The sequence below is a fragment of the Sus scrofa genome, chromosome 5, assembly GCF_054392235.1.
Source record: "Sus scrofa isolate SSC_HxYL_T2T_F1_AM1 chromosome 5, Sscrofa_HxYL_maternal_Yorkshire_Landrace_v2.0, whole genome shotgun sequence".
In the NCBI taxonomy this organism is placed as follows: domain Eukaryota; kingdom Metazoa; phylum Chordata; class Mammalia; order Artiodactyla; family Suidae; genus Sus; species Sus scrofa.
In genome coordinates, this window is record NC_139387.1 from 5146638 (window position 1) to 5389421 (window position 242784).

General features: G+C 50.0%; 1 protein-coding gene and 1 long non-coding RNA gene across 2 annotated transcripts; both read left to right on the forward strand.

Moving 5' to 3' along the window:
• The first annotated feature begins 18142 nt into the window (after window positions 1-18142).
• On the forward strand, window positions 18143-239465 carry EFCAB6 (EF-hand calcium binding domain 6). The gene is given in 31 exon segments (XM_084955059.1): window positions 18143-18188; window positions 18191-18283; window positions 24294-24505; window positions 34825-34913; window positions 45503-45569; window positions 64687-64823; window positions 69521-69633; window positions 77232-77356; window positions 84978-85126; window positions 105847-105957; window positions 108431-108536; window positions 116849-117016; window positions 120198-120257; window positions 120348-120508; window positions 126409-126582; window positions 128107-128275; window positions 150783-150897; window positions 153260-153393; window positions 160525-160760; window positions 171581-171677; window positions 180095-180213; window positions 187724-187918; window positions 192816-192971; window positions 201039-201234; window positions 204324-204515; window positions 222121-222348; window positions 229275-229505; window positions 230761-230914; window positions 232835-233019; window positions 236174-236323; window positions 239061-239465. Coding segments are annotated over 31 exon segments (4491 nt in total). The 3' UTR covers window positions 239184-239465.
• On the forward strand, window positions 79790-83093 carry LOC110260617 (uncharacterized). The gene is made up of 3 exons (XR_014802928.1): window positions 79790-82206; window positions 82711-82810; window positions 82957-83093. It is a non-coding gene; the product is annotated as an uncharacterized LOC110260617 (long non-coding RNA).
• Window positions 239466-242784: the final 3319 nt, after the last annotated feature.

Here is a 242784-nt window from a genome sequence, read left to right on the forward strand (position 1 = left end):
GGATCTGGCATTGCCATGAGCTGTGTGGTAGGTTGCAGACATGGCCTGGATCTTGAGTGTTGGTGGCTGTGGCATAGGCTGGCACCTGCAGCTCCCATTTGACTTGTAGCCTGGGAACTTCCTTGTGCTGCAGGTGCAGCCCTAACAAGACAAAACAAAACAAAAGCAAGAAAGCATTTCTTTCTTTTTTTTTTTCCTTTTTCTTTTTTTGCTTTTTAGGGCCGCACCTGGGGGATATGGAGGTTCCCAAAGGTCGAATCGGAGCTACAGCTACCAGCCTACACGACAGCCACAGCCACGGGGGATCTGATCTGCATCTATGACTTATATCGCAGCTCACGGCAATGCCGGATCCTTCACCCACTGAGTGAGGCCAGGGATTGAACCCGAAACCTCATGGTTCCTAGTCGGATTCGTTTCCGCTGTACTACAACAGGAACTCCAAGAAAGCATTTCTTTTCTTTTCTTTTTTCTTTCCTGCTTTGTCCTGATTTCAAGAAAGCATTTCTAACACCTACATCTAAAGGACAGTTTTCACGGGTTTCCTCACCAAGCTCTCGAAGGCCAGGCTTACTACGGAGTGACCAGGGCATGGGCTCAGTATCCTCACTGTTAAGGGAGGGAGTGTGGACAATTGCATTTGCATGAAATTTTTGAAATGAAAACATTTCGAATAGAAATAATTTTTAGGGGCGTTCCCATTGTGGCTCAGCGGTAACAAATTGGCTAGTATCCATGAGGATGTGGGTTTGATCCCCGGCCCATCTGTTTGCTTGTGTACCTAACAGCTATTTATCATGCACCTGCTATATGCCAAGCTCTCTGTGGGCGTTTAGGACACTGCAAGTTAGGTCACTCTCCCGACATGTCTGGTGCCTCCACCCTGTCGTTTTCTCCTGTTGGAGTGTTTCTGGATTGACTTTGGTTTGCCTTCCTTTGTTCTATAAAACCCGGAGATGAAACTCATCAACTCCTCACCCCGTAACTGTCTCTGTCCCTTCTACCCTGGGCTCTGTTCCTGTCTGGTTTATCTTTCTGTGCCGTCCCAGGACTGAAAGTTCACAACAGCTATCCAGGGGTAAGTGCTGCCTTCTACGTGCCAGGCTCTTTTAGTACAGAGGGTCCTGCCATAGCCTTTTATTTATTTATTTGGGGGGGGGTAAAGAAAAAATTAGCTTTATTGCTTTGCCAGGCAAAGGGGGCCACAGTGGGCTGATGCCTTAAAGACTGTGCCCCTGCCACAGCCTTTAGTGTGTGGCACTTAACTGTTGTGGGTCCCTTGTCCCTCGAGAAGCTGTTGGAAGCTGTGTATATCCTCTGTCTAGAAAAATCATCTCCCGTGCCCTTGTGCGTTTACTCTCAGAGAGTCTGAAGATCTACAAGTGCAGCCCGTGGACTTTGTCCCTAGATTCCCAGCTAAGAACATCTGCTTTGAAAATCGGTTTTATTTCCATTTTGCACATGAGGAAAACGGGTCAGGAGGAGGTTAAGTAACGTGCGAGTTTGCATGGTGGATAGTGAGAGCAATTTGACTTCATGTCTTCTGACTCCAGATGCTTCGTTTTCCCACTGTCCAAAAGCAGAGGTGCTCAGTAAATGAGTAGGCGAGAGCATGGAGAGTTAAAACGGGAGCTGGAGCGTGTCTGGGTCCCAAAATGTGACAAAACATCCATTTGCTATCAGAGTAAGACAAGGAGAAGATTTTTCTCAAGTATTTGCATTTAACTGCCAAAATCGTTTGTGTTGCTTGCAACTTTTTCAATTTTATCAAAAGCAATTATTCCCCCCCCCCCCCCCGCGGCCCCACCATGATTCCAGTTCCAACAGTTTTTGCTTCTGATGCCATTTCTGTTTGGCTGTGCACATTTCTTACTCTTGTGTTGAATTATGTTTTCTCCGGATGCCAAGGCAGATGGATGGCACTTTTGTTATGATTCTGATATAAATAGCATCTGTTAAAAACTGGACATCAGTCCTTATCTGGCAAATAAGCAAGTATATCAGTGAAATCGGCTTCTAATTGTGTCTGTGCTTAACGAGTGCATTTGACGGTCTGCGACTCGGTGCTCGTTTGGGGGGCCTTGGTTCTACAATCCTTGCTCTTTTCTGCCTCACTTTGCACGTTTCAATGTCCTCGTGTGCATATAGGTCTTAGACGTCGCTTATTTAGGAAACCTACCCTGATAGGCTGCACAGCCAGGGGTGACCCAAAGAACTCACCGCAGTGCTTTGCTCACCCTCAGAAAGTCGTTTAGCTTTCAGAAGCTGGGGTGAACTGAGCCCACGCTCCTCGCCCTCGCAGTGCTGGGTGCTGATAGCTGCAGTCCCTTGAGAACAGAGATTAACAGGGTGCTCACAGCAGGCCAGGCCACGTGGGAGGTACTGGCTGCAGGAGGATGAGTGTCGCTGACCCCTCCGCCAGAGGGGCTCCCTGACCAGCAGCGCCCACAGATAAGCAGCCAAGGGAAAAGTCTGGAAGCAGGACATCAAAGTGGAAGTCGATGTGGGGCTAGAGGGATGGACTGGGAGGTATTAATACTTTATTCCTGAAGTCCCTCCAGGCCCCTGGCAAGGTCGTGGAAATGGGGGACCTTTTGCCTTTTTGTCCTTTTCTTTATGAAGTTTGAACAACTGGCAAAGCAAAACTGTACGACCACGTTCTCTGTAAATGGGGTCTTATAGTTTTAAAAATTAGTTTTAATTCTTTTAATTTAATTTTTTATTTTTTTAAAACAAGCGTAGCGGCTTTTTCCAATGTTGTGTTAGTTTCCCCGTGCGCCTCACAGTGATTCGGTTATGCAGATATGTATCTTCTCTTTTTCACATTCTTGTCCATTGTAGGTGATGACAAGGTGTTGAATAAGGTTCCGTGAGGTGTGCAGAAGGTCCTTGTTGTCTTCCGGTTTACATACAGTGGCATCTATCTGCTAATCCCAAACGCTTAATTTATCTCCCACTTCACCTTTCCCCTTTGGTAACCGTTAAGTTTGTTTTCTATGTATATGAATTGATTTGTTTTGTAAATAAGTTCATTTATATCATTTTATTAGATGTCACATGTAAGGATATTGTATGATGCTATCTCTGTCTGACCGACTTCACTCGGTGTGATCGTCTCTGGGTCTCTCCACGATGCTGCAAGTGGCGTTATTTCACTCTTTTATGGCTAACATGGCATTGTGTGTACACACCACAGCGTCTCTATCCACTCACCTGTTGATGGACCCTGAGGTTGCTTCTGTGTCTTGGCTACTGTAAATCGTGCTGCTGTGAACAGGGAGGTGCCTGTATCTTTTCTTTTGGTTTTTGGCTGTGTCCACGGCATGTGGAAGTTCTCAGGCCAGGGATCGAACCCATGCCACAGCAGCGACCAGAGCTGCGGCAGTGATGGCATCAGACCCTTCACCCACTGTGCCACCAGGGGACTCCCATCACGTATCTTCCCACTTCGAGGTTTTGTCTTTTTCTGGGTGTATAAACCATGATTAGTTTTAAGGAGCATGGGAAGGCTTCATGAAGAAGGGGGCTCTACCCTCCGTCTTGAAAGATGAAGTGAGGTGCGGTGAAAAAGGAGGAAGGAAATTCTAGCAGAAGCGTGCATCCTGTTCAGAGGGGAGAAACTCCATTAGGATTCTGGGTGAAAATGCAGCAGGCATGCAGCTTTGGTGTGTCCTGGGGCCAGCTATTCGGGATGCAAATAATCTTATATCCTACAACAAGGAGTCGGACTTCAGTCTGTAGACCCTGAAGAAGTGGTGCATGTTTTGGGATTTTTTTTTTTAATTAAAAAAAAATGTAGATTTGAGTTCCCATTGTGGCTCAGCGGGTTAAGGACTTAAGAGTGTCTCTGTGAGGATGCAGGTTTGATCCCTAGCCTCGCTCAGCAGGTTAAAGATCCGCCATGGCTGCAAGCTGCGGCATAGGTCACAGATGCAGCTTGTGGCTGCAGCATAGGCTGGCAGCTGCAGCCCTGCTTCAACTCCTAGCCTGGGAACTTCCATATCTGTAGGTGTGGCCCTAAAAAGACAAAAAAAAAAAAAAAAAGGAATTCACAAAAAAGTTGCAGAATTAGTCCGGAGAGTTCCCAATGGTAACATCTTATGGAATAACCATAGTGCCCTTAGCAGAACCAGGGTGCCGCTATTGCTGCAGACCTGGTAACAAATGGGGGCTTTATTCAGGGTTCACCGGTTTGGACATGCACTCATTTTTTTTCCCTTGGCACATAGTTCTATGAGGTTTTACCATGTATTGTTTTGCCTTGCGCGTTTTTAAGCCGGGGGGTAACATCACCGTATCTGGGCTTTAGAAAGATAAATCCTGGCAACAGAGGAGGTGGATTAGAGGGGAGGTGGAGAGCTGGCAGCGGTTTAAAGGGCTGTTTCCGGAATCCAGATGAGGGGGGACGAACTCGGGTAGTGACGTGAGGAACGGAGGGACGGGGCTGCGTGTCAGACGTGTTCCCTTAGTGAAGCGGACAGAGCTCGCCGACTGCTTAGGAAGAGGCCCGAGGCCAAGAGTGATGGAGAAAGCAGCAGCCTGTGACACCATGAAGGACTTTGGTCCTCGTTTTTCTTTCTTTTTTTTTTTTTTTTGGTCTTTTTGTCTTTTTAGGGCCGCACCCACGGCATATGGAGGTTCCTAGGCTAGGGGTCGAATCGGAGCTGTAGCCACCGGCCTACGTCACAGCCACAGCAACACGGGATCGGAGCCACATCTGTGACCTACACCACAGCTCATGGCAACGCCAGATCCTTAACCCACTGAGCGAGGCCAGGGATTGAATCTGCAACCTCATGGCGCCTACTAGGATTTGTTTCTGCTGCGCCACAGTGGGAACTCCTAGTCCTTGTTTTTCTAAGAGCAGTAGGAAACAATTGGAGTTTTTATGTATATTTATTTTTATTTTTTGCTTTTTTTTTTTGGCAATTGGAATTTTTAAAGCAGGGAAGTAACATGAGAAGATCAGCACTTTAAAATGATTGTTCTGGGAGTTCCCGTCGTGGCGCAGTGGTTAACGGATCCGACTAGGAACCATGAGAGACAGGGCCAGGAGAGATGCCCCTCTTTCCCGAACACCTCTGTCCGCTGAGGGCTCAGAGGGACCTCAGAGGCCTCGAGAGGGAGGTGCTTGGAAAGTTGGCAGGGACGCTGCCGTCACTGATCATTTCCATCTAGTCTTGTTTTGTCCACGCAGCAAGCGTGTGCTAAACACCGACTCTTGTCCCCGAGCTGTCTGGGAGCTGATCAGGTCCCCAAGCATCGGCTTACACCTTTTAGAGTTGAATGTCCTCCGTTTGGGGCTCCTCAGGACGGCAGGTGTTAGAACCTGCAGACCAGGGACGCGGGCCCGCAGGCCCTCTCGGCAGCGGGTGCCCGTCTCCTCCTGTAGGTGGCAGAGCGGCACAACTTTCCGTTCCCCGGCTGGGCTGGGAACCATCCCTGCTGCCCCGTCTCTGCCAGCATCCAGGACTTGCTTGGGCCTGGCTGCACTATAAATAGCACGTGTTAAACACTCCTTGTCTGCTCTCAGGAGCCGGGAGAGCGTAATGGTTTCAGCTCTTACATTTTCAGAGGCTGCCGGGGAAACCACTTCTGAACTGGGAAGAGCTGTGGGACGGCCGAGGGGTGGTCAGTCTCTCGGACAACTTGTTTTTCTGTTGCCGTATCTGTCGTCACGTTAGGGGTGGCGGTGAGTCTGCAGGTATTCCTTAGGGAAGAGGGGATTTCTGAGGCACTTTCTGAAATTAGATTGTTGTGTCCCTGGTAGAGAAGGCACGTGACCAACGAAACAAAACAAGCCCTTCCTTGAGGAGGCAGCAAGGCGGTCACGCTGCTGTAAGTGGTCCCAGCCGTGACACTCAATTCAGGTAAACTCAATAAGCCTGCTTTTTGGGGCTGCCGTCGTCCTGTGTGGTCCCATCGGCTCGTGGATGGTCTAACGGGGAAGACAGACACTGAACCGTCGTGAAGGTCACGGGTGTGAATGGAGAAAAGCTCTGACCCTGGTCCCTAGTTCCCAGTCCAGGGGATGACGGTTAGACATCCTGGGTGACGCCGAGACTTTTACGGTGGCCGGTGGGAAGGAGAGTGATGGTTTCATGGAAGGATGTGTGTGTGTGTCGGGAGGAGAGCGCTGTTTTTTTTTTTTAGTCTTTTTGCCCTTTCTTGGGCCGCTCCTGCGGCATATGGAGGTTCCCAGGCTAGGGGTTGAATCGGAGCTGTAGCCACCGGCCTACACCAGAGCCGCAGCAACACGGGATCCCAGCCGCGTCTGCAACCTACACCACAGCTCACGGCAACGCTGGATCCTTAACCCACTGAGCAAGGCCAGGGATCGAACCTGCAACCTCATGGTTCCTAGTCGGATTCATTAACCACTGCGCCATGACGGCAACTCCTCCAAGGAGAGTGTTGTTTGAATGGCATGGCTGTGAAAAGCCTTCCTTCAGTAATTTGAAAATACTTTTGGAGCTCCAATGATGTGCCAGTCATCTGGGGCAGGCGGTACCGTGAGGTAGAAATGCTGTTTTGTATCATGGAGCCTAAAATCAAGTGTAGAGTTTCCCAAATGAAAGTATAATTACTGCACGGAGTGCAGCGCAGGGCAAGGACAGGCTGGGACGAGAGGCTCTACCAGGAGGGTGTGGGCGAGGTGAGCAGGGTGGCCTTTCTCAGGAAGTCGTGGCCACACCGGGATCTGGGGGGGAGGGGAGTCAGCTGGGTGAGGAGTGGGGGAAGGGTCTGGGCAGAGGCACCCACAGGGCCGTGGGAAGCAAGGTGGGGAGCCTGACAGAGGCAGGACTGGTCACCTTCTGCCTGGTGACAGCAGGCAGGCCCTGGCAGACATGTTCTATCTAACGTGCTGTGATAACGTTTGTCAAAGAAAGTTTAAAATAAAAAAGAGCCATGTCATCGCATCCCAACATAGCAATTTTGGTCGACGGAGTGAGGCCCTGTAGACCTGTCCACGTGCGAGAACCTGTTTTGTTTCGTTTTGGGGTTTTTTGGCCCCTCCTGCGGGCGTGCAGAAGTTCCCCGGGCCAGGGATCAAACCCACACCACACCACACCTGAGCTGCAGCCGTGACAAGGCCGCTGAGCCACGAGGGAACGCCGAAGATAGGTTTTTACCTATCTGTATCTGTAGAGCGTGCCTGCTGAACCTTTCCTCTTACCATTGTCCTGAACGTGTTTTTATGTTTCCACCTCTTCTATACGATGATTTATAATAGTGATAGTCACCCCAGTTCAACTTTGAGGGGTGGGCGTGAGATTTGGAGTTTGGTTTCTGAGCTGATGTGGGTGTGTCTTGTAAGCCTGTGTGAGCTCACTTGAGACTTTCACCGCCGCCGGAGAAGGTATTTGTTAAGAGGAGGTTGGGGAGGAACCTGCGTGGGGCTTCGAGGAGACCCTGCTGTCGGGGAGACCCTGGCGGAGGAGAGCTCAGGCGCAGCCCCACGGGGCCGCCGGCTGGGGAGGAGGTCACTTCGCAACCAGGGATTTTTCTGCTAAATTGAATTCAGATGACTGGCTAAATTGTTTCTTACGATACCCTATCATTTGGAATATCTTTGTAAATCAACTTGCATTCTTACGATTCCTATGTTTCGAACAGTAGCCAGCCGGCTCTAAGCTCGTAAGGGAACGTGCCACCGAGGCGGCGGAAGGCGGCCCGGCTTCGCACGTGGATGTAGCGAACCCTGGAATCCTGACGTTTGATGAGTGTTGACATGGACGACTTGCTTTTAATTTTCCACATGGTCTTTTGAGTAGGTTGCAGCATTGTTAGACTGCTTTGCAAACGCCAGGTATCCGCTCTTGAGGACTGAGAGATTTCCTCATGACTCTCTTCATCTGCGCAGACTTCATTATTCTTGTGCACGTGTTTATCTGAGCACACACAGAGCACTCATACACCTGCGCGCGCGAACACACGCACACACACCCAGCCTAATTGGGCAGAAAGCCTAGGATTAAATTCAAGCGACTCTGGGTCTTGGCCTCATGAGTAAATTTGCCTTCTCCCTCTGGTGTTGCATTTCTCTGCCTCTAATAATATGGATAACGGTACCTAATTCACAAGGTTGATGAAGATGGCTGGCAAAGTAGGTTCTCGGTGAGGTGACTTTAGTGGAATCATTTCAGTGTAACATGTGCTGGTCTTTTAAAGGCATTTTGATATCAAGCAGAGAACTTTACACACGCGCTTCCTTAAATCTATATACCTCTGTTATAAATCAACTTCAGGAGTTCTGTCACGACTCAGCGGTTAACGAACCCCACTAGCACCCATGAGGACACGGGTTCGATCCCTGGCCTCGCTCAGTGGGTTAAGGATCCGGCGTTGCCATGAGCTGTGGTGTAGGTCGAAGATGCAGCTTGGATCTGGCCTTGCTGTGGCTGTGGCATAGGCCGGCAGCCACAGCTCCGATTGGACCCCTAGCCTGGGAACCTCCATGTGCCACGGGTGCAGCCCTAAAAAAGAAAAAAAGATGAAAATAAATAAATAAAATACAAATCAGCTTCTGGTTCTTCTAAAACAGGGGTCCCAGCTCGTTGCCACACAGATGGCTGGACCCCACCCAGAGTGCGAGGTTGGTGGTTGTGGGCGGAGCCTGAGAATTTGCGTTGCTGAGAGGATCCCAGGTGATGCTCATGTGCTGGTTCAGGGGCCACATTTGAAGAACCCCTGCTTTCAAGCTGCACGTCTGCCCCAATAGCTTTTTAGAAGTATTTATGTATTCACATTTTATTATTTATTTAGTCCATGCCTGCAGCCAAGGGTCAAACCCGAGCCACAGCAATGACGACACCACATCCTTAACCACTAGACCACCAGGGAACTCCCTACAATGAATTTTTTTTTCTTTTTAGGGCGGCGTATGGAAGTTCCCAGGCTAGGGGTTGAATCAGAGCTGCAGCTGCCGGCCTACGCCACCGCCATGGCAGTAGCAGATCCAAGCCACAGCGAGGCAATGCCAGATCCTTAACCCACTGAGCGAGGCCAGCGATCGGACCCACTTAAGGATACTGTGTTGGGTTCTTAACCCACTGCGCTGCAACAGGAACTCCCTCATTTTTAAAAAATGGATAAATGCATGTAAAAAAGTATTGATATTAATAACAGTAGAAAACCCCACATCCAAAAATGGAATCGCTCTCTCCCCGCACGAGCTGAGCTGCTGAGCTCACATGGCTTGGGCGTGTTCTTTACCAAATCCTGAGTTAGATGGTGGCTTCTGCGGGCCTGGGGGGCCTGCGCCTTTCTTCCTGTTCCTCACCAGTGTGTGGCCTGCAGTGTTTGCTAAAGAGTGCGGGCGTTGAGAGCAGAGCTGGTTGGAAAATGCTGACACGGGACTGTTTAGGTCGAGCGCCCAAATAGGCTCCATCCTCAGAGTGAGCCAGGTTTGGCTCCTTGGAGTATTGGCATTGTCGTTGCCGTCGCACCGGCTTTTACGGTGCTGCAATCGGTAGGACTCAGAGCCGGGGAAGACCCCGCAGGTCACCCAGCCCGTATCCCGCTGGAGGAGGAGGAGTCCCCGCCGTGCGCTCAGTGGCATTAGGAGGAATTACTTTTCGTATGATTATTATTTCTTTCATGCCGTCTCCAAATAAGTGTTTCTGGAATTGAATCGTTTTGTATTCAAGTAATAAAATGCACACCAGGCAGTACATTTCTGGGTGATTATCTCACTCCTCAGGTGGTGTAATAAGGCAGGAGGCCAAGGCCCTGGCATGCCTTCTTGTTATTAGGAAGGGAATTTATGGATACAATAAAGGAGGCGGTTATCTGCAGCAGCAAAAACCGGAAAGGGGAGCGCCGTCTCGGCAGGTGGGCCCCCGCCTCCGTGCTGGGGGGCAGGTCAGGCAGGAGACCGGTCCCTCAACGTGCAGCCGGCAGCGGAGGCCAGACTCGCTGCTGCCCTCAGGACGCTTGTGGTCAGTTTGGCAGCCGGAAAGCCTTGGCCGGTCACAGCAGTGTGAACCTGATGCTTGGGAAGCGCTCTGCTCTGGACCCAGCTCCCGGTGGAGCCTCGTGTGCCTGGGCCAATCCCTTGCCTGCTGTAGCACCCATTTCCGAAGAGCAGTAAGTGACTGCGTGTGAGAAGGGCTAAATGCTGGCTTTTTTTTCATAAATCTTAAGCGCATTTCCTGGTTCAAAGTCCCTATTAAATGCTAATGGGATTAGGATAATTTTTTCCCCCTTCTTAACATTCTTTCTGAGCCTGAGTCTCTTGTCTCTTAGCTTCTTCAGTCTTGTCCAGTTATTTCACTTAACACCATCGCCCCCGTGGTCCTGGCTGTCCCTTCCTGGGCAATAAGCACCCTTCATCCCTTCCCTGGCACGCAGGCATCTTGCTGTACCAGCTTGCTCTTCACAACTCACCCAGATTAGGCCCAGCTCACCCGCCTCCCCGTGTAGCTGAGCAGCGCTGGAGAAACACCGCACGGCCAGTCAGTACTGGCCCTTAGGTCCTGTCCCCGGGCCTCGATGGGCTCTGGAAGCCCCCCGGCAATCGTGCTGCTTCTCGCGCTCACCTCCTGTTCTGGAGGACCCTCTCACCCTGTACCCTCTGCCCCCACCCCCAAGACGCCACTCCCCGGAAAGAGACCCCAGCCAAGGGGAACAGCCACGAGCTCTCCCCCTGGTCTGGTGTCTGTTCCCACACCCTGCAGCCTCCTTTGTCAGGAGGTGAGAACCGTCCACGCATCTAGAAGAGGCTTCGCGTGAGCTGAGGTCCTGTCTCCGCAGGCACACCCGTGGGACAGCCATCTGCCCTTCTCCCCTGCGGCAGCCTCTCGGTGGGGTGGGGCCGGGTGGGGGGGCTGGGTGGGGATCAGGAGGTGCTCGGGGCCCATCCCTCCTCCCGTCACTTTACAGCGGAGGCCCCGGAAACGGTTGTCCCCTATCCCCGTCACGGACTCCTCTCTGAATTTATCTGGAACACACGTAGACAGGCTTCGTCCCGACCGACCCTCCGGTTCCACCCCGACAGCTGCTCTTAGGGTCCTGGGTGCTTCCCGCCTGGCTTAGTCCAGTTCTGGGCCCTCCTCTCCTGTGGTTATCCCTGCAGCCGAAGACTCACACACAGCATCGCCCCCTCGCCCTCGAAACACTTTGCTCTCTCGTACATGGGGTACGAAATGGGGTCCAATTTCATTCTTTTGCCTGTGGATATTCAGTTGTCCCAGCACCATTTGTTGAAAATACTTCTTTCTGCATTGAATGCTCTTTCAGCCTTTGTCAAAAATCAATCAATTAATCCTACATGTAAGGGTTTATTTTCAGATTCTCCATTCTATTCCGTCAATCTATACACCTGTCTTTATGCAAGCATCATATTATCTTGACTCCTGTTGCTTTTGTTTATTTGTTTGTTTGTTTATTTATTTAGTCTTTTGGCGGCTGCACTTCCAGCATATGGAAGTTCCCAGGCTAGGGGTCAAATTGGAGCTGTAGCTGCCAGCCTACACCACAGCCACAGCAACCTGGGATCCAAGCTGTGTCTTCGACACTCACAGCAATGCCAGATCCAAACCGGCTAAGCAGGGCTAGGGATCAAACCTGTGTCTTTGTGGCTACCAGTTGGGTTTGTTACCACTGAGCCACAACAGGAACTCCCAACTACTGTTGCTTTAAAAAAAATTTGTTGGAGTATGGTTGTATTACATAGTTACAAGGTTATATTAGTTTCAGGTGTACAGCAAAGTGAATCAGTTATATGTATGCATATATCCATTCTTTTTTTCCCATATAGGTTATTGCAGAATATTGAGTAGACTTCCCTGTGCTATACAGTAGGTCCTTGTTCCTTACCTATTTCATCCACAGTAGTGTGTATATGTTAATCCCATCCTTTGAATTCATCCCTCTCCACCCTGCTTTCTCCTTTGGCGACCTTAAGTGTAATTTCAAAATTTCTGCATTTGTTTCTGTTTTGTCAATAAGTTCTTTTGTATCAATTTTATTAGATTCCACCTATAAGTGGTATCATATGATATTTGTCTTCTTCTGACTGACTTGCTTCACTTCGTATGATAATCTCTAGGTCCATCCATGTGGCTGCAAATGGCATTATTTCATTCTTTTTAACGACCAAGTAATATTCCATTGTATATCTGTATCACATTTTCTTTATCCATTTCTCTGTTAATGAATATTTAGATTGTTTCCATGTCTTGGCTATTGGAATAATTCTGCAGTGAACATTGGGGTGGATGTATCTTTTTGGGTTATGGTCTCAGGATCAATGCCCAGGGATTAGGTTGCTGGATCATGTAGTAGTTTTAAAGTTAGTTTTTTAGGGAAACTCTATGCTGTTCTCCATAGCGGTTGTACCATTTACATTCCTACCACAGTGTAGGAGGGTTCCCTTTTCTGCACACCCTTTATTGTTTGTAGACTTTTTGATGATGGCCATTCTGACTGGCATGAGGTAATACCTCATGGTTTGGATTTGCATTTCTCCAGTAATGAGTGATACTGAGCATCTCTTTGTGTGCTTTTTGGCCATATGCCTTCTTTGGAGAACTGTCTATTTAGATCTTATGACCATTTTTTGATTGGGTTGGGGTTTTTTTTTTTTTGGTTTTATTTTTAAATTATTTTTATTTTTTCCATTATAGTTGGTTTACAGTGTTCTGTCAGTTTTCTGCTGTACAGCAAAGTGACCCAGTCACACATACATATATACATTTGGGTTGGGTTTTTTTAATATATAAAGCTGCATGAGATGTTTGTATATTTTGTAGATTAATCCCTTGTCGATCACTTTGTTTGCAAAGATTTTCTCCCATTCTGTGGGTTGTCTTTTTTTTTTTTTTTTAATTGTTTCCTTTGCTGTGCAAAAGCTTTTAAGTTTATTAGGTTCCATTTATTTGTTTTATTTTCATTACTCTAGGAGGTGGGTCCAAAAATTGCTGTGATTTATGTCAGAGTGTTCTCCTGTGTTTTCTTCTGAGAGTTTTAAAATATCTGGCCTTATGTCTAGGTCTTTAATCCATTTTGAGTTTATTTCTGTGTGTGTGGTGTGTGGTGTTAGAGAGTGTTCTGATTTCATTCTTTTACATGTAGCTGTCCAGTTTTCCCAGCACCAGTTATCGAGGAGACTGTCTTGATTGTATATTCTTGCCTCCTTTGTTAGAGATTTGTTGACCATAGGCCCAGGTTTACCTCTGGGCCTGCTATCCTTTGACTACTCTTGTTTAGTATTAAGTTTTAAATCAGGAAGTGTAAATCCTATAGCTTTGTACTTATTTTTTAAAGGTTGTTTTTGCTGTGCTCAATCTCTTGAGTTTCTTTCTTTCTTTTGGTTTCTTTTGTTTTTTGTCTTTTTTTTTTTTTTTTGTCTTTATGGGGTCACACCTATGGCATATGGAGGTTCCCAGGCTAGGGGTCCAATCGGAGCTATAGCTGCCGGCCTACACCACAGCCACAGCAACACCAGATCTGAGCTGCGTCTGCAACCTACATCACAGCTCATGGCAACACCGGATCCTTAACCCACTGAGCGAGGCCAGGGATCGAACCCACAACCTCATGGTTCCTAGTCGGATTTGCTTCTAGTCAGATTTGTTTCCGCTGCACCACAATAGGAACTGCCAATCTCTTGAATTTCTATATGAATTTTAGGATAAACTTGTCAATTTCAGCAAAAGGCAGCTGAGATTTTGATGAGCATTAAAGTTGAATCTCTAGATCAGTTTGGGGAATATTGTAATCTTATCCATGAACATGGGATGTCTTTCCACTTATTCAGATCTTCTTTAATTTCTTTCAGTGATGTGGTGTAGTTTCTGTGTACAAATTGTGCACTTCTTTTTAAGTTTACTGTTAGGTATTTTATTCTTTTTGATACTATTGTAAATGGAATTGTATTCTTAATTTTATTTTCAGAGCATCCATTGCCGTTGTGTACAACTACAGTTGATTTTTGTATGTATATGTAATTTAAAAATGATTTTTGTATATTGATCTTGTATCCTACACCTTACTGGTTTATTATTTCTAAGAGGTGTGTGTGTGTGTGTGTGTGTGACTGTATTCCCAAGGATTTTCTATGTTCAAAGTCATGTTAGTGGCAAATAGAGATGGTTTTACTTAATAGTCTCCCATCTGGATACCTTTTATTTCTTTTCTTACCTAATTGCCCTGGCTGGAACCTTCAGTAAGTACAATGTTATAATGCGAATAGACATCCTTGCCTTGTTGCTGCTCTTAGGGGAAAATTTATACTACTTTTATTCTTTTATCATTAAGTATAATATAACAACTGGTTTTCATTGATGCTTTTTGTCTGGTCAAGGAAGTTCGCTTCTAGTTCTAGTCTATTGAGTGTTTATATCATGCAAGAATCTAGGATCTTGTGACATCCCATGTTTATGAATTTTCTGCATCAATCGAGATGATCATGTGTTTTTTTTTATTAATTTTGTCAATGTGGTATATATGACACTGATTTTTATATGTTCAGCCATTCTTGTATTCCTGGAATAAATCCCACTTGTTCATGCTTTCTTATTCTTTTCATGTGTTGCTGGATTCAGTGTGTTTGTACTTTGCTGAGGATTTTTCCTATGTTCATACGGAACCTTAGCCTTTAGCTTTCTCTTCTGTTGTCTTCGGTTTTGGTACCAAGGTAATACTGGTCTCAGAATGTGTTGGGAAGAGTTCTCTCCTATTCTGTTTTTTGGAAGTTTTCGAAGAATTGGTTTTAATTCTTATTCTTTAAATATTTGGTAGAATTCACTAGTGAACCCATCTGGTCTTGGTTTTTTTTACAAGGGAAGTTTTTTGACTGCTAGTTCAATCTCTTATTATAGGTCTATTCAGATTTTCTGTTTCTCTCTCTCTCTCTTTTTTTTTTTTTTTAGTTTACTTAGCATGAATCTCTCAGATAACACTTACTCTTCTAGAGCAGCCACAATGGAAGAAACCCTTTGCCATCTTTATCTCTCTAACACACGTCTAATGTGGACAAATTCTTTCTAAGTCTCTTCTTACCCAGGGCTGCTCAGATTCTTCCAGCATGGCCTCTGCAGGTAGCGTTGTATCAAATGCTTTTCCTTCCTTCCTTCCTTCCTTCCTTCCTTTCTTTCTTTCTAATGATTTTTATTTTTTCCGGTATAGCTGGTTTACAGTGTTCTGTCAATTTTCTACTGTACAGCAAAGTGACCCAGTCACACATAGATATATATTCCTTTTCTCACATTTTCCTCCATCATGCTCTGTCACAAGTGACTAGACCTAGTTCCCAGTGCTGTACAGCAGGATCTCATTGCTTATCCACTCCAAAGGCAATAGTTTGCATCTATTAACCCCAAATTCCCAGTCCATCCCACTCCCTCCCCTCCCCTTAGCAACGACAAACCTGCTCTCCAAGTCCATGAGTTTGTTTTCTGTGGAAAGGTTCCTTTGTGCCATATATTACATTCCAGATAGAAGTGATATCATATGATATTTGTCTTTCTCTCTCTGACATACTTCACTTGGTAGAGAGTCTCTAGTTCCATCCATGTTGCTGCAAATGGCATTATTTTGTGTTTTTTTATGGCTGAGTAGTATTCCATTGTGTATATATACCACATCTTCTTACTCCGCGGACATTTAGGTTGTTTCCATGTCTTGGCTATTGTGAATAGTGCTGCAGTGAACATATGGGTGCATGTATCTTTTTTAGTGAAAGTTTTGTTCTTATATGCCCAAGAGTGGGATTGCTGGGTCGTATGGTAGTTCTATATTTAGTATTCTGAGGTGCCTCCATACTTATTCCATAGTGGTGGTAATGATTTACATTCCTGCCAACAGTGCAGGGGGGTTCCCTTTTCTCCACACCCTCTCCAGCATTTGTTATTTGTGGACTTATTCATGATGCCGTTCTGACTGGTGTGCTGTTTCCTTTTTAGTCAGTTTCAGTAGCTTGCATCTTTCTAAACAATATTCCATTTCATGTGTATTATATAATTTGTTGGTATGCAATTAATGGTTAATAGTATTCCTTCACCTTTCTGTTATTGTTGTTGTTTGGTCTTTGTAAAGTCAGTAGTGATGTACTCTTTTTTTTTTTTTTTTTTGGCTGTGCCCATGGCTGGCAGAAGTTCCTAGCCAGGCATTGATCCCTTGCCACAGCAGCGACCCACACTGTCTCAGTGACAACTCTGGATCCTTTACCCACTTTGTCATAAGAGAACTGTCTCTTTCATTCTTGATTTTAGTAATTTGAGTGTTTCTCATTTTTCTTCATCAGTCTAGCTAAAAATTTATCTATTTTCTGATCTTATAAAGAGCCAACTTTTTTTTTTTTTTGATCTTATAAAGAGCCAACTTTTTTTTTTGTCTTTTCTAGGGCCACAATTGCCGCATATGGAGGTTCCCAGGCTAAGGGTCTAATCGGAGCTGTAGCTGCCGGCCTACACCAGAGCCACCAAAACTCGGGATCTGAGCTGCATCTGCGACCTACACCACAGCTCATGGCAATGCCAGATCCTTAACCCGCTCAGCGAGGCCAGGGATTGAACCCGAAACCTCATGGTCCCTAGTTGGATTTGTTAACCACTGAGCCATGATGGGAACTCCATAAAGAGCCAAATTTAATTTTGTTGGCTTTCTCTATTGTTTTCTATTCTTGATTCTATTTACTTCTGCTCTAATCTTTATTATTTCCTTCATTCTCCTCACATTGGGTTTAGTTTACTCTTATTTTTAAAGTTTCTTAAAGAAGGTTAAATTAATAATTTGACATTTTATTTTTTAATATAGGCTTTTACAGCTACAATTTTTACTCTAAGTACTGCTTTAGCTGCATCCCATATGTTCTGGTATGTTGTGCCTTCGTTTTCACCCACCTAAAAATATTTGCTAATTGCTCTTACGACTTTTTTTATTTGACTCATTGGTTAAGAGTGTGTTGTTTAATTTCCACATATTTGTGAATTACCTATTTTTTGTTACTTATTTTTAATTTCACTCCAGTGTGGTTGGAGAACATACTTTGATCTTTTCTTTTCATTTCTTTGTCTTTTTAGGGCCGTACCTGTGGCATATGGAAGTTCCCAGGCTAGGGTTTGAATTGGAGCTGTAGCTGCCAGCCTACACCACAGCCACAGCAACTCAGGATCTGAGCCACGTCTGCAACCTACACCACAGCTCATGGCAATGCCAGATCCTTAACCCACTGAGCAAAGCCAGAAATTGAACCCACATCCTCACAGATACTAGTTGGGTTCATTACCACTGAACCACAACGGGACTTCCATGCAGCTGAAATTTTAAACAGTTGCCCCTGAATTTTTTTCAGCAAACATCTTTTAACAGTAGCTTGTTCTGACTGGGCAAGCTCTGAACCAGTTCAAATAAAGACAGCTGTGTGAGTGGGGTCTTTCAGAGAGCCACAGGTAAGGCACACAATGCAAATGTTCTGATAAGGGGGCTTTGAAGGAGCTCCAACCCTGTTCTTCCCCTTCCGGTGACTCGCATGCTGCCGAGTTTCCCTGTGATTGCAGGGTATTGGTTTCCAGGCTCCTGCAGATTTGGGGGTGAGGGGAGATGGGAACTGGGGAAGTCAAAATGCAATGAAATGACGTTCTCCGAGATTCTGGCATCTTTGGTGAATAAGTGCTCCCCAGATTGCTACAAACCTTTGGTTAATTCACGGAGTTCGGAAACGGCTGATTCTAAGAGTCTTTGCCAGTGTTTTCATTACTTTTTTGGAGAGGATTTTCAGAGGTCCTTACTCTCGCATTTTTGGTGCTCTCGTCCCCAGCTCTGCCCTGCGTGTCGGATGTGCAGTGAGGCACTTCAGGGGCGCTCAGAGATCCTAAACTCCCCACCCTCTTTGCCTTCCTAAGGAATGAGTCAGTGGTGGTTGAGGTGCAGGTGGATTCTTCTCTGCAGATGCCTCTCTTTGTTTTCCCATTTTTGAAGATTATTGGATCTGTTATAAAAACAAGGTGTCTGCAGTCGGGATTTTGTGTTTATTTTAAGATTAGTCTTTGAAACCTTGGCAAGAAGGTCATGACTAGCAGCATTTTTACAGCTTCCAGCTGCCCTTTCAGAAAAGGAAGAGAGAGGAGGTTGGCCTCATTTGTAATATGTGCTGGAAGCTCATGTAACTTATTTTCTTTTATATCACAGGGATTGAATGTGCAGGATGGCGGCCGTACCGCATCAGCGCACTTTGGGTCCTCACCCGCAGAAATCACACGTTTGAGACCCCACTCTTCGCCGTGTAGAGTGTATTCAAGGAATGGTTTCCAAATATGTCCACACCTTCTTCAAGTGAGTAACCCTGAGCCGATAAAACTAACGTAGATACCATTCTGCATGCTTAGTATGTGCTAAACTCTGTACCAAAGCTGCACGTCGCTTAATCCTCATGACAAAGCTGGGAACGGAGTTCTTTTATCGTCCCTGTTTTCTTTGTGGGGAACCTGAGACACAGGTTGATCAAGCTAGGTGGCAGTGTTGGGATTTGAACCCTGATGTGTGATTCCAGGATCCATGGCATGAACCAGTCTGTTATCTCACACACTGCCTCGCTCAATTTTTTCTTAATTTTGTTTGACTTGGGAAAGTATTGAGATTTTTGCTTGGGTTGCAAAGATGTCCTCGTAATTGTGATCTTTTAATTTTTAGTGTGTTCTTAATTAATAGACTTTGCTGTTGAGCCGTTTCCAGTTTACAGAAAAACTGAGCCCCACAACAGCGAGGCCCCGTCCAGCTCCTCCCTGCGTCCCCACTTGCCCTCATCACTAACGTTTGCCTTCTTGTGCCATCGTCCTTTCTGTTGATGAGCCACGTTCTCTGGGCTGTGCCTTCTCCGGGCTTTGATACACGTATCATGACATGTGTCCAGCGTTACCGCGTCCTGCAAACAGCTCACGGCCCCAGGCCCCTGTGCTCTGCCTGTGCACCCCTCCTTCTCCCTAATTGCAGGCAACCGCTGGTTTCCTTACTGTCTCCCTCGTTTTGCCTTTTTCGGAGGGTCGTTTCATTGGAATCATAGCATCCGTAGCCTTTTCAGATTGGCTTCTTTCAGTTACCAATATGCATTCAAGGCTCCTTCGTGTCTTTTCGCGATGTGATAGTTCATTTCTTTTTATCTCTGGATAACATCCTCTTGAGTGGATGTGCAGCAGGTTATTCACACCTGAAGGACATTTTCGTTGCTCTCCTGCTTGGCAGTGATGAATAAAGCTGCAGGAAACAGCATCGGGTTTTGTGCAGACGTAAAGGTTTACCGTATTTGGCTCACTCGGCTTTAAAGTAATAAAATTTGACATTATAATTTCCCCCAAGTATCTGGCTTTTCGTTTGTTCTCGCCTCCCTCACAGATGTTTTCTGAGCCCTCGTGTGTGGCGAGCACTGTCCTAGGTCCTGAGGATGGGGAGACGGGTCCAGCGGCGGGTCTGCCTGGAGGAGCCCGGGGTCTGGAGGGGAGAGGAGGAATTCCCGCAGAGCGAGGCCCAAGCTCCGTGAGCACCCAGCCTGCGGGGCCGGAGGGCCTCAGGGGACCTAATGCACAGAGAGACGGGGTTTTGCCTTGAAAGTGGAGGAAAGGCTCGCTAGTCAGAGGTCACACAAGCCACCTGCGCTCTCCTACCATCCGCGAGACTCTAATGACGAGGCCACAGGTGTCTCCCAGGGAGCCGGGGAACACCGACTCTTTCAGATGGCCGTGTCTGCCCCGTCTCAGGAAGGAGGGGCGAACGGATGTTGGGGGGATAACTGGCAATTTCCAACACCAACATTTATCATCAATAATGAATCCGCTCCAGCGCCGTCGTGCCACACCCACAGTACACTCTGGACGTATCTTAGTTAACCAGCTTCCTGGATGGGGCGGCGTGGGATTCCTGGGTTAAAGGGCCTTCACACTCGCAAGATAAAACTAACTGCGCCACGACGGGAACTCCTTGGTGTTGTTTTGTTTGTTTTTTTTGTTTTTAATACACTGGGCTATTTTTTCTTTTCTAAATAAAATTTATATATATAAATAAAAGGAGTTCCCATAGTGGCGCAGTGGTTAACGTATCCGACTAGGAACCATGAGGTTGCGGGTTCGGTCCCTGACCTTGCTCAGTGGGTTAACGATCCGGCGTTGCCGTGAGCTGTGGTGTAGGTCGCAGACGAGGCTCAGATCCTGCGTTGCTGTGGCTCTGGCGTAGGCCGGCGGCTGCAGCTCCGATTCAACCCCTAGCCTGGGAACCTCCATATGCCGCAGGAGCGGCCCAAGAAATAGCAAAAAGACAAAAAAAAAAAAAAAGTGTTTTTTGCTGTGTGTTTCTGTTTCCGTTGGAATAATTTCTATTGACCCGACGTTGCATCCTTTCTTCTACTGGGTACAGAGTCTACTGTTAAGCAAATGAGTTCATCACTTTGGTAGCTTTTTTTTTTTTTTCATCATTTCTAGCTTTTTCATGTACCGTGAGAAACCAGTTTCCACCTCTTTGCTGAAATGCCCCACACGTTCAGCGTGTTGTCAGTTTTCCCTTCATCTCTTTAACGCGTTTGTCTTTCTTAAAGACCTGAGCGTTTTTACATCTGTTCTCCCCGTGGGTCTTGTGATGATTGTTTTTGCTCTTATTAATCAGGTCACCGTTTCTCAGTTCCATTGTCTGGCAATTTAGAAAGAGTTAACGCTAGACAGTTGTGTAAAGAAAGAGTAGACACAGAAGTAAATCATAATTACCGGTAGGAAAAAGGGACGCCCCTTTTCCGCTCGGGCTGCGGATAAGGTGGGCTGGCTGTGTAATCTCTCAGTTGAGCCGAGTCTGGATTTGGCTGCAGTTCGCTTAGATTCAGGTGACCCCTTGGTACACACACTTCTTTTCAGTGGAGATCTGAGCGCTGCTGAGACTCCATCCAGCTCTGCTCCACGGTCCGGCTGCCAGCTTGGCATCCCAGGGGAGCTCTGCTTGACAGCCTTCCTGCCACTTTGTGGGTGTTTCTGGGGGAGCTGTCTTTGTCCTGCAGCTCCTCCCCTTGCTTCGGGAGGTCTCCCTGTGCCCTGCCACCCTGCCTCCAGTTGAGTGGGCCACGGAGGTGCCCCTGGTGAGGGCTTTGTGTGCTTCAGAGGGATTTGCCTCCGGTCTGTCCTCAGCCTTGGCGAGCAGCTGCCTGACACTTAGGAAGACCCTGCATGCTCGGGTGTGTCTTGCAGCTCACCTGCCTCGCTCCCAGCCCTGGGGTGCCACCTACGCCACGGACGAGGACCCACGAGGACAGGTGCAGGCCGGCTGTGTGACTGAGGCTCTCAGGCTGCAAATCCACGGGACTGGTCCATGCGGCTACTAAGCAGTTGGTGACAGGTTTCTCTGTACTTGTGGCTAGAATAAGCTTGCTTCTCTCCCCAAGGCTCTGAATGGATGCAGAGTGATGGGTCTTTTCTCTCCAAGGAGTGACTGGTTTGGTTTCTCTCCAAGGAGAACCCAAAATTTAGTTTCTTTGCATCCTGTTTTCCGACCATCTTCAAAAACCCTCTCTCTTTTAGCTTATCCACTTGGTCTCATTGTTAGGGTCAGAGTGACAGCCTGCTGTGACTTTCTGTGCCGTAAACAGATGTAGGACGTTTTGTCGGATTCCCCTGCAGAGAGATTATAGCAGGTTATGCGCGTTTGGCTCCTGCTTCCATTTTAAACCTCAGAAGTTGCATTAGCCTTGTGAAAGAAAAAGTTTTCCTTCAGGTAAATTCGGATCATTTCAAAGCAATATTTTCTGACACTTTAGAATTAGAATTATCGACTGCCAAGATGGGGCTTCTTGGAAAGCAACTGAAAATACCCATGAAAAGTCTGAAAGAAGATTTCGAGATGGAGACAGAGATGAACAAGGGGTCCCTCTGTGGTGTCAGGAGCAGGGGTTCCGGGCTGCACGGGCCCCGGGGCAAGCGCTCTTCGCCAGCTGCTCAGGGGTCCCGAGGCTGCGCCTTGTCGGTCAGCGGCTGCTGAGGGTCAAAGCCACAGTTAGAACCAGCGAGGGCAGCAGGGAGGGACCCCGCACGTCAGGCATCCTCGGGGTTCTTGTGGGAGATTGAAGTCCCTCCTGCTCCCCCAGGCTCTGTGCCCAGTTCCTCTCTGCCTGCCTGCCCTCCCCCAGGTCCCCAAACACCGCCTGTAACAGACAGCAGGTCCCCTGGGGCCTCCGTCCCAAGCCCCAGGTCGAATCTGCAGTCACCGCCCCGCCCTGTCCACTTGGACTTCATCTGGCATCTCCAGCTTGAGCAGGTCGAACCTCTCTCGGTGCCCAGCGTTCTCCATCCTGGTAAAGGGCACCGTCCTGTAGCTAGTTCCTCAAGGGCAGGGAATTATCCTTGATTTCATTTTCTCTTTGTGCCCCCCCCCCGCCCTGCCACCTTGCCAGCCCATCTGTCAGCAAGACCTTGTCAGCTTCGTTTCTAGGTTGTATCTGGAATCTCCGCAGCGCCCCCTACCACCACGTCCAGGGTGACACCTGGTTCAAGCCACAATCACCTCTTTTATTTATTTATTGTTTATTTTTTTAAGCTTTGTTGGCGTCTCGTTGATTCACAAGGTTGTGATCATTTCTGTTGTACAACCAAGTGATTGTGTTACACACGTCCCCACATCACCTCCTCTTGGAGGCTTGGATTTGCCTCCTCTCGGGGTCTCCTCGCCTCATTCTGGTCCCTCTATAATCTACACTCTTCCTGGAAGCCAGAGGGATGTGTAATACAATAACCTACTGCTTAAACTCTCCTGAGCTTCCTGTTGGCCTCGGAGAGAAAACCGGCCCTCGTGCGGGCACCTGGGGCATCGCCCACGCCCACCCTGATCTCGGCCATCACTGCCCGCCGTCTCACTCACTGCTCACCGCCGTCCACCCCGGCCTCCAGCCCTCCTGCTCGCATCAGGCTCCCCCTGCCTGGGGCTCTACCGGAGGCCATGCTCCCTGTCGAGGACATGCTTCCCCCAGCTGTCAGCGGGCCGGTCCCCTTTCTCATTCTGGCTTCAGCTCATCAAATCCTAGAGGCTCTCCCTGTCCCACGGCTCCACCAAAACAGCTCCCCAGCTGCCCTCCAGCTCTTTCTGTCCTGCTGCCTGTGCGGCTCCTGGCACGACCTATAGCGTATCTGTTTATCTTACCGACTTTTCTGTTTCTTGTCTTGTTTCTCCCTCCAGAGTCTAAGCTTTCCAAGAGGAGACCTTCCCATCTTACTCACTGCAGTCATCTTCAGTGTCTAGAGCAGCAGCTGAAATACGATAGGTGCTCAGAAATTCTTTTTTTTCTTTTCTTTTCTTTTTTTTTAAGGGCCACACCTGTGGTATATGGAGATTCCCAAGCTAGGGGTTGAATTGGAGCTACAGCTGCCAGCCTGCCCCACAGCTACAGCAATGTGGGATCCAAGCTGTATCTGCAACCTACACCACAGCTCATGGCAACACTGGGTCCTTAACCCACTGGGCGAGGCCAGGGATCAAACCTGCACCCTCCTGGATGCTAGTCAGATTCATTTCCACTGAGCCACGTAGGGATCTCCAGAAATTTTTTTTTTTTTTTTTTTTGTCTTTTGTCTTTTTGTTGTTGTTGTTGTAGCTATTTCTTGGGCCGCTCCCGCGGCATATGGAGGTTCCCAGGCTAGGGGTTGAATCGGAGCTGTAGCCACCGGCCTACGCCAGAGCCACAGCAACTCGGGATCCGAGCCGCGTCTGCAACCTACACCACAGCTCACGGCAACGCCGGATCGTTAACCCACTGAGCAAGGGCAGGGACCGAACCCGCAACCTCATGGTTCCTAGTCGGATTCGTTAACCACTGCGCCACGACGGGAACTCCCAGAAATTTTTTTTGAGTGTAGGAATTGCACGCCCTTAAAAGTCAGTGTCCGAAAGCCCCTCTTCCCCCCGAGCTGCCTGGCGGGCTTCCCTGCGGCTCCCATGCATCTCCTCTAGGCCACAACTGCAGCTCCCATTCAACACGTAGCCCAGGAACTTCTATATGCTGCCGGTGCAGACATAAGGAGAAAAATAGATACCATCGGCTATACCTTCCAACACTCCCTTTCTCACCACTCACCCAGCCACCCACGCCAGATACGTGAGCTCCTGTTTTTTTTCCCCTTTCTAATGTTATTATATTATATTGATTGAAATGTAACTTTCAGAGGTAAAAAAAAGACTTCAGATTTGTCATTGCAGGTTATCTACTTGCACACCTAGACGTAGCAGAAGAAATGCCGTTTTTGATTTTGGTGTGATGGTAGTACACAGTGAAATGGTTTTAGTATCTCAGCTTTAAGTGCGTTTAATAAACAGCTGTCTCTCTTTTATAGCCACAGCTATGGCCAATCCGATACTGTCATCCTTAGATGTTAAACGGATTTTATTTCAAAGAATTACCAACAAAGGAGATGACTTGAAGAAAGCCTTCCACCTGCTCGACACCGGTAACGACAGGACGGTGTCGAAGAATGAACTGAGAAGGGTCATCGCAGACTTCCTGCTGCCTCTCACGAGAGAACAGTTTCAGGACATTCTGGCTCAGGTACGGTGCAGGGAAGACCTAGAATCACCCACTGCAGAGGAGATGCTGGAGATGTCAGGAGCATGTAACCTGGCCTAGCTTTCCCTCTCACTGTCCCGAATAAAGTTGAATTCGTCACAGTTAAATTTGGGCAGATTTGGGACAATCGTCATGTGCTTATGTAGCCCTATTGCAATCATTTTCTTTTTTATTTTTTACTGAGGTTTGTTTGTTTGTTTTTGTTTTTTTGCTGCACCCAAAGCTTGTGGAAGTTTCCAGGCCCCGGGACCGAGCCCACGAGAACCCCCACTGCCATTGCAGCTGGTGCCATTGCTGCAGCAGTGAGTGCTGGATCCTTAACTTGCTGTGCCACAGGGGACTTCTTGTAGCTGACTTTTTCGAGGCTTCCATATAAAGAGTATCTGGTCAACTTCTGTTTTGAAACTTAGTGTTTGCCATTGTTCTTCCCTTGAGTAGTTATTGAGCATCAACTGTATGCTCAACTCAGTGTGGAGCCATTTGAGGGTTTTCAGCTATTATGTCTTTAAATATTTTTTTCTATCTCATCTTCCCTCTCAGGCATTTTGGTATTGTCCTACAGACCCCTCGGCTCGGTTCATTTTTAAAAAATAGTTAAAATATTTCCTCTGCATTTTTCAGATTGGATAATATCCTTTGGTCTATCCTCAAGTTCACTGACTCCATCTTAGCATCTCCATTCTGCTAGTAAGCCCATTTGGTGAACATTTTAAATTTTAGACATTGTATTTTTCAGTTCTAGAATTTCATTTTGTTATTTTTTTAGTAATTTCTATTTATCTGTTTAGATTTCTTTGTTTTTCTTTCAATTATGGACATGTTTCTTTTAACTCACTGAGCACAGTTAAAATAGCTGCTTAAAAGTTCTTGTCTGATGGAGTTCCCATCGTGGTTCAGTGGTAACGAATCTGACTAGTATCCATGAGGATGCAGGATCCCTGGCCTCGCTCAGTGGGTTAAGGATCTGGTGTTGCTGTGAGCTGTGGTGTAGGTCGCAGCTGTGGCTTGGATCCTGTGTTGCTGTGGCTGTGGTGTAGGCCGGCAGCTGCAGTTCCGATTGGACCCCTAGCCTGGGAACTTCCATATGCCACGAGTGTGGCCCAAAAAAGCAAAAAAAAAAAGCCCTTGTCTGGTAATTCTAACGTCTGGGTCGTTTCAGGGTTGGCCTGCTTTGATTATTTTTTTCCCTTGAGAAGGATCACATTTCTCTGGTTCTTTCTTTTTTTTTTTTTGTTCCTGCTGCATGTGGAAGTTCCTGAGCCAGGGATCAAACCTGCACCACAGCTATAACCAGAGTCACAGCAGTGACAATGCTGGATCCTTAACCCACTGAGCCATGAGGGAACTCCTGGTTCTTCATTTCTGAGTGTATTTGGATAATATCCAAGACCAGTTCTATTCAGAAGAAATGTCATGTGAGCCGCATATGTAATTTTAAATTTTCTAATAGCTTCATTACAAAAATAAAAAGAAATAGGTGAAGCTAATTTTTTTTTTTTTTGTCTTTTGTTGTTGTTGTTGCTATCTCTTGGGCCGCTCCCGTGGCATATGGAGGTTCCCAGGCTAGGGGTTGAATCGGAGCTGTAGCCACCAGCCTACGCCAGAGCCACAGCAACGCGGGATCCGAGCCGCATCTGCAACCTACACCACAGCTCACGGCAACGCCGGATCCTTAACCCACTGAGCAAGGGCAGGGAGTGAACCCGCAACCTCATGGTTCCTAGTCGGATTCGTTAACCACTGCGCCACGACGGGAACTCCTGAAGCTAATTTTAATAATATTTTACTTTAACCAAATATATCCAAAATCTTTTCTCATTTCAACATGTAATTGTTGGAATGGTGGGGAAGAAGGAGGCAGAGGCTGGGGCCGTGAGATTGCAAGCGGAGTTTATTGACCAACAGAGTGGTCGGGAGCTCTGAGCAAGCAAGACTCCGTTCCCCCCATCTGTGGGGGGGGGGGGCACGCCCACCCACCCTCCTCCTCCCCCTCGAAGGGGAGTGCTTGGTTTTTAAAGATAGGGGTCGTTTTTGCTGAGTCCTGTAGTCCGTGGTTGGTATTTGGGAATACTGTGTCATCTTTAGCCTTGTCTTTGGGGCTCTCTTTGTTTGACGGACCTCAGTCTGTTCCATAAGAAGGAGTCTGCAAGTCTGGATTTGGCTGGGTTATGCTGATTTTTTTGTCTTTTTATGCCTTGTTTTATTTCCTCCCTAAGAGCAATCAGGATTTTAAAACTGGTGGTAAGATATTTTACATTTTTTCCTGTGTCCTAAGTCTGCGAAGCCTGGCATTGCTTCATATTTACAGCGGGCCTTGATTCCAACACTAAATTTCCACTGGGATATACTTTATCTGTATTTAGGTTTCATAAAATTTGCAGTTGAAGTACTGGATTCACATACCTCGTCATTTTAAACTGAAAAGTTTTCCCAAAATGGAGTTAATTTTAGAATTGAAGTTAATTTACATTAAACGTAGCCAACGATTCAGTTCATCCACTGCGCTCGCTCGCCGAGTTCCAAGGGCTCAGGAGTCACGAGAGGTGGCTGACTAGACAGCGCAGGGCTAAACCTTGTGTGCGCTGCGCTGCGGAGACCCTGGATTCTGTTGCTTTCCTCCAAGGCTTTTGGTGCTCTTGCTCTGGTAAGCTGTTCCGCTGCAAATTCTGCCTTGCCTGCAGTGGGCCGTTGTCACATCTCGGTTCGGCCCTTTTGCCTTCAGCTGGGACTCTGGTCTGCACAGGCGTGGTTCAGGCGTCAGCTGGAAGCATGGACGGAGCATGTCCCCAGGGAACGGGTCTCCTCCTCCGTCTCTCTCCTGCATCAGATTCCCTCCGCATTTTTAATGGCTGTGGTTGCTTTGGGCTCAGTCTGATGGTTCTCCCGGCCAGAAAAACACTGGGTTTTTTTGGGGGGGTGGTTAGGCACTTTGTTCTGGGCACTGACTGCGCCCTGCTCTTAGGTACAAAGCCATCAAGAACAGGAAACTCCCTCCATACGTGTCCCTTCTGCTAAGTTCTGACTTCCTTCAAAATCTGCCTGCTTTCTTTCACTACCCAGAGCCTTTATTGTGTTATTTTTTACTTTAAATTTATTTTTATTTTTTGTCTTTTGTCTTTTTAGGGCCGCACCTGCAGCATATGGAGGTTCCGGGGCTAGGGGTCCAATCGGAGCTACAGCTGCTGGCCTACACCACAGCCACAGCCACGTGGGATCCGAGCTGCACCTGTGAGCTACACAGCTCAAGGCAATGCCGGATCCTTAGTCCACTGCTTAAGGCCAGGGATCGAACCTACAACCTCCTGGTGACCAGTTGGGTTCGTTAACCACTGAGCCACTACAGGAGCTCCTATTCTTTTATTAATTTTTTGTTTTTCTTTTTTAGGGCTTCACCCATGGCATATGGAAGTTCTCAGGCTAGGGGTTGAATCAGAGCTACAGCTGCTGGCCTACACCACAGCCACAGCAACTTGGGATCTGAGCTGCATCTGCGACCTACACTATAGCTCACGGCAACGTTGGATCCTTAACCCACTGAGCAAGGCCAGGCATCGAACCCCAGTCCTCATGGATACTGGTTGGGGTTGTTACAGCTGAGCCACACCGGGAAATCCCATCCAGAGCCTTTCGATAGTTATTTTTTGTATTTTGACAGAGGTTATGGGTGTTGTCTGTGGGAGGTTAGTCTGTTAAGAGCTTTCTGTGCCACAACTTCTTCTGCTTTATCATTTAAAAAAAAGCAATCGCAAAGTTACAGACAAGTTGGAAGTACAGTGCAGAGAACATTTGTTCTTCCCCGAAGCCATTTAGGAGTAAGCTGCTCCGTTTCTTCAAATATTTCAGTGTATGTTTCCTTAAAACAGGGACTGTTCCGTACACCCGCCCTCCAGCCGTCACGATAAGGACGTTAACTTCACCTCACGCCTGCGTCTCAGCCCCAGGCCCCAGGTCAGATCTGTGCGGTGCATTTGGCAAGTCTCCTTTCGTCGAGGGCAGTTCTTCAGCCTTTCCTTGGTCTTCAGGACCGGCGCACTGTGAAGTGAAGCTCGCAGGCCTGTTATCTTGTAGAGTGTCCCCAGCTTGGGCTCCTTGGCTGTCCTCTGATGGCCAGATTCCGGCTTGCATCTTTGGCAGGAATGTCTCAGGAACCATCACCTTTTCTTCGGTTGCAGGGGATTTCAGTCTGTCCTGCCACTGCTGCTGTTTGTTTTGGTCACTCGATTAAAGTGGGATCTGTCGGATCCGTCTCTCTTTTTCACGGTTGAGGACTCTTGATCCACGTTGTAAGCATCTTGTGCGGGAAGAGGTGAACCGATGCAGATGTGCCACTCCTCACCAAACTTGCATTTATTGCTTATATATCTGCAGACTGAAGAGTTCCTGTTTTACTAACAAGCAGGTTCTGATCCATTACTTTCATTATTTATTTTGATGCCCCATTTGCCCCTAATTTAGCCAGTAGGGGCCCTTCATGCTGGTTTCTCTGTCATTTGGACATGTCCCTGTCATTCCTTGCTTTCTGATCCAAGACATTATAAACTCACCTGTACTCTCCCTGCCTCGGCCTTACTTTCCTTGTCTTGGTCTTGGACGCATCCATTTCTCCAGAGAGCTCTGGTTACTTCTCTTTTTTTGGACACCCCGCAGCACATGGAGTTCCCAGGCCAGGGATCCGATCCCAGCCATAGTTGCGACCTAAGCCACAGCTGCAGCAAGCAGTGCTGGATCCTTAACCCACTGTGCCAGGCTGGGATCAAACCTGCATCCCAGCGCTCCCAAGACACCGCCAATCCTGTTGCGCCACAGTGGGAACCTCTCTGGTTACTTCTAAAGGAAAAAGGTATCCAGCGTCTGGGATCTGGGCACTAGGGCTGCTCATTGTCACCGGATGTCACTGCTCCAGGCCCTGGAAATGGGCAGAGGTCTAGGGGATGCACTGCCTGTGTGTGTGCGTGCCTGTGTGTGTGTGTGTGTGTATGTGTGTGTGTGTGTACGCACATGCATTTACAGCTACATTTATTTCCACATCAGTCTCTCTTTCTATTGCAAACCATGAGTTCACACCAGTAACCCCAATTCTAACCCAGTAGCCGGGGTTCTTTCTCATTTTCTTGCCTTGCTTATCTGCAGCTACCTTTTCAGACGGTGAGAAGCTTGGCTTCTGCTGCTCTCAGTATATTTGCTTATTTGATCCCTTCCCCAGGTGTGACCCACCTCCCATCTCCAGCACTCCCCGTCCCCATCCCGCCTGGGCCAAGCCTGCTCGGACCACCCCAGCTCCCCCATGTTGCAGACACCATTTTTTCTCAGCCCCATCTCATGACTTTAGGACTGAATTGTTAGGAAGCAGGGGAGAAGGGAAGGGGGAGAAAGAGGAAGCGCTTTTCTTTTCTTCTTTAAAGAAGTAGTTCCCTTTATTCCAAAATGTCCCAAATAGTACACGTTGATTCTTTCACGTCATCCTTGATTGTAGCTGCTTTATAAGGAAAAGCTTTATTAAAACATAACTTACATATCATAAAATCCACCATTAAAAATGGACACGTTTGTGATTTTTAACATATATTCACAGAGTTGCTGCCACCATCCCCATTATCTCATTCCAGAATGTTTCATCACCCCTAAAAGAAACTTTGTATTCATTAGCGCTCACTCCCCACTCCCCCTCCCCCTAGTCCCCTCCGAAGACAACCATTCATCTATTTTATGTCACAATAGATTGCCTATTCTGAACATTTCATAACATGGAATAATGCAGTATATGAGCTTTTGTGTCTGGCTTCTTTCACTAAGCATAATGTGTTCATGGTCATCCATGTTGCAGCATGAATCAGTGCTCCATTCCTTTTTAGGGCTGAATAATATTCCACTGCCTGGACACTTCACATTTTCTTTATCATCACTTGATGGGCCTTTGGGTTGTTTCTACTTTTTGGCTTTTGAAAACAGTACTGCTCTGAAATTTCATGTACAAGTGTTTACGAGGACACATGTTTTCACTTCTCTTGGGTACGACCCCAGAAGCGGAATTGCCGTGTCACGTGGTGATGTTCTCTTGCTTTTAAAGAACATTTGTCCTCACAAACATTGCATCAGTTTCCTCATAAGCTCGATCTGATACTTTATACCAAATGGAAAGCTAAAAACATTATTTCCTGCTAATGTCTCCCTATATTTATGATCTAATGTTAATTTAAAATTTTGACAACCTTCCCAAGCTAATCAGCTATGCAGGAAGAGGAAAAGTACAGAAAATGTGAAATGTGTATCCGTTTTTAAAAGCTACATCTGTTTTTGAAAGAAGTCACTGAGAACTGTGGAACTTCAGAGGCTTTAAAAACCAGGTTCTGGTGTTCTGTCTTAAATAGTAAGCATGTTTTTCTAGAACCTTGAGTGCCCATGACCCCTGAATAAACCAAGGAGCGTGGACCACGGTGCATTTTCAGGAGGCCAAGTTCATTGGGCATGGAGGGCAGGGGCTCCCTTCCTAATCCCCGGAGCTCGCTGTCCATGTGACTTCTCTACACCGTTTCATGACTAACCCATGTGGTGATGGACACTTCCTCTTTCAAGGGTTAATGTAAAGCCCACCTGGAACCATATAAAACTGGTGAACTATTTCATGAGCATCTCACCCTTAAAACTAGAAAAGGATTTTCCAGTTATCATGAATTTGATTTTTATTTTATTTTACTTCAAGAACCATTATCAAGAATGTTAGACTCTCAGGGGGTCTTGATGTTGATAGGCAAGAATGGTGAAAAGGTGTGGCTTCTCACTTGCCCTGTACCTCAGTTGTCATTCACAGTAATATGACTTTTTTTAAAAAACGTGGCCTCAGTCTCTGCATATTAATATAAACATGTGAAAAGAAGTTGAACTGGTAAATAGATTCCAGAGAAGGACAACAAAATTCTGCTCTGGTCCTGGTGGCTGTGCCAGGTTGGGGAAAGAGATGTCTTTGAAGATACTTATGGACATACTGGATGTTCATTTACACCCCCACCCCCCCCAGCCGCAGTCTAAGCATTTGCTTTTAGGAGTTCTCCTCGTGGCGCAGCAGAAACGAATCCGACTAGGAACCATGAGGTTGTGGGTTCGATCCCTGGCCTCGCTCAGTGGGTTAAGGGTCTGGCGTTGCCGTGAGCTGTGGTGTCGGTCACAGACCTGGCTCGGATCTGGTGTTGCTGTGGCTCTGGCGTAGGCCGGCAGCTGTGATTCAGCCCCTAGCCTGGGAGCCTCCATATGTCGCTGGTACGGCCCAAAAAAAAAAAAAAAAAAAAAAAAAATTTGCTTTTAGCAATTCATCAGTGGACAGTTTTAATTCTGAACCATTCTTGCCGGAATCACACATCCTGGAGAGGCAGATCCTTAGCAGAGCCCCCACTTTTAGACTAGATTCTCGGGTGTCCAGAGGGCTTGGTTTGGGAGACCAGTCCTTGCAGAAGAGTATCTGCCACATTAGAAGTTGCATTAGACCATAAGCTGCAATTCAAAAGGTGCAAAAGCTTCAGCTGGTTGGTGGACTTTCTTCTTTACAGGCAGAGTGGTTAGTGTCGTGAGACGAACCTGGGCTCTGGAGTCACAGATCACTGTGACTTGGTGACTCACCGGAGGCAGTGCCAGGCAGGGAGGTCACGCCTCTGCTCTGTGAAATGCAGACAGTGTCAGCATCTTCAGAAGGCGGTTTGGGGCAAGATGAGTTAAAACCAAGAGCAGGGACTGTGCCTGTTTACACAGCGTGACTTCCTTCCCCTTTAACTCTCATCACTGCCAAGAGCATGCGGGGATGCAGCCTGGGAAGCTGCATGTTTCGTCTGCTCTTGCCCTTCTTCTGAGCGCACAGGGACGCTTTGAAGTGTCTCCCAAATTATCGCTACCAAGAAAGGCCCTATCAGAAACGCGAGGCCTGGGTATCCTTTCTGGGAAAAGGCTTCACAACATGCCACCCCCGAAGCCACTCTCCCTCTGGTCCCATTTCCTGGTTACACAGGTTTTACATAGTAAAGAGACATCCGTCCTTTGGGGAAGGCTGCGATAATCGCGCTAGGCTTTGAGGCTGGAATTTTTTTTTTTTTTGTCTTTTGTCTTTTGTCTTTTGTTGTTGTTGTTGCTATCTCTTGGGCCGCTTCCACGGCATATGGAGGTTCCCAGGCTAGGGGTTGAATCGGAGCTGTAGCCACTGGCCTACGCCAGAGCCACAGCAATGCGGGATCCGAGCCGCGTCTGCAACCTACACCACAGCTCACGGCAACGCCGGATCGTTAACCCACTGAGCAAGGGCAGGGACCGAACCCGCGACCTCATGGTTCCTAGTCGGATTCGTTAACCACTGCGCCACGATGGGAACTCCTGAGGCTGGAATTTTAAGGCTTGGTGTTTATCCGACTTGCTTGTGTATTGTAGGCTGTATGGGAAATTGGATTTTGTGCATTTGCATGGAATTTAATGACATATATTTATATTGATTATGTATTTATTTTAATTTTGGTTTCATAATGCTTTTGGGGGGAAATAATTATTTTCACTTTTTAAGCCATGACTTTTGGTTCCAGAATTTCAAACCTCCAGGAAATTTGTAAGGATAAGAATACTGCAAATAGGAGTTCCTGTTGTGGCTCAGTGGTTGACGAATCCAACTAGGAAGCATGAAGTTGTGGGTTCGATCCCTGCCCTTGCTCAGTGGGTTAAGGATCTGGCATTGCTGTCAGCTGTGGTGTAGGTTGCAGACGCAGCTCAGATCCCACGTTGCTGTGGTTGTGGCATAGGCTGGCTGCTACAGCTCCGATTAGACCCCTAGCCTGAGAACCTCCATATGCCGTGGGTGCGGCCCTAGAAAAGCCAAAAAGCCAAAAAGCCAAAAAAAAAAAAAAAAGAATTGTGCAAATAATACCCACCTGCCCTGTGCCCAGATTTGCCCGTTGTGAACACTTCACATCACTTGTTTCTCCCGTGACCTTTCATTATTTCTGTGTGTGTGTAGACAATACTCACAAAATACACAATGTGTGGAGTTCCCGTTGTGGCGCAGCAGAAACAATCTGACGGGCATCCATGAGGACGCAGGTTCGATCCCTGGCCTCGCTCAGTGGGTTAAGGATCTGGCATTGCTGTGAGCTGTGGTTCGACCCCTAGCCTGGGAACCTCCACATGCTGCAGGTGCGGCCCAAAAAGACAAAAATAAATTAAAACAAACAAACAACCCCCCCCCCCACCCCGAGATACACATGTAGTTTTTTTCTGAACCATTTAGGAGGATGTGGCCTACGTTCCGGTTCTTTACTTCTAGATACTTCAGGGTGTATTTCCTTAAGAATAAGGGCCATTCTCTTACGTGATCGCAGCACAGTTATCAACTTTAGTAAATTACACTTTGAGGTAATATTTAATTCATAGTCCATATTGATCCATTTAACCCACTGATGCCCTTTAGAATTTTAATTTAAAAGTGACTTTTTTTTCTCCCTTAAAAGTATATTGGGGTCCTCCTGTAGCGCAACAGGTTCAGGATCCAGCGTTGTCACTGCTGTGGCGTGGGTTTGATCCCCGGCCTGGGAACTTGCACATGCTGCGGGTGTGGCCAGAAAAAGAAAAAAAAAGCATATGAATGTACAGGAAGTTCCCATGATGCTGAGAGGGTAAATTGTGCTGTGGCCTCAGGCCCTTGGGAAATATATATATTTATACATATACACACATAGAAATGTACATATATGAAATACATATTAGGGAGTTCCCATCGTGGCTCAGTGGAAACAAATCTGACTAGGAACCATGAGGGTTGCAGGTTCAATCCCTGGCCTCTCTCAGTGGGTTAAGGATCCGGCGTTGCTGTGCGCTGTGGTGTAGGTCTCAGACACGGCTCAGATCCTGTGTTGCTGTGGTTGTGCTGTAGGCCAGGAGCTGCAGCTCTGATTCGACCCCTAGCCTGGGAACCTCCATATCCCGCACATGTGGCCCTAAAAAACAAATAACAAAAAAAAAAAAAATAAAAAAATATAAAAAAATACATATTAGGATATATTTCTACTAACTTTATTTTTTAGATAGACCTAGATCTTAGATAACAGTATAGACAACTCGTTGACTTCCGAGGGAGCGCAGGCTGGCATGCTGGCGTTCCTGCTTTTGCGCTTGGATTGCCGAGGGCGGGTGTCGACTCAGACACCTGGATTAAACAGCGGTCAGAGTGAACCGATGCCCGTCCCGCTGGGAGTGCCCTGTCCTCACCACGGACTGTGGGGCTGCCCACCGCCTGGATCCGAGTCCCCTAACGGGCTGTCCTTCTTGTTTGGCTGTAGATCCCTCTCACCCGCGCCGGTGCCGTTCCGTACCTTGAGTTCCTGTCCAGGTTCGGCGGAACTGACCTCAATGTAAATGCTGTAAAGAGGTAAGTTTTTTTTCTGACAATGTGAAACTTGAAATGATAAGAGATGGGACACAAGGTCGTTAGAGGTAGTCACGCCCACAGATATTTACGGGAGATGTGTTGGTAGAGCTGGTCCATATAGAATTTAATGGGGTTACTCCTCAGTCACAGTGTATTTATTTATTTTTTAACTTTTTTTTTTGGCCACCCTCACGGCGTGTGGAAGTTTCCTAGGCAGGGCTGGAAGCTGCACCACAGCAGAGACCAGAGCCCCAGCAGTGAGGACCGTCCTTGACACCCACTGAGCAGCCAGGGAACTCCCCCCACCCCTGATTTATTTCCAGCAGGTTCTGACATCTATCTGGGATGTAGTTCAGATGAAAAGAATTATTATTGTATTAAAAGTGGACATTAAAACCAGCTTAAGGTATTTTCATATGCGGTATGTTTTCCGATTTGGAAATAATGAACTTTAACTTTGAAGTAAAAATATTAGGAACCACATTTAAATTTTGCTTGTTTCTAAACATTTCGAATGTCTTTCATTGGAAAGCGATCGTGTTTTGGTAGCTAGCAATGCGGCAGTTCACAAAGATCATGGGGTGTCGCCTTTGCGTTTCGTCGCGGTAGCGTGAGCATGGGGCTCATTTGCTTTATCTGAAAACCAGAGCGTTAAAGTCGGAACCTTACTTTCCTCTATCGGCTGTGAAGGTCTTTGATTGCAGTGTATGATTTAGGAAATGTTGTTTCACTAAAAAAACGTAGTTACTCAGATTATCGGCCTCTGAATGAATAAGCCTCACTTTCTCGGGAGTTGTGTGAACAATTATAGAAATTAGATTTAGTCCTGAAATATCGGCAAATGGTGATATCCTCCCTTTCATGATTGGATCTGTCCTCGATGCAGCCGATGCCTTAAGACGTCCGGGGTCCGGGCGCGGAGGGGCGGGGGGCGGAGTTATTCCTCAATGAGGGCGGAGTTTCGGTTTGGCGGGGTGAGCAGTCCCGGAGCTGAGCTCTGCTGCGCGACGGTGCCAATATGTTAACACTACTGAACTGTCTACTTACAAACGGTTAAGATGGTAACTTTTATGTCACGAAGTTCCTACTACAACTTTAAAAGAATCAGTGAGGCTGTTCCAACAAGATGACAAACTGTCATCCGCCCCACGGCCTGGGACTTCTCTGCGCTCTGATGGGTTGATGCTGCGCAAGTGGTAGCCTGGGCTGTTTAGAGGCTCCCTCGAGAGAAGGAGCAGTTGTTTTCCAGGCTGCGTATCCAAGCTCTTGACCCAAAACCATCCCCATTTGTGGGATAAGTTTGTTGGGTGGACAGTTACCTAATGTGAAGATTCTTTGCTATGAAAAGATAAACAGTTGGAAACACTGAGAGCAGGAGACTTTTTGTTGAACTGTGAAACCTCGGTCTAATAATTTGAGATCAACAGTATCATAAGTTACTGCCTTAAACATAAAAGACTAAGTGTTTAAACTAAATTTGACACATTTCTGACCTACGCATGAAGCTCAACTCTCTTTGTTGCTGGAGACCATGCATCAGAGTGGATAAAGACGTCTCGTTCGGTGCTGCGGTAGGCTATATCCACGAACAACACCCCACTGAAAACACCTAAAATGATGGATAAAAGGTATTTCAATACATGACTGAGCAGGCGAGAAAGTAAGTAATTCTCAGAGGCTAAACATACAGTAAAAATTAGAATCCGGAGAAGTGAGTTTTCTGTAAAGCCAGATTTTGCCCTGAGTGTATTGGCCAAATCTTGGTGTATTCGTGTTTCAGTTTTGTTGGCTATGTGGAGTGAAGGGGACGAGAAGCAAAGCCTACAGGGTGTGCCCAAGGTGGAGAAACCTAACAGAAGCCCAGGGCGCATACAGGCGGGACCCCTCTACCCTCCTGTAAGGATAATTTAGAAATACGAACATGCATCACAGAAGGACACAAGGAAACCTACCTGTTTCAACACTGGCATGGGGTGAATAGGGGAAACATTAAAATCACAAGCTGATTTTCGTGAAAATATGTGCCAAAAATAATGCTACTTGTGTGGCCTGAAAAGTCTCAAGCTAGGATTTTACTGAAAACTGGTCCTGGGAGTTCCCCTTGTGGCTCAGTGGAAACAAATCTGGCTAGTATCCTTGAGGACGCAGGTTTGATCCCTGGCCTTGCTCAGTGGGTTAAGGATCCAGCATTGCCATGAGGTGTGGTGCAGGTTACAGACACAGCTTGGATCCCATGTTGCTGTGGCTGTGGTGCAAGCCAGCCACTACAGCTCTGATTTGACCCCTAGCTTGGGAACCTCCATATGCTGCAGGTACGGTCCTAAAAAGACAACAAACCAACCAACCAACAAAATCCCAACCAACCAACCAAACAAAAACTGGTCCTGGACTGGGTGTGCCCTTCTCTAGAGGAATACGTCTACAACGCAGCCCTCAAAGAATGTCCCCAGATAATGTTCACACACAAAAACCTTGAAAACATGTAAAGAGGCAAAGAATGAGGACTACAAACAAATAGACATCATATCCAGTAGAATCACATCTTCAAATACATGGGAGATTGGCACTAACAGATACAGACTCTAAAACTAGTGTTTTAATATCTTTAAAGAAATGTAAGGAGTTCCCGTTGTGGCACAGTGGTTAACGAATCTGACTAGGAACCATGAGGTTGTGGGTTCGATCCCTGCCCTTGCTCAGTGGGTTAATGATCTAGCATTGCTGTGAGCTGTGGTGTAGGTCGCAGACGCGGCTTGGATCCCACGTTGCTATGGCTCTGGCGTAGGCTGGCAGCTACAGCTCCGATTTGACCCCTAGCCTGCAACCTCCATATACCACGGGAGCGGCCCAAGAAATGGCAAAAAGACAAAAAAAAAAAAAAAAAGAAAGAAATGTAAGAATGGATTCAACACATGAATACGAAGTAAGAGGCCAGAAAAATAAAGATTTGAAGAAGTACAAAATGGAACTTCTGGTACGGAAAGAGATCATTATTGTAGAATAAAACTCTTTGCATGGGTGAAAAGAGTGCATTCAACACAGCTGGAAGGAGCATTAGCAGAGTGGAAAATAGATCTGAAGACATTATCCAGAGAGCGGCCCAGGAAGGGAGAGACAGAGCATGGCAGGAGGGCGGGGAGAGGAGCCGTAAGCATACTTCCCATTGCATTTCCAGACATGTAAGTCAAAGAGTAGGGCAGAGGCTATGTTTTTAAAACTCATGGCAAAGACTCTCAAGCCAGATACATAAAAAGGAATGGCTGTCTGGGTACATCACAGAGCAACGTCCACACCACAAAGAAAATGCTGAAAGCAGTGACAAGAAAAACAGAATCGTCTTCAGAGGAGTGACAATTAGACTGACCCTGATGTCTCAACAGTGATGATGAAAGATATGACATTGTGGGAACACCTCTTCGTTGTGCTGAACTAAAGTACTTGCCATCCTAGAATTCTATACTATACTTGTAAGAATGAGAACGAAGAGCTTTTTGTTTTTCTTTCTGGCCATGCCCGTGGCATGTGGAATTTCCCAGGCTGGGGATTGAACCTGGGCCACAGCAGTGACCTGGGCCACTACAGTGACAACCCCAGATCCTTAACCCACTGAGCCCCCAGAGAACACCCTGAATGAGAGCTTTTTCCGGGGGGGGGCCCCTGGGAGTCTGTCCTTGAATCTTGCCCTAGAATCTGCTCATCCACTGGAAAGGGAGTATTTGGACAAGAAGGACACGTCCGCACCTGTGCCTGTGGTAGGCAGGGTTACCTTTCACCTTGATCTCGCACGCTTCCTTCACACTGAGTTGTGCAAACAGGCAGCCTCTGCATTGACTTATCCAGTTGAGAGACTTGGGCTTCATCTGAGAGCTTTGGTATCAGCCAACACTTGATGCCATTGACAGCAGAGACTGAATACAACACAGAAAAGGTTCTGCCCTGGCCGTCTCAGCCTCGCCAGAACTATCTAACCTGAGGAAGTTGCCGAATGTCCTCTGGTCTTTGATTAAGTTGGGAGTAACGTGAAGATTAAAGAAGACCTGGAATATGGCAACACCAGATCCTTTAACCCACTGTGCCGAGTCAGGAATTAAACCTGAGTGCTGGCACCGCAGAGACGCCACTGATCCCAAAGCGCCTCGGTGCGAACACCGAGATTTGCTTCTGATGGACATTTCTGTTTATGGGCTGGATGCATCCCCTGCTTTGATGACCCATGTGGCACTCAGCACAGTGCCACGTCCCTGAGGAATGAGCACAACCTCCCATGTAGGAAGCAATGAACGCAGATATTGGGAGAAGGCTTTGAAAGCTTTCTGAGCATCGTACGAGAAGAGTCGCCACGGAGTTCTGAGGGTCATTAAAGAAGCTGAGAATCAGTTGAAGCTAAATTCATGCCCAAGATCACGCACTGCATCCTTCCTTTGCTGGGCCAGGTGCCACAGAGCCAAGTGGATAAAGCAAACCACAGGGGCAGAGGGTGCATCAGCAGAGCCGATGGGAGGCTGGGAGAGCCGACAGGTAGCCTGGGGAGGCAGAGAAGAAGGAAGACGGCAGGCTTTTGGCCAAGAGAAGCTGCATTTGGAGGGGCACATGGTTTGCTACAAAGAAGCAAGCAGGTAAAGGAACTCCGGAAGAAGAACCCATCCAAGCCAAAGAGACCTCTGCACAGCGTCTTGATTTTTGCATGCCTCTCTAGGTCACTTCAGTATGGACAGCTTATTTGAATTCTGCAGGTTAAAGATAAGTCAGTGAGAAACATTTTAAAACATAAAGACTGAGGGTGAAATAAAGATATTTCAGACGAAGGCTGAGGTGGGTCATCTTCTGCACATCTCGACTAAAGGAAATTCTAAAAGATATGCTATAGGCAGAAGGAAGGAGTTCCCTGGCGGCTCAGTGGGTTAAGGGTCTGGTGTTGTCTCTGCTGTGGCTCAGGTTACTGTGGTGGCTTGGGTTCCATCCCTGGCCTGGCTGGGGACTTCTGTATGCCACAGGTGCAGCCAAAGAAACAAACAAACAAAGGCAGAAGGAAAGTGATCCTCCGGGGGTCTGCGGGGCCCCCTGGGATCTGGCCTTCCTCTGTGACAGGCACTCTGCCACTCTCCCCTTTGATGGCTGTGTCCCAAACCCGGGGACTTTGCTGTTGCTCCCGCCTTAGGCCCTTTGACAGGTGGTCCCCAATGTCTGCAGTGCTTCTCCCCGAAAGGTTTCAGGTCACTCTGCTCACACTCATGAAGCTAACACACAAATGTGATTTTCGCAGTCTAGAATGTGAGCTCCCCGAGGGCAGGCAGCTTAGCCAGTTTTATTTACTGATGCGTCCCAAGCCCCCGGGACCACGTTTGGCACATGGTAGGTGCTTCCTGTATATTTATTGAATAAGTGGATGGAAAACAGCCGAGACAACCAACAAACCAAAGAGCCTATAGTCAGCAACCGGAACGACTCTCACGGACACAAGACTGAGTGAAGGAGGAAGAAACACACAAAAACTTCTGTTCATATGTGAAGTTCAAAAACAGAAAAGCTGCAGTGTATTGTGTAGGGATACGTGTCTCAGTGGTAAAATGATAACAAGATAAAAGCAAGTGATATTCTCAGTGTTAGGATGGTGGTGCTGCCAGGAGGAGAGGAAGCATCACGGTTGGAGAAGGGCACATGGGGCCTCTGGGTGTTTGGCTTTAGTCCTTGGTTTGAGTGATTTTGAAACAGGTGTTTGCCTTCATCATGATGAAGCTGTGCATATGCGCCGTATGTACTTTTCTGCATAAAGGTTATATTTCATAGTAGCAATTTAAAACGCAGCGAATTTAATAAACAAATTAAGCACAGCTAAAGAAATAAGTGACCTGGAAGACTGGTCAGAAAACATTATCCAGAACAGGGACACAGAAGATGTAATTAATTGGAGCTCTGTAAAGAGGGTAATGAGAGATGGGCTGGGGAAATAGCCAAAGAAATAGTGGTTGAGGATTTTCTAGAAATGATCAAAGGTACAATCCTGCGGATTCAAGAAACCAAATCTTTTTTTTTTTTTTGGCCGCGTCTATGGCATGAGGAAGTTCCCAGGCCAAGGACTGAACCCATGCCACAGCTGTAACCAGAGCCTCAGCAAGTGACAATGCAGGATCCTTAACCCACCGAGCCACCAGGTACCTCCAAGAAGCCAAATCTTAAAAAACAGATGGGGACAGGAATTCCCGTTGTGGCGCAGTGGAAATTAATCCGACTAGGAACCATGAGGTTGTGGGTTTGATCCCTGGCCTCGCTCAGCGGGTTGAGGATCCTGCGTTGCTGTGAGCTGTGGTGTAGGTCACAGATGCAGCTCAGATCTGGGCTCAGATCTGGCGTTGCTGTGGCTGTGGCGTAGGCCGGCAGCTATAGCTCCTATTAGACCCCTAGCCTGGGAATCTCCGTATGCCGTGGGTGGCGCCCTGCAAAGCCAAAAACAAACAACCAAAAAGATGGTGACAGAACCTCAAAGACCAAGAGAACTTAAAAGCGGCCGAAGGGCCACATTTACACAAAGATGACTTCTGAATAGAAATAGCGGAAGCCAGGTGAGAGTGGATGAATAACTACAGTGTGTTGGAAGAAACTCCCTGGAGTTCCCGTCACGGCTCAGCTGGTAATGAACCCGACTAGTACCCATGAGGATGCAGGTTTGATCCCTGGCTTCACTCAGTGGGTTAAGGATCTGGTATAGCCCTGAGCTGTGGTGTAGGCTGGCAGCGGCAGCTCGGATTCGATCCCTAGCCTGGGGACTTCCATCTGTTGCAGGAGCGGGCCTAAAAAGACAAAAAAAAAAAAAAAAAAGAAAAAGAAAATCACTGCCATCCTAGAATTATGTGTCTAAAGAAAATGCCTTCCAATATTTTAAATATCGAAATAAAGACATTCTCAAACAAAAATGGACTTGGCTCCCAACAGACCCAGTAAAAGAAATTCTAAGGATATACTTTAGGTGGGAAAATGATCCCAGGTGGAAGGTTTGAGGGTGCCGAGGGAAGGCGGCTGATAGGTGGTTAATCTGACTACAGGAAACGCTAATGGCTGTAGGAAATAATGATGGCTTCTGGAATTTAAAAATAGGTTAGAATTAGTACACATGACAGTAGTAATATATAAATTGAGAGGAGGCACTAGAATTAAATGTTCTAGAGTTGTTACACTCCAGTAGGAAGATAAAAGTTCTGATTAACTTGAGACTTGGCAAAGTATGCTGGCTGTAATTTCCAGAGCAATTACTACAAGATTAAAAATGGAGCGTATAACTCCCAAACTTACAGAGGCACAAAAATGGAATGATAAAAATGGGATCCACCCAAAAGAAGGCAAGAAGCAGCACACCAGGCAGAACAAATAGCAATACGAAATGTATCAGTAGTTATAGTACATATTCCACCTGAAAGACAAAAGATAACCAACAGTAAAATCCACAAAGAGAAACCTAAACGTAAGCTTGTAGAAAGGTTAAACGTGAAAGGCTTTAAAAAGCCCTCATCTAAAGAAAGCCAGCATCGCTAAATCAGTACCAGGCAATAGACAGGGCTCTCCTGAAGCAGAAACCGAGATGGAGTCTGGGGTGCAGACCTCCCTCTGAAGGGAAGAGGGCTGTAGCCAGAGCGGGCAGAGGAGCGGCTGTGCGGCCGAGGGGGCCTTCACCAGCTTTGGGGGGCGGGCGCTGAGCCTGGGAGGGGCCAGCCTCCTGGGCTCCATTTCTTCAGCTGGTGGTGGGCACACAGGTACTGTCTAATTTTCACTCCTCAAATCTTAAACATACATTGCACGTGGTGTTTTGTATTCGACATATAATCCAAACAACATTAAACACATCACGCTTAACGGAGCCTCATAAGGCTGCTTCCTGGTTTCCTCTTTAACTTGGACCTGGCGCCCAACCCCCGGAGCCTGTTGCCTCCTCTCATGTGAAACAGTGTTCATTTCTCTTTAAAGTGCCCCCAAGGCTTCCCCTCACCACCCTGTGAAGGCTGGCTTCCTTTCCGCGGCCCCCAGCCCCGGGAGCTCTCTGAACTTGCCCCCTGTTCCTGGGCCCCACGCGCCAGGCTCTCGGTCCCCTGGCTCCGAAGTAGCAGCCCGGGAGGCGCCAGGCTCCTGCCCCTCTGGGCTTCTTTGCTTTGCGAAGCCAGCTTTTCCTCCGAGTGGGCAGCTCCTGACCCCTTATTCTCCATTCTGATGCCCTGTGGTCCCCCTGCCGGACGAGTCGGCCCCTCCGCCGCCTCAGTCTCTCCCCCTGTCTGCCTTCACTGCCTTCTCAGCCCTTGTTATTACTTCAACTTGCATGATTGTTGGTTCCTGTCTGTCACTGTCACTAACATTAAGCTTTTTCAAGACTGGGAACACGTCCTGCTCGACACCACACCCCGGACCTGGGTGTAGGAGGCGCTGGGTAAATACTGTGATGGGGCCTCTGTTCTTCTCTGCAACCCCCCCCCCCCGCCCCCGCCGCCCCTCCCGGCCCTACCGTTTGTTCCAAAGAGGGGCTCTGAATCCTCTTATAGAGAGACTGGTGATGCGGGGTCAGAAATTGTTAATAAAAGCAGCTGGAGCCAAAGAGATTGTGCTGATGCATGTCCATCCCAAGTCCGTTCCAGCGTGGCCGGGAGGGGCCCGCAGGGGTCAGAACCAAGTGCGGCTGAGGAGGGTTGCGTGCGGGCCCTGCGGCCAGGCGCCTGGGTCTGCACCTGTCACCTCCAGGTCCACATGGTGACCTTTGACCCCCCCAGTGTCATCTGTGTTTTCTTTTGTTTTTTTTTAAGATTTTTATTTTTTCTATTGGAGGTGACACAATGTTCCGTCCATTTCTGCTGCACAGCAAAGTGACCCAGTCGCACACATTCTTTTTCTCACATCATCCTCCCTCGTGTTCCATCACAGGTGACTGGGCTACACAGCAGGGTCTCATTGCTTATCCACTCCAGATGCAGTAGTTTGCCTCTACTAACCCCACACTCCCAGTCCATCCCACTCCCTCCCCCTCGGCAACAACAAGTCTCTTGTCCGGGTCCATAAGTTTATTTCTGTGGTGTGGAAAGGTTCACTTGTGCTGTATATTAGATTCCAGATACAAGTGATATCATACGGAATTTGTCTTTCTCTTTCTGAGTAACTTATCTTCATATGAGAGTCTCTAGTTCCATCCATGTTGCTGCAGGTGCATTATTTTGTTCTTTTTTTTTTTTTGTCTTTTTGCTATTTCTTGGGCCGCTCCCGCGGCATATGGAGGTTCCCAGGCTAGGGGTCGAATCGGAGCTTCGGCCACCAGCCTACACCAGAGCCATAGCAACGCAGGATCCGAGCCGTGTCTGCAACCTACAGCACAGCTCACGGCAACGCCGGATCGTTAACCCACTGAGCAAGGGCAGGGACCGAACCCGCAACCTCATGGTTCCTAGTCGGATTCGTTAAGCACTGCGCCACGACGGGAACTCCAATTTTGTTCTTTTTATGGCTGCGTAGAAGTCTTTTTTTTGGCTGTGTCCCCGCAGCCTGTGGAAGTTCCCAGGCCAGGGACCAGACACGTGCCACAACAGTGACAACGCTGGATCCCTGGCCCGCAGTTCTCCTCTCTAAAGCGGGGTGATGACACCCTAACCCATGGAGCAGTCATGAGGGCATAAGATGAGGCTTGGCCTCAGTAAGTGCCCGTCCAGTGAAGGCGAAAGTGCTCAATTCCCACGCCGTCCTAGGAGGAGTCAGTGTTCTATTTCATTTTACAAATGAGGGCACCGAGGGGTGGAGCAGCTGAGGAACTGGCCCAAGTTCATGCTCTTGGCAGAGGGTAGCCCCTAAGAAATACCTTGCATTTAAAAACATGTAGTTTGGGAGTTCCCGTCGTGGTGCAGTGGTTAATGAATCCGACTAGGAACCATGAGGTTGCAGGTTCCATCCCTGGCCTTGCTCAGTGGGTTAAGGATCTGGCGTTGCCGTGAGCTGTGGTGTAGGTTGCAGACGCGGCTCGGATCCCTCGTTGCTGTGGCTCTGGCGTAGGCCAGCAGCTATAGCTCCGATTCGACCCCTAGCCTGGGAATCTCCATATGCCACGGGATCGGCCCAAGAAATGGCAAAAAGACAAAAAAAAAAAAAAAAAAAAAAAAGACAAAAAATAAAAAAAAATTTTTAAAAAACATGTAGTTTGGAGTTCCCATCATGGCTCAGTGGTTAACGAATCCAACTAGGAACCATGAGGTTGTGGGTTCGATCCCTGGCCTTGCTTAGTGGGTTAAGGATCTGGCGTTGCCGTGAGCTGTGGTGTAGGTCGCAGACGCGGCTCGGATCCCGCGTTGCTGTGGCTCTGGTGTAGGCCGGTGGCTACAGCTCTGATTCGACCCCCAGCCTGGGAACCTCCATATGCTGTGGGAGCAGCCCAAGAAAATGGCAAAAAGACAAAAAAATAAAAAAACAAACAAATAAATAAATAAAGACATGTAGTTTAAAATGAAAGAAAATAAGATACTAAAATAAATGTGTAACTTAGAAATCCTTCTAACTTTGACCTCGGTGTGTCTTATGGAACCGTTTGTTTGGTTAAAATGTTTTAACAGAAGTTTTTCGTTCTTATTTTGAAGGGGAGGTGAGAATGCGATGAACCACTGTCGGACGTTAAGAGACCTCGAAGCCCAAGTGGCAGAAAAGGTAACGGGATCTTTCGGCGCCTTCTCCCCGCCCGCGGTCGAAAGCCCTCGTTAGCAGCGGGGGCCGTTGCCAAGTGCGGTGCCTCTTGTCCGCCGCGCTCCCGTGTCAAAGTCGCCCGACTCAGTGGCGCTCATGGGAGAGCCTGTACTCAGACGACTCCGCCTGCTCGGTTGGCATCTCTCTGGATGAATGACACCGGCAGAAGTCCTGGGGTAGTAATTGCTTTTGTATTAACTTTAGATGCTTATGAGTTAGGGCTGCCCTTCGCTCTTTTTGTCCATGATGGAAGCAGGATTCTCTTTAGGAAGAGAAAACCCCTGCTTTTCAGCAGTGAAGGCCACATCGACAGCAGCACGGTTTTCACCGGGAAAACTCCGAGCGATAGATATCGAAGTATTCCTTCCCTCCAGCCAGCTTCCATCATGCTGTACCCCAAGAGAGTGGACAGAGTGCCCCGTGGTGTGCCTTCGTGCATTTAGAAGGGAGCCTACACCTTCGTTCCCGTTGGCGGATGACCGTTGGGTGTCGCGGCGCACAGCTAGGGAGGGAGCTGTTGGCGGCATTCGGGGATGGGACTCGGACCCCTTTTTAAAATGCATTTGCGCCTGTCAGTTACACGAGCAGTTTGAGAATCACGGTTTAATTTACTTGATTCAATATGTTGGTTTGAAATGTGACACATTTCTTTTTCTTTTCGAACCCTTCTGAGATTTTCATACATTTCAAAATCAAAAATAGCCAGAAATCCACAAAATGTGTGTCTCAATTTCCCTGGCTGGTGCCCTTAACACCAAAAAAGTCATCCTAGTGTGATAACTTTTTAGCATCGTGTGCACCCAAAACCTAGTTTCACCCTCGTTTCCATTAGTAGGAGCCCTGGCGTAAGTGTTTGCTGCTTCTCTTGTGATCCATTTGTCGCTCCGTAAGAAACATGTAATATGATTGCTGTTATTTATGGTCTATAGCTTTAATTTGTCTCTTCATAAACTGTGAATCATGAAACTCTCCTGGGAAAGTCAACTGTTGTGATGGCTATCCTATCAAGATAAATGCTATTACGGGTCAATAATGCACCATTACAGTTGGCGGGGAGGTGGGGACACAGGCCCGGCTTGTAAAATAACCGAAAGGGAGGCTTCGGTGAGGACAGCTGGACGGGCGCTCCGCCAGTGGCCATCTCCCGTCTCAGTCCTTCGTATCCCAGCCCCCTTCGCATTCCAGGCCCCTTCCCATCGAAGCCCTCCCGCTAAGCGTGGGCCAAACCAGTGCAGCTTTTGTGCAAGTTCTGGTGAGAACAGAGCGGGGACAGTGAGGTCGATGCCAAGGAGCAGGTGATGGAGAGAACACCTCATCAGGGCCGCTCCAGCGCTTTCTCTGCCGTGCATTCTGGCCAGCCCAAGCTGCGGCCCAAATTCCACGCGGGCCCCGGGCAGGCGGGTGGCATGGGACGGGCTTTGGCGTTTGCCGGCCAGGTGGCCTTGGACAAGTCCTTGTCACCGGGCTTCCTCCTCTGGCTATGGGGATAGAAATACCCACCCTGCAGTGTTGTTGCGGGGCTTGAAAACACCCAGTAGAAAGGACCTGCAGCACCACGGTGATACCAGGCCTGGTTGTTGTGGTTATTAGCCATAGTCTCCTTTGAAGTGTAAGCAAGAACGCAAGTGAACGTTATCCCCGCGCCCCCCAAATAGAACAAACCAAACGCACCCCTCAGGTGCAGCTCTGCACCTCTGCAAATGGGCTACACGCGAACATCGGAGACTGGGAGGAAAAATCCTTTAAAGACGGCTCTCTCCCGACAGACACTGTCACTGCTCAGTGATCTACATAGTTTGGGAATGAAAGCTGCTAATTATTTTGTTTTAAATATAAGTCCACATGGCTTACTGGAGCCAGGAATGCATGCAAATGTCTCTCTGAGTTTTGGGAGCCAGACTTTGCTAAATGTGTGTGTGGTCTAGCTTTCCTTAGCAGTTGGCACCCCAAACCGACTGAACCCCGGTGCTGGTGGCGTCTGATCGTTTTCTCCCTCAGTGAGCTCGGTCTGACGGCTGGTTCCTCCGCCTCTCCCTAATTCGCGTGCTCCTGGACCCTCCAATGCGTGTGCACGGTCACGCTCCGGCTCCTTGTTTGGTAGAACCCTCGGGCTCCCCGAGTCTCATTTTCCTCATCAGTTAAGGCTCAGGTGGCCTGGAAGGTCCCCAGGTCCTACCTCAGGATCCTCTGTGGCTTCATGTGACGGAGGCTGGGGTCTGAGTCCGTGGGGCCCATATCTGGGGGAAGAGGGAGCTCTGTAGTCCAGGTGGTCCTCAGGGGTCGTCTTCAGGCTCCGCGGGCCCAGGTTCCTGGTTTAATCTGCGCTCAGGGTCCCCTCTGCCGGTGCCGAGTCTCGACCACGCCTCACCTCCCAGCTTCTCCCCGGCTCACGAATGTGACTCTGCTTCCCTTTGGCTCCACCTCTGTGCCTTCTCCGGGGCGTCTCCTCGACTGCTTTGAGGTCTCTGGTCCTCGCCCTCCTCTTAGTCTCCCGGGGGCAGAGGGAGGGTGGGGTCAGGTGCACCCGGCTGGAAGGCCGGCCTCCGCTGCTTCCCGGGGGGGGGGGGGGGCCTTGGAGTAGAGACGGCTACACGCGCCTACCAGGTGGTGACGAGGGTGAAAGCTGAGAACATAAGTGAAGCCCTTGCCTACAGTTGGTGCTCAATAAATATCAGTCTCTTCCTCCACCTATGAGGCCGCTTCTCCCTGGCAGGCACTCCTGAAACCCTGCCTGTCCTAGCTCTATCCGCCACCAGGTGGTGGCCCCAGCTCCGAGGTGTCTGGTTGTCCTACCCTGGGGGGAACAGAACTCCAGACCCAGGTAGCTGGGACAAAAAGGAGCTGCTTGGGTGCAGGCAGCGCGTGGGGTGGGCGTGGCCCCGGTCCCGGGCAGTGGCCACCATTCCAGACACTGCCATGTCAGGTGGTTTTCCAGCTGGCTGTTTCTTATCAACAGGGGGAAACTTCTCTCCAGGACTCAGGTGTGCATGGCCGGTGGGCAGGGACACTGCAGTTCCTGCCTTGGCACCTGGGCCCCAGGCTCCTGGCTCTTAACCGCTAGGCCAGGAGGGCCTCTTTAGGAAAGGTGTTGATTCTTTGCATCCCGCCAGTGTGAATTTTTGCTATGCCTGGAGGTAGCCCCGGTCCCTTACAGAGTCGTTGCTTTAGTCACCATCGCCGAACGAGTGAACAGAGGTTGTGTCCTGACCACAGGACGTCATTTTGCCCCTGTGGCATTTACTGCAAACGGATATTTGGGAGTTTTCTTTCCTTTTCTGTCTCTGGCGTCCTGCCCTCTCACACGTCTTCCCAGCTCCTCAGCTGCTTTTGCTCCGCACCTGCCCTGCGGCTCCCTGCTCCCAGCCCCTACCTGGAGCGGAGGCCGCGCCGAAGCCTGAGGCTTCACGTGAGGACTCTGCCAGGAGCAAAGGACTAAAGCAAAGCTTCAGTGTGTTGCCAGGTTAACCGAGTTTTGGTCTTTTTACTCTGTTTTATCTTTTCTCAACTCCCCACACAAGGATTAAATGGAAGTGAAAGAAGAGGCTGACAATGGAAAGATCTCGTCCTGCCTCTGGAGGTGGGCTGGGTGCTCACTCTTAGCCACGTCGGGGAATTGCCCAGACGCCAGAAGCCCTTCTGACTTATGAAGGAGCAGAGTGTGTGTTTCGTGTCTCCTCCTGCCACAGGCCAAAACATAGTTTTTAACTGAAGACTAGAATTCAAGAATGTGTGATGCAGCTAAAGACATTTGCAAAAGAACAAACCCGGCCAAAGCCCAGGCGGCTTGCCCTCACACCACGTCAGCTCCCAACCTGAAATGCTCTTTTAAGCCTGGACGAGGGATGTCAGAACATCTGGTCTACCCAGTCAGCCGTGACTGGTGTGTCCGCTGGACACCGGCTGAAGGGACACAGGTTTTGAGGAGATTGCCCTGGTGCTTTGGAGTTGTATAGATGCAGCCTTTGTCATTTCAGAAGCGATTAGTAAACCATTAAGCTGCTTGCTTGGTCTGTAATATCTTCCTGAGGACGATACTTAAGTGCTGGTTAGATTCATTTTCTTAAATAGGCGAATTTTCTTAAAAAAGAAGTTAAAAAAATTATTGCTTGAGGAATAAAGAAACGGTTGTTAGAATCACTAGAATCACACCCTCTTCGTAAACATACCTTAACAGTATAACACCACATTAGCACAAACGAATGCCTCGGAACACAGTCTGTTTGCCTAATAAAAAGACTGTGTCAACCTGGAAATGAGGCCATTTACCGGAACATACAAGCTTTTGGTTAATTCGTAACATTCTCCTAATCCCACTTTTATCAGCTCCCCTCCGGTGCACTTGTATTAATTGCCTATTATAGCAGGTATTTGAACACATCTCCTCTTTCATCTGAAGAAAATATTAGCATATCGCAGGGCTGTTGGGACAGATTGTATCTGAGGCACTTTTTCCTCCCCGCAGAAAAGCCCATCAATCATAACTGAATCTAGTGATTAATAATGTCACAGCTCTTGTTCCTGTGTCTCTGTGCAACTAAATGAAGAGCAGTGCTTACATTTTGATCGAGAGAATTTCGCATCACAAAATAATCAGCTGCCATTTTATATAAAAAAAAATTATATTGAAAATGCTTCTACCCAGGACCTATTTTTGGCTGCTCTATTATTAATTTACTAAAGCCTTCATCAGGAAACTAAAGCAAAGATCCTGTTATATCAGAATTTGTATTATTTCAGACTACGTTTATCTTTGGAAAAAACATCTTCCCGCCTGTGGCAAGTCAACAGCATGCATGAGAGTACAGGGGTAAATGTTTAAAACAGCATGTTCGTGGGGACAGGTCTGTGGTGTAGGGGACAGACTAGATCCATAGGACTCAGGGGGCCGAGTGCACATCTGTGTCCCCACCCTCCCTGTCTGAGTGACCCTGAGCAAGCTGCTGTCTCTGGACACCGTGCTCTCGGCTGCGAGATGGGGAGGCAGTATTACAAGGCTTTTCCAATATCGTTGATGTTCTCCATGGGAATAAGGATGAAAGGAAGGTACCACAGCGCAGGGCCCACAGAAGTCACGCAGAGCAAGAGGAGCTTGCATTTGGAGACATAAGAGGAGAGCGTCGTCTCGCGCAGCGTTAAGCGACGGGACGCGGTGGCTCAAGGGTTTAAGCTGCAAAGAGGACTGCGAGCGGCGGCGCCCGCCCTCCACCCACCGCTCCAGACTCGGCGCCGGCCGCACACCGAACCCGAGCTGCCGACTGTCCCCCTGCGCCCACCCCGAGGAGCCGCCCCCACTCCCTCCAGTTGAGCACAGGGTCCCCCACCCGCTGAGTCCCTCAGGCAGAGGCCCGCGGGGTCGGCCCCATCCTGCCCGGCCCCGCGCGCGCAGCCAGTCCATCCGCACGTTCCCTGCCCCCACCCTCGCCCTCTGCACCCTGTTTCACGTGACACCCCGGGCTGGCTGTTCAAAACACCAGTCAGAGCTCCTAGACCCCCGCGGTTAAGAGGGCCCGTGGTTCTGGTTGCCCACGGAGTGGCCGATGGCGCTCAGCGAGAGCGGTCCCCCTGCCCCCCGACGTTCTCTGCACCACTCTGTCTAACACGGCCCGTTGTCCTAGCACTTAGAGCATATTCTGAGGTTCAGTTTCCTTGTTGATCACCAGGAGACACGTTCCCCTTCTTGCTCACTGGGCTAATTTTGGTGCCTTGAACAGATCCTGGCACCTGATATAAGCTCCATCAATATTTACAGGGTGAGGTGGTGCAGTGGTAATGAACCTGACTAGCATCCATGAGGATGTGGGTTCGATCCCTGGCCTCACTCAGTGGATTAAGGATCCGGCATTGCTGTGAGCTGTGGCGTGGGTCGCAGACATGGCTCGGATCCTGTGTTGCTGTGGCTCTGGTGCAGGCCGGTGGCTACAGCTCCGATCAGACCCCTAGCCTGGGAACTTCCCTACGCCACGGGTCCGGCCCTAAAAATATTAAAAAAAGAAGGAAAAGAAAAAAAGAGAAACAAGATTTACAGGGTGAATAAATCAAGGTCTGCAGGAAAAGCTCACAGCAACTGGGGCAGCCAGGAGCAGCTTCACGAGAAAGATGAGTTGGAGCTTGAGTTGGACTATGGACGGGGTTTCAGTGCGTGCTGAGGTCGGGGTACACCGTGAGATGGGGGGTGGCTTTCAAGATCGCAGTCTGGTGTGAGAGAGGACGGGGAGGTGGGGGCAGCGGTGACGTGGCCGGGGCAGGGAGGAGACGGCTCTGTGGCTCTTCTCTGGGAAGTTAGGGTTCTCCAGGCAGGATGGGGCAGATCCATCTTGAAATGTAGGCTGGAGAGAAAGATGCTTAGGTGTTAACCCTAAAGCCTGGGGCCCGGGGTGGTGGCGGCAGTCTGTTGCAGGTTTCTGAGAGGGGGTGACAACACCAGAGAGAGAGGTCCTGTCAGCGCCGTTGTGGATGCCCTGGGTGGGAGAGCCGCTGGAGTTGGGCACCATCATCCTCAGCCTCTGTCTGCTGAGCACCTCTGCTGGTTGGGAGGCGCGTGGAGTTCAGGGGAGGGGGTGGGCCTGCCTCTCCAGGTGTGCAGCTCTGTCTTATGAGTGGTCTGGGGTCCGGGTGATGGGACCTCAGTGTCCTTGGCCTGTGGTGTCAGAGGTGGGGCTGGGCTAGAAAGAAGGTGAGACAGGAAATAGTTCTTCTGGGTTTGGCACCCTTTTTTAATTTTTTTTTTTATTTTTTAATTTTTTTTTGTCTTTTTGCCATTTCTTGGGCCGCTCCCGCGGCATATGGAGGTTCCCAGGCTAGGGGTCGAATCGGAGCTGTAGCCACCAGCCTACGCCAGAGCCACAGCAACGCAGGATCCGAGCCATGTCTGCGACCTACACCACAGCTCACAGCAACGCCGGATCGTTAACCCACTGAGCAAGAGCAGGGATCGAACCTGCAACCTCATGGTTCCTAGTCAGATTCGTTAACCACTGCGCCACGATGGGAACTCCAGTTTGGCACCCTTTTAAAGTATTTAGACTTGGAGCTTGTTTTTCAGAGCTGTGTCAAACATTCAGTGAGTACCTAGGATTTCTTTTCTCTCTCTGTCTTTTTTTTTTTTTTTTTTTTTTTTGTCTTTTTAGGGCCTGTATCTGCGGCGTATGGAAGTTCCCAGGCTAGGGGTTGAATCAGAGCTGTAGCCGCTGGCCTCCACCACAGCCACAACAACACAGGATCTGAGTGGCGTCTGTGACCTCCACCACAGCTCACAGCAATGTGGGATCCTTAACCTACTGAGTGAGGCCAGGGATCGAACCTACATCCTCATGGCTACTAGTCAGATTTGTTTCCACAGAGCCACAAGGGGAACTCCTAGAATTTCTTATTAGATGACTTTAAGCTATTCGTTGCAGGTGAGCATTTTATTTTATTTTATTTTTATTTTATTTTTTTTGTCTTTTTGTCTTTTCTAGGGCCGCACCTGCAGCATATGGAGGTTCCCAGGCTAGGGGTCCAATCGGAGCTGTAGCCGCCGGCCTATGCCAGAGCCACAGCAACACCAGATCCGAGCCCTGTCTGCAACCGACACCACAGCTCATGGCAACGCCGGATCGTTAACCCACTGAGCAAGGCCAGGGATCAAATCTGCAACCTCGTGGTTCCTAGTCGGATTCGTTAACCACCGCGCCACGATGGGAACTCCAGGTGCACATTTAAAAAATGAAAATCAAATGTACCTATGGTGTGTATAACGGGAAGTTACCCTTTTCGCCTTGGCTACAAGGAAACCCAAGACCAGATTTTTGGATTTTTGCTCTGTGACAGCAAGTGTGACTTTCTGGTTGCTTTAGCTTTTTTTTTTTTTCTTGTTTTTTTTTCCCCCCTCCGGCTTCCTTCTCTGTTTTCGTGGGTCTCATTTAGATGTCTTCTTATGTGAGCTTGTTCAGTCTCTGGTACAGGCAGGTTTGCATCCGTTCAGGAAGTCAATGCCTGGTCCTCTGCCTGGGGTGGGGGCGGCACTGAGCCCAGAGAGGAAGACAGCCCAGGTGGGGGCAGGGGTGGCGGGGAGCTCGGAGGCGCAGCCTCTGTGAAAGGTGAGCAGTGCCGGGCCCCACTCCTCCCACGTTGTCCCCAAATTGAACGTTTGTGTTTATGAGGTTCTGAATGGAGTCTAATTTTTTCCTATCTGGTTTGGCTCATCTCTACCAGCTGGTAAATAGGAAATGTTCGCGGTGGGGAGCCAATACTCTGCAGAGTGTAAACAGATGGAATCGATATAAAGTGACAAGTTAGACTGTGCTGCTGAGAACGCGGAGCCAAACCCAAGAACATCGCAGTCAAGCTACTTATTCCGTTCCAGTTCATTTAGTCCTGAATAGCGCTTCATAGCTGCACAGCTGTGTTGTTCTCTCCCCCCCCCCCTTCTTTCTTCTGGGTTGATAATGACAATTTCAAAGAAAAACTTTAATTAAAGATTTTATACGGAATAGCCAAAAGTAGAATAATAAGGAAAATGAGCATTGATGTGTTTATTGTAAGAGAAGCCCTTTTTCTTGGCTTCAGTTTAAAACATGTCCTCCTTAAATTTAAAATGAGTTGAGTGGTGGTGACAGAAAGGTGCCAGACGGACAGCAGTGGTGGCCGAGCCCTGCCTGTTCCCGCAGAGCCAAGACACCGGGGCAGCCAGAGCCCCCCGCCCCCGGCGTCTCGGTCTGCAGGCAGGCGGGTGGGGTGCCGTCCCCGACCCCCTCCTGCTGGAAACCAGGCGAGGGCCGTGGCTCTGAGGGAGGAGCCCGACAGGAAACAGCTACACAAGAGCAGTTCGAATAGCATCTTGGGTTTACGGTAGCTTGCAGGTGACCCTCTGGCCTGAGGACGCCTCTCCTTCCTCTGGGAAGGGCCTGGTCAGGGCCAGGCCTGGAGAAGAGCATTCTGCAGCCGGCACAGGAATTCTGGGCTTAAGGGAGGAAGCGGGAGGCCTTTTCTCACCTCCTTTAAAGTCTGGGTGGTCGTATTTATTTGATTTCGCAGCTTTCCTTCCTGGAGCTCCAAGTGCTATAAAAAGAATTTTAAACAAAGAACTGCAGCGTAAGAAAAACATCCACCGTGAGCAGTTTATTGAACCATCTGAACTCAGTGGGGTACAAATATGAAGCAGTTTGATTCTCTGCTTCTCAAGCAGGCGCCTCTGCCTCCCCCGGCCCCGACGGCTGTCCTGGGCGGGCCCCGCCCCAGGGATCTCCGGCACCTTCAGGTGTCAGCAAGCCCGGTGGAGACTCGCTCGTCCAGCTTCCTCCCCAGCCCAGATCAGCAGGTGCCGCTGCCCAGAGCCAGCCTCCCTCTCCTGTCACTGCCGTCCTCCGAGGGGCACACGGGGAGTTTTTAGGACAGGGCTCGGGGGCCTCGGAGCCGTGTGGTTTCCCGGTGAGGAGAACCAGCTCCGGCGTCACCCCCTCTGGGCCTCCTCGGCTCCACTCCGGGTGGGGCGGGCCAGCTCCTGCTCTCAGGCTGCTTGCGCCCCTCGCTGACAAGCAGCGCCCTGGGAGCAGGACTGCAAGCCTTCTGCCTTTCCTTTCCTTCCTTGAAAAGATGTTTAACACCGTTTTAAAGCTTACTTTCCATTCGGTTATTATGAAGTATTGGCAGTATTCCGCCTGTTGTACAATAATCCTTGAGCCTGTCTCACAGCCAGCAGGTTGTGCCCCCCGCTCCCCCACCTCTCTGGTGCCCTTCCCTCCACCCCTGGTGACCACTGCTTTGCTCTCTGTATCTGTGAGTCTGCCTCTTTTTTTTTCTTTATATTCACTAGTTTGTTGTGTTTTTTAGATTCCACATAAAAGTGATATCATACAGTATTTGTCTTTTTCGGTCTGATGTATGCCACTTAGCATAATGCCCTCCAAGTCCATTCATATTGCTGCACATGGCAAAATTTCATTCTTTTTTATGGCTGAATAGTATTCCAGTGTCTGTGGGTGTATACATCACATCTTCTTTATCCATTCATCTGTTGATGGACAGATTGCTTCTACATCTTGGCAATTATAAGCAATGGTGCTATGAACATTGGGGTGCATATATCTTTTTGAATTAGAGTTGTTGCTTTTTGGGAATATATTCCCGGAAGTGGGGCTGCTGGGCCATATGGTAGTTCTGGTTTTATTGTTTTAGAAACCCCCGTACTGTTTTCCATGGTATGGGAAACTACCAATTTCCATTCCCACCAACAGCGTACAAGGGCTCCCTTTTCTCCACATCCTTGTCAACATTTGTTATTTGTGTCCTTTTTTTTTCTTTGCTTTTTAGGGCCATACCTGCAGCATATGGAAATTCTCAGGCTAGGGGTCGAATCAGAGCCACAGCTGCCCACCTGCACCACAGCCACGGCAACACGGCATCCAAGCCGTGTCTTCGACCTACACCACAGCTCAAGGCAACGCTGGATCCCCGACCCACTGAGCAGGGCCAGGGATTGAACCCATATCCTCATGGATACTAATTGGATTCATTTCTGCTGAGCCATGAAGGGAACTCCCTATTTGTGTTCTTTTGGGGGATAGCCATTCTGACAAGTGTGAGGTGACATCTCATTGTAGCTTCGATTTGCATTTCCCTGATGTTTAGTGATGTTGAGCATCTTTTCATGTGCTTATTGGCCATCTGCATTTCCTCTTTGGAAAAATGCCTATTCAGTTCTTCTGTCCATTTGTTAATCGAGTTGTTTGCTTGGTTTTTTTTTGGGGGGTTGAGTTATGTGAGCTATTTATGTATGTTCAATAATAATCCCTCTGGGTCATATTGTTTGCAAATATTTTCTCCCATTCAGTAGGTTGTCTTTTCATTTTGTTGGTGGCTTCCTCGGCTGTGCAAAAGCTTTTGAGTTTGATTAGGTCCTGTTTGTTTATTTTTGCTTTTAGTTTCTTCACTTTAGGAGACAGAGCCAAAAAACATTGTTGCGACTTATGTCAAAGTGTGTTCTGCCTATGTTTTCCAGAAGGAGTTTCATAGTATCCAGTCTTACATTTAGGTCTTTAATTCATTTTGAGTTTATTTTTGTATACAGTATTAGAGAATGTTCTAATTTCATTCTTTACATGGAGCTGTCCAGTTTTCCCAGCACAGCTTATCGAAGAGACTGTCTTTTCTCCATTGTATATTTTGCCTCTTTTGTCATAGATTGACCGTAAGTGCTTTGTGGGTTTATTTGGGGGCTCTCTATCCTATTCCATTGATTTATGGGTATGTTTTTGTATCAGTGCCATACTATTTTGATTATTGCAACTTTGTAGTATAGTCTGAAGTCACGGAGCACAACTCCTCCAGCTCTGTTTTTCTTTGTCAAGATGGCTATTCAGGGTCTTTTGTGTTTCCGTACGAATTTTAAAATGATTTGTTCTAGTTCTGTGAAAAATGCCGTTGGTATGTTGATAGGGACTACATTGAATCTGTAGATGCCTTGGGTAGTATAGTCATTTTAACAATATTGATTCTTCCAATCCAAGAACATGGTATATCTTTCCGTCTGTTTGTATTATCTCCTATTTCTTTTATCAGCATCTTACAGTTTTCGGAATACAGGTCATTTGCCTCCCGAGGTAGGTTTATTTCTAGGTATTTTACTTTTATTTTATTTGGCTGCACCTGCATTATATGGGAGTTCCCAGGCCAGGGATTAAATCCAAGCCACAGCTGTGACCCATGCCACAGCTGTGGCAATGCTGGATCCTTAGCCCACTGCGCCAGGCCAGGGATTGAATCTGCACCTTTACAGTGACCTGAGCCACTGCAGTTGAATGCTTAATCCACTGTGCCAGGGAGGGAACTCTGGCATTTTATTCTCTTTGATGCAATGATAAATGGGATTATTTCCTGAAGTTCTCTCTCTAATACTTTGTTATTAGCTTTCTACCTTTCTTTCTTTTCTTTTCTTTTTTCTTTTTTTCTTTTTCTTTTTTGGCCACCCAGTGGCATGTGGAGTTCCTGGGCCAGGGGTCAGATCTGAGCCGTAGTTGTGACCTAAGCCACAGCTGTGGCAGTGCTGGATCCTTGACCCACTGTGCTGGGCCGAGGATTGAACCTGTGTCCCAGGGCACCCAAGATGCTGCCTTATCCTCTTGTGCCACAGTGAGAACTCATAGCCTTCTACCTTTCTTGGTCTCCACTTACCCCATGGACAATTCACAATGCCAACACACAGTGCTATCCCTGCCAACAGTAGGCATGCAGACTGCTCTAATCTGCCCCTCCCGCTCTGCTATCTCTGTTCAGTTCTCAGTTCCTTTCCCCTGGAAGGTGAAGAGTAGATCACTGTGAGTCCACAGAATGACATGCCTATATGCCCTTCTGCAGGCACCTATTCTGTCTGCCCAAGGATTTCCTTGGCTTACCAAGGCCTTTTCCTTATGAATGTTGCAGTCACCCATCCCTCCCTCCAACTGCTCATCCATCAATTTATCTGCCATTCATCTGTCCTTCTATCTGTCCGTCCATCCATCCATCCATCATCCATCCATCCGTCATCCATCCATCCATTCATCATCCATCCACCCATCATCCATCCATCCATCCGTCATCCATCCATCCATTCATCATCCATCCATCCGTCATCCATCCATCCATCCATCATCCACCCATCCACCCATCATCCATCCATCCATCCATCATCCATCCATCCGTCATCCATCCATCCGTCATCCATCCATCCATCCGTCATCCATCCATCCATCCATTATCCATCCATTATCCATCTACACATCCATCCATTCACCCATCTATCCATCATCCATACCTTCATCCACGTAACAGATATTCATCAATCCAGGCCCTGTTCTTGGCCCTGGACTCTTGTCCACTCAGGACCTTCTGCCCTCTTAAGGCTTCCATGAACTTAGGCTGGGAGTGGGGAAGTGTGGGAGATAGAGGAGTTGACTAGGATGGGGGAGCAGTGCCGGTCGAGCCTCTTGCTGCTCCCCAGCTTGCATGTGGTCATCTGGTTATTTATGTCTCTGTCCTGAGCCTTTGGTTCTGATCAGCAATTCCTATCATACCACCGTCTAGTGAATATGTCCCTGGGAGGCACCTGCGCATGTGAGCTAAGTTCGTCTTTACCCACTGACACGGTGCCCTCACCCACCCCATCTCACAGATGAGGAAGCTGAAGTTGGGAGGGCACTGTCCCAAGGCTACCGGAGCGTAGTCGCCAGGGCACTTCCTGTGGTCCTGGGTGGCAGCTGCCGCGTCTGGAGGGGGTTCCTCTCCCCACTCCCTCCTTGGCTTTACTCCTCAGGGCCACATTTTCTGCTTCTCGGGGTGGCACTTGTGAGTCCGCCCTCCGTGAATTCATCTCCATCTTTACGGCAGTGTTTTAATTTGATTTTGCTCCTATCACTTTGTTTTTCCGTCATCACCTCCTCCTTTTTTACTTTCCGCCACTGTGAAAGGAGGCGTTTTCCCCCTCTTTTCTTGAAATGTTAGGTGAACGAGGCCTGGTTTGATTGGCCATGCTTCAGAACTTTAAAGCTCTCTGTCCTGCTTTTTCCTAGCCCTGCATCCAGGTGGAAGAATCTAGCTTTTTCAGTGTATCTTCATGGTGGGTCCCTTCCCTAGGTCGCTTCTTAAGCAGGGCCCAGGGCTTGGCCATCTCCCAGCTGGGGCTCTGAGGCCAGGGAGAGGGTCAGATGCTGCCCTTCTCTTGGGGTCTGGGATGCTGCAATGGGGGCCTCGGGGGTCTTGTGGGGGCTGGCGCAGGGCTCAGAGCCAGCCGGGGGCCCCTGCTGCCCAGACGGGGTGGGACTGAACTGGCACAGGAAAGGGGAGCGTGGGGGGGGAAGAGACTTTGGGGCAGCGTCTTCAGAGCCTCAGGCCATTTCCTGGCTCCTGAGTCTTTGACGCAAAGCCTTTTACCTTTAGCAAAGTGTAGCTGTTGTTTTGGTTTTCCTCTTAAATCCTTAATGGTTCTCGCTTCTGTGCACCCGAAGCTGACCTGACACCCACCACCCCCTCAGGTGTAATGCGGGGTGCGGGGGACCGGGTGGAACAGGGGTTGCGAGCCTCTTCTGGGAAGATGGTAACTATTTGTGTCTCGGTGGCCAGAGTGTTCAGTCTGACTCCTCAACTCTGCCTGCGTAGGGAAGCGGCCCAGGCAGCTTCGTTTACAGAAGGGAAGGGTGTGGCTGGGCGCCAATAAAATTTACTTTTGGATCCTGAAATCTGAAACTCACGTAACTTTCACGTGTCACAAAATATCCTTCCTTGATTATTTTCAACCACTTAAAAATGTAAAAAGCATTCTTAGCTTGCAGGCATACAAAACCAGGCAGCAGGCAAGAGTTTGCAGCACCTGGAACACAGGAAGCTCGGCCCCCACAGGCACTGGAGCCCGGCCAGCAGAGCACCTTTCCCAGGCTGGGCTCGGGGCTCAGGACTTGGGGCTGGGGGCTCAGGGCTCTGGGCACTGGCAGGGCGGGAGCACGCTTTCCTTTCTGAGAAGTGGGATTTGGAAGGAGGCGCTTCTCTCTTTGGGAGCTGGCAGCATTTTCCCTCTCTGTGGGTCTGCCCTCTCTAGCCCTACCTCCAGAGAAGCAGCAGAGGACAGAAGGAGATGGAGCATCTGGAGAGCAGGGCCGGGCAGGGAGTGGGGACCTCCCCTGCTGGGGCGCATGGGGTGCCCTTTCAGACTCCACGCTGTCCAGACGGAGGTCAGGGAACCAGGGCGGGGAGGGAGGCAGGAAGGCCAGGGGAGAAGGTGCCGGTCTGCCCCAGAGCGCACGGGGCAGGGCCAGGAGGGCGTGTGGGCAGCGACACGGCTGTGGACTCACTGTGCAAATATTCATGAGCATCCACTCTGTCCAGGGACTGCTTGAAGCCCGAGGAAACCAGATATGCCCCCCCCACCCCCTGCGGCATTTGCATTTCAGTGAGAGAAGGAAGGTTAGGTTGTCCAGGGCTCCTGGCGGCCGACTGGAGGGGGCAGGTGCCCTGGGGGCTGGTGAGGGACAGGCGTTCAGCGTGACTGGAGCCCTGAGGCCTGGGGGCTGCGAGCCGGAGCTGCGCTGCGGGAGCAGGAGGCTCGGCGTCGGGGCCCCCAGGCAGACTTGTCCCAGTTGGACTCAAGGGCAGGTGTCCAGCAGGCCTAGAAAGGAGCTGGCTGGGCCCCACTGTCGGGTTCCTCGCCTTACTGCTTCCTCTCCCCCAGCTCCCTTTGCCGGGAGGGAGGCAGGCGGCGGAGGCGGGGCAGGGTCCTTTGATGCCTTTGTGCTGTTTCTTTCTCGTCACGTGGGGACAAGTCTTCTCACCGCGGCCCTAACTCCGGTGCCTCTGATGAGCCTCACCATCTGCGGCGCAGTCTAGATCTTGCCAAACTTCAGTCTGACAAATGATAAGAAACTTGGAGACATACCTCTGGTGGGTGTGAGTTCTGTGCCAGGTTTGCTGTTCCCGGCTTTCCGCGCCCGAGATCCATATGGGTTTTGCTTTGGGTTTTAAAAAAGCGCATCGCCTCATGTCCTCGCGTCTTACCAGAAGAGGTGAATCAGGATTTGGCAGCAGAGCAAGGGGCTGAGATTCGCGGTGTTTTGGGCCACGGGCACAAGCGCTCCCTGTGGCTGGGGCCCCGCTCTGTTGGACACAGCGATGGGGCTGAGGGTGGGCAGGGCGCGGGTGTCACCCGCCTGTGCCGTCCGCTGGGCCCCGCTTGGTACTCCCGGTTCTGAGTATTGAGATCACATCCGCCGCTGGAAGCGGGCGTGTGTACACAGTTCAGCACAGGGCTCTGCGCGTAGCAAACAGCCCGTGAATACGTGTTCCATCACCGTGTTGTTGTGAGATCTCTATTACACGGAACGCGATCGATCGGTAGTACCCTCAGGATTGGCCCCAGGAGGTGTGTGAAGACTCTAACCAGGCTTCCTCAGAGTGCGGCTTGATTCCAAGCGGGTGGAAAGAGGTGGAGTCCTTCCTTCATTCACTTGAGCACATGCTTACGGAGCACGGACTCTGCCAGAGGCTGTTCTAGACCAGGGGGTGAAGCCGTGAACAGAACCCTGCTCCCAGGGAGCGGACATCCTGGAGGGAGAGATGGACGAGAAAGACGAGCATTGAGTCAGCTGGGGAGACGTCCTTTGAAGAAGGTGATGGCGTTGGGGGTGGGGTCCTGCCTTCTGCAGGGGTCAGGGAAGGCCGAGACCCGCCGGAAGGAGGGAGGGGCCGGTGGGGAAGGACATCCAGGCAGAAGGAACAGCAAATGCAAAAGCCTTGAGGCAGGAGGTGGCTGGCTGGCATCCAGGAGGAGCGGAGTCCAGTGTGGCCTGAAAGCAAAGATCCAGGGGACGGGTAGGGGCTGAGGCAGGTGAGCCACCCAGAGCCAGTGGGGCCCTCGCCTGTGACCTGGAGGGGCTGGGAGCAGAGGGGTCTCCCTCAGCCTCATGATTAAACAGGACGCCCCGGCAGCTGTGTAGAGTCGGCGTGGACGCAGGGGACCAACTGCAAGGCCATTGCTCCAGCCTGGCCCGTGGGGAGAGACAGAGCTGGATTCTGGAAACGTTTGGAAGGGAGGGCTGTTGGGCTCTTGGGCTCTTGGGCTAGGCTGGACGTGGACGGGAGACGGGAAGGTGGCAGGACGGCCCTGCTGTAGGGGGACCGGGAGGCTGAGGGAGGGGCAGGCTGGGTCTGCGGAAGCCGGGATGTCTGTTAGGCTCTCACAGTGGTGGTCCCCGAGCAGGTGGACATGCTGAGGGCTCAGAGGAGAGGCCGGGGCTGGAGACAGACACCAAGAGTCATCAGCTGGTCATTAAGGGCCCAGGACTGGGCCGCTCGGGAGGGAGTGTGGTTAGAAAAGCCAGGAGACCCCAGGCCCGAGTCTGCAGGTGCCCAGAGTTCAGAGGCTGGCAGGTGAGGAGCGACCGGCGGGGACCAGAAGGAGCCTAAGCCAGAACGTGGAGGAGAGCCTGGGGCGGGGCGTGCGTCCAGGAAGGGGTGGCCAGCTGGGCGGAGGGCTGATGCGAGCACAGCGAGATGGGCCCCGGGAGCTGCCCTGCGTGGCAAGGTCACCCTGACAGGGTCACAGTTGCTGTGACGTGACGGGGACCAAACCGACCGGGTGTGGGGGAGGCGCATCGGAGACAGAAAACACGGATTGATTTCTGCAGAAGGGAGGCGGCGGGAAGGGTGGGCTCATCTTGGGGGTGAGCGCAGAGTCCGGACCTCAGGGCGGGTTGCCAGGGCCCACGGGTGAGAGTGTTGGGGTCACGCGTGTCCTGCAGCCAGTGTCCCGGAACGGCCGGGAGGCCAGTCCCTGAGTATGGAGGCAGACGGGCTGGGGATGTCAGGGAGCTTCGGGCCATTGCCTTCCAGTTGCTTCTGTGTCCCCTGCAAGGAGGAAGGTTATTAGCGGGAGGAAGGGGGAGGGGCGGGCAGCAGGCCGTCTGGTGGGGCCCAGGGAAGTGCTTGAGGCCCATCTTTTCCAGCCACCTCAGGTGCTCAGAATAGGTGGTGGGCTGGATTTGACCAGAGTTAGTCTCACCAAGAAGGGAGATGCAAGGGGAGGAGGGCAGGTGGGCACCCGGCAGGGGCGGCTGTAAAGGAGGACCCGGGCGGGGCGGGAACAGCACCCAGAGCGGCAGGCGGGGTCCTGGAGGGGAGAAGGCTGTGGGGAGATCGGGGGAAGAAGCTGAGGAGGGGAGCGAGGGGTGTTTGGTCTGGGAGAGTGGCTGGTATTGGTGACAAGGTGTGAGTTTGCACAGGGAGAGGGGAGGGCCAGGAGCCGAGAGACTACAAATCAGCTGTCGTCTGTGCGGACGCCCCAAGAGGTGCTGGAGCGCGGGGCGGCGCGCAGGGGCGAACGTCCCCAGGTGTGAGGGGCAGGGGGGCCCCAGACCAGCCAGCCAGGAGGAGCTGGGCAGGGGCCAACCTCTCACAAGCTCAGGGGTGCCTCTGGGGTGATGCCTGAGATGACCACTCCTGGCCCAGGCGGCAGGGGCTCCTTCTTTCAGACAGAGATGGTGAAGGGAACGGCAGAGAGAGGGCGAGGAAATTGGGAGCAAACCTGTTCATCCTGGAGTCCTCCCTAAACTCCTCACTAATCCCCTTGGGCCTGGGCTGGACGTGGCTTTGACGTAGTACAGGACGTCAAGTCAGACCTCCCAGGATCCATCACTCTTCATCCACAGCCCCGCCGTCTCGCCCAGCTCCCTCCCTCCTAGCTCAGCTGCCCCCTCCTGCAGGGAGCCTCCCAGGTTTGTCTCCGGTGTTCGGTGTTCGGCTCTTGTCCCCATGGTTCCTACCTTGGTGAATGTTTACTCACATATCTTATCTTCTCTGTGGGCAGTGCAGTGCAGGGATGAACTTGAGCTTGAGCCCCGGCATCATGAGCATCTGGCCTGGTGATGACGGATGAGTTGTCACCCCCGCCCCTCAGTTTCCTCTCCAAATGGGGAAACGGCCGTTCCTTCCCGTGGGTCGGGGGATCGAGTCACGTGGCTCGGAGCTTGGCACACATGAGCCCCAGTGGGTATTTCTCTCCTTTACGTGCAAGAAGCTTAGGGCAGGGACACAGCTTCGCGTCTCCACGGGGCCTAACTGAATGCCTTTCATATCCGTGCACCCAATAAACAGGCTTTGGTGAATGTGGGAAACATTGCTGTAAAACTTTCCTGTCGTAGCCTTTAAAAATTCAGAGATTGAAATATACACTCCTATTTTTCAGCTCCTAGTAAAAATAGTTTGCATATGGCTGTGAAAAATAAAAATTGTACAAGTCCAGCTATATGCCAGAGCTAAAGTATCAATTAACCAAAAAAGATCTTTCATATGGCTCTAAAAGGGAATGAATTGTGTATGAGACTTAACTGCCTCACATCAGAAAAACTTACTAAACCATTTACAGAGAAAATTGCTTTGGAAACATTCAATAAATGTAAAGCGTCCTTTTCCCCATAGATGTGTCATTTTGCAATACCTATGGCTGTGAGTCTTTGAAAACAGTTTATTTTACAAGAAGTATTTAAACACGGTCCCCCCACCCCCTTTTTTTTTTAAAACTACCATCTTGATTGTGAACCCTGGATCTTTTGACTTTTCCTAAACCGCTTTTCGTACACAGATTTTCAAAAACATTCACACCGTCGCCAAAGCCTTCAAGCTCCTCGACGTCAACAAGACGGGTCTGGTCCAAGCCCGCGAGCTGAGGAGGGTTCTGGAGACGTTCGGTGCGAGGATGCGGGACCATGAGTACAAGCAGTAAGTGCGCGCCCCCGGCTGCGGGGAGAGAGGGCTCAGGGCAGCCCGGCGCCCGGCTCGCGGCGCGGCCTGCCGGTGCGCTGGACCCAGGCCTCGTCCTCGCTCCCGCCTTCTCCGGCTCGACTCTTTTTGAAAGAGGAGCTCACTAGGCCTTGCTCCCCGTTGGTGGGGCTCCCGCGAGTCCTCCCAAGTGCGGGCTGATGGCTGTCATTCCGCAAGGACCTCGGGCGCGAGTCACCTGGCCGGCCGCTTTGAGCACATCCGGTTCTCGGAGTCCTCCATCCATCGCCAGCCGGGCCTCTCTGCCTGCCTGGCCCCTCGCCCACCCTCGCCCACCCCCGAGGGCTTGGCTTCACAGTCGACTGTTACTCAGAGCCCCGGTTTAGGGCAGGAATGAAACATTTCGGGATTTCTCCGTCGGCGGACGTGCTCCCTGTTGGCTCTCCGTCCTGATGGGATAAGAGAACCTGTACGTGCCTCCGGGGACCCTTGTCGCTGAGGTTGGGGCGGGCACGGCTGCAGGGGGACCGGGAACAACCGAACGTTAAGTGGCTTCATGGCGTTCGAAAGCCGCCGCCACCTGCTCCTGACTCGAGGGCAGAGATGGAAGCCTGCACAGACATTGTTTTGAGCCTTCAATCAACTCCCGATCATTTAGAAGAAGCCAAATGTTCAGCTTCTGTGGCTACTTGAGTTTTGAATAGAAGCCACTAGAAGAGGGCCCATGTTTGAGTTAATTTAGACGGTCCTCAGCCAGGGGTAGACGTCCTCTTCCTGCCTTTCCCCGCTTTTCTGAGCATCCTCCAGGCCATGAACAAAACACCCAGCCTGATTATTTTCACCCTGAGCCGAAGCGTCTCCCATGACACTGCAGTTATAAATCGCGACGAAAACGCGTCGTGGTGGTTGTTTACATAGCGGGATGGAGGCCGCGTCGCTTCTGCAGGCGGTGGACTCTGCTCCTCTAGCAAGGAAGCCTAGCGGGCATGTGCCAGCGTCAGGGGCACTGCAGGGTCGGAAAAGCAAGGGGACTTTTTAAAAAATGGATATCTCCGAGGCGTTGGGATATTTTCTTCTTTTTTTCCTCTTTTATAACCCACCTCAGAATATAAAAGACATAATAGATGTTTTAATTTTTACATCTTTCCAACTGGGAAAATGTCCAGAATAAGATCCAAACAAAACAAATTAAATAATTTTGTGCACGCAATTATAGAACAGAAGCAACACTCTTCTAAAACAGGCAATCAAAAAACAAAACAGTGTTTTATTTGACAATAAACCTTGTGTTTGGCGCTGCAGTCTCCAACCTAGTAAATCTATAAAAAATGTTACTGTCTGTTTCCCCATCTCGCAAGTATTGAATAATAAAGAACTCCACAAATTTTTATTTGAGCTTTTTTTTTTTTGAAGCCTCAAAAACAATAGTGTTTGCATGATAAGGCTCGAGGAATTTAACATAATGGAATTGCTTTCCTGCAGGACAGAAACGCGGAAGATCAAAAGTAGACCGTGTCTTCAATTGCTTTAATGCTTTTCTTATTGAAGCTCAAGAATATACCCTTTCCTCGAGAAGCTGCTTCAGTATTAGCTGTGCCTTTTTAGTGTTTGAGCAGGAAACACAATGCCGTTTTGAATCCTCTCTTTTATCTAACAGCTTTCTGTTTAATAGCAGCCTTCCGAGCGCGGCGAGGTAGGAATGGCCTGGACTTGGCCGTCAGGCATGTGCGCGGTCAGGCCTGTGTCTGCCCTCCCCAGCTCGGGGCCTTGGGAAGACCCTGGGTCTCTCTGAAACCCAGCTCTCTCTCTCGGAGAAATGGGCAGATAGCAGGTGCTTGTTTCACGGAGATGCTGCCGTATCATAGATTCCACACCTGCCCTTTACTCCTCTTTCCTTCCTTCCTTCCTTCCTTCCTTCCTTCCTTCCTTCCTTCCTTCCTTCCTGTCTTCTTTCTCTCTTTCTTTCTGGCTGCCCCACGGCGTATGGAGTTCCCGGGCCAGGGGTCAGATGTGAGCCGCCGTTTTGACCTACGCCACAGCTGTAGCAATGCCAGGCCCTTAACCCGATGTGCCGGGCCGAGAATCAAGCCTGTGTGCGTCCTGGCACTACAGAGATGCTGCTGATCCTGTTGTGCCACAGCGGGAACTCCACGAATGCCCTTCGGTCTTTGCGAAACAGCTCTCTCGAGGCTGCAGAAGACGACCCAGGCCGTGGGCTTAAGCAGCAAGGGAGAGGCGATGGCCAGCTTCTAGCTTAACCAGACTGTCCCCAGACCCACGGGGGGCCTTCTTCCTTTCCCGTCTCACAACACCCTACCTTCCACTGTCCTGCAGGGCAGTGTATTTGCTTTTTTGTTTGTTCTTTTTTTCTGTGGGGGGAGGCTGTTCCCATGGCATGAGGAAGTTCCCGGGCCAGGGATTAACCCTGCACCACAGCAGTGACCGGAGCCACAGCACATTTAAGGGTGTCTGTTTTTGGAGTTCCTGTGGTGGTGCAGTGGAAATGAATCCAACTAGGAACCATGAGGTTGCAGTTTGATCCCTGGCCTCGCTCAGTGGGTTGGGCATCTGGCGTTGCCGTGAGCTGTGGTGTAGGCCAGCAGCTGTAGCTGGGAACTTCTGTGTGCCTTGGGTGCGGCCCTAAAAAGCAAAAAAAACAAACCCAAAACAAAAAAACCTGTCCATTTTTTATAAATGTAATAATGCAAAAATTATCTGGAAGATCATTTATCAAATGGCAGATTTGAATAATAGAAATTTAGTTTTAGGAAGAAAAAAGATTTCAAACATTCTGTTTATCTGGATCCTTAACCCGCTGAGCCACCAGGGAACTCCCAGGACAGAGTATTTGAATCCAGGTGAAATGATTAATGAATAGTCTTGATAAATAAACAAACAAATAAGCAACAAACTCTGTAAGGTCAGCCTGCTGCCTGGGCAGATGCGTGAAGCCCAAGGCCGGTCCCAGGTGGTGATGCTGGATGGGTTTATGGGGCAATTGGCATCATTCCCTTTGCCCCTGAGGTCAGCCTTCGCACGGGACCAGCAGGCACTGGGTGTCTGTACACATGTGAGTTCTCCTGTCCAAGTTCAAGTTCCTGGGACAAGGACCTGGGTTGCTGCATCTTAGGGATGCTTCTGTCTCCCCTGCCTTGATTCTTGTTTAAAAAGAAAAAAGAACAAGCCTTTTGAGATACTGAGTCCTTGGGAAGAACTGAGGCTTCCTTTCTGAATTTTATCTGTAGGAAGGATTCCCACGGAGTCCTGTCTGTTCTTGGTGGATGTGCAGCGGGCATCAGGGATGAGGGTGTGCCAGGCATTAGGAAAGGTCAGCATTCCCTCAGGAGCGGGTACCAGCTTGAAGGACCGGGGCCGCATTGCAGAGAACAGAGGCATCGGTGACGAGAGTTTGGTCACTCTCCTGACATTTTCCTGGCGTCACAGAGGAGCCGAGACTTTCTGCAGGATATGGCAACTCAAAGAGGAACACGTTAGATGCCGCCTTTGGGTCCTTGTGCTTACAGCTTCTTTTTGCCAGGCAGAGACTGTGGATGAAAGATGGAGCTATTTAGGGAGTAGCAGTGTTCACACCTGGCAGCTATCATGTCTCAAGATAATTTTTCTTATTAGAACAATAGGCAAGATTCATCAAAGTGGAAAAAAAAAGAAGGTAGGCATTGAGATGAATGCATGACACGGCTCTTTGTTAAATTTGGAAAACAGAAAAATAACAAATACTTTAAGTGATAATTACTAAATTTTTAGAAAGCAGCGTGAAATTAGATAATTATAGAAACCAACACATATGGAGATAATATAACCAAACATTTAAAAACTGTCAATTTTTTATAAATGTAATAATGCAGAAATGATCTAGAAGACCATTTATCAAATGGCAGATTTGAATAATAGAAATTTCACTTTCGAAAGAAAAAAGAACCCAAACATCCTATTTATCTTAACTTCAAAAAAAAAAGAGTATTTCAGTATCTTTCAGGGAGAGACATTGGTTAAGTGTTGTAATTTTTCTCTTGTATGTAGAGAGCATAGATTTCTCCGAGAACACCCCCTGGCCCCCCGCCCCCCACCATTAACTGCTTTAAAATGTGGTGCCATCCTGGGCACGGCTTCTGTCTGTGAAATGGTGTACTTGGTCAAGAAGTGGGGCTATACCCCCCCCCAAATCTAGAGTTCTCTGATTATAGAAATTTCATGCTGACTCATGGCTCAGATGCATTCCCCCCAGTTATTAAAGGAAGCAGGACCAGCTTTTGCTGTCTGAACACAGCGGTGACCCCAGGGGCCCCATCAGAGAAGGGAGAAGACCTTGGGGGTACAGGCAGGCACGTCTCCGGCTGAGCCCGAGACGTTCGCCCATTTGAATCCACGTGCAGCCTGGAGGCCGAGGGCCGCCATCTCCTCCCAATAGCTGTGCTTTTAACTAATTCATCCTTTAATTTTATTTTTAAATCAAAGTACAGCCGATTTACAGCACGGTGTTGGTTTCAGGCACCCCTGCACTTTTAAAATCTCACCGTAACACTCCCCAGGGTTTACTTCTTAATTCCAGCTCTGGCTGGCAATGCACATGAAAATGAATGCCGAGCCCAGCGCAAAGGCTGCCTTGGTAAAACCCCGCATCCTTTAGATTCTCTGTCTCATAACTTCTCAGTGCTTGACGAACGTTTCTATTTTAGGTTTGCAAAGCACTACAACGTTGATAAAGACACCGCGGTGGATTATAATGTTTTTTTGAAGAACCTCGGTACAAACAATGACTTGAACCTTAAATATGATGTGGGAAGTCAAGGTAGGTATCTTTTAAAGCACACAGATAAAGATTTCAGTGTCCTTGGCAGGGTCGCGCCTCATCTGTGAATCTGTCCTGAGGAAACACTTTCCGATGGGAAAAAATGAATTATCCACAAAAACAGTCATGGTATCCTTATATGTGAGAGAATTACCTAAATCTCAGAGTTCCCATCGTGGCTCAGAGGAAACAAATCTGACTAGCATCCATGAGGATGCAGGTTCGATCCCTGGCCTCGCTCAGTGGGTTAAGGCTCTGGTGTTGCCGTGAGCTGCAGTGTAGGTCGCAGACGCAGCTCCGATCCCGCATTGCTGTGGCTGTGGTGTAGACCAGTGGCTACAGGCTCCGATTGAACCCCTAGCCTGGGAACCTCCATATGCTGCGGGTGCGGCCCTAAAAGAACAAAAAGACAAAAAGGAAAAAGAAAAGAAAAGATGCAAATCTCTAACAACAGGAACAGGGTTAAGTGAGTCACAGCATATCCTTGTGGCAAAATGTGCAGCCACGAGCAGCGCGTTCTGTGAGCTTGACGGTGACCTGGGGGCCGTATGTGCAATATCACCGCGTGGCTGCAAGGAAGTGCCACGTTCAGATCGTCTTTAAGCGCCACGTCTCTGGATGTTTGATTTTTTTCTGCTCCTTCTGCATTTTCAAACACTTTTGATAATGAACATGTTATTTCCTTAATGATGGGAAAGACTCTTAATCCGAAGGGGCAGATGGTTGAGTAGTTGGTGTGGTTGCACTGGACACACAACGGCAGGGCTCACGCCGACAGGCAGCCTGGAGAAGGCAGCGTCTTCCCCGTCCCGATGCTCTTGGTCTCGGCCTCCTGCACGTAATGCCTGTCGCGCGGCTCTGGAGCGAGCAGGGCTCCCGCTCCTCCAGGACAGATGTGTGCGGAAGGCAGTCGGAGACCTGCCCTGCCCTGCCAGGCTCTTGGTGGTTCCAGACGAGCTTGCCTGGGGCGGGGGGGTCACCACCGGGACTGGCTCACTCGAGCCGGGCTGTCACTGGCGGGTTTCTCTGGAATTCACTGCAGCAAATGCTCTTTGAGTCTCACTGTAATTCCCAGATCTGCCTGACTGGCAAACTTAAAAATGACACATTCTCAGGTTGCAGCTCAGTTTCATTCCAGAACTTGGCTTTTCAAAGCCTTCCAGGTTTTGGAACTTACCCGACAGCCTGGCCTTCTGAGAATCCTTTTGTCTCTTACCTTTAGGTAGTCCACGTGCAAGCCCCTGAACGCCTAGGCCTTGCCCTGGGTGCAAAGCCAAGGAAAATGCTCTAACTTTAGCAAGTCTGTGTGCATGCGTGTGTGTGTGGTGTGTGTGTGGATATGTGGTGTGCGGATATATATATATTTAATAGCACAGCTAAGACGCAAAGCAAGTCACAAAAAATTCAGATTTAAAAAACATTGATCTATTGTGCTTTGTGTAGTTGCTTTGTTTGTAAACCTTAATTTTACTTCTCAACAACTTTGTGAGGTGGCTGATATCATCCCCCCCCCTTTTTTTTTTGTCTTTTTTGTCTTTTTGCCATTTCTTGGGCCGCTCCCGCGGCATATGGACGTTCCCAGGCTAGGGGTCGAATCGGAGCTGTAGCCACCGGCCTACGCCAGAGCCACAGCAACGCGGGATCCGAGCTGCGTCTGCAGCCTACACCACAGCTCACGGCATTGCCGGATCCTTAACCCACTGAGCAAGGGCAGGGACCGAACCCGCAACCTCATGGTTCCTCGTCGGATTCGTTAACCACTGCGCCACGACGGGAACTCCATCATCCCATTTTTTTAAGATGAGAAGACTTGGACTCAAGGCCACTAAGTGAATTTCCCAAAGTGACATAGCTAGTTTGCGGTGGAGCCAACATTTGAACGGTTCGGCTCCCAAACAAACGATTGAAATGCCTGTGAGAGAAGCCCAGAATGCCGTGGTGTTCATAGGAGGACGAGGATGTCTGGTTCAGGAGCCCCTTTCGCAGGAGCAAGGTCCCTGGGGTGTGTGCGACAAGCCCCAGGTCCCCCTGAGAGCGTTTTGGTCCAGGGGCCCTTGGGGGGACACGTTTCGTTGAGGCGTGGGCTGTGCCCTTAGCTCAAGCGGGATGGAAGGTGGTGTCCAGCCCAACGGGAGAGAACTTTGATCACAAGTTTATATACCCGATCGGATAAACCGTAACAACGGACCTCGCCTGCTGAGCACTTTGTTCTGTGCCAGGCACCAGGCAGGGCACGTTCCTGTCCTGTCTCTTGTCACGTTCCCCGCAGCCCTTGGGAGGCAGGTGCCAATGCTGACAAGTGAAACGACTGAAATAAGCGACCAGACCACTCCTGCACCCAGAAATATCCACCGTCAGCATTCTTCCTGGCACATTTCCATGTGCAGCCACGGAAGGGAGTGCTGGATAGAGGTGCCTTTCTGAAAAGGGGTTCTCGGAGAGGCTGTTGTATACACGTATTCGTATTTACTCACGGGTATCAGAAGACTAGAAATCGCCAGGACACTGAAGGAGATGTTGCCTGTGGCTTCTTTGGCTGCATGTCAGTGCCTTGGTCACACGTGCCCCTTCAGAACACCACGGACTTGGATCCACGACCTTCTGGTACTGAGTCTGCTGTGGGGACGTCTGAGGCTGGCCGAGTTTTCTTGCTGATTGGGGATTTGCTTTTTCTAACTGGTTGCCTAAGAAATTCTTCATTCCTGAATTTTGCTAGCAGAGCTAAGCGAAGTCCCGATGTGAAGCTTTCTGCATCAGTTCTCCAGAACACACTCTATTTTCAATCTGAAAATCCAGTTCTTTCTTCGAGGATTTTTTGTTTCTTTATTCTCTGGTAACATTAGACATCTTTGAATAAATCTTCTGTTCTCTTTTCCAGATTACTTCAGTGATACAAATGATCCTTATGTTGAATTGGTTTTTGTTTTTTTTTTTTTGTCTTCTGTATTGAATTAATTCTCTTGAAGTGTTTTATTCTCTTTGTTTTTTTCCTCTCTACGCACAAGAATCATCTTAGGTCTTTCAGCTATACTTGTAATTTGATTTTTGCTAAGGCCTCTGCTACTTCTTGCTGTGTCTACTTCATTTATTTATTGCTTCTATAATGTTGTTTCCTTTGGCTTATTGTACTGTTTCCCCTCTCGTTGTTTTACTCTCTTGTTTTTGAACTCTTGTTTTAATGAGTCCATATGCTCATTAAAATTCTCAGCAACGTAACTTTGTACCTCGAAGTACATTTTCTTCCAAGGTGGGCTTGTTGCCGTTTTGCATCGTGTTCCTCTCCTTCCTTCTCTCTCCGTCAACCCCTTCCCCCAAGTTTTTTTCCCATAGAGTTTGTGTAATTTTAAGAAATTTGGATCAGTTGAACTTTATAGTCCATTACACATCTTTAGCTAATCAGCGTCTGTTTTCAAATACTCTTATATTAATTCCCATGAGTTAGAAAGACTTTTAACAGCATTTTCTGAATTCTTCTTTTCTCTCCTTTGTGATATTGCTGTCATGCTTTGTACTTTTACATACGTGCTAAACACAGATTCATTTGCTCAGCTTCTACTGTTCTGCTGGCTCCTATCTGCTCCTTCATTAGAAGTTTATATCCCTTCATATTCTCAAGCACTGTCATTTAAAAAGTTTTTAATTTTAAAATGCTTTAAACATTTTATCTGCTAATTTCAACATCTAGGTCATTGTAGGATTTGATCTTTATTGGTTCCCTTTTTTTTTTTTTTCTTTTTCCCCTTAAATATGGATTAGAGTTTCCTGGGTTTGTTTTTGTTGTTGTTCTTGTTGCAGGTCTAGTCACTCTGGAATTTATCCTGGATGTAGTAAATTTTGCTGTGTGGAGGCTATCGTTTCTGTTATGTTCCTCTGAAGAATTTAAGTTTTTGTTTTAGTAGCCAGTTTACTTTAGTAGAAGACGAATCTTTGTCTTTCCGGAAGGGGTTAACCTGTGAACGCTCTGTTGTGCTGTTTTAGCCTGAGCTAGGCTATTAGTTTATTTATTTTCATGCCCTCACCTGCAGCGTATGGAAGTTCTCAGGTTAGGGGTAAAATCAGAGCTGCAGCTGAGGCCTGCCCCACAACCATGGCCGCACCAGATCTAAGCCTCATCTGTGACCCACGCCACAGTTTATGGCAACACCAGAGTCTTAACCCACTGAGCAAGGTCAGGAGTCGCACCTGCGTCCTCATGGAGGCTGTGTCGGGTTCTTAAGCAGCTGAGCCCACAGTGGGGATTCTCGCTGAGCTCTTGTTATCTGCTCTGCACACCTGCAGTTCAGGGCTAGATTTCGGCAGGCCAGGTTTTGGTTTATTCACAGACTTTGGGGATCCTGTCCTGTGCCTTCTTCTTGGGCTTTCCCTCCTTACTATCCAGCCGCTGTGGTTGGTAGTCCTGAATTCTATTTTCTGACTCCTAAAACCAGTAAGACTCTAGTTTTATGTCCAAAGTCTGGCTGCTTAGCATGGTTCCAGCTAAGGCCTGCTCTCAGGCAAAAGGCCAAATAACAGGAAACTCATTGACTATTATTCCATTTTTCCAAGTGTTAACTCGGAAAGTTTTTCCAAGTGTTTATGTCATTTGTTCTCCAGTGCCTTCAGATAGTGTTTTGTTCATATTGCGGCTAGAGTTTACAAGTGTTATGTGCTGGGATGGTTGGTTCAATATGAGCCAATCCACCATAACTGGAAGCAAAACTTTCTGGCTGCCCATATTAAGTTTCTTCTTGCTCAAGTTTACACTAGTAAATTTATTTGTTTTGTCAATGTTTCCTTTTTTTCTTTTGCTTATTTTATTCAGTGTTCTAAGAAGGGAGTCTCCAGTTGAGGTACTTAAAACAACCATTATCTATGACTTTTCTACATCTAGAACAATATTTGTTTTCTATTAATTTTATGTATTTCTGTTTTTGCTACTTTTGTTCCTAACAAGCCGTCATCATCTTGCTTATCAAAAGCACTGTCTGGGTGCATGAAGAAATGACACTGGGGAATGATTTCTTTTTGCTGCACCTGTGACGTACATACATACACGCCCCCTTAAGTTTTGGATTTTCTCTCTACCCTATTTCAAATCAGCTAGACTCCTTCAGAGGGAATTTTGGGGAAATCAGAAGGTGGCAGGAATTATTAAGCTGCACCGAAGCGCAAAATCTGGTCTAACTCTGATGAGAGAGGGGTCACTGAAGCCAGCCTGTTGTAGCATCTATAGCTGCACAGCCCAGTTCCCCCAGGACAGGCCTCACACCTTGGCCACCCCGCCACCTTCCACCCAGACATGTTGCCGCAGAGCACTGGTGGGTTCCCCTAGACACGCTGTGTGTCCCATGAAGTCCCATTAGAGTGCTGTGTCCCAGGGTGGAGCCAGCACAGGATGAGGCGTCAGAAAGCCGGGGCTGAGACCTGCCCCACCAAGGGAGACCTGCTTGGCTCGCCCACCTCTCGGCGAGGCTCTCGCAGCTTCTGTGCTCTGAGAGCCTGTGTTTCAAATGCTTGGCGCACTGAAGCCACAGAATTCCAGACTGAGTTCTAAAGGACTGGCTTTGTATCTTGTCATGTAGCCAGAGGGGTCCACTGGGGGAGAATTACCTGTTTTCTTTTTCTTTTTCTGGAGGTAGGAAATGGGATTCTAGATGAGGAGCAGTTTGTTAACTGCAGCTGAGTAGTTATAAGTGTGCTTAATTTGAGTGGAGCTTCTTTGCAGACGTTTTAGCAAATAAATCTGGGAAACCGTTTGTGATTCTTTGTGGTTGACTTTGAGAACGAAAATGGCTATACCTTAGATTTATCTTCTTCTCTTTTATGATAAGAGTAATATATGCTTGTTGCAAAAAAGGCCAGGAACACAAAAACACAAAATCACACTTCCCTAAAATCCCATCACTGTATTCTTTTGGTGTATTATCCTCCCAGGTTTTGTTTCTGATGCTAGATGCTAGATGGAGAGACGGGTGGATGGATGGATAGAAAGGCACATACACAAAATAAGAGTTAAAATGAAGATTAAGATCCAGCGTTGCCGTGAGCTGTTGGTGTAGGTCGCAGACGCGGCTCGGATCCCTCGTTGCTGTGGCTCTGGTGTAGGCTGGCAGCTACAGCTCCGATTGGACCCGTAGCCTGGGAACCTCCACATGCCGCGGGAGCGGCCCAAGAAATGGCAAAAAGACAAAAATAAATAAATAAATAAATAAAATGAAGATTAAGAGTTCCCACTGTGGCTCGGTGGGTTAAGGACCTGATGTAGTCTCCGTGAGGGTGTGAGTTCGATCCCTGGCCTCGCTCAGTAGATTAAGGATCCGGCATTGCTGCATGCTGCTAGCTGCAGCATAGGTCGCAGATGCAGCTTGGATCCAGTGTTGCCACGGCTGTGGTGTTGGTTGGCAGCTGCAGCTCTGATTTGACTTCTAGCCTGGGAACTTCCATGTGCTGCAGGGTGTGGCTGTAAAAAGAAAAAAAAAAAGAAAGAAAATTAAATTATGTGAGTTGTCCTTTCTTTCTATCATGAAAAAATATCAAGGACAAAATTTTTTTTGCATTCCTGATTTAGGCAGGCCCTTTGTAGTGTCTATGAACCATACTTTATCAAACCAGTCTTTTGTTAGTGGGTATTTAAATGGTTCCTTTTTCCCCATTTTTTTAATAAACTGCACAGTACATATCCTTACAAATATGCATCTGTCCTATTATTTCATTAGTATAAAGTTCTAGAAGGGGATTTGAGAATATTCTCCAGGTTTTCTGTATCCAAGCCAGAGCTGATTTCTTTCTTTGTCGTGTGCCTTAATCCTTGTCTATTTGACAAGTAGAAAAAATATTAGCTTGTATTATTTAGACCTTTTAAGTTACCAGTGAGTTTGAGTAGTTTTTCATATATTTCTTGGCTTTTAAAAAGTCCTTTTTTTATGTGAATTACCTGTTTAAACCTTAGTCTGTTATCGATTGGGGATTTATATTTATCTTATTGATTCATAACAGCTACTCATATATTGTGGAAATTAACCTGTCTTCCCCCGTCTATTAACAGTAGTTCTTCCTGCTTGTTTTTCTTTTCTGGCCGTGCCTGTGGCATGTGGAAATTCCCATCCTGGGAAGCGAATCTACGTCACAGCAGCAACCCAAGTCCCTGCAGTGACAATGTTGGATCCTTAGCCCATTGTGCCACAAGGAAACACCCCACTCATTTTTCTTTCATTATTATTTGTGTGTGGAGGGGGTTACTGAACAAAAATTAAGTATTTGTATTGTCAGACTTATCCATTATGTGAAAGATTTCTGGCTGTAGTATGTTCTTTGTGAAGGACCTCTGATGCAGATTGTGTATTATATGTGTTACGTGATATTCAGCTTAACTTTCTTCTGTGACTTGGATGGTACTCTGTCTAAGGTGTTTCCTCAATAAGGTAGCAAGCGAGCAGACTAATTTTATTTTTTTCTAAAATGTTCATCCAGTTTTTTCAACACCGCTTATTATATAGGTCATGCTTTTGGTTTGCTCAAATCTTAATTTTTATCAGACAGGTGATGATGAAAAGGAAACACTTAATATTTCGACGTGCGCTTTGCAGTCCTCATAAACGGAAGTTCTTTTGTTTTGGCAGAGGTCTCGTGGGAGGAGCAACGAGCCAAGAACCCCAGCAGAGAGTGCCTCCCCAGTTCTCTTTCACCTGAAGATATCCGGGGAAACTACTCATTAGACGACCTCGAGAGGGTCTTTTGCCAGGAGGTAAGCGCGTCCTAAAGCCAGAGTGAGCTAAGTGTGGACAGAGGAGGCAGCCAGCGCTGGTCTGTGGGTAGATAGACACCATCCAAACCCCGAGGCCTCCTGCGGCCCCGATCGCAGCAGCGCGTGGGTGACCGAAACGAGGACGAGGGGCCGACTCTGAAGCACCTCCTTGGTGCTGCTCACGCGCCAGCTCTTAAGATATTTAAGACCTGTGTAGAAACACGATCCAGCTTTACTGAGAAAAGGGAAACTCGAATAAACGAAGAGGCCTTTTCCAGTTCTTGGGTTGAAAGATTCAGTGTTAGCACCTGCTTCCCTGCATCTGGGCGGAGATGTGTGTGTGTGTGTGTGTGTGTGTATGTGTGTGTGTGTGTGTGTGTACATATATACTTACATATATTTTTTCTTTTGCAAAGTTACAATAGAGGGCTTATCCTATCACATCTAAAATATTCTGTATAGGTGTAGTAATTACGACAGTATGGCATTGGTGCAGCAGTGAACCTTCACATTCATCTCAAACAGTAGTTGGGTAAGGGACCAGTCTTTATACGTGAATTTGGCACATGATGAGAGGCATTCCGGTAGAGTGTGGTGGGGGCAAGGGAGGGGGGTATTGGGTAGTCATCCTTGGAATAATTCACTCGCCGTTTGGGGGAGAGAGCTTGGAACCTTCCAGTCTCCACACCAAAATAAATTCTGTACGCATCTACTAGTTCCATTTAAAAATAAATAATGTGAGTGAAAATTTTTAATCTTGAAGTTTAGGCTTTCAAGCATGAAGAAAAGGCTCAAAACCATAAAGAAAAAGATGATAAATTTGACTAGATGAAAATGAAAAAGCACTTGCACGGCAAAACTTTGTATAAACAAAGGATAATCTTGGCAAAACACGTGCCACGTAAATGGCAGATAAAGATGAGCTGTTCCCAACCTATGTAGAATTTTTATAAATTATTAATATAAAATGTCCCGTAGGACATTTTTAATGAGGAAGAAATTAACAAAAGCCGCTATTGGTAAAGACTTTGGGGAAGGGAGCACATTGATATTCTCTTGGTGAGTTGGTAAAACTTGTTTTCTCTTGTTGTTGTTACTGAATCTATTATTTTCATGAAAACAGGACCATTCCAGAACACATGACCGTTACAGAAAATGTAAGCAATTCTGAAAAGTACAAAGGAGAAATAAATTATTCAAAATCCACCCCCCAGAAATAATCAAAGGCACCATTTGGTGAACGTAATTCTAGGCCTGTCTTTATTCATATATATAGAAGGATGGCTGCATTGGGGGGTGGGCAGGTAGATACATAGAAATAACTTTATAAGAAGAGAGTCATTCTCCTTTTTACAAATAGGCGCATATATATATATACATATATATATATATATATATATATGTATATATATATATTTTTAGAGCCACACCTGTGGCATATGGAAGTCCCCAGGCTAGGGGTTGAATCAGAGCTGCAGGTGCTGGCCTCCACCACAGCCATAGCACACAGGCTCTTTAATCCTGAGCGAGGCCAGGGATCGAACCTGTATCCTCATGGATACTAGTCTAGTTCTTAACCTGCTGAGCCACTGTGGGAACTCCAAGAAGGCACATTTAAATTTCTTTGAATTTGCCAGTATTAAAAACATCATCGTCACCCTCCCAATTAACCCTTTTAGGGGCTGTCTCTGTGCCAGGCAGTGTCGCGTGCGCCTCTCAGGTGTTCAGTCCCATGGGAACCCCAGGAGTTTGGTGCCATTATCATCCCAGTTTCAAGCTGAGGAAACTGAAGGAGGAAGAGGTTTAATGACCTGCCCAAGGTGACCCCACCAGAGAGTCCTGGGGCCCAGCCTAGATCCCAGGTGCTCCTGGTAAGGCTCTCCCCACATCAGGCCAAAGATACCTCTGAAGTTTGGATAAGTTTTTTTGGGTTTTGGTTTTTGGGGTGTTTTTTGTTTTGCTTTTTAGGGCTGCACCTGCAGCACATGGAAGTTCCCAGGCTAGAGTAGAATCAGAGCTGCAGCTGCTGGCCTACACCACAGCCACAGCAATGCACAATCCAAGCTTCGTCTGCAACCTACACTGCAGCTCAGGACAATGCCGGCTCCCCGACCCACTGAGCGAGGCCGGGGATGGAACCCGCATTCTCATGGATACCAGTCAGGTTCATTACCGCTGTGCCAAAACGGGAACTCCCTGGGTAAGTATTTCTTTATCATGAGAGATATTAGGTCCCCAAAGGGACTTTGAGACAAGATAAAGGAAGAGATTAAGGAAGCCGTAAAGAGATGGAGAAATTATGGGGTTTGAAAGGATATCTCAACTGCAGACAGCAAGGGCTGGCTCTGCTGTGAAATTCCCGGTGACCGGCAGTTTCTGTGAGTCTTCCGCCCTCCCTCCCACCTCACAATTTTTGGCGTTTATATTTTGTTCTTTTTTTTTTTTTTTTTTTTTTTTTTTTTTTTTTTTGTCTTTTCTGTCTTTTCTAGGGCTGCTCCTGAGGCATATGGAGGTTCCCAGGCTAGGGGTCCAATCGGAGCTGTAGCCGCTGGCCTACTTCACACAGCCACAGCAACGCAGGATCCGAGCCGCATCTGTGACCTACACCACAGCTCACGGCAACACCGGATCCTTAACCCACTGATCGAGGCCAGGGATCGAACCCGCAACCTTACAGTTCCTGGTCAGATTCGTTAACCACTGCGCCACGATGGGAACTTCTGTATTTTGTTCTTAGAGTTTATAACATTTACATTTATGTCCATTACTATAACTTCCCCAGCTGTTTTGCCTTTGTTTTATATTTACATGGATTTAATTCACATCTCTCTTCTCCAGGAGTGTGTCCTTTTCAGAGTTCTTTATTTTGATTTATTCTTTGTTTGGCTGGATTTCATTGTCAAGTAATTCCCTCAAGAAGGGCTCCTGGGTGCTTTATTCCCATTGTTTTTTCATATGTGAGACTATCTCCCTTTTGGTTTCTTGCCTTTTTTTTTTTTTTCCCCCTAGAACAACAACTTGGCTGGATGTAATTCTTCCATCATTCTTTTTTTCTCCTAAAAATAGTATTTCTATACTATCTTCTGGTGTTGGGTGTTCTTGAGAAAAATCTTGAGGTCAACTTATTTTTTTTCCGCTTGTAGGATATTCTTTTTCTATCAGCATACTTAGTATCTTTTTTCTTTCTTTTTAAAAAGTTTTTATTGAAGCAGAGTTGACTTAGCAACGTTGTGTCATCTTCAGGTGTACAGCCAAGTAAGTCAGTTACACATGTACATACAGCCATTCTTTTTCAGAAGTCTTTGCCCAGAGAGACCACCATAGACTATCGGGTAGATTTCCCAGTGCTGTACAGTGGGTTCTTGTCCCTTATGGATTTCGTACACAGTAGCGTGTAAATGCCACTCCCAGCCTCCCAATTCATCCCTCCCCATGTTTCCCCTTTGGTAACCCTAAGTTTGGTTTCAAGACTTTTGAGTCTGTTTCTGTTTTGTTCGTTCTTTTGTAACATTTGCAAAAATTAGATTCTGCCTATTAGTGATCTCATATGGTATTTGTCTTTCAAAAAGTGTTTTCTTTTTCTTTTTCTTTTTACAGCCGCACCTATGGCATATGAAGGTTCCCAGGTTAGGGGTCAAATCGTAGTTGCAGCTGCTGGCCTGCGCCACAGTCACAGCAACGCCAGATCCAAGCTGCGTCTTTTCCTTAGGCCGAGACTCGCGGCAGCACTGGCTCTTTATCCCACTGAGTGAGGCCAGGGTTGGACCGGCCTCCTCATGGAGACTCTGTCAGGTTCTTAACCTGCTGAACCACAACGGGAACATCAGTGTTTTTCCTTGATTCTTGAAATTAAAAAGCAAAACTAAGTTGTCTTGGCCTGGAGGGTTTTGTCGGAGTTTTGTGGAGCACGGGGCCTTCTTTCGATGCACAGATTCCGTTCTCCTTCACGTCAGGAAAATTCTCCCTGTGTCTTGTCACTAAAACCTTCTCCCTCCATCCTCCTCCCGCCGCCCCGTCTGCCGTCTCTGCTTCCTCAGCAGCGTCCCCAGTCGTCCTCACATTGGAGCGTCTTTGTCCATCCTTGATGGCATCATTTTCTCTCAAAATTCCATAATCCCTTTGTCTTTTTCCTCTGCGCTTATTGAGAGTCTCTCAGGCCATTCCTTGGCTATTGCTTTTAGCTTCCATCCTGTCTTTTATTCTTTTGCCGTTTCTAATTTCTTATCATTTCCTGTGATGATGTTGTTTTTGTTTTCTATTGTCTCGGCTTTGCAATATCCTTCCAGTCTCTTTCACTGTTTTATCCCTCTTGTCTTCCAACTTTTTAAAAAATGAATTTATGTTCTTATTTAGTTCCCTTTTATGATATGAAAGCTCTGCTGGTGATGTATTTATGTTTTTTATAGGTCGAGTTCTTTGTCTTTTGCTTCGTGTTTGCGTCTTTCTCTTCTGCAGTGTGTTTGCGTCTTTGCAGGCCCATTTATTTCCATCCCGTTTGTGCGTAGGGCGAGCTCCCCTCACGTTAGTGACGGAGATGCAGCATGGCTTTCACTGCTGTGCGGCTGTCCCTTAGCTCCAGATACGCCAAGCGCACATCCTCCCGCGGACGGACTTTGGGATTGCTTCCTGTTTGGCGCCAACCCAAGCGCCCCCCTCTGAGTGGTTGCCTGCATTTCTTCTGGTGCGGACATGCAGAGGATTCTCCAGGAACGACACCCAGGAGTGGCATTTCCTGCTAGGCTGTAGCGACCACACACCTCCGCTTTCCGTGGCAGCAACCAAGTGTCGTTCAGAGTATCAGTGTGCACTCCCGCTGGAAGCCTATGTACTCATAGCGTTCGTTGTCCTCGGTACTCACCGATACTTACTATCATTAGAGTTTTACATTTTTATCAGTCTCATGCAGATCAAATGGAATGTCAGCTGTGATTTGTGTATGTATGTGTGTATGTGTTTGTTTGTTTATTTTCTAGGGCCACACCCTGGGCATATGGAGGTTCCCAGGCTAGGGGTGGAATCAGAGCTACAGCTGCCGGCCTGCACCCCAGCCACAGCCACTCAGGATCAGAGCCGCGTCTGAGACCTGCACCATAGCTCATGGCAACGCCAGTTAAGGAACCCACTGATCGAGGCCAGGGATCGAACCAGCGTCCTCATGGGTACTATTTGGGTTCGTTAACCACTGAGCCATTGCGGGAACTCCTGATTTAATTTTTATTTCCCTTTTATCGATGTGTCAGATAGCTTATTACATTTTGCACTCTTCCTTTAGAACACTTTCAGTAACCACATATCCGTTTTTAAACAACTCTTTACGGAGCGCCTGCTGCATGTCCGATGGTGCTTCCGCTTAGGTGATTATCAGTGAACAAAACAGGCCCCGCCGGGGCGTGTCCTGGAGAGCGCGGGACCTGCACCAGGGAGCGCGGTGTTCAGCAAAGGGACACGCACGTGGTACGACGTGAGGACGGCGGCGGGGGGGGGGCGGTGTCACGGGGACGTAGCAAGGGTGGCCCCATTTTAACTGGGGATCAGGGAAACATTTATAAAAACCCAGTGTAGAAACGTGCACCATAGGCGTACCTTTTCTTTTCCAACAGGAATGTGACGGCCGTTCACGCATCGTTTCAGGGTGTGACGCAGACACGCACCACATACACTGGTCCTTACAGAAAAGGTTTCATGACCTGTTGTTAAGTGGAAAAAGCATTTGTCCTCACTGAGCATCCTGCTTTTGTAAAATCCTAGCGTATGTTTACATGTGATTGTGTTGGAGTTTTGGGAACACTATATTAAAAAATACCTGTGGGTAGGGAGACGTCCAGGTATCTTTATGTCCTTTTTTATAGTCCACTGAATTGCCTGCATTTTTTTTCCCCCTTTGTTTCATTATAAATAGAACACTGAAAATTCCTAAAAGGTTCTCCACGGCACAAAGACATTATGTCTGTTTCACGCCCCCTCTTTTTTCTAGGAGCTCTCGATTATGTCAAAACACTCTCTTGAAAAAAACTTTATCGGAGACGAAGTGTCATTAAGATATTAAAGTAGATTTCATTAAGGCAATAAAGACACTGACACCAAGACTCCGCATCTAGCTTTGGCTTCTCTCCCCGAGCCTTCCCCCACGTAGCCCCTCCTCCCCGAGAGAGAGTTGAGCAAACTTGGCCACATTTTGGGTTAATTTTATGCAACTTTGTCAGATGCTTAGGCCCTATGAATCTCTAGATTCTTTTAACGATTTCGCCCTCATATTTCCAATATTTCCAGGCCCCCTAAGCAAGTTTTTTTTTTAATTTTTCAGTTTATTTTAAAATTTATTTATTTGTTCATTTTATTTGAAGTTTACTTGATGTACAATATTATGTTAGTTTTAGGTGTATTACATAATGATTTGACATTTTTATACATTACGAAATGATCACCATAATAGGTCTAGAAACTATCTGTCCCAATACTTTATTTTAATTAAGTTATATACTTTAATTAAAATATTATTGACCACATTCCTTATGCTATATATTACATCCCATGACATTTATTAGGTAACTGTGCTTCTTAATCTCCTTCATGTTTTTGGAATCAGCCATTAGTTCCTTGACAATCACATAGTTATTCTCTGTATCTGTGAATCTGTTTTCATTTTGTTTGATTTGTTTAAATTCCACATATAAATGAGATTGTGTGCTATTTCTTTCTTTGTTTAACTTACTTCTCTTAGCGTAATACCCTTTAGATACATCCATGTTGTTGCAAATGGCAATATTTCATTCTTTTTACACCCTAAGCAAGTTTTAATGAATCTGCTTCTTACTCCTTTCGTGGAGCAGCTTTGTTTAAAAAGTCACCTTTTACACCGAGGGGAGGGTTCTTGTGTTTATCTTCTTAACCCAGTTAGCAGGAAAAAGTGAATGCAGACAAAGCGGAGAGGGCGGGAAATACTGAAGTATGTTACTGTTACTCAATAATAAACAGCAGGAAAGCCTTCGGGAATGAAACCAGTCTTCATGGCATTTTTATGAGTCATATAAAAAATCAGTGGTTAACCTGCTTTACTGCGTTTTAGAAGGCTCGGAAGCAAAGCTCCTTCACCCTGGCTCTTTGTAATTTCCCATGGAAAAGAAAAAAGATAATTAAAGAAATGTCCAGTGTGTACTATGTTGATGAAATCCTTATATTAACAATTTCCCTTACAGTAAAAGCTGCTTCCATCTTTAATAAAATATTCCCAGCTTTTTTGGTTTGATTGACCTGACTTAATCAGGAGGAGCATAGCATGGGCTCGCAGTAGGGATGGCTTGAAAGTATATTAAGAACGATGTATCAAACTGGCAGATCCACCACATATTTTTAGCTGTGAAATTTGAGTTAGAGCTATTCTCTGTGCTGTTTTTCCCCGAGAAACTTGTCCGCCTTGTCAGTTGAGGAGCTCTAGACTGGGGATACTGTTTTGTAGTGAGCTCATCAATTAAACATTTGAAGTTCCGTACATGCCATAGTAACCTTTTTGATCAATTTTGGAGAGGCAAATATGAAGAGGTTTCAGTGAAAATAAAGGGGCTGCACAGCCCCGTGCTGCTGATTTCTGCGAATGCCGATCTCTCATTTCCATTCATCGCAGCTTTCCAGGTCCCATGAAAGGGTTGAAAAGGCCCTGAGTGCAGGGGACCCTTCCAGAGGTGGGTACGTATCTTTGAATTACCTGAAGATCGTCCTGGACACCTTTGTATGCCGATTACCAAGGAGGATTTTCATCCAGTTAATGAAAAGGTAAGAGCCCCGTTGTTTTCCTGACACTGCCATCGTCAACCGTGAGAATAAGGAGCAGCTTCATTTATTTTTTATTACTGTTTTAGACTTGCTTTTTTTAACCACTGAAAATTTCACACACATGCCAAAGCAAAGAGAATAATCTAATGAATCCACCAATGTGCCTGCCGCCCGTCTCCGACACCTCACTCACGGTCCATCATTTCATTTCCACCCCTGCCCGATTTTCCTCAGCCCCACATCCTTTCCAAACAAATACCAGACGTCGTATTTCATTGAAACGGCCTCGCTCTGTCACGTGACAAGAACTCTTTTCAAAAACATGGTGAAAATACTGTTTCCCACCGAACTGAATTATCCCTAATATTAAGAAATAGCCCGTCAGCGTTCAGAGGTAACTGCTTTGTCTCACGTTTTCCTTGACAGTTTCTTTGAGTTGAGCTCCGAATCCAGTCCGCACGTTGCAACTGATGGACTCACCGCAGTTCTTCTTTACTCTGCAGAGCCCCCTCCACTTGTTAATGCTCCCCCCTCATGACGCATTTGTGGTAGAGGTCCGGCTTGTTCGTTAGGTGGAACTTCTTACAATCTACATCCGACTGGCTGCACCCCACAGCGGCGTCTCACCTGCTCCCCTGTCTCCCTCCCCACCCCCTGCCCTGGAACTGATAGATACGCAGATCCAGGTTCCACGTGGGGCAAGAATACTGCATAGGTGGTGACAAGCGTGTATGGACTGGTTGTCTCTCTGCCTGTGATGTCAGCAGCCCTTTCGCTCATCCTCGTGTCCATTAACCCTCCAGGGACGCGAAGTGCTGATGCTCCGTGTCCGCCACTTCTCCTTTTGTGACTTGGGCGCGTCTCTGATGAAACCTCCCCTCTCTGACTATTTGGTAACAAGGCGTCACAGGTAGTATGGGAAAGGCAGGACCTCCTTGTGTTTTTTTTTTCCTCTCTTCACTTGCTACTTTTCAAAATGATGAATCGGTTTCCTAGCATCCTCCAAAAATGAACAATGAGTGATTTTTCTTTAAAACAAAAAAAGTTATTGTCAACTCATGGTTGTTACCGTATTTTATGTGTTTCAATTCATTGCAGTTATTGTTCCACTTTGGCCAGTGGGGGCCCTTTGGTGGTGGTTCCTGAGTCCTGCGGGTGTGGCCCTGGACGTCTCGATAGCTTTCCTGAGTCCTGCGGGTGTGGCCCTGGACGTCTTGATAGCTTTCTTGCTTTCTGGCATCTCGAAGTGCTCTGGGCTCGTCTGGACCTGAAATCAAGCATGTCTCCAAGACCCCTGCTTCCCTTCAGTTGGAAATATATAGAGAGACCAAATATATACAGGGAACATATATAGAGACCAAATATGCACAGGAAATAGAGAGAGAGACCAAATACGCACAGGAAATATAGAGAGAGACCAAATACACACAGGAAATACATGTAGACCACACGCCGGGTGAGGAATGCTGTCTTTAATGTACCTGGTTTTGTGTCCAGGTCACTCAGAGACCCTTTTCTCAGGGGTCCTGGCTGATGAGGAGGGAGTCCTGTGAAACTCGGCATAGTTGGGGTTGCCTCGAAAGGAGGCGCGTGAGCGCAGGAGAAGGAAGAAGAGTATGCGGCTAGACCTGGACCCGCTTCCCAGGCCTTCCCTTCCCTTCTCCGCACCCGGCATGCCCAGAGAGAGGCACCTGCCTGTTACCTTGTGTTGCCTCGCTGGCTTCCGCAGCGGAAGGCCCTGGGAGCCAGCCTTGCCGGGGCTCAGGAGACAGGTCTACTGTCCTGGCCACACGGGGTGAAACCCCTTAGGAGTTACCTCCTTGGACAGCTCCGTGTTACACAGCCATTTCTTTTCGTTTCATTTATGACACAAATCATCATTTTGTAGCGATAACAGAAACCAAACCAAAAAGTCACCATCGACCTTATGTCACAAATGGACTGTTTTCATTTTTCCACCTTCTCTCCGGCTTCGCATCCACACACGTGCAATCTGTACGTATTTGGAATCAAAGCGCATCCACAGTTTCATATCATGCTTTTAAAATAGGAAAGCATATGATAGACATTCCTCACACTGGCTTCACAGTCTTCACAATGACAGTTTTCTGGATGCCTGCGGAGGGCTTTTCTCTGCGAGGCTTTGTGGGAGGGGCTAAGCATGCAGAAACACAGTAAGAAATAGTTCCCGGCCAGAGTGGCTCGCCGGCGCGACCGTGGCCGTGAGGGCTCTGACGGGCACCCTGAGGGGTGTGTTAGGAGGCCAAGGGCGGCCAGGGGTGTGGCAGCGTGACCTGTCCCAGCCAGGGCCCCAGGGGCTTCCGAGCCATGACCTTGGTCGTGTCATCCCCCCAAAACTCCCAGTGGAACAGGGCACCAGAGGCGGCAGCGGGGTGGGCCCCCAAGTGCCGATACAGGGATTCTGATGCCCGGTGTGCCTCCTGGCCTCGTACCTGGGAGTGACGACGCGTCAGGGTACCCTGGGCTGTGTGCCCTTTCATCGCATTGTTAACCCTGGGAGCACTCTGGTGTTGAAGGTCTGTCTTATCTGCTATTAAAAGACCCCACCTGTATTCTTTCGATTAGTATTTGTCAGGTATCTCTTTTCCCAGCTTCTCAATTTCACTCTTTCATTGTCACGTTTTCTTTGTATTGCTTGTAAAATAGCATATCTTACAATTCCAAATTGTAGTATTTCCAATTCCAAAGCAAACGTCTTTGCCTTTTTAATGGTCCAGTGTTCTGTGTCTCTGTCCACTGCGATGGATGAGTCTGACTTTCCCCATCACTTTCCTCTGTACGCCCTGTGATTTCCTTGACTCTTTCTTCTTTTCTTTTAGACATTCTCTCTCTCTCTTTTTCATACTACCTTCCACCGTGTCCTAACCCAGGAGATTGGGTAGAGCTCCCCGCGTTGTACAGCAGGACGCCATCGCTTAGCCGCTCCAGCTGTAACAGTCTGCACCTACCAGTGCCAAACTCTCCGGCCGTCCCGCTCCCTCCCCATCCCCTTTGGCAGCCACAGGTCTGCTCCATGTCTGTGCTCCGTTTCTGTTGGGGAGATAGATTCATTTGTGCCATATATTAGATTCAGCAAATAATTATTATCATATGGTATTTCTTTTTCTCTTTCTGACTTACTTCACTTAGTATGAGAATGCCTAGTTGCATCCATGTTGCTGCAAAGAGCGTTATTTGGTCAATGTTTATGGCTGAATAGTATTCCATCACATATATGTATGGAACCCACTCATCTGTCAGTGGACATTTAGGTTGTTTCCATGTCTTGGCTGCTGTGAAGAGCGCGCCAGTGAACACAGGGGCACATGTATCTTTTCGAAGGAACGTTTCGCTTGGGTATATGCCCAGGGGTGGGATTGCTTTTTCTTTTCTGTTTCTTTTTTCTCCACCATGTCTGGTTCTGGCTGTGCTTTTCTTATCACGCCTTTTTTTCCTTCACCACTTTGAGACTTAAATATTTTACTTCTATTCTTACCCTGATTACCCTTAAATTTTTGACCTGTTCTAAACTTAGAACACCGACAGCCAATCAGTGTTTCTGTTGTCCTGAAGAAAACACGTGCCTTCAGCCTCCACCTTCTCATTGGTGAGTGCCGCGCCCGGCCTTGCTCGGTAGCACCTGAACTAGTCATTATTTTTGTTTTTGTTTTTTTCTTGGTGCACTCCGTACTTGTTCAGGTTTTCCTGCTTTTACCGTTGTTGGGAAACTCCTGGATTATCTCCTCCCTGCTTCTTGTATCCTGCTCTTTCCTCCTGCAGTTAATTTCCTGAAGCATGTCCTTTGGTGGTCTGAGCTCCTGTAAGTGGCCAGTCAGTCTTTGTTTTCAGAGATGCCTACGTCCCCCTTCCTCTTAAACGAAGATGGAGTTCTTGTCTGAGAGTTATTCTGTCTTAGCGCTTTGGAAGTGCTTTTGGTCTTCTGGCCTTTCCTAGCACGAGTCTGCTGTCTCATTGCCAATACTCTAGAGATGATTTTTTTCTTTTTCTTTTTCTGGTTGCCCTTAAGATTTTCTTTCTTTCTCTCTCTCTCTCTCTTTTTTTTTTTTTTAGGGCTGCATCCACAGCATATGGAGGTTCCCAGGCTAGGGACTGAATCGGAGCTGCAGCTTCCGGCCTACTCCACAGCCACAGCAACGCAGGATCCTTAACCCACTGAGGGAGGCCAGGGATCGAACCTGCAACTTCATGGTCACTAGTCGGATTTGTTAACTGCTGAGCCATGAAGGGAACTCCAAGATTTTCTTTTCTTTTCTTTTTTTTTTTTTTACTTTAGAGTTTCCCTACAATGTGTTTTGATGAAAATACCTGTTTATTTAATCTTCCCAGACTCTTAGCATCTCACTCTAAGGATTGGTGGCTGTTACGCTTTGAAAGCCGTCTCCACCCCCCTGCCCCCCAGCCGCCTTGGTCTTTTCTCCTGGAACTCCTATTAAATGCATGTCCGACCCCTCCTTCCATTTTCCACGTGTCTTAGGCTCTCTTCTATTTGCCATGTCTCTGCCTCTCTGGGCTGCATTCTGACTCTTTTCCGAGAATCTCTTTCGGTTCCACGGATTCTCCTTCAGTGATGCCCCATCTGCTGCCCAGCCTTGCACAATCCCAGGTCTCCTAACCCCAGGCTGACGTTAACACCCCAGCTCCTTAGAGCCTGTATTAAATCCAAGGGCTGTGGTTGGCACACTGCTCTGCAGGTCTGAGGTGCCCTGGGCTGTTGTGGTGGTAACTCGCATGCTTACTGCTCTAGAGTTGGCTCCCTCCTTGCTTCCGGCACCCGTGCCTTTCCCTTCTTGGTTTCAACCTCAGCTCTATATTCAAGACAATTTCACTGACGTATTTATCCCAGTCGCTGTTGATAGGTTTGACGTGCTTCTAGGTGATTCAACCAGAAGGTTGGGCAGCTGGCAACTGTGTTGCTGGAAATCTTACCTTAATTTATTCCTGCTGCATGGGAAGTTAGAAGAGCTTCCAGCCAGCAAACAGACGGAACCTCCGAGAGAGACACGGGAGTTTTCCCACGTGGATAGTTGGAGCAAGACCTTCCATCCAGAGCAGGCAAACGGTGTCTTCAAAGGGACTGGTTTGACTGGGTCATGAGCCGTTGTTTGGGCCCTTTAATTTTATGCATCGGTGTATGTAGCTGTGTCCCTGTCATTTGCGGGTTTGGGGTTTTTCTAATTTTGCTTCTGTTTGTTTATTCACGTGTTTAATCAGTCGTTCAACAAACAATTCCTGAGCATTTGCAGCATGCCAGGTACTGTGCTGGATGCTAGGGACGTGATGGGGAATAAGAAAGACACGATCCCGCCCTCGGGGAGCTTGACCTGCTGCTGGCGAGACCAACCCCAACCGACATAAGTAACGGAGTAAGACCTGCCGTGTGACGGGGGCGGTGGAGGAAGGCGGCAGGGTTGTACTGGAGAAAAACAGGAACTCAGAGCACTCTGGAGGGGTCTGGAAGGGCCTGTCAGAAACAGGTTTGAGTGAAGACTGGAGAGGTCGGAGGAGCAGCGGTAGAAAGGGCGCCCCTGGCAGGGACCAGCACCCCAGGGGCTGCCCTAGGCGGCGGGTCCCGAGGCCTGGCAGAAGCCTGTGTGCCCGGAGCAGAGGCGACAGGAGGGCAGGAGGAAGAGGGCAGGCCGGCCGACCGGGGAGGGACTGGGGTTGTGTTAAGTGCGGGGGGCGGGGGGGGGGTCCGCACAAAGGCCTGAGCCCCATCTTCAGGCACATTCCTCTCTCCTCTGGCCAGCAGGCCCCTTCCTCAGGACGTGTTTCTAAAAGTCAGAGTCAAGGGCAGCGTGTGAGTGCTTCTGCGAATGTTCATAAGGGCGGCAGGGCTGCTCCCGCAGAAGGCGGCTGTGGTTTACACGGCAGGCAACACGTGTGCGTGTTCTCGTTTCATATTCTTTTTTTTTTTTTTTTGCCATTTCTTTGGCCGCTCCCATGGCATATGGAGGTTCCCAGGCTAGGGGTCCAATCGGAGCTGTAGCCACCAGCCTATGCCAGAGTCACAGCAACGCAGGATCTGAGCCGCGTCTGCAACCTACACCACAGCTCACGGCAACGCCGGATCCTTAACCCACTGAGCAAGGGCAGGGAGTGAACCCGCAACCTCATGGTTCCTAGTCGGATTCGTTAACCACTGCGCCACGACGGGAACTCCTCGTTTCATATTCTTTCCAGCCTTGGATATGAATGTTGTATTAAAATATTGATAACTTAAGAGGTATAAATGGAGGCCCGTTCCTGTCTTCCTTTGCATTTTCTTCTCAGAGGGATACGGAGCTTGGGCGTGCCACGAACCTGTGCACTGGTTGTGTCTCCCTGGACGAGACTCCTCTTCAGGTCCTAATTGCTTCACGGCCCCACTGGTGGTTTTTTAGGTCCAGCTCATCACCTTTCTGTTGAATAATTTTTTAATAGTTAGAGACTTATTGACAGCTCGTCGTCTTCTGCCGCGGGTGCTGCTGCTCTTTTCCCAGCTTGCCGTCTCCCAGGCAGCACATGATACCTCGTTGTTTCCAAGTTGACATTTTAATACAGTCAAATGCATTAATCTTCGCCTTTTGCAATGTCTTCGGTTGCTTAAAAATCTATGAATTCATCATTCTTACCGAGGCTTGATAAAACTCTTTTTCTACTCTGCTTATTTTTCTTATGCTTTGAAAACGGAACACTTGAATGCCTTCTGAGGCAAGGTGAGTCTTCACGTCAAGTGTTTTTCCCAACTGAGAACCTCTTTTACCACGGCCCGCTTGTGAGATAATCCCTTCCCCCCTTGTTTGTGACGTCTGCTTTGTCACCTTCGGTTCTGGCCGTGCTTCGGATTGAGGTGTGTCCCGTGCTCTGTCCTGTCCATCTAGATGTCCCTCGTCCACGGACATTCTGTACGAGGGTCTGACTGCAGTTGCCCACGTCACCGCCCTTATAGTTTCGGCTCCAGCTTTAGAGAGAAGACTGGGGTTCTTCCCTGCGCTGTCACAGCTGTTGTTTCTTACCTGTGTCTTGGATTTGCACAGGGGTTGCTCTCTGCCACCATGGAGACAGTGGCCTACGGAAAGTGACTTAGAGGTGGGCCTCGTGTCCTGCAGAGAGTGGCACCGGCTTGGCCCCCGGGGTCGGGGGTGGGAGTTGGCGCTGATGGTCCCCTTTCCTTTGCTCTCCTCTCAAGCCCCCCCCCCCACTGGCCCCCAGAAGGTGGTCTAGTTGGGACACCATGTATTTTGCTGGAAGCGAACACCCTTAACTCCCCTTGACCTCTGCATTCAGAGCCTCCCGAGAAACCAAAACTCATCTCCTACCTTTGGGTTTAGTATTTTTGTTAACTTACCAGGATGTGTCCATGACTGTATTGGACAAGCTCTATGTGACTTCTGTTATTCGAACAGAAGAGTTAAGAGTTCATGGAGAGACCGGTACGTGAACGTTCAGAGCTCTGTCCATTGTCTCCCAAACCCGGGCGCAACCCCAGTGCACTTCAGCTGGGGACTGGACGAGCGAGCTGGTGCCTCCACGCACTGGAATATTTCTGAGCACTAAGAAGGCATGAACCATTGCACATACATCACGGGTGAATTCGGAGACATCCTGCTGAGTGAGAGAACCCCACGTCGGAGGTTCCTACTGTAGGGTTCCATTTATATGACGGTCGGCACAAGGCAGAACCTTAGGAATGAGCAGAGATCCGTGGTTTCAGGGCTGAGGGTGGGGGAGGGCATGGTCCCAGAGGGGCCCCCTGAAGCCGGTGTGGGGTGATGGGGCCGTTCTCTACCCTGTGGGTGGGATGGTTACACGAATCTCTACCTGAGTTAAAACTCATACCAGTCTACACACAAGAAAGCCCATTTTACTGCATTTTAATTTGAGAATAAAATTTTAAAACACACCCTTAATTTTTTTTTTTTAAAGGCAAGCAATACAGAAAAGAATAAAAGCAGGGAGTAAAATAAAATCTAAACTCTCAGGCCCAACAAAATGATGTGCTAAATTATTTTCCTATCAAACTTACAAATGGAAAGAAATGAAAAACCCTAACAGCTTGGTAATGAGGCATAAAATCCTGATCCAAATAATATTTCAGGGGCTTTAGAAACGACTTTCCATATCTGCTTTAACATAATGGTAGACTTTAATTGAACAGATAACTTGACCTTTGTTGCTAACATGCTGTGCTTCTCCGTAGCGTCTAGCCTTTTGTATAAAATAGACCTATGAAAAATAAACCCAGAGTTCGAATACGAAGAATAAGGCTTGTGGGAGAGTTGAGAGGCCGGAATAAATGCTGAGACTGGCATGTTCACCCGAGGCTGGGCCTCGTCCATCCATCAAGTGAGCAGGTCCCTGCTCAGAAACATCTCCTGGTGAGAATTTTCCCATCCGCACTGGGAACATTAGCCTGCAGAAGCCATGCCAACCAAAAACAAGCCATTTAGCCCAAATTACACGAAGTGTAGAAGCAATACCCTGGGAAGTATTTTCAGTTATTGGCCAAACCCTTGAAATCTATGTGTCTAGGATGTCTTCTATTTAGATGACATTCCAGAGAAGGAGCAAAATAGGAATGGAGGTGAAATCAGTGATTGCCAGGACTGGGCTTGCGGGGGGTGGGGGGGGTGACTTAAGGTGAAGGCTGCTCTTGGGCATGAGGGAGCTGTCCTGTATTCCGCTGTGGTTTTCTGCATCTGGACACACGTTGGGCAGGGTCCAGGCAGAAAGCTGATGGCATGCGAGTTTATCGAAGGATCTTTTACCCAGGCGGCATCCGTAGATGGGGAAGCATTTTCCTCTCTCTTAGTCCTGAAGGGGCAAGTGGGGGAGAAGCTGCTGCGAGGACCAAGAAGGGCAGCCGAAGGAGAGGGCCGCCGAGGGCAGATGAGGTCTTCAGCGGAAGAGCGTGGCCGCAGCCTCCAGTCTCCCGATGGTGCCCCACCGGCCAACCCACCTGAACGCCAGGGCTACCAGGGGCCAGATGAAGCGGCCCACCAGGGCGCCAGGCTGAGTAGAGAAGAACAGATGAGAACTATCCCGTGCCATCCACCATTCTGAGCCTCAGCCTTGGAGGCACGAAAGCCCTTGTCCTTTGTAGGAACGAAAACCGCACGTCCCCCAAACAGGAGCTGCTCAGAGTCCTGCCTCACACCTGAAATCTAAATGTTAGCTGTCATCTGTCATCAGTGCTTTTTTAAAAAATAGGGCAGTGGGGGATTAGGAAGATGACAACAGCACACAAAAGAGCTGCTACAGTTCACCTTGTACTGGTCGCACGAGCTAAAGTGACGACTGCAGTGCCGTCATCCATTGTCCATGCTGTGCCCCCCTGCTTTCTCGCCAGCATCTTTGATGGACAGCATCACTCACCTGGGGCGCGCAGCCTTCATCACAGGGTCTCAGCCCTGGCTGCCGCCTCTTTGTTGGACCACCACAGCTGGCTTAAGACGCGTAAAGCATCCCGCAGGAGAGCAGCGTCACCCCACAGAGCATTTTCTGCTCTGCCGGCTCTGGAGCCGAGGCCTCAGCCGGGTGCCCAACCATCCTTGCATGTCTGTGATGGGCTCTGTGGTGACAGAGGCGAATTCTGTGGATCTGAGACCACCAGAGACTGTTGCCAGCCTTCACCAGCAGGGAACGGGTCCCCTGGTCAGATGCTGTGCTGCGTGGGACATGATGGTGACGGGTCAGGCGTTCTGGAGGTCCACACACCGGCAGTGACAGAGGCGTCTCCGCCAGGGAAAGCAAACCTGAATGCGGAGTGTGTATCTCGTGAAGACCCCTCACCGCCCTCCTGGGACAAGAGGCCCAGGGTAGTCTTCACTGGGTGACTGGGAAGCCTGCCTGGAGGAAGCGGCCGTGGGCAGCAGCCCGCTCCGCCTTCCTGATGAGACGTTCTCATCTTCAGACCAAGGCCCAGCTCCGCTCCTGCCTCTGTGGGCATCCAGTGGGCACTTACTTGGGACATACATGCCATTATAAGCTGCGCTTTTCTTTCTGGAGTCCATCAAGCACCTCTTTTCCAGGCTTCTTTGTCACTAGATTCTGGTCTCACTCATCCTGAGTCCCTGAGCAGCCAGCCAGCCCATCAGTCACAGCCCACGAATCAGTAAGGAGCTTCCTCCTTCCCTAATGGGCGTTAGATTCTCCGGAGACGTGCCCGCGGCTTCGGGCCTCCCCCGTGGGCTGGGTGCTACAGACCTCCACTCCAGGCAGCGTGCTGCACGGTCCTGCCTATCAACCAGGCCCAGACCTTTCCTCTGCAGCCCCGCCCCGTGGACCCGCCTGAGAAGCCGTGGGTGTGGTCGTGGAGTCAGTCCGTGGGAGTCGGGCACCTGTTGATGCAGTGCTTGCACCTTGCAGACCTGCTCGAGCCTGGCGGCACATAGGCCACTTGCGCTTACCAGGGGGTGCTGCTGCCCACACCTGACCGTGTCTCAGCAGCTCGGATAGTGCCTGGCTCTTCTGGGCACTGGGAGTCTCATATCTCGTTGTCACGCGGCCAGGCCTTCACCGAGATCACCGTGAGGACCTGAGCTCAGCCTCAGGCCGGGCAGCAGAGGACGGAGCCCTGCTGCAGAATTCTGGGAGCGCAGTGGTCCTTCCACTGGCACTTGCTGCAGGGGCCACACGGCATCCCCCACCACAGCCACTTTCGTTAGCATCGACTCCTGTGGGCCCAGCCGGGACAGCAGTTCACCTTGTCGCCTGGCCTCCTGCTCTATGCACCACGCAGAACTGGCAGCCTTGTAGGTTCCCCACAAATGGCTCACAGCGGCGGGACAAGATCATCTGCCGGATCCAGACACCCTTCGAGCCTGCGCCTCTTTCTCCGGGATGGGTGCTACAGGCGTGACAACTCTGACTTGAGAGGGACGATTCCAGCGTGCCTCAGACCTCTGGAAACTTCAGCGAAGGCGGAGCCGTAAGCTTTCGCGGGGGTTCCTCCCCTCCTCTCCGATACACGCATCTTTTCTGAGGCCTCTGCGGCCCTTGTTACTTCTCTCTTACTAGATCCAGTTAATGAAATGCCGATGGTTGGAGAACATCACAGCAACGCACAGCCGCCTTGTAAGCATCTGCAGGACCCTCTGGGTGGGCCTTGACAGAGGTCCTTCACATTCTGTGACGGCAGAAAGCAGGTGCGGTGACATAGCCTTGAAGTAAGACTGGAGGTGTGAAACCAGATTGTTATGATCATTATACAACTACAGATGCGATAAATTCATTTGAGTAAGAAAAAGAAAGAAAAAAGAAAAAAAAAAAGACTGGAGGGAGTTCCCATTGTGGCACAGTGGAAACGAATCCAACTAGGAACCATGAGGTTGCGGGTTCCATCCCTGGCCTCGCTCCATGGGTTAAGGATCTGGCATTGCTGTGGCTGTGGTGGAGGCCAGCAGCTGCAGCTCCGCTTAGACCCCTAGCCTGGGAACCTCCACATGCCGCAGGTATGGCCCTTAAAAAGACAAAAGACCAAAAAAAAAAAAAAAAAAAAAAGGAAAGAAAGAAAAGAAAAAAGATGGGAGAGGGATGCTGAGCTCCCTGCCTTGTGAAGGGCAACTTGGCCGATGGTTAGCTCTGATTCTGTGTGCTCATGAGAGGAGGGGAGCTCAAGGCCCTTCTACTCCGTCATCCTGTCTCCAGTCCTGCTGACGGTAACTGGAAAATTAGCACTTGCTCTGTCTGTGGCTGTACCCGATGCCAAGGGCTGTGTTGACTGGCTCGTGTGGCGGGCATCATCACCAGATTAACTCTGCAATAATCCAGTCTCTTTCTAATACTCCAGTGGCTTCTACCTGGAACAGGTGACTGAAGTGGGGCCAATCCTTTTCCCACCCCCTACCCCTCTTCTTTTTATTCTCTGAGGGTCAAATAAATAAATAAGTGATAAAAAAGAATTTAAAAAATCAGCAGTATTTATCTTTGTGCCTTTGGTCCATAATGGTCACTCAATTGATTTCTAGCAAAATTATGTGCTGATTCTCATTTCCAAAAATTGTGCTTATTCATGTTGGTTATAAAAGCTGCACAGGCTCAAACTGGGAAATAGGGGAAACCAGAAATAGAAAAAGTTACGGAGTTCCCGTCGTGGCGCAGTGGTTAACGAATCCGACTAGGAACCATGAGGTTGCGGGTTCGATCCCTGGCCTTGCTCAGTGGGTTAAGGATCTGGCGTTGCCGTGAGCTGTGGTGTAGGTTGCAGACGCGGCTCGGATCCCGGGTTGCTGTGGCTCTGGTGTAGGCTGATAGCTACAGCTCCGATTCAACCCCTAGCCTGGGAACCTCCATATGCCGCGGGAGCAGCCCAAGAAATAGCAAAAAGACAAAAAAAAAAAAAAAAAAAAAAAAGAAAAGAAAAAGTTACCCACAGTAATAGGCAGAGATGGCCATTATTAATATTTTGGTATATTTCCTTCCAGAATTTTTACATGTGTGCACCCACGCACACTCCATACGTGCTTAATGTGGTTGAGACCACGTCAGGTATAAATTATGTTCTGCTTTCTCTCAGAGCATCAGAGTATTTTTGGGGTTGTTACAAAAAGAAAAACTTTGAAATTAATTTTTAATGGCTGTGTAGTGTTTTGTCAACCCTTGAGTCAAAGGGTTTGAATGCTGCTCAGGTTTACATGACATCTTGCTAAGCTACCCTTCAGAAAGTGTTAACATTCTTATGAGGGGGGTTCACGAGAGTGTGTTTCACCAGCATTTAACACGGCCGTTTTTAAATCCTTGCTAATTTGATAGTTGAAAGCACAGTGCTTTGTTGTTTTGATTTGCACGTCCTTGATTGCTGTTGAGTTTGCACATTTTTCGTGTTAAAAGTTCTGTATACTTCCTCTGTGAACCATTGTTGGTTCAGGTCCTTTGACCATGGTCTAGGTTTTAAAAACATTTTTGGGGAGTTCCCGTCGTGGCGCAGTGGTTAACGAATCCGACTAGGAACCATGAGGTTGCAGGTTCGGTCCCTGCCCTTGCTCAGTAGGTTAACGATCCGGCGTTGCCGTGAGCTGTGGTGTAGGTTGCAGACACGGCTCGGATCCCGCATTGCTGTGGCTGTGGTGTAGGCCGGTGGCTACAGCTCCTATTGGACCCCTAGCCTGGGAACCTCCATATGCCGCGGATGCGGCCCAAGAAATAGCAACAACAACAACAACAACAAAAAGACAAAAGACAAAATAAATAAATAAATAAATAAAAACATTTTTGCCCAGGACAAGTTACATAAAATAAAATTCTATTTTAAATGCATAGTTTAATGAGCTTTAGCATGTAGTAACCACGACCAGTCAGTGTGTGGAACTCTTCTGTCACCCCAAAATCCTGCCCTTGTGCTTTGAAAGCGGTCCCTCACCTGACCTTCAGCCCCCGAAACTATCGATCTGCTCTCTGTCCCTGTCGCTGTAGTCTTGCCGTTTCTTGGAGTTCTCACAAATGCAATCATACACCATGTAGTCTTTTTTCACTTCCCAGGTTTAAAAATTCGTCCATGTTGTTGCTTATCGAAATATTCCAGTAATCGTTACTGCTGAGTGGTATTCCTGTAGGACTGATCTTCCACAGCTGGCTTATCCGCTCAGCCGTTGGGAGATGTTTGGGTGGTTTTCAGCGTGGGGACCTTACCGAAGGTGCCGCTATGAACCGTTCACATACATGTCTGTGTGTGTCCACGCCATGAGCACGGCCACTTGTTGAAGTCTTTAACTTCCCCAGGCAAGGTTTTGTTGTTTACAGGGCTCCGATGTTTCACATACTGTATTCATTCCTGTGTTTTTATTTTTGATGGAATTTTAAAATGGAATTTAAAAAATTTCATTTTCCAGCTATTTACTAACAAATACAATTGATTTTTAAATATCGACGTAAAATACTGTGTGACCTTATTAAATCCACTGATTAACTTGTTCTGATACCTTTATTGCAGGTTCTTTAACGTTTTCTAAATATACAGTCCTGTCGCTTGCAGATAAAGGCAAGCCTGCATCTTCCTGTGCAATCTGTTTGCCTTTTATTCATTTTTCTTGTCTTCTGTTTCTGGGTAGGACATTAAATACTACGCTGAGCAGAAATGGTGAGATTAGACACCCTTGCCTTCTTCCTGATCTTATGTAGAAATCTTTCCATCTTATGCTGTATAGTGTGATGTTAGCCCTGGGTTTCCTTATTTTATTTTTTTTTAGTATAGTTGATTTACAGTGTTGTGCCAATTTCTGCTGTACGGCAGAGTGACTTAGTCATTGGGCTTTTTAGAGATGCCCTTAATTAGATTAAGAGAATTCTGTTTCCTATTTTGCTGGATTTTTTAAAAAAAAACCGTGTGATGTGGGCTGATTTTTGTTAAATGCTTTTTCTTCATCTATTCTGTGGATCATGTTCTTCTCCATTATTCTATTAATATTGTGAATTACATTGATTGATTTTCTTTCTTTTCTTTCTTCACTTTTTTCCCCCCCTTGGTCTGCGGCAATTCCACCTTCAACACACCCGATCTCATTTGATTTTCAAATGTTAAGCCTAAGCAATGAGATCCTGCTGTATAGCACTGGGAACTGTATCTAGTCACTTATGATGGAGCATGATAATGTGAGAAAAAAAGAATGTATATATGTGCGTGTGTGACTGGGTCACCTTGCTGTACAGTGGAAAATTGACAGAACACTGTAAACCAGCTGTGATGGAAAAAAATAAAAATCATTAAAACAAAACAAAAACAAAACAAATGTTAGGCCAACCTTGCATTTTGGGATTAAATCTCACTTGGTCATGATAGAGTATCCTTTTTATATATTGTTTAATTTTATTTGCTAAAATTTATTAATTTGTTTTTGCATTTTTTTCATGAGTGATAGTTGTCTGAAGTTGCTTTTTCTTTTCTTTTTTTTCTTTTTTGTCTTTGTCTTCTGTCTTTTTAGGGCCACACCCATGGCATATGGAGGTTCCCAGGCTAGGGGTTTAATTGGAGCTGTTACCGCTGGCCTACGCCACAGCCACAGCAAAGCCAGATCTGAGCCACATTTGCGACCTACACCACAGCTCACGGCAAGGCCGGATCCTTAACCCACTGAACGAGGCCAGGGATCGATTCCTAGTCAGATTCGTTTCCGCTGTGCCTTGATGGGAACTCCAAGTTACTTTCTCTTGTAAAAAATTTTCCTTTGCAATGTTTGCCTTTTATTCATTTTTCTTGTCATAGTTCCTGGTCGGATTCATTTCCACTGCGCCGTGACGGGAACTCCAAGTTGTTTTTTCTTGTAAAAAATTTTCCAGGGCTTGGGATCTGAGTAACGGGGGCCTTGGGAAATGTGTTGGGAAATGTCTCCTTCCCTCTATTTTCTGACCGGCGTTGCTATTACTACTACTTTCCTTAAATGTTTGCTGGAATTCGTCTGAGATGCCATTTAGGCTTGGCGTTTTCTTTTGGGGAATGTTTTAAATCACAAATTCCATCGAAAAAAATTAGTATAGACCTATTTAGGTTTCCTGTTTCTTCCTGGGTCATTTTTGATAATTTGTGTTTTTCCGCAAAGTCCATTTCATCTTAGTTAAAACATGTATTGCATAAAGCTAATCATAATATTCCCTCAATATCTTTTTTTTAAAAAATAACTTTAATTTTAAAACAGCTTTACATTTACAGAATTACTGTGAAGAAAGTTCAGAGAGTTTCAGCATATCCCACACTCAGCTTCTCTTCTTAACCTCTTACGTTATTATGGTACATTTTTTTTTTCACAATTAATGAACTAAGACTGATCCATTATTATTGACCGAAGTCCGTATTTTATTCATGTCTCCTCATTTCCCCCAGCCTTCTTCTTTCTGTTCCAGGAGACCATCTAGGCTGCCTCTTGACGCTTAGTAGTCACGTTTCCTGGGCTCCTCTTGGTTCTGACGGTTTCTTAGATTTTCCTCGTTGACCTTGATGTCCTTGCCCGTTTTGAGGATTTCGGGTTGGGTATTTGTGTGGACTGTCTGTCGACTGGGATTGGTCCGCTCAGCTTAGGGTAATGGGAGGAAGCCCACAGAGGTAAAGGACTGTTCTTACTGCATCATGTCAAGGGTACACCGTTGACGACGCTGACCTTGACCACATGGCTTTTCTGTTTACCCATTTGTGTCTCTTTTTTTTAATGGCTGAATCCACGTCATACGGAAACTTCTGGGCCAGGGATTGAATCCCCGTCCCTGTGCTGTAGCTGCGGCAACACCAGATCCTTTAACCCACGGCGCTGGCCTGAGAATTGAACCTGTGCCTCTGCAGCGACCTGAGTGTCTGCAGACAGATTCTTAAAGGGAGCTCCTAGATCTTGCTTTTTAAAAATCTGCTCTGATAATCTCTGTCTTTTAACTGAGGTGTTTAATTCGTTAATATTAAAGTAGTTATTGATACGTTTGGATTTGTGTCCCCATTTTTTTCTCCTTTTGCTTTTCGTTTGTTTTTTTTTTTTCCAGCCTCCTTTTCTGATTATTTGAATTATTTAGAATTTTACTTTAACTTTCTAAAATCTTCTTAGATATACTTCTTCGCCTGATTTTTAATGGTTGTTCTGTAGGTTGTAGTATACATTTAAACTGTTCCCAGTCTACGCAGTTAATACTGTACCACTTCACCTAAAACGTAGAAACTATGTAAGCACACAGGTTTATATCCTGCCCGCCGTGTCCTTTATAGTATGGACAGTATATGTGTTATATCTTCCTATGTTATAAAACCCACAGGATAGTGTTTTCTTTTCCTTTCTTTCTTTCTTTTTTTCTTTTTCTGGGTGCACATATGGCATATGGAAGGTCCCAGGCTAGTGATGGAATTGGAGCTGCAGCACTCCACGGCCACACTGTATCCAAGCTGCTTCTGCAACCTACACTGCAGCTTGTGGCAATGCTGGATCCTTAACTCACTGAGCAAGGCCTGGGGTCAAACCCCACATCCTCCTGAACACTGTATCGAGTTCTTAACCTGCTGAGCCACAACGGGAATTCCATGGTTTTTTCTTCAAATAGCCATGAAGAAAGAAAAGAGCCCCCCCCCCAAAAAAAAAACCCCACAAAACCACAAAAAACCCTAGCATTTTGTATTTTTCCAGATATTTCTGATACTCCTTCTGTTCCTTTCTGAGGCACCAGGGTCTCCGTCTGCTATCATTTTCTTTCAGCCTAAAGAGCTTCCTTTGCTGAGGTATGGGTGTACCAACGATGGCTTCCCTTAGTTTTCTCTTATTTAGAAATGTCTTTATTTCTCCTTCATTTTTGAGTGGTATTTTCTTAGATGGAAATCTCCGAAATCTCTTAGCGTGGTCTTTCTTTCAACACTTTATTTTGATTTTACACTCCTTTTGGGTTCTATTATTTTGGGTAAGAAGTCACATGTTAAATTGTTGTCCTGTATGTAATGAGTCATTTTTCTCTTGTTGCATTCAACATTTACCCTTTGAATTTGACTTTCAGCTTTGTAACTGTGTCTTGGCATGGTCAGTTTCATGTATATACTGTCTGGTGTTTGTTGAGTATCTTAAATCTGTAGATGTATATCTTAATCAAATTTGGGGGAAATTTTGGCCTTTATGTCTTCAAGTATTTTTTTCTGTTTCATGCTTTCTCTCTTCTCTTTCTGTGACTCCAATTAGGTTTATGTAAGACTGTCTTCTATTATGTCTTTGAGGCTCTATTCATTTTATAAATATATGTGTATTCCGTGTTTTCATATTGGACAGCTTTTCTTGTTTTATATTTAAGTTCACTCACTCTCTCCTCTATCCTCTCCATTCTTTTGTTAACTCTGTCAAGTAGGTTTTTTTTAAAATTCAGATAGTATTTTTATCATTCTAAAATTTCTATTTAGCTGTTTTTATTTTATCCATTACTCTGTTGAGATTTCCTGTTTTTTGACTCATTGTAGGCATGTTTATTTCATTGATAATACTTATAATCCTCACTTTTAGAATCCTTGTCTGGGAGTTCCCGTCATGGCGCAGTGGTTAATGAATCTGACTAGGAACCATGAGGTTGCAGGTTCGATCCCTGGCCTTGCTTAATGAGTTAACGATCCAGTGTTGCCCTGAGCTGTGGTGTAGGTCGCAGACGCAGCTCGGATCCTGCGTTGCTCTGGCTCTGGCGTAGGCCGGCAGCTCCGATTCGACCCCTAGCCTGGGAACCTCCATATGCCACAGGAGTGGCCCAAGAAATAGCAAAAAGACCAAAAAACAAACAAACAGAAAAACAAACCTTGTCTGATAATACAAAAATTTGGCTTATTTGGGATTCCTCTCATTTGATTTTATATTCTCCTTACTCGTGTTCCATTTTCCTGGTTTGTCATATTACTATAATTTTAGATTTTGTCCTGGAAATTTTGAATGTTAAATCGTGGAGTCTCTAAATCCTGTTATGATTATTTTTTCAATGAATGTTGTTTCTTTTGTTTTAGCTTGGTTGAACTCAGGCTGCATACCCTGTTTCTTGGGTGCCAGTTCTGATCTTAATTCTGATCTTGTGTTCAGCTCTTTTGAGTAGGTTCTTATCATGAGAGATTCAGGAAGCAGCCGGAAATGTGGCGGGACAGGATTTGGAGACCCCCCTCTGAAAGAGATCTCTTTCCTTTCCAGGATTTCCTCTTTCTCTCTAGGTTTATGGTTTACCTGGGTTTGGTCTTCTAGGTTTCCATGCAATAAAGGCCACTTTTTTTTTTTTTGAACTGGTGCCCTTGCCTCTCCTCTTGTTGCGGTGCCAAATGCATCAAAAATACTCCTCAGAACTCTGCTCCTCTCAGCACGGATTTCCCACCAGCATTCGCCCACTTCTCTTCACCCTACGGTGCTTTGGGCTCGCTGCTTTTGGAGCTGTGCCCTGAGTTTATTGTGATTATCTGTAGGAGGATTTGTCCAGTAGGATCTTACTCCACCACTACTGGAAGAAGTCAAGCTAGTATTTCCATATTCATTTGTATAAGTACTTTGGTTTGTTGTGCATACTTATGACAGGTAACTTTGTAAGTCCGTTGTTTAGATCTTGAAGTTTGTTTTACTTGGAGTTCCCATTGTGGCGCAGCGGAAGTGAATCTGACTAGGAAACATGAGCTTTCAGGTTCGATCCCTGACCTCACTCAGTGGGCTAAGGATCTGGCGTTGCTGTGCTGTGGCGTAGGCCAACAGCAACAGCTCCAATTTGACCCCTAGCCTGGGAACCTCCATATGCCGTGGGTGTGACCCTGAAAAGACAAAAGACAAAAAAAAATTTTTGTTTTACTATTTCTGGTATACAGAGATTTTTAATTTTGATGGAATTAAATAAGAAGTTTGTGATTTCTCCTCTTAAGTTTTGCTTAAAAGTCCATTCTTGGAGTTCCAACTGTGGCACAGTGGGTCAGTGGTGTCTCTGCAGTGCTGGGAGGCAGGCTCGATCCCCGGCCTGGCACAGTGGGTTAAGGATCCGGTGTTGCCACAGTTACAGCATAGGTTACTGCTGCGGCTCGGATCTGATCCCTGGCCTGGGAAATCCATGTGCTTCGAGATGGCCAAAAAAGGAAAAAAAGTTCATTCTCATTCAAATACCAGATCGAATAGATGCCTAGATTTTCTTTTCTTTTTTCCAGTGGTCCTAGTTTTTACATTTAATTTTTTATTCTATTTCTAATTTATTTTCATATATGGCATGGAGTGAAGCTCTAATTTGATATTTTTCCCAAAGAGCAAGGTAGTTACCTAAGCAAAACATATGGAGCTGATTCTATTTTTTTTAGTAGCCACAGGGTTTCCAAAATAGAAAATTGGTTAATTTTTAACTTGCTGAAATTTAAGGTGAAACTATGTAGCATTAACCGACTGTATCAAAATGGTGCTCAAAGTTCGGGGAAGAAAAGCTGAGTACGAAAGATGAACTTTGTTCTGTCTGTGACCGTCACACAACCTGCTTATTCGATGTTGCCATGGAGGCTACTGAAATCATCAGTCAGTCCGTCTCTGTCTTTCTCATGACCACATGCCTGGTGCTGGAGCGGAAGCGGTTTAGTAACCAGACCCGGGGGCAGGGCATCTACCAAACTCCCGGGTAGAGCAGTTCTTCCCACACGGCTGGAGGCGAGGGGCTCCTCATTCACCCTACCCTGCAGTGGGGCTGGGTCTCACCCCAGCTTGTCTAGGGCTTTTCTCCCAAGTCCTCCCTCTTGTTTCTCTGTTTTCTGGACCTAGAACGTGAACGTACTGGCGCCTTCATCTGCCTTCCCCTCTGATGGAGCACCTCACATAATGAACTTGAAAGAATTACTTCATGAACGTTAGGATTTTAATCAGATCTGTTTTCTTCTTCCTTCAATGTATGCGGCTGCTAATATACAGACATCGAGATGTGTAATCTGTTTGGGTTTTCCTTGCTTTAAAAAAAAATCAATTCGTAGTATTATTCTACTAAATTGTTTAAAAAAAATTTTTTTAATTGCTATTTCCCCAATACAGTTTTTGTTTTTCTGCTGTACAGCATGGTGACCCAGTTACACATATGTATACATTCTTTTTTCTCCCATTATCATGCTCCATCACAAGTGACCAGACATAATTCTCAGTGCTACCCAGCAGGATCTCATTGCTAATCCATTCCAAGAGCAATAGTTTGCATCTATACAGATTCACTGCTGCCATTTTCAATTCAATGTTAAGCATTTAATCCATGCAGTGTTACGGAACAAAATGTTTAAAATACTACTTTTGTTTTTTCAAATTCAGATTTGGACTCAAAACCACCGCTAAAATCAATTGGAAGCAATTTCTAACATCAATTTATGAGCCTCAGTGGTTGGAAACTAGCAATAAAATTCCCATGACAAAAAGAAATAGGTATGTAAAAAAATTAAATTAATTTTGCTTACACGTATCATAATATGTAAAATGCTAAAGAACATCCAAATTACTTTTTCTTCATTTATTCAGTGACCAGCTGGTGTTCATTGAACATTTACCAACTTTTACGTAGTGATTTACAGCTTATAAATTATGTTTCCGTATATTTTTCTTTTTTCTTTCTTTCTTTCTTTCTTTTTATTTATTTATTTTTTTGCTTTTCGGGGCTGCACCTATGGCATATGGATGTTCCCAGGCTAGGGGTCAAATCGCAGCTAAAGCTGCTGGCCTACACCACAGCCACAACAATGCTGGATCCAAGCTGTGTCTGCGACCTACACCACAGCTCATGCAACGCCGGATCCTTAACCCACTGAGTGAGGCCAGGAATCGAACCTGCATCCTCATGGATACTAATTGGGTTCTTAACCCACTGAGCCTCAATGGGAACTCCCCACATATTTTTCTTATTTAAAATTGCCTTAAGGAGTTCCTGTCGTGGTGCAGTAGTTAACGAATCTGACTAGGAACCATGAGATTTCGGGTTCGATCCCTGCCCTTGCTCAGTGGGTTAAGGATCTGGCATTGCCGTGAGCTGTGGTGTAGGTCACAGACGTGGCTCAGATCCCGCGTTGCTGTGGCTCTGGCATAGGCTGGTGGCTCCGATTGGACCCCTAGCCTGGCAACCTCCATATGCTGCGGGAGCAGCCCCTAGAAAAGGCAAAAAGACAAAAAATAAAATAAAATAAAATAAAATAAAATAAAAAATAAAATTACCTTAAACTATAAGGTAGGTATAATTATTATTCTAGTTTCTAGATGAAAAACTATGTCATAGACTTAGTGAGTCATGCGGGCAGAAATGGAGCCCGCATACCCTGGGTACCCACACCCACTCTGCTGACATTACTCTCTGAGCACTAAGCGTGTTCTTACAAAAGTGTGTATAAACATGTATTTGCTCAGTGTTACACGGGAAGGAGCCACGCGTGTTAGCTTGTCTCCCAGCCGCGCTCTGCAAGGTGCAGGTGTCGCGGGCGATGGGGGTTATGTGCCGGGAGTGCCATTGTTTCTCTTTTCGTTCCGATGTCTATTATAACCTCAGATTTACATTATCACATAAATTGTGGTGGGGACCCCAAACATTAAAAAATACTTAATAATATGAGGTTTTAGAATTTAGGCTTTTGCTCTAAGAACTATTTGGCTTATGTTGCCACGCATCTTGTATGGATTGCCCTATGTATGCATCTTAGAGACAAAACAGGCCTTCCAGCCTCGGCGCGTTCACGGAAAGCCGTTTGCTCTTTGTACAGTAAAATCTACCACGGAGCTCAGTCCCATTCCGCTGGGTCCTGTCCCCATCTCAGGGATTATGAATATTTAAGGAACTGCCCCGGTTACCAGGCTTCCAGGCTTTGCGAACCCCTCTCCTCCCCACACATTCCGTTCTGGGATGTGACTCCAGGAGTTCATTTCTTAAGTGAGGTTACTTCTCTTTCTTTACACTGTGTGACTGCGCCCACAGCATGTGGAAGTTCCAGGGCCAGGGATGGAACCCGAGCCACAGCAGGGACAAGACTGGATCTTTAACCAGCTGGGCCACCAGGGGCTCCTCTATGTATTTCCTAAAAGCGGTTCTAGCTGTGTGTGAATGTGTGTGTGTGTGTGTGTGTGTGTGTGTGTGCGCGCGCGCACGCGCTCACACATCTGGGAAGAGCTAAGGGGCTGTGCAGGTGAGCAATACAGTCAGCTTGAGAGCTGAGTCACGATCATGCCCCCTTTAGTCGAGCTGTCTAACTGAGCACTGATGGGGAGGCCAGCGAGTGTATGTTATGAGGCGATTCTCCAGCCCCTTTCTGATCAGAGTCCCTCGTGACGTTGGCTTTGATCTCCCGTCGGCCTTCAAGAGGACGCGTGCAGGCTGCTGGCCCTGAGCTCCGCAGACAAAAGTGAGAGGCAGGAAAGGGCGAGGGGCCTGACGACACAGGGCGTCGTGGGGTCGTGGCCACCGTCAGCGGGGAGGGAGAGGCCGTGAAGGTTGACGTCCGTTTCAAAGCGGGAGACGTGTGCCCTCAGCTGTTACACGGCGAGGGGTTGCCACACGCTGCCCGTCCAGGGAGGCGCTGGTCTCAGCGGTGATCGTGGCGGCTTTCCTGGTCTTTTTCGAGACCAAAGGCACAGACTGCCAAGACGGCTGGCCCCAGCTAGTCGGCAAGAGAAGAGAAGAGAGATGGCACGGCAGGGCTCATTGATGCCCGTGGGAATCGCATCCACCAGCTCCCTGATTAGGCACCATGCTAACAGAGTGACACATGGGTCCACACCAGCACGTGGCACTTTCTGGAAAAGGCGCCGTCCAGAAATAAAGCATTGTCGTTGTTTGCAGGATGATTTTTTTTTTTTTTACATTAAGAACAAAGTTCAAGGACAAAATCTGATTCCTGTTTTTCTCTTAATTCTCTTGTAGCATCAACTCTAGAAGTCAACCTCGCCAAGAAAACATTATCCCACGGCTATTTAGCCATGAAGATCACTCTACAGCATTGAAGGAAGCACTTCTGATCATCAACTCCGTAAGATTTCGACACCCTTCTCTAGTGAAAAACTTATTGTGTCCAAGAAAGCGAACACTCAGAACAGGACCAACAAAAACGGTGTATTCGTTCGTTTAGCCATTGAACAAATATGTGTTGAACTCCCATTGTATGCTCAGAATTATTCTGAGTGCTTAGGCGTGCAAAGTCTGACCTCAAAAGTTGGGTCTAGTTGGGAGGCTAGAAGGCATAAAGTTTACTGCAGAAGAGTGGGGTAGATGCCAGGGAGGAGAACAACAGTGTGTGCTGAGATTAAGAATAGGGTGACTGCGAAGTCCTGTCGTGGCTCAAGCTGTTAGCGAACCCGACTGGCATCCATGGGGACACGGGTTCGATCCCTGGCCTTGCTCAGGGGGTTAAGGATCCAGCGTTGCCGTGAGCTGTGGTGTAGGTCGCCGACGTGGCTCTGATCCCGAGTTGCTGTGGCTGTGGTGCAGGCCAGCAGGTGCGGCTCCGTTTTGACCCCTAGCCTGGAAACCTCCATATACCTCTGGTGCAGCCCTAAAAAGACCAAAGACAAAAAAAAAAAAAAAAAGAGAGAGAGAGAGAGAATGGGGTGGCCTGGAAACCTCCATATACCTCTGGTGCAGCCCGAAAAAGACCAAAGACAAAAAAAAAAAAAAAAAAAAAAAAAGAGAGAGAGAGAGAGAGAGAATGGGGTGACAGGTCATCAGGACCTGTTTAATTAAGGAATACTCCATACCTGTTGGACCTTCGTCCCACTCCTCAAGCCAGAGTTTATGGGTTCATAACCAACTTGGAGCCCTTACCAGGAACGTTTTCTTAGCTCCCAAATGGCCTATTTACTTGTTTAATTGTACTGCAAAGGGAGGCTTGCTTATTCGTGAATTTGCAACTTGCTTTCAACACTAACTCCTGTGCCACTTGAATGCTTATTTCAGAAAGCAGCCTTGGAGTTCCCGTTGTGGCGCAGTGGTTAACGAATCCGACTAGGAACCATGAGGTTGCGGGTTCGGTCCCTGCCCTTGCTCAGTGGGTTAACGATCCGGCGTCGCCGTGAGCTGTGGTGTAGGTTGCAGACGCGGCTCGGATCCTGCGTTGCTGTGGCTCTGGCGTAGGCCGGTGGCTACAGCTCCGATTCAACCCCTAGCCTGGGAACCTCCATATGCCGCGGAAGCGGCCCAAAGAAATGGCAAAAAGACAAAAAAAAATAATAATGAAAAAATTAAAAAAAAAAAAAAGAGAGAGCAGCCTTCTGAGGCCTCCATTACACGGCTGCCTTGCCCACGTTAGTTATGTACGGAGCACGCCCATTAACCGCATCTCTAGTAAATAACCAGGAGTACAGTGAATTTCCGTGCCTCAGACTCACACGCGTCTACGGCCATAGCACCCTGAACACGCCCGATCTCGTCTTCTGGCGGAAGCTAAGCAGGGTCCTGCCTGCTTAGTACTTGGATGGGAGAGTGGGAAGAGGAGTTAGCTGGCCGCGGTGTCCGCCTCGTCACGGACCAAGGTGCAGTCTGAGCTGAGGAGCAGCGCCCTGGGGAGGCTCCCGTGGCCCGGAGGTGGACTTGAGGGCTTGGGGTCTGCCGTCTGCTCTGGCGGCTGCAGCTCCACACCTCCGTCCATCTAGCGCTGCATCATGTAGATTCAGAGATTTGGGGTTCTGCTTTCCTGGGGGAGCACTTGGTGTGTGCCAGGCCCTGTCTTCAGTGGTTTTCTTGTGTTTACACACCTTGGCCTCTCAACACCTCTGTGAGGTAGACACTGCCATTGTCTTCATTTGATCCTTGCATTTTATCCTCACTGGCTGCGAAAACGGAGCATGGGGGTTAAGTGATTGGCCTGAGGCTCCCGGCTCGTGGGTGGTGGAGCCAGGATCCCCTCCAGCCACTCCGGAGCAGGTGCACTTCTGCCCTGGGCTAAGCTGCCTGCCAGTGTACCAGCAGGGCCATCTCTTGAAGATAAATGAAGGCTGCTGTGTTTACCTACTTCAGCTTTTATTACTATATTGCAGGAGTAATTTAATTAAAACTAGTGAAATCTTCATCTCCGCTAATGGAGGACTGTAATAATTCTAACCTCTGCAAATATCAGGCTAACTGTGGCTGATGTACCACTCAACAGACTGATCAACACACACATAAGAAGGTGGGGAATCCAGTGCCTGCCCTGCGCCAGGCCTGGCCTGGCCTTGGGCACTTAGGCTGAACCCACAGCCGCACAAGGCAAAGTCCCTGCTGCTGCTGAGCTCACCTTCTGGAGTGTCATAGGAGAGCAACGGCATCAGACGCCTGAGAGTTGCAGAGTGTGTGGCTTCTGGTCAGGACCCCCACCCTCATCGCCCCTCACCCCCCACCCCAGACCCTTTGGCCACATTCTGGGACCTGGAAGGAGAAGGAGAACAGAGCAAGAGAGCCAGGGGATGGGCAGGGATGGCATTTTGCCTGGCCACCCAGGACAGCCTTCGGAACCAGGTCCTCCTCCGGCTACAGAGAGGGATGCAGAATTATTAGAAGACAGCTGTGCTTTAGACCTGCCCCAAGTAGCTGCATGTGCTGCCTCCACACGCGGCCGCCCTCTCTGCAGGTGGACGCAGTCACTCTGATCACTTTCATTCAGTTCAGGTATGGCTCGTTTTCTAGCACCAAAGAATAATAGTCTTGTTCTTAGTGTCACTACATTTGCCGCTTACATGATTTTATCAGTAGAAAGCCCAAAGGGGCTTCCAAAATATTAGAATTAATAATAGAATTGAGAAGATCATTGGATATAAGGTTAATATGCAAAGATCAATAGTATTTCTATAAACTTCAAGAAGCAATTAGAAAAATATTTTAATATCTGAAAAACCCAAATACATAGAAATATCTTTTAACAAATCTTCGAATGCTCTACACTGAAGACTACAAAGATTGCTTATACAAAGTGCCATCCTTTGCAAACTTTCAAAATGTATCAAAGAACAGTTCTTAGCTCATTCTCTGAGGCCAGTGCTACTCTGATACCAAGGCCAGACAAAGAGATGACAAGAAAAGAAAACCACAGACCAATATACTTCAGTAGTATAATTGCAAAAATTCTCAACACAATATTGACTCCAGGAACATGTAAAAATGCCATTACTATATGAGATTTATCCCAGGATTGCAAGGTTGATTTAACTTCCAAAACGTCAGTTAGTATAATACACAATATTAATAGAAACAAGGACAAAACCGCATGATTGTAACAACAGAAGCATAAAAAACTATTTGAAAAATTCAACACTCATGTATGATAACAACTTTCAATCAGCTAGGAATAGAAGGGAAATTCCCTACCCTAATAAAGGGCGCTATTATGATAAGGCCAAAGCTGGCAGCATAGTTAATGATAAAAGACTGAACACTTTCTCCCTGAGACCAAGAAAAACACAACGAGGTCAGCTCTAGCTACTTCTTTTCAACATTGTCCTGAAGTTCTGGACAGTGCCATAAGGGAAGAAAAGAAATAAAAAGCGTACAGACTGGGAAGGAAGAAGTAAAACTGTCTTAATTCACAGACAGGATCTTGTGATAGCAGTTCTAAGGAATGCACACCAATTAGTTCATCAAGGCTACAGGATACAAGATCAATATACAAAAGTCAGTTATATTTCTATAAACTAGCCATGAACAATCTGAAAATGAACTTCAGAAAGCAGTTCCATTCCCAATAGCATAAAGAAAGAGTAAAATACATAGGAATACGTTTAACAAAGTGCCAGGCTTCTGTGCTGAAAACGATAAAACACTGTTAAAAGGAAAGGAAGAGCGAATAAATGAAGAGGCCTTCCATGTACGCGGCTTAGAAGACCCAGTATCCTCAAGGTGGCAGCTCGCTCCAGGCTGACCTGTAGATTCAGTGGAAACCCTATCAAAGTCAAAGGTGGCTTTTTTTGCAGAAATTGGAAAACTGATCTTAAAATTCATTTGAAAAGGTAAATGTTGCAGAATATCTGAAATGATTTTGGAAGAGAAAAGTGAAGTCAGAGTACTTAAACTTTCAGATTTTGAATCTTAGAATAAAGCTACAGTGATAAAGTCAGCATGGTACTGCCATAGGGTGCACTCATTGATTGGTTGACTGTAACTGCAGGTTTGGAAATCTTTATATTTTTGTCAATTAATTTTCAACCAGTTCAGTAGAGAAAGGATGATCTTTTCAACAAATGGTGCCATGAAGATTCGATATTCATACGCAAAAAAGATGAGTCCAGAACCTTCCTTTACACCACACACAAAGATTAACTGAAAACAGACCATAGGCCTAAATATAAGAGCTAGAACAATAAGAGTCTTAGGAGAAGATATATGAAAAAAATTTTTTTTTCATTCCTGTAGCATGTGGATGTTTGGGGGCCAGGGATTCAACCTGAGCCACAGCAGTGACACTCGATCTCGCATCCTTAACAGGCTGAACCACTAGGGAACTCCAAGTAAATCTTTGTGACCTTGTGTTAGGCAAAGATTTCTTGGATGTGACACTAAAAGCATGCTCCATAAAAGAAAAAAAAAACATGTAAGTTAGACTTATCAGAATTAAAACCTTTTATGCTTCAAAAGATACTATTAAGGAAATGAAAAGACGAGCCATAGACTGGGAGAAAATATATGCAAATTACGTATCTGGTAAAGGACTTGTATCTAGACTATATGAGAACTCAGAACTCAACGAATTCAGCAAAGTAGCAGGACACAAGATTAACATTCATAAATCCATTGCATTTCTGTATCCTAACAGTGAAATATTAGAAAAGGAATATAAAAAAATACCTTTTGAAATCATACCCCCAAAATTAAATACCTAGGAATAAACCTGACCACGGAGGTGAAAGACTTATATGCTGAGAGCTATAAAACATTAATCAAGGAAATTAAAGAGGATTCAAAGAAATGGAAAGATATCCCAAGCTCCTGGATTGGAAGAATTGATATCATTAAAATGGCCATACTACCCAAAGCCATCTACAGGTTTAATCCAATCCCTATCAAATTACCCACGCTATTTTTCACAGAACGAGAACAAACAATCCAAAAATGTATATGGAACCAAAAACAACCCAAATCAATCCTGAGGGGCATGGGGGGAAACAAGCAGGAGGAATAACTCTCCCAGACTTCAGACAATACTACAAAGCTATCGTAATCAAGACAGTGTGGTACTGGTACACAAACAGACATATGACCAATGGAACAGAGTAAGAGCCCAGAAATAAACCCAGATACTTAACAGTCAATTAATCTTTGACAGAGGAGGCAAGAACACAAAATGGGAAAAAGGTCTCTTCCACAAGTGGTGCTGGGAGAACTGGACAGCTGCATGTAGATCAGTGAAACTAGAACACACCCTCACACCATGCACAAAAAATAAATTCAAAATGGCTTAAACATAAGACAAGACACCATCAAACGCCTAGAAGAGAACATAGGCAAAACATTCTCTGACATCAACCGTACACAAATGTTTTCTTAGGTCAGTCTCCCAAAGCAATAGAAGTACAAACAAAAACAAACCAATGGGAGCTAATCAAACTTACAAGTTTTTTGCACAGCAAAGGAAACCATAAAAAACAAAACAAAAAGACAACCTATGGAATGGGAGAAAGTAGTTGCGAATGATGTAACTGACGAGGGCTTAATCTCCAAAATATACAAGCAACTCAACAGCAAAAACAAACAAACAAAGCAAAACAAACAAAAAAACCCCAACCCAACTGAAAAATGTGCAGAAGACTTAACTAGACATTCTTCTGAAGAAGACATACAGATGGCCATCGGCACATGAGAAAATGCTCAACATCACTAATTATTAGAGGAATGCAAATCAAAACTACAGTGAGGTACCACCTCACAGCAGTCAGAATGGCAACTATTAATAAGATTAATGGAGACCTTTGAAGAGGGTGTGGAGACCCTTGGAGAGGGTGTGGAGAAAAGGGAGCCCTCCTACACTGTTGGTGGGAATGTAAATTGGAAAGCAGTATGGAGGTACCGCAGAAAACTAAATATAGAACCACCATAAGACCCAGCAATCCCACTCCTGGGCATATATCCAGACAGACCTTTCAGTCAAAAAGATACCTGCACCCCTATGTTCACTGCAGCACTATTCACATGAAAACAACCTAAATGTCCACCAACAGATGAATGGACTAAGAAGATGTGGTACATATACACGATGGAATACTACTCAGCCATAAAAAAGAACAAAATAATGCTGTCTACAGCAACATGGATGGAACTAGATTTTCTCATCCAAGGTAAAGTAAGTCAGAAAGAGAAAGATACCATATGATATCACTTACATGTGCAATCTAAAGATATGGCACAGATGAACCTATCTATAGAACAGAAACAGACCCACAGACATGGACAGCAGACTTGCGGTTGCCAAGGGGGAAGGTGAAGGGGAGGGAGCAGGATGGACTGGGAATTTGGGGTTAATAGATGCAAACCATTACATTTAGGATGGATAAGCAATGAGGTCCTGCTGTACAGCACAGGGAACTATGTCCAATCACTTGTGATGGAACGTGATGGAGGACAGAGTAAGAAAGAGAGTGTGTATAGATGTATGACTGGGTCACTCTGCTGTACAGCAGAAATTGGCAGAACAATGTGAATCAAGTATAATTAAAATTTTTTTTAAATAAAGAAATTTAAAGAAACTGATAAGAAGACAACTTGATTTTAAAACTGGCCAAAGATCTTAATAGACATTTCACCCAAGACTATAGAGGAGTGGCCATTCAGCACCTGACGAGATGCTCAACATCATCAGTCATCAGGGAAATGAAAATCAGAACCACAGCGACCTGTCACTTCACACCCACCAGGACGGCGACTCTCAGACAGACGGACAGCAGTAAGTGCTGGCGAGGTTGTAGAGATGGAACCCACAACACCCCGGGTGGACATGTAAGGTGGCACCACTGCTGTAGAAAACGACACAGTAGTTTCCCAACACTGGAAACGGACATTTATCGTATGACCCAGCAATTCCACTCCTAGGTATCTGCCCAAGAAAGATGAAAACATACGTCCACCCAAAGACCTCTGTGCAAGAACTCCTACTGACGTTATTCATAACTTCCAGACTGGAAACAACCCAGACATTCATGACCTTGTGGCAAGATAATCCAAGGTGCCACGTCATACAGTGCACTAGTGACACCAGAAATAAAAAGGAGCAGAACGCGGACCCATGCGCCATCACGGATGAACCTCAGAAACGGCGTACTCGGTGATAAAAGCCAGATGTGAGGCGTATACAGCTGCAAATATTATACGATTCTCTTTACATGAAATGTCCAGAAAAAAGCGAGTGTATGCAGAGAGAAAATAGATAAGTTGTCTTAGGACAGGGGTGGAAATGGAGAGTTACTTCAAATGGGCACAAGGTTCCTTTCCTCTGAGGTGATTCGATGGCGCTGATGGTTGCGCAATACTATAAATTTACTGAGAACTGTAAATACCAGTTGCCAATGATTCCTGTTTGGACACTAAAGAAAATTATCGCTCGCAGACCAAAAACACCCTGCGCATAGCCTCTAAACGACTTTGTTTTCTCCAAGAGAACCTTATATCCGTTTCAGATTCTGGACCCAAAGGCATCTTGGCTTGGTCACTTGATTAGTCTCTCATCACATTAATATTCACAATATCTCTCTATGGTGAGGGAAGGGTCTTTCTTTCCTCTGCTTTTCCAGTAAATAGTTCCTCTCAACTTTGATATTCAATTTACTTATTGGTAATTTTTTATTCCGGGGGAAAATTTCGCCTCACAATATTTTGCTCATAATATGTTTTCTTTATGCAGCATGGCTGAAATTTTTCTTGCTAAGTAATTGTCCATTTATGTAATTGATGAGGTTGGTGGTAGTGAAAACAAGCATAATTAATATTCTTAGGAAATTGGCAAGTTGTAATTGCATTTCCAGGAAGTTCTGTGCCCCCTGAGGCTGAGCCGCTCTGCCGCAGGTGGGGTTGGGGTACGAGGAGCTGTTTAAGGTCTCTGCGACCGCCAGCCCAGAGCTCGTCCTGGGGAGACGATCAGCCTCTTTCCTCACGTGGGGCCGTCGCCTGCCACGTCTGACAGGTTGCAAAGTCCCAGGTCCCCCTCCCCGCCACTGCTCGTGGCACGTGGGTTATAAAATCATCCATCATCAGGTGAGGTATTCTTGTTTCAAATCGTAATTCTGTTTGGCCAAAACTCATGCTTTATTAAGTGATGCTAAATATGTGTGATGCCTTTCCTTCCTTCCTTTCTTTTTAAACAATTCCCTTATATATTCTGATGCTCAGAAACCTGGCAGGCAGATAACAGGGGAAGAATTGCAACATACACTAAATGACATGGCGGTGAAAATAAGCGATTCAGAATTCAAAGAACTAATGCGAACGCTGGACCCTGGGAGCACCGGATGGGTCAATGTCAGCACGTTTGTTGAGCTGCTTGAAGAGAAGCCTAGGGTGAGTGTTACAGCAATGTCACCTTTGCGGTTCCATTTATGGCAGGAAGCTTAAGTACAATAGATGGAGATGAAACACGGCTTAAAGAAATGAATGACGTAATGTTTTTAGGCTGAGTTAATTTTTATTTTAAGAGTTAAGTGTTTAAATGTTATTTGATTTTACCTTTTAGGTTCTGTTATTTTTAAATTTTTATTTATTTATTTTTAGGGGTGCGCCTGTGGCATATGGAAAGTCCTGGGTTAGGGGTTGCTTTGGAGCTGCAGCTGTGGGCCTTCACCACAACCACAAGGATGCAGGAGTCAAGCCTCACCTGCGACCTATGCCGGCAATACCAGATCCTTAACCCACAGGATTCAGCAACCTCATGGAGTCATTAACCACTGAGCCACGACGGAAACTCCCCGTGTGACTTCTCTTCACAGTTTCAATAACGCTACTCTTGCAGCCATGTCCTTCAGAGGCATGTTTGTGAATTGCTACTCTGGTTTTCATCGATATTTTTAGAGGTTGCCACAAAGGGAACTCTGAATATTTTTAGAGTTTTTATGTTAGTTCACCTTAAAAAAGAAAAAAAAAAGAAAAATTTCTTGGAATTCCTGTCGTGGCGAATCCAACTAGGAACCATGAGGTTGCGGGTTCGATCCCTGGCCTTGCTCAGTGGGTTAAGGATCCGGCGTTGCCGTGAGCTGTGGTGTAGGTCGCAGACATGGCTCGGATCCCGCGTTGCTGTGGCTGTGGCATAGGTCGGTGGCCACAGCTCCAGTTAGACCCCTAGCTGGGAACCTTCCGTAGGCGCGGCCCTAAAAAAGAACAAAAGACAAATAATAATAATAATTTCTTATTGCCTCTAGTGACTAGCACTTGCTTTTAGGATTTGTTTCTTTTGGTTGAAAAATTGATAATTTTATTATTAGAAATGCTTCTATAACTTCAATAGCTATTAGCACTTAAAAGTTTTGAGAATTTTAAAAACAGATTAGTTTCAGATAGTGCAAGCAACAGGCACTAACAGATCGTTGTTGAGGTGTTTGGCGAAGACTTTCTTTAGCAGGTACAGATGACCTTTTGGCTTTCGCTTGATTTGCTGAATGTGCACCTCCTAAACCAGTGTCACCTGGTCTTTCTTGAACGCTGATTCAAAAGTGAGTCTCAGAGCCCTTTCACACACGGAAACGAATCATCGCAACTCCTCCAGAATTCTGCCGTGCAACACACCCTGTGTTAACTTGTAAATCACTACCTCTGGTAATCACACTCTGCACAGAGCCGTCTTTTAAAAAAAAAAACCCAAATATACACCCGGAAGCCATCTATTCTCTGTGTGCCCAGCAGCATGATCTTTATTTACTGTAAGCCAGACCCTGCCACCTCCATGCCTCACCCTCTAATGGCTTTGGGACCCATAGGATAAAGCAGGCCTTCACACGTGGTTGATGCGGTGCCACGTGGTCCAGCCCTGCCGCCCCTCCTGGGGTCCCCTCGCCGCCACACCACTCAGGTCCGTGGGTACCCCAGGCTCCCTCCACTGTCCTGGGCAGCTGCAGCCTCCTGCCAGGACTCCCTTCCTGCTCCTCTCGTCCGGGCCTGTTCTCCATGTCCTGCCACGACTCCCTGACACCTCTGAGCCGGCCCGTCTTGCAGGAGTTGACCTGGCAGCCCATGGCAGTCCTGGGGTCACACTTCTCTTGTGCCGTGGTCAGGCCTCCTGAAGGCAGATGCTTTTCTGTTTTCACTGCCCGCTGTACGTGCAGGGCATAGCCCAGTGCCAGGTATTCACAGAGCCATGTGCTGAGTGAATAATTAATATAAACAAATGCATTAGAAAAATTAGAAGAGAGAGATAGGCAAATAGAAGAAAATTTAAATCACTGCTAATTCTAACACTGAGGAACTGGACCGCTTTACCCACTGCTACACTGTGTTGCATATCCTTTCAAACCTTTATACCTGCACCCCTATTATTTTTTGCAGCCTTCTTGAGGCATAATTGATATGTGATAACTGCACATATTGAATGTATACAATTGAATGAGCTGGAGATATACATACACATATATTTTCCTTCATAAATGCTATTTTATTTTAAATTGAGATCATGTAATTAGTGACTTTTTAGCCTGTCGTTTGTTGACGTATTGTTAACACTTGGTGTCAGTAAAAGTTCTGTTCTGACATATTAAAAGATGCAGAGTGTCCCCTGTAGTTATAATCAGGGTGTTCCTTTTTCTTCCATTTATACGTCTTTTGCTACGATGAACATCGCAGGACCTGCTTTTTTGCACCACCTTGAAATTATTTCTTTAGTATAATTTCCTAGAAGTGTGGGTCAAGGAATATATGTTATTTTTTAAATTACTTTGATTATTTTGAAAGAGACAGCTGCAGAAGCGAATGCAGTGGAAGTGAGCTTTCTCTCCTCCTCCATCTCTAGCTGCTCCCCAGAGAGAGTTGCTATTACTCTAGAACCTGTAGATTATCAAATCGTCTAGTATCCATTGTCACCACTGGTGATTTGCTTCCTTTTTTATTCTGATAGGCAAAATGACATCTCATTATTCTTTCACTTTGCATTTATTACATTTCTAGGTGATGGATTTTTTTTCATGTTTATTGTACTTTTCTTTTGGCCACACCCACAGCATGAAGAAGTTCCCAGGCCAGGGATCTAGCCTGCGCCACAGCAGTGTCAAATCTTTAAACACTAGGCCGAGGAACTGCTGTTTATTGCATTTTTTTTTTTTTAAACACAGCCACACTTGTGGCACGTGGAAGTTCCCAAGCTAGGAGTTGAATCAGAGCTGCAGCTACCAGCCACAGCCACAGCCAGAGCCACACCAGATTCCAGCCGCGTCTTTGACCTATGCCACAGCTCATGGAGACACTGAATCCTTAACCCACTGATGGAGGCCAGGGATTGAACCTGCATCCTCATGGATACTAGTCGGATTCACTTCTGCTGAGCCACAACAGGAACGCCCCCCCCTTCTTTTTTAATAAGCTCAAGATAAATGTTATTATCCCCTTTCTAGATGAACATAGGGAGGCAGGCTCACCTGCTCAAGGTCTAAAGCCTTGGCCGTAATCAGGGACCAGCCTGGCAGTCCCAGCGGGTCAGCCTCCAAAGCTCCTGCTGCCTTTGGGAGTGGTTTATATTTATATATTTCTCTTTCCCAATTAGCTCAGCAAGCCATCCCCCTGTGAAGACCCCAAGGCGCCTCTCCTCCTGGCGTGGGATTCAGTAAGTGATGCTTTCCTGGGGGGCCCGAGGTGCTACCACCCCCAGTTACAAACGCACGGCCTGGTAAACGTGCCTGCTTTTTCATGTCAGGTGGAGGAGATCGTTCACCACTCGGTGACTCGGAACCTACCGGCTTTCCGAAGGATGCTGCAGTCATGTGACCTCGGAGACACAGGGCTCGTTGGGCGACAGAATTTCAAGAAGATCATGCGCGCGTTCTGTCCGTGTTTAACAGCCGAACACTTAGCCAAGTAAGTTTTCTGGCAGCAAAAGGACATCCACAGCACGTGTTCCATGAAGACTGGTTTCTAACCCTAGACCCGTTCCCACACATTTTCGCAATGTCACTCGGGGATACCGATAATCGCTTCTGTGTACTAAGTCCCTACTACGCCGTGGACACTGATGGAGACACTGCCACACGCCCTGTGGCTCAGTCCCCACCACAAGCCCGGCCGGTGGCTCTGACAGCTCCTTCTCAGGGGTAAGGAAATGGAGGCCCAGAGAAGTTAAGCACCTCCCGACACACACGGGCTGGTGAGCAGGGGAGCTGGGTTCCGTCTCCCAGCTCCATGACACCTGTGCCCTCGCCGTGACACCATTGCACTGTCCCGGGGAGGAAGAATGACCAGCCGTTCCATAAACGGTGACTTGAGTTATAGCCCTGAATTTGTGGTGGTTGAGCCGAAGCTGGAGGGGGACGGGGAAAATAAGAGAGGGAAGAAAAGGGTGTCCTGCAGGCCCCGTGGGCCTCCGGTCCAGTGTCCCTTTTGTCCTCCATGTAGAGGGCTTGCCCCTTGGGCCACTGCCTCCCTGCAGACGACCTGGACAGCCTCCAGGCCAGAGCTGGCGCTCCGCGGGGCATGGCTCCCCCCGCACACCACCCAGCCACAGGCTGCTGTCCCCCAGCTCAGGGCTGCGGCTCTGTCGGGGCTGGGCCAGTGCTTCGGCAGGTGGGCGGTGATCTGGGAGGCTCCCTGGAGACAAATCCAGTGGAATTGCAGGGATTCTCTCCCAGTCCTTCCAACTGGAATGTGACAAATCTTGTTTGTTGCTTTTCTTTACGTTGATTTAAAGTGACCCCGAAACCCAATTCATCTCCTCCCGGTGATTGTCGGCTCAGGAGCCTCCTCTGTGAGCAGAGCCCACCCTCCCTGTAATGTGTAAGAAGAGGAGGGGGGCGGGCTTTCCCCAGCAGGAGAGGCTTGCAGAGAGCTTGGGGAGCCGGGGGCCGGGTGTTTGCGTTCATCCAGTTGTGTGGTTCCATGGTGCACCTGAGGCATGTGGCGGTTCCTGGGCCAGGGATGGAATCTGAGCCGCAGCTGCAACCTGCGCTGCCGCTGCAGCAATGCCAGAGACTTAACCCATTGTGCTGGGCCAGGGATGGAACACACGCCTCAGTCGCGACCCGAGAGGCTACGGAGACAGTGCCAGATCCTTAATCTGTTGGGCCACCGTGAGACCTCCCTGCATGCATCCAGGCTTACAGAACATTTGCTGAAAGAGGAGTGTGCTGGTGGGTGGAGGAAATGCAGGAACAGGGAGAAGCAGGTGCCTGCGAGTCCAGAGAGGGTCTTGGAGGAGCTGGGGCAGAGGCAGGGGCTGGGCTGGGCTGTGGGACGGGGGCAAGGCCATGTCCATGTCTGTGTCTGCAGGGGCTTCAGCCTCGCGGGCTTTGCTGTGTGCGGTCCAGGGAGGGGCAGAGATGGGGAGGGAAGAGGCACCTAGGGCTGAAGGGGCTCTTGACTTTTTTCCTCCACTGGGTCCTTCCTTCAGCAAGTACTGGGCCAGCCTCCTGCATCCCAGCCGCGGCGTTTAGCCGGTTTACAGAAACCGCTTCATTCACAGGGTGGCCTAATGCAGGGAGAAGGGATTCGGATGCACCCAGTGTGGCCTGTGGGCGCTCAAGGAGCATGTGTGCAGCTCTTGAAGGACACTCACAGCCGGGGCTGGAGAGGGGGAGGGGTGTGCACGAAACACGGGAAGCTCCCCAGGGACACGATGCTCAGAAAGGAAAGAACGTTTCCCGAGGTAGGATGGCAGGGCTGGGGCCCAGGGCACCTCCAGGGACTGGCAAGTCGGTGCAGGAAGCGTGGGGGAGGGCGGGAGGAACAGGATGCTGAGCACAGGGCGGGGCCGCAAGCAGGACCACACCCCACAGGCTAAGGAGCTGGACTTTCCTGGCGGGCAGGTTCTCACCGGGGCCTGCGAGCCCCCCAGAGAGCTTTGGCAGCCCCGATGCCCGTGCCCCGTCCCCAGGCCGGGCCGGGCCCTGGCCTGTTGAAGTCCCCCTGGCTCTGCTGAGCAGCTTTAGTCCAAGCAGAGCCTGGGAGGTGGCTTTCCATGGGGGCGGGTGACAGCTTCAGATGTGTGCTGTATAAAGATCGCTCTGGCTCCAGGGAGCAGAAGAGATGTAACAGGGAGAGAGGAAAAGGAAGGGGCTTGAGAGGCGGGGTGGCGGAGGACCGCAGGGGCGGCTGCTTTGGGTTAGTCTGGTGCCGAAGGGCAGACCAGTGCTCTGGGCGGGGAGGGTGATGGGAGAGGAGAGAAGGGGTGGTGCCAGGGGCCCTCGAGCAGGTGGGTGGGAGGCGGGGCCCTGGGGCAGCGACGGAACACAGGGGTCCGCCGGGTTGGAATGAAAACACCAGAAAAAGACTCGGAGGACGTGGGGCTCCGAGAGGAGCCTGGGCAGAGCTGAGGCTCTGGAGTCCTCGTCTCATCACCAGGTTGTTCAGCTGTTCAACAAGCATTTGTCTGGGGTGGACGCTGGGCCATCTAAGGCGAGAGGGCTGCGGGTCTGACCTGCAGAACGGTGCCAGCCCACCAGGCAAAGGGGCCGAGATGGTCAGGGCGATGGGACGGTGCCTGAGGCTAAGCGGGTGAGGTCTCGGGAAGCAGGAGGAGCCAGCGAGGTCAGACCTCACAGAGGAAGCAGGTGGGGGGGCGGGGCAGGCGGACCCAGAGGTGCCAGCGGGGCTTGTGGAGGGGAGACCCCGGTGTTGGGAAAGGACTCACCTGTTTCACAGACTTGCTTTGTGCTTGTTTGTGGGCTTGGAGAAGACGTTAAGGAAAAGCCAGAGACGCGAGCCAGAGTCCGGAGAGAAAAAGTAGGCGGAGCCAGGACGGGAAGGGGGTTGGGGGGCCGACCACGGGCCCCGCGCTCAGGACGCCTGTTTCCTTGGTGCAGGGAGGCGGGGTCTTCTGCGGAAGCGGCGGTGGGAGGTGGACCAGGGGGCTTGGGGAATTGTTGAAGGTCTGGAAGCAGCTTCCAAGGCAAGAGAAGGGAACTTTGGAGTTCCCACCGTGGCACAGTGGGTTAGGAATCCACATGCAGCGGCTTGGGTTGCTTCGGAGGTGTGGGTTCAGTCCCCCCGCCCCCCAGCACAGTGGGCTAATGGGTAAGGCGTTGTCACGGCGGCAGCTTATATTGGATCCCAGGCCCAGGAACTTCCTTGTGCTGTGGGTGCGGCCTTAAAAGAGAGAGAGGGAGAGAGAGAAGCTCTTGGGGACTCCGTTTACTTGTCCATGGAAAGGAAGATGCTGTCCATACTTCAGGCATTCAGGATCTGCCTGAGAATGTTTTCTTTTCTTTTCTTTTTTATTTTTTTGTCTTTTGGGGGCCGCACCCCCGTGGCATATGGAGGTTCCCAGGCTTGGGGTCTCATCGGAGCTGCAGCTGCCGGCCTGCATACACCACAGCAACGGCCAGATCCTTAACCCACTGAGCGAGGCCAGGGATTGAACCTGCAACCTCATGGCTCCTAGTCGGATTCGTTTCCGCTGCACCAAGATGGGAACTCCTGTTTTATTTTCTTTATATCGACTCCTCTTTTTCTGAAGTATATTAGTTTGGGGGGGGGGAAGCATTTTCTTACCACCATATATGTAAAAACAGCATCACTTGCTATAAAGAGGTTATACTGTGACTGGTATCATGAAGACAACGTGATTCAGTCCTAATGAAATGTCTCCATCTGCCAAGGCTCTGAGCATGGGACTTGCTATATCGCTTTGTAAAAATGTAGGTTAATAAGTAGAAAAAAATATGAACTACAGGAGATATCACTTGAAGTAAAAGAAATACAAATTTGCAAACATGTTAAAAGAGCAAGAAGCTGGAGAAATTGGTTCTCTCCCGTGTGCTGGTGGGATGTAAATGACAAAGCCTCTTGGGAAGTCCGTTTGGTGTAATAAGAACCACCACCTGTCCCCCCAAAGGAGCTCCCCTTCGTCTCTGAAGCCGTTCTGGGAACTCATACTGAGGGCCCACTGGGAGATTCAGGATATGTCTGGAGCACAGCTGGCCGGACTGCCAGGGGCACGGATGGAGGTGGGATGGGAAGGGGGCGAGGACGAGCCAAGCTTCTGGCTTGAGTGCCTGGGTACCCAGGATTGTCCTCTGAGCTGGGGGAGGCTGGGAGGGGGACAGTTTCAGGGGTGACAATCAGAAGTTCCCTTTGGGTCACATTAACGTGAAGAGGAGATTAGTGACGTACCACCACCCGGCGTGGCAGGTCACTACTCAGTGGGTTAAAAGAGACGGCGTTGCCCCGGCTACTCCCTTCCTGTCACCCAGCTCCATTTCCCTTGGCTCTTGTCTCGGTTTATGTCATTACCTGTGCCCCCCACCGAGGATGTAAAGCGCAGGTACCTGGGGCTGGAAGAGTTGGCGGCTCGGGGACAGGGCTTCCTAAGTGTCAAGCAAGTGAGCCAACAATGAACGAATGAGAGAATGAACGTCAGTGGACCGGCCGGGCAGGCAGTTGGGTTTTTGAGGTGGAAGCCTCCGTCCTCTTCTCCATTGTGCAGCCAGGCTGCGTCTGTGAGGAAAACACAGATACTTTTACAGAGCGTGCCCCCACCCCCAGACCCCTCAGGATCCTCGAACCTCTTGGCCCTGAGCTCGCGGTGAACGTGGGCAAGATGCAGACCCATTCTGAGCCTCCTTCCTCATGCAGATGTCGCTTACGAGAGCTGTGGCTGGAGCAATGAGAGGAGGCACGCCTCGGCCAGGGCCAAGCGCACGGAAAGCTCGGCCGTTGCTGCAGGTTCCCGCTCAGCTGGGCTGAGCCACCTCCCGTTCCTTGAAGACAAGGGTTGTCCCTCGCCCTAGAGGCGTCCCTGGAGCAGGCCTCATGGGCCCCTGCCTTGAGTCTCGAGCTGCCGCGTCAGAGCCTCTCTATCCCAAGGCCGAGGCCACACCCACACCTGCTGTGCTCTGCAGCCTTGCGCATTTTGACACACCTGTGGGGTTTTGTTTGGGGCCTCAGGCTTTGCCAAGTTTGCAGCAGTGAGCACAGTACACCCTCTGTGATCGGAAAAATAGTAACAGATGAAACGTTGAAAAAGAAAGAGGTCCTGCCGCCTTAGTGGTTCCCCACGGTTCCCTCAAATACTTTCAGTCCACAATTCCAATCAGGCACTTCCGCACCTCCTTACCAAAATTTCCAATTAAGCCTTTTCTTTATGTTGCGCATGTCATATCTTTATGGCAGGATTCTCACACAGCATAAACTGCACAGGTTTAAACGGTACAATTTGGGTACATATCCACGAACCATCACAAGCTGCCAATCGAGATAATTTCTTCGTCGCCCAAGGCGTCCTTGTGTCCTTGCGCAGTTCATTTCTTCCACCCGCCTAGCGCTGTGTCGTGCCCCACGACTTTGCATTTTCTAGGGTTTTCTATCAGTGAGAACATATAAGCCGTTCTCTTTCTGTCAGGCTTTATCCGCCAAGCATAACGACTTTGAGCATCACTGACGTTGCTCCGTGGGGCCACAGTGAGCTCTTTCTCGTGGCTGAGAGAAGTCTGTGTTATAGCCTCGCCCCGCTTTGTGCGTCCATTCATCTGCCAATGGACATTGGGTTGGTTTCCAGTTTTTGCCGTAACAAATAAAGCCGCCCGTATCGTACAAGTCTGTGTGTAGACAGACATTTTTCTCTCTTGTGTGTGAATGCCTCGGGGTGGCACGGCTGGTTCCTCTGGTGAGTCTATGTTCAGTTGCCAAACTGTCTTCCAAAGTGGCTGCACCATTTTGCATCCAACCAGCCTCGGGGGAAAGATAGAATGACATCCTTGCCACCTCGGTAGGGCCAGTCTTCTCTTAGCCATTCTAATGGGTGTGTTCTAATTATTTTTAAAATTCAGACTCTGCAATAAGTTTCAGGATATTACTTCAGGAAGAATCCTTTACAAGAAACTTTTGGCATGCCTAGGAATTAACGGCCCGCCTACTGTCTCTCCAGTTCTTGTTCCAAAGGATCAGCTGTTCAATGAACATTTTCAAAAAGAGGACCAGCAGCAGCCAGATCTTTCTGAGAGGTAAAATAAAACAAAATGAAAGCATCTATTAAAGCCACAGAGCCTATCGCGGGATAGGTAGGTAGTAAATATTTGTTGACTAAATGAGTATTTAAATATTTTATGATTTAAATAAGAAAGATGGCCAACTATAAACACAGTGATTGGAGCCAGGGAGTTTTCAAGCTTGCACAGATCTTAGGCGCCGCTGCATGGATCTGTTAATTCTAGAAATGGAAGCACTGAGGTCTGAGAGGTTTGGGGACTTGCCTCAGGTCACCCACAAACGTAGTGGTCATCCTGGGGCCTCCCCCCAGGACTTCCGCCTCCCAGAGGACTCTCAACTGTTACGTACCTGTGTTCGCGCTGACTCTATTCCAGAAAATTAGACTCCTTACCACTGTTTCATATTTATTGCAAAATATACCCGTTGAACCGGTTAACATTTTCTAACGTGAATGATGGAATTATTTAAAGGATGGCTCCATTGAACTGTGACAATAAAACATACTTCGTAGATCTATTAAAAATCAGACTGATGAATATTCTAGCCCTTCTTCATTTTGAAAAGTATAGGTTTAGTCTAATGAAAAGATATTATTTTAACTTCCTTGTTCGTAGCTTATAATAAATCCATAAGGAGAGATAAAATGTAGAGCCTTCCAGCAGGCTTCACTTTGTCACATCCCTTTTAAAAAGTTCTTAAGTGTAGGGCAATGGGAATATTTTAATGCTACACTAATGAAATTTGACTATCTGGGCCTTTCAGTAGTAGCTGCTTTATAAATGGGCAGAAGGATGGTATTTTAAGAGAAAGGTTAAATATTCTGTGAGAAGATACGTCTGCCTCCTAAAACCAGTAATAGCAATGAAGCATTTCATGAAACACAGGCATTCCCGGAGAGTTCTTAAAAGTCGACAGAAGCAGCAGGAAAGGAGTAGCAAGCAGTCCGCTGTCTCAGGGCTCACGGCTGCCCACGTGGGTCCAGGAGACCTGGGGGGAGCTGAAGAGCCGTGTCCTTCCGTTACACCTGCAGCCTCACGCTCTCACACGCACACCCCGTCCGGGCCGGGGCTCCCACATCGGGGACGTCCCTTCCTGCCCCTGGATATTGGATGATCTCTGATCTGGTGGCCACACAGCAGGCTCTTCAATTTAAGGCTTTATAACAGCCCCTGAGTTGCAATTTCCCCTCTTCACTCCTTTGTCTGTGCTCTCTGCCCAGCCACACACCCTACCCAGCCGGCTCAACGCGCAGCCGAAGAGTCTGGAGTGGGGATGCCAGTGTCCCCTTCCCTGGGGTGCCCCCCACCCCCACCCCCTGCCCGCCGCCCTGTGCTGGCACCACAGGAAGAGCTGTACCTGGCTCTGAACCCACGGGCCACGGGCGTGTAATGAGTCCCCAAGTCCCTCCATCCACCTGAGCACCTGTTCCCCTGTTTGTGAAAAGGGGGGCAACCCCCTCGTTGTCCTGGGCTGAATCCCAAATGGGTGAGGCCTTTCGAGGCCCTCTGCTGCATCTGCGTGCCTGCTTGTGATTTTAGAACCGAGCCCACGGAGAGTAAAAGTGCCGTGACCAAGAAAGTGACCAAGGAGGAAGTTATTGAAAAACTCAAAGACTGCATACGGCAGCGGGACCCAGCGTTCAGAAAACGATTTCTTGACTTCAGCAAGGAACCCAATGGCAAAATAAATGCGCATGACTTCAGGAAGGTAGGAGAAGGGGCCTCTCTGCATTCCTATTTTCCAGAAGAAGTTCTGTTGTTTTATTGCGCTAACACACTTTAAGGGAGAGGCGTTAAGTTTTTGTCTTTTTTTTTTTTTTTTTTTCTTCTTCCCAGTAAGGGTTTATTCCAGGGCAAAGCAGATTCATTTCTAGGCAGCTTTCAACATTTAAAAAGATTTTTCTCGCCAAAAATGTCTTTGGCAACTTTCTTCAGAGCATGCTATTGATATGGATGTGGCCGATTTTTGATAGTTAAACCTGCAGAACAAAGCGTTCCTTGCTGCATTCTTTGGCCGTCCGCTGAGTACCTGGCTCACGGGCTGTGGGGTTGGGGGGGGGGAGCAGAAGCTGCCCTGGTCTCCATCCCTGCCCGGGAGAGGGGTCCCGTGATGCGGTGGTTCGTTCCTCAAGAAAGTGGGAAAAAAAACCCTGGCAGTGAGACCGGGAAGCTCAGAGCACTGATTTGCATGTGCTTCTGGGAACCGGCGAGGTCCTGCCAGAAAGGGCTCCGTTTGAAGGGCTCTGCATAGATTTCTCAGGAATTAATTTAAATGATTGCTTAAAATTCCTATTATGATCCCTCTAGCTAATCATCTTCAGCTTTTTTAAAGGAAAGCCTTGCGGCTAATATGTAGCAGTGTCCATGTGGACAAATTTAGAAGGCGGCAGTGAAATATATTTCCAAGAAGAGAATAATTATATCAGCAGCTACTATTTCTCTCGTGCCTGCCCCCATGCCAGGTGCTGTCATAGGCTCTTTCCGCAGCTCATTTCCAAGCCTCCAGACGGCGGCGACGGGGAGGGTGGCTGGAGGGGACTGGGCTGGAGGCACAGGCATGGGAGCAGACAGCTCTAGACACAGCGCCGCGCTCCCCTTGGCCGCACAAAGGAGCAGATGTGGAGAATCAGGTGTTTGTGGGCACATGGGGCCTGGCGAGGCAGCTACTTCCAAGATGTACCTGGGAGTAGGGGTGACAGGTAAGGAAGAGGGAAGACGCAAGGACGGCTCCCAGATCTCTGGTTGGGGGACCCGGGGGCTAATAATTCGTCGCTGCTGACTCTGACGAGAGCAACTTCAGTGGGGTCATGGCGTGAAACGGTGGGAACCCTGGACCTCCCCCCGGGCACCTCGTCCTGGTCCCTGGTCACCTGCACTGGTCCTGACCCTGTAATAGTCCCCAGTGACCGCAGTGCTCAGCGGTCTTGATTCAGAGTCAGTTCACAAGTTCACAGGGAATCGTCTGCACTGCCCCGGGGAAGGGCTGTAGGTGGCGGCAAAGCTGGGACTGATGTCCGCCCTGCCCGAGGCCAGCATCTCACCTGCGAACACCTTTAGGTCCCCCAGCTGAGCTGAGCTTCATCCGTCTTAGGCTTCTTCTGCCGACGATGAGCCAGCGACTCCCTCGTGCCCCCTAGACCACCCTCCTGACTCTCCTGAGTCCGGCTCCCACCTGCCCCCTGGCTCCCCCCTACCCTGGGGGTCGGTCTGAGAACCACCGTTAGTCTCACCAAAGCCACTCCACTGCAGCCGCTCCAGTCTCAGGCAAGGGCCACCTCTTTTCCAGTTGTTCAGGGCTGGAATCTTGGGCTCTTCCTCGCCTGTCCTCTCTCACAGCCACATCCAACTCATCATCCATCCTGTCGACTCCCTTGAAGGCGCCCCGGAGTCTGACCCCGGTCCCCCTGCCCTTCTGTTCTGACTCCTGGGGTCTTACGGCAGCCTCCTCGATGCTCTGCTGCTCCTGCCGTGCCCACTACAGTTTAGCCGCAACCCCAAAGCCCAGGTGACCCTCCAACAAGTCAGTGACAGGGGCCACGCCCGCTTGGGACCTTTCAATGGTGCCCCATCTCACTCGAATAAAACCAGAGTCCTAGAAAGGCCTAGAAGGATATGCGCTGTTCCTGCCCTCCCCTCCCCCAGATCTCCGTCTCTCCAGTCAGTGTGATGCGGTGGCCGCAGAGCTTCATGCCCAGGGAACTGCGAGTGAAGCCTTACGTCACATACCCACTGGCCCCGGGTCTCGTTCGTTGTTAGAGTGTGGGCAGCGCTTAGCCATGGCCTGGACGCCTGGCACTCTGAACTAGAGGTGCTAAGGCTTCTTCCCCCGGCCATCGCCGTCCCCGTGGCAGGGGCAGGAGGGTTCTAGGAGGGGAAGCCGCAAGAAGAGCATCCAGAGCCGGGAGGGAACACGCAGGTCACCAAGTCCCCGAGTCCCCGTGGGTCACTGCTGAAACCCAGTTGCTGGTTTTCACCCCTTTGGTCAGGAAGCCTTTGTCTACTTTCAGATTCTGTGTGTTAATCCATAACCGATCCCTACCCCTGCTCTCATGACTGTAAGAGATACAGCTTCTGATTAGTGTGAGATAAGCAGTGTCACCACTGACAGAGGCAGAGCTGTTGGGTTGTCCTGAACTCAGTGTGCTTTTCTTGGTTAAACATGCAATTTCCACTGGGGGAAGGAAGGAACTGTTCTTTCTGGACTCATACTAGACCTGGTCTGGGTATTTTGCGTCACACATTAAATCATTTTTCACATCAGCCTTGTAACCCACATTCTTCCTCCCAGGAAGTCCCCCTCGCCCAGTTCATGGCTCTGGCCCCTGCGCCACAAAGCCTGTGCCTGTTGCATATTTGTAAATGTGTCAGTTTATTTAATGAGTCAAGAGCTGGTGGTATTATAGGAAAACTTTTTGAACTTTAGGTTGTCTTTGAAGCTCTGTATTCCTTCTCTAGATGAATTTCTTCCCTCTCCTTCATTTGCTGAATTAGCAGCAAACCTTCAAAACAGTGGCTTACATTTTAAAAGTAGCTGTTTTTATCTCCTATAACAAGCAGGCCAGAGAGTCTTGGTATAGGGCCAGTGCAGCAGCTCTATGTGGTATCTTCACAGACCCAGGTGGCTTCTAGCTTTTTATTCTTCCAGTCTTACCCTCATGGATGCAAGATAGCTGCTGGAATACCAGCCATCTCACACATGTTTCAGACATGAAGAAAGGGAAAAGGACAGGGGAAAAGGCTTGAGCCAGAAGAGTCTTTCTTTTATTAAATGGCTTTCTTAGAAGCTCCTCTGGTTTACATGTTATTGGCCAGACCTGTGTTTACTGATCTAGAAGGAAGAATAGGAACTTGTGTATATGTATTTTTTGGCTGGTACATTCCTACCTGCAGAAAAAGCAAGATTCTCCTCCCATGGGAGAAGGAGAGGATATGCCTCAGGCAAGCAACGACAGCAGACTTTGCCAACCTTTCTCTTGGTAAACATTTTTGAGTGTGTTAGTCGCATACTCAGTATAGGACTAAGCCATGTGGGGAACACGAATAAACAGAAGTTTCATTGCTTGGGCCTGGGTTCATGACTGAACCCCCAAGGACACGTAAGTCAAGATGAGTCTAATTGAGTAATTAGACTAACTGAGCTGCTCCATCCATCAGGAATTTGAGGGCGGCATTACCATTCCAGGTCCCTGTAGTCGGCTCTTCCCGACGGAACTGTTATTCTTCGTCCTCACTCAATACACTGAACATTGTTTAGCTCACACTTGTTCTTGCTCCCATTTCTCGAGTCCCAGTGGAGGCTTCTGGAGGCAGGCGCAGGCTGCAGAGCTCATCAGCAAACACACCCAGAGCCCCTGAGCTGTGGACTAGGGAAGCAAGAGTCCGTAACAGCCCAGCCCAGCGGCCCAGATTTTTAGACGCTTTGGTTCCTTGCTTCTGCAGCTGCTTGAAGGCGAGGACACGTTGCCTTGCTGAGAAGGAGGTGAGCTTCCCTTCTTCCTCCCCGCAGGGCACCTTATGCCCTCTGGGCGCTCGTCAAACTCCCGCGTCTGGGGAACTGGCCACCTCCCCAGCCAACTGCCCTCAGTTCTCAATCACAAACAGTCTTCCCCGCTTAGCGCCGCGGACCCCGATGTAAGCCAAGCCCCACCAACGCCCTTGAGTCTTAGGTTCCTCACAGCTTCCTAATCTTGCAGGTGTCTTGGGGGCGGCCAGCTGTGCGTTCGAGCTCCCTCACATCTGCAGTTCTGTTCTTCCAAGCGTCGCACAGCCATCGAAAGTCTATATGTATTTCTCCATCTTCCAGCTACAACTCTGACAGAGGCCCAAACTGGACCCTCTTGACATCTGACTGTGCCCAGATTGGCCCGTCTCTCCTGGGCGGGAGCCGTTGCAGGTCCTCAGCGCCAGTGTCCACACCTCTAAGGGCTTTGTTTCTGCCCTTTTGTCCTCAGGGCCTTCCTCCCAGCTGGGCCTTTTCCTCCTAAGAAACACAGTGTGGGCACTTGTATTTTGCTTTAAAAAGTTCTCAGTTTAGGTCTTTAGACCCCAGCAGTTCCAGAGGTCAGCACGTGTCTGGAAGGGGAAACCAGGCATGCTTTGCGCCCACCCCCTCACATCTCCCGTTTGGCCACTTCAGCACTGTATAACTAGGGAATGAGCTGCTGGAGTGGCCCTCTGCCTGGTCCAAACTGATTTCTCCATCCAAAGTCTGCTCCCAGAATCACGAGCTCTTTCCAGGGAAAAGGCAGGTGTGTAGCCTCAGTTCGCCTCGGAAGGGTTGGTCTTTTCTACCTTGGAATTTTGGTCCCTTTATTTATTTTATTTTTTTTATTTTTTTGTCTTTTTGCTATTTCTTTGGGCCGCTCCCGCGGCATATGGAGGTTCCCAGGCTAGGGGTTGAATCGGAGCTGTAGCCACCGGCCTACACCAGAGCCACAGCAACGCAGGATCCGAGCCGCGTCTACAACCTACACCACAGCTCACGGCAACGCCGGATCGTTAACCCACTGAGCAAGGGCAGGGACCGAACCCGCCACCTCATGGTTCCTAGTCGGATTCGTTAACCACTGCGCCGACGGGAACTCCGGAATTTTGGTCCCTTTAAATCTCATAGCTTTTGCAGCTTTCGATGCCTTCTTATTATTTGTAGTTTATTGAGCCGTTCTACTTGTCTTCTTTGGGATTATTTGCTTGCTGTGAATTACTGCATGCTATCCAAAAGCAGAAGGTGAGATCTATCAGTTTTGTGGGTTGTTGTTGGGTGTTTTTTCTTTTTAGGGCTGCATTCGAGGCATACGGAGGTTCCCAGGCTGGGGGTCGAACTGCAGCTGTAGCTGCCGGCCTACTCCAGAGCCACAACAACTTGGGATCCGAGGCACATCTGCAACCTACACCACAGCTCACGGCAATGCTGGATCCTTAACCCACTGGGCGAGGCCAGGGATCGAACCCACAACCTCATGGTTCCTAGTCAGATTCGTTTCCACTGTGCCATGACAGGAAATGCAGTTTTGTGTTTTCAAAGTAACAGCTTTATTTGTATTGTGACTTTTCTCTTGCATATTTGTTTTATAGTTCTTTATTTCTATTATTACCTCCATTATTTTCTTCTTTCTGCCTGACTGGGATTTAATTTGCTTTTCTTTTTCTAATTTTTTGAAATAGAATGTTCAATCACTGCTTTCCAGCCTTTGTTTCTCTTACGTATGAACTGATGGCTATCCATTGCCCTCTAGGTGCAGGCTTAGCCCCATCATATGAGTATTGGTAGACCATATTGTCATTGCCATTCAGTTCAAAATATAATTTCCCTTGTGATTTCTCCTTTTGCCAATGGGTTATTGCTTAATTTCCAAACAGTTTGGTTTTTCTAGTTTACCTTTTATTGTTGATTTTAAAGTTGATTTGGTTGTGATCAGAGAATAAATTTTAAAGTCTAAATGACTTCAGCTGATCCTTCGAAATATACCGAGGTTTGAATTAAGACCTGACATAGGGACAATTTTGGTAAATGTTCCAGAAACACTTGAATGGAATGTGTACTCCATCACGGACCTTTAGTTTTCTAGGTATGTCAATTAGGTTGATTCTGTTAATTGTCTTTTTTAGAACTTCTGTATCCTTATAAAATTCTTGCCTGATGGGATAACATCAGTGATTGAGAGAACTGTGTTGAAGTCTCCCATCTGATTGTGGACTTGTCTAGTGAGATCCTTTTACATTCTGTTGATTGTTGCCTTATTCGCTTTGAAGCTAAATTATTGGGTACACATAGTATTGCTGAAACTTCCTGCGAACTGTCTCTTCTATCATTGTGACACAACTCTCTTGATACAGAGTGATGCTTCTTGCCTTTAAGTGGTTTTTTTGTTTTGTTTTGGTTTTTGGCTGACAAAATACAGCTACTTCAACTTTCTTGTGATTCATGTTAGCATAGTGTATCCTTTTCTATTCTTTTACTTCAGACTTTCTGGATGCTTATATTTAAATTGTCCCATATGGCCAGCATAGAGCTGATATTTTAAAAGAGTGACAGTCTTAGTCTTCTACTTGTAGTATCCAGTCCATTTTGTATTTAATTACTGATATAGTTGATTGTATATCTGTCACTGTAATATAGTTTTCCTATTTGACCTAGCTGTCTCATGTATTTTTTTCTGTCCTTTCTTGCCTTCCTTTGAGATTATTTAACTCTCTGTATCATTCTGCTTTCCCCCAATCAGCTTATTGGCGAATACATTCTTCTGACAGCTTTTGAGGCTGACATGCACCTAGAGATTGTGGCATGCATCCTTGTCTTATTGCATGCATTTAAATATAACTTGTTATGTCTACCACTTCTCTAGCAATGCGGGATATAAAAATAATTTCATTTACCGTTGCCTATCTCTTATGTTATTGTTGTCCTGCATTTAAATTTTACATCTATGTTAAATCCTACAAGATCCTTTTTTTATAGTGAATAAGGTGTCATGTGTATCTACATGTTTATCTTTGCTGTTCTTTCCACCTTACATTTTTGTGTGCTTGCACCTGAACTCATTTTAATTCTGCCCAAAGACCTCCCTTTGTCCTTTTAAAAAACACAAATGTACTGACAACTAACTCTCTGAGTTTCCATATAGTTTATTCAGATTTCCTTAGTTTTAACCTCACATCCTTGTTCTGTTCCAGGACCCCATCCAGGATCTTGAATTACATTTAGTTGTCATGTCTCCTTAGGCTCTTCCTGCCTGTGACAGTTTGCTTTTGGTCAGATATTTCGTACAATGAGCCTGCATTGGGATTGCTCTGAAATTCTGCTCTTGATTAGACTGGAGCAATGTTTTGGGGAGGAAGACCACACAGGTGAAGTGCCCTGCTTGTCACATCCCATCGCATCAGGCACATGCCATCAACCTGACTTTCACTGTTAACATTGACCTTGACCCCTCGGCTGAGGTGTATTTGTCAGGCTTCTCCACTGCAACCTTAACCATCTCTCTCTCTCTCTTTCCATTCTACACGCTTTGAAAAAAATTCACTCCACTCAGCTCACCCTTAAGGAAAGGGGAATTAGGCTTTACCTCTTTAAGGACAGAATATCTACGGAAATTAGTTGGAATTCTTCTGCATGGGAGATTTGTCTCTTCTCTCCCAGCGAATTTAGGAATTCATTCAGTCATCTATTTATATTGATATGGACTCATGCCTCGTTATCCTTTAAATGTCTGTATTATCCTTAATGATGTTTTTGTTTTCATCACTCCTGATATTGATCATTTTTAATCTTTTCTCTTTGCTTCTTGAATAGTCTAACTAGATACGGATTTATCACTTTTGTTGCTCTTTTTATAAAAGAAGCTGTGGTTTCATCATTTTAAAATATCGTTTGTCCATATTTTATTTCATTGTTTTCTGCTCTTATCTTCAGTATTTCTTCTCTTCTGCTTATTTACTTCTACTTTCTTTGTAATTTGCCTGACACACAGGGGATCTTTCTTGGAATTTTCACCTGGAGAACCTGGTGGAGTTCCTGGTGGTAAAATCCAGGAACATGTGCCCCCTCCCCCCACCCCAAGACTGGACCCCCAGGCGTTTCTCATTCTCAAGCTAATCCTCACGCAGCCCCCAGCAGTCTGTCAAAATCCCCCCTTGAGTGTTCCTACCGGTTTGTGGCTGCAGTGGCTTCTGCTCCAGGTAAGCTGGTCTTGGCTGCGACTCTCTGTGTCCAGCTGTCCCTCCAGATTTCAAATTTTTCTGATGGTTCTGAGAAAAGTCATTGATGTTCAATTTGTTCAGCTTTTTTCGTGCTGTAAGGATGGAAGTGATGGCCTCGAAGCTCTTTACCTGCAGAACCTGAAAGCAGAATTCTGCTCTTGCTTTTTGAAGCTATTTGAGCGGGGAGTAGCGTTTTAGTTTGGCAGTTATTTTCCTCTGGCATCTTAAAGATATCCCGCCATTGTCTTCTGGCGTATGTCAGTTCTCTTGTTAAAAAAACCCCAACAGTCTTATTGTTTTCAAGTTTGGATATAATGTGTCTTTTTTCTCTCTCTAGCATCTTCTAAGATTTTCATCTACACATGCATGTGTAACTGGGTCACCATGCTGTACCATAGAAAAGTGACAGAATACTGTAAACCAGCTATAATGAAAAAAAATCATTATATAAAAGAATAAAAAAATCATTATATATATATGTATGTATATATGTATATATATATATGTATGTATATATGTATATATATATATGTATGTATATATGTGTATATATATATGTATGTATGTATATATATATATATATATATATATATATATATATATATAAAAGATTTCCCTCTTTGCCTTTGGATTTTGGCAGTTTTACAAATGTGTCTAGTTGTGCCTTTCTTTGTGTGCATCCTGCTGTGTTTTGCAGTTCTTCTTAAATCTGTAAATTGCTGTGTTTAATCAAATTTTTTTGTGAGAAATTCTCAGCCATTATCTCTCCTCCTTTCAGTTGTGTCCCCTTCTGTCGGTTCCTCTTGGACTCCAATTATGTGTATTCAACCTGGCCGCAATATTCCATGTCTCTTTCACTCTTTTATATATTTTCCAATATTTCTCTCTCAGTGCTTCAGTCCCATTGACCTGTCTTCCAGTTCATTAATCCACTGTTCTGCTTTTTCCGATCTGGGGTTTATTCACATAGTTTTTAATTTTAGTATTTTTTCCAGTTGTGGTATGCCCATTTGGCTTTTTTACCATACACCGGTGTCTTTTCTGCTGTCTCAACATATTCCTGTGTTTTCTTAAATATATTTATAGGTGTTTAAAATATTTTTCCTGCTAACCCAGTATCTAGATCACTTGTAGAACTTTTTCTATGGTCTGTTTTTCCCCTTGGTTTTGGGTCACATGGTCCCAGCTTTTGGCATGCCAGAGAGACTTTTACTGAATTTTTACTGAATGCCAGATATGTATTAGGAAAACTGAGAGGCTCTAAGGTAATGGGTCGCCCACCCTTTCCTTTGCTGGGCAGATAAATTGGGACTGAGGACCTTGATCCAGTTAGGGACTGAGTTGATTTGAGGCTGGATTGCAATTTTTCAAGGCTCCATTTGCCTTTTTTTTTTTTTAACCCCTCTTTCTAGGGTGTAGTCTTCCAAGTTTTTAACTGGGAGCCCTCGCCTCTGAGAGATCCTGAACTCTGTCTGCTCTTAGTTTCCTCAAGACCAGAAACAGGTGACCACAAAGACCCCTTCAGCTTTTCGGAGGCTTTCTGCCCCATGAGGCTCCCGAACCCAGTAGGTGCCTTGAGAGGAGAACCAGACTCTGTCAGGCTCGCTTCTCTGTTTTCCCTTCTCACCAGGAATCTGACCATTCAGGTCTATGGTTTTGGCCTCTGTGGTCCCAGGAGCTTACCACCAGCTCTGCTTGTTTCTCTGCCTGCTGGTGGTAACCGTCTGCCTGGGCCCTCAGCCCCAACCCTGAGCCCTGGCCCTGCTCCCAGAATGGGAGCGTGACTTTTCACTCCAAGTTCTGAGGTTCTCCTTCACTCAGACCCATGTGCCTTTGCGTCCTGGTTGTTTCAGCAGCTCTCTGTACTTCAGACGGGTGTATTTTGCTGTATTTTATATGGCTTTTCTGTTTGTTCTTGGGGGAAACAAAGACCTGCAACCTGAACACCAGCCATTACCTTTTTGATGGGCATTCACTTCTTTTTCCCTTTTTCCCCTTCTTAAAACGATTGTTCTTTATGTATCTCTGCAAACTGATGCTTTCATCTCTATGAAATGGGTTCCCAGGAGTAGGATTGCTTAGTCCAAGAAAGTATATATTTTTTTAATTTTAACACATGTCGTCTGTGGGCTTTCTTAAAAAACACTGTAGCCTTTCGTATTTCTAACAGCTGTGTATGAGAGTATCTTTTTCTCTGGCCTCTGTTATATTGCATCATAGCTCTTTTTAATCTTTGGTGGTCTGATAGTTTTAAAGTGATAGCTCAGTGTAAGAGTCATTTGCATCTATTTCCCTGATCACTGGTGAACGCCTGCTTTTTTTGCCGTTAGGATTTGTTCCTCTGTGAGTTGCCCATTTACATCCTTTGCTCTCTTGTCAACTTAGAAGATGCGTCTGTTTACTATAAACATGTTACTTATGGATTTCCCTAAGAAGCCTGGGACTCCCACGTCACCCCCATCCTCTAGATTGTCACCCCTGGGGCTTTTTCCCCCTAAGGTCTGTATCTCTCTTCATCTGACCCCAGCCTTTACCCTCCCAGCTGCCATAGCTCTTGGCTGACACTTTCCTGTTTGCATCAGCTCCTCTCTGATTCTCTCCTGGGGGCACCGCTTCCTGCAGCCCTGCCTCCCTCCCTGAGATGAACATGCTACAAGGTCAGTTACCTGTGTTTTTGTGTTTTTTTTTTTGGCCACACCCACAGCATGTGGAAGTTCCCAGGACAGGGATTGAACCCATACCACAGCAGTTATAATGCCAAATCTTTAACTGCCAGGTCACCAGGGAACTCTTTATCTGTGTCTCTTTAATTCTCTGTCCTGTCCCCAGCCTCTAAAGCAGGACCCAGCACAAAATAAGCATTCAATTTTTTTTTTGAATAAATGCAATCACTCTTGAAGTGTTGTAGAATTGTGGTTTAAAATGGGGATGCTGAGCTAGGCTGCCAGGGTTGAAATCCCAGCTCTGTTACTTAACAACGATGGGACCCTGGGCAGACCTCTCTGTGCCTCAGTTTCCTTATCCTTAAATGGAGATCGTTTTAGCAGGTGCGTTGTAGGGTTGTTATAAGGATTAAATGAGCTGCTCTACGTGTATTAGTTTCCTATGGGTTTGTGACAGAGTACCGCAAACCGGCCGGCCTGAAGCAACAGCTCTGGAGGCCAGAAGCCTGAAATTAAGGTGTCAGCAGGATCGGCTTCCTCTGACGGTTCTAGAGGAGGGTCCTTCCTCGCCTGATCCAGCTTGTGGCGGTTGCTGGCAATCTTGGCGTTCCTTGGCTTGGTGGCTGCCGTCACTCCACCTCTATCTCTTCCTTCTGCCTGGTGTTCTCCTCCCTGTGTGTCTGTGTCCAGATTTCCCTCTTCTTGTAAAGACTCCAGTCGTTGGATTTAGGGCCACCCTCATCCAGGATGGCCTCATGGTGGCTTGATTTGACGGAAGAAGATCTTGTTTCCATGAAAGGTGGCATTCACAGGAACCTGGGGGACACAGTCACCCCAATATGGTATGTGAACCCTTTCAGTGCGGCCTGAGGGCAGGGACTCTGCTCTTCTGTCTGCTCTTGTACTCCTGGTGGCTTGCCTAGTGTCTGGCACATAGGTGTCCCCCAGTGCCTCTCGCATTAACTTATTAACCCTTTGTCCTCTGCACTACAAATGTATTTTCAAAATCTGTCATTTGTCTTTTGTATCATCTTTTGCCACTATTTTAAGTTTTGTATACCCCAATATATCTATCGTCCATCCTTTCCGCCCTTTTCTTTTTTTTAAAAAAAAAAATTAATTCTTATTTGTAGATTTGTCGTCTTGGTTAATAAGGTTTCATTCTTCTACTCCTGCCGCCACCCCCGTCTCCTTTGCATATCTTACAGATAATCTCCTAGACTTTCTTGCAAGAGCATTTGCTGCCTTATTTTTAAAATGTGAGTGCTTAATCCATATAAAATTAATTTTTGTATGTGGTGTAAGATAGGGCCCTTCTATATTTTTCCTTTGTCAATTGTGAAATTCTTATTATATGAGGGTATATATCTGAAAATTCCCATCTTGTTATGCTGGTCTATACATTTTTTTCTATGTTGGTGTAATATGTTTTTTTCTTTTTGGTAAAATAGATTTTTCTATTTTTTTCTTATTTTACTTATTTTTCCTCTTTTTTATATTTTCTTGACTACTCTTAGGCCAGGTTTGTATTTTTCTATACAAACGTTATCCAGTTACCCCCAAATGCATTAACAGGATCATAGTTGGACTTGCACTGAGTTTATGTATTAAAAACTTACCTGCTTTTGAAATGGGGAAGAGAGAAATAAAGACATGCACAGAGGGGAGCTTGGCCACACTTGACTCTGTGCTGGGCTCTGGGCCTCCACAGTTAGTCTCCACCTGCCTTTGAACCCAGATGAGATGCCAGGACTTGAGAACAGCCTCCTCTGGAGGAGAGTGGCCTGTGTGCTTTCATCTGCAGTCTTCACAGTTTGTTATTGATGTGCTGGGTTCCTTTGCTGGTGGACACGCTGCGAAGATTTTCCATGTGTGTCAAGTGCGCTGGATTCTGGGTAGTTGCCTCCAGGGTCACCATGTCTGGTGGATTTCCTAGTCACCCCGGGACTCCCCTTGACCCTGAAAGCTGTCAGGTCACCTCGTCTTTTATTCTCATTTCTCAGTTTCTGAAGGTTGAGCATCTTGTCATTTGAGCCATCTGAGCACAATTTTAGTCTTGCGTTTGAGTTCTAGCAGGATAATATGTTGTTAAAAACCCACCAAACTAAGTCATCATTGTCGCTCTTTTCATTGTCATCATCATGCCCGCGGCAAAAAGAGAAAAGAGAGAAAACCCCACTGTCCTGCAACTTGGCGATTGTCGTTCCCAAACCACTGGTCTGTCTGGAGGTTCGGAAGGTCCGAGGAGGGATTGTTTTTGGCAGTGTGGTTCCGTACCATCGCCTGTGGAGAGGGCGGAGTTAGAGCAGGTAGACCAGGTGATCCACCTGTGGAGTCGAACGCCTGGGTTTGGGGCAGCGGTCGGGTTGTGATTATGGTGTCTTTCTAGTGGTCGCAGCACTGCCACCAGACGTCTAGAATCCCCTAGACTCAAGGGGCTGGCGGGACCTCAGAGCACATGCACCTGCCAGCCCTCTCCTCACTACCCTCCTTCCCTGTCATTCACCATCACCTCCCCTTTGCCCAGTGATGCTGGCCTGGGTTGCGTGGAGCCCCTGACATGGAATGGGACAGATGCGACCCGTGCAGCAGCCTCAGATCTGCTTGTGTGGTCTGGCTTGGCCTGGGCCCCATGACCAGCTGTTAGAAGAGCTTGCCCAGCGCAGCTGCCGTCCCTTCCGTTTGGTCCCCAGAATGCATGCACTTGAAACAGGCCTAAACCCGCCGCCTGAACCGGAACCATCCAGCCAAGTTCATCTTACATCAGCCAAACTGCACTTGACCTGCAGACACACCAGTGCGAGAATACATGTTTGTGGAGTTCCTGCTGTGGTGCAGTGGGTCAAGGATCCTGTGTTGCAGGAGCTGCAGCTTGGATTTGATCCCTGGGCTGGGGACTTCCGTATGCCATAGGCATGGCCATAAAAAAAGAGTAAACGTTTGTTTTGTTGTCAGCCACAAATTTTGGGTGGTTTGTTGTGTAGTATCTGGCTCATAAAGTCCCCATCCCTATTGCAGCCCAGAGGCTTGGGGAGCACCCAGCCCTGGTGTCTGCAGACTGCTAGGCGGCTCATTGGAGTAGGGAGTGATAACAGTCCCCAGTGTGTGGCTGTCGTTATTTGTAGAGCTCAAGCCTCGACTCTTGAGTCCAGACTCAGCCTCAGGGTTTGGTTGTCATTGGCTGCCAAGCAATGGCAGCGGAGTTATTTGAGTGTCTCTGTGCTCAGGCATGTCCTTGGGGGCAGGTGCTTGTGCCTCTGGACTTCAGGCTCCTCTGTAAATGAGTCTGTAAATGTTGCAGCTGACACTCGCCAGGCTCTCCCAACACTGAGTAGTGACACGGGACCCAGTGGTGTCAGGCTGGCATAGGTTCAGACCTTCACCCCAGCACTTATAGCTGGGTCCTTCTAGCAAACAGATGGCTCATTTAGCCTTTCTTAACTCTTATCTCCTCATCTGTAAGATGGAATCGGTAGTGTTTGCGTGGAGGAGTTGTGATGTTTAAATAAGATAATGCGTGGACATCACTCAGGACAGCGGCCGTCACCTGATAGACCTTTAGTCAAACTCTCTTTCTCGGTGACGCTTGTGAAGCTTCCGTTAATGCCTGGAGTCAGTGTTTGCAGCTCTGAAGCCAGCTGTTGCCATTAGGTCATTAATGCTGGGACGCTGCTTGAGATGCTCACCAGCTTTAACGCCCACTTCTGAACTGCTGTCTCCGGAACAGTGCCCCCCCCACCTGCCATCAGTGTTCTCAAGGGGCTTTTATCCGAGATGCTGCACAGCCTTTGAACATCCATTTCATTCTTCAAGTATTCCTGTCACTTAAGAAACAAAAAGGAAATCTGTTACTTTATCTGCACTCATAACAGTATCTCAGACTAAATACACTGCAGACTGGCAGGTGATAGCATCATATTTGCCTCTCACCTAGGTTTGCATCAGCTTTAAACACTCTCTTACTGGGGCCACACGGACAATGTAATGTGTGTGTCTGCATAGTCTAAGAAGTATTTGCCAAGAGGGCTTCAACTTTCTATTCAAGTACGAATCTGTTTTGAAAGTTCCATGTTCTTTTTTTTAATTAATTAATTAATTAATTAATTTTTTTGTCTTTTTGCCATTTCTTGGGCCGCTCCCGCGGCATATGGAGGTTCCCAGGCTAGGGGTCTAATCGGAGCTGTAGCCGCCAGCATGCGCCAGAGCCACAGCAATGCAGGATCCGAGCCGAGTCTGCAGCCTACACCACAGCTCACGGCAATGCCGGATCCCTAACCCACTGAGCAACCTCATGGTTCCTATTCGGATTTGTTAACCACTGAGCCATGACGGGAACTCTGAAAATTCCGTATTCTTTTCCAGCCATGGTTTTCCATCTCTAGTGCCAGCTTTGATATGATCAGGTGGTCCTGATGATTGGAATTCTCCAAGTATGTCTATATTCTGGGTGACGGTGGCAGCTAATGGTGGGAGAGTTGTTATACAAGCAGGATCATTGGGGTGGGGGCGGAGGGAGGGGAGATGGAGCAAGCCTGAAATTCTAGAGAAGATATTTTTTGCTTCTTTCATTTTGACTATGAATGGATATGTCAAGAAATAGCAGTAATATTAGTTATTAAAAATAAAACCCTGGCATTCTCGCCATGGTGCAGTGGGTTAATCTAATTGCAGCATTGCTGTGGAGGTGTGGGTTCGTTCTCTGCCCAGTGCAGTGGGTTAAAGGATCCAGCATTGCCACAGCTGTGGCATAAGTCTCAGCCGCAGCTTGCCCAGGAACTTCCATATGCCACAGGTGCGGCCATTAAAAACAAACAAACAAACATAAACCCTCCAGAACTCTCTTTGATTTTTATCACAAATAACTTGGGTCAGAGGATCTCCAGGGAGGGAGGAATGGCTAAAAAAGCAGTCTCCATATTTTATGCCCCAAATTCTGTGTTCTCCTTAGATTTTAAATCTCCATCTCAAGGGTTAGCATGAATCTTTTCTTTGGTTCTCCTTGACTGAGGCAGACTGACATTTTTAAGAGAACTTTACTCAGTACAGTATTAAGGGGGGAACAGTAGAGAAATCATGGCTGATCCAGCACCAAAACAGTGATGTGCCCAACAGAAGCATCTGCAGCCCAGTTCCCAGTTCCCAGTTCCCAGTTCCCAGCCTGCCTCCCTTTCCTCCTGCTTCCTTTTTAGGTCTCAACGGACAATAATGTCTTCTTGTCCTGCCTCACACTATTCTTGATCTTCTAACTACTTGCTAGCCAAGGCTGGATGGCCACTTTGAGTGCTTATCTGCTGAGGTGTGGACTTTCTCAGATCACACTCAAGATTCATCCAGCATGTGGCAGGAGTTTGGTGGGTGTCCATCATTCCCTCACACTGACACCCCTCCTCCATCATTCACCATTTACTGAGCACCTACTGTGTGTTCTGGGGATACAGAGATGAAAGAGAAGCACTGCTAATTTCTCTATCCAACAGCAATTTGTTGGGTGCCTGGCATGTGTTAGGCCCCTCCAAGGGACTCCTTATGAGAAGCAAGCAGAAGGGACTGTAGAAACTCAAAAAAGAATTTTGTGACTCAGGCTGTGGAGGACTCAGAAGGCTTTCCCTGAGCTGGTGACAGCTGTGTTTTAAGGATACGCTTGATATACTCAGCATCTGAGCAAGCGTTATGGGGAGTTCTGCTTCCTGTATGGCTGAATCAGTTCCTGCTATACCAACTTTCCCAACTTTATATCAACTATAAACACTGAACAATGATAAATAAGGAAATAAATAGCCAAGTCCCTGAAGGCCCTGGAGAGCGAAACTAAGCAAACGGATTCTGGAGCAGAATCAGCTCTTGGAAATGGGAATAGCATGGGGTAAGGTTCCCATATTTCTCAGCTTTTCACCCGAATGAAGGCTGAAGTTGGTGCCACAGAAGGTAGATAAAACACTGATAGAAAACCAGCAGTCTTTCCATCCTAAAGAACCAGAGAGCAGAGAGAGGTCAGAGTAACTAAGGCCAGTGGAGAGTAAAGGGAGATTTCTGTAAGGAGCCAGAGAGTAGGTGCTCCAAATTCTGTTTATAAATTCTGCCCAAATCTCTGGCTGACCTGGAGCCATGCAGGAGCGAGGTGGATTGTGAGGCGTCTAGTTAAGGATCCATGAATCAGACTTAGAGTTAAACTGCTGCCCACCAGAGTTCAACCAAGTCTACTCTCTACTCAAGCAAAATCTAGCAGAATCTAGCCTCTCTACACCATAATGTTCCTAATGTCCAGGATACCATCCAAACTTGGTCAACACACGGAGAAATAAGAAAATGTGATCCTTCTCAAGAGAAGAGAGTCTGAGATGATCCAGACGTTAGAATTAACACTTGAAGTCTTTAAAGTAACTATTATAACTGTGTTCAATGATGCAAAGGAAAGTATACTCATAATGAATGAAAATATAGGAAATAGCAGAGAAATAGAATTTACAAAAAGAACCAGATGGAAATTCTAGACCTGAAAAATAAAATATCTGAAATAAAAATTCACCTGATGAACTTAACCACAGAATGGAGTTGACAAAAGGAAAGAGTCAGCTTGAAGGTAGATCTGTAGAAGTTATAAAAACTGTAGAAAGGAAAAGGTAAAAAAAAAGAAAACTAGACCAGTGCCTCAGGGACATGTGGAACAAACATCAAAGGTCCAGCATGGGTATAATTGGAGTCACAGAAGGAAGGGAATACCAGGGAAGAACACATACGTGAAGAAAAAATGGCTGAAATTTCGCACATTTTAGTGAAAGGTTTACATGTATAGATTCAAGAAGCACAGAAAACCCCAAGTGGGATAAATACAGAGAAAAATCATAGATAAACTGAAAACCAAAAGCAAAGCGAGAAATCATAAAGCAACATGTGAAAAATGACACATTCGAAGGGGAACAATGATGATTTGTAATACTGTGTACTTCTTATTGGCAACCATTGAGGCCAAAAGCCAGTGGACAGTAACTTTAGGGTCCTGAAGGGAAGCAGAAACTAGAACAAAAATCTTTCTCTCCAGAATTTCCATCCAGCAAAAAGCTCCTTTAAGAATGAAGGTGAGGAGTTCCCGTTGTGGCACAGCAGAAACAAATGCCATTAGTTTCCACAAGGATGTGGGTTCACTCCCTGGCCTCGCTCAGTGGGTCAGGGATCCAGCGTTGCTGTGAGCAGTAGTGTAGTTTGCAGATAGGGCTCAGATCCCACGTTGCTGTGGCTGTGGTGTAAGCCGCCATCTGCAGCTCTGATTCAGCCTCTAGCCTGGGAACCTCCCTATGCTGTGGGTGCGGCCCTAAAAAGTGGAAAAAAAAAAAAAGAATGAAGGTGAAACTGGAGTGCTTTTGTGGTTCGGTGGGTTAAGGATCTGGTGTTGTCCCTGCAGTGGGCTTGGTTCCTGGCCTCGGAATTTCCACATCCAGCAGGTGTGGCCAAAAAAGAATGAAAGTGAAATAAAGATGTTTTAAAATTTAAAACAAACTAAGATAACTCACTGCAAATAGATTTCATCGTAAAAAATGCTAAAGGAAGTTCTTCAGCCCAGGACTTTGGTACTCGGTGGAGACTCAGCTGATCCCGAAGGGATAAAGAGCATTGAAAATGGTAAATATCCATTTGAATATAAAAAGCTCTTTTTCTTAATTAAATGTGCATTTAATTGCGCAAAGCAAACATCTTCACATTGTCTTGTGGGCTTTGCAATATCCGTAGATGCAGAGCAGTAGAACAGCCACAACCACAACTGAAAGCACAGGGGCAGGTGTCACCTGGGTGTTGCAACCTTCCTCCGTTTCAGGCGACACGGTTCAGTGTTACTGAACAGGCTGCGAAAGGTGAAGGGCGCCTGTTATTCTTCCTAGATCAGCCACCACAGACATGATGCCAAGAGGCACAGCAAACAAGTGCTACTCCCCCAGAGACTGGCGGATGGCTCCCCAGAGCACGAGGCGCTTCGCAGGAGCTGGGCTTGCAAAGATTGACTCACTCACTCACCTTCCAGTCACTGGGCACCTACCTGGGGAAGCACCTCTTTTCACGGAGAGCCCGGCAGTGACTCCCCGGAATGGGGTGGCCACTCGAGGGAGAATCAGACTACGATCTAAGTGATGTCCCAGGAAGGGCAGAAGGGGCAGCTGGGTGAATCAGCATGTGCCAGGTCATAGCTTGTTATTCTCTGAGGGACTTCCTTAGGGACATGCTTCCTAGAAACGACCAAAAGGACAAGACATGAATGGTTAAACCCTTGAAAATCTGTTTTGTAAATGTTGCCGTTTAGCCTCACGTTGTATTGTAAATTGTCTCCAAGGGCTGTGACAAATCTAGCTGATCTGTTGCTGTGTTCATCCTCGAAATGCGTGGCGCAAGGGGGGCATCAGAGATGCTGATGGTGATGAAGTGCTCAGCGCCTCTCCTGGTGATGGCGCTCTCTGGGTACCATATCCTTTGCGGCGGGTGCTCTGTGCCCACAGGGGATGGCACGCCTGCAACCTCTGGATGGGCTGCTTAAGGCATGCCCAACCTCCCAGGGGCTTCTCAACCCTCCAGGCTGTGAAACATTTGCCTACAGACATTTTCTTACCATCCATTACATATGTTTTTATGAAAGGACTGAGCAGGAGGAATTTGCAATGAATAATTCATGGATAATTGTTTTCAAAATATAAAGTTATCTTTCAAAGAAAACAACCAATCTCTTCGTTTCAGAGCCCCACCAACACTTGGGTGCCTCTGCGTGGGCCGCGGCATTCCGTAAGCTTGCACTGTCCCATGCTGGGACAGGCTTCCACTCTGAGCTGGGATGGGGTGTGCATGCAGAAGGTGCAGAGCCATCAGGATTCCCAGTCCCCAGGCAGGCCCTTGGGATAGTCTTGGAATCCGGCTCGGCTTCCCCCAGCCCCCAGGCAACAGCTGCATCCCCCACCCTGCGGCTCTGCTTACACTTCTGCACCAGCCACATCCACTACTTGTTCACTTCAACACACACATGCCAAGCCAAGGCCAGGGCCTGACAAATTGGGCAGGACAGACCCAGCAGGCTGCTGTCATGTTCAACCCATTGCTGACATATGGCCAAAGTGCCAGCTCCTGGTCCTACCCCACACACCAAGGGTGGCACCAAAGCAGAAGGAACTGATGGCTTCACTGCTGCTGGGGGCGTCCTGCTGCTATAAGTGGGTTTATATTCTGCAGCTCTAGTCTGTGGAGGCTGGGGCAGAAGGTTACACCTGTCAGAACCTGGGAGCTGAGGAGAAGCTGCCTCCTGAAAGCCTCCCAGGAAGATAGAGGAAAGTGAGAGGTGGCCTCATAGCCACCCCTTAGAGGCCCTCTATCCTTTGGTGTCCCAAGGGCATCCCAAGGAGTTGTGAGACCCAGATTAGCCTTTGCCTGTGTGTCCTGTTTGGATGCATGTGAAGGTGCTAGCATTTTTTGGAAGAGCCCTTTCCCCCACCTCCCGCAGTCATTTCCTGTCTGTTTCCACCTGCCCTGTTCTTTGTCCAGGCCCCAGGGACCTTATTCCAACAGTGGGTTTCATCATGGCAGTTAAGAAGAACTGGTTTTGAACCCTAGGTTTGTCACTTCCTAATCATGTGACTAGGGCACCTCTCATAGCCTCAATTTCCATATCTTTAAAATAGAGTTAGAAAGAGTGCTTTTCTCATGGCTTCTGTGCGTGTAAGTATTAAATGAGATGTAATATCTGTAAAGAAGTCAGCATGATGCCTCGCACATAATAGGCATAAGCTTTGCTACATGATGATGGTAATGATGGTGATGATGGTGCTGCTGCTGACGGTGATGATGATGGTGATGATGAAGGTGAGGATGATGCTCATGATGATGGTGATGATGGTGCTACTGCTGATGGTAATGATGGTGGTGCTGCTGATGATGGTAATGATGATGGTGATGATGATGATGGTAATGATGATGATGGTAATGATGGTGTTGCTGCTGCTGATGGTAATGATGATGGTAATGATGATGACGGTGATGATGATGGTGATGGTGATGAGATGGTGATGATGATGGTAATGATGGTAATGATGATGTCGGTGATGATGATGGTGATGTTGGTGATGATGATGGTAATGATGATGATGATGACGGTGATGATGATGGTAATGATGATGATGATGACGGTGATGATGGTGATGATGATGGTGATGATGGTGATGATGGTGCTGCTGCTCATGGTGCTGATGATGATGGTAATGATGATGGTGATGATGATGGTGCTCATGGTGCTGATGATGGTAATGATGGTGATGATGATGGTGATGATGCTGGTGCTGCTGCTACTGATGATGATGATGGGGATGTGATGGTGATGGCAGGATGATGATGGTGGTGACGGTGGTACTGATAATGATGGTGATGATGGTGCTGGTCATGATGGTGCTGCTGCTGATGGTAATGATGGTGCTGATGATGGTGATGATGATGGTGCTGCTGCTCATGGTGCTGATGATGATGGTAATGATGATGCTGATGATGATGATAATGATGGTGCTGCTGCTGATGGGGACGATGATGATGGGGATAGTGATGGTGATGATAGGATGATGATGATATGATAATGATGGTGACGATAGTGCTGATGGTGATGGGTAGTGTCTCATCCCATCCTCCTGCTCCCTTTGCCCCTATTCAGCTTCCTCTACAGAACGCAGTCAGTGTGGCACTGAGCCTGCTATTCCTCTGCTGTCTAACTGACTGTAGCTTCCTGTGCCATCACAACCCCTGATTAACCCCAAGTTAACGGCTGGTCTGTGTATTCCCCAACCGAACACCCAGGCACACCCTTTCCTCTAACCTGTCTCCAGACTCGGCTCTCCCAGACAGCCTTCCTGCATCTGTCCTGGGAGAGCCCAGTCATCCTGGGCATCGTTGGCCCTTTGATGCACAGACACATTTTAAACTGTGGTGCAGTATCCTTTTCTGGAAGGAAAGCCATGTTTTCTCACCTAAGTCATGATTTGAAAGCAGCAGGGGTGCTGTCTCCTGTCCCCATCTATACGCCCCCAGCATCCCTTCTGCTGCATCTCCAGGCAGGTAGCTCTGTCCAGGTTGTTGACCGACTGGCCACTGGCAAAGTGGTGCCAGCATCACCTGCTGCTCAAACAGCCCAGCCATTCAGTTTTTCCTAGGAAGGCGTCATGTCCTGGGAAGAGTCGTTTAGATGATTCCACTTCGCTGTTTGTAACACAGGGAAGTGTGTTTTTCTCAGTTGCCCCCAACCCCCGTCTGCTACACACACAAGATGGAACCTGCTGGGAGACAGTAAGGTTGTGTGTGATGGAGTGAAGGATCACAGACAATGTCCAGCGAGTGACTCACAAAGGAGAGGGGAAAGGGGTCCATGGGTCCCCCTGCAAAACAGAGCAGAACAGAACAGAACACATTAACTTGCAGTCCTAGTGAAACTGGGATCAAAATTCTAACTTCCCCTCCTCAAGCCACCTTGCTTTATTTTGCTTCTGTTTCCTAGGATATAGACCTAAGTTATGAAATGGAAAGCCACTGCAGTCACAGCAGATGTGAATTGGGGACCCTGGGTGGCACAGCCTGTGAAAAGGTTTGCAGTGACGTCACGGCTGCAGCCCTGAGTGCCATGCCCACCAAGCCCAGGGCCTGGGGCCCTTCTGTTCCTTTGTTCACTCACTCACTCAACAAGCCTGCAGGGCCCCAAGCTCAGGACACCCGGCCCTGCCTGTGGGGAGCCTGTGGGGCGGGGGGGATCAGACAGGCAACAGTCAGAGCCTGGAGCATGGGGGCTGTGGGGCCTGCAGGTCCCCAAGGCCACCTAATGGCCTCTCCCTGGCTTGTCTTCCTTGTCAGGTACTGGAGGAGCACGGGATGCCCATGGATGACGACCAGTACGCGCTGCTGACGGCGAAAATAGGATATAAGAAGGAAGGGATGAGCTACCTGGATTTTGCAACAGGATTTGAAGGTGGCTAACGGCCAAGTGCAAACCTGGCCCTCCCATCCCCACCCCCCCTCCTGTCCCCCACCCCCCGCCCCAGTCTTTCTGAGCACTGCCACAAGGCTGCTGGGGTTGAAGTAGGGCCAGCTGAGATGTTGAAATGGTGTGTGTCCTAAGACTGGAAACAGACATTTTTGCTTCATTTTATCTGACTGCGTTTCAGCCTTTTAAAAAAAAAATTTCACTCAGCTGCACTCTGAGTGCAGAATTTTGTCTGACAGAACTGTCTACAAATAGAGCACAAATGGTTTCTAAAATTTACTCCCAAGCCTGTGCTCCTCCAACCACACCTCATGTCCTTTAAGGCTTTCCTCCTAGAATCAGATGCGGTTGTGGGTAGTTAGTGGCCCCCCACGCACCAGCAAGGCACGTGTTTTTCTTCCCCTTTTGCGGATAAGGACACAGAGATTCTAAAAGATTCAGTGACTTGCCCAAGATCACCCGGCCACTGTCCTCCCCCCCGACACATGGTCCTCAGGAAATTCGTTGTGCGTGGGGCTATCTGGGCCAGAAGCTGGGTCCTCCCGTTTGCCAGCTGCTCCCGATCCTGCTCTCCAGCCGCACGCCTGGCGGACGGATGACCAGCACCAGCCTTCCCTTCTCGGCTGTGTCATCTCTCCCCTCCCTTGTTCCCACTCCCCCTGAAAAAAGCCCTGGAGGAGAGCTGCAGAGGTCGCCCATACGTATGAACAGAATGCTCTTCTCCTTTGCTGTGAGCGCACTGCAGCCTGCTTGGGGCAGAGCCCGGGGCACTGTTTGCCTTTTGCCCTTTTCTCCAAGGTCGGCCTGGGTGATGCCTGGGTGATGTCGTGTGTCTCACTAGAGAAACCGGCAGCCAAGACGCCTCACCAGGAAGGAAAGAGAGGGTCCCATCCAAGCTCCCAGATTTAATTGCTGAATCTGAAGGGGAGAAGTCCTGCACCCCAAAAAAGACAACAGAGAAGCCGTAGAATTTTAACATTTGGACACTTTTCTTTGGCTGTATGTTTTGACATATTGGAAGGACAATAAAAATAGGGAAAAGGGGTGTTTGCCAGTGGCTCTGTCGGTGGCTGAGCTGGTTGAGGATCCGCTGCTGTGGTTCAGGTCACCACTGTGGCCTGGGAACTCCCGCGTGCCATGGGCGCTGCCAAAAAAAAAAAAAAAAAAAAAAATGGGGAAAAGGACCTCACATTCACTTTAGTGAGTGCTTCTCCTGGGCCAGTGCTTCTCCTGTAGCCATTGTTGAGGTGAGCAAATCGGGGCCCAGGGTAAGCAGTCACTCACCCTGTCGCAGAGTAGGCACTTGACTCCACAGCCGCCAGTGGCTCTGGGCTTCCTTCCTCCCAGCCTGTTCTTCCTCCTCACCTTCCTCCTCCTCCATCCTCCATCGGTCCCCACAACACCTGGCCAGGTGCTGAGGGTGGGGGAGGGGGGGCTCCGGGCCAGCCCCAGGCCAGGGGAGGCCACTTTGGGCCCAGGTGGAGGCGAGGCAGAGGCCAGGTTCAAGACTCAAGGATGTCCGCCAGCTCCAGGCGCCCTGCCCGCCCTGCATCCTACCGACCACGTCAGTGGGTGAGGGGGCTGGACACGGGCTGAGACTCACGATCAAGTCCCAGACCGTAGCCTGGCTTTAGACAAGGCCACGCTCAAATGGGTGCACCCTGATGGGAATGGGTTTGTTTGAAGTAGAGGTTACATTTCCTCACTCAGTTTTAGGAGAACAAAAGAGCCTAATGCAGTGATTAACTGGCTGGGCTCTGGAATCCTACGGGCCTGGGTCCAGCTGTGCCGACCGTGAGCTCCGTGGCCTTGGGGAAGCCGAGCCTCCACCTCCCCATCTGGAGAATGGGCACCGTAGTAGGTTTCCTCCTGCGTGAAGCAGGGTCGCGAAGAGCCTCTGTGCTCGGGGTTGTTGAAAAGACCAGGAAGTGTCCAGAGGCCTCGGGCGCACAGGTGCTCAGGATCTGCCTGGGGACTGACCTCCACGTACCTGTGCTTGGGGCCTGATGCTAGGAACCAGATCGGGCCGGATCCTCCTTCTCTGCCCTGAGAGCAGAGAGATGGGCGAGGTCATCCCCGCCCAGAGGACGGGCGGGGGAGCCAGAGCAGGCAACGCGCTGGGCGGGAGCGCGGCCCTGTCCTCAGAGAACAAGTTCTTCTCGTGACAGCAGGTACATGTCTAAGACACTGACGGAGACGCCAGCGCATAGCCAAGGGCGTGCTGTGCTCGGCCCAGGGCCGTTGCACTGGGTAGTGCTCTGCCAGGACTGAGGGCAGCAGTGTTGGGATGGAAATGGAGAGGCATGCACGCCCCTAACAGGTCTCCTGCTTTATGTGACTGTTTCAGATGCTGCCATGAATGGGCCGGAAGCGACCCCGCCTCAGACTCCAGGTCTTTCGAAAGGCACCTCGGACAGCTCCTTGATTACAGCGAAAGAATGCCTGCGCCAGTTCCCCCGGAGACTGAAGGAATTCTTCCGGGTAAATCACGACGTGACCTCTCTGCTACTGCTGGGCTTTTCGGGACCCCCTGCCTCCTTGCTCACCCGAGGGGCCGTGACTCCTGGGGCCCCAGGTCCTATGGACTCAGGCTTTTTACCCTTTCTCGCCTTCCCGGGGGGGGCTGATCTGTGGGATCCCCACCCCTCCCTATGCCCCTCCTGCTGACACTTGGCTGGGTCCGCCTTCTGCCGCTCAGAGGCCTTGGAGAAGTAAGGAGGCCTCCTCACAAGACGGGGAGGGCGGGCAGGGGCACGGCAGCCCGGGTACAGCACGTTTAGGATCCTTTCCGCCGTTCCCGCCACGCCACTCAGTCACTCACCAAACAAGCCTTCTGCACCTGCGTCTCCTAAGCTGGACTCTCCTCTAAGAGCTGGGGATGGACATGCGAGCCCTGCTCAGGGAGCTCAGTCCAGTCCAAACACAGACTGAACCGACGGTTCAGACACATCACGATTGGCTGGCGTGAAGGAACCGGTGGTGTGCTGCGGGGCACAGGAAATCAGTCATCAGGGAGGGCTTCCTGGAGCAGGTGACCGCTGAATAGAATCTGAAACCCTCAGCAGGTTCTGGCCAGAAAAAGCAGGGAGCACACCGTGGAAGAGTGCACTTGCCCGAGGCAGGTGGTGGCGGGTCACGGGCCCCATGTGACTGAGCCGTGTGTTGCACGCAGACGTTGTGATGGAGAAGCCGGGAGAAACGGAGAGAGGCAGGTGCAGAATGGCCTCAGGTGTCTTTGTGTTGAGAAGTCAGAGGGTCAGTCAAGTGGGAAAGAAGATCCGTTTGCTGAGCTGAGCACGTCGGCTACAAAACGGGGCAGAGGACGTGAGGGAGTCAGAACGGATCCCAACCAGGGCGTGGAGACCCAGGCTGTGCAGGAGCGAGTGCCTCAGTGAGGGGTGGGGGCAGGCGAGTCCTCGTGCGTGGGGCCGGCCCCCAGGAGCAGGGCCGCAGAGTCGCTGTGCTCTGACCAGACCAGCATCCCATGCTGATGGCCGGTGGAGATTCATTTCTGTTGTTACTGAGCTCCCGTTTTAGAAGAGATTTACTTCTGGTGACGGTCGAGCTGGACTTGCAGGATGGTCGGACTTCGACTATTCTGTCTAGCCCTCAGACTGCACCTCCTAATTCTGGGCTTGAAGAAAGTATGGTCACCGTAGGCCGGCGGGGAAAGGTCAGTCCTCATTTAATCTGATGGCATGTCCAGCTGAGAAGAGCTTGGAGCAGGCAGAGGTCGGCAGGGGGCTGGAGGGCCTGGTTCTCTGAAGGCCTGGCGGGAGGGATGGGAGGCAGAAGGGGAGGCAGAGGCACCGGAGCAGACCGTCCCTCTGTGCTGGTTAGCAGGGGCCGGAGTGGCTGTCAGCTGCCACCGCTGCCCCCATGGCAGCCCAGCCCCTTGCTCGGACGCCTCTGCCCCGTCTCCCCTCACTCACCCCTCCCGGCAGGGGCGTGGGGGAAGCCAGGCTGGGTGCCGCCACCATCGTCTTCCTACCTCTGTCATCAGCTTGGTCATGGCGCACATATGTCCTGTATGTCCTAAGACGGTTTTATTTTAAATAATTAAATAATGAATTGGCTGAATAAATGTTCACCAACACCCACCCTACCCCGCAAAGAATTTAGAACCTAGTGGGTGAGCGGAAGAGTGGACCCCTAATTGCAGACTAGGGTGCGGGTTCCATCCGGGTGCCCTGGGGGGCTGCTGTGTGTAAACGGGGTGCAGTGTGTGTCCTGACTGCTGAATTGGATGGCTCAGTCGCTCTGTTTCTGTTATTGAGTTCCTATTTGTGAGACTTTTTTTTTTTTTTTTTTTTTTTTTTTGCCATTTCTTGGGTTGCTCCCGTGGCATATGGAGGTTCCCAGGCTAGGGGTTGAATCGGAGTTGTAGCCGCCAGCCTACACCACAGCCACAGCAACGCGGGATCTGAGCCGCTTCTTCGACCTACACCACAGCTCAAGGCAACGCTGGATCCTTAACCTACTGGGCAAGGGCAGGGATCGAACCTGCAACCTCATGATTCCTCATTGGATTCATTAATCACTGAGCCACGACGGGGACTCCTCATGAGACATTCTTGAATAGCTCCTGCCATCTGTAATGAAAAAACTATTTGATAGTGGTTGAAATTACTGTTATTGCTGCTGCTGTTATTGTTTGCCCAGTGATTTTGTGGCCAGACAGTCTGTCTCAGCACAGCCAGGTTTACGGACAAGGCGAAGTCAGCCTCATCTGCACGGCCAAGGCCAGCACCATGAACAGTAGAACGGGATAATTCACTGTGACAGACAAGGGCCGTCTTCCCTGCTTCCCTCCCTCACTGTGGTGAAGAAAGCAGGCACGGAGACCCCCTGGTGACCTGGGGGCATGACCTGGGGACAGATCCCATGGTCCTGGTGGGTTCCCCTTCAGCCTCACCCTCTAGACAGTGTCTCTGCAGGTTCAGGCACATGCCTGTGGATTCATGAATATTTCAAAAAAACAAAGAGGATTGAGAAACCCCACACAGAGTTCCCACCGCGGCTCGGAGGACACAAATCTGACGAGCATCCATGAGGACGCAGGTTTGATCCCTGGCCGCGCTCAGTGGGTTAAGGATCCAGCACTGCGGTGAGCTGTGGTGTAGGTCACAGATGCAGCTCAGATCCTGCATTGCTGTGGCTCTGGCGTAGGCTGGCAGCTGTAGCTCCCATTAGACCCCTAGCCTGGGAACCTCCATATGCTGCAGGTGTGGCCCTAAAAAGACAAAAAAAAAAAAAAAGAGAGAGAGAGAAACCCCACACAAAGGCTCATCCTGTATATACACTTCTGCAGCTGTGGTTTTTGCTTCATAAACTGTCTTGGACACCTGGCCGTGCAGGGTCTCAACACGCAGGCTCTGGTCAGAGCGTCCCCTTTCTCTGGGATGAGCCAGGATCCTGCCCACCAGCCTGCAGCCCCGGCCTGGCCCTGCTCTCTGCCGCGTCTCCCCCCATTCCCCAGCCCCCACCCGCCGCCGCGTCACTCTGGCCGTCGCCCTTCCTCCCTTCCTGGCCTTGGACATCCTCCTCCTTTGCCTGGACGGTCACTCCTCGCCCTGCGACCAGCCAGCTCCTACCTCAGCGCCGGCCTTGAAGCCCCGGTGGTTCCTCTGGCCCTTCAGATCTGCCCGGAGACCTGCCGCCGCTCACTGCTCCCTGCTTGCCGAGCACGTGGATTTGTCATCCCACAAGACGTCGAGGCCCCGCTTGCTCCTGAATCATTCACCGCAGTCACACAACTGGCCACCACAGTGCCTGCTGGGCAATAGGTGATCCGTATGCATTTGCTGAATGAATAAGAGACTTCACTCTCCCCGACAGGCAGTGACCCAGAGGGCTTACCCCCGTGGCCTCAGTTGGTTTAATCCCCACAACCACCCTACCGAGTGGGCATCAGCACCCCCACTTCACAGGTGACGAAATGGAGGGTCACAGATGGGGAGGAACTTCTCGAAGCCGCATGCCCAGTAAATGCCATAGCCAGGAATTAAGGAACATCTACTTGGCCCGGCATTTACTGACTTCAATCAAATTCGGAGTCTTCAGGCTGGGAGTCAGAGTGAGATTCAGGACTGAGGGAAGAATCTCAGTTTGTGGGGATTTTACAAATGCGCGCCCCACGGCCCAGCAGTGAAGGCCTCGGGGCCTTTGCTCCTCTTTTGCTGCACTTACCACGCCGTCTCGCTGTCATTTGCTTTCTTCCCTGCTGGACTGAGGGCCTTGGTGTCGGGAGCCAGGCTTGAGTTGTCAGTGTGTCCCTGTGCCCAGCAGGGTTCTTGGCACATCATAGGTGCCCAGGAAATAGCCCGTCCTCAGTCCGTGGACGTTTCGCAAGCCTGCTCTCGGGGCTGGAGCTGCACGGAGAGGTTGGTCAGCCCAGGCAAGATGCTGACCTTCTAGAGGTGGAGCAGCTGGTGAAGACAAGCATCTCCAGACGGTCTTGTGGTGACACGTGCTGTGAAGAAAAACAAAGCAGGGGGAGAGGCCAGAGGCCCGTCAGAGTGGTTCCCTTGTGCAGGTGGGACAGGACATGCCTCCCTGGAGAAGTGGCATTCAGGCAGAGACCCAGGGAAGGCCAGGCAGAGCTGGTGGAGAATTCCCTGGTGTACCCAAGGCAGGCCTGGCGTGTCCAACAGCAGCACGGGGGCCCGTGGAGGAGGAGGAGAGGACAAAGAGTAGGGGGCTGGGGCCACGGTCAGGATTGAGGACTGGATCCCTGGTGCCATGAGCTGAGCAGAGGAGCGACATGCACTGGCTTGAGCTGAGGAGGGATCAGCAGCTGCTGTGAGGAAAGAAGGCGGGGTGAGGGTGGGAGCTGGGAGCCAGTGGAGAGCCTCCTGCAGGAAGCTGGGGGCCAGCCAGGGATCCAGTGGAGCAGCCGGACTGGGAGAAGTGATGCTCTGAAGGGAGAACCGACGGCCGTGTGGGCGGATTGGATGTGGGGTGCTGGGCAGAGGGAGGCCCGAGGGCGCCTCCGAGGTTTGTGGTCTGAGAAATGGAAGGAAGGTCCTGCCGCTTCTTGAGCTGGGAAGGACCCGGAGGAGGACGAGCCGGGAAGGACCAGGAGGAGGACGAGCCGGGAAGGACCCGGAGGACGACGAGCCGGGAAGGACCCGGAGGACGACGAGCCGGGAAGGACCCGGAGGACGACGAGCCGGGAAGGACCCGGAGGACGACGAGCCGGGAAGGACCCGGAGGAGGACGAGCCGGGAAGGACCCGGAGGAGGACGAGCCGGGAAGGACCCGGAGGACGACGAGCCGGGAAGGACCCGGAGGACGACGAGCCGGGAAGGACCCGGAGGACGACGAGCCGGGAAGGACCCGGAGGACGACGAGCCGGGAAGGACCCGGAGGACGACGAGCCGGGAAGGACCCGGAGGAGGACGAGCCGGGAAGGACCCGGAGGAGGACGAGCCGGGAAGGACCCGGAGGAGGACGAGCCGGGAAGGACCCGGAGGAGGACGAGCCGGGAAGGACCCGGAGGACGACGAGCCGGGAAGGACCCGGAGGAGGACGAGCCGGGAAGGACCCGGAGGAGGACGAGCCGGGAAGGACCCGGAGGATGAGCTGGGACATCCAGGAGCCAGAACTTTGACTTTGGCCGTGTTCGTTTTGACGTCCAAGGGGAAATGCCTTGAAGCCTTTAGATGTGAGTTGGGAGGTTGTGGGAGGGCTTGTAGCCGAACGTACAGGGAACCAGCAGCAAAGAGATGGGCCTGCAGTTCCGATGGGCGGTGCTGCAGGAGAAGAGCCCTCCTGGACGCTGGCATCTCTGAGGGGAGGGGCAGCACTTAAGATGGGTGAGTGTTTAGCACAGTGATTGCCTGGGTTTGTGTGTGCCGAATAATGTTTGGCACAAATAATAATTAGTGAATAAACAGATCTTCCCACAAATCCCAAAAGATCTTGTTCTGTCTTGTCTTTTTTCTTTTGCTTTTTAGGGCCGCATCCACAGCATATGGAAGTCCCCAGGCTGGGGCTCGAATTGGAGCTGCAGCCAGCAGCCGACACCACAGCCACAGCAACTCAGGATCCAAGCAACGTCTGCAGCCTACACCACAGCTCACAGCAATGCTGGATCCTTAACCCACTGAGCCAGGCCAGGGATTGAACCCGCACCCTGTGTATACTAGTCGAGTTCGTCACCCTCTGAGCCACAACAGGAACTCCCCAAAAGGTTTTAATTAGACCCTTGAGTCACAGCGGGTCTTGCTTTATGTTAGAAGTGACCTCTCTGGAGGGTCCCTGGCCACAGAGTTGCAGGCTGGGCCTCCAAAGCAACAGGATGGGTACCAGGGTGGGGCTGCCTCGGGTGCTGACGGAACAGGGGTGATGAGACCACAGCAGCACCCCTTGGAGCCTGAGACACAGGAGTCGGGTGGGCAGGGCCGGGGGAAGCAAGAGTGTTGGCCCAGATGGACCTGGTTCAAATCCCACTGCCGGGTACTTGCTGTCTGACCTCAGGCAACAGTAGTGGGAACAAACAACATTTTAAAGTGCTTAGGAAACCTGCCCGGTGCTTTCTAAAGGCTTTGCCTGTTAGCACTTTCAGACCTCACCACCCCCCAGGAGGCAGGGACTTTGTGCTGGTACCCGGCAAAGCTGGGATTTAAACTAAACCACCTGCCTCCAGGGTGCACCCTCAGCCCTGCAGCCTGATCACAAGCTCCCTGCAGGCCTCTGCTTCCTCATCTGCCATGTGGGAATCCGTGTGCCCTCCTGCAGCCCGACCTGCAACCAAAGCTGATTGCAGGCAGGGCGGGGCCTTGGGCACTGGCATCAGAACGGGGCCCAGCTCTGGGCGGCTCCTCAGGGTGATTTCAGCACAGTGCTGGTTTTCCTGTAGACAGAAGTTGCCAAACTTTATGAGAATTGCCTGAAAACACTGAAAGCAAGATTTCCTTTATGGCTGTGCCTGTGGCACCCGGCAGTTCCCAGGCCAGGAATTGAACCCGCACCACAGCAGTGTCCTGAGCCACAGCAGGGTCATTGCCAAATCCTTAACCACTAGTCCGCCAGGGAACTCTCGAGAGCAAGATTTTGTAGGTCCTGGGAAGCTCCAGCCTACTCCCCTTACTTCTGGTACTAGAAGTACCGATCTCAGAAGCCAAGGGAGCCCGACGAAGAAAAGCCCCTCTGGTCCCCCTTCCTGAACTCGTTGCATTAAAAGAGGGCACCGAGGAGTTCCCATCGTGGCTCAGTGGTTAACAAATCCGACTAGGAACCATGAGGTTGCGGGTTCGATGTCTGGCCTTGCTCAGCAGGTTAAGGATCTGGCGTTGCCGTGAGCTGTGGTGTGGGTCTCAGACGCGGCTCAGATCGCATGTTGCTGTGGCTGTGGTGTAGGCTGGCGGCTACAGCTCCAATTCGACCCCTAGCCTGGGAACCTCCATATGCTGCGGGAGTGGCCCAAGAAATGGCAAAAAGACAAAAAAATAAAAATAAAAGAGGGCACCTGAAAACATAGCTCAGAAACTCCCGGGGAGAGCAAATCTCCAAGGAGCCGTGGTGGCACCGTGGCCCCTCCGTGGTCCGGGAGGGGTGCACGTGGCCAGGTCCAGACGGCCGGGCCTTGAGGGTGCGTCTCGTGTCCAGGACCCCTACGCCGCCTTCTTTAACCTGGACTTGGACCGGGACGGCCTCATCAGCATGCACGACCTCCGCAGGCTGCTGCTGCACCTGCGCTTCAACCTGAAGGAGGAGGAGTTCGAGCGTTTCCTGGGCCTCCTCGGCCTGCGGCTCAGCGTCACGTTAAATTTCCGCGAGTTTCGAAATTTGTTTGAGAAGAGACCGTTCAGGTCAGAGGATGACGCGCCTCAGAGACTCCTCAGGTAAGAGGGCAGCGCGGGCAGGGCGGCATTTCCGCGGTGCCCACGACGGGGCCCAAGGCTGGAGCCGCCTCCCAGGAGCGGTTTATTTTGGCTCTTCCTTTGTTCAAGAAACGTCACATTCAAGAACATACACGTTCAGCGTCCAAAGACTGGAAGGTGTAGACACCTCATCTGAACACCTGGGAGCATCATGCTTGTACTTCACCACGTGTCATCCCAGCCTTTTCCCTCTTTTCTCTTGGGCCCCGTACGTGGAAGTTCTCAGGCCGGGGACTGAACCTATGTCGCAGCAGTGACAGCATCGCCTCCTTAACCTACTGAGCCACCAGGGAACTCCCTGTCTTTTTTCTTTGTACTTAGGTATATACATGTGCCCCCTGGAGGGGCGCCCCCAGAAGCCTTTTGTGACTGGGCCAGGCTGTGTGACATCTGGCCAGGCTGCAGAGGCCCTCCGATCTTGCACTTGAATTTTCCTTCTGAATTTGCTGGTTTTGTTTTGTCTCTATATATTTAAAAAGCCAGCAGGAAAGAGAAGGACTAGTCTCTTTCTAAGCAAAAGGATCATATAACACGTGAGTGGGACACCTGCTTCCAATTGCTCAAGTTCTGAGGGGCTTTCATACGAGACTTGATTGCTTAACATTAAAACAAAGCAAAAAATATCCTTCAGAAAGAATTTTTTTGGAGGATATATGCAGACGGAATGCAACGATTTCAACCGCAAAGCGCAGTCTTGCCGTCCGGATGACTCATTTGCATTCATTTGCTCATTCATCACCCATTTGCTGAAAATCTGCTGTGTGCTTGACGTTGCCCCAGGACTGGGTGGTGCAAATGGGTGAGATGAACACTGCCTTTGAGGGGCTCGGGGCTGAACTGAGCTGGGACAGGTGGGAAACTACAGAACTGCGTAGAAATACAGGAATGTCTGAGGGAGGGGAGAAGCTGAGCCTGCTGGAGGTGCACAGGCAAAGTAGGACTTTTCAGTTGGGTCTTGAGGTGTGAGTAGGAGTTTGCCCAGTGCGGGTTACCAGGTGGTGATTCAAGACCAGGGAAGAGCATCTGCACAACCACAGAGGTGGGCATGTGAAGCACATTCGGGAACTGGGAGATGATGTGTGTGCAGAAGCGGCGTGTGCCATGGGAGAGGAAGGCAGGAGATGCAGGAGGGCTCATGCGAAGGGGCTCAAGCACCAGGCTGCCAGTCCTATCCTTTATGGATAGCAGGAGAGGATTTTACGCCATGGAGTGGCGGGGGGTCACCCTCTGCTGTAGAAGCATCCTTCAGCACCCCAGGACTGGATGTAGCGGAAGAGAGAGGCTGCATCCCAGGGAGACCCAGCGTGGGCAAGGGAGAGGGAGCTCTGGGACCCCATAAGGCTCTGCTTCCGAGAGCCGAGCCCTCCCGGGGCAGGGCCCCATCCGTGCCTCCTGCAGGTGCGTCTTCAAGCCCTTCAGGGCGGCGTCGTGCTCTGGCTTTACAGATGGAGGAGCTGGGCCAAGGGAAGTGGTGATGACTTATCGGGAAGGACCAGGCGGCGGGTGGAGAGACAGAGACTGGCCGGGATGCCTGCGGGAAGGGGCCGCTTCCTCTGCCCAGAGAGCGCGTCCTCTTTCTCCCGCCTCAGCCTCACTCCTCTCCAGCCAAGCCTGGACGCGTCCCTTGTGGACGCCACCCTGCCCTCCCAGTTGGATCCCTCTGCCTTCTGGGCCTTCGCTTCCCACCTGCTTCATCAGAATGCAGTACTTTTGAGTTTTGAAGTTTCGTTACTTTGTGCAAGAGAAGAAGACCGTCTTGTCTGCTCGATCCGTGCACAGCATGTTCATTCTTCGATGTAGAAATACCGACTCGAAGGATTGTTCCAGTGACCTGTTTCATTTACATCATCTGTTCCCTTGTTAAATACACGCGGGCCCTGTCCATTTATCTACTGGTAACTCACATCAAATACATTTTGGTGCATGTACATCAAAAAGATGAGAAAACTGGAGTTCCCGTTGTGGTGCAGTGGAAACAAATCCGATTAGGAACCATGAGGATGCGGGTTCGATCCCTGGCCTGGCTCAGTAGGTTAAGGATCCTGTGTTGCTGTGGCTGTGGTGTAGGCCGGCAGCTGTAGCTCCTATTCGACCCCTTAGCCTGGGAACTACCATGTGCTGCAGGTGGGGCCCTAAAAAAAAAAAAGAGAGAGAGGAGAAAATAACGTCTTGTGTCCTTTTACCAAAATTCGATGGTCAGCTCCTTGTAACAAACTGTTGTATGATCAAGTCCTTCCTGGCGAATGACTAATTGAATGGAAATAACACATTTCCCATTGTCTTAGACTATATTATTCTCCTCCTCCTCAAGTGACTTGGTTATATGGTCAGGTTCACCTTCACCTCTGGCTCATCTCCTAACTGTGAGCCGTCTTCTGATCTCAGGCTTCTTCCCTTTGCCATGTGTCCATGAAATAAGCATTAAGAATGTTCAGCTATGTCCAGGGAACGCCAACCTGAGACGGCAAGGACAGTGCCACCATCTTCTTTTACACCTTCTCCAAAGAGGCTCTGACGCTTTGGGCGGTGCAGTCCGAAAACTGAAGGGTGATGAAACACTGAGGATTCCCGTCAGCATCGTATCCTCTCGTTAGGAGGTGCCATCCCTTCCTGCTTTCTTCTTCTTTTCGTCTCTTTTTTTAAGCATAGCTGGAAGTAGTCGAGTAATGGTTGACTATTTCTTGGGATGAGGAAAGAGGTCTAGTATAATTAAAATCAAGGTCACTAAGACCTTGTCATGTATCGTCATCTAAGAGGGTACAGTGGCCCACCATATGGTAATAGCAAAATAGGATGAGTTTTATTTCATACAGAAAATAAGTGCACTTTGGGGGGAGGCCCATGAGGAAGAACAAAAGCCAGAATACCACTCTTCTGTCTTTGGGATCATACAGAATTGTTAGTTCTTTTTAAAATATTTGATAGAATTCACCAACGAAATCATCAGGTCCTGGGGCTTCCTTTGTTGAAAGAATTTTAACTATAAATTGAATTAATTTAATAGTTGTAGAATTATTCAGGGGTTTTAGTCCTTCTTGAGTGAGTTTATTTATGGATTGTGTCTTTTAAGCTCTTGGTCCATTTGATCTCTTGGTCTGTTGTTAAATTCATGGGGACAGGGTGGCTCATGGTACTGCCTTACCATTCGTTGAATATCTGTGAGGTCTTTAGTGAGAGCCCCTCTTTCACATCTGATGTTGGCAGTGGGTGTCTCCTCTCCTTTTTTTCCTTGATTCGTTTAGCTAAAGGTTTATCAATTTTATTGGTTTTTCAAAAAACCGTCTTTTTGCTTCAAGAGGAAATCTAAAGGGAAATTAGGAAATACTTTGAACTGAATGAAAATAAAAACTAGATTTTTCTCTGTTGTTTTTGTTCCAATTTCATTTATTTCTCTTCTTTATTATTTTCTCCTTCTTGCTTTGCGTATACAGTTTATCCTTGGACCACACAGGGCTTGGGGTGCCAACCTCCTGCACAGCTGAAAATCCATGTATAACTTACGATGATTCCCCCAGAACTTAACTACAAATGGTTTACTGTTGACTGGAAGGCTTACCAATAATATAAGGGCTGTGAACACATACTTTGTATGTTATAGGTGTTACAGACTGTATTCTTACAATAAAGCAAGCTAGAGAAAAGAACATGTTAGGAAAATCATAAGGAAGAGAAAATACATTCACAATACTTTATCAATACTCTGTTTACATTGTCTTTTTGGGGGGCGGGGGGGGGGGCTTTTTAGGTCTACAACCCTGGCAATGGCAGTTCCCAGGCTAGGGGTTTAATTGGAGCTACAGCTACCGCCTACACCACAGCCACAGCAACACAGGATCTGAGCCGTGTCTGTGACCTGCACCACAGCTCACAGCAATGCTGGCTCCTTAACCTGCTGAGCGTGGCCAGAGATCGAACACGCATCCTTACAGAGACAACCTTGGGTCCTTAATCTGCTGAGCCACACTGGGAACTCCTTTTCTTTTCTAATATAATCCCTTAATGTTCTCAGTTTCCTGTAGGCACTGATTTAGCTGCATTTCCCAAATTTGGATACGTTGTAGTTTTTATTTTCATCCAGTTCAAAATATTCCCTAATTTCCCTTTAGACTTCCTCTTAAAACCATGGGTTATTTAAAAATATGTTTCCTAATTTTAAAATATTTCCATAGTTTCCAACTATCTTTCTGTTATTTCTGGCTTAATTCTGTAGAGTTTAGATAACATACTTTGTATGATTTCAGTTCTTTTAAATGTGTTGAGGTTTATTTTATGACCCTAGAAATGGCCTATCTTGGTGAATATCCCATGAATACTTGAAAAGAATGTGTATTTGGCTATTGTGTGGAGTGTTGAAAGAATGTGTATTTGGCTGTTGTGTGGTGTGTTCTATAAATGTCGATAGGATCAAGTTGGTTACATGTTCAGGACTATATTCTTGCTTGTTTTCTGCCCGTTTGTTCTATAAGAGAGAAGTGTTTAAGTCTCCAAAATGATTTTGCGTTTGCCTCTCTCTCGTTCCATTTTTATCAGTTTGAAACTCTGAGAAAAACAGTATATTCATATTTACCATTTATGCTTTTCTTTATTTCTGAAGTTCCAGGTTCCTCTCTGCTGTCATTTTCCTTCTCCCCAGGGAACTTCCTTTAACATCTTTTTGAGAAAGTCTGCTGGAGACAAATTATCTCAGTGTTCCTGCTTTGAGAATATCTTCAATGCTTCTTCATTCTTAACAGATTTTTGTTGTTGTTATTGTTGGATATAGAATTCTGGGTTGACAGTTCTTTTGTAATTTTTTTTTTTTTTTGGCTGCACCCTTGGTATGTGGAAGTACCCTGGCCAGGGATCAAATCTAAGCTACAGCTGCAAATTATACGACAGCTGCAGCAATGCCAGATTCTTAACCCACTGAACCATAGCAAGAACTCCTGTTATCACTGTTTAAATGTTGTTCCATTGTCTTCTGGCCTCCATGGTTTGTGGTGAGAAATCTGTAGTCATTCAGATGGTCTTCTCCCTACACGTCATTTCTGAAGTTACTCTCAAGATTTTTTTAATTTATATTTGGTTTTCAGTAGTTTTAGTATGATGTATTTGAGCGTGATTTTCTTTGAGGTTTGCTGGGCTCCCTGAATCTGTAAGTTTATGTTTTTCCACCAAATCTGAGCAGATTTCAGCTATTATCTCCTGAAGTTAAAATTTTTTTTGTACCAACCTTTTCTTCTTCTCCTTTTGGTACTCTAGTGACACGGATATTAGACCTTTTGGTTTTATACCACATGTCTCTGTTTCATAGTGCCTGGGGATATATTCTTTTCTCTCTCTTGATCAGATTAGATTATTGCTAGTCATCTATTTTCTTTTTTTTTTAAATATACAATGATTTTTTTTCCATTATAGCTGGTTTACAGTGTTCTGTCAATTTTCCACTGTACAGCAAGGTGACCCAGTTACACATACATGTATACGTTCTTTTTTTCTCACATTATCATGCTCCATCACAAGTGACGAGACAGGGAGTTCCTGTCGCGGCGCAGTGTTAAAGAATCCGACTAGGAACCATGACATTGAGGGTTCGTTCCCTGCCCTTGCTCAGTGGGTTACCGATCCGGCGTTGCGTGAGCTGTGGTGTAGGTTGCAGACACGGCTTGGATCCCACATTGCTGTGGCTCTGGTGTAGGCCGGTGTCTACAGCTCTGATTCGACCCCTAGCCTGGGAACCTCCGTATGCCGTGGGAGTGGCCCAAGAAATAGCAAAAAAAAAAAAAAAAACAAACAAACAAAAAAACAAGTGATGAGACATAGTTCCCAGTGCTACACAGCAGGATCTCATTGCTAATCCATTCCAAAGGCACTAGTCTGCATCTATTAACCCCCTTCACCCCATCCATCCCGCTCCTTCCCCCTCCCCCTTGGTAACCACAAGTGTATTCTCCAAGTCCATGATTTTCTTTTCTGTGGAAAGGTTCATTAGTGCCGTATATTAGATTCCAGATATAAGTGATATCATATGGTATTTGTCTTTCTCTTTCTGATTTACTTCACTCAGTATGAGAGTCTCTAGTTCCATCCACGTTGCTGCAAAGGGCATTATCTATTTTCAGGTTCACCGACTCACTCCTTGTCATCTCCATTCTGTCATTGAGCCAATCCAGTGAATTTTTTTTATTTCAGTCGTTGTATTTTCCTGTTCTAAAGTTTCCTCTTGGTTCTTTAAAAAAACAAAAAACAAAAACCTCTCCTATTTCTTTGCTCAGAACCTCTGTCTTTCCATTTATTTCAAGGATATTTACTCTTACTTTGTGGTTATAGTAGCTGCTTTAAAATATGATGATTTCAATTTCTCGGCCATCTTGGAGTTGGTGCCTATTGTCTTTTATCTTGAAAGTTGTTGGGATTTTCCTGGTTCTTTGCATGTAGAGTCATTTTGGATTGTATCATGGATATTTTTGATATTATGACACTCTGTCCTGTTAAAATCCTCAGTAGGGTGCTGGTTGACTTATTCCTTTTAAAGCAGGCCGTAAATCCAGTTAGTTTCAGAATGAAGGTCTTTACCTGCCTTCTGGTTTCTGTGTCAGTTTGGTTTTCCAAGCCATCACAGTTTATCAGGCCAGCCCATGAGTGCAGCATCCAGGGGCCAGTCTTAACTAACTGGAGTGAAATCACCAAAGCTTTTGCTCTTGGATAGTTTCACACATGTGCACATCAGAGGTGAACCTGGAACTTTCTTTATGCATCTGGGCATCCCTTTTTCTCCCTCTCTCCTCTCTGTGATTTCTCCCTACACTCTCCAGCACCCAAGGACTCTCTCGTTTTGGTCTTCTGCTTGGAAAACGTTAGGTTTTAGCTTGTCTGTGCTGTTGAGTGCTTCTCACCACTGGGTCTACCTCCAAGGCAACATGGTGAGAGAAAATAATGTGCCTTCTGCCAACCCTATTTGAACACAGGAAACCTTTTTCCCATTTCCTCTGGTGAGAAGAATTTCAGTTTGGAGGACCTACTTGGCCATTGCTGTTGCTGGCACCATCACAGAAGTGCAGTTCTGCACCTGGGCTTGCCTCAGCTCAGGAAGGGAACAGTAAAAAGAGACAAGAAGGGGGGCATTCCCTCATACTGTACTTCAGCTGCCCACCTTCCTAGTCCTTTGGTCAGAAAGCAGGCTTTCCCTTGGAGCTTTTTCTATCCACACCCACTACAGAGTTCCAGAATTAGGATTGCCCTGAAGCAGTCCTTAAGCAGGGAATATAGGAGGGAAAAAAAAAAACCATGAAACATACCACTGTGTAAGTCATTCTTCAAGGTTTGATTTCCCTCTCCATCAGCCTCGTGTTATTTACTTTAGTTAGAGTCCTCAGAGAGTCACTTTTTGTATTCTGCCTAGAGGTTTTAGTTGTACTCAGGGGAAGAGAGAGGATGACGTGTGCCTGCTTCGTCTTAACTGGGACCAGAAGCACATCTCAGGCAGGACTCTGGCTCTGCCTGGAAAGCTGTGCCCTGGGATGACACAGCGCCTCCTCATCCCTCTTGCCTCAAGGGGTTGCTCTCCGGCATTCTTAGCTGAAGTGTCCCTGACCTCGCTCTGGGCCATCATTCTCAGTCACATTCGCCATCTGAAGTTATCTGATTCACTTATTTTCCCATGTTTTTGCTGTACTTTCCTGCCATCGAATGATGAGCTCCTTGAGGACATGGGTTCTTCCTCCTTGCCCATCAATGTGTGTGTACCACCTAGAGCAGCACATGGTAAGAGTTTGCATGTGTTTATGACCGACAGACTGACCGATGGGAAGGCTGGGTCTGACTGACCATTAAGCTCTAAAGAGGCAGGCCTCAGGAATAGGAAGCTTCTGGAGAAGGCCATAGAAAACCCTTCTAACTTCTCTAGAGGAGACAAGGATATAAAATAGGAGAGATGAGTGGGAAATCAGTAGGAGTCCCTAGTGTGAGCAGAATAATCGAGCCTTATGGCCTAGAAGAGAAATTGGGTTGAAACGCTGCTTGGATATGTGTTTAGACAGGGCGATCAGTTTGATAGTGAGTTCACTTCTCAGAGACAGAATGTAGCTCTCAGGACCTCCATCCTTTGGGGGGAGATCCAGGTGAGCCCTCTGAGTACAGGTAAGATCTGGAAGAAGCTTAAAGGTGAAGGCAAGGGAATATGCATCATTAGGACCTACAGTCCTTTTAAGCAATAGTTGGGAAAATGCAACACGGTCCATCCAACCTTCCAAAGCCATAGTGGTGAAGTAGCAAGGGAGGATTTCACTAGAAGCTGATAGATCAAACCAGTCTTGGATCCCTTCCTATCCTTGAAATTCCATGGTTCTGTGGAGTCCGGTAGGCAGTTGGAGAGAGATGGAATGGAGAGGCAGGTGAGGCTACCCTGCTAGTGGTAGAGGCGTGAGCCAACAGCATCCAGGCGGGAGCTGGGGACACGAGAACAGACGACCTCTCAGACGAGTACCTCAGCTTCAGGGTGGAAGGAGAGAGAAGGAGTGGTCCCGGGTGGGGGTGGGGGCAGGTAGGGAAGGAAAATCACACTGGCTGAGGGCACCCAGAGGCCGGGTCCCAGGGTAGGTGTTCCAACCCGGGGTATCATTTAAAGAACAGTGTCATAAAGGCAACTGGCAAGGGGGGAGACAGTTAACAGAGGTCACGTTAGGTCAACAGAGACCCTCAGACTTGGCAATACAGAGTGACTGGTGAATTCAACGCCTGGGGAGGGGGGTTCTCAATCAAGGGAGCTGGCACGTGTACCCCACAAGCTGGCATCTGCCAGGGGAGACAGTGCAAATGAGCACAACCCTACTTGGTCCATTTCTGCAGCAACACGGGAAGAGGCAGAAGACCCCACCCAGTCTTCAGAGGGTCTTCAGCACCAGCCCACTGAGGAAATGCAAGAGGTTTTACTTGCCAAACCAGGGAGTCAAACTTGGTGCAATTCACCAAAGAAGCACTGCTCTGAATACAACCCTTTCCACGTGACACACGGGTCCACAGCCTGGTGTGGGCTCTGGGGTGGTGAGGGCCACCTCGTGCTCCGTGACCAGCCACCAGGAAATCTGAGGTGGGGTCCAGGGTGGCTGTCTGAGAGCAGCAGAGTTTCTTAGAAGGGAATTAAAGGAGAAGCCACATGGAGAGCAATTATTACAATTTAAATTGTTGGATTCCTGGCTCACTATCTGCATTTTTTTTTTTTTTTTTTTGGCTGTGTCTGCAGCATACAGAAGTTCCTGGGCCAGGGTTCGAACCTGCCACAGCAGTAACCAGAGCCACAACGGTGACAACGCTGGATCCTTAACCTGCTGTGCCACCCGGGAACTCGTTGCTGTCTGCTTTTAAAATGTAGGACAGCAGTGGACAGAAGAGCCTTCTCTGGGAGGCTGCAGGCTTCACCCCACCGGGAGGACCTCACGCACAGTGCCTGGCCCTCCATAGGCTCAGGCAGAACTGCGTTTATCGAATTGAAATGGAAAGGTTAAGCACATAAAAACCAACGGGTGGCCCTCACCTCTGTGGAACTGACGTTTCGTGGCTCCTGCCCCGTGAGGCGTGAAGTTAGAGGGGCACCAAGTCTACAGTTTCAGATGGAGTGAAAATGGAGGTGAGCAAGCCTCGCCTCTGGCACTGGCCGGCCCGGAGTTGATTGACGAGAGATCCTGGGACGGGCTGCGCGCTTGGGGCAGGCTGCTTAACTTCACTAAACCACAGCATCCTCTTTTGCAAAGCGGGGCGGCCATGCCAGCACTGCTGCGAAAACTCAGATTCTGTATGACAAGGGACTGACTGTCCCAGCCCCATTGGTCACGGAGCCTGTAGGGGCCGCGATTATCCTAAAACCACAGCGCTCACCTGGTGTTGCACACAGAGGGCCACAGGCAAAGCGGTCCAGCTCTGGGAGTCACATAAACCTCTGACTGTCTGCTTTTTTTTTTTCTTTGTAAGCAGCTCACCTTCTGGAGCATAAATAAAAGTTCTTTAAAAGGGCGACAAGGGGCTAGTTCGCTGTCCCCACCCTGGCTTTCTGGGTTCCCTGGAAGAGAAGTTCCTGTGAGGGTCCCTGGTGGGGCCTGGGTCAGGTGTCGCCCTTACTCACCCTCAGGCAGGATGCCCTGACCCCCCACGTGCGGGGAGTGAGTGCCGTTCCGACCAAGGCCACCAGGGAGGAAGAAGTGACCAAGGGATCACGGGGCTTCAGGCTCCCTCATTGGTTTTAGTGACCGGGAGAGTCCAGGGCACCCCACAGTCCTTCAGCCACAGGCTTCACTGCTCCCCGTGGTGGCCCAGCCACGTCTTATTGGCGCCCATCGTTCTGGGAGCAAACAGAATTTTGATCATTTTATATCCCACACACCTAAGCTCTGAACGGGGGCTGAGACTGAGAATCTGTACCGGGGCTCCTGGACCAGTAACTTTGGTCCGTGTTGTCACTCCAACCTGCACCTCCAGAAATAAACGTTCTTAGTTGTTTTCTTCCAGAGACAAAGTCATAGTGTGTTTTCTCATCCCTCCGGGAATAAAGGAGCCCCTCTTGCTCTGTGACTTCGGGAAACGTCGAACGGCGTTTATCTGGAAGTGGACAAGGGCTCCTGACATTTAAGAAGCTTCCCTAGCAGGCAGTTGGGGAAATAAGATTGTATTTTAAGAATTAAGTTAGACCAGATGTGAAATAACAGACTTGTGCGGTATCTTTGAAACAAACGGGGGTGGGGGAAACCTTGGGAGATGAATGAGGCCATTAAATTTAAGCAGAAATACTTATTTTTTTTTTTTCTTTTAAGACCAAAACAGAAGGTCGCAGATTCAGAACTAGCTTGCGAGCAGGCTCATCAGTACCTTGTTACCAAAGCAAAAACCAGATGGGCCGACTTGTCCAAGGTAAGAAAATGATTATTTCCTTCAAAAGAAAGGACCTGGCTTTCAGGGTTCCCGGGTCCTTGGGACGATCAGCTGTTCTGATCCAGCTGCGGAGCCGGGAAAGCAGCTTTCTGGACCCAATCTGGTGACTCCTTTTAGTCTCAAAATGCTTTTTCAAAATAAATTCTCACATTCCAAATCCATCCGTCTTTAGAAAAATAGTCATTGTAGGAGTCACACGGACAAAAAGTCATGCCTTTATCTCAGGTTTGATAGGAATTAAAAGTTCAAATGGAAAATGGAAGATGCGCTTGGTACTTGTTTTCACACCGTTAGAAACACGCGTGTTAAAGAGATTTTTTTTCCTGTCTCGCCAAAATCATCGAAGGCACATTTTTAACTTTAGTATCTGTTTATTTTATCTTTATTTATTTTTAAATGTTATGGACGTGTCGTTGATCTACGGTGTTGTGTTCATTTCTGCTCCGTAGCACAGTGACTCAGTTATGTCTCTGTCTCCAATATCTTTTTCATATCCTTTTCCATTATGGTTTCTCGCAGGATGTTGAATAGAGTTCCCCGTGCGGTACAGCAGGACCTCGTTGCTTATCCATCCTGATTATCATAGTTTGCGCCTGCTGACCCCAAACTCCCAGTTCTTCCTCCCACCCCCCACCCCCCCGGGTTCCCACACGTCTGTCCTCTCTGCCTGAGTCAGTCTCTGAGAAAACACATCCTGAGGGCGAATATTCTCCAAGGGGAATCCTGCAAGTTGTGATTGGTTACGGGGTCGGGGCGGGAGACACACTCTAGCCATGACCTGAAGGACAGCAGATCTGAGAGGCAAGCCTGGGTCATCCTGAAATCCAGGACGTGGTGGGGAGCAGTCAGCATGTCACGATGCCGCGAGGACGCGGTGACTTCATGCCAGAGGGGTTTGGAAACTGCGTTGCAGGAGTATTTTCACGCTGTTTCGAGCAACGTCTCCGCTTTGTTCCGTCTGAGCGTTTTCTTTCTGTTCGCTCTGTCTAGGCCTGTGTCTGATGTGAAATCCTGCTTTTAAGTCCTGTTTAGCACCTAGGCTGCCCCTCCTTGGTTCCGACCCCCATAGCATTGGCTGTGCCAGCCCAGGCTGGCAGGTCACACGGACAGAGCAGGGCCAGCCTGCAGAGCCGTCCTCTGGGTCGAGGACAGGGCCAGTTCTGGGCTGTAAATGGCAGCCACACAGGGCACACCTGTGCCAGCCAGGGAGAGGGCAGAGCCTGGCACCACGACGCCATCGGCCATGGGCCCCCCCATCCACAATTCTCTCTGGCCTTCAAACTCCCTCAGGCCTGACCTGTTCAGGAAAAAACCCCTTCTCCCCAGCCTGCCTCCCCTCCCAGCTGCCCTGCCCTCCTTCCTGTCGCGGGAGGCCTCCACCGGGCCCCTGGGGCGCTGCTCTCCGTGGGCCTGGGGCCTCCCAAGGGCCACGCCCAGGGCCCCTGGCCGCTCCAACCCCCTTCGACTTAGTGCGCAGGGACTTGTACCCGGGGTGGGTGGTAGCCGAGTCTGCTCCCGCCTGGCGGAGCTCATGGACCAGGAGAGGTGACGCCGAGGAGCAAAGGCAGGGCGTTCGCAAAGCTGTTGGGTGCTGAAAGGAGCAGGCGTGGACGTCTTTGTTTCCGCCGTGTTCGGCTCCATCCTTCCTGGGGTGCTCCCGCCCCGGCTCCACGCCACCCCGCGTGTACCCTCCCTGCCTGTCCCCGCCCGCCCGCCTCTTCTCCGTCACGTGGACTCTTGCGCCTGCACCTGATTCCATGGCCTCTTGCAGCATCTTTACCCTGGATGTTGTGCAGATCCCAGACTGTGTGTGGAGGAGGTGGGGGGACCCCCACAGTTCTGTGCTGCTGAACCAGCAGCCTTGGGTCTGTCCCCCGGCCCCCTCCTCCATCCCTTCTAGAACCTAGCCTGGCAGGAGTGCGGGGGGGAGACATGGCAGGTGACAGAGGAAGGGGGATCAGAGGGGGTCTGAAGGGGTGGGGGGGCATCTTGTCCAGAACCGAGCGTCTTGCCACCTGTCTTGGGAGTAAATGTCCCTGCTCTTACGGACGTCACTGTCGCTGTTTGGAGTAAAGCACTGAGGGATTAGTTCTAACCAGCAGAAAGTATGGCACATAAATAAGATTAGCAGGCGTCCCACCAGCCCGCCTGGTGATGAGACGGGCCCGCTCACGGGGGCTCGTGTCCCCGCCCTTTAGGTCTGGGTCCTTGGGTCCCTCATGTCCCCGCTCTTTAGGTCTGGGTCCCTGGTGTCCCCGCTCTTAGGTCTGGGTCCCTGGTGTCCCCGCTCTTAGGTCTGGGTCCCTGGTGTCCCCGCTCTTAGGTCTGGGTCCCTGGGTCCCTGGTGTCCCCGCTCTTTAGGTCTGGGTCCCTGGTGTCCCCGCTCTTAGGTCTGGGTCCCTGGTGTCCCCGCTCTTAGGTCTGGGTCCCTGGTGTCCCCGCTCTTAGGTCTGGGTCCCTGGGTCCCTGGTGTCCCCGCTCTTTAGGTCTGGGTCCCTGGTGTCCCCGCTCTTAGGTCTGGGTCCCTGGGTCCCTGGTGTCCCCGCTCTTTAGGTCTGGGTCCCTGGTGTCCCCGCTCTTAGGTCTGGGTCCCTGGGTCCCTGGTGTCCCCGCTCTTTAGGTCTGGGTCCCTGGTGTCCCCGCTCTTAGGTCTGGGTCCCTGGGTCCCTCATGTCCCTGCTCTTTAGGTCTGGGTCCCTGGTGTCCCCGCTCTTAGGTCTGGGTCCCTGGGTCCCTGGTGTCCCCGCTCTTTAGGTCTGGGTCCCTGGTGTCCCCGCTCTTAGGTCTGGGTCCTTGGGTCCCTCATGTCCCTGCTCTTTAGGTCTGGGTCCCTGGTGTCCCCGCTCTTAGGTCTGGGTCCCTGGTGTCCCCGCTCTTAGGTCTGGGTCCCTGGGTCCCTCATGTCCCTGCTCTTTAGGTCTGGGTCCCTGGGTCCCTGGTGTCCCCGCTCTTTAGGTCTGGGTCCCTGGTGTCCCCGCTCTTAGGTCTGGGTCCCTGGGTCCCTCATGTCCCTGCTCTTTAGGTCTGGGTCCCTGGTGTCCCCGCTCTTAGGTCTGGGTCCCTGGGTCCCTGGTGTCCCCGCTCTTTAGGTCTGGGTCCCTGGGTCCCTCGTGTCCCCGCTCTTTAGGTCTGGGTCCCCGGGTCCCTCGTGTCCCCGCCCTTTAGGTCTGGGTCCCCGGGTCCCTCGTATCCCTGCCCTTTAGGTCTGGGTCCCCGGGTCCCTCATGTCCCTACTCTTAGGTCTGGGTCCCTGGGTCCCTCGTGTCCCTGCTCTTAGGTCTGGGTCCCTGCATTTGAGCTGGTAAAAGTGACCACAGGTGTGGAGTTCGTCTCCCTCCTGCTCCATTTCAGTTGGGAATTCTCTAGACAAGACCTGCTCATACCCCAAAGGAGGTGTTCTCCAGGAAAACTGCCTTTGAACTTGAACAGGGATTCAGCATTAGGCATCTAGTGATCTTCAGATAGAGTCACGGGCTCCCCGCCCTGCCACGGTCCCCTCCAGCTGAGTTCTCCGAAGCACTTAGGGGTCGGGCAGTTTAACAGGCTCGTTTCTATTTAAGTGTTTTTGGAAAGCAAGTTCAGTGGTTTCTTCCGCAAACATTGTTACGCGCTAACTAATAAGGCAGCAGTGCATCGCGGCAAGGAGCTAAAGACACGCTAACAAAAAATAAAATAAAACAAAGGCACAGTCTCTGGTGTGAACACCAACACCAACGCCAAAGAATGCCGTGTGTTATGATGGAGGCGGCTTGTGTGGAGTGGGGGTGCCCAAGAAGAAGGGGTCCCTTGAAAGATGAGCAGATGGCAGGCGGGGCTGCTAGGGCTGTGGAGGGTGTGGAGACTGAACCAGGGCAAGGATGTGGGACCCACCCCCGTGGTGGGGGCTGCAGGTAGCCCAGCGTGGATGTGTCAGACCGAGGGGTCAGAACCCGGTGGATTTCAGTGCGAGGCAGGGCAGGCTTCGCAGGGAACAGATCACAGCAGGCTGGACATGCGGTAGCTTTTTAAAGTTGCGGTAAACTGCACACAACCTAAAGTTACCATCCCAACCATTTTAAACTGTGCCAGTTCAGTGGCATGAAATACATTCACATCGTTGTGCAGGGGGCTCTAAGTTCTTTTCTTTTCTTGCTTTTTTAGGGTCACGTGTGTGGCATATAGAGAGGTTCCCAGGCTAGGCGTCGAGTCAAAGCTGCAGCTGCCGGCTTACACCCCAGCCACAGCAACGCGGGATCTCAGCCACATCTGCGACCTACACCACAGCTCACGGCAACCCTGGATCCTTAACCCACTGAGTGAGGCCTGGGATCGAACCCGCAACCTCACGGTTCCTAGTCGGCTTTGTTTCCACTGTGCCACAACAGGAATGCCTATGCTCTAAGTTTTTAAAGGGACTTTGAAATTCTCCAGACCTAATCATTTTAATCTTGTTTTTTTAAGTTGTGACACTGCAGTGGAATATAATAATATATATTATTTAACATATAATAGTTTATATATACACACACACATATATATAGTTTATACTATTGTTTATATATTATTTAACACACAGTTTATATATATATACACAGTTTATATATATACAGATATAGTTTATATATACACGTATGTACGTATGTAGTTATATGTGTATATATAACATACGTATTTATAATAGAGATGTATTTACACAGATACAATGTATTCGTGGAGTTGAAATCAGTTAAGGACATGCGCGTGCATGAATCCCGGATCGTGCATCTCCTTATAACCACCATCCAGATGAAGGAAGAGGATGCGGACAACAGCTCAGACCAGGGAGCCCCGCTTTTCCCGTAAAGGGCCCGACAGCAAACCCTTCTGGTGCTGGAGGCCTCACGCCCTGTCCCAGCACTCGACGCCTGACTTACCCCCCTCTCGGGGGGCGGAGCTGTAGCTCATCGCCGTTTCCATCAGCACGTGTTGGTTACGCATGATCCTGGGTGTTTGTCTCCTGGCTGGTGGCCTTTCCTCTGTCTGTGAGGCGCTTAAACCGTCCTCATTCCTTTCCAGCCTTTTTTTCTGCCCCATTTCAGTGATTTTTATGACTCTGTCTTCCACCTCTCTGACCCGTTCCTCTGCGCCATCGAATCTTTGATTCCTTTTCGTGTAGTTTTGTTTCAGGCATCGTGTTCTCCAGCCCCGTTCGGTCCTTCCCTGTGTCTTCTCGCTGCCTTTATCCTCCCTCTGCTGAGTTCTTCCAGCATCTTCCTGATCACGGCTTTGGAGTCTTTTGGGGGGTCGCCTGTCTCCACTTCCCTGAATTCTTCTTCTGGGGTCTTACTTGTTCCTGTCTGTGGACTGTGTTCCTCCGTCACCTTATTTTACCTAGTTCTTTGCTTTTATTTCGATGATTTGGTAGGCAGGCTATGTTTTCGGACCTTGGAGAAGTGGCTTTTTGCAGGAGATGTCCTGTGCATCCCAGCAGCACACTCTGGTCAGCAGAGTGTGGAGGGGTGGCCCCTATGTGGGCTGTGTTGCTTCTCCTGCTGTCTGGGGCTGACTGCTGCCGTCAGTCTAATGGACACGGATGGCCCGCCCTCAGTTGGTGGTCCCTGCCTTGTGTAGAGGCCACTGGTGGCTGGTGAGCAGGGCCTGGTCCTGAGGCTTCTGATGGCAGGGCCCCAGGGGGTCCCATGGCAATGCTGACCCACTGGTGGGCAGAGCCGGGTTCTAGAGCGGGTGGTTATGGGGCTGGAGGTCCTGGATGTAGTGCCAGTCTGCTGGTAGGAAGGGCTAATTCCCGGCACAGCTGGCCTCAGGGTCTGGGGTGTCCTAAAGCTGCTGTTGGCCCACTGGTGATTGGGGCTGGATGCTGGGCAGCTCTCTGTGGGGTCCCGGATGCCTTGGGACTGGTGTCAGCCCATTGGTGAGTGAGACTGGATCCCAGTGTGGCCGTCTGAAGAGCTGCCATGGTCCTGGGGCTGGCAGTGGACCAGCCTGGGGGTCCTGGGGCTTGCACTCTCTCATGGGTGAGTAAAGCTGGTCCTGGGGCTAGTGCTGGCCCACTGGTGCATGGAACTACGTCCCAGGGTCCCAGGCCCCGGAGGGCCTGAAGTTGGTGTTTCATGCTGCTGGTAGACAGGGCCAGGGTCCTGGGGGTCCCGGGGCGGGGCCTCCGCAGTGGTGTTGAGGCTGGTCCTGGAGCTCGTGCCAGTGCCTTGGTATGTGGGGCTGAGTTCTGGACCCTCCAGTGGACAGGGCTGGGTCCAGGGTGGCTGTGAGCTCAGGGGGACTTAGGCAGCAGGCCTGCTGGTGAGTAGGGCTGGGTCTCTGCCCAGCTAGTTGCTTGGCCTGAGGGATCCCAGTGCCGGTGCCGACAGGCTGGTGAGTGGACAGGGTCCCAGCATCACTAAGCTAGAGGGAGGCCCCTTTCAACGACAGCTTCTGCCCTGGGGCCCTGCCCTGGAGGGGTGAGGTTTGTGTGAACGTTTTAGGAGTGGAGTCTGTACTTCCCACAGCCCCCTGGTACTCCCAAGAGGAAGCCCTGCTGGCTGTGGGGGCTCGTCTTCCCAGTGCAAGGTGCCCAGGCTGGGGAGCCCAGTGCGGGGCTCAGAGCCCTCCCTTCTTGGGGAGACCTCTGCCCCGTTTGTGGGTTGCCAGGGGCAGGAGTCCTGACTCGACCGTGACTCTGCGGTCTCACTGTGGTTCCTTCTTGATGTCTGTAGGTGTAGGGACCTTTTCTGCTAGTCTTCTGGTTGTGCCTCATCAGTCACTTCTCTGGAAACAGCCGTCGTTCTGGTGTGTCCTTGGGAGGAGGGAGCTCAGAGTTTTCCTGCTTCGCTGTCTTGGCCTTCTTGATATGATAGCTTTTGATAAGCGGAAGTTCTTCTTCCAATAGAGTCCGTTTTTAAACTGCTCCCTGACGTTCTTGCTGTCGAAACCCTACCCTGAGGTCATGAAGATGTCCTCCTGCAGCATCCCGGCCTCACCCCACACCCGGGGCCTGACGTCTGTGCCCGATGCTCCGTGAGTGCCGCCAGCCGGGCTCCACCTCTCTTCCTCCACACGGAGACCAGGTGTCCCGGCACCTTCACGGAAAAGCCCGTCCTTTCCCCCACTGACCCGCATCAAGACCCAGGGGTGTTTCTGGGCCTCTTGTCCCATCGGTCCATTGGTCCTATCCTGGCACCAAGGCCACATCTTTAGCCCCCATAACCCAGTAAGACCTCTTAACCAGCTGGTAGGCAAGGCCCTCGTCCTTGTTCTCCACGTGTTTTGGACTCCATTTGGCAAGTTCTACCAAGGGAGAAAGAATCTCCTGGGGTGTTTGGAGAGAAGCGACGTCTTTCCTGCGGAGTCTCCAGTGAACAAACAGTGTATTTCCGTTGTGATCTTTTAAAATATCTTTTTTCAATAAGTGTTTAGGCTTCCCCTCGTAGACGTCTTACACTCATTTGTAAGAGTCATTCGTAGGACTTTCTAATTTTGATGCTGTTGTAAATGCTATTTTTTTGAAATTCACTTTCCGTGTCTGAGATAGAAAACTGCCGATGATTTCGCCTCTTGCTGTGGAACCCAGGTTTCTTCCATGTTCTCTTACTGTCATAATTCGCTTGTGGCTTCTTTGTATCCCCCATAGTCACGTCGTCTGTGAGTGACGGCAGTTGTGTTTCTCCCTGCTTTGCTGTCGCACCTTTTAACGACTTCCCCTGGCCTCACTACGCTGCCCGGCACCTGCAGCACCAGGGTGAATAGAGGGCGATAGCGGTTTTCCTGTCTGGCTCCTGACCGCGCGGGCAGTGTCCATAGTCACACCCTCTGCGATGCTGGCAGAGGGTTTGGGAGGCTTAGCCGTCGTGTCTTCCTCCCAGTATCTTCAAAAGGAGAACGGGACGAGCCCTTATTTAGAAACGGCCTTAAGACAATGCCGAGCGCTCCTCCAGGCTCTGCCCCCTCTCCTCAGTGCCTGACACACCCCCAGAGGCCCTTTGCCCTCCCCGGGGATGTTAAGGTGGTGCCACCTCGTCACAACTCCAGGGGTCTCATGTCCCTCATTTCCCCTCCGGCAGCCGGGCGGCCAAATCCCCAGCGTCGGGGAGGTGATGGCCTCATGCAGTGTCCAGGCTCCGGCTGGCCCTCGTTTCTAATCTCGAACCCGAGCGGTTGGTCAGAAGCAGAACTGAGCCACACACCCGAGACCAGCCACTGCCCGAGATCAGCCCCTTCGGGGATGCGGTCCTAGTTGGTGTGTTACTCTGTGCGCTTCTCCAGAGGAAGGAGGAGGGCATCCGGCATGTAGATGAAAAGGTAATTAAGCGGCAGGAAGGGGAGAAAAACGTCTTAGATTGTTCCGGACACTGACTGTTGAAACCCCTGTGTCCCACCGGAGCGTGGCGTGACAGGTCACTCAGGGCCGCCTTCTCGCGTTGCAGAATTTCATAGAGACGGACAGCGAGGGCAACGGCATCCTTCGACGACGGGACGTCAAGAACGCGCTGTACGGCTTTGACATCCCCCTCACGCCCAGAGAGTTCGAGAAGCTTTGGCTGAGGTGAGTGGCATCTGAGGATCTCGGCTCGGGTGGGTGCTGCAGCAAATTCAGCCCCCGGTTTCACCACTGCTCGGGGGTAGGTGGGGCCAGGATGGTTTGCCGTGTCCCGTTTCCCCCCAGAAAGCAGCCTGGCCTCGAGGAACGTGGGGAGCCAGGGCAACACTTGCCCCTGATGTTAGAATTGAGAGTTTTGCATGTCCAAGGAACCGGGAGTTTAACCACATCCTTTTCCGGTTTCAGAGAAGGAAGCCACTCTCCCAGGACTTAACTCTAACGCAGCTGGCTCAGCCGGCAGGCCCGCAGCGGGTAAAGGGCAAAGGCCTCTCTCCCCATTGCCTTAGGATGGAAATCAGTGTCGCACAACTGTTTTATAGAAGAGTAATTTGTTGGAAGAAAATAACCAAACTTTTGGCAACTTGGTGGAGTTTTCTCGAGAGTGTCTTAAACTGAAAATAGCATCTAGTAGCGGCTCCATTTTTCAAAATGCACTTTAGATGTGGCTGGTTTTGAACCAGGCCCCCAGGTACAATCTTCCCCGTGTAGCTGTCTGAGTTTCCAGGTGCTTGGGCAATGTGATCCCAGTTCCAGATCCGTCTCTGAGTTACTTCCTGCTTCATTATATGTTTGCTGCCACTTACACTCCCCCAGGGTCGTGTGCAGCAGCGTTTGTCCTCTCAGGAGCAAGCTCATGAAGCAGTTCCTGCCATTTTTTAGCTTTTCATCTGTTCAAAGTCGAAGGCTGGAACGCTGGCCGAGTTTAGAATTAGGTGGGCTGTTTGTGTCTAATTTAGAAAAGCAACTTGAAGTTCTTACAAAAGTCCTTTTTTTTTTTTAGACCCGTTCCAACACAGGACCAATTTGGTCTCCCTGTCCGTTTTCTCTTCTGACAGAGTGAATGAGTGGGCCCCTCTGAGAAGTCAAAGGATGGAGGTGCAGCGGGCAAATAAGTGGGATGATGCAGAGGTGCCCGTGTGGCCCTGACGCTCAAGGAGCTGTCGGGGGACAGGGAAACACTCAGATATGAGGGGCAGCATTGACAGTTACAAACACGGGAGAAGGGAACAGGTGCAGCGGGATGGGAGGTGAAGGCAGGAGTGCTGGGGGCCGCGGAGGAGGGGGAGGCCGTTTTGGTGGGAGTGTTGCTGAAATAGTCCCCAGGTTCCAGATGGGGCCGCCTGACCCCTGGGGCCGTCGGGGAAGGGTTCTCCAAGCAGTGGCCTGAGGTCCAGGCTGAGAAAGGCAAGGCGAGGCTTGTCACCTGGCCGCAGTCCTCGCCGCCTGGCAGTTATCAACCAGGCGCTCGGAACAACCAGGTCTGAGCGGGGCGGTATGTGGCCCGAGCCAGGCTCTGGGAAGACGAGTCAGGAAGCAGTTCAGAGAAGGGCTTGGTGGGGCTGGGCCTCGGGAGACTGCTGTCTGCACGGAGAGGGGCGGGACGAGCCAGGAGCAGGTGCGAGCTGCAGGTGTGTGGGAGTCACAGGTCCCCGAGGGGGTTCCCGTGTGAGGAGAGCACGAGGAGCCCTCTCCCAACTCGCGGACAGAGCAGCTTTGCATTCTCACGGGAGGGAGACTCTGCTGCTGCTTTGGGCTGAAGTTTCTTGTACGTCTGTTAACGTTGTGAGATGCCCGCTTGGCTACCCTCTGCTGAAAACTCTTTGAGCTCAGGCCCTTGTCTTCTTTCATTTGCCCGCTGCGCTCGGTGGGTGGTGGTGGTTGAGAGTTCTGCCAGCAGTTTGTGGTCAGGACTCCTGCCTCCACCCGACAGCTCTGTGGCCCCTGTCCTATTACTTAACTTCTCAGCGCCTCACTCTGCTCTGCTGAGTTCGCTCAGGTGGTGCCTGGGTCAGGGTAGGCGAGCTGCGGTGACAAACAAGGGCAGCATCCCTGGACTTGCCCCAGGATGACGTCAGATTTGGGGTGGGCCTAGGGGAGCTCCAGCCACAGACACTGAGTGACCAGGAGTCTCACCTCCCCTGATCCTTTGTGCCACCAGCACAGAAGGGGAGCGAGCGCAGGAGCGAGAGAACGGGCAGAAGCTTTGTAGGGACCAGGCCTGGAAACGTGGCCGTCACTTTGCCTGCGTTCTGTTGGCCAGAATCCACCGTGGCTGCATCCCCTGCAAGGAAGGCTGGGAGAAGCCACCTGGATGGGTGTCCAGGGGAAAAGAAACGGGGACAGGGGACTACGATGGCGTCCACGCACGTGGCGTTACCTCTGACGTCGATGGGAAGAGAGGCAATGGAGACAGAGGGAACGCCAGGAGTGTATCCACCCGTGTCTGGGCAGGAAAGCAGAAACCGCTCTAACACTTACGGCCAAGCAGGACTTAACACGGAGACTGACTATGCAGATGGCAGAAGGACCAGAAGTCTGGCAGGGGACTGAGCTGTTCCTCAGAGGCCAGGAAGCTCCACCCTGGGCGGGGGCCAGGGGTTTACCTGGAGACAAGGACACTCCCCCCACCAGGGACTGGAGGGCAGAGGGGGCAGGCTGCCGCCCCTGAGGCTGTCTCAGAATCTGCTAGAATCTCAGCCTCTGTGCTGAGCTGGAGCCCCGGCCACAGCCATGACCGAGGTGCCCCTGGAGACGCCCGGCCCTGCCCTCCTCCCACCAGGACGGGCACCTCCCTGGGCACAGGCACGTGGGCAGCTGGGAGACATGCAGAAGGATCAGGGTGGGCTTGAGAGCCACAGATGAGCATCCAGCCCAAAGACAAAGGGGGCATCACTTTCCAGGCTGTGGGTAACCTGGGTGGCCGGGCAGGAGGGAAGGTCGCACATCAGCTGACCCATGTCGTGAAGGGCAGGGTAAGGTGGGACTCTGGTCTGAGGGCCAAGTGTTTAGCAAGGAAAGATGGAGGCAGGCCCGGGTTCTAGAAAGATCACTGCCCCCGGGGAGGGGACGAACTGCCGGAGACAGGGAGGGAGGCCTGGAGGCGAGCTAGAGGCTGTCCGTGGTCCAGGCCAGAGGAGGCGGGGCCCTTCCCTGGGTGGTGCTAGGACTGGGCAGGAGGTGGCGGGTGTGAGAGAGATGTAGGAAGTGAAGGTCAGCCTTGACAGCCTGGGAACAGAGGCTGCCGGACGAGGAGCTAAGACGCTCTTTGGATTGTCTGATGAGGATGCCCAGAAGTCAGGAAGATGCCCGAGTGGCCGAGGAGCCCGCAGCAGTGGGCTGTGCTCTGAGTGGGGCCTCCGCCCTGCCCCGGGGCACCCGGACTGAGCTGTGTGGCCTTGGGCCAGGGACTCGCCTTCTCTGAGCTTCAGTCACTTCTCCCCTGGGGTGGTTACAGGCACCAAACAGTCTAAGGAGGGTACCTGGCATACGTAAGCGTAAAAATCAGTAGCCAAAAGATCTTAGCGATTTGCAGTTATTTTCTGATTGCGGTATCCGTGCACATTCATTTTAGAAGAGGCAGAAAAGCCAAAAAAAGCGTTAAGGAACAGAAAAGACGGAGCTAGAAAGCAGCAAATCCCACTCAGCCGAGACGATAGCCTTGGTGGCGTGGTTTTTTCCATCCACACGCTAAGGGTTTCTGCTGACCCCAGGTAGCCGTCCTCACTCGCACGCCCCGTCCTGGCCTGTTGCTCTCGTGGCTCCGTGTTTACTGACACGGATGCCTGCCTCACCCTGGTCCCCTCCCTCCCAGGCCCCCTCTGCGTAACCGGGCAGGAGGTGGGGGCCAGCGATGGGCTGTCCAGGCACCAGGAGCCTCGTGCAGTTGCCCGTCCAAGGGAGGGGGTGTCCCCTTCCCCCGGGGTGGGGGGTGTGTGGGTGACTGGAGCCCAGGCAGGCCGGGGAGCTCCCGGGGTCTGCGTGACCCACTCTGCCAACTCCCGGGGTCTGATGGTCAGAAGAGGAAAGCCCCCATGAGTGGGTGGGTGGAAGTGAGCAGGAACGTAGCATTCAGCTCTTTCACAAAACGCAGAATGAGAGCATGAGAATCGAGACCAAAAAAACTGTCAGCCTCCATTATTCCCTCAGAATTTGGGAAGCACCTGTAAGGTGCACGGGGTTCGCACTTCGGATTTGTCTGGAGCGTCTCGTTTATGCCGTAGGAGGAAATCAGTGACTTAACCCCCACATCTCAGAGACTTGGCACGGGAGGGTGTATTTCTCATTCACTCCAAGTCTAGCATGTCTAGCGGCTCTTCTGAGCAGTTCCCGTCCAAGTGGTAATTCGGGATCTGGCTTCCAGCTGTGCCCTCAGCAGGGTCCGCGGGGGACTGCAGAGCACGGACCCACACGGGCTTCGGTGGCTTCAGCCCAGAGCAACACGCTTCTGCCCGCAGCAGCCCACGGCCCAGGGCTGGGCGGCGGCCCCAGGAACTGCGCAGGGATGGACAGCAGGGAGCCGGTTAAGTGAGCGTGGCTCCCTGAGGGTTAAAGGGACAAACTGGTTCAACCTGAAGGAGGCCCCGGGGAAGGAACCTGCTACCTGGGTCATCAGCGGGGCATCCGCCAGACCCTCTGCATCCGGAGTCAGCAGAGTCGGAAGATTCTTCTGTCACCTGTGTAAGAAGCACGCGCTTACACTGAGCATAAATGAGTAAGACTCTGAGCAAAGCAATGGATGTGAGCATATTCACATCGTGTGTGCGACCGAATGGCTGAGCGTACAATAAATGGGCAGAGTAATCTGATTATATCATAAATTAGTGGCCATTGCCATATGCAAATGCATGTTTTTATGAGTCCTCTGTTTATGTGCGCATTTTTTTCCTGGCACATCTGTTGCCGAACCATTTTAAAATTCAACCTTTATAGGCAAGTTGATTTTTTTTAATGTTACACAAAGGATTCTGTAATGAAGGGTGAGGTTATGTAAGCAGAATTAACTCTCTTATTACTCACACTCATAACGGCATTTTAGCTGCGGTTGTGCGGTCTGGTCGTCTGTTCCGTGGAGACGGGAACGGAATGTTTACGATCTTTATTAATGAAGTAATTAAGAAGTGTCTTTTCATTCAGTTCAAGTGTCGGGATCTGGAGTTTGCGGTTGGGACTCTCTCGAGCGTAGCCCGCTGGGAAGGCAGCCCTTCCTCTGGAACCCGTGCCCTTTCGGAGCCTTAGCTCAGTGGACAGGTGTTGACGCGGACGCTCTGTGAAGCACGTTGCTGGGAGCTAGGACTTTACTCATCAGGATAAACACGGCATGGTTTCTCCTCAAGAATCTGGCCACCGAGCAGGGAGAGGAGACCTAGACTGAACCGTGGAGCCAGAGGCAGGTTGAGCCTTTGGGGGGCGAATAGCAGCCGCAAACACTGGACCCTGGTCCAAGCCCCCACGCACACTCACCCCCTCCCCAATTCTTGCCACACCCAGGAGCACTGGAAACACAGTCCCTTTTTTTTTTTTTTTTTTTTTTTTTTGGCTTGCAGAAGTTCCTGGGCCAGAGATCAAACCCCTGCCACAGCCGTGACAAAGCCAGGTCCTGAACCCACTGAGCCACCAGGGGACCCCTGAAATACTGTACTCTTGCCTCAGAAGGAGAGAGACGGTCCAGCAGAGGTGTCTGCCAGGCGGGTGGTCTGTGCACGTCCTTTCAGGCGCCCTCCTCCGGGAGTGGGGAGCCTTTGGGGAGCTTCCTTCTCCGGGAGAAACTGGACCACAGCATCGCTCTGGTGGCATAGGCTCGTCACAGGCCTGACACAGTTCAGGGGAAGCCCTGTGGCCCCGGGTCACCCTAGAAGCTCAAGAAATGGCAGCCCTCCCCCTTCCCAGGTACATGGATGGAAAACTAAACTCCTTCCCACCGCCAGCAGTGGGGAGAGCTGTTTGCTAGAGGCACTGGCCCTCTATGCTGCCTGGAACACAAAGCCACGGAGCAGGCCTCAGGAACTGGGGGCCCCCGCAGGCCTCCTTTTGTGGGTGGGTCGCTTTGTTTTGTTCTGGCAGGAAGATGCACTGAATAAAGGGAGAATGGGACTTTGAGTGGGGGGGGGGTGGCACGTACTAAGGTCACACTGATCACAGCCACCTGGATGGGTCTTGCAGGGCTTCCCAGATGCCTCGAACAAAGACAGCCAGCCGGGTGCTGGTCCCAGACGCTGGGCCTCAGAGCACCCTCCCTGCTGGCAGGTGAGGAAACAGCAGCCAGAGCGAGTGAGGCCTCGAGGGGCGGGGCTCAGGCTTGGGGTGCGCTGCCCTCCCTGCCTCTCAGTCACAGGAGGGGAAGCTCCTTCCCTTCTAGAAACAGGCCTGGATGCTAGCAAGGCAGGTGGAAATCAGACATGTGGCCCGAGGGAGCTGCAGGCTCGTGGGTACAGAGAAAGGGGGGCCGGTGGTGGGGGCTCCGGCCCAGGAGGCGCCTTCGGGAGGGACCGACGGCGGTCCAGCTCCGACGCTCTGCACACGACGTTTGCCCAGACGTCCCCCTTTTGTCCTCTACCCACCACCCTCCCCTAGAGGCCAAGAACGCCGGGTTGGTCAATACATTGTCCCCATCATCACTCAACGGAAAGGCCGCAGAGGATTCATGTGGCGGAGGCGAGCGTGGGGTCCAGAGCGCCTGCGGCATCTCGCGGGTCTGCGGGCCGAGGGAGGCGCCTCGGGCCTTGCAACGCCGCGCTCGTCTGGGGAAAAACCTCCGCAAGCGCCACGCGCACCGTTAGAGGACCGGGACCTCTCGTGAAAACACGTGCTTTTGTTCCTTAAAGAAAATTGGCAATTTGCCTTTTTTTTAAGGAAGTAATTCTATTCTATTTGAATAATGTTGGGAGATAAAAACCCTCCATTATGCCTTTTTTTTTCCTAATGAATTAGAACTCAGAAAAATCCCAATCATAGAAAATGACATGAAAGGAGCACAGCAGAAGTCTTATCTTGTTTGCCTCACTGCCTCGCTCATTGGTTGTGTGTAATTGGCATCTCTTCAAAAAGAAAATGGGGAATTGGAATCAAGTGGCATTCGTGTATTTGAGTTTTTAAGGCTGAATATGCCTTTTGAGGGATTTTCTTCTCCACCTTAGCATGGCTCCTCTTACAGGTAGGTGCTCAATTAAAAACACCTGTCCAAAGCGTGGAAGGGTTGATTTTATTTTTCCGTGGTCACAGTCATGTTTCTAACAGAAGGACAGGTGGCTAAACCTGGTTGTCCTCTTGGGGTGGGCCAAGACCGCCTTGCATGGGGTGACTGTCCTGTTGCTGGGAGCAGTGGCTTTCAAACTTGGATGAGGCTGTGGCTCGCCTGAGGTCTCGCTAAGAGCAGATCCAGGAGTTCCCTGGTGGCAAGTTAAGAATCCGGCATCGTCACTGCTGTGGCGCAGGTTCGATCCCTGGCCCGGGAACTTCCACGTGCCGGGGCTGCGGCCAAAAAAAGAAGAGCAGATTCAGCTCAGGTCTGGGGTGAGGCTCAAGATTCCGTTTCTGACTCCCCTGGGGGCGGCCGATGCGGCGGGTCTGCAGGGCACACGGAGGGCGAGGAACAAGGCAGAGTCAGGGCAGACGTGGTTAAAACCCTGAGCACGTCGCCCCGACAGCCACCGATGTCCGTGTTTGTTTGTCTTTGAAGCTACGACACCGAGGGAAGAGGGCATGTCACTTACCAAGAGTTTCTACAGAAGCTGGGGATCAGCTACTCAGCAGACGTTCACCGGCCCTACGCAAACGATCACTTCAACTTCATGGGTCACTTCACGAAACAGCAGCAGATGCACGAGGAGCTCCGAGAGCTGCAGCAGAGCGCGGAGAAGGCCGTGCCGCCCAGGTGAGTCCGCACCTGCGGCCCCGGGAGCCGGCCCTGCCTGGCGCCTTGCTGCCCAAGTTGTCCTGAAATTATAACACTTGTTCACGGCTGTGGATTCTAGAAAGCAGAGCTGTAAAGGCATTAAAGGGCCATAAGCCTACCCCACCCGACCCAGTCCCCCTCTCAGGTCAGTCATCTTTTATGGGTCACCCTTGCACATTGAACCTTTGAGGTGTTGGCTAACCTAAGCACTTGGCCTCTGCTCTGAACAGCTAGAAGACAGGCCCCGTGAGAACACACCTGTTCAGGTCACATTCTGCAACTGAGTACTCCTACGTTAGGGACCTAATCCCAAAGAAATAAAGCCGAAGAGGCCAGCAGGTTAGCAGGTGGAAGGTATGGCTTGCAGTGTGTCTTCAGCAATAGAGACATACAGAATCTGTCAATCCCAAATGAGCGCCCTGGCTTATGGAGGGGGCCCCGAAGAGTAGGAGGTGGGGTGTGCCCGTTACCGTTGTCATCGGCGAGGCTTTGGGAACGCTTGTGCTAGAAGGCTGGTTGGCGATGAAATTATAAACAGTCTGCACACTGTGCTTGGAGCGACACTGACGTATATGGTCCACAGGGACCAGGAGATGCCGTGCGGAAGGGCGTGTGTTGTATTTGGCTACTGGGACTGTGCACGAGTCTTTTCAAAGTCTAAAAACCAGTCACTAAGGTCATGTTTAAAATTTTACACACTGGGTAAAGAAAACGTGGTATGTAAAGATTTAAAGAAAATATAAATACACCACGGAATATTTTTGAGCCATAAAATGAATGAAATCTTGCCATGTATGATAACATAGATGGACCCTTAAGGAATTATGCAGAGTGAAACAGGTCAGACAAAGAAAGGCCAAAACCATACGATCTCACTTATAAGTGGAATCTAAAAACAAAACAAGGAGTTTCCGTCACGGCACAGCAGAAATGAATCCGACCAGGAACCATGAGGTTGCGGGTTCGATCCCTGGCCTCGATCCGAGGGTTGAGGATCCGACGTTGCCGTGAGCTGTGGTTAGGTCACAGACGAGGCTTGGATCCTGTGTGGCTGTGGCTGTGGCTGTGGCTGTGGTGTAGGTCGGCAGCTGTAGCTCCAAGTGGACCCCTAGCCTGGGAACCTCCATATGCCATGGGTCCAGCCCTAAAACGCAAAAACATAATAACAGTAATAATTTAAAAATAAATGAATAAAAATAAAAGCAAAACAAGCTCCTTGATATGGGAAAGAATGGTGGTTGCCAGAGGTGGGCGTGGCGGGGGGGATGCTGAAGTGGGGGGAGGGGTGCAAAAATACAAAACATACAGCTTCCAATTACAACAGAAATCAGTCCGGGGGAGGGGTACCCAGGGGGACTGGAGTCGGTAGCGGCAGGTGCTGCGTATTTGGAAGGTGCTGAGAGTCAGTCCTCCAGGTCCTCGCCCAGCGGACGGTGGGGCTGGAAATGGCCCTGTGTGCGCAGCCGCGCCGTCTCGATGCCGTGCGCCCGACACAACCATCGCGCTCCGTGTCAGTGAGGCCCCGGTAAAAACATGAAACTTGGGAGAAAGTTGTGCCACATTAGATGTGACCCTGAAGCAACGAGACAGCCCTTTGCGACCCGTCTGTCCTTGGCGGCCGCCCACCAGCGCGGCCCAGGCCTGGGCCCCTCCTCTGCTCCGCAGCCCTGCCTGGGCTCCCGGCGGGCGCGCTTACCTCTCTGTCTGTCTGTGTCCTGTCTGTCCCTTCAGCGCTGTCCCCACCGCCCCTGGAGGAGTGGATGAGCGCTTGCTAAATAGGATGGATCCCCGGAGGAAAGAAGCCCTCCAAGGACACAGGGATGAAACGTAAAGGCTAAATGGGGCTTAAGAGAGAAGCCGTTTGAACACAGCCATCAATGATGTCTCAGTTACTGAGTTTCAAAGCCCGAAGGCAGGGAACTGGGTGTGTGAAATTTCAAGTAAAAGCATGCACGGGATTGGTATAAATCAAACGCGCCATAAAACTAATGAACACGTGGAATGCGTCTTTCCCAGGCAGGGCTGGCCTCATTACCTGCTCGCGCGTCCCCAGCAGCCCCCGGCCCCGCACTTGTGCGTAATGAGGCTCTGAGAAGATGCTCTCGTCCGGCAGCTGCTTCCTCTTCCTGTTTCTGCTCCTAGTGCGAGCCTGGATCTGGGGCTGGAAGACCCACGGGCCACTTCAGAGCCCCAGGCTCGGCTAATTCACTGTCGCAGTCCTCCCCAGAGACCAAGCGCTCTCGCCGAAGAGCCCGATTCATGGAACTCACCGCGGACTTCTGTTTTCTCCACAACGTCGGAGGGTGACCTCGTCGAGCACCTCTGCCCTTCAGGACGGCGTGCTTTTCCGTTCCGGTGTCAGTGGGGCTCCCAGACCACCCCGCCGGACAGTCCGTCGTCGTTTTCACTGAAGCTCGGGTGAGATGAGGGTGCAGGAGTCGTGTTGGTTAAAGAGACTGAGATTTTATATCTGCCTCTTACTAAGAGAACTGATTTTGTTTGAAGTGGCCTAAATACGTTTGAAATAGTAAGAAGAATTGTTTTTTCAACCCATATGCATTTTCCGTGCCTTGTGCCTTTCTGCCCGAGTCGGAGGTGAAGATTCAGAAGCTGAGCAGCAGGAGTGAAGCATCCCCAGCAGCGGGGCCACTTGCTCTAAAATGCAGACTGAAGGCTCAGGAGCAAAACCGGCTGGCCCGGAGTGCAGCCGGCTGTGTGTCAGAGGGACCCTGTGGCGTCCCGCTGGCCGTGACAGTGGCCTCTCTGTGCGCGCCGGTCCCGTTGTCCAGACCGGGAACCAGGCCGTGTGTCGGCTGACCCGGGGGGCAGCTTGGTCACGTGGCGGGACCGACACCCCGATTCACCACTTGCCCGGCGCGCATCCTTGCTCCGCAGGGGAAGTAATTACTGCCTAGAAACCAGCCCAAGAAGTGCTGAACGCCTCAGTTTTCTAAAAATATGTATCTCCAGCAAGTTTGGCTGTTTTTTTATACCTTCGTTTATAGGATTAAGTGGTAGAGTACAGTCGAGACGAGGAGCAGTCACTCTGCACCCCGGGACCGAATTCCAAGCACGCCTGCGAGGGACCCGGGATGTGGCTGCTCTCTGTGTACCTTCACTCGATCCAACTGCTCGGAGGCGCACGCCCGCCAGCTCGGAACTGGAGGTCTAGAAGCGAGGGAGACGGGGACCCACGGAGCTCCCCTCCCGCCTGGGACCCCGCCCCTCCTCCTCTTCTGATGGCTCACTTTTCTGTTGCTATGGGTGATTTTTTTCCCAAGCATCCTCGAAGGCCTGTCCTCTCCACAAATACGTATCAGAGGTGGCTACAATCACCAGCAAAGATTTCCTGTCTGGCGTTTCTGGCCTATTCTCTTCCCTGGGTGAGAACCCACAGCCAAGCCTGGGTCCAGCGAGCGCAGTGCTGAGTGTTCAGGGAAGAGCTCTCTGGAGACCCAGCGGAGCCGAGGCAATGGGACAGAATCAGTCCACCCTGGGTTGGGTGCAAGACTGCTGATTCTTAAACACGTCCACACTTTTTAGCCCTTCAGCAATTTTTTTTTTAAGTCTGGGAAGAATTTTCCTGAAACACTGAATCAGACACTTGAACACATTCAAGAAGGTTAGCCCTCGAGCTGGAGCGGGAGCCGCAGCTGGACGCTGTCTCCGCCGGCAAGGGAAAGCTTGGCCGAGCCCCGTCTTCTTCCTATAAAGTGGTATTGAGGACTTTCCACCGTGGCTCAGCAGGTTAAGAACCCAACTAGTATCCATGAGGATGCGGGTTCAATCCTTGGCCTCGCTCTGAGGGTTAAGGATCTGGGGTTGCCACAAACTACAACATAGGTTACAGATGTGGCTGGGATCTGGTGTTGCCATGAGCTGTGCTGTAGGCCGGCAGCTGCAGCTCTGATTGGACTGCTAGACTGGGAACTTCCACATGCCCCAGGTGCGGCCCTAAAAAGGGAAAAAATTGGGGTGATAAGTACCCAGCTCCCTTGCAGCGCTGTTGAGAAGAATAAATGGGCTACATGAAGACAGCACAGCTCCTGGTTTGCCAACGATGCACACAAATGATGGTTGTGTTTCTTAACAACAGAGCACCTGACAGTACACAAGGGGTCCCTGGACCACCCCCCGCCCCAGAGCACACTGATAAAGCCAAGGCTCCCGGCCTGTCTTGCTCCCAGCTCCTGCATTCCTGCCTCAGGGGCTTAGCGCTGGCCATCCCTGGGCCCTGAAAGGTCTTCCAGGGGTAAATGAATCCCCACTGAGTCTTTCACCTGCCATCTCTGCTCAAGTGTCACCTTCCCAGTGAGACCCAGCTGCACCCCTTACTGGGAACCACAGTGGGGCGTTCTCAGCCCCACTCACCAGCTCTCAGCTCATCCGCTGACCTTCTGACCCACTGTGCAGTTGCATTCTGCCCTCTGCTTATCACTGGCCCAGAATGTAAATGCTCCCTCCCTAAATTCGCTTGGTGTGTTCCAGCACCTGGGCAGTCCCTGGCATCCGACAGGTGCTCACCAAATCCTCATCGAGAGACTGGCGGTATACTCCCCCTGTCTCTAGTATCACTGCATTTTTAAATTCTTGACTCCATTTTTAAAGTACTAATTCTAATCAAAAGTCAAGGTTGTAATTTCTCTAACATAGTTTTGCTAATGACAATAATAATAAAATGGCAATGATACAGACTTATTATTTTTCCGGAATCCCTTTCAAGGTAAATGTTACACCAAGGCGGCAAAGCATCTTGAAAATTAGTTGTCAGGTGAGCCGTCAAAGCATCACATTAGAATGCTCATGAAACCCCGGCTTTAAAGAAATCATTTGTTTTCCTGGCTTCAGCCTGTGTCTCAAATGTATTTTCTTTCAGGGATAAGCTTAAGGACCACTATCAAGATATCAGCAAAGCCCTCAGCAAGCTGGATAAACCTAAAAATGGCTCCATATCCTTCTGCAAGCTGCAGAAGCTGCTGCAGGAATGCGGTTGTTCTCTGAAGCAAGAGGAGCTGACTGACCTTCTAAACAGGTTTTCTTTGACAAAGTTGGCTCCGTTTCCCACAGCACTAAAAACCAAGTTGTCACGTTGCTTTCTTGAATTTCTTCTTCTCTGTCCACTCAGAGAGGCTTTTGGCATTGAAACAGCCTCCACGGCACCCAAAATTCAGTTTCTATCTATACATCCAAGTACCACGTTGTACTCATGGAACTTAGATGATGTTATAAACCAATGTGACCTCAGTTTTTAAAAAAAGAAAGGACCTTTACATATTCCACTGGCAGGGCTAGGTTCTAATGGATTTGAGTCAACCCAAAGCTAAAAGAAAGCAACTGGACAAATGCGTAGCTGTTCCTGGTACGTCTTAGCAGCGTAATCATCCTTTTTAAACATTATGTTTACGTTACCCAAGTTATTCGTGAACTTGGGCAAGAGTCAGATCGACCCCCAAGGCTTATTAGAAACAGAAGCCCCCTTCCCATCTCCTCCTCCCCTGAACCACTAGCTTCCAACATTTTAAACTCCTATCTTTTGGTACTTCACTCAGTGGTTCTAAGCAACACACTCCTACAACTACATCTTGATTTTTTCACTTCAGGCAGTGTCTACTGACTTCCTCCCAGGAAGAGCGGAGTTAACTCTTTTTCACCCATCCCTTACCACCAACCACCTCACCCTCTCGGCCTCCACCACCCCAGGGAAACGCACGCAACCTTTACCGCCATGGGCTCCCTGTCACGCTGCGTCACAGTTTGGCTTCAGTGCAACCTTCAGGGTTTGTGTTACTGTGACCAGCTGCTCACTTCTCCTGTATAGCATTTGGTTTTCCCTGGAATTAATAATTGTCTTATTCTTTTTTTCTGTTGGCTTAGTTTCTGTGTACTTCTTCTTACTAATCGAACCCAACTCACCCCCACTTGTGAAAGCTCTTTCCAGTGTGTTCAGAAACATCAGCGAATCTACTGGCTTCATCTTCTTGGATGGCCCTTTTCACATTCTTGATTTCTCAGAAATTTTCTTGATTTATTTCACTAATGAATTCCTCTCCTGCTCGTTTCTCTCTGAAACTCCTATCATTACTGATTAGTGACCACCTAGAGTGTTTCCTTATATTTTTAAATCTTTCCTGTCCTCCATCACTTTTGCTTCTTGCTCCACCCTCTGGGAGATTTCCTCAGTGTTAGTTCCCAACTCGTCTTTTGAGATTTTTGTCTCTGCTAATCATACTTATAGTTTTCATTACCAGAACTTGTTTCTGTTCTCAGAGTGTTCCTTTCCTATAGCATCCTGTTCTTGTTTCATAGATGCACTATCTCATATCTGGAGATATGAAGAATAGATTTTAAGTTTTCTTTACCCAAGAAGTCTTTCTTTGGTGTTGCTTTTTTCCTACTATCTTCCATATTAGGCATTTTCCTAAAAAATATGCTCATATCAAGAGTGAGAAGATTTCCTGTCATGGTTCAGTGGTAACAAACCTGACTAGTATCTATGAGTGCAGGTTCAATCTCTGGCCTTACTCGGTTAAGGATCTGGAGCTGCTGTGGCTGTGGTGTAGGCCAGCAGCTGCAGCTCTGATTCAACCCCAGCCTGGGAACTTCCATATGCTGCAGGTGCAGCCCTAAAAACCAAAAAAAAAAAAAAAAAAAAAAAAAAAGGCAAGATACTAAGAGGCAGATTAGAAGTTCTGCACAGATGGCTCGAACTAGTTACTTTGGTTTGAACTACTTTGGTCAGGTAATCTGGTAGGTAGTTTCCTTGGGTTTTCCCAGTGTCAGAATCTTTAAAACTTTCTCTTTGGGCTGGTCAGATTTCCTAGGGAAGGCATAGAATGCCCGGTTAAATTTGGATTTCAGATAAACAATTTTTAAATATAAGAATGTGCCAGGAGTTCTCTTTGTGTCTCAGTGGGTTATGAACCTGACTAGTATCCATGAGGATATGGGTTCCATACCTGGCCTTGCTCAGTGGGTTAAGGATCCATTGTTGCTGTGGCTAGGGTGTAGGCCAGCAGCTGCAGTTGCAATTTGACCCCTAGCCTGGGAACTGCCATATGCCATAGGTGCAGCCCTAAAAAAGAAAAAAAAAAAAGAAAAAAAAAAAGAATGTGCCATGCAATATTAGGTATATATTTATACTAAAAATTGTTTTTGTTCATCTGAAATTCTAACTTAATCAAATATCCCTCTAGGTTTGTGTTTGTTTCTTTGTTTCTCTAAATCTGTCAAACCAACCCAAGAAGACTTGCTCGTCTCCTGCTGCCAGCCCTCTGGGAGTTGACCAGGAAAAGAAGGCTGGAATTTTCTACAGTCAGTCTGATAAACTGAATAATGCCCCCAAAGGTATTCAGGTCCTAATTCCCAGAACTGGCAAATGTTACCTTATATGGAGAAAGGGTCTTTGCGGATGTGATTGAGTCAAGCATCTTGAGAAGGGTGGTGATCCTGGGTTATGTGGGTGAACCCAGTGTGGTCACAAGTGCCCTTATAAGAGAGAGATTTCACCCAGAAGTGATCACAGAGGGAGAGATTGGAGTGCTGTGGTCACAAGCCAAGGATCTGCAGCAGCCCCCAGAAGCTGACAGAGGCAGAGAACTGATTCTTCCTGAGAGCCTAGAAATGTGTGATGTTGAAAGCCAGCCACTTTGTGGAATTATATGAGAGAGTCATAGAAAGCAAGTAGAGTCAGTATATAAACTCACTTTACTCCCCATTTCAGTAAAAACCCGCCCCGTCTTGAACAGCCGTTACCCTCCAGTGGAGAAACACTTTCCATCCCCAGAGAACCACCTCCAGCTCTTCGGCGTGGGTGGTGGGAAGGTGGGGGATGGGCACCCACCCACCTGGAGCCTGGGGCAGGGCATGGGGTCAAATTGTCTCCCACACCAGCTTTTAGCCAGTCCTCCTGTTTTAACCCACTTTCATTCCTATTCTAGACGTAGCTGGCAACCCACCTCTGGAGGCTCTGAGGTATGCAGGGTGTACCTACCTGCTATAGTCACCCAATGCACTTATTGTTATTTTGAACAATTATCTATTAGCTCAACTAAGAATAAGAAAGTAAGAGATTCTATTTTGCCTTCATTTATTCCTTCTCTTATGCTCTTTCTTTAGGTAGATCCACATTTCTGAATGATCTGATTTTCCTTCTTTCAGCAAACTGTGTTTTAACATTTTTTTTTTCTTTTTAGGGCTGCACCTGCAGCATATGGAAGTTCACAGGCTGAATCGGAGCTGCAGCTGCTGGCCTACACCATAGCCACACCAACACCAGATCCTTAACCCACTGAGAAAGGCCAGGGATCAAACCCTCATCCTCATGGATACTAGTTGGGTTCCTTACCACAACTAGTGAGCCACAACTCCATAAAAATTTCATTTTAACCACAGCTTGATGTGTAATCTCAGTTCCCAAACCAGGGGTTGAACCTGGGCCACAGCAGTGAAAACACCAAATCCTAACTACTAGACCACCAGGGAGCTCCCAGTTTTAGCATTTTTTGAAGGGGAGGGTGGCTGGTGATGAATTTCCTCAGTGATTGTTTGTCTGAGAAGATATTTATTTCTTCTTCACTTTTGAAGGGTAATTTCACTGGCTATAGAATTCTAGGTTGGTGATTTTTTTTCTTTCAACACTGTAAATATTTCAGTCCCCTTTCTTGTTGCTTGCATGCGTTCTGATGAGAAGACCTATGTAATTATTATCTTTGTTCCTCTGAAGATAAGTTTTTTTCCCCTTCTCTGGCTCCTTTCAAGATTTTCTCTTTGTCTGGTTTTCTGCAAATCGAATATTATATGCTGAGGTATAGTTTTCTGGTATTTTTCTGCTTCATGTTCTGTGAGCTTCCTGGAAATGTGCCTCATGTCTGTGATCAATTTTGGAAAATTCTCAGCCATTATTACTTCAAATGTGTGTTTTTCTGATCCTTTCTTTCTTTTTATCTGGTATTGCAATTATGTGAATGTTCCACTCTTTGAAATCATCCCACAGTTCTTGGGTATTCTGTTCCAGGAATTTTCTATCGACATATTTTAAGCTCACTGATTTCTTTTTTCCCCCTCAACCATGTCCAGTCTACTGATGGGCTTATCAAAGGCACTTTTCATTTCTGTTATGCTGTTTTTTTTTTTTTTAATTTCCAGCATTTCCTTTGATTCCTTCTGAGAGTTTCCATCTCTGCTTACATTAGCCATTTGTTTTACATGTTGCCCACTTTTTTTCCACTAGACTCCTTTACAATTGAGTCATAGATAGCTATTAAGTTCCCTATCTGATAATTCCAAATTATGTCATGTCTGTGACTGGTTCTCATGCTTGATTTACTGTCTCTTCAAACTGTCGTTTTTTTCTTGCCTTTTAGCATGACTTGTAGTTTTATTGTTATTGTTGAATGCCAGACATAACATATCAGGTAATAGGAACTGAGGTAAAAAGGTCTTTAGTGAGAGGTTTTATATTAATTCAGGTAGGCGCTGGGCTGTGTTTAATGTTGCTGTAGCTATCAGTGCCAAAGTCATTGATTCCCTCCAGTGTCCTTGCTTTTGTCTCTCCTGTTTTATTATTGGGCTTCCCTAGGAACTCCTCCTTAAACAGAGTCTTTGTTTGAAACTCTTTCCATTGTAATCCACTGTTATACAGGACCTGGTTTCTTATGGTGGTGAGGAGATGGGGGGGGGGATTCTATACCCTTATGATTAAATCTCAGGAGTTTTTTTTTCTTCTTTTTTGACCACTCTACGGCATTTGGAGTTCCCAGGCCAGGGATCAGATCCAAGCTGCAGTTGCACCCTATGCCATAGCTGTGGCAATACCAGATTCTTAACCCATTGTGCTGGGCTGGGGACCAAACCTGCATCCCAGTGCTCCAGAGATGCCTCTGATCCCATCGCACCACAGTGGGAACTCCTAGATCTCAGTCTTTTAGTGGGCTTGAGTCCCTGGGCTTCAAACTTCAGATATGTTCCATAGCTTTTTTTTCTCCCTTAGGTGAGACAGGAAGTCTAGAGGGAGCTGGGTTGCTAATTGCCCTTCCCCCAGATGGGATAAGGCTCTGTAATATCTGTTCCCATGGAAAATATTTTGGAGAAGGCTCTGACCATATTTACCAAGGATTATTCTTCTCTTTCCCCTGCCAGAGCCAAGAGGGGACCATCCTCAGATTTTCACTGTGATAACCTGGTGGTATTCTTGAAGATAAAGCCCATGAATGTGAGGGAGGACCCCTAAGACTGGGCCCCCAGGAGTTTCTCACTCTCATGCTGGTCCACACGCAGCCTCCACCTGTTGCTCAAGTTACCATCTAGGTATCCTGCCAGCTTGTAGCTCCAAAGGCTTTTGGTCCAGGAAAACAGATCTTGACTGTAATTCTTGATATTCACCCTTCTCTCCAGATTTGGGGTGGGGGGAACGTGACATTTTGCCCTGTGTCCACTTGTGATGGGACCAAGAAAAGACACTGATTTTTAGTTTGTTCAGGTTCTCTCTCATTGCAAGGTTTAGAGTGACACTTCCAAGTTCCTGCATGTCTGATCTCCCCACCCCGCTCTTCACTTTCCCATTCCACATCCCATCGTTTGTCAGCTACAATTTCTCTCTGGCAGATCTCGTTAAATTTAACTTTTAAATGTCCTCCAGCCTCAGCGAGGTTCTCTCTGCTTGGTGGATTATAAAACACAAAACCCAATGGACAGCATTTCATGATTATGACTATATAAATATGCATAATTCAAAATAGACTTTTCTAAATAGTCAGCGTCCAAGTAGGGAATGACGCTTAACTTCCTTCTCGGTGGTCTGCCCCCAGGCCTCTGTGTCCACCTTGTTGTAGGAAAACTGAGTGGCGGGGCGGGGGGGGGGGCGGGTTCCATGCATCATTTCTCAGCTTAGAGGAAAGATGGTTCTCTGCGTAGGAAGCTGTTCCCAAGCACATAAAGTGCAGGGTGATTTCTTTACCCTTTGCTGTTTTCCAAACACGAGGCTCAGGTAAAGTTCCCCATCGTCAACCTTCAGCTGTTCTGCAGAATTCTGTCCCACCTTCTGCTCTGTGGCTTTTCCCTGACACCCTCCATCCTAGATGGAGCCCGCCCCCCCCCCCCCATTCTCCTGTTCCAGGTCTGCCACCAAAGAACGTCGGGGGCTCTCCCTGCGACTTCCCCAGGTCAGATCCCTTTTCTTATATCTTAGATCTTTTTCAAGTCTTAATTTACATCTTTATTTTGCTGGAGTACTTCCTGAAGTGATTTCCCAAGAAAAGATGGACAGGAAATAAATTTCCTGAGTTCTTTGTCTGAAATTTTGTTTTTCCTTCCCACAGATTGCTAGCTTGCCAGAATATAGAATCCTAGAGAGAAAATAATTTTCTGTTACATTTTGAAGGATAGCACTCCATGGTGTTTGAGCTGAAAGAAGCCCAATGTCTATGCGTGCGTGCGTGTGTGTGTGTGTGTGTGTGTGTGTGTGTGTGTGTGTAGGGAAAGAAGGACCATCTCAACCTCAAAAGGCTGTATGTTTTCTCCCTTAAACAGAGTTTTTTCTCACTAAATCTATTTCCAACTGAACAAGAATTCAAATGCATTCAGGACATAAATCACGGAAAAATAGCACCAGATAAATAATTAAATGATTACAAGAGAGTCTTGTTAAAGCGTAGTTAGGCTTGATCCTTTTAAAAACAACGACAAAAGGGCTGTGGAATTTCTGCAGTCCACCTGTCAAGGGGGCGATCAACTTTTTTATGAATCGAAACCTTCATAAGGAACCATTGCTCAGTTGCTTGTTTCTTCTCAAAGACCTCTTGATGATAAACATCTCTGTTCTTTGTAATTATATGTAGATTATTCTTTTCTAGATCCAAAATAGACTTTTCTAAATAATACTGAGATTAGCATATGCATCTGATTTTATTACTAAATTTTAATACCAAGTTGGCAATTTACAGTGCTGATGAAATAGGGCTGATTATCCTTTTCCTCCGTGTCTCCGTCGCGCGAGCCAGCGATGCGGGGCCCGTGGAAGGCGGCTCTGCAGCTGCAGGTTGGAGAAGCACAGCTCTTGGCTCCTTCTCTTTAGAAGCCGACATCCAAGTCGCTAGAAACTTTTCTCTCTGTCTCCCCGACACCCCAAAAGCTGTTCTTCTCTGACGCATACTCCATCCTGTCGCAAAAAAGGCGGGAGTCCGAGGGCCAGCAATCCCTAGGGAATCTCAATTACAGAAAGGTGAACTTTTTCCGCTGCATTTTGAATTATTTTACATCCTTAATATATGTGCTCTGTATTCTCATGAAACTCGGATTTGCTCTTGCCGTGTATTCTTTGAGAATGTGGAGGAGTCCTCTTCCGCGTCTGGGCAGAGGGCAGGGAGAAGCCTCTTTCTACGTGGAAGTTCCTGCTGGGTGGAATTTCTGTTTGAGAAAATGCAAAGCCATATAGCTTTCATAAAAGGGTGTTTTGGGCACTTTCATGCTGACAACGTGGCTTCAACCATTCTTGAAAAAGAAGTCGCTGTCTGTTTTACTCCGTGCCTCTTTTCCTTTTCTCTTCTTGGGGGAATTTCGCTCCTTTTCAGCCTCCCCGCCGCGTCTCGGTGCGGGGCCCTCGTTGGCCAAGGTCTCTGCGACCACGGTGCCTCCCCATCCTCCCTCCCCTGAAACCTCGCCTCCCCATCGCCTCCGCCATCACATCGCCGGCAGATTCATCTTCCCAGGATACCCCTCTGCAGTGTCACGTCCCTGCCGAAGCACCGTCATTTGCCTCAGTCCCAGGACCAGGCCTCCTCCTCCCATCCTCTGCTCTCCAAAGTGTGAGCGCTCTTGTCCAGGCTTCAAGTCTCAGAGTGTCAGGACAGGACACTCTGTGGTCCCACAGCTGGCAGTGGCCCTGCCCCCTCCCTCTCATAGCCCTCCCCGGGTGCCTTCCACCTCTGTGTTTGTGTGCCCGACTGCTGGCACAGCTAACCATACACGTGCACCTGCAGGCCAGGGAACAGTGTCTCCATGTCACCCGTGATCTCCACACTCTCCTGTGCTCAGCACGTGTTTGTTGAGTGAATAAGTGATGGGGTTTTTAATTAACATATTGTTTTCTTTCTTTGGGGACAAGTTGGGGCATCAGCTGGCATGATAATTCCATCAGTTACCTCGACTTCTTGAGAGCAGTGGAGAACAGCAAGACAACAAGGCCTCAGCCGCGAGAGAAGAAAGAGCGTGTGCCCCTCGATTTTGCGACCCTGAATCCGGAGGAGGTTCTGAAGAGCATCCAGGAGGTGGTCGCCGCCTCGGGTCAGGCTTTGTCGACGGTATGACACGCGGGGCGCTTTCACTGTGGCGACTGGGGTTCTGGTGCTCAGGCCCGTTCCTGGAAAACCACCGTCCGCCCTCCCCCTCCTCCTGGACCCTCACCTCTGTCCGCTCTCCTGGGGGCATCAGAATTCGATGCGTTGGTGGAGATCAGGTTATTCATTTGAGCAAGCGTGTGTCCACTGTTGCTCTGTGCAAAGCCGCGGTGATGGCACGTGGCCAAAGTCCTGGTCTGGGTCTGCGGTGCGGGCGAGGGGTTCCAGGGAAGGAGGCAGAGGACAGAGGCCTGAGATGAGAGGGGCTTGGCACCTCCCTGTGAGCTCAGGCTGGGGATGGGAGGTGTCGGGTGCCCTTGAAGAGGCTGGCCGGGGCTGGGCTGCGGCACAAGGGCTCGTGGTGACCAGCAGTGGGGAGGGTGCGAGGCGGGTGTCCCTGAGCACACCCACATCGAAGCTACGTGGCAGTGGGTGCTGGGCGGGGAGGGTCCTCGGAAGACAGCGCTCTGGCCGTGTCCCCGGAGAGGTGCTGGGCCCCCACGGGGGTCCACATGCATGTTCTCCCTGCAGCTGCAGCTGCAGAAAGAGAGATGTCATGTGCAGAGGGCAGGGCTTGCAGTTTAGTGAGATGGCGGATCCAGGGCCTCGCACGCAATGCTGGCAGACGCCATCCAGGCAGCACCGTCAGAGCAGGATTGCAGGATCACAGACCCACCAAACGCTGAGAACTGCTCATGGAACCCTGTGCCCACTCCATGCCAGGAGTCCAGGCATAGGGGGTCAGGGGGAAAGAAGGAGAAAGACAGAGACAGACAGCCTGTGAACGTTCTAGAAGCCAGCGGGAATGCCTTCCTCTCAGAGAGCAGATATTGTTTGCCCATAGGAATTCTTTTTGAGGATTTAGCATTTTTGTGTCTTTATTTCAAAGACTACCTAAAGATCAGAGAGAAATTAGCATGAGCACATGGCGAGTCATCTAGAAAGCTCATCTGTACACCTTTCCACAGCCGGCTGCCCTGGCCCAGTGGTCACCCGTGAGGACTACAAACTCGGATGTGCACAGGGGCCAGTGGTGGCGAAGTGAGCTAGAGGCACAGCCCCGCCCCAAGGGCAGCCTCTCCTCAGCCCCCATCAGTGGTTGCTGAGCTGAAAAATGGCCCCAGCTTTGCTAGAGCTTTGTATATTTCATGAGAAGCTATGAAACCTCCTGATTTCTAAATGTCAGCACATATTTCAGATTTGTCAAAAGCCCTGTGCAGGCCAAATAAATCCATTTGCAGGATGGCTTTGCCCTCTTCCGGTTTAAAGTAGCATCACTTCACATCTGGCAGGATGTTTCTCAAACCGAGGTCCATGGAACCTGTGGGAAGAACAGTGGTTCTCACTTCTGAGAAATACTCCTTAGGAGATGAGGTGTTTTGGGGTGTTGTTTTGTTTTCTTTTGCCATATAGAAGTTTCCAGGCTAGGGGTTGAATCTGACCTGCATCTGCAACCTACACCATAGCTCATGGCAATGCCAGATTCTTAACCCACTGAGCGGGGCCAGGGATTGAACCCGCATCCTCGTGGAGACTAGTTGGGTTCGTTACTGCTGAGCCACCATGGGAACTCCTGGAGGCGAGGTTTTAAGCAAGAGAGGGAGTCTCTGGCTGGGAGACTGGCAGATGGATTGAGGGAGAGGGGGCTGCGTGAGGCAGCGAGGCGAGGGGCGTATGCGGTGTCTCGGGGTGGGGCTAGGAGAGGGTGCCGGACACTTGTCCCTGGAGACACATCTCAGTGCAGCCTTACATTTGTAAGCAATGCCTTACGTTTGTAGGGTCTGATAGGTCCCTGAGACTTTGCACACTTAATTTGCCCACCTACCCCATGGCTTGTCAGGCTGGATGGACAGAGGGGGCGTCACGCAGCCCCAGGAAAGTGCAGGTCCCGAGGCCGGAGCATCTCCTAACACCTCTTTACGCAGAGCGCTCAGTCGGCTCTGCTTTGACCTTCATTCTCCTTGACATCTGCTGAGATCCCCTACGTGCCAGGTCCCTGGACAGGTGCATTTTCAGGTTGCTGCAGTAAAACCTGGAACAGCATGAGTTGCGAAGTCCCTCTTTTTATACCGAAGGCGTTAAACTCAGAGAGGTTGAGGGCTTACGGTGGGTGGCAGAGCCGAGGTCAAAGCCCACTTCCTGGCTGTGGCGCCACAGGTTTCCCCTGTACGGGGCTGTGTCGTGTTACCTCAGGCTAAATGCAGACTTGAAGCCAGGCAGTATTAAGGTTAACGGGGTAAGGCATATAACACCCCGTGGACTGATGGGGCATGTCTAGTCCTGAATGAGAATTCACCGCAGGGGCATCTGGGGGTGGGTCTGCCAGCACATCAATTCTCCCTTAAAAAAATAAGATCTTAACCTACCACTTAAGGCAGGTTTTCTAGTGCGATAGAAGGGCATGATTTTGTTTCAACAGATGGAAAAGAATGCACTTCCTTCTTCTAGCAAATGTTTGCACTTGGTTTGCCCGCTATACGAGTGGGTTGGCATGTCTACCCCAGCCCCTTTGGCACAGGCACGGGGCCGTGGGGTCTCCACCGAAGGCCAGGAAAGGACACCAGTCTCAGGGTGCAAGCCCTGGGGTGGGGTGGTCCAGTGACTTCCCCTCCTGGCCATTTTAGCAAATGGTGAGACCCCTGCCCCACGCACCCCGACACGGCCGGGTTGCCCCTGGGCCTCCAGTTGCAAGTGCTTCATTCGGGAGCAAGAATTTGATGATGGAGAGAGACCTCGGGCAGGTGCTTCACCCCGGGAGCCTCTCTTCTCTGTAGAACTGGCCTCCTGGGACAGGCGAGGACCGGCTCCTCGTTCACTCCTCCTACTCTGCGAATCCAGGTAGGAGTGAGTAAGGCGAGTTTCCCAGCGACACGGCAGCTCCTACGCCAGTCACATCCTGTCTGTCTCTCAGTCCATGTGCATTTCCTCGGGATTTAAAATCTGCAAGGGACTCGCACCTACACGATTCCATTCCCATTCAGAAAAGCAATACTTAAAATATTTTTGAAATATTCCCTGGACAGTAACGTCTGCCCTTTTTTTTTAAATTGTAGGCATTTTCTGCATTGGACAAAGAGGACACTGGGTTTGTAAAGGCCTCCGATTTTGGACAAGTTCTTAAGGAATTCTGTTACAAACTAGCAGATAACCAGTATCATTACTTTCTGAGAAAACTAAGACTTCATCTAACCCCCCATATAAATTGGAAGTATTTTCTCCAGAACTTCAGCAGTTACCTGGAGGAGGTAAGAATACCTACATCATACAAGCGTTTCCTTTTGAAAGGGGGCTAAAATTCGCTTGTGCAAAATAGATTACCGATTAAAACCACGTCAGATACATTGATAATCGCCTCAGTTAAATTAGTTCATTATAAATGAAAAAGTGATATAAATTCCACAACAACCGTTAGAAGGTATGTATGTCTCCTCTACTTTATCAGGACGTTATTTTATTTTATTTTGTAACTTCGGAGAAGTTGAGGGACCCTGCTCTTGTCTGGTTATTTTAGAGTTCTAGGAATCGGAGATCCCTGAAGATGGTCTGATCTTCAGAGACGTGAGAGCCGCTGCGCCTCAAGCCCTGGGGCAGCAGTGAGGGGACTGGGCTCCACCTGGGCAATATTTGTGAGGACCTACTATGTGCCAGGCCCTGGGCCATGTAGCAGCCAAGCCTGGGGTAGGGGGCAGCGTGGAGTTGGGGTGAGAGCGTCCTGGGGACAGTCTAGGAGGGCTTCCTGGAGGAGGGTGCGTGGCTGACCACAGGGCGCCTGTTCCTTCCTGGGACCACTCCTCTAGCGGCACAAGCTCTTTGTGCCCAGGCTATTTCTCCATCTCGAAAGGAAAAGGGACCGACATCATTAGCGACAGTGATGATCTGGTTTCTGCCCGTTTGAATTTCTTCAGGCGCCATTCCGTGCTGAGTGAGAACGGACCCACAGGTGCCATGGTCCCTGGCCTCACGGAAGGGAAGATGAAAACAGACATGAAAAATCCGAAAATAACGCACCAGCTAAATCACAGCAGGCTTGTGCCAGGATATACTGTACTGCCCCCCCAGGAGCTAGGCCTTCAGTCAGTTGCAGGTGGACACACGTTTCTGTAATGAACACTCGAGTTCCCACGTCCTTCCTTGATCATCGATCTGGAATCCATTCTAGGAAACGAGAGCAAACAGCAGATTGCTTTTAAGGCTTGAGGCTCCTGGTGGAAGCCACAGCAGCAGCAAACTCTCTGTCGTGCTTTCTGAGGGCGAGCCCTGTTCTCAGGCCCTTTTCTACGTTAACTTGGGTCAGTCCTTCGCTCTCACTACAAGGCACGTGCGCGTGACGCCCCGTTTCATGGGTGAGCATCCCGGGCACAGACATCAAGTCACTGGCCCGCAGCCGCCCCCAAGGTGAGCGGTAGCGCTGGCTTGTGGCCCCAGGCAGTCTGGCTCTCGGTCCCTCTCCTCTGGGGACGCCCTTATCTTCAGAAGGATGTTCCTAAGAAAGCCGCCGAGCACGGTGCCTGTTTTATAGCTTTGGGTTTGTGGTGGTTGCGTCGAATCCTGCCTTTGGCACTGAGGGTTTCCTTGCTTAGTATCATGCACTTTCAGCTTTCGCCAGGGTGTTACCCTGTAAAGGAAGGAATTCTCCTGAATGAACACGCCCCGCTCAGGGGTCGTCCTCCCTCCCATCTCGTGAAGACAGCGCGGCTGTGGGTCTCGTGTTCGTATCCCCTCAGCCAGTCTGTGTCTTTCGGTTGGGGCAGTTAGTGCCTTAACATTTAAGGTCCTTGTCGCTGTGTACGTTCCATTTTATTAACTGTTTTGGATTTGTTCTTGTTGCTCTTTTTTCTTCCCTTCTTCTCTTGTTCTCTCCTCTTGTGGTTTGATGACTAGCGGTGTATTTGAGTTGATTTTTCTTATTTGTTTGTGTATCCGTTGTGGATTTTTGGTTTGGAATATACCAATCATTCTGAAGGAAAGCAGTCTAGTCCCTCCTAGGGACAAACAGCGTTGATATTTTGGTGCATTTACTTCCAACCCTATTTTCTATACACCTGTCCTTTGGGGATGGGTCAAGGACGGAGAGCTTAACTTTGCTGCTGAATTTAGGGGTCTTTGGGAATTTTCTCAACTCTTAAAAAACCCCTTGTTAGGAAGTTGCTGTTGTGGCTCAGCAATAACAAGCCTGACTAGTATCCATCCCTGGCTTCCCTCAGTGGGTTAAGGATCCGGCGTTGCCTTGAACTGTGGTGTAGGTTGCAGATGCAGCTCAGATCTGGTGTTGCTGTGGCTGTGACGTAGACTGGCAGCTATAGCTCCGATTCAACCCCTAGCCTGGGAACTTGCATACACCGCAAATTCGGCCCTAAAAAGCCAAAAAACCAAATCAGAACAAAACAAAACCATTATTATTTGTATCAAAGTAACATGTCCATATAAAAATAAAATTGAATTATTGCAAAAGATTTAACGGCAGAGATCACTTGATGAACTATGTACCCCAGTCCTGCTTCTCCAAAGCAACCGGGGTCATTTCCTACTGCTTCTCCAGCCGTCTGCCCTGCAGTCAGCACTGCCTGCGCTCCAGATCTTAAATAAGGAAACCGCTCCCGGCTTGCTGCTGGGAGACCACGGGGCTTCCCCACCCCCGCTGCCCTGCTCCTGCCCTGCGGCCTCTGTGGGTCCCTCCCGGAGCAGCCTGTTCACCCACTGTGACATCGCGGGCATCTCCATGTCAGCAGTTCGTCTCTACAGGCTGGCTTTTGTCGGCTGTGTGCCACCCCACATTCACTCTCCCCAGTCAAGCGCGCGTTTCCGGCGCCCGCTGTGCACCAGCCCCAAGCAGAGCCCTGGAGTCCAGTGAACCTCGGGCCTGCAGTCCGGCAAGGGAGACGGCGAGACGCGAGGCTGTCTATCAGATGTCAGCTTCCAGTATGTGCTGTGGGGTAAAATAAAGCGGGACAGAAGGACCTGGGTGAGAAGGGACAATGAGCCGAGTCCCAGAGGAGGGGGAGGAGTGAACAGAGTGACCTCAGGGGAGGAGGCGTCTGGGGCACAGCCGGTGCAAAGACAGGGAGGAGGGAGCCTCCCTGGCCCAAGGTGCTGCTGCCCGGGAGGGAAGGAGCGGGAGGGGAGCTGCTCTCTGGGGAGGGGGGGCAGCGAGGGGCCACCCCCCCCCCAAGTAACACGGAGACCCAGGGAAGGTTTGTGGAGAGGAGCAGCGTGAAGGGCTGCATTTTAGAGAAGTCACTGTGGATGCCAGGGGCCAAGGGCCAGGAGGGAGGACTGCCCACCCCTGGGGAGGGGTGCTGGGGGCGTGGCTCCGTCCTGGGCACCTTTGGAAAGTGCGACATGAAAGAGAGTCAGGAGTAGCCCAGGCTTTGGGGCTTTGAATGGGGAAGGGAGCTGGGGGACAGTGTCCTGGGCCAGAGGTCAGCTTCATTGACTTAGCTGATGCCCTGTCATTGGACCTTAGGTGGCTTCCAGTTTTCTGCGTTGTTACCCCTATAAGCATGTCCTTATCAAGTATCTATAAATAAGCACCCAGACCCTTCCATCAGCTTCCACTGGAGGATCCCACTGACCACCCTGCATCCTCGCGGGCTCTGTCCGAAGGTCATGGAGCCTGCAGGTGGAGGAGGCGGGGCCCAAGCTTCAGCTCACGACCGTCCTTGCTCATGGTTCACCGGCTCTTGGGTTCCCAGGTCGAGGGCCTTCGGACACTGCCCCTGGCTTCCTGGTGTTCGTTCGACTTGATTTTGCCTTCCTGTGTCCTTTGCCTCCGAAAGCACTTTGCTGATTGTCCTTTAGAGGAGGTTTCAGGGTTAATTGCACCATGAGTGACAGTGAGGAATGTGTTTCCAGACAGGAGGGAGCAGGAGCAGGTTGGCTGAAGGGCTGAAGGGCTGGACCGGGCTGTTGGGGCTGGGGGTGGGGTTTTCTGTTGTCCTGTTTGCTGATGGGGGAGGTGGCAGGAACAGACCCCCGGGGTCTGCCTCCCTTACTTCAGAGTTCAGGTCCCTTCCTCTAAGCAAAGGAGACGCGCTGAGACTTCGGAGCAGAGACGTGGGTTAGCTTTTCGCCAGGGCAGCTGGGATGGTACCCAGGCATGTGGGGGCGCGTGGCTGTGTACCTGGGGATGGTTCCTAGCTTGGAGGGGCGTGGCTGTGTTGGAGGGCGTGGCTGTGTACCTGGTGCTGATTCTGGAAGTGTAATCCTGGCATGCTGTTCTTAGTAGAAGGAAAAGAGGTGACAAACAGTAGGCATACTTAGTGCATCATCCTCAAGCTCATTAAACACGACACCAGCCGTCCTTCCCTCCGGGGGAAGCTTGGCGGCAAGTAATTAAAAGGAGATTACCAAAATGTAATTAAGGCAGTGGGTACCTCTCCTTGCAAAGGAAGTTCTCCGTGAATAATCCCCAGCCAGCCCGAATCCCTTCTTGGAAAAGGGACAGCTGGAGGGTAGCCGACACGTCTCATACGACCTCGAGTAGGATGAAAGCGCACCGTGGTGTAAGGTGAGGATGTTACACCTGCTGACGACCCACTTCTTAGACGGGGTCACGGCTACATCTGCCTTCAAACACTTGTGCTGATCCGTGTCTTGTGCGAGGTCACCCGGGGCAGGTGAAAATCAGCTCCCTTCACAACAGATGCCGCATTACTTCTGGATCCTGGAGTGTGGCTTGGTCCCTTCTGCTGCCCCATTAAACACCACTGACGTCAAAGTCGGGGTCAGGGACCAGGGCAGGTCACTGCCCCAGCACAGGCTCAGTGCATGGGCCTCACGTCTCCCTTGTGACACTGAGCTGCCCGGAGGCCCGTGAGCTGCCGATGACAAGGCATCATCAGGGTTTGCAGACAGGACCAGCGAACATGCTTCATGCCGCTGGGGGCATCGCGTCTGAGTCAAGATGAGAAACTCCAGCCTGCCTGGCAGAAAAGAAGAGGCACAGTTTCGTTGAAGCTGAAATGCTACCTGGGGGCTTGGTTGAAGAGTGAAAAAGAACAAAACAGGACAAGCCCTGGACGCGGGCACAGATACCGTTTTCACGTGATGTGATGCTCACCAACTGGGCGAAAACCTCGGAATTTCTGCCCTCAGCAAATACCGCTTTTTCACGTCTGGGAAAAACATTTTGCATTCAAAACGCCCTGTGGAAAATATGGAGTATCCCCTTGTTCTTAGAACTCATTCCTGTTTAACATTTCTTTTGAGTCTTAAAGTGCCGTTTCAGTATCTTCTGTGAATGTAAAAATAATGCTCAGAGCCGAAAGACTTTTTAAAAGACACAGTAGAAACCCATACGAAATCCTTCTACTTTATTACCATGGAAATAATGGAATTTTTAAATAAAATACACCCTCATTCAATGCAGAGTAATTATTTTGTCACATTCTCGCTAGCAGAGAGCCGGTGAGATCTGTGCTCACCTTGTGGGTATGATGTGTTGCCTTTACCGTCACCCAGCGAGATGTTAAATAACTTGAAGGTGGTTTGTTTTTTCCAAGAGAGAATTTCAGATGGTAGTTTTCAACCAAAGAGGAAACCTAAGGCACATCAAAATGTTTGTCCTCTTTTATGGACGTCTTATTTATATTAGTTGCCGACAGTGTGGCTTCAATTTATCCTTCTTTTTATTGTAAATTATAATGGCGTCCATGTAAGTTTAATGAATGGTATAAAGAATGAGGACACTTCCTTTCAGGAAAAGGCCCGAAGTTTATTGGGAATAAATTAAGGAAATTGTTAAGATAGGTCATTACTGTCATTCACTCTCGCCCCTGATGGCAAGAAAGGCTAAGTCCTCTTGATAGAATTTTGGTGATTTTTGAACATTTCCCCTAAATGTCATTCGCTTTCCACTTGCCAGCTTCATGTTTACTACCCGTTGTCCTGGAGACGGTTGAGGATATGGCCTGTTGGGGGGGGGGGCACTGGGACACGTGGGGTGGCCTTGGTGACAGCCCAGGGTGAGGGGCTGCTGCGATGGTGCCTAAGCTAAAGGAAAAGGGAAACTGTCGGCCCTCCTCGCGTGGCAGCGGCAGAGTGAAAATAACATCATCGCCCAAAGGACCAGTGAGGGGCACAACCGCTCAGGTTCCCTGGCCGCCCACCAGCCTGACGCACCGTCACTCTTGCAAGGTTACAGCAATCCCCCCAAATCCGAGTGCGCTGAAGCGCCCCTGCCTCCCAGGCCCCGCCTGGATCTGGAGCCTCCAGGCGGAAGGAGTAGAAGCCCCCTGCCTTCCCCAGTGGGGCGGACGGCCGAGGGACTGGGTGCCTGCTGCCTTAGTGGCTCCAGACGGGGCTGTGCCTGAAGCCGGACAGGGCTCGGCCGCCAGAGGAAGCGGGGCCTGGTCTCCACGCCTCTTGCAGAAATGCAAGGGGGCCACACCAGGCTTGCTTCCCCACCCCTGTGGAGGGTGGTCACACTGGCCCCTTCTCCGTCCGAGACCCCTTTTCAGGCACCACTGTTTCAGGGAGAAGATGAGGTGGTCGTGAATCCATGCGGTTTCGAAGAAGGCCTCTCCCAACTGAATTTCCAACAGAGTAGCAACCGCTGGAAATTAGTAAAGAAAATTTGAGCCAGTGAATTTTCTCTCCTCCAGATGTTCCTTGATCCCGGAGGGCAGGGGCAGTGTTACCCCATGTCTCTGCTCTGAACGGGGCCGGGGCCAGGCCCTCAGCCCGTCTCTAGGGAGGCGGCACGGCGGCTCCGAGACTCCACCTCCCGCTCTGTAAACACTGTTGCAAGCATTCTCCTTGAGTGTGGACCGGCTTCTTTCTGGATCCTGCCCTCAGTGGGATACTCTCTATAGGTTCAACACAAGAGGCCCGTGGCACGGCCCATCCAGGCAGACCTCTGCTCCCTCGGTCCCTCCAGGGCCACAACCGTCTCATCTCTAGTCAAATTCAGTTGCAATGTTTGGATCCACGAGGTGCCCGTGTTGAGCTGTACCATTGATTCTACAAGGTCATGACCAGATCAAGTAGCCAGGAGTCGGTCCAAGAAGCCATCGCCCCGAACAAGCCTCAAAGAGCAAATCCGGGCTCCAGATGGCACCAGCACCTTCATTATCACCATACAGCTCCGTGTCCAGCTCAGAGGGGGGACCCCACAGCTACGCGTCCAGCTCGGAGATGAGCTGCCTGTGTTCAGATCCCACATGACTTCCCACATTCAGCAAATGTGAGTGACATGTGTGCCAGGCCCTGGGCCAGCCCTGGTGCCCAGGCTGGTGGGAGGACAGGTCAGCAGCCTCCCAGTTCCCTTGGGGCTGGTGATTGCTCCAGCAGAAGTGGCTCCGATCATTCGTGAAGGAACCAGAAAGTTCCACCTCTTGGCTTTTGCTGAGGCCTGCACTTGAACAGTCCAGGAGGAGAGATTAAGAGGAAGAAGCACCCCACTGACCTAGCGATGGTGCCTGGCCTATCACTGTCGTCTTCTGGTCACCTGCAGTCAGAGACCAGCATCCCAGTGTGGCCACATCTCTGTCTGTATTTTACGGGTGAGGAAACTGAGGAACAGAGAGGGGACAGCATCCTTTCCAGGTCACACAGCTAGAAGTGCCAGAGCCGGGATTAGGGTTCTGACCAGCACCAGGCCCCTGCTCTCCGCCTCCTCCTGTCAGCGAGACCCGTCTGAGTGTTGGTTCCGCAGGGTTGTTCCTCGGATTGAGTTGAGGAGCTTTGTATGGTTCCGAACGTAGCAAACACCAAATGTTTGCATTATTTTTTTTATTCTCTCCTTCTTGAGTGAGTGCGTGGTTAATGTATAATGTTTTGTAATGATGTGATTATATGGTATGTAATTTATTTGGGTGGAAGAATTTATTTTAATAGTTTCATAAATGACTTCAGCCATGAGTTTATTGAATCATTAAAGGGTCGAAGGGGTGGCTTAAATGTTTTGTCTATGTCCCTGCCTTTTATGGCAATTTCATGCTGCCAAGGGCTTTGTGAATTGGGTGTTTGCAGAGGTGACGGATGGGTCCTTTGGGAATGGTGAGCCGTATGGTAGCTGTGAGCCCGGGGAACCGGGGGACGACCTAAGTGTGTGTGTCGGGGCAGAGGTGGCCCATCTGGCTCTCGGATGAGCCGGCACCATGTCTGGACATTAGGAGGCCGGGCTTCCCGGACATAAGGACTAGAGACCCACAGTGGGGAGGGCCCATGCTTTGGGCAAGGCTGGAGCCTGGGTCAAGGTGGGGGAGAGGGTGGGCACAGAGGGTCTGGGAGGGAGGCCGAGGGGCAGGGCTGTGCGGGTGGGTCTCCCCTGCTTGGCTCCATGGGTAACTCAAAACATCTACTTCTCCGGGGCAGAGGTGGGTCTCTGCGGTTCACCACTCAGTTCCTTGCTCTGCTGCCCGTGCCTGGGTCAGAGCCTGCAGGCAGGAGAAGCTCAGTCAGTGTTTATGAGTTGACGCAGCCCCCCTCACGTGCGCTGTGTGCTGGTGGCTGGGATCAGGAAGGATGCGAAGAGCCCAGCTCTGGCATCAGACCATCCTCAGCTCCGTCCTCCACTCCCAGGGTGGACTGTGGGTGGGTCCTCACCTCTCATCTTTGAGCCTCGCTTTGTCAAAAATAGGAGAACCATGGCTGCCCCAAAGGGCAGTGGGGGGTTGAGAGAAACTTCTTGAACACCTCAGCCTGGTGCATAGATGAAGGAGGCACAGTGAACAGTGGTCTCCAGAACTGGGTCTCACTGCCCTCAGTACTGGGACTTAGTGCCCTCATTACTGAACTTAGTGCCCTCATTACTGGGTCTTGGTGCCCTCAGTACTGGGTCTTGGTGCCCTCAGTACTGGATCTCGGTGCCTCCAGTACTGGATCTCAGTGTCCTCGGTGCTGGGTCTCAGTGCCCTCAGTGCTAGGTCTCAGTGCCTCCAGTACTGGGTCTCAGTGCCCTCAGTGCTGGGTCTTAGTACACCTTAATTCAGTTCCAAAGGGAAAGTAGCTGAAATCTCCAGATTCCCCCTCATTCTTTGCCTGGAAAGGACCCCTGTCTGGTCAGAGGTCCCAGTGTAGGCAGTGGTCATGCCACCAGGAAGCCTGGGACTGTGTCTGCAGTTCTGGTGTCACTCCCTCACTCCTGCAAGCAGCATACTGGGTTACTGATGCTCATTCATGCATCAGTAAGATCTCCAGCCCTTCTGATAGACAAGCATGTGCCCTCAGCCCTGTGTGTGTGTGTTTGGGGGTGGGGGGGGCTCTGGAAGCTGCAAAGTTGATCTCTTGACCGTGTGGGTGTCATCTGTAGCAGCACATTTGCACACAGAGCTTTCACCTTATTTTCATCTGGATTTTTTTAATGTTTTATCTCTTTTTTTTGACAGGCAGTTTTTCTACTGTTGTTATTTTTAGCATTCATTAATTCACTGTAAATACAAATGAAGATACAGTACAATTAATTTCTTTGCTAATCAAAATATTTGATCAAATGAAGTAATTTTTCAATTCTTAGAAGTAATTATACTGTTCTTTAAAAGAAAGTGGAGGAATTCTTTACTGAGTGTTCCTAATTAGGAGTTTTTGCTACCTGCTGTGTTCTGTATGAAGTTTCAGGATATTTTTTTCTCCTCCTGTAAGGAATGATGGGGGGGAAAATGTATAATTGTCTTCCTAACTATTCAGAACAGAACTTAGTGGCAGAATCGTACAATCTGATTAGCTAATTATAACCTTGTAATAGTTAAATTCATATACAGACATGTTTCTAATCTGGCAGCTGGAATGGACCTTGCTAAAGCATGTTGTACCACCAGGTGACTGTCACCCTGAAGGCCACAGGAAGGGTGTCACGAGTCCCTTTGCAGAGTTGCCCAGAGTCAAGGAACAGTGACAGCCAAAAAGCCACCTTCCTGTACTCTGAGCTCAGCCCCTTTGATTTCTTACCAATTAGAAATTCACACCTGAATGGGTCAGCTATTGCTGCGTAACAAACCACAGAACCTCCAGGGCAATAAGCATTTGCTGGGCTCCGGCATGTGTGCTGGCTGATCTGGGCGGGCCCAGCTCCAGTGGCCTGACTGGGACATCTCTGCTTCATGTGCCTTTCACCCCCCTTCTTGGACCTGAGTGGAGCCAAGCGGGTTCCTCTCAAGGTGGCTCCACGGATGCAAGAGGGTTTTCCAGTCACCCAAGTGGGACCAGCCCTGGGCCCGTGGGGCTCCTCCAGTTCATCAACTGGCACTGTGTGCTCTGGGAGACCCGGCTCGGAGTGGAAAGTGGTGTCCAAGGCACTGGGCTGTGGGGGCGGGGAGCCCTGGAGCCGGGGCGGGGTGAATTCTGCACAGACCTGTGCTGCCTCCCTGTGACACCCACTGGTTGGTGGCGGGGGGGGCTTGGTTCATGATTCTAAGCAGTGGCAGGATTTGGGACCACAGGATCACACTAGAAAGCTTGCTTTTTACTAAACAGGATACGAGGTCGCGGCTGTGTGTGAGACTGAGGAATCGGTCTCAGTTCCGTAAAAGTGAACTGTGATTAGTCAGCTCTTTGATGATTCCTATATTGGGACATTCTCTCTTTTTTCTTTTTAGGGCTGTACCTGCAGCATGGGGAAGTTCCCCCGGCCAGGGGTCAAATGGGAGCTGCAGCTGCCGACCCACGCCACGGCCACAGCAACGTGGGACCTGAGCCACTTCTGCGACCTACGCCACAGCTTGTGGGAATGCCGGATCCTTAACCCACGGAGCGAGGTCAGGGTTCAAACCCACATCCTCTCAGCACAACATCAGGTCCTTAGCCCACGGAGCCACAGTGGGAACTCTGGGACATTGTAATATATTTTGCCAAGACTGTTGTGTAGTCACAAAGGGGACCAGGCATTTTCTTTTTGGTGCAGTGGTCTGTATTCCGCTGGGATATCGACAGAGACAATCGTTTGGTAAAACAAGGTTCCGTGAATACCCTTGGATCAATGAGAGAAGATTCCTCCATCTCTGATAGGGTCAGACCCATAGTGCATAAGAGGACACTGTTTTTCATTGATTTAAAGAGTCACTGGAGGAGCTCCCGTCATGGCTCAGCAGTAACGAACCCCAGCTAGAATCCATGAGGACGCAGGCTCAGTCCCTGGCCTCGCTCGGTGGGTTAAGGATCCGACGGTGCCGTGAGCTGTGGTGTCCGTTCAGACGTGGCTCGGATCTAGTGTTGCTGTGGCTGTGGTGTCGGCTGGCAGCTACAGCTCTGAGTTGACCCCTAGCCTGGGAACCTCCATATGCCACGGGCGCGGCCCTAAAAAGACCAAAAAAAGTCACTGGAACAGGCGTGCGTGCATGCATTTGCCAGCTGCGGGGCCACGGGAGCAGCTCCTGTCCCAGACAGCAGCACGGACAGAAGTGGGTGCCTGCCGCCTCATCCCTCTGCCTTCTCTGTCTTGCAGCTGTGATTCCTACCCTGAGGGGGCCTTTTATGTAAAGCGCAGTTAGTTTTGGAAAGTGACATTTGCATCTGAAGATAGTGGTGTCTTTTCTGATTAGGAGAAACATTTCTTCTAGTTACAGAAAAAGCACTATTTTTCCCCATTCAGATGTAATGATCACGTGAGACGTGCCAGGGACACAAAAGCGCCAGACCAAGAGCCATCTGTTCTTCCCTGGCGGCTCCAGTCACCCGGAGCGAGGCTGGCGGTGGCTGAGCGGCTCTGAACGAAGCAGGACGGGAACCAGAAGATGGTTCCCGAACAGACCGGAGGCTGGGTGTCCTTGATGGAAGAGCCAGGAGGGCCTGCCCCTCAGAGCCAGCGGGCTCTCTGGTGGCACAGGGTGCGGAGCCATGCAGCTGCATCCCCTGGGGCCAGTGGGACCTTCTGGTCAGTGGCTGGCATCCTTGCGCCCCGAGGGGCGGGGCTATTGGTGCCGCTGGGGGCGGGGCTATTGGTGATCTTCGCTTTCAGCTTGTGCCCTTGTTGTAGTTTCTACCTTTTCTGCTGTGAACCTGCAGAAATTATCTTTACAAACAGCCAACAAACATCATCAGCTGGCAGCGAAACCCCCTTTGTGACCAGTCATGGTCAGCGCCACCACCCCCCGCACCCGCAGCCTGGCCTCGGACTGTGGCTCTGGGGACCCCGAGAAAAGCGCCGGGCGTGCAGGCAGGGACCGCAGTGGAACCCGGCCCTGCTCCCAACCTTCCCGCCAGCTGGCTGGGTGAGGAGAAGGGCGCCTCTGGCCCCAGTTTTCAAGGATTTGCCCCCGAACGCCTCCCAGAGCAGTGGTTTCCTCCTCAGGGGGCCTGTTTCCATGGATCGTGCCAAGAGCGCAGGGCCCCTTACCCTCTCCGCTCACCTGTGAGACCAGTCTTGGCCCCTCCCCTGCCAGACCCCGCCGGGGAAGCCTATTTAAGGGTTACTCCCCAGTGTCTAGACAAGAGCCCAGCAGCTGGCTGGAGTTCCAGGGGTGTCTGTGCAGACCTGGATACAGTCATCGTGGTACGTACTGTGTATTCATCCTCTGGGCGTGCATTGCACGCCTGTGCATCCCTCTCCCCCTCCCCCGCCCCGGGGCCCTGGGATTTGCTGTGGCCCAGGTGTCACGCTGATCCCTGCACAGCTGGGCCGTGGAGGGGATTCATGTCCATGCTGATTCCTGGAGCTGGGCTCCCAGCAGCCTCTCCACCTCATCGCTGGCCCTCCGGCTCTCCCTGCCCGCACACCTCTGACCTCAGGACCCCAAACCCTGGGGGAGGCAAGAATCCCTGCTCCAGAGCCCCTGCCTCTGCCCCAACTCACTCCTCATGCAGAGAGCAAGCATCCATGCTAGTATGAATAGGAGTTCCCACTGTGGCACAGTGGGTTAAGGATCTTGAGTTGTCACAGCTGGGACGTAGGTCGAAGCTGCCCCTCAGATTCAATCCCTAGTCCGGGAACTTCCATATGCTTTGGGTGCAGCTAAAATACAAAGAAACAAACAAACTAGTGCGTGTATATACGTGTGTGCATGTGTGTGTACGTGTGTGCATGTGTGTCCTTGTGTGTGAGCATTTGGACTGTTTGTGGCCCTTTTCCACGTAGAGCATTGCACTCATTTTACTGGAGACTTAAACTACTTCTCAAAACATTCTAAATACCTTGCATTGTAATCTGTCTTCTGAAATATCGTATTTCATTTAACCATCTCATCATTTAGACCATTTACGAAGTGTTGCTAAATTTTTAAGGTTTACAAATGTTGTGCGTAGTAGTGTAACGAGGCCATGAGTTCACCTTGTTTATTTCCTTAAGGAGACTCTCCAAAGGGCAGGCGCCAAGTCAAGGGATGGGCACTTTTATGGCTTAAGACACTTTATTCCACCTTTTCAGCATCGACCGTCTCAATCAAGACATTTGCCAGTTTCTTAGAGGAAAAAAGTGGGGTCTTGTTTTCATTTCCATTTTTTTGTATCACGACAAGGTCGGAGCTTTCTGACAGAGGATCCTGGGTGGCTGCAGGGCAGTCATTCCTGTGGCTGACTGTGGAGGTGCTGTTCACCTGCCCGCCCTTTCTTGAAACAAAGATCAAAGTCCCACTGTGTGCCAGCCTCTTCTAAGCACTCGGGGATTTGATAGTGAACAAAAGATTGAGGCCCTGCCTGGAAATGTATCTTCTGTTGGAATGAGAAAGACAACTGGGGTAAATACGAGGTGGATCGAAGAGCCACAGGTGTGACGGAAGACAAGCAGGGAAGGGGTGGATGTGGGAAGTTGGGGGAGAGCAAGTGCAAAGGCCCTGGGGCAAGGGCGAGCTTGCTCTGTGTGTGTGCGTATGTGTGTGTGGGGGGGGGCACCGCAGGAGGCCTGGTGGCTGTGAGCAGAGCGTTCAAGGAAGAAAGCCACCGAGTGAGGTCAAAGTGTGTCGTGGGTGGGCTGGTAGCCAATGTGACGCTTTGCTGGTTCCTCTGAGCAACGTGGGAAGCCACCCAGGAGCTTTGCTTGATCTGATTTGCACTTTAAAGAGATCCTTGTGGGGGGTGACTATGGCTTTCTGATTATGGCTCTGCCCTCCCTTACCCTTCCACCCAGACAGCAAGTGCTAACACTTTGTGTGTGCGTGTGTGTGTGTGTGTGTGTGTGTGTGTGTGTACTGTTAAAAGATCGAGGGTGGAAGGAAGCAGGGCAGCTGTTGGAGTAAGAGACGATGACGGCTTAGACCAGGGGAGGGTGGAGCAGTCCACTCCCAGGTATACGCTGAGAGTGGGGCCCCTGGCATTTGCGGGTGGTTGTGGGGCCTCAGGAGGACCACGTTTTGGAGCTAATGACTCCAGAGAGAAGAATTTTCCTGTACAAAACTTGGGTGTTCTCCTTTGCTTAGCAGGGCCTCTCTCACCCAAGATTTTCCTGGAATCGGCCAGCCAACTGTTCCTTGCTCCTTTCATCATGACGTAACAAGTAGGCTTTGTGGGAGTTCCCGTTGCGGTGCAGCGGACACGAATCCGACTGGTATCCATGAGGATGCGGGGTCGACCCCCGGCCTCAGTGGGTCGGGGATCCTGCGTTGCCGTGAGCTGTGGTGTAGGCTGGCAGCTATGGCTCTGATTCCACCCCCTAGCCTGGGAACCTCCACATGCCACGGGTGCAGCCCTAAAAAGAAAAAAAAAAAAAAGAATAAATAAATAAAATTTTTTGAAAAAATAAGCTTTGTGGTGTAAGGGCTCAGTCACCAATGAGATGCTCATTTCAGCGTCTCGGTAGGGTGTCCACTGATTTATTTGTATATTCTGGACCCAACTATTTTGATTCTATTATTCTGATTTTATCAAGTTTGTGGTGTTCTGATATCTGGTGGATCAAAACCATCCATGCCAGCCTTTTCCAAAAATTTCACGGCAATTCTCGCATATTTATTTTTCTCTGTCAACTTTAATACCTATGTCTAACGATTCTCCCCACATTCACTGAGATTTTGTTCATCAGAATTTTATTTACAATTTGAGAAAGGTTTTGTCTTTTGAAATGGAGTCTTCACATCCAGGAACATAGCACGTGTCGCTTTTTTATTCCAATCTTGCTTTGGTAACCTCGAGAGACTATGTGTAGCTTTCTTAGCACAGGTCTTATGCCTTTCAGATGTTACCTACCCAAAGGTATTCAATAGCCTTGTCGTTAGTGTGAGTGTGGGTTTTTCTCACAATACAACTTCTCACTCGTTACATTTACTGTTAAAAAAAATATTGCCTTTTTGTGTTTTTTACTTGAATCCAGCTGCTTTTCTAACTGTCCTGGGACTCTGGTTTTATAATCATATACACTAAAAAAGTCTCGTTTTTCAACACGTATGCTATTTGTTTCATCTTCTTGTCTTATCTCAAAAGCCGGAACCTCTAAAACTGGGGTGAGTAGACCTGACAGTGAGTGTGCCCGTCTAGTTTCTGACTTTAACGGCGATACTTCAATATTTCACCTGCGTGATACATTTGCAGACAGGGTCTGCTTCTCACTCTCGGGTCTAAGATGTTCATTTATTTCTGTTTACTTTATATATTCTGCTCTATTCTATATCATTTTATCAGGAATGGCTGCTGAACTTCATAAAATGCCTTTTTGCCATTTTATGTGACCTTTTCTAATGTAAGGAATTGAATATTTGCTAATTCTTGAAGGATTCTTATTTTTGAAATAAACCCTAGTTGATCTTGGGGTGCCCTTTTAAAATACGGCACCAAAGCTTCCTAATGTTTATAGAACTTTTTGATATATTTGCATTTATGTCTATAAATTAGATTGGCTAATAGTTTTCATTTCAAGTGTTTTCTTCATCATGTTTTGGTCTGAGGGTGCTCTGTGATGAACTGGAATGTTATATATCCCTTTTGGTGTTCTGGAATGATTTGACTAATGTAAAAATTATCCACGCTTGATGCCTTTTTAATGATAGATGGTAGATCTTTTCACAGCTTTTTAAAATTTCTTTTGTGGTTACCAGTCTGCTCAGGCTTTCCTACCACTTAAGTTCAACTTCGTAATTTCTATTTTGCTGGAAAATGATTCAATTTCCTCTGGAGTTTAAAGCATATTAATCAAAGATTGCCTATCCTACTTTGTTAGAACTCTTCCACATCTGCTGTTAAAATAGTAGTATTTCCACCTTGTCTTGTGTGTTAACGCTTTCAAGGAGCCCTCAGACCCCGTTTCAGGGGAACCCTGATTCCTCCGGGAAAGACGAGGAAACGGAGGGAGAAGTGGGTGCGTGTCCGATGGCGTCGCACAGCCAGTTAGAGGGTCCCCATGCGGGACACTGCACCTGCGTTCTTTCCAGTTGTGTCCACCTGGGGGTCCGCAAGTGTGACGAGTGTGAGGATGGGCCCTGGTCCTGAGTCTCCAACCAGAAAAGGTCCCGCTGCTCTCTGAATGCCGACACCTCTCGCAATGTTTAGAGAAAGGCTCCTGTACTTGGAGAAAAGGGGTGCATTTTCAGCTGCTGGAAAGAATATAAGAGGTGCCTGTGATGGCCCTTTATTTTCCAGAATGGAAGAAGAAGGGCATTCATTCACTTTGCAGCTGGCTCCAAGTGGACACATTTAAACGCTTCTGTCCACCTCCGGGTGGTCAGGGGTGTGGTGGGCGGTGGTGCCTGTGTTTGACACAATGTCATCAAGTAACGTTAGGCTCTGTCCCAGAGGACGGGGACAAATCACACTGTACTGCTGTGGACGTGCTGAAAATGAACGCTGAGCACGTTTTAACATCGGTTGGGGGGGGATTCCACGTGGTAACCAGGTAAAGCACCAGTGCTTTGAAAGAGCTGTTGTCACAGCTCACAGTCCGGAAGGCCTTGGATGTGGAGAAACCCAGTACCCGTGCCTGGCTCCTCCCAGAGCCCAGCCTCCCCTCCCACCTGGGGCCCCACTCCGGGAGCTGACCTGCTGCTGCAGGGACCACCGTCCAGCTCCGGGGGCCTTTTCCTAATTGCAGCAAGTAGAAGCACGTCAGGGCTGTGCCCCTGGCCCTGCCCGCTGCCCTCCCAGGAGGCTCAGGACTCAGCTGCCCCCCACCCCAGCTTCGTCTTTCGGGCTCCAGCTGCCTGAGTGTCCAGCAGAGACACAGGGACCCTTGTCCCTTCCAGGCCCGCTGATGGTCACTAAGTCACTTTCCTTGCCTGCCAGCCCCGTGGTCGGTCCGCCCACCACACCCATCATCGGCGATGCGGCAGGCGGGCTGCGGGCCTCCTTGGCCCCTCCCAGCCCACCTGGCCGCCAGCCCTCCGGCCCACGCATGAGCCTCAACGTACAGTAAGATCCTTCCACTGCCCTTCTCTCCTCGTGGCTCGCTCCTCCCTCCAGAAAACTGCCCCCCCCCCGGGGGGGGGGTGCCCAAGCACCGGTCTCTGAAGAGCACCTCCCAGCACCCCTACCCCACGAGGGGTGCAGAACAGGAAGCAGCCAGTGGGCAGGCTCCACGGCTGCCCAAGGCCTCCAACCCCAGGAAATCTGAGCTCACCGGCCTTAAACCCCCATGGGTCTCGAAGCTACAGACTTAAGGGACACGAAGCTGTTCTAACTGCCGTGCGTGTAAATCAGCTCAACTGAGGTCTGGATACACCTCCCCGCTGATGCTCTTACCACGCAGAGCAGACACTCAGTATGTGTGTCAAACCAGCCAGAACCCAGGCGGAAGGGGCGAATGGATGAGGGTAAAAGATGCGGCCTCCCCGGGGCCTGGCCTGGCACCCGCCCCACCCTCTGGGACAGCCTCGCTTTTCTCCTTCTTCACGGCGGGTCAGTGCCCTGCACCTGCGGCGGGATCCTGTTTAGTCCTGCCCCCAGGTCACACTGTCTCCTGGCTGGTCGCCCTCCCTAACCTGCCGTGGGGGAGGCGCCCAGGGCCAGGGCGGTTCATTCTTTATTAAGTGGATCCCCTTTCTGTTCCCTTTTGCCCAGACTGCTGCTGAGTGGGCCGAGAAGATGCCCAAAGGCCCGCCGCCCAGATCTCCCAAGGAAACGGCAAACCAAGCGATCCTGGCCCGGCTCCACAAAGCCGTGGCCTCCCGCTACCACGCCATCGCCCGGGAGTTTGATGGCTTCGACACGGCCAAGACCAACACGGCCTCGAGGGACGAGTTCCGGTCCATCTGTACCCGCCACGTCCAAGTTCTGACAGATGAACAGGTGAGAAACGCATCTCCTTTAGCTCCCTAAGCAATGTCACCTGAGCCTCAGGCCAGCCCTTCCTCGAAGTGCAGAGAATTTGTGTTTTTTAAATATTTAAGGGCTTTTTTCCTGGAGGGGCAGAGGGCGTTGTTATTGTCTTGTTTGGTTTTAAATCTTGCTGAGGACTCACAGGAGCCTTCTGTTTATGTAGCAGGTATGGATTGCACCGTTTCAATCAGGGTGCAAATGATACCACTTCAATTTTTAAAATCACATTCATCTTGGCTCCAGCTACACTGTCCTGCTTTCTCCTTCTCTGGGCCATGCCTGGGCTTAAATGATCCAGAGAGGCGGCCAGTTTCCCGCCACAGCTGAGCGGGGTGGCGGTGGGGTTTGCAGAGACAGTAAGTTGCCCTGCCCCTCCCAGCACCCACCCCCCACCCCCGCCCCCAGCCTCTGCCCGACTCTGCTGCCCCCGTTTTCAGATGACCTGGGACCACTTCCCCAGGCATGCTGGTGGCATGCCCACCCCGCCGTGGACCTCTCCCTGTCCGCAGGCTGGACACGAGTCGCCCTCTCGGAGGCCCTCCTGTCCATCACAGAACCCCTGCGAGAGGCTGTCTGTGGTCTTCTCCCTGAGGACCGAGCTGGGCTCTTTAGCTCAAAGCGCTGGCACCCCGCTGCCTGGCTCCGGCTGCCTGGCCTCCTTGGCCCTTGACGGCTTTCCCAGGCCCCGATCCCTCCCCACCAGACAGTGTCCCGAGGGCCTGCCCAGCCCGCTGACCTGGGTTGATGACCACACTCAGGTTCGATCCCTGGCCTCGCTCAGTGGGTTAAGGATCCCGTGTTGCCGTGAGCTGTGGTGTAGGCCGCAGACACAGCTCGGACCCCGTGTTACTGTGGCTGTGGTGTAGGCCGGCAGCTTTAGCTCTGATTTGACCCCCTAGCCTGGGAACTTCCCTATGCCACGGGTGCCGCCCCCCCCCCAAAAAAAAGACAAAGCAAGCAAGCTGTTTGCAAGTATTTCCCCCCATTCTTGGAAACTGCAAAATTAATACACTTGCATTTATTATTCTGTGGGGCCGACTAATAAAGGTTTCACTAATCCAGGTTTTACTAATAAAGGTTTTTCATTCCATCTAAATGAGGAAAATTCTCCTCTAATTATAGAGGTAAATTAATGACGTGTTGGCATATCTGGCCTTCATATCAGAGAATTTGGTTTTAATTGTCCACTAAGAAAGCTTCACCATCCCCAGCACGTTCAGCGCTGCCACCCACCCCCACCCCCACCCCACCCCCCAAATCGAGCACTCACTTTTAAATGCCGCTTTCTAAAAATACGCAGACACATCTCAGATGCAGGCTGCATCATCGAGAGTGTCAAAGTCTGGCATAAGCACCATGGTTGAAGTTGGTGATGATTAGCAGAAATTGTGCTATGCTTGGGAAGGATGCTTCTAGATACAGGCGGGTAAACAGACAGCAGAAGCCCCAGAGCCTTATGGTTCCTCTTTGCATGGGTCCCTTAGCCAGGGACCTTCCTGATCGAGGGCCAGGGTCTGGCACGGTAAGACGCAGAAGTCACCTGCACTCTTGACCTGTCTAGACCCCTCCTGCCGTGGTTGGGGAGAGTTCACTGCAGATGCCGGGACAGTTGGGACCACGTTAAACTGCATTCAGGTTCAGACTCCAGGACCTAGTTCACCAGCATTGTACAAACTCAGCTTACCTCCAAAAAGCAAACCACCGTGAATCCAAGGGTCCAGCTCTCGTGGCTGACAACAGCTCCATAGCAGGGGAAGCGCCACATCTTTTGAAACCTCTTGGCACGATTAACCTTGGAGGAGGAGAGCGACTTTCAGAGCAGATGGAGTTGGAGGCCGACGGGTCTTCGTGGCTCTGTGTAAAGCGTGTTAGAAAAGGCCGTGGAACTGGATCCACTTGGATCTTGCTTCAGAAGGCAGAGGTCCCCCCGGGGAGAGCCTGTCCTGGGGAGGCCGTGTAGTGCCTGCGTGAGTTTTTTGAACCCGCAACTACATAAGGAAAAAGAACCGTTACGCGTTTTTGAACACTTCAGATGTGGTATTTTAGAAGCAGACACCTCTAGGAAGTGCGAAAAATGCAGGCAGACTTGGGTTTGAGCCCTGCGCTGCACGCGTCCAGCTGTGTGACCTTAGAGAACGATGCAGCCTCTCTGAGCGTGTGTCCTCCCCTGGGAACTGGGGTGCACAGTGCTCCCCAGGCTGCTCCAGGGGCCCTACCCCCACCCGGTCTGCAGTCCTGCCTCCGCCGTCTTTGCCCACTGCGGCCCCGCCTGCCCCTGCGCCCCCTCCAGCCTCACTTCCAGCGGAGGTGGAGCCTTTTCTGACCACACCCTCACCTGCTGGCGCTGGCCACGCCCCGCTGTGCCCCCGCCCCCCAGCTCTCCATCTTCAAGCTGAGGGGCTTTGGGATACCCCTGGGTGTTCCTGGGCACGGGGATGTCTTGCCTGCACAGTGAGTGCCCGAAGGCAGCTGGCACCCCCCACCCTTCCCTCACTGCAGGCCTCTGTGCACAGCGTGAGGAAGGAACCAAGCAGGGCTGTTCCCTGCCTCCTCCGCGCCCACATCCCGGAGGGTGGAGAGGTGAAACACCCCCGATAGGTTGTTTTTGTCACTCCACGCTGCTCTCTGCTGTGAAGGGGCGTGCAGCCGGGAGAGCAGAGCTGGGAGCTGGCCTGGACCAAGGGGTCAGGACGGCTTCCCTGAGGACACGATGTTGGCTGTGGGGTGGTGCCTCCGAGAGGAGACAGAGCGATGCAGGCAGAGGGGACACCCTGGAGGCAGGAGCAGAGGCCCTGCTGCTGGGACGGAGCTGCTACCAGCCAGCGGGCACAAGAGAGACGCCCGCCATGGGGTCTGTGTTCTTTTAGGGGGTCCGTGTTCTGTTTGTGTAAACGGCGTACGTGGCTGTCGGATGGCGATAGATGCACTAGAGGCCAACATAAGCAGGAAAGAGGGTGGTGCTGGGGCGTCGGGAGGGTGCGATGCGAGGAGGCCCCCCTGAGAAGGTGGCCTCGGGTTAGGGACCTGGGTCAGGATTGCTGGGAGCAGAGGGGGTCCCGGATGTGTGTTGGAGTTGGAGGCAACAGAGTTTGCTAGCGGATGTGGGCGTGGCGAACAAGGAAGTGGAAGGAGCGTGGAGGGGACACCAAGGGGGGCAGGTGCGGGAGGCAGGGTGGCGTTGGGCGCCCCGCTGATGGGCTTGTCCACAGTTGCGTCTTCTGTCCACCTCTCCTTCCCGCTCACTTTCTCTTTGCTAACGTGCGTCCTGCTCTCTCAGGAAAAAGGAGGCCCCAGAGTGACCCTCTTTCACCCTCATTCTAAAAAAACCGTTTGGCTGGGGATGGGATTCTGGGTCCAAGTTGCCTCCCCCCCAGACACTTGAAAGCGATTTCTCAGTTGCCTTCCAGCATCTCTGGGTGCTGATGAGACATCTGCTGATGGGCACATGCTTTCCCCCGGGGCCAGATCCCAGCAGCGAGGAAGGCGGGCCTGCGCGCCGTATATGGGCTGGGGCTCCTTTCACCGGCACCTGCAGGCGACAAGCGGTGAGGAGAGGGGAGCCAGGAGGGCTGGGCTGATAGGTCCCGAATGCTCGGGCTGCTCTCAGGCTGCTCAGCCAGGAGGCCCTGCACTTGCCCAGGCCTGTTCTAGAGATGGACGGCTCCTGCCTTTGGGGGCCTTCGTTCTCAGCGACGGTGGACCTTCTCTGCCCACTGGTGGCACAGGCCACTTCCAGCTCCAACTGGCTGCCTCTGTTTCTGCCTCAGGTAGTGGGCGATGGCTTGGTTCTAGTTGTCCATCTCCCGTGGGGGCATCATGTTCCCATTCCTGGGAGGGTCCCGCCCCCACCACCTGCATCATAGCCATGGGTTTCTTCTCCATTGCCCTCTCTCTCTCTCTCTCTCTCTTTTTTTTTTTTTTTTTTTTTTGGTCTTTTAGGGCCACACCTGTGCCATATGGCAGTTTCCAGACTAGGGGTCGAATAGGAGCTACAGTTGCCAGCCTACACCACAGCCACAGCAACGCCAGATCCAAGCCTCATCTGCAACCTACACCACAGCTCACACCAACCCCAGATCCTTAACCCACTGAGCGAGGCCAGAGATTGAACCTGCGTCCTCACAGATACTAGTCAGATCCGTTTCTGCTGAGCCATGACAGGAACTCCTAAGAAAAGTTCAGATTTTGTAGCTGTTTGGATCCTTCTTGGTGTTAGGATGGGCGTGGCATTCCCTTGCAGGTAAGTTTCCACATCACGAGCAGAAGCAGGATCCAAGGTCATGAATTTTGGGGTCTATAGAAGGTGGTTGGATGCTTCTCTGTGTTTCTAGAGCACGTTCCAGCAGGTGCCCATTCTGCCATGTGATGTGGAAACTTACCCGCTTTTCAGCTCATTCAAAAACCACAAGAATTTTGCCGGTGTTTCATCTCCAGCTCACAGGACCCACTGTTGTGGTGCCCGTTTCCAGTCTTTTCGATGCCTCTCAGGTCCCGACAGCCCCCACTCTCTGCTGCATCTCCAGGCTGTGCCACCGTCCTGGGGTGTCACCTGTCGGGACCGTGGAGCCAGGCTCCAGGTCGTCCTAGTGAGGCATATCCTGCCCTTCTTGGTGAGGCCCCTTCAGTTGAAAGGGCACGGAAGGGAGTTCCCTTGTAGCGCAGTAGAAACAAACCTGACCAGTATCCATGAGGATGTGGGTTCGATCCCTGGCCCCACTCAGTGGGTTAAGGATCTGGTGTTGCCGTGAGCTGTAGTGTAGGCCATAGACGCAGCAGGGTTCTGGCATTGCTGTGGCTGTGGGGTAGGCTGGCAGCTGCAGCTCTGATTGGACCCCTAGTCTGGGAGCTTCCCTATGAGGCAGGTGTGGCTCTAAAAAGTGAAAAAAAAAAAAGAGGATAAAAATAGAGTTTGCGTGGTCCTGCCTTGACGTCACCTGCATCCCAGGAGTTAATTAGGAAGGTGGTCGGTCCCTGCCTCGCCCGCCTGAGGACAAGCCCCTTTGGCTGTGCTTGCCTCTTTGTAAACATCTTCACTGCCACGCCTCGGCTTCTCGCAGCACCCCGGGCATCCCCAGCACCCCTCGTACCTGCTCTTACCCACATGCCCTTCCTCCTGTTTGCCTCCCAAGTCTGCTGAGACGGGAGCGCGAAAGAGGCCCCCGGGCAGCCCCCCTGCCTCATAAGCCCCGTCCTTCTTTTCCTCCTCAAAGCCTCTCACGATGGCTGTGCTCAGAACACGGCTCCTGAGTCCTGTCCCCCGTCATTTCGCCAGGGCCTGCCCCCCGACGGGTTGCTCTTCTCACGTGTGCCTTTTAGGATCTTCAGCCAGGAATAAACCTATATTGCGTACCTCCTATGTGCCCGTCCCTTTGGCACCTCCTATGTGCCTGTCCCTTAAAAGGCAAATGGCTGGCATTTCAAGATGAATCTCAGAGGACCCTCCAGGGAGTTTCTCAGCCAGGCAGGGAGGTGGCACCTGCAGAGGTGGTTTCATCAGGTTGCAGAGAGGCGGAGAAGGGCACCCCGTCTGCCCAGTGGGCCTTCAGAACTTCCCTGGAGGAGACCCAGGGCGGGGGGCAGGGGGCTGCCCTTGGTGACCATGAGGTCTGTCTGTGGTCACTTTCGCAAGGACTCTCACTTCCACTCCACCAAGTAGTTCTTCCCCATTGACCAAAATTGAAGCAGCATGAATCCAGATATGTGATAAATGACATGGACCTGTGCTCACGCCTAATTTGACAGGGTGACGTAAGATGTGACTTTTGAGGGAAGCTGGGCGGAGGGGTCCGGGGGCCCCTCTTACCATCCTTGCAACTTCCTGCAGATCTATAATTATTCCAAAATAAAAGGCTAAAACAAATTAAGAATGTTGTCCCAGGAGTTCCCATGGTGGCCCAGTGGGTTAAGAACCTGACGTAGTCTCCATGAAGATGCAGGTTTGATCCTTGGCCCTGTCTAGTGGATTAAGGATCCCACATTGCTGTGGCTGTGGTGTAGCTCTGATTCAACCGTTTTCCCTTCCTAGGGAGAGCCTGGAACCTTCTCCCTCTCTTTCTCACTCCTCACTACCTCTTCCCCAGAATTTCAAGTAGAGCCAGAGAGGGTCCCTTTCATTATGCTTTTGGAAAAGCCCAGTGGAGCCCAGAGGCACAGTGGGTTCCCGGCCAAGGCCAGGCCCCGGGCAGGGAGTCAGTCCCCAGGACCCCGGTGCAGGGGGATGGCTGCTGCTCCCCTCCGTGCATGCTGCAGGTCTCCACTGCGCCTTAGGGCTGTAAAAAAACCAAATTGGAAGTAAATCGCCATCCTTCTCACCTCCCCAAAAGCCCTCAGGTCATCCAGAGAGGCTCCAGTAGGCTGCGTAGAGTGCGGCTCTGAGAGTCTGTGGCATCAGACGACACCAACACAAAGCCATGGAGTCCCACCAGTTCTCCAGAAGCCTCCCTTTTCATGTCATGAGAAGACAGCGTTTGCCCTGAGGGTGAAATAAATTGTGGACGCAAACACGGTGGCCGAGGGCCGTGGCACATGGTGCGCTGTTCACAGGGCTCAGGGGCCTGGAGGCAGCAGCACGGGGCCTGGCTGCGCTCCCCTGGTTTGCATTTGCTCCTAAAACATCCTTCTGTCCCGCAGCTCAGTCTCTGTGCCTGGTCACAGGATTTGATGGCCTTAAACCGCTCGCTCAGGGCCCAAATCAGTTTAAAAATGCCCTGCGGAAGCCATGGGTAACTCTCCGCCTCGGCTCTCCCTGCCTTCTGGAGGCTTCCGCCAAGCTGTGGCCGGCAGGATGGGTGGGTTTCTTTTTTCCATGTTTTTTCCTTTGCTGCAGACCCTGCCCCCAAGAGCTCGCACCCACTCGGGTCTGGACCCTGGGGAGATGACCTCTGCTCCTTTGCCAGTTCGACAGGCTCTGGGAGGAGATGCCGGTCAACGCCAAGGGGAGGCTGAAATACCTCGACTTCCTGAGCACCTTCAGCTCCGAGAAGGCGGCCACACCGCCGGCCACGGACGACTCGGCCAAGGCGCAGAGAGGGAGCAGCGTCCCCGAGGTCTCGGAAGGAGGCAGGTCTGCAGGATCGTCGCCCACCCGCAACCTGAGAACGGGGTCCAAACAGCAGAGTCACCCCTGCGTGAGTTCCCGTTTCTGGGCGTCCCATGTCGCCTTGCACCGGGCCCCCACACCCCAGGCCGGGGGCCTAGTGTCCCCCACAGGGTGGGGGTGACCAAGAAGGTGGCACAGGGTGAGCCTGGGGTGGGGGCCATCCAGAGGGGCCACTGGCAGATCCTTGCAATCCCCTGCCAGGGACGGGAGGTAGGAGTGGGCACGGGGGTAGGGAGGGGTGGGGGTGAGGAGTAAAGAGATGGGGAAGGACCATGGGGGAGGGTGCCAAGGCAGCACCCTGAGGGCATCCGCGGGCAGGACTGCAGGCGTCCTAGGTGGGCAGCCCCAGCGTGTACCGCTGGGCCCCACAGGGTTAAGTGTGGTTACACCCATTTTACAGTTGAAGATACTGAGGCTCTAAGAGGGGTCGTCATGTGCTCAGGGTTCCTTGTTAGAAACGGAGAGACCCGAAATTCAAATCCAGGCCTCTCTCACTTCACCCCAGGGATGGGCGAGCTGAGCCGCCCCAGGGATGGGCGAGGGCCCTCGCTTCCTCTGCCTGAAGCCAGGCAGCGTCACCGGGGTGGGGGTGGCTGAGAGGAGCCCGTCGGGGACGCGAGCAACCACCGCCGCCGAGCTTTGTGCTTGGCAAGCTGAGGAAGACCCTGGCTGTTACCCGTTCATTCAGGCCAAACGGGTTTATTGCACACCTACTGTGTGCTGGCTCTTTTCTAGAGCTGAGCACGCACACAAATCCTGCTCTTGTGGAGTTTCTGATCTTGTGGGGGATGAGGGCTGAGGAACAGGAGAGTATTTAGCAAGTTAGTGAGCAGAGCAGAATGGAGGGGTCAGGGCAGCCCCGAGAGGCCCACCTCCCAGTCCCCGGACCCGGAACACACGCCTCACCCGGCGAGCGGGCGCCAAGGTCGCAGCAGATGAGATGGTCCCGGATGGGGCTACGCAGGCAGAAGGGTCAGGGTGGGGGGGACACAGTTTGAGGACGAGCCACCCAACGTGGCTCCTCCGAAGGTGGAGGCCAGGGCCTCACCCCAAGGATGCGGGGCCTCCAGAAGCGGGGAGGGCACGCTGTCTGTTATTCCGATTTGGCACAAAGAGAGCTCGCCCTTGGAAACAGAACTGAGATGGTATAACCTTACCATTTTGTTTTGGTTTTCATTTTATTTCCAAAATGCCGTCACCTCCACCCCGAGGGGTCTCTGCAGGTGTTTCTTGTTGCTCCTGTCGTCCATCCCCGGTGACAGGTCGGCTCTCTGCCCCGACAGAGCCCGGTGGGTGCAGCGCTGCCCCTGCAGAACTGCGAGCTCATCGAGAACAAGCTGCGGAAGAGGCTCCAGGGCTGCTGGCGCAAGTTCCTGAGGGAGTGTAAGGACCGGGACGCCGGCAAGCGGGGTGAGATCGCCCCCGCCGACTTCCTGGGTGCGTCCACCTGCGGCCCCGATCGTACAGCATCACCCCCCAGACCCGGCGGGCACCTCTGGGCACCTCAGCCAACCCCCGGATCCGGGGACGAGGACTCCTGCTGCCTCGGCCCCGCCCAGCAGGTCCGCACCCGCTCCATCAAGTCAGCACACGTGCCTTTCAGCCCTAGAAACCTCAGGCCGGGTGTGGGCTCCGGGCAGAATGTGAAGGGTGACAGGCTTGGAGAGCCGAGGGAGGTGGGACGGGACGGGGACGGCTGGGGACACAGCTCTGCCCTGTTGATCCGTTTTTCACCAGGCGTCCCTGTGGTCAAGCTGGAACAAAACCAGTTTAGGAAAAGTTCCCATGGTGGCTCAGCGGGTTAAGGACCCACAACTGTCCCTGCCAGGATGTGGGTTCGATCCCTGGCCTCCATCAGTGGGTGAAGGATCTGGTATTGCCACAAGCTGCGGCCTAGGTGATGCGGCTTGGATCCCGCGTTGCTGTGGCTGTGGTGTAGGCCAGCAGCTGCAGCTCCAATTCCACCCTTAGCCTGGGACCTGCAGCCCTAAAACCAAGAGACAAACAACCAACTGTTGTGTTTACATTCCCACTTGCTGCATACTGTTTATGCAGCCTTTCGCATCACAGGAAAATAAGCCTGACCAGGTCCTCCTCTGCTTAGAAGCCCCTCTGCCTGCCTCTTCTTTGCTGTACGGACCCCTTTTAGAAGAACGTTTTTCCTGAGAACCTTCAGTATCAACATAAATTACTTTTTTGATAACCGTGGCTTGAAAATGCACACGTGAAAGAAGGTGTGAACTCTTTAAGTGAACTGCTCCTGCCACCAAAAAACAAAAACAAAAACAAAAACAAAAACACACCTATACCTCAAATGTAAAAATTTGCAATGGGTAATAATTAAATGTTGTGACATTGATTTCACGTGACATGTCTCACTGAAAGCAAATCACCAGTGCTGGTTTAACACGTTTGACTTCCACTTTTTCTTTGGTTAATTCTTTGGATTTCCAGCACGCCGTCATCCTCATCCTGACCGTATTTCTTTTTAACTGTGCACCCCCACAAGCCTCCTTTCACGGCCCTGGCAGCGCATCTAAACGCCAGTGCTGTGAAAACACACCTTCTGGCTAAACCCACGTTAGACGACCTTCTGCAAGTTGGAACCTCCAGTTGCTGTTGCCGGAAATTCCTTTGGGTCCCCTGTGGGGGGCGCTGTTGACATCCTGACTTTCAGCTGTGCTGACCTCGGGCAGCCAGGAGGACTCTTCCGTGTGGCATCAGTGCGACCCTAGTGAATCAGAAAGCCAGATGCCAACTCTCAACTCGCATGACGCTTGTCTTTTCGGGGCGCTCTGTGTGTTTTCCAGAAGGCACATCTTAGTTCAGCATTAGGATGAAAGCTCCAAACGCCTAACCTGGGGTCGCCTAGCAGACTCTTGAGAGCACAGCTCTGAAGCCCGGCTGAAAAATGCTTACGCAGAGGGAATTCTGAATTCTGAATTTGAGTCTGAATTCCTGACCCTACCAGGGCCAACCCCCTCCACACGGAACCTGCCCGGCTCAGCTCTGATTCTTGTCCGGTGGGAACATCCCCCTGGCCCCCTGCCTGCTCGAAGCCCCCATCGCACTACGTCCATACTGCTGGGCCCACAGCCGTGGTGCCCGAGCAGAGCCTGGCCAGCAGGCAAAGCCAGGACAGAGTGAGCCCAGCAGGATGCGGGGGTGGGGAGGGCTCCTTCCAGGCCGCACTTGCTTGGCCACGTGCCTGTGTGTTTCTGCATCTGTCCATCCACCAACCGTGAGCCTGGGAAGCAAGGACCCAGCCAGGGCATCTCAGCAAGTGATGAATGAATGAGGGATCCGGTGAGTGAGTGAACGGAGCGCCACCGACTGAACTGATGTGCTTGCCTTTAGCTCTCGCGGAGAAATTCAACCTGGACATAAACAGAGACGAGTGCCAGCAGCTCATCGTCAAGTACGACTTAAAGAATGACGGGACGTTTGCTTACTGCAGCTTCATCCAGAGCTGCGTCCTCCTCCTAAGAGCGAAGGAGAGCTCCCTGCTGCAGAGGATGAAAATCCAGAACGCGAATAAAATGGTGTGTGAGTCGTGCTGAGAAAAGGGGCGGGGGGGGGGCTCTCACTTTTCTCAGTGAATCCCGTCAGGTCCCCTCCTACCGACAGCGGCCCCATCAGGGTCTGCAGACCCCAGACTGGGGACCAGCAGCCTGGATCCCAGGTTCTCAAAGTCGGAGGGTGGCAGATGCCCACAGGCCCCTCCGTGTGGCAGGTGGACCATCGGGAGAGCAGCTCACAGCCACCAGGAGCCACCAGGAGCCACCAGGAGCGGGTGTCAGTCAGTTAACTGGGAAGGCAAGTGGGGGGAGGGGCACAGCAAAGCGAAACATACCGAGTAGTCACTCGTCAACCCTCTGAGACAGGCCGGCCTTGCTCTGGGTGTGGGCGGTCAGCCAGAGACCCGTTCCTCTCTCTCGCTCAGTCTGTACCCACGATGCATTCATTGCAATGCTCTTCTTGTTTCTTTGAAGGGGAATGAGACCCCAAAGATGCTTAAAAAGCTGCTGGAGGGCCTGTGCCTCTGAATTTTTAACTTTTTTCTCAATTATTTCTAATTTTCTGATTCTCACCCACACCCAGTTCAACCACTTGCCTTTCTAGCGTCTTTCCAAGACAGGAAGCAAAAAAAAAAAAAACCTTTTTCTCCCTCATATTCCTCATCTGTAACATTGAATTAAGTTACCTTGAATTAAGTAACAACTGGCCTTGTCCATTTGGGAACAAACACAGCTGATTCCAACCCTCTTAGGACTCAGCCTCAGGGACCAGAAGTGGGGGGCAGACAGCAATCCACTGCCCAGCCCCCTCCAAGGCCCAGTTGCAGCAGAGTGATGGGGTGAGCCCAGCAGACAGTGGGTTCCACGCAGAAACTTTCTCCGCAGCTAAACGTGTAATTTTGTGCCAAATTGAGCCCCATCTTAGCATGGTTTCTAGTTTAGACAAGCAAGAGTGGACATCAAAAGCTTAGGCCAAGTTACAGAAGAAAAACGTACCATTAAGACAGTTTTTTATGGGAGTTCCCATCATGGTGCATCGGAAACGAATCCAACTAGGAACCATGAGGTTGTGGGTTCGATCCCTGGCCTCGCTCCGTGGGTTAAGGATCTGACATTGCCATGAGCTGTGGTGTAGGTCGCAGACACAGCTCGTATCCGGCATTGCTGTGGGTGTGGCGTAGGCTGGCAGCTGCAGGTCCTATTTGACCCCTAGCCTAGGAACCTCCATGTGCTGCAAGTGCCACCCTAAAAAGCAAAAAAAAAAAAAAAAAGACAGCCCTTTATCCAGCTCAGTTTCCTCTGTGAGTGGAGAAAACGCTTTCCTCCTTAGATGTTAGGGGACCGAGGAACCTTGTGGGAGAAGGATGGAGACCACATGGCCTTCAAGGGTCCAAGGCCTCCTCCGCCTCTCCAGATCTTGGGTCCCCTTCTCTACACGAGGGGACGTCTGCTGGCAGGTCCTGCTTCAGATGCACTGCCCAAGGCACCGGAAGGCTAGCCGTGGCCTGCTTGGGGGGGGCCTGCCCGTGAGGCTGAGTGTACATGAACTGTGAGGGGCTCCGGGGCGGCCCCCCGGGGGCCTGGGCACCTGGGCAGATGTCCCAGCTCACCTCTGCGTGTCCCTGCCTCGCCCCCAGCTCTCAGCTTCGGGACGGCAGCCCCCACTCTGTCTGGGGCCTGGGTGAGTCCTGCCTTCCATCCCCCATCCCTGCCCTGGACGTGATTGACAGGTGGTGAGGCTTCTTCCCGGGGGAGTCTTTCCTGGGGGAAAGTGGGGCCAGGGCCTGTCCCTGCCCCTGCTGGCCCCTGCCTGGCCCCTGTGCCAATCCCGTCCCCTCTGCAGGCGGCCCAGACCCCACCACGCCAGCTGTCTCCCTGTCACTCCTGCTCTAGTGCCTCGGGGCTTTCTAGGCAACTTTGGACAGTGACAATGGGGACACCCCTCTGGGGCTTTGCTTTTGGGCGCTGCCAGAGGCGGAGGACTTCTGGATGGGTTGGCGGCCTGGGCTGGGAAGAGAAAAACCCTTTGTCAAACCAGACCTGGGTGTGGGAGGGGCAGGTGAGCACGGAATCCCTTCATTTTTGTGAGTGAGGACCAGCCGACTGGATAAATTGGCAGCTGAGGAAGGCATGGGGGTATCTGGAGAGTGGCTGTCATAGGTGCTAAATGATGTAAAAATCGAAAGCAATTTAACTTTGTGCTAATTTGTTTTCTGTAGCGCCCCGCTAAAGTTACTTTCCCAAAATGTGTTACACACTATTGCCTACAGTTCACCTCGGTGCTATTCAGACATGCACTGGGGCTGAATCATGCTAAAATATCTTATTTTCAATCTAATAGCACCTAAATGAAATAATCACAGTGTAGGGTACTAATTACTAGATATAATTACAACCTTGCAATTAAAAAAAAATCAGTTTAGAGTTCCCATCGGGGCTCAGTGACTAGTATCTATGAGGTTGTGGGTTCGATACCTGGCCTTACTCAGTGGGTTAAGGATCTGGTGTTGCCCTGAGCTGTGGTGTAGGTTGCAGATGCAGCTTGGATCCTGCAGTGCCCTGTCTGTGGTGTAGGCCGGCAGCTGCAGCTCTGATTCAACCCCTAACCTGGGAACTTCCATATGCCCCAGATGCAGCCCTAAAAAGCAAAAAAAGAAGAAAAAAAATATCTGTTCATTATAAGAACCTACTAGAAGACCCAAACGGAATCTCTTTTTTCCCCTCAAACTCTTTTGAAAGGGACCGGCTCTCTGCCTGGCGCTCCCCTCAAGGACTTGGGGAGGAGCTCCCTGGGAGGCCGCCTGGCAGGTGCTGGCATCAAATGGGCCCTGATGCTGCCACCTCACCTCCCTGAACCCCCACGTCTCCATCCGGGACAAGGGGACAAAGAGACCTATGCCTCCCAGGCTGGTAGAGGGCGTGTAAAGGAGATGCAGCCTGTGACCCACCCACAGGCAGGCGAGGAGAGCGCTTGTTATACCGAGAGCCCTGCTCGCTGAGCCGCTCCGGCCGGCGGAGGGCGGGGTGGGAAAAAGCCGCGGGTGGAGCGGCGCCGGCGGAGGCCGGGCGGGAGCTCGCAGCCCCGGCAGCCTCTCGGCCGGCCACCGCCTATCCGCCCCATCCTTCCCATCCCAAAGCTCTTTTCTCAGCCCCTCTTGGTTTGGGGTTCTTTTTGCAGAAAGAAGCCGGTGCGGAGACCTCTTCCTTCTACTGCGCTCTGCTCCGCATTCAGCCCCGGATCGCGCACTGCTGGAGGCCCATGCGGCGCGCGTTCAAGGCCCACGACCAGGGCGGGACGGGGTTTTTAAGCGTGGCCGACTTCAGGAAGGTGAGCTCAGCGCCCTTGAGGCCGTTGCCTCTGAACGGGAAGCGGCTGCCAAAGGCCAGTGGTCAGAAAACCTCAAAATAGGGTCCCCCCCATCCACCCACCCAAAGGCCCGGGCCTGGCAGCTGCCCCGGACCCCACGTCCTGGGGCCCCAGCTACCAAGGGCTGAGTCTACTTTCCCTCAGCTGCAGACCCCAGGCTCTCCTCCCCGAGCTTTCTAGAACCCTGCAGGACTTCCCAGCGCACCAACCCTGGGCGCAGCTGTCCTCCGGCCCTGGACCGCTGCTGCTGCTGCTGCTGCTTCTGCCGCTGCTCAGGGCCCTGGCCCCCCCCCCCATCTCTATAGGGGAAGCAGGGCCTGCGTCTGTCTCGAAGGATCGCAGAGCTGAATGACAAATTGGGGTGGCGGTGCTGAAGCAGGAGCCCAGGTGTGGCCACTCAGGGCCCACAGACCCAGCCCCTCCTCGCAGGGGCCCCCCGTCGGGCCTGCCTTGGAGTCGGGGAGCTGCTCCCCTCCCCGCAGCGGTTTGGATGAGGAGCTTCCCTCTCCAGAGTCTGAGCCCTGGCTGTGGTGTAGGTCACAGAGGTGGCTCAGATCCCGCCTTGCTGTGTAGGCCAGCAGCTACAGCTCCAATTCGACCCCTAGTCTGGGAAATTCCAAATGTCACAGATGCAGCCAAAAAAACAAAAACGAAACAAAACAAAACTCCCACGTTGAGAATAATGTAGAACTCTGCGAATTAACAGCTTCTTGCCCCCCCCCAACTTCCCTCCCACTCCCGATCCCCCCTCTCCCACGGAGGCTGAGAAGATAACTGAGGTCCACACCATTAGATTAGAAATCAAGTATCACAGCCAGGGGAAAACTCGGTCAAGACGTGAGAGACAGTTAGGCCCTCAAAATGCATGTACAGAAAACATACTCCTTAGGTTGATCTGTGCTTCAGCAACTAAAAAGAAATTATTTTTAAGTAAAAAAAAAAACAACTTGTCTTGATAATCCAGGAAGATGAACCGCAGTGAGTGCTGCGGCCGGTGCTGGGCAGTGGAGAGGCGGGGCCTCGCAGCCCCCTGCCCCCACAGTGGGCGGGGCCGTCAGGTTCCTGCCCGCAGCGCCCCCCAGTGGCTTCCAGCTTTACTTTAGGGTCAAGTCCAATTCTCAGCCAGAGACGGGAAGCAAATGGGTGAGCTTCTGTTGTCTCTTCCAGCAGCTTCCCCCGGGGGAATTCGGCAAAGATGGGGAGGGGGCAATAGAACTGGAGACATTGGGAGTTCCTGTTGTGGCTCAGCAGGTGAAGAGCCCAACTTAATATCCATGAGGACACAGGTTCCATCCCTGGCCTCGCTCAGTGGGTTAAGGGTCTGGCATTGCCCTGAGCTGTGGTGTAGGTCGCAGGCGTGGCTCCGATCCAGCGTCGCTGTGGCTGTGGCCTAGGCCGGCAGCTGCAGCTCCAGTTTGACCCCTGGCCTGGGAACCTCCACACCTGTGCCACGGGTGCGGCACAAAAAAGAAAAGAAATGGAGACACTGCTGGCAGCAGAGCAGAGCCCAAGACCGGGTGGGTGCTGGGGTCCTTCCCGACACCCAGGCTCCCGCTCCTTTTCTGCTGTCAGCCCGGGAGCGCCGTGGCCAGACAGCCCATCTGCGTCCCATGGACCCACGCTGCGCCCACTGCTGCTTCCCAGGAACCTCGGGGTCTTCTAGCCCCACTTTCTAGCCTCCTCTAAGGAACAAATTATGACACGAAATGTAGGAAGGAAGTGTACAACCCAATCTTTATACTGATGTACTAGGCTACCTATCACAGTTTGTCTCCGTTGCAAATAACAGGGGGGCCAAAAAATAGCAGCAGCTTGAACATGGTGGAGGTTTGTTTCTCTGCCACGTAAAAGAATCCCAGAGGCAGGAAGTCCAGGGCTGGCGTGGTGGCTGAACAGTCATCGGGGACATTGTATTTTTGTTCTCTCATCCTCAACACTTGACTTCCTTCCTCAAGCTCACCTCATGGTCCAAGGTGGCTGCCAAAGCCCAGCATCACTTCTGCATTCCAGACAGCAGAGGGGAAAAGAGGAGAGAAAAAAGGCATGGCCCCTTTCTTTAGCGGAGACTTCCCAGAAGTCCCGCATAACATTCTCACTTAGTTTTAACTGGCCGGAACACACCTAGCTATAAGAGAGGCTAAGAAATGTCCCCTTTTAGCTGGACACCCAGTCGCCTGGAAGGAAGTCAGGGTTCTGTTAAGTGACTAAGAAAGGGCAGTCAGTATTGGTTGAGCAACTAGCAGGCCCTGCCGCAGGTGGTAGGACTTGCTATAGGATCGTAACTCCTTGCGCCCTGCACCTGCCCTCCTCCTGGGCCCCACCCTAGTTAAGACCCTGTGGCCAGATCTCCCCTCTAATGCCCTCCTCCCTGTCCATCCTCCTTATCTGAACACATGGACCAGCCTCACTGTGTTTCAGGGAGGCGACAGTCATTTCCATCCTGCTCCCTCCCGGAGGGCCGGGCGGGGCTGGGGAGAACCAGCGACTCCCACGTGACGGGCAGTCGAGGGGTCTTCGTGTTAGACGTGGGCCCTGGTTGGTGGGGGTGGAGGTGGCCAGGGCAGAGGAGGGTGCAGGAGAGAAGGGGGGGAGCCGCTGGGGGCCACTCTGGGGGGGGATGTCCAGGCGTGGGGGTTGGGAGGTGGGCGCCGGCCTCCGGGCGGCTCTGCGACCAGCGGGGCGCCCCCCTGTCCTGCAGGTCCTGAGACAGTACAGCGTCATCCTCTCGGAGGAGGAGTTCTTCCACGTCCTGGAGCATTACGACAAGACCCTGTCTGCCAAGATCCCCTACAACGACTTCCTCCGGGCCTTCCTCCAGTAGGCGCCCGGGGTAGACCGACTTCCAGGACGTGCCCCGAAACGAAGCCCACCCCCCGCCCCACCCCCGCAACGAGCCCGCGGCTTCCGGGTCAGCCCAGGCCTGGCGCTGCGGCTCCAGCCTCAGCCACGGCCTCTCCCGCGGGCTGAGCCTCGGGACCGCCCGTTACTGCGAGCAAATTAAAATGTTAGTCTTTCCAAGAATGCTTCTGGAGACTTTAAGAGAACCACCATTAATAACCTTTAAAACTTTAAACTTGAGTTTAAATAAAACTCTTATTCGTGAGAGTCTGCTGGGTGCCTCCGGGACACCCCCTTCTCCAATCCAGGCCCCAGCCCTTCCCCACCCGGCTCAGAGCGGTGCCCCTGCTGGGCTGGTCCGCAGACACGTCTCTGCCTGCGGGGCACAGGCACCAGCCTGACATCAGGGTGGAGCATCCGTCGTAGTCTAAGTCAGGCCCCTTGGAGCTTCAGGGGCTCAGGCTTCCAGGGCGGCCACGCTGACGGCTGGTTGGAGTCACCTACCAGTCCCGTTTCAGGAGGGACTCTTCCTCGGACCTGTCAAGGCCTGACAAGCTAAGAGAAGTTGTAAATCACCGCAATCCTTTCTGCTCGTCATGAGGCAGAGGGGAGAGTTTGCTGCCTTCTGGAAGGAACAGAGGAGGCAGGCAATAGAGTTTCCCCCTGCCATGTGACCCCAGGCTGTCAGAGGGGGGCGGGGACGAGGGCCCCTCAGGGGTCACCCTGAGGAAACACACGAGTGCTGCATGGCCAGGGGACCGCGCTTCCCTCTGAGGGAGGTGCCAGCCAGCTCCCACGGTGGCCTGGCCACCAGGACGGCATGTTCCCCAGGGCCTGGGCAGCGGCCTTGGCTTCTCCTCCGCTTCCCGTGGCCATCACTGCCCTGACCCCTCCTCTTCCTTCCCCTGCTCCCCGCGACACATCCACGGCTGCTGATCAGGGCGGCTGTCAAATGTTCAACCAAAAACCACGGGAGCTACAGGACCCCAGACCAGAGCTAACATCCCATGAACCCCACCAGCCACCCCAGCCAGGAAGTGGGGGCTCCACCTCTGTTGCAGGGGTGGGGACACTGAGGCCCAGGCGGAGGAGGGAAGGAAGCCCTGGGCGATGGGTCGGGGCTGGAGGAGGCTGATCTGGGCTTCCTGCCTCTCAGCCAGACGCCCCCAGCCTGGCAGGGGCACTGGGGGCCAGGCCCCAAGATCCCAGGGAAGCTGGGGGCCCTTGGGGAGGCTCAGAGGAGGAAGACGCCCGTGGTGGGGAGAGGGAGGGAGGAGCCGTGGTCCCAGCTGGCTGCAAGTTACCACGGAGCAGAAACACCCTCAGTCCCAGTAGCTTTTCTTTCTAAAGGGTGAGGGTGTGTGGACACCTGTGTGCCCGGTCCCCGCGCATGCACCTGGCTTCAGCCTTCGGGAGGTGACGCTCGCGCACCCTCCGGCTCCACAGGGAGCACCAACTTGCCCTTCGAAACTCACTCAGAGCCGCCTCTTGCAGGAAGCCTTCCTGACTTCCCCAGGCTGAGTCAGGCATTTTGTCTGGTGCCGTCCAGCAGCCTTGTGGGTCTGTCCTCGAGGGGAGTCAAGAAGGAGCTCAAGAAACAAGTGGCTGATCCATGAAGAAGCAGGACTCAATGGGCTCACAACAGGCCATTCTCAGACCACCAGCCCTCCTGAAACATTCTCACAGTCATTTTGGTGACAGTAAGGCTGGGTGTTGTGTTCCAGCTCTACTTGATACCCAGCCAAGTCATTTCACCCTCTGAGCCTCAGTTTCCACATCTGTAAAATGGGCAGTCACACCTCTCCTCGGAAGACACTGAGGACCCCTCATGGAAAGAGCGTGGCTTTTCTCTTGGAACCAGCAGGGCTTCCGAGTTGAGGGTTGCAGGCCAGTGGGCCGTTAGCCACTCACACCCTTAACCCTGGAAGGGTGGGGGTGGCCCCTCTCCTGCTGCCTGGACCCTTGGAGCCGGAGTCAGGAGAGCAGTGCTGGGCCAAGGTTCAGGGTGTCCAGCTGCCCTCGGGGGCGTCTCCTGGTCCCTGTGCAATTTCCCTCTCTGGCTGAGCCTCCGTCTCCACATCTGCAAAATGAAGATTAACCCTGCTTCCCCCTGGGAGCCAAACCCGACCTGCCTCCTAGAGCCCCCATCTAAGTAGGGAGGTCAGGGCTGGAGGCGGAGCCCTGGCCCTACACGTGGAGCTGGGCCTCAGGACAGGATTTCAGCGAGGGGTTGAGGGAGCAGCGCGCCCTGGGCCCCCGGAGTCAAAGCTGGGAGGCGGGGGGGCTGGGCCATTTCCTGAAGGCAGCACCACACTCCCAGGAGAACCACCCATCACCTCCCTCCTCTTCCCTGGGCTCTGTGTCCTGATCAGGCATCTTCCACCCCGAGCGGCCGGCCCAGCTGAAAGCAACATCGCCTCTGGACCCCACTGTGTTGAAAGACCTGAGCGCCTTTTCTTCCACCCCAAGAGCAAATGGCCCCCCTTCATGTATCCCTGCCCCTAGCTTTGACCTGGAACTTCCTGTCTCCGAATGTCTCTTTCCCCACTCCCTGAGGCCACACGCAGCCACGGGACCTGTTTGGGCCAAGGAGCTTTTCGTAAGCCTGACACAACAGAGGCAGGAGAAGCACCTGTGGGTTTGGGCTTTGAGATGCAGGAAAGAGCATTGCGCTCACCTGGACGGCGAGAAGCACGAAAAGCCTGACAATGCAAATGAACGACTTTTCTTAAACCCACCTGAGAACGGAGTTCAAATGAGGCACTAAAATCTGGAGACAGACAGGTGCCTGCGGGAGAAACAGGACCTGATGGTTTGTTTACCCGGGATAGACACCACAAAGCACCGAATAAGCCAGTAAGAGGATTCAGCTGGAAACTCATAACAAGTTGCCCCAAACCAAACGCGGCCAGCCTGAGAACGTGCAGCCCGCGGGGGCTCTGATGTAGAAGTGTTTGCAGCCTCCTGGGTCCATGCCAGGAGCTCACAGACGTCAGGGAGGACCCAGAGCCAGCTGCCTCCCTCCCGTCGCGGCCAGTGGTGTGGCTGGAAGAAGATTCCAGCACCCTCGCTGAAACTCGGCCAGCATCCATCTCCCCATCCCTTGAGGGGAGCAGAAAGCTCAACAGGCAGAGAAAAGGAAGACAAAGCCAGAGCCTCAAGGCACCGCTTGGAACCCCGTGCAGGTAAGGGAGCGGAATGAGACAAGCTCTACTCCTGGGGACGAGGGTGGGGGCTGGGGGGGGACAGAAATCTATGCTAAGGCCAGGATTACATCTGCAGGGGGTGGGGGACACACAGGTGAAGGCTCACAGCACTAACGTGATGGAGGCTGAATCGGAACCTCAGAGAAACCCCCACCCCATCGTCCACCACCGCACTGACAATCATCAAATCATACGGGGGCGGGGGGGGGGGGAGAAACAGCTAGGAGAGGCTCCAGAGGCCGTCTCTCCAGGGAACAGCAGGAAGCGAGACCCCAAGGCAGGCTGGGAGCCAAGCTCCACGCTGCCCGAGGCCAGACAAGATGAGCCCAAGCCCGACACGAACGTCCTAGCAGAAGGAGAGACCTGTTCTCCAGGCGT